Below are 275,803 nucleotides of genomic sequence, written 5' to 3'. Positions count from 1 at the left end.
TCCTATGGGTGGGATGCAATATGTCAGCAGATATATAAACAAGTGATAGTTTGAGCAGGGAGAGAGCACAAATAGGGGAATCAGGAATGACTTCCAGGAGGAAATGGCTTATGAGCTGAGTCTTGTGGAAGTAAAGAGACGGGACATTTCAAGGAAAGGGAATAGAGTATGCAAAGGTATGGGAGGAGAAGTGAGGATGCTAAGTTTGGAGACCAGAATTGGGTCCTGCCCTCAGGAAGCTCATTTGGGAAAAAAGGAGAATTAGAAATCCAGTCTTGTTCTGGGGGAGCTCAGAGTCTGAAGGAGACTGACTTGCAACCTTGGAATGACAGTGCTAACACCATTTATTTATATATTTAGTCGTTCAAGCATTTAACAGATGAGTGTTGATTGATTTATTGGCTAGCCAACAAACATATAAAGTGTGTCACAGCTAAGGACTGATAAGACTCACTTTCTCTTAATAATACTATTGTCCGGAGGTATATGCTGATTTGAGGAGAGCAGGGATTGATAAGGGAATGAAGGCAAGCCTCCTGTGGTGATGGCAGTGTCCATGAGTCAGAGCACTTATTTGGAACTGTCAGCCAGCTAGGTAAGGCTAGCAGGTTGCTGGCACTGAAGAGTATTTGGGCAAAGCAAAACACTGGAGCTATGATGTACTTGTACTGTGCAAAGGACTGTGAAACTGGGAGCTGCATGGCTATAGATCAGGTATTTGGATGCTGGAGCAAGCAAGAGGGCAGAACTCCCAGGGCAGCAAGTACAAGAGACATGCAGATAGCTTCCTTTAGCCCCCAGCTCTACTCTGTCTACTATAACTTCCCCTAGGGACACTGAATAAGGACACTGGAAAAGAAGGAATTCCACTTACACCCATTCCCTCATAGATCCCTGCCCAAGCACCACTTAATGGTTCCTTTTTGGGCTCTCCTAGCTCAGAGCTAATGTAAATAATAACTGTTTCTCTTTTGGCCAGCAACCTTGAGGGCCTTTCCCTCCCAGTTTGACTTTTTTTGGATTAAAGGAACCATCTCTTAACTCACTTCTTAAACAGGCCTATTCACTGAATGGGTGTTGCCTCACTCAAACTGAGACTTTGGAAAGACCTTAGCTTAAAAAAGCCAAGGTCCCCCACTGCATCCTGGGCCACCTCCAGTTGTCCTGATCTACATCTGTCCACTGGACCCAAATGGCTCTGGAGGAGAAAGTGAGGCTGGTGACTTTGCACGGTCCTCTTTCCCTCAAATCCAATTTTTTTGTAAGTCATGTCAGCATCTTCCTGATGTCATGGCCTTCTTCAAGAGTAAAGGACAAACCACAACACAGCCACAACCACAGCCACACAAGGCCTTGGATCCAAATCTTATTTTTGTTCTGTTTATGTTGTAATAACTGTGCTTTAGGTTCAAATGTGTTGTTTACCCAAGGGGAGAGCTAAAAATGTGCCAAATTTAGATATTCCTAGAGATGACTTCTGAGTGGGGGCACACGTAAAGACATACTAATGTCATTAGAAAGAAGTTCCCTAAGATTGAACCATCTACCAAGAATACTCTGAACATATCACTGCAGTCTCCAGCTCCTTCATCATTCCTGATCACCTTCCTCTGAATGTTCTCCATCTTATCAATCCATGTCCTTCCTAAAATGTGGGATCCAGAAATAAACACAATAGTGCTGGTGTTGTCCAACCAGGGAAGCCTATAGCAGCACCTCTAATCAGCACGTATATACCACAGGACGAGAATTATTAGTTCTCTATGCCATGCCCCTTTTAATTCAGTCCAAGATCCCACTAACTTTTTTTTGACCATGTCGCACCATTGACGCTTATTGAGCTTGCAATCCACTAAAAAAAAAAATTTTTCAGGAAAAATGCTCACCATAGCTCTACATTTTGTACTTGTGAAATAGATGTTTTTAAACTCAAATATAAGATGAAATTTTTTATATTAAATTTCATCTTGTTAGATGTGGTCCCATTATTTTAGCCTGTGAGGATCATTTAATGGATTTAATAGCTACCCCTCTTAGCTTTGCATCAACTGCCAATTTGATAGGCCCTCCACCTATGCCTTCATTCTAGCCATTGATAAAAATGACGCAGCCTAGGGCCTAGAGCAAATCCCTGGAGTACTCTACTCAAGGCTGCTTTCCACGTGGATTCTTTGGGTCTCGTCATTCAAAAGGTAGTAAAACCATTTGGACTGGGAGGCTAATGTTCAGTTGTGTCCGACTCTTGTGATCCCATTTGGGGTTTTCTTGGCAAAGATGTTAGAGTGGTTTGCCATAGCCTTCTCCAGTTCATTTTACAGATGGGGAAACTGAGGCAAACAGGGTTGAGTGCCTAGGGTCACACGGCTAGTAAGTGTCTGAGGCCGGATTTGAAATGAAGATGAGTCTTCCCTGATTCCAAGCCCAGTGCTCTGTGCACTATGGCGCCACCTAGCTGCCCCATAAAACCACTTGGCAACTGTTAGGTATCCCATGGTCATTTCCTCAAGATTAGAGTATGTGTGCATCTATGTTTGTGTGTGTGCGCATATGTGTATGTGTATATGTATATATACATGCATAAGTATATACACAGGTGTATATGCACACAGGACGACAACATAAAACAAACACAATATACAATATTATATGAGAAGTGCAAAATAGGTTGCCAGGTCAGGTTCTGGGGAAAAAAACTTAACAATGGAAGATCAAGTAAGGCTTCCTGAATGAGGTGCGATTTGAGTTTGGCTTTAATAAGCGGATAGGAATCCAAGAGGAAAAGGACAGGTTGGAGAGGACATTCTAGGCAAACAAAACAGCATTAGCAAAGGCACAGAGGTAGGAAAGCATAGGCTGTGTTTCAGGGACAAAGAATAAATCAGTTTGATTAAAGCGTAGAGCGCATGGAAGAGATATGAGGTAAGTAACATGAGAAAAGAACGATGGCCCCAGAAGGTAGAGAGCCACTGAGCATTAATCCACGGACAGCAAGGAGCACTGAAGATTTCTGAGCAGAAGAGTTACGTAACTAGATCTGTTCATTAAAAAATATTATTCTGGCAGTTGTGTGCAACTGAGAGAGTGGAGGCAGGAAGACCTGCTAGGAATCACAGAACGTGAGAGCTGGAAGGCACTTCAGCACTTATCTAGGCCAATGCGTTCAGAAAAGGAATTCCTCCTGTAATTTACTGATGAGGTGATATGATAGTCTGGGTAGGTAGAAATATTAGTCTGTGCTATGAATGGCCTGTTTGCAAGGCCAGAATCCTGGCTAGGCTGCTAGATGCCCTGGGCCATATGGCCTCCTGCCCCCTGACCAGGCTTCTGCAGTCTCCTGGGGCCACAAGTCTGCCAGGTCACGATCACATTGGATCGGGACGCACCTGCCCACACGGATAGACATGACCTTCTGGAGGCTCCCTGGATTTTTCCTTGTTTTGATACTGGATTTCCATGCTGGGACACATCATGTCATAACACCTTCTCAAGATGCTCCTGGAAGCCTCTTCACCTATTACACCACCAGGCTCTAGGACATGGCAACTCCTGCCTCCTACCTGGGGTTTTGTATGCCTGGGACCCACTACCTTCTGCTCATTGTAGGTATGAGGTGGGCTTCCAAATGCTTCCTAGGATACAGCAGCATCATTTGTCCTGACGCTGGAAAGTTAGGAGCTGTATAGAGATCTCTAGAGGTAATCATGAACTTTCTAATCATCTGCCTTCTGTTCTGTTCAGTCATTTTTCAGTCGTGTTTGACTCTTTGTGAGCCTGCTTGGGGTTTTCTTGGCAAAGATATTAGAGAGGTTTGCCATTTCCTTCTCTAACTTGTTTTACAGATGAGGAACTAAGACAAACAGGGTTAAGTGACTTGCTCAGGGTCACACAACTAGTAAGTATCTGAGGTCACATTTGAACTCAGGAAGATGAGTCTTCTGAGTCGTCCTGACTCCAGGCCTGGCACTCTATCCACTGCACCACCTTGCTGCCTTTTGTTACAATTAAATAATAAAACCAAGTAATTTCCAGACAAGTCATTTATTTAGCAGTGCTTGAGGTTGCAAAACAAAACCAGATTCAGGGCTTTCGGTAGCCAAGAATCCAGAACTTTGGTTTTTACCCAGTTAATGTACAGTTTGGAGGGAATGAAAAACAGGATGAAAGGGTTAAGACCCTGGGTTTCTTATTGGAGGAGGAAATCTGGAGACAAATAAGTGAGGGCAACCGTAGACTGGAGGGGATTGGGAGATAATCAGGAGACACTGAGGAGAGAAGGAAAAAGGCTAGTTTTGTGACATTCTTTAAGGGTGACTTTTTGGGGGGAAGTAATGTTTTGACTTCTCCAAACTCAGGTGATTTTGAGAACTTTACAATATGGTGGATAAAGGCAAAATGGAGTCACTAATGCTGTTTCAATATTTCAGTTTGTCCACAAAACCTTTCCCTGTCTGCTGATATTCTTTGTGGACCCATCCTCCAATGGTTAGCCTACCCTCAACCCTTTCTGACTCTCTCTGTCCCAGTGATATTGGGCCACTGAGAACACCACCACCATGTCCCTTCAACCTCAGCTGTTCATTCCCTCCTTCTCATCCCCCCTTCTACTGTGCTGCCCTGAATGCCTGCTCCATAATTAACAAATGTCTTTTCATTCTAGACCACTTCCTCTCTAGCTGCTTCCGTCTTCTGGTTCTCACTGAGGTCTGGCTCCTTCCAGATGACACTGAATCCTGGCTATCCTTTCCAGTACCAGCTTTGCCTTCTGTCATTCCCCTTGACTGACTGATCCCTATGGAGGAGTCAGAATATTTCTTGTACCTCATTACCACTTTCATATTCTTCTTCTATTGCATCACTAAGCAACCTCTCCTTCGTGGCATACACAATCCAAACTGACCACTCCATCCATATTTTGGTGGTTGGTATTTACTGACCTTCAGACCATTTCCCCTTCTTTCTCAATAGTAAGAGCTAGCATTTATATAGCACTTTAAGATTTGCAAAGCACTTTATGAATATTATCTTATTTTATTCTTACAACAACACTGGTAGGTGCTATTATTTGCCCCATTTTAAGGATGGGGAAAAGGAGGCAGAGACTTAGTGTCTTACCCACGGTCACACAGCTAGTAAGTGTCTGAGGCCAGATTTTAACTCATAGGTCTTTCTGACTTCAGGCCTGGCACTCTAGCCACTGCATCGCCTGGTTGTCTGGTTCACACTCTTCCTTTCTATCCCAACTCCTGCCCGCATGCTCAGGGACCTCAAAATACATATTGATGCTCCCCCAAATTCCCTAATGTCTTGGTTCCTCATTCTACTTATCTCCCATAAACTACTCTTCTCCACCTCCACTATACACAAGATATGATATTGTCTCATACCCAAATTTTCCCTTTTTATGTTCAAGAACCCTGAACTTCCTTTATCTGATCACGATCAATTATCTTTTCACTGCTCCCTATCCCTTACTCCTCCTAATCCTATTCATTCTCACCTTTACCTCCAATGCCTCTGCCCTTTATAATTTTCCGAGGCCATCAGTCCTGTTTTGGTTATACTCTTCTGATCCCAATCTCAAGCTCTTGGTGAACTAGTTCAATTTTATACTGTTCCTCATTCTTGAATCCTTTTTCTGAATCCTATATAGTTCCTGTCACCTGCTGCCTTTGCTTCTATCATGTGTTAGGGAAAGAAGCCAGAGAAAGTCACCAAACCACACTGACTGGGTCTGCTACAAATTTATTATATTATCATGATCTATCTATCTGTATGCAGATATGTATTTAACATGTTACCTATCTCTCCATGTACATGCCATAGATCTAGATAAACATATATAGACATGTTACATATGTCTAGATACACATAGATATGTTCATATACACAGATATGTATATATGCACGTTACACCAATCTATATATCTCTATATATGTTATATATCAATGTATCTACATAAATCTATATATCTACATATACACATACATGTATACATACACATATACAAATATATCAACTGGGCCTTCATTGCAGCAGGCAATTCTCCACCTCTTCCCTAATTGACTCTTGATCCCTCTCCCCATAGCAGCTGTTCCATGCCTTTTATCCCTCCTCAAGCTTTCCATGCCACCCCTCTCCCCACACTCTCAGCTTCACCAAAAAACCCTGAGCCATTAACTGAGATCTCCTTCTTTTCCACTTTTCATAGCATATCCCTAACATCATCCTCAATCTCTTCATTCACTCCAGTTTCTGGTGAAAATGCAATCCTTCTTCTTGCCAAGGTCAGGCCTCTGCATGCTCCCTTGATCTCATCTCTTCCCATCTTCTTCAGCAGCTTGCTGCCATGATTATTCCAATTCTCTCAATAATCTTTAGTCTCTTCCTATCTAATGATTCTTTCCTGCTGCCTATATGACTGAGTCTCCCTCATCCTTTTTTTAGAACTACATTTGTTTAAACTTTATTATTCAGAGATTAAAACCAAAAAATAGCTTTTACACACACATAGCAGACCATTAAAAAGAATATTCTCTATCAAACTAAATTTCCATTTCATACCACTTTTTTTAAAAAGTGTACAATAAATTCCACGCATTGCTTTCAAAACTGTCCTGTTTGTTCGTACTTCCTTGTACACAACTTTGTTCTTTTTTTTTCTTTGCATTTTAAAATATGTTTCAGTTTAGCAGTCCTCTTTTGCTTGGCATCACTATTGCTGACCCAGACCCAGTTTCCCTGTTCTTAAAAAACCCTCACTATATCCTGCCTCCCTACTAATTATCCTCCTATATCTCTTTTCCTTCTCAGCTAAATTACTTGAAAAACTCCTTGGTGCTCCCTCTTCCTTGCCTCTCACTTTTCCTCTAAATCCTCTGCAATCTGGCTTTTGACCTCATCATACACTGCTCGCTCTCGCTCTCTCTCTCTCTCTCTCTCTCTCTAAGGTTACTAATAGTTTCCTTTTTCAAAAAAAAGAGAATTTTTTTGGTGTTAAAAGTGTCAAGTAAAATGAGCACTTTCATGAATGCAATAGAACAGAAAAAGAAGATAATGTGTGAAACGGTGAACCTTCATCATGTACAGCTGGCTTTTACTTTAAGCACATAATAAATTTAACATGCTAAAAGGACTGGGCCTTGTTGGCCAATCCTCCATTATAGGTATAAAAATGCTGGCTCTTGGTTTTAAATAGATTCTACTTAACCTTATTAAGGCAAGATCCACTTATTCCTATGCTTCCTAGTGTTTATAACACAAATGAGTACTGGATTTTATAAAAAAAAACAAACAAAAAAACCCAAGGCCCAACCTCCCCAACTTCCCTTTTTCAGCATCTATTGGTATAATTATGTGGTTTAAAATGATTTTTCTTATATCATCTATTTTGTTTATAGTTTTCTTTATATTGAACTAACACAGAATTCCTGGCATAAATCCAAGCTGTTCATGGTGTAAAGTCTTTTTTTAATGTTATTGTAGTCTCTGTGCTCGTATTTTATTTAATATTTTTGCATCAATGTTCATCAGGGGTATTGGTTGGTAGTTTTCTTTCTTTGCTTTATCCCTGCCTTTTACAGGAATTCTTGAGTTTTGGCTCATTTTCCTAGGGCTTATTTTCCATTTTAGTCATGTGTCCTCCATCTCTAGAATCCACAGTGGGCTCCTTCGCTTGTTATGACCCTAACAGTCCCCAGCCAGGTATTTGTTGTTGCTTGTGTTGGGAGCAGAACTCCCAGAGACCCCATGTGCTTTGCCTTCCAGGTGATGCTTTGGCTTTTTCTCTTGCTGGGGTTCCTGCTGTGGCTCAGCCATGGGCTACCTGGGTGCTGAGTTATCTAGGCACTGGCCTGTTTTGGGTTAAGGCGTGCTGCCTGGGCTTCAGTTGGACATGGGCTGCCTAGATGCTGGGGTCAAGCACAGGCTGCCTCTGTATCCTGTGGTAGCTCTAAGTAGGCTGCTTTCAGCCCCAGGCTGGGTACTAATCTGTCCTGTCTCCTGCCCAGGGTTTGTTTTGCTTACACACTTTTGTTTCCACCTATCTTGACTTATCTCCACTCAGAGCTTCCACAGGATTCTCTGGCCATCTTTTCGTGGTCTGCACATCCTGACTGGATGGAGAAAATATTAGCTGTCTCTCTAGTTTTCTTTGTCATTGTTCTTTCTAGTACATTCTCAGTTTTAGAGTTTTGAAGGGATGTTTGTGGGGCATCTAGGCTCCTCTAGGTCCTGATATGCCACGTTCTTCCCTTAGTTTCTTCCCATTGCTTTCTTATACCTAATGGCCTTTTCTCAATCCTCATCCTCCTTGGTTTTACTATGCATTTGACACATCTGATTACCATCCTGGGTACTATTTCGTCCCTGGGTTATCATGACTCTATTCACTCTTGATTCTCCTTCTGCCTGTCTGACCACTGCTCATTTATATTTTCATTCACGTCATATCCACTAACTGGGTGTGGGGGGGAGTCTCATGAGACTCTATCTTGTGCCCTCTTCTCTTTTTCTCTCTACATTATCTCTTTTCATGATCTGATGGTCTGTATTTTTCTGAAACTGAACATGGGTTCAGTTATCATTTCTATAAAGATGAAGCTCAGATTTACATATTTATCACTCTTTCCTGAGCTACAATCTCCACATCACCATAGCCCATTGAATATTTCAAATGGGATGTCTTACAGACTTCTCAAACTCAACATATCTAAAACAGAATTCATTATTTCCACCACCCATCTACCCTCTTTCTATTAGTTTTTTTAAAATATTTTTTCCCAATTACATTTAAAGACAATTTTTAACATTCATTTAAAAAAAATTTGAGTTCCAAATTCTCTCCTTCCTTCCTGCCTCCCCCCTCCTAAGATAGTAAACAGTTTGATATAAATTACTGGGTTTTTTAAAATTTTTTTTTTTGGCTAGGCAATGGGGTTAAGTGACTTGCCCAGGGTCACACAGCTAGTAAGTGTTATGTGTCTGAGGTTGGATTTGAACTCAGGTTCTCCTAAATTCAGGGCCAGTGCTCTATCCACTGCACCACCTAGCTGCCCCTATAAATTACTGTTTAAAAAAAATTATTTGTTTCAATTAACAAAAATTCAATTTCTCACCCTTCCCCCCCACCCCAGTCCCTTCCTAAATGAGAACAAAAGAAAAACAAAACCCATTACAAACATGTATAGTTAATCAAAACAAAACAAATTTTCACATAGGCCACATTCAAAAACTTTTGTCTATTCTACATTCTGAGTTCTTCACCTCTCTATTAGGAGGTAGGTAGAATGTTTCATCATGAGTCCTCTGGAATCATGGTTGATCATTAACACTAATAAGAGTTCCTAATCCTTCCAAAGTTGTCTTTACCATGTTATTGTCATTTTATAAATTATTTTCCTGGTTCTTTTTACTTTACTCTTTGAACATATCCCTTCCTTAAACTATCCTCTCTCTAATTTCACCCCTTCTCCCCTTTCCCTATTGAATGAAATGTATTCAGTACCCAACTCAGTGTGTGTGTGTGTGTGTGTGTGTGTGTGTGTGTGTGTGTGTGTGTGTGTGTGTGTGTATGCTCGAGTGCCTGCCCCGGTGTTCTGAAAAGGAAGTTCATAAACCTTGAATTTCTGGCTAACTTTTACCTTTTTGTTTACTTTTCTAAGTACAGGTCAAAGATTAGTGTTCCTAAGAATGATCTTTTAAAATTGATGATGATGAATGGTCTTTCCATGTGTTGTGGGAACAATATCTTAAGGCCCCCACCTCATGTAGGTTAGGCTATTTCCTTAAAAGGTATTGAAAATGTCCTTAGGATTTAATTGGCTCAGGGAGCTAAGGTTTAGGATGTTAAAGTGGCTTCCTGGTCAGCATAATACCGAAAGCCACAAAGAGCTCCCGCTGGGCTTCAGCGATGGCCTAGTGGACTGACCTGGGCAACACAGCAGTGGTGGGGAGGAGGGGGAGGGCTGAGTCAGTGTAGAATGATGGAAATTCATAGACCTTGAATTCTTGGCTAACTTCTGCCTTTCTGTTTACTTTTCTAAGCACAGGTCAAAAACTAGAGTTCCAAAAAATAATCTTTTAAAATTTATTACTATTATTATTATTAGCAACCATGGCCTATAAAAGTTCTAGAGCAAGGGTGGGAACCTGTAACCTCTAGGACACGTGTGGCCTTCAAGGTCCTTGGGTGTGGTCTTTTGACTGAGTCCAAGTTTTACAGAACAAATCCTTTTATTTAGGCAATTTGTTCTATGAAGTTTGGATTCAGTCAAAGGGCTTCACCCCAAGCACCTAGAAGGCCACATGTGGCCTTGAGATTATAGGTTGCCCACCCCTGTAATCTAGAGCATCCAAGAAATCAAGAGTTCCTGAGCTGGATTGTTCTGGGATTGGCTTCTGTAAGAAGAGGAATCTCAGCAGAGGATCACCCTGAAGCTTAAAGTACTTAAACCTTAAGGGAGGGAGAAAAGTAAGAGCAAGACATCGGAATTGTGCCTCCCCTGCTGCTGCTGTGAGTTGCTCAAAGGGTGCAAATCTGGGGAAAGAGAGGAGTCCTTGCATATCTGTTCCCTCCCTAATTAATCTCAAAACATTTATTAGATGCCTACGTGGCCAGTGTTGTGCTAAGCACTGGGCATACAAGGGCAAAAAAAGAAACAGTTCCTGCTCTCAATGAGCTTGTGTCCTATTAGGAGAAGCCCGTACATGTATTAGCATATGCAAAGTTAATATAACTTAATTCAGGCTGAGGAAGTAGCCACCCCTGGGGAAATCAGGGAAAGCCTCATGGGGAAAGTGGCATTTGAGCTGAGCTTTGAAGAAAACTACGGATTCTAAAAGGTGCAGGTGAAGGGGTGATGAGTTCTAGGCAAGGGAAGTCTGTTGGCTCCTGGATTATTTTCTTCTTTTCTCATTGAATGCAGTAATTGCTTAACAGGCTTCATCTCCACCTCAACTCTCATCCTCATGTTAATAGACTCCAGTATTCGTGTTGGTGTTCCCTCAAATACCCTGACCTGACCTCCCAGTTCAACTGGAGATCGACCGGGAATTATTTAACTCTCATCACCCGACTCCTCGGCTCCACCTCAGCCATACACAGGGATGATCACACCTTGGTCTTGCCATCACCCACAGGTTTTCCACTTCCATGATTGAGAACTCTGAAATTCCTTTATCTGGTTATAATCTCCTATTATTCCATTTTTCCTTTATCTTACTCTTCCCTTTCAGTCATGTCCAACTCTTTGTAACCCCATTCAGGGTTTTCTGGCAAAGATACTGGAGTGGTTCACCTTTTCCTTGTCCAGTTCATTTTACAGATGAGGAAACTGAGGCAAACAGTGTTAAGTGACTTGCCCAGGGTCACACAGCTAGTGAGTGTCTGTGGCGGGATTTGAACTCCTGAAAATGAGTTCTCTCCATTCCAAGCCCAGTGCTTTATCTACTGCTCCACCTAACTGCCCCTTACTCCTCCTAAACATGTTCTTTGTCCTCATTGTGACCTCTAATTCCTCTAGTCCACAGTCCTTTCCTAGGCCATCACCCTTGCTCTTGCTTCCCAATCCTCTCTTCCTACTTTTAATTCTTTAGTTAAACAATTCAACTCTATCCCGTCTTCACTTCTTGACTCTCTCTTGCTCCCTTGTCAATAACATTCACACCTTTGCCAAATCCCAACCCTGGATTAACTCCCACAACCTGACTCCTCCACTCATTGCTGAACAAAGTTGGAGGAGGTCATGCAACTGGGCAGACTGGATCCACTACAAATTTATGTAATCTAATTCCAATCAGGCACTCAGTGGAGCAAGGCAGTCCTTTTACTCCTCCCTAATTGATTCTCTATCCTCCTCCCCACAGAAGCTAATCCAAACTTCTCTCCTCGAGCTTTCCTGTGACACTTCCTCCCCACTTGCCATAGTTTCCTTATTCCTTATGAGGCCTCCTTGCCTCCAGTGGAGAGGTTCTTAGCCTGGGAGCCAGTGACCCTCAAGGAGTACATGAAGTTGGATGGGAAAAAATTACATCTTTATTTTCAGCTAACTCTAACTGAAATTTAGCATTCCCTTCAATTATTTATTTAAAAAGACCTAGCATTATTCTGAAGAGAAGATCGTAGGCTTCGTTGTAGACTTGCCAAAGGGGTCTATGACACAAAAGAACCTTATTCTAATTTCTCCTCACTCCAGTCTGTCCTCCATATAGCTGCCAGAGCTGTTTCCCTATAGTGTAAGTATGACCATGTCATTCACTTTCTCAATAAACTCCAATAGTTCCCTATTACCTTTAAGGTCAAATATTAGCTCTTCTCTTTGGTATTTAAAACCCTTCACAACCTGGCCCCATTCTACCTTTCCAGTCTCATTTTCATCACTCCCCTTCACGTGACCTATCATCTAGTCAACTTGGCCTTTTTATCGTTCCTAATACATGCCAGTGCACTCATCATCTCTGCACGTTTACACTGCTGCTCCCCCCATGCCTGGTATATACCCCTTCTTCATTGTCACCTCTCAGAATCCCTAGTTTCCTTCAAGACAGTTCACATGAGACCTGTTCTGATCCATCCAGCTGCTAATCCCTCCTTTCTAGAACCTTGGATCACTTTTGTGTACACCTATATATGTACATATAGTCTCCTTCAAAAGAACAGTAGCTTTATGAGAACAAGGAATGTTTCACCTTGTCTTTGTATCCCTGGCAATTAGCACATAACAGGTACATAATAAATGCATGTTAATTGCTAGAAGGTAGAGTGCATGAAAAAGGCTAATGTATAAGAAACCCAGAAATGTAGATAGGAGCCAGCTTATAAAAAAAACTTTAAATAGCAAACAGAAGAGTTTGTGTTTGATCTTAGATGTAATAAGAAGTAACCAGAGTTGAACAGAGGAGTGAAAGACTTGTGTTTTAGGAATATCATGGGTACTTGCGTAGAGGATGCATCAGAGAGAGGAGAGACTCAGCTTAGGGAGACCAACTGGGCTATTTTAGTAATCTAGGAATGCATTGATGAGGACCTGAGAACAAGGATGATGTCTGGGTGAGTGGATACAAGGGGATGAATATGAGAGATACTGTGGTGAGAGAATTGATAAGACCAGGCAACCAACTGAATATACAAAGTGAGGGAGAGTGAAAAGTTGAGGATGATCAATGCTACAAATGTGGGTGTCTGAAAGATGGTGGTGCCCTCAACAAGAATGAGGAAGTCTAGAACACAGGTTTTAGGGGAGAGATGATGGACTATACTTTGGATGTTAATTTCTTCTTCTTTTTTTTTTTAAGGCAGTTGGGGTTAAATGACTTCCCCAGGGTCACACAGCTAGTAAATGTCAAGTGTCTGGTCTGAGGCCGGATTTGAACTCAGGTCCTCCTGATTCCAGGGCCAGTGCGCTATCCACTGCTCCACCTAGCTGCCCCGGATGTTAATTTCAAGATACCTATAGGCCACTGGAAACATCCAGCTGGCAGTGGAGGTGCAGGACTGGAGCTCAGGAGGAAGACTATGACTGAATGGAGTTATGTGTGTAGATGTGAAAATTGAACACACGGGAACTGATGGAGTCATAAAGAGAGTGGATAGAGGAAAGAGAGCCTTGGAGTACATGTATGCTTAGGGTGTGGGATATGGACAACTCAGCAACAGGAACAGTCAGATGGGTGAAGAACCAGGAGAGGCCAGTATCATGAAAACGGAGCGGAAGGAGTATCCAAGAGGGGAAACTGATCAACAATGTAAAATACTAAAGGGGAGCAAAGAGAGGTCAAGAAGAATAAAAATTGGGGAAAAGGCCATTGGGTCTGGCAATTAAGAGATCATTGGTAACTTTGGAAAAAGTAAATTGAGTGCTGAGGTTGGAAACCAAGCTGCAAAGAGTTGAGAAGGGAAGGGAAGGGAATATGCATTTATATAGCGTCTAGTACGTGCTAAGCACTGTACTAAAGCAATTGTCCAAACATCGTCTTATAAAAAGTAAGAGGAGGAACTGGAATTTGCTTCTTTTAGGAGTATTGCTCTGCAAGGGAGTAGCTATATATGAGGATAATTTGAGGGGATAGTGAAGGTTTTTTAAAAGTTATTTTAACAATTTTATTTTATTTTTTCAATGAATAAAAATCCATCTTCTCTCCCTTCTCCCTTCCTTCCCAACTTAACAATTGGGGCAAGCTCACAGGAACTGACTCCGGCACACCCTTGCCTTATATGTACATTAAGTGTTTGTGAGGTAATTAGTGACCCTGTTACCCAAATTGGAACCTATACATGAGTCATACCTCACTTCATTTTGAAATTTTTCCTGAAGGAAAACAAAACCCTTATAACAAATACGCGTAGTCAAGCAAAATAAATTACTGCATTGGTCAAGTCCAATAAATATGTTTTAATCGTACTTTAAGTCTGGGTAGCGTTTCATCTCGAGTCTTCTAGAATAGAGGTTGGTCATTGTGTTCGTCAGCATTCTTAAGTCTTTCAAAATTATTTGCTGTTCCAACGTTGTTTTTCTATAAAGGTGATTTAAATTAAATTAAAATTTTAAATTTAACATAGAGAAGACCTGGGTATATCTATAGGCAGCAGAGAGTAAGCCAGTAGACAGATTAAAGATTAGAAGTAGAGGAGGAGGGAGAGTGGGGAGATATGACTGAGGTGACAACCTCCTATAGGAGACAGAAGATGATGGGACTGAGGGTATAAGTAGAGGATTTGGCTTTGGTTAGAAATGCCAGTCAGTCAATATGCATTTATTAAGCACCAACTACGTGCCGCTATGTGCACTGGGACTGAACACTGGGAATATAGAAAATGGTTAAAAAAAATAGTTCCTATTCTCAGTGAGCTCACATCTTCATCATATACTGGGCTAAAGAAGAAGGAAATGCAAGGAGGGAGTGATGCCAAGGAGTTATGAGGTAAGGAGGGGGAAAGGGAAAATTTATAGTAAGTGGCCTTTGTTTTCTTTTTTTCCTTTTTTGTATTAATTTATTTTGAGTTATTAACAATCACTTCCATAAGCTTTTGAGTTTTAAATTTTTCTCCCCCTCCCTCCCCAAGACAGCACACAATCTGATATAGGCTCTACATATACATTCCTATTAGACATATTTTCACATTAGTCATGTTGTAAGGAAGAATTAGAACCAATAGGAGGAACAAAAGGAAGAGGACACAAAACAAAACAGAAGTTAAAAAAAAAAAAGATCAAATAGTAAGCTTTGATCTGCGTTCAAACCCTATAGTTCTTTCTCTGGATGTGGAGAGCATTTTTCCATCATGAGACTGTTGGAGATGTCTTAGATCCTTGCATTGCCGAGAAGGGCTAAGTCTATCAAAGTTACTCATCACACAATGCGGCTGTTACTATGTACAACATTGTCCTGGTTCTGCTCACATCACTCAGTATCAGGCCATACAAGTCTTTCCAGGTTTTTCTGAAGTCTGCCTGCTCATCATTTCTTATAGTGCAATAGTATTCCATTGCATTCACATATCACAGCTTGTTCAGCCATGCCCTAATGGATGGGCATCCCTTCAATTTCCAATTCTTTGCCACCACAAAAAGAGCTGCTATAAATGTTTTAGTGCATGTAGGTCCTTTTCCCATTTGTCTGATCTCTTTGGGATACAGCCCTAGAAGTGCTATTGCTGGGTCAAAGGGTATGCACATTTTGAGTGGCCTCTATTTTCTCAGTGAAGTTTGAGTAGAAGTCTTCTGCTGAGAAAATGGGGGAAGGTGATGTGGGAGATTTGAGGAATGAAGAGAAGATTTGAAATGGCCATTGTGGGAAATATGGCAGACAATCAATTATGGAGGAATAAAAGGATTGCCTTATTGCAGTGAGGGCACAACTGAGATTAGATAATATAATTTGTAGTGACTCATTCAAAATGGGATCTTGACTTTCCATGGGATGTTTGAATGCTTTGTGTTCCTGTCTTTGTTCATAGGCTCCTGCGAGTTTTTTAGTTTAATGCATTTTCTGTGGTAGATGAAATAATGTTGTCCCATATAGTACTTATCCTCAGGGATGTGCTGATAAATGTTTAGCAAACTGGATGTCCAAGCTGAGACACTTTTAAGTTTAATCTGCATTCTTATCACATTTTCCATCACTTTCTTAAGTCTAGATAATCAACCAAGTAATAAATCAAAGCCTCATTTGTAGCATTTGCCAATTTTGGTGGTGTAAATGTTCACACTGAAAATTTAACAATTGGGACAAACCCATAGGAACTGACTCTGACACACCCTTGCCTTACATGTACATCAAGTGTCTGTGAAGTAATAAGTGGCCTTCTTACCCACACTTGAGGAAGCCTATACATGAGTCATACCTAACTTTATTTTGAAATTTTTCCCAAGTAAAACTTGGGATCTGGGTCAAAGAAATAAAGAGAGAAACCAGGACTTTCACATGAACTGAGAGTCACTGGGGGGGGGGCCTGGATCTTGGATGGAATTTGTTCAGTTTTTCCAGTAACAGCAAACTATTCATTTAACTTGAAAAAGAGGTTCAGTGATAACAATGTGCATTTCTGTAGCATTTTCCAAAATAACTTTTTTTTTTTACTGTACCCAAGAGGTAGGTGGAGCAGGTATCATTATCTTTTTACAGATGAAGAAATGTCAGCTCAAAGAGCTACCGTGACTTGGTTAAATTCACAAATAATAAGCGTCAGAACTGGGAACTTGGACCCAGGTCTTCAAACTTTAGGCCTTGTGTTTGTATTACTTCATCGCGTTAACTCTGTCATGTAGCTATATCTTGGCTCCTCTTCCTCCTTTTGTCCTTCTAAGCTAGGATTTTATCCCTTCACCCTTGGATTCTTGGAATCCTATCTCTAGCCTCCCCTCCTTCCAATCCATCTTGTATAGTCAACAGACTAATCTCCTTAAAACACTGTTTGCCTTATGTGCTCCCCTGCACAATGGCCCCTGATTATCTAATAGAAGAAGTTGAAGAATCACAGAATTTCAGAGGGAAAAGGGACCTTAGTGGCCCCTTGGTCCAACCCATAATGAGAAAGGCATCCCGCTGCAAGATATCCTATGAGGAGTCATGTAGTCTTTGCTTGACGATTCAAGGGGCCCCATGATCCGTTGGGGTAGCCTATTCTGTTCCACCTTGGGATAGTTTGAATTATTCTTGATGCAAAACATAAATTGGCATTTTTGCCACTTTAACCAACTGTTCCTAGTACTGCTCTCTAATTCCTTTTCTGCATAATAGCTCTTCAAATATTCAAACACAGGCCCTTCAAGACACCTCTTCCTGACTTTTGGGTCCTTCTTATTTTCCTGTTCATACATCAAATTATTCTTATTTCCTTGCTTATCCTGATACTGTGCTCTGTCCTCTAACCTAGAATGCCATTTTCCTTTACTTTCTATTCATAAGAACCTATTCATACTTCCAAATAAAGGATGCTTTAAATCCTTTAAATATGAGAGAAAATAATAAGAGTAAAACCTTTAAAGATCCTTCTATCCAATTATTGCAGTTTATAAGATTCTGTTCTCTGAACTATGTAGTGCCTTCCCTTCTTAAATTATCTTCCATCTACTTGGCATGCACATATTAATATTTTAAAATTAAATTATTTTAATTAACAAGATTTCACCTTCTTTCCCTTCCAATCTCCTCCCTCCCCACACTGAAAAAGAAAAATTAAAATTTTGTAACAAAATATTTATAGTTAAGCAAAACAAATTTCTGCATTAACCACGTCAAAAAAATTATATGTATCAATCTGTACCCTGATTTCAGACTACTCTGTCAGGAGTTAGGTAATACATTTCATCATGAGTTCTCTGGAATCAAGGTCAGTCATTATGTTGATCACAGTTCCTAACTCTTTTATACTTATTACGGTTTTGCTATTTTATAACTTGCTCTCCTGGTTCCCTTTTCTTCCCTTTTGTAACACATTATTCCATTTCTCCCCAGTGTTTTCTGATGGGTGCAGAATAGTTTTGTGTTATTCAAATATTCTTTCCTTAATATTTGAAGGTCTTTTTCCTGCTCACTTCTTGACTTTCCTTTGTTTTCCCTAGTCTTAATCATAAATGCCTGAACTCTTTTATATGATCTTGAGGTCATATTTCTTTTTTTTCTTTTAGGCAATTAGGGTTAAGTGACTTGACCAGGGTCACACAGCAAGTACACGTCAAGTGTTTGGTCTGAGCCCGTATTTGAACTCAGGGAAGAAAAAGGAATAAGCATTTGTTGAGCACTTATTATGTGCCAGACATTATGCTAAGCACTTTTATAAATATTATCTCATTCGATCTCATTTTATCAAAGAAGAGCAATGGACGTCAAGATGTAGCACAAGGTGACAGACCCTACAAATCTAAGCTAGTAATAAATGAAAAAAGGTGGCTGTTTAATAAAAAGGAGAAGTTTGAAACATTTCTAGGAAGAAAAACAGACCTAAAGAGATCATTTCATTCTCAAACACCTCAGACAACAGAAATACACAGGTAAACAAATATAACAACCAAGTAAAACAACAAAATGACAACAGAGAGACCATTAAGAGATTTCTTTCTAAATACACATGAGGAGAAAAGGGTGTAAGCAGAAATCATATAGGAGTGATGATGGAGAAATAGTTATGAAACATCCCAGACTAAATTTCACAATACCCCACCTATTGGTGAATCAATGTTTTTTTTTTTATGGGTTTAGGTGAAGAATGGGAATGTACATAGAAAGAGAGAGGGATGAAGAAGATAGAGGGGAATGTGTTATGTACTTTAGTCAAGTCAAAGGCTGACAAGGGAGGGAAAATAATTCCTGTGATATTTCAGGAAGAAGAGAATCTATAGGAAAATGAATGAAAAGGAAAAGGAAGGGATAAAAAAAAGAGAAAGTGAGGAGGGTTTACCACTGATGAACACTCCTATGGGAGAAAAGAGATATTCTATAAAGGGAACTGAGTACCTTACAATGGGAATTATCTGCAGGAAATTGGTGCTTTGAGAGACCACTTGTCCTGCCTCAAGAGAAGGAAAATTGGAATTTCAGGGGACAACTGACACCCAGAAAAATGGGAGGGCATGGATTCAGGGAAAGAGATTACAAAGCAAATGGGGGAAAAATTACCAAGGGGAGGGCAAATTGAATCAATAATGGACAGCACAAAAGGGTACAGAAAATGAAAATATTAAAACTAAAGAACAGAACAGGAAGGAAGAGGGATTCTATTAGACTACTTAACTGAGAGGAAAAAAGAAGGGAAGAATTAAATAACTAGATAAAAGCAAGAAAGAGAAAGGAACCAATAAGCTAAACTCTAAAACTAGAGAGAGGGGTAACCAATGGTCAGGGGCAGGGCTCAAGGTGGAGGGAAGGAGAGCTGACAACAGAATCACCTTAAAATAGATCAAGCTAAAAGGACAGAAGAGAGAAGTACTGTGTTTACAATGGAAGAGGGGGGACATCCTGATTCGGAAAAAAAAATAGTAGAGACAAATGCAGGAAAATATAAACCTAGTTCTCATTACTTTAAATGTGAATGGATTAAGCAATCTAATATTATGAAAAAGAGTGACAGGTAAGAAAACAAAACCCCACAATCTGTTCTTTATAAGAAACACATTTGAAACATAAGCATATACACAGAAAAAAAAGAGGAGCTAGAAAAGTTTACTATGCATCAAGTAAATGCAAAAAAGGGATATATAATGCTGAAAGAAATCATAGATAATAAATAAATGTCACTATTAAACTTATATGCTCCAAATGCCTTAGAATTTAAATCCATAAAGAAAACATTAACTCTGCTACAAGAAATCAGACAATAACACAATAGTGACAGTAGATTTCAGTGTACTTCTTTCAGTTTTGGACAATCTAACAGAAAGATAAAAAAAGGAAATCTAGAACTGAATAATTTACTGGAGAAATGAGCTAAAGGCTTATGGTATCTCTAAATATGACTGTAAAAATGTACATATTTCTTGACACCATATGGAACATTTACAAAAACTGATTTCAGTAATGTAAGCACCAAAAATTACACATGCAAAAATCAAAATTAAGTGTTTCAAAATTACAAAGAAAAAAACATGTTGAGAAAGAAAAGATATTAGAAGACACTCCTGACCCACCCCTTTGTAAAGATGAGAGGTTCACATGTATTGAAGATTGCACTTATTTTCAGAGTTTTAACTTATTATCAATTATGCTGATTTTTCCCATTTTCCTTTCCTTTTTTTTTTTTTTGGTGAGGCAATCAGAGTTAAGTAACTTACCAAGGGTCACACAGCTAATAACTGTCAAGTGTCTGAAGTTGGATTTGAACTCAGGTCCTCCTGACTTCAAGGCCAGAGCCCTATCTACTGCTCTACCTAGCTGCCCCTGGCTCTTTTCTTTTATTTTGTCTTTAAAAATAATATTTGTTATATGGGAGAGGGAAAGAAAGAACTTATGATGATATGAAAAACAAAAGACATTAATAAAACCTTATTTAAAAATAATTTACATTTCTCTAGTTATTAGTGATTTGAAGCATTTTTTAAGTCTATATATTGATAGTTTAGATATTTATCATTAAGAATTACCTGTTCATATCTTTTGGAATGGTGCCTATTTTTATAAATTTGAATCAATTTCAAATTTTCAAAAAATTTGGAATATTATCTATAGAAGATACTATAAACCTTAGAAATGAGATCTTTATTAGAGAAACTTACTACAAAGTTTTTTAAACTAGTTACCTGCTTTTCTTCTAGTTTTAGCTTTTTTGATTTTGTTTGTACAAAAACTAACATTTTCATCAAACAGAATTTTACCTTCTGTGATTCTCTTAAACCCTTGGTTTGTTATGAACTCTTCCCCTATTCATGTATTAGATAGGTAATTTCTTCCTTGCTCCTCTAATTTGTGTATGATTCACTCTTCATATCTAAGTCATGTACCCATTTGGATTATCTTGGCATACTCTGTGAGATGTTTGTCTATGCCTTTTTTTTGTCAGACAGCTGTCCAAGTTTTTCCAACAGTTTTTGTCAAATAGTGAATTCTTACCCAAAGCAGAATGTCTAGACTTACCAAATTTTAAGCCACTGTGCCCATTAACTTCTGTATATTGTATCTAATCTATTTCATTGATTAACTTCTCTGCTTCCTAACCAGTACCAAATTAGTAGATGATTGATGCTTTGGAGTATAATTTGATATCTGGTACTGCAGTCCTTCCTTCCTTCCCTTTTCTCCCCCCATTATTTCTCTTCTTCTAGAACAATTTCATGATTCTTTGTTCTAGCTCTAAAATGTAATCATTTGGTAGTTTGATTGTTATGGCACTGAATATATAAATTAACTTAGGTATTGTCATTTTTATTATATTTGCTCAGAATATCCATGGGCAATAAATGTTTCTCCAATTATTTAGAGCTCTATTTCAGTAAAGAGTGTTTTGTAGTTGTATTCATGAACTTTCTTTGTATGTCTTGGCAGACAGACCGTCAAATGTTTTATATGTCTCATAATTATTTATGGAATTTCTCTTTGTATCTCTTCCTGATGAATTTTATCTGAAATGTACAGAAATGATGATTTATGAAGGTTCATTTCATATCCTATAACTTTGCTAAACTTAACTATTTTAATGAATATTGTAGTTGTTGCTCTAGGATTCTCCAAATACATAATTATCTCATCTGCAAAAGTGATCATTTTGCATTCCCTTAGCCTATGTTTATTCCTTTAATTTTTTTTTTTTGCTTCTCTCATTGCTATAGCTAGCATTTCTAGCACTGTTATCAAATAGTAATGGTGATAATGGGCTTCCTTCCTTTGCCCTGATCTTATTGGAAAGGCCTCTAGTTTATCTTTGTTTTGGGTTTTGGATTTTAGATAAATACTACCTATCATATTAAGGAAAGCCCACTTTTCCTATGCTTTCTAGTTAGTTTTTTTTTTTAATAGAAATGGACATTATATCTCATCAAAAGCCTTTTTTGCACTTATTGATATAATCATGATTTTTATTGTTCTTATTGCTAATATAGTCATTTATGCTTGTAGTTTTTCTTATATTAAACCAACCCTGCACACCTGGCATAAATCAAACCTGGTCATAGTGTATAATCTTTGTAATATGTTGTTTTAGTTTCCTTACTAATATTTTATTAAAATTTTTTTGCATCAATATTCATTAGAGATATTGGTCCATGCTTTTCTTTCTCTGTTTTGACTCTTTCTAGTGTAGGTATCAAGACTATATTCCTATCATAGTAAGACTTTATTTTAGTAGGATCTTTTCTTTTCCTATTTTTTTCAAACCACTTTTGCAACATTGGAATTAATTATTATTTAAATGTTTGATAGAATTCACTTGTAAATCCAACTGATCCAAGAGTTTCTTTCTTTGGGAGCTCATTTATGGTTTATTTAATTTTTTTCCCTCTATGTTTGGGTTATAGCCTCTATTTGTTCTGTTAATCTGAGCATTTTATATTTTTGTTCATATTAGTCAGTCCATCAATCACTGAACATTTATTAAGTGTTTATTATGTGTCAGGGACTGTGCTAACCACTAGGAAGACAAATACAAGTAGAAAGAAAGTCCCTGCTGTCAAAGAGCTCACATTCTAAAGACAGACGACAGCACATAAAAAGAATCTGGAAAGGGTGAGTGGATAGAAGGGAGACAAAAGTAGAGAAAGTCCAGGATGCAATCTGCGGAAGAAATGAAACGTAGCTGGCCTGGACACCCTCCTCAAATGCAGGTTCTGGGGAGAGCCATTAAATCAGTGGGAGAGGCCACAGGGACAGAGGATATTTCCAAAGTGTGAATTTTAGTGCTAACATGAGACTTCAGGATGAACAGCTGAGGTAGGACAGAAAGTTCAGAAGGCGGCCTGGAGAGGAATATTGATCTTTTCATTTAGATTGTTGGTTTTATTGGCAGAAAATTAGTCAAAACAGATTCTAATAATTTCTTTTTTTTTCCCTTTGGATGAATTTACTTTTTTCATTATTGATAATGGTAATCTTATTTTCCTCTTTCTTTTAAAAAAATAGTTAATAGTTTAAATTTTTTTCTTTCAAAAAACCACCACCTAGCTCTATTTATTAATTCAATGTTTCTTTTTTCTTTCCAATTTTGTTAGTCTCTTCTTTGATTTTTCAGGATTTCTATTACTGCTATTTAATTGATGGATTTAAAATTAATTTTTTTTTTGCTTTCTAGTCTTTTTTAGTTTTCTGTTCAATTTATTCACCTGTTCTTTCTATCTTTTGTTGATGAAAGTATTTAAAGATAAAAAAATTTCTCTCAGGGATTAAATTGGCTGCATCCCAGAAATTTTGGGTATGTTCTATCACTGTTGTCATTATCTTTTAATGAAATTATATATTGTTTCTATGGCTTGTTCTTTTAGTCACCCATTCTTCAGAATGAAGTAATTTAGTCTCTAATGAATTTTTATTCCTTTTTCTCAGTGACCTTTTATTGAATGTGATTTTTGTTATAATATTTATAAAGTTTTTATGCCTTAATACATGGTCAATTTTTGTAAAGGTGCAATACACAGCCATGTCTCTCTCTCTCTCTCTCTATATATATATATCTATACATATATGCTATATATTATATTAGTATGTATATACTATATATTATACTACATACTATGTACTACATCTATTATCACTAGTATATATATACTATATATTATGTTAATATATATGTACATATCTCTATGTGTATATACAGATGTGAGCATGCATGCACACACACATACATACACACACACTTTTTTCCACTCCCATTCATTGATCTTCAGAAGTCTGTCATAACTAGTTTTTTAAAAATTCTATTCAGGTCCTTAACTTCTTTCTTGCTTATTTTTTAAATTTCAATTTATCTAGGTCTGAAAGGGGTTTATTGAGGTTCCTCATTATTATAGTTTTTCTATTTTTCCTTTTAACTCATTTAACTTTTAAGTATTTAGGTGCTATGACATGTGACTACATATGTTTTGTATGTAATTAATTAACTGTCTAAGGTACCTTTCCCTCTTCATCTTTTTACATGATGTCTGTTTTTTGCTGTGGCCTTGTTTGAAAACATTACTGTCACCTTTGTATTTTTTACTTTGTTGTTGTTGAGTTGTTTCAGTCATGTCCAACTTTTCATGACTGCATTTGAGGTTTTCTTGGCAAGAATACTGGAGTGGTTTGCCATTTCCTTGTCCAGCTCATTTTAGAGATGAGGAAACTGAGGCAAATAGGGTTAAGTGATTTGCCTAAGGTCACACAGCTAGTAAGTGTCTGAGGCTGGATTTGAACTCATGAAAATGAGTCTTCCTGACTCTAGGTCCAGCACTCTATACACTGTGCCACCTAGATGCCTCCCCCTTTTATTTTAACCTAAGCATAATAGAATTTGCTCCCACATTTTATTTTAACTCTGTGTGAATTTTTATGTTCAAGTATTTCTTGTAAATAGAATTTTGTTGGATTATGCTTTATAATACATTCTGCTAACCTCTTCCATTTTAAGGGTGAATTTATCCCATTCATACCTATTGTTATGGTCATCATGTGTTTCCATTCATCCCATTCTCTCATACTTTTCCTTTTTTTCCCTTTTCCATTTCCCTCTTTAAAGCAAAGAAGAGGCTGGTAAGAGAGGCATATACTCCACACCAGTGTGGTAGGTTTGATGCAATCTCCTTCTGCTCCTTTGCCCCTCTTCTTTTTCCCTTGTCCAAAGCCCAATCACAGATTGTAATACTTTCTTTCCTTTTAAACCCTTCTTTTTATCTCCCCCACAACATAATTAAAAGTGTTTTAAGAATAGTTCCTTTCTTAACCTTTCCTTCCTCTATTCTCCCTTCTCTTCCTGTGCTGTCTTCCTGTCAAGTAAAATGTATTTCTGTACCTAACTGTATATGTATTCTTCCCTCCTTTGCTGAATTCAGATGAAAATGAGGTTCAAGTATCACTGCTCCTCTCACCCATTTTCTCCTTGTTGGAATAATTTTCTATATATCACAATTATCTGAGATACTTAACCCTCACCTTTCTTCCCCCCCCCCAACTCACTGTATTACCTTTCCCTTCTGTTTACTTTTTTCTTTTAAGGTCATCAAAGTATAACAAAACTGTCCTAAGGCTCTCTGATCTTTGATGATAAGAAAGTTTTGAGGGTACACATGTATCATTTCCCTAAATTGGAATGTAAACAGTTCATCCTTATTTAGTCTCTTATGATTTAGCTTTGTCTGTCACTCCACAGTCCTGTGTTTTAAGGATTTTAGACAGCTTTAATCTTTTTTCAACAAGCTTGGAAACAGTTCCAAATGACCCAGGATGAAAAATGCTATCCACCTCCAGAAAGTGAGCTGATGAACTTTAAGTTCAGATTGAAGCATACTTTTTTAAAATTTATTTTTCTTAGTTTTTTTTGTGTGTGTATTTTCTTTTGCAACATGGCTAATATGGAAATGTGTTGCATGACTTCACATGCATAATCAATATCATATTACTTACCTTTTCAATGCATGGGGGAAGCAGGGGAGGGAGAGAATTTGGCACTCAAAATTTTTAAAAATCAATATTTTAAAATTCTTTACTTGTAATTGGGGAAAATAAAACTATATTTTACGAGAAAAAATTTAAAAGAATACTTGGAAGTCCTCTACTTCATCAAAGATCTGTTTTTTCCTATGTAGGACCGGAATCAATTTTGCTGGTTGTTATTTTTGGTTGTAATCCTATTTATTTTGCCCTCATGAGTGTTCCAATCTCTTTGCTTTTTTATAGCTGGCTACTATGTCTTGTGCAATCCTGACTATGGCTTCTTGGTACTTGAATTTTTCTTTCTAGCTGTAGTACTTTTTCTTTGACTTGGATTTTAGGGTACAATGTTCATGAGAGTTTTCATTTTGTGGTTTCTTTCAAGAGGTGACCAGTGGATTCTTTTCATTTTAACTTTCTCCTCTTGTTCTAAGGAGATCTGGGAAATTTTATATCTTCTTGAAATATAATGTCTTGATCTAGGGTTTTTTGGTCATGGCTTTCAGATAGTCCAATGATTGTTAAATTGCCTCTCCTTCATACGTTTTCCAGTTCAGTTCTTGTTGTCTCATGGAGTCACCAACTTCTACTTCATTCATTTTAAGAGTCTGTTGCTAGGCTAAAGTTTTGTGCCTCTTGTGCTAAGCTATTAATTTTCTTTCCAATTCTTTCTTCCATAGCTTTCACTTATTTTCTGACTCTTCTCCCTAGCACTCTCATTTCTTTTCCAATTCTTTCCTCAAGTGCTCATTTCATGTATACATTACTTTTTAACTCCTTAAAAAAAATACCTCTTGATGGTGGAGTGAAAAGGTAGTCGCTCTCACTCTCCCCTATCAACCTCTGAAAACCCAGAAAATATCAGCCCAGAAAAAAAAAAACCCTGGAACACCTGAACTAGAAGAAAGACAAGGAGCAGCAGTGCAGTAGCCCAGCAAACGGGTCTCCCAGTGCCTCAGCAAAAACAAGGGGCCCCAGGCGTATAAGTACCCTGAGGCATTCATCTGAAAGGAGGTGAAGAAAACAACCTAAAGGCTTTCTAAAGCCCCGACCTTGCTGATTCCAACCCAACACCAGGTGAGCTGTAGGAGCCCTGAAGCCTCCAATTGTGAAGAGATCCTGAAGCCCAGGTGGTAGAGCAGGCAAACACCAACACCTAGACCTCCGAGTGCCTCAGTGAGGGGGGGGGAACCAGTGGAAACCAGCTCAGAAAACCACCAGGAGTCTCGGCAATCCACCGCAAAGGAATCTCCCGATGCATTAGCAGAAACGAGGGAGACAACACTGCAGGGGGCCCCAGGCAGATAAACATCCTGCAGCAGCCATCTAAAAGGAGCAAAGAAAGCTAAAGGAAAGGAAAAGCAGGCAACCTAGAATTGCCTGAAAGTTCCAGCCTTGCTGATTCCAGCCCAACACAAGGTAAGCTGCCAGAAACCTACAGCCTCCAATTCCCTAAGAGGCCCCAAAACAAAGCCAGTGACCAAGACCTAGGCTCCCAACACAAGAAGCTTGGGTCAGTACCCTCTGTTCCCCAGCAGGAGAGCTCAATCTCTTTAAAGGCCAGGGAATAAGAAACACCATGAGTAAAAAGAAATGTACCATAGACTCATATTATGAGAAGAGTGAAGATCAAGACAGAAATTCTGAAGAGGACAACATTGTCAACAAACCCACATCTGCAACAACAAAAGGGAATATGAACTGGTCTGAAGCCCAAAAAGCCTTCTTAGAAGAGCTCAAGAAGGATTTTAATAGTCAAATGAGAGAGGTAAAAGAGTCCTTCAAAAATACAATTGGCCAGTTGGAAAAAAAATACACTGAAGAAAACAAGTCCCTAAAAAACACAATTGGCCAATTGAAGAAGGAAGGACAAAAACTAACAGAAGAGTACACTGAAGAAAACAAGTCCCTAAAAAACACAATTGGCCAGTTGAAGAAGGAAGTACAAAATCTAACAGAAGAGTATGCTGAAGGAAACAAGTCCCTAAAAAACACAATTGGCCAGTTGAAGAAGGAAGTACAAAAACTAACAGAAGAAAACAATCTGTTAAAAACTAGAATTGGACAAATGGAAACTAATGTCTCTATGAGAGAGCAAGAATCAGTCAAACAGAAACAAAAAAATGAAAAAATCGATGAAAATGTAAAATACCTCATCAGTAAAACAACCGACCTGGAAAATCGACTCAGGAGAGACAATTTAAAAATTATTGGACTACCTGAAAATCATGATGAAAAAAAGAGCCTGGACAGTATCTTTCAGGAAATCATAAAGGAAAACTGCCCAGAAGTCCTAGAACCAGAAGGGAAAATAACCATAGAAAGAATCCACCGATTATCACCTGAAAGAGATCCCAAATTGACAATGCCAAGAAATATAATAGCAAAATTCCAAAATTACCAGATGAAAGAGAAGGTGCTGCAAGCAGCCAGAAAGAAAGAATTTAAATATCATGGAACCACAGTCAGGATTACACAGGACCTTGCAGCTTCTACATTAAAAGACCGCAGGGCATGGAACATGATATTTCGTAAGGCAAAGGAGCTTGGAATGCAGCCAAGGATCAATTACCCAGCAAAAATGAGCATCATTTTTCAAGGGAGGAGGTGGATATTCAACAAAATAGGAGACTTCCAAACTTTCCTGATAAAAAGACCAGAGCTCAACAAAAAATTTGATCTTCAAGTACAGGACTCAAGAAGGACTTAAAAAGGTAAATGGGACAGAAGGATACAATATGTTGTTAATGGGGGGGGGCTGTTTAAACCCCTACAAGGGAATATGAGACTTGCAACCCTTGAGAACTGTATTGTTATTACACCTTGTTAAAGGAGTATACATAAAGAGGGTGGATATTAGTTGACTTTGATGTAATGATAAAAAAAAATCTAATCAAGTGGGTTAAATGGATCCAAATAAGTGGATCAATCTAATCTTAGAAAATGTACTGAGAAAGGAGGAGGCAGACAAGGGTAAATTACATTACAGGAAAAGACACAAAATCCTATTACAGCAGAGGGAAAGGGGGGGAGCATTGTTTGAACCTTACTCTCATCAGATTAGGCTCAAGAAGGGCATAATATAATCAGTTAGGTATAGAAATCTAACTTGCCCTATAGGCAGTAGGAGGGAAAAGGGAAAGAAAAGGGAGGGGGAAAGAAAAGGGAGGGGAAAGAAGGGAGGGAAGCAGCAGTAAGACTAAAGGGGAAGAAAAGGGAAAGGATAATAAAAGGGGGAAGGGACTGAAGGAGGTGGTCAAAAGCAAAACACTAGTGAAGGGGAGAAAGGAAAAAGGAGAAAGAAAAGCATAAATAGGGGGAAAAGGATGGAAAAAAGACACAGATAGTAATCATAACTGTGAATGTGAATGGGATGAACTCTATAAAACGGAAACAGATTGCAGAATGGATTAAAAAACATAATCCTACAATATGTTGTTTACAGGAAACACATTTGAAAAAGAGTGACACATACAGGGTAAAGGTAAAAGGCTGGAGCAGAATATATTATGGTCAGCTGAAGTAAAAAAAGCAGGGGTAGCAATCCTGATCTCAGAAAAGCAAAAGCAAAAATAGATCTAATCGATAAGGAAGGAAACTACATCCTGCTAAAAGGCACCATAGACAATGAAGTAATATCATTACTAAATATATATGCGCCAAATGGTATAGCATCCAAATTCTTACAGGAGAAGTTCAGGGAGTTACAGGAAGAAATAGACAGCAAAACTATACTAGTGGGGGACCTGAACCTCCCCCTCTCGGCACTAGATAAGTCTAACCACAAAATAAACAAGAAAGAAGTTAAGGAGGTGAATAGAACATTAGAAAAGTCAGGTATGATAGACCTCTGGAGAAAACTGAATGGGGATAGAAAGGAATATATTTTTTCTCATCAGTACATGGCACATACATGAAAATTGACCATGTCCTAGGGCATAAAAACCTCACAATCCAATGCAGAAAGGCAGAAATATTAAATGCATCCTTTTCAGATCATGATGCAATAAAAGTTACATATTTACAAAAATATAAATTGCCCAGATTAACCAAAGAGGAAGTAAAATACTTATATAATCCCATCTCAGAAAAAGAAATTGAACAAGCCATTGATGAACTCCCTAGGAAAAAATCTCCAGGGCCAGATGGATTTACATGTGAATTCTATCAAACATTTAAAGAACAATTAATTCCAATATTATATAGACTATTTGGGAAAATAGGTGAAGAAGGAGTCTTACCAAATTCTTTTTATGATACAAATATGGTGTTGATATCTAAACCAGGAAGAGTCAAAATAGAGAAAGAAAATTATAGACCAATTTCTCTAATGAATATAGATGCAAAAATTTTAAACAAAATATTAGCAAGTAGATTACAGCAATTTATTACAAGAATAATACACTATGACCAGGTAGGATTTATACCAGGAATGCAGGGTTGGTTCAATATTAGGAAAACTATCAGCATCATTGAGCATATCAACAACAAAACCAACAGAAACCACATGATCATCTCAATAGATGCAGAAAAAGCTTTTGATAAAATACAACACCCATTCCTATTAAAAACACTAGAAAGCATAGGTATAAATGGAGTCTTCCTTAAAATAATAAATAGCATATATCTAAAACCTTCAGCAAGCATAATATGTAATGGGGACAGGCTAGAAGCATTTCCAATAAGATCGGGGGTGAAACAAGGATGTCCATTATCACCACTGTTATTCAATATTGTACTGTAAACCTTAGCTTTAGCAATAAGAGAAGAAAAAGAAATTGAAGGCATTAGAATAGGCAAAGAAGAAACAAAGCTATCACTCTTTGCAGATGACATGATGATATACTTAGAGAATCCTAGAGAATCAAGTAAAAAACTACTTGAAATAATAAACAACTTTAGCAAAGTTGCAGGCTATAAAATAAACCCACATAAATCATCAGCATTTCTATATATTACCAACAAAGCCCAACAGCAAGAGATAGAAAGAGAAATCCCATTTAAACTTACTGTAGACATTATAAATATTTAGGAGTCTACCTCCCGAAACAAACCCAGGAACTCTATGAACACAATTACAAAACACTTTTCACACAAATAAAATCAGATCTAAATAATTGGAAAAACATCAGTTGCTCATGGGTAGGCCGAGCTAATATAATAAAAATGACAATCCTACCTAAGCTAATTTACTTATTCAGTGCCATACCAATCAAACTACCAAAAAATTATTTTATAGAGTTAGAAAAAATAATAACAAGATTCATTTGGAAAAACAAAAGGTCCAGAATATCAAAGGAACTAATGAAAAGAAATGCAGGGGAAGGTGGCCTAGCAATTCCAGATCTTAAATTGTATTATAAAGCAGCAATCATCAAAACTGCTTGGTACTGGCTAAGAAATAGGGAGGTGGATCAGTGGAATAGGTTAAATATGCAAGACACAGTAGTCAATGACTATAGTAATCTATTATTTGATAAACCCAAAGACCCCAGCTTCTGGGATAAGAACCCACTCTTTGAAAAAAACTGCTGGGAAAACTGGAAAAGAGTATGGCAGAAACTAGGCATAGACCCAAATCTCACACCATATACCAAAATAAAGTCAAAATGGGTTCATGACTTAGATATAAAGGCTGATACCATAAGTAAACTGGGAGAACAAGGAATAGTTTACCTATCAGATCTATGGAGAACAGAAGAATTCATGACCAAACAGGAGATAGAGAACATTATGAAAAGCAAAATGGATAATTTTGATTACATTAAATTGAAAAGTTTTTGCACAAACAAAGCCAATGCAACTAAGATTAGAAGGAAGGTAGAAAATTGGGAAAGAATTTTTACAACCAGTCTCTCTGATAAAGGCCTCATTTCTAAAATATATAGAGAATTAAGACAAATTTATAAGAACACAAGCCATTCCCCAATTGATAAATGGTCAAAGGATATGAACAGACAGTTCTCAGATGAAGAAATTAAAGCCATTTATAGTCATATGAAAAAATGCTCTAAATCATTATTGATTAGAGAAATGCAAATCAAAACAACTCTGAGGTACCACATCACACCTATCAGATTGGCCAACATGACAAAACAGGAAAATGATAAATGTTGGAGAGGATGTGGGAAAATTGGAACGCTAATATATTGTTGGTGGAGTTGTGAAATGATCCAACCATTTTGGAGAACAATTTGGAACTATGCCCAAAGGGCTACAAAAATGTGCATACCCTTTGATCCAGCAATAGCACTTCTAGGGTTATATCCAAAAAGAGATCAAACAAATGGGAAAAGGACCCATATGTACAAAAATATACATAGCAGCTCTTTTTGTGGTGGCAAAGAATTGGAAATTGAGAGGGTGCCCATCAATTGGGGAATGGCTGAGCAAATTGTCGTATATGAATGTAATGGAATACTATTGTTCTATAAGAAATGATGAACAGGCTGACTTCAGAAAAACCTGGAAAGACTTATATGGTCTGATGCTGAGTGAAGTGAGCAGAACCAAGAAGACTTTATACATAATAACATGTTATGCAATGACTAAGAATGTTAAACTGAACCCTTCTCAGCATTACGAGGATCTAAGACATTTCCAGAGGCCTCGGGATGGATAATGCTGTTCATATTCAAAGAGAACTATGGAAGTCGAATCGCTATCACTTATTTTTACCTTCTGTTGAGTTTTGTTTCCTCTTTCTGATGGTTCCTTGTATTAGTTTTAATTTTCACACTTACAACTTCACTAATGTGAAAATGTTTAATGGGTATGTAAATGTAAAGCCTATATCAGATTGTGTGCTGTCTTGGGGAGGGTGGGGGGTAGGAAAAGGGAGAAAAATTTTCAACTCAAAAGCATATGGAAAAAATAAAAAATGTAAATAAAATAAATAAATTTAAAAATTTTTTAAAAATACCTCTTTCTTTAGCTCTTCCAAGAATTCTCATTGCTCTGTGCACAAGCCAAGTTTTTCTTTGAGACTTTGCTTTCAGCTTTTTTTGGTAGTCATTTTCTTCCTATGGGTTTGTGTCTTGAGATACTCCGTCGTCATACTAGCTTTTTATGATAGCGTTCTTTTCTTGCTTGCTCATGCTTTCTTCTTCATTTCATACTTTGTGTTAGGGTTACCCCTGTGCACTTCCAGAGGAAATGTTTCGGTTGTGCTTGGTCCTGTTTTGTGCCCTCTTGAGTCCTCTGCTGATTTCTCAAGGGATTCAATCAATCAACCAACAACAATTTATTAGCAGTCTACTATGTTCTAGGCACTCTGCTAAGCACAGCAAATTCAGACTGACAAAACTGGTCACCACTCTAGTCTGGTCTTCTTGCTCTCATTCTTCTGCTTTTGACTTTAGTGTGGGCTGGGGGCTGACAGTGAGACCATTGATTCACTCCTGGGATCAGAGACACACAGATGCTATTTGCTCCTCTACTTGCTATATGCAGGTACACAGCCTAGGATTCATGGCTACTTCCTGCCTAGGACCAACACTCTCACTCTTCCACAGGTGTGGATCCCCTCCTCAATCTACCCTGGATCTATGACCCAGACCTAGGTGTTGGCACCCGTTCCTATTTCTGACACTGTCAGACCTCTGCCAGATCTGGGACCTCTGTTTGCCCCTCAGTCAGTCCCTGAGATGGAATGCCCCCTTGCAACTGTTCTTGGCTGGATCCCACCCCCAATGTCCATAGCCCTCTGTCTGTCTCCCTTTGCCAACCTGAGCTAGAAAAAATGACTCACTGTGACTTTTTAAAAATTTCCCAGTCAGGATTGGTTTTGGTGCATTTTCTAGGTATTTGTGGACTAGTTTTGGAGGAGAGCTCAGCTGTATTTCTTCCTGATACTCTGCCACCATGGCCTACCATGTATGTGTTTTGTATGGACCTACCTTTTTATGAGTTGTGTCACTTTTAGAATGTGAGCTCCTTGAGGGCAGAAACTAATTTTGCCTCTTTTTATACCCATTGTTTAGCACAATTCTTGGAACCCAAAAAATACTTGACACTTCTTGACTGATTGAATGAATAAAGCCTGGATCATGCAATCTAGCTTTGGGTTATACACAAGATGGTCATAGCATCAGACAATCTGGCTTAAACATCAAGTTTCTACTGCTACCTGGTTAATAGTCTTAGGTCACTGCCCCTCTCTCAGCCTCTCTTTCTTCCTCTGTAAACTTTTAAGTGTTTGGACTAGATGACACTCAGGTCTCTGCTAATTCTAACTTTCTGAATTACGTTGTTGTCACATTATCTTATTTCTGTCATGTGTCTCCTCATCAAGATTGTAAACTCCTCAAGACCAAAGGCTATGTTTTCTTGTCCCATCAGACAGTGCCAAGCACAGGACCAGGTACACACAGAGAAAAATCAGACTAGGCCCCAGGGAGCTCCTCCTGAGATAATACATTCCATTTTTTAAAAAATGTTCTCTTAAGCAAGGGACCAAATGGCAAGTAAGTGGGTAGGCTGGACAGAGAAGTCTTGCTTGTCACAGTGAAAAGAGTAGTGGACTAGAAATCAGAGCTGAAATTTTGTCTCAACCTTTTACTAAGCTGTGAGACCTTGGGTCAGCCTATTTCTCTCTCTGAGCCCCAGTTTCCTCATCTGTTAAGTGAATGGGTTAAACTAGATGATCTCCAGGGTCCCTTCCACTTTAGTAACTCACTCTAGCTATGAATGTGATGTGAATGTACATAAGATTTTAAAACTCTGGGGATCATCACTGTCCAGTTTATATGGCTCTAATGCAAATGACTAGACCAGACCTAGATGCCTTCTGTACTCTGAGGCAGTAGAAAATTTCCAAGAATAAACTTGAACTGGCTGCAATTTTCACACCATCTCTTTGAATCTGTTTCCTGTAAAATAGGGATAATAATCCCTGCACTATCTACCTTAGAGTTGTGAGGAAAATGCTTTGTAAACTTGAAAAATTTTCCAGCTCTGTGATTTTTTTGGGGGAGGAGGAACACACTGCAACTTCCTCTATGTGACAGAAACTGGTCTTTGTTAGTTTCTGTGATCAAAAATCCAATGCCATGCGGCTAACCTGATAATGAATCTCTTCAAACTTGGTCTGATCCTCAGATGATACTTTGTACACACCCAAGCACAGGCATAAATATCTATCTCTCTATTTGTCTATCTATCAATCATCTTTCCAGGCCACCAATACTCAAAAGCTTTTCCAACATGGTAGGACCATACAGAGCTTATTCTCTATTAAGACTGATTTTTAAGAACCTAGATATAATAGAGGTTTTCTCCCCCTAAACCCCTGAATTTGGCTCCTGACCAATATCAAAGTCATGAAGCCTGCAATAACAGAAACTTCTGAAGAATGAACTTCCTAAAATTGGAACACTAATGCATTGTTGGTAGAGTTGTGAAATGATTGAACCATTTTGGAGAACAATTTGGAACTATGCCCAAAGGGCCATAAACAGGACTATGTTTGACCCAGCAATAGCTCTTCTAGGGCTGTATCCCAAAGAGATCATACAAATGGGAAAAGGACTCACATGTACAAAAATATTCATAGCAGCTCTTTTTGTGGTGGCAAAGAACTGGAAATTGAGGGGATGCCCATCAATTTTGGAAAGGCCAAATAAGTTGTGGTATATGAATGTAATGGAATACTATTGTGCTGTAAGAAATGATGAGCAGGCAGACTTAAGAGAAACCTGGAAAGACTTGTATGGAATGATGCTGAGTGAAGTGAGGAGAGCCAGGAGAATGTTGTACACAGTAACAGCCTTGTTGTTTGATGACTGACTTTGATAGATTTAACCCTTCTCACCAATGTAAGGATCTAAGACACCTCCAAAGGTCTCATGATGGAAAATGCTATCCACATCCAAAGAAAGAACTATGAAGTTTGAATGCAGATTGAAGCATACTATTTGCTCTTTTTTTTTTAACTTGTTTTGTTTTGTGTCCTCTTTCTTGTGGTTCCTCCTATTGGTTCTAATTCTTCCTTACAACATGACTAATGTGAAAATATGTTTAATAGGAATATATACGTATAGCCTATATCAGATTGCGTGCCGTCGTGGGCATGGAGGGGGAGAAAAGTTTAAAACTCAAAAGCTTATGGAAATGACTGTTGATAAATCAAAATAAATTAATAAAAAATAAACACACACACACACACATAACGCACAAAAAGAATGTACTTCCTAACATTTTCCTCTCTATTAAAATCTCAGTTTTTGCTCTGAAACAACCATTTGAGAGAAGGGCTTTCAGTTATTTTTTTTCTCACTTCAAATAAAATAAATTGAGAATAGTGATTCTCAGGTGCCTTTCTTCCTTCTAAGACAATTACTTGAAAGGGAAACAGATTACTCCCTCACCACAGGAACCAAAGAGAAATACTGATTAACAAGCAAAAATGCATAGTTGCACTGTCCTAATGTCTATAAGTAATACTAATGCCTTTCTCCCTCTTGCTTCTTCTTTCTACATATGTGTGTAGGTATGCATATATATAAATGTTTTAAGATGACAATTGCTCCTCTTCCCCAATCCACAGATAGTAAGTAATGAAAAGAGAAAAAATCATTTTGCTTTGGGAAGCATGCTACACCCTGCATTAGAACCTAAGAATTCTCTGTGCTTACTTGGTTTTTTGATAAGTGTATCTCATCGTTCTTTCTTTTTGTTGTTGTTGTCAAATGAAATTAAGCTAAATTTCACAAGAGTTATTTGCAAAGTCCTCATTCCTAGAAACATGTCTTATTAGTAATAAGTAAAAGGAGATAGACTAGCAGCTAGGTTCTATATGAATGATTTTTTTATATGTACCTTTGTATACATATATACTTTATTAATTATATCTTAGGAAACTTTATGTTAGAATAGTGAAACATCTGTCTATCTATGTTATATCTATCTGTTTATACGTGCATTTCTACATGATTTTCTCAAAGAGCTAAAGTGCTTTACTGTACTAACTTTGAATTCCTAAGGCCAGTCTCTGCCTGTCATTAATATCAACAAAAACTGAGTCATTAAATAAGACATCTTGTTGAAGAGTTCTTCCTGTTCTCCTGGGCCAGTGGGCAGATAAGGTATCTTTTTCACTAGCAAAGGTATAAGGATTATGAAAATAAAGAATGTCTGAAATGAAATTTTTAACACTGGCCTAAACTCCCATGAGCACCACAAAATAAAGATTCTGGGGGCAGCTATATGGTGCAGTGGATAGAGCACTGGCCCCAGAGTCAGGAGGACCTGAGTTCAAATCTGACCTCAGACACATAACACTTACTGGCTGTGTGACTCTGGGCAAGTCACTTAACCTCAATTGCCCCATGCAAAAAAAAAAAGAAGATATATATTCTGGAAGGAGAAAACTAATAACATCATAGACCAAGGGAAGAACTGAATTTCTTTTTTTTTTTCCCCCAATATAAGAAAGAGCCAAAAAGCCTGACCACCTGGCTATAATTTTTCATTGCATTGCATTCCAGCTTAAGGAACCAATAGCTGGCCTGAGGATAGAGACCATTCAGATCTGGAAGAACCCTGCACATGGAGGAGTCCAGGTATTAAATCAGTAGTTTTCTGTTCCTTCATTTTTCTGAGACCAACAGCCAGCCAAATGCTTCCCTAAATCTCGGTAAGTTTGATATCAGATATGTAATTTTTGGACAAGAATTGTCTTTCATCCTGCTGACATGAGTGGTGGCATACTATAAAAGCTACCAACTTCAAGAGCTTTTGAGGCTCAGTGGTAGAGAAACCAACAAATCCCCCGGAGTTCCAGTTGACTATGATCACTCACATTCACACCAAAATGAGACATCTGAGTACAGGATTCTAGTCAAAGGAAAACATGAAGACTACAGAGATATACATTATTGTCACTATTGTTTCTGACTTTTTCATTCCAAGCCCTTAGAGAAAAGTCTAGGATTCCATCTCTGATTCCATAGAAATTGACATACAATTATATTCAAAGCCATTATTATTTCCCATGAGGTGTAACAGCCCAATATTCTTTGGAAAACATATCAATTCAACTGAAATATGCCACTCCTAAGATTCATTACTGTATCCAACAAGAACAGACAGGAACAAAGTTCACCAAATTTTATAATGAAGGCACACCCTATTGATATTCCTAAATATTTTCAAAGGAATCGGACATCATCTGTAAGAACTAAATGATGAAAATCATCACACTTGGTAGGGAAAAATTCAAATTTTAATAGCTAAAAAAGGGAAGTGAAACAAAAATGGAATCATGACTTCTATCTCCTTATACTATTCTTCTCCTAACAGCAGAGAGAACTGGATTTTTTTGGCAGGTGTAAGAAAAGCAAACAAAATGTGACATTTGCATGATAGCAGGCTTAGGAAATAAAAAAGGAATAATTGTTTAATTCTGGGCCGTAACAAAACATGGAACAGACAACATTAAAATGAAAAGAGCTGAAAACGGAAGAAAACGATTAGCACCTACTCATTCTCTCCGTTTTGGAAAAAGGGAAAGATATGTATAAAGGGGAGCATCAAACCAAAGCATATAAATGAATGCAATTTTAGAAATACGGACCATGGTGTGATGATAAAACAAAGCATCATGTAAAAGTTCTTTAAATAAAAATGAAAGTGAAGAGGAAGCAAAATACAAAATGGGACATGGCAGGTCTTTCAGTATATTAATCAAGAAAAAAAAATAACTGGTGTAGAGAAGATGAAATACTTCATACAAATTGAGGTACAAATAGAAAAAAAAAATGAAAATGAAAAAAGACAGAAAAACACAAAAATGGGGACAATTTTGGCATTAAAGGATGAAAAGTGAAATCAATAAAATAAGAAACAGTGAATATTATTTAAGTGAAAGAAAAAAAAGGCCACTATCAGGATCCAGGGTACACCTCTGAAGGAGCTGCATGTAGGTGAGGTTCTCGTGGGTGTTGGGGTCAAAGAAGCCCTTGGTGTCGTCCGAGGGGTCAGACAGGATCTGGTTCATCTCCTCGTCAAAGTAGCCGCGCTGGTAGGCCACCTCCACCGGCACGCGGTGGCTGTGTACGGGGTCGATGACCCCGCCCGTGGCGATCTGGGCCTCCAGCAGCCTCACGCCGTGTCCTTGACGATGAGGTCCCTCTTCATGCCTGGAAGAGGAGATCTGCTCTCCTGTGTAGGGGTCCGTGTAGCCGGTGACGGCCTTCTCCGCGGACAGCAGCTTCTCCTGGATCTCCCCGCCCACCACGCCTGCGGCCACGGCCTCGTCCACGGACAGCTTCTGGTTGCGCAGCGGGTCGATGACGAAGCCCGTGGCGGCCTGGGCCTCCAGCAGCACCAGCGCCGTGCCGGGCCTCAGGATGCCCTTCCACATGGCCTGGTAGATGCTCATCTTCTCTGCTTGGCCGGGTCCGCCTTGGAGGGCACCAGGACGCCCGCGATGCAGCTGGTCCCCTCCAGGTACCTCTTGACTGAGTCCATCTCCGTGACCTCCTGCAGGCTCTTGGTGCCTGGGCCAGCTCCCGCAGCGTGTCCGGGCCCAGGATGTTGGAGGTGCGCAGCTCAGAGGCCGACACCTGCCTCCTCAGGCCCGGAAAGACACCTTGCTCAGCTTCTCCTCCGTCTCCTCGATGATGGTGGTGAGGGTGGCGATGAGGCCTGCAGGGTCAGGGCGCCAGAGGCGTGCTGCGCCATGAGCTCCTCCCTCCTGGCCTCGGTCAGGTAGGTGGAGAAGAGCACGTCCCGCACGGGCACTTCTGCCCCTTGAACTGTCCGACCTTCACCTCCATCGCGGTGGTCCTCAGGGCCCCGAGAGCTTCCTCGCGCGCGGGCGTCCTCCGCGTCCACATCCGCCCCGCCTGGGCCCGCCAGGGCTTCCTGCAGGCCGCCGCCGCTGCTGGGGCCTCCCCCAGACCGCCCGCCCCCATCGGACGGGCTTCTCTCTCCTGCGGCACCCCTTCCGCCTCTTCGATGATGTGGTGAGCCTGCGCATCAGAGCGGGCAGGGGCAGGGCCCCGAGTCGTACTGGGTCAGGAGGTCCTCCGGGTTGACCTCGGTGACGTAGGTGGACACCAGCACGTCCCAGACGGGGCCTTCCGCCCCTCAAGTGGCCGACCTCCACCTCCATGGTGGCGGCCTGCAGCCTGCCGCGGGGGCGCAGGCCTTCCCGGGAGGAGGTGCGCTGCTGAGCTGAGCGTGCGGGCGTCACGCTGGTCCCCGGCCTCCATCACAGGCTGGTGAGGGTGCTGGTGAGCTCCTCCATGGACAGGGTGCCCGCCCGTACTTCCTCAGCAGCGCCTGCCTCTTGCTCTCGGGCACGTCCCTGCAGAACAGGAGCTCCCACACAGACACGGTCTGGCCCGGAACAGGCCCCCGTGGGTGAGCGAGGCGGCCTGCAGGGCGCGGCGCATCTGCTCGCTCAGCTGGAACGGCGGAGCCCGTGTCCGCCAGCTGCAACATGTAGAGGCCGTGTCGGGGTCGCGGACGCACCTGCGCAGCAGCTGCATGTAGGTGAGGTTCTCGTGGGTGTTGGGGTCAAAGAAGCCTTGTGTCGTCCGAGGGGTCAGACAGGATCTGTTCATCTCCTGTCAAAGTGCCGCGCTGGTAGGCCACCTCCACCGGCACGCGGTGGCTGTGCACGGGGTCGATGACCCGCCCGTGGCGATCTGGGCCTCCAGCAGCCTCAGCCCGTGGTCCTTGACGATGAGGTCCCTCTTCATGGCCTGGAAGAGGGAGATCTGCTCTCCTGTGTAGGGTCCGTGTAGCCGGTGACGGCCTTCTCCGCGGGACAGCAGCTTCTCCTGGATCTCCCCGCCCACCACGCCTGCGGCCACGGCCTCGTCCACGGACAGCTTCTGGTTGCGCAGCGGGTCGATGACGAAGCCCGTGGCGGCCTGGGCCTCCAGCAGCACCAGCGCCGTGCCGGGCCTCAGGATGCCCTTCCACATGGCCTGGTAGATGCTCATCTTCTCCTGCTTGGCCGGGTCCGCCTTGGAGGGCACCAGGACGCCCGCGATGCAGCTGGTCCCCTCCAGGTACCTCTTGACTGAGTCCATCTCCGTGACCTCCTGCAGGCTCTTGGTGCCCTGGGCCAGCTCCCGCAGCGTGTCCGGGCCCAGGATGTTGGAGGTGCGCAGCTCAGAGGCCGACACCTGCCTCCTCAGGCCCCGGAAAGACACCTTGCTCAGCTTCTCCTCCGTCTCCTCGATGATGGTGGTGAGGGTGGCGATGAGGGCCTGCAGGGTCAGGGCGCCAGAGGCGTGCTGCGCCATGAGCTCCTCCCTCCTGGCCTCGGTCAGGTAGGTGGAGAAGAGCACGTCCCGCACGGGCACCTTCTGCCCCTTGAACTGTCCGACCTTCACCTCCATCGCGGTGGTCCTCAGGGCCCCGAGAGCTTCCTCGCGGCGGCGGGCGTCCTCCGCGTCCACATCCGCCCCGCCTGGGCCCGCCAGGGCTTCCTGCAGGCCGCCGCCGCTGCTGGGGCCTCCCCCAGACCGCCCGCCCCATCTGGACGGGCTTCTCTCTCCTGCGGCACCCTTCCGCCTCTTCGATGATGGTGGTGAGCCTGCGCATCAGAGCGGGCAGGGGCAGGGCCCCCGAGTCGTACTGGGTCAGGAGGTCCTCCCGGGTGACCTCGGTGACGTAGGTGGACACCAGCACGTCCCAGACGGGGACCTTCCGCCCCCTCAAGTGGCCGACCTCCACCTCCATGGTGGCGGCCTGCAGCCTGCCGCGGGGGCGCAGGCCTTCCCGGGAGGAGGTGCGCTGCCCTGAGCTGAGCGTGCGGGCGTCACGCTGGTCCCCGGCCTCCATCACCAGGCTGGTGAGGGTGCTGGTGAGCTCCTCCATGGACAGGGTGCCCGCCCGGTACTTCCTCAGCAGCGCCTGCCTCTTGCTCTCGGGCACGTCCCTGCAGAACAGGAGCTCCCACACAGACACGGTCTGGCCCCGGAACAGGCCCCGTGGACGGTGAGCGAGGCGGCCTGCAGGGCGCGGCGCATCTGCTCGCTCAGCTGGGACACGGCGGAGCCCGTGTCCGCCAGCTGCAACATGTAGAGGCCGGTGTCGGGGTCGCGGACGCACCTGCGCAGCAGCTGCATGTAGGTGAGGTTCTCGTGGGTGTTGGGTCAAAGAAGCCTTGGTGTCGTCCGAGGGGTCAGACAGGATCTGGTTCATCTCCTCGTCAAAGTAGCCGCGCTGGTAGGCCACCTCCACCGGCACGCGGTGGCTGTGCACGGGGTCGATGACCCCGCCCGTGGCGATCTGGGCCTCCAGCAGCCTCACGCCGTGCTCCTTGACGATGAGGTCCCTCTTCATGGCCTGGAAGAGGGAGATCTGCTCTCCTGTGTAGGGGTCCGTGTAGCCGGTGACGGCCTTCTCCGCGGACAGCAGCTTCTCCTGGATCTCCCCGCCCACCACGCCTGCGGCCACGGCCTCGTCCACGGACAGCTTCTGGTTGCGCAGCGGGTCGATGACGAAGCCCGTGGCGGCCTGGGCCTCCAGCAGCACCAGCGCCGTGCCGGGCCTCAGGATGCCCTTCCACATGGCCTGGTAGATGCTCATCTTCTCCTGCTTGGCCGGGTCCGCCTTGGAGGGCACCAGGACGCCCGCGATGCAGCTGGTCCCCTCCAGGTACCTCTTGACTGAGTCCATCTCCGTGACCTCCTGCAGGCTCTTGGTGCCCTGGGCCAGCTCCCGCAGCGTGTCCGGGCCCAGGATGTTGGAGGTGCGCAGCTCAGAGGCCGACACCTGCCTCCTCAGGCCCCTGAAAGACACCTTGCTCAGCTTCTCCTCCGTCTCCTCGATGATGGTGGTGAGGGTGGCGATGAGGGCCTGCAGGGTCAGGGCGCCAGAGGCGTGCTGCGCCATGAGCTCCTCCCTCCTGGCCTCGGTCAGGTAGGTGGAGAAGAGCACGTCCCGCACGGGCACCTTCTGCCCCTTGAACTGTCCGACCTTCACCTCCATCGCGGTGGTCCTCAGGGCCCCGAGAGCTTCCTCGCGGCGGCGGGCGTCCTCCGCGTCCACATCCGCCCCGCCTGGGCCCGCCAGGGCTTCCTGCAGGCCGCCGCCGCTGCTGGGGCCTCCCCCAGACCGCCCGCCCCCATCTGGACGGGCTTCTCTCTCCTGCGGCACCCCTTCCGCCTCTTCGATGATGGTGGTGAGCCTGCGCATCAGAGCGGGCAGGGGCAGGGCCCCCGAGTCGTACTGGGTCAGGAGGTCCTCCCGGGTGACCTCGGTGACGTAGGTGGACACCAGCACGTCCCAGACGGGGACCTTCCGCCCCCTCAAGTGGCCGACCTCCACCTCCATGGTGGCGGCCTGCAGCCTGCCGCGGGGGCGCAGGCCTTCCCGGGAGGAGGTGCGCTGCCCTGAGCTGAGCGTGCGGGCGTCACGCTGGTCCCCGGCCTCCATCACCAGGCTGGTGAGGGTGCTGGTGAGCTCCTCCATGGACAGGGTGCCCGCCCGGTACTTCCTCAGCAGCGCCTGCCTCTTGCTCTCGGGCACGTCCCTGCAGAACAGGAGCTCCCACACAGACACGGTCTGGCCCCGGAACAGGCCCCCGTGGACGGTGAGCGAGGCGGCCTGCAGGGCGCGGCGCATCTGCTCGCTCAGCTGGGACACGGCGGAGCCCGTGTCCGCCAGCTGCAACATGTAGAGGCCGGTGTCGGGGTCGCGGACGCACCTGCGCAGCAGCTGCATGTAGGTGAGGTTCTCGTGGGTGTTGGGGTCAAAGAAGCCCTTGGTGTCGTCCGAGGGGTCAGACAGGATCTGGTTCATCTCCTCGTCAAAGTAGCCGCGCTGGTAGGCCACCTCCACCGGCACGCGGTGGCTGTGCACGGGGTCGATGACCCCGCCCGTGGCGATCTGGGCCTCCAGCAGCCTCACGCCGTGCTCCTTGACGATGAGGTCCCTCTTCATGGCCTGGAAGAGGGAGATCTGCTCTCCTGTGTAGGGGTCCGTGTAGCCGGTGACGGCCTTCTCCGCGGACAGCAGCTTCTCCTGGATCTCCCCGCCCACCACGCCTGCGGCCACGGCCTCGTCCACGGACAGCTTCTGGTTGCGCAGCGGGTCGATGACGAAGCCCGTGGCGGCCTGGGCCTCCAGCAGCACCAGCGCCGTGCCGGGCCTCAGGATGCCCTTCCACATGGCCTGGTAGATGCTCATCTTCTCCTGCTTGGCCGGGTCCGCCTTGGAGGGCACCAGGACGCCCGCGATGCAGCTGGTCCCCTCCAGGTACTTTTTCACTCTTTCTTTTCCAGCGATGTCTGTTACTCTTTTTTGTCCTTTCTCCAATTCTTCCAACATATGTTTATTAATGATATCTGCTTTGAAAAGTTCAGAAGCTGTTACTTGTTTTCTCAGTCCTTTGAACCATACCTCCTTTCTGTTTTTTTCTTTTTCTTCAATTAATTCCCATATTATTTTCACAATATTTTCTAATGCCTTTGATGTTTCCTGCCTGTACCTGTTCACTAATTCTTGTTTCTTTTCTTCTGTGACATATTCTGAGCAAAGCAGGTCCCACACTGACATCTTTCTGCCCTTATACTTCCCCTTTTCCACTATTACCATTTCTGCCTTCAGTGCCTTCTCGGTGACTTCTTCAATGTGCTTGTAATTCTTTTCATCCTTTACTATGGGAAGCAGAGCCAGTCCTGTTCTTTGGTCCTTTATGCACCTTGAATGGAGTTCTGCATAATTCACCTTTTCATGTGTATTAGGATCCTGGAACCTTTTGCTTCCATGCTTCCTGTTTGACAGTAAGGTGTATGTTTCAGGGTCCAAGCACCCACGCTCATAGGCCACGTCTGTGGGGAGACGGTAGCCGTGTTTTGGGTCAATTACTCCCCCTGTGCCCACTTGTGCTTCCAGCATCCTCATAGCTGCCTCTTTTTCTACTATAGCTTTCTTCATGGCCTTGTAAAGGGAGATCCGTTCCCCTGTGTCTGGGTCATGATAGCCAGTGACCGCCTTCTCTGCATCCTGGAGGTCTTCCTGTACCTCCTCACCTAGTAGGCCTGCAACCACAGCTTCCTTCACAGACAGTCTCTGGTTCTGTAGAGGGTTGATGATGAAGCCCGTGGCAGCCTGAGCCTGTAGAAGCTGAATCCCAATTGGCCTGGGCATCACTTCTCTCTTCATAGCCTCATAGATACTTATTTTCTCCTTTGTCGATGGCATCAGCACCCCAGCAATGCAGCCTGTCCCTTCCATGTATCTTTTCACTATTTCTACTTGGCTAAGTTTTTCTGCTGCTTTTTTTCCCTTTGGAAGTCCAGCAAGGATTTTCCCATCAATGATCCCAGAGTTGAACAGCTCAGCTGCTGTCACATCCCCACGGATTCCTTTCACCTTAATTGCTTGGTTCTGTGTTTCACTTTCCTCAATTGTATTCATGATAATTTCCAAGAGTTGCTCCAGATGCAGAGTCTTTGATTTGAACTGTCTGAGTAGATCTCTCTTTTTCTGCTGCGTGAAATACTGTGATGAAAGCAAGTCCCAGATGGAAACAGTCTGGTTGACAAACTTTCCAGTGGGCACTTTGGTGGTTCTGGATCGCAGCAGCTGTTCTGTGGCCTCATCTATATAAATGTACCTCTCTCCTTTCTGTACTATCTGCAACATATAGAGCCCAGTTTCTGACTCTTGAATACACCTCTCCAATAACTGCAGGTAGGTGAGGTTCTCATGGGTGTTGGGGTCAAAGAAGCCCTTGGTGTCATCCGAGGGGTCAGACAGGATCTGGTTCATCTCCTCATCAAAGTAGCCACGCTGGTAGGCCACATCCACGGGCACGCGGTGGCTGTGCACGGGGTCGATGATACCACCTGTAGCAATCTGGGCCTCTAAAAGGCGGATGGCGTGGGACTTTAAGATGAGTCCCTTATTCATAGCTTCAAAGAGGGAAATTTGTTTATTGGTGTAGGGCTCCACATACCCAGTCACTGCCTTCTCAGCACTCAGAAGTTTCTCATATACTTCCCTTCCGATTAGCCCAGCTGATAATGCTTGCTCTACAGACATCTTCTTGTTCTGGACAGGGTCGATGATGAAACCAGTGGCAGCCTGGGCCTCTAGCAACACCAGGGCTGTGCCAGGCCTCAGTATGTGCCTCGCATGGCATCATAGATGCTCAGCCTCTCCTTTGTGCCCTGGATGAGGACTCCAGCTATGAAGTTGCTCCCCTTCAAAAACTGCTTCACACCCTCCATCTCAGTCACTTCATGCACTGTTTTTTTCCCCTGGTTCAGATCATCCAGTGTTTTCTTATCGATCAGCTGGGATCTGAACAGGTCATTGGCTGACACCTGCTTCCTGAGGCCGGGGAACGTGATCTGCTTGGCCTTCTGCTCTGTCTTCTCAATGAGGACAGTGACATCTGTGACCACCTGGTGTAGAGCTGCAGCTCTTCCGAGCGACCCAGGTCTACCAACTCCTTCTGCTTGTCAGCACTGACATACTCGGAGTGGAGTAGGTCCCATAGTGACACACTTTGGCCTTTGAACCTCCCCACCTTGACAGGGACTGTCATGGCTTTCAGAGCCATGATGGTGTGGTCATCTACATCCAATGCCACCCTCTGGGAAAGAGGTAGCAGCCATAGGCTCGTCTCAGAGTCCAAGATGCACCTGTCCTTTAACTCTTGATATGTCACCTTATCACGGGTGTTAGGGTCAAAGAAAAATTTCTTATCTCCGGTGGTCTTGGCTAGAGCCTGACCTGTCTCCTCATCTAAGAAGCCAAGCCTACAGGCAGTTGGCAGGGGTAGGTGCAGGTGGTGGAGAGGGTCTACAATGCCCCCTGTAGCCAGTTGCACTTGCAGAAGGAGCAAGCCCTCGCTCTGGTCAATGAGCCCCTTGCCCATGGCCTGCCAAACAGAGATGGTGCTGCCTGTGTAGGGATCGCTATAGCCAGTTGCTGCTCGCTCTACTTGAGTAAGCCGCTCACTCAGCTCTCCCCCAATCACCCCAGTCTTGACCGCTTCTTCCACAGACAGCTTCTTGTTGTTCTGTGGGTCGACAAGTGAGCCTGCAGCCAGCTGGGCCTCCAGTAGCCTCAGCCCCAGGCCAGAGGGAAGCAAGTTGCTCTTCGTGGCCTCGTAGATGCCCATCTTGGCCTCGGATCCTTCCACCTGGACCCCAGCAATGCACCCTGTCCCCTGTAAGTAGCGTTTCACCTCTGGTCTCTCGGCAACCTCGCTTGGTGACTGTGTCCCTCGAACCAGTCCCTCCAGTGTCTCCAGGTCAATTATTCCCGTGTCCAGCAGCCAGACAGCAGGGACATCCCCCCGTAGGCCTGGTAGCATGATGTGGGTCTGCGCCTGCAGCTCAGCCTCTCTTACTTGCTTCAGAGCGGCAGCTACGATTTCCTGGACCGTCATCCTCCCCAGCCGGAAGTCTTCCAAGAAGGCTGCCCTGTGATCCTCAGTGAAGTGCCCAGAGCAGAGCAAGTCCCAGAGGGAGATATCCTTCTCAGTCACCAGTGTGCCCTGGAAGATCTGTTGAATTTGTTCATCTGTGGGGATGGGAGCTGCTGTTTGGAGCAGAGGCAGCAGATGACAGCCAGAAGCTGCATCCTGTTGACAACTCTCCATGAGTTGGGCATAGCTGAGGCTCTCACTCCCATCCACTGTAGAGAACGTTTGGATGGTGGCAGGGGAGGCTCCAGAAAGCGTCCTCTCCATCTCCTCATCAATGTAACCCCTCTGGGCGGCCACTTCCATGGGGACATGGTGGTGGCTGTTGGGGTCAATGATGCCCCCAGTAGCTACCTGGGCCTCTAGGAGCTGCACGGCCTGCTGAGAAGGGACCAGACCTTTCTTCATGGCCTGGAAAAGGGAAACCTTCTTGCCTGTGAAGGGATCGGTGAAGCCTGTCACTGCCTCCTCAGCATAATGTAGCTTCTCATGGAGCTCTGGCCCCACCAATCCCTTTCGCACAGCATCGTCCACAGACAGCTTCTCGTGGGTCACAGGGTCGATGATGGAGCCAGTTGCAGCCTGGGCTTGAGGAGAGGAAGAGCCACTCCAGGTCCCAACAGTTTCTGTTTCATGGCTTCATAGAGACTGAGCCTCTGGTTAGAAGGCTGCAGGAGGACTCCCCCAATGGTACCCAAGCCAAGGAGGTACCTGTGGACTGACTCCACCTTCAAGAGCTCCTCAGTGCTCACCCTCCCTTCCAGTACCTTCTCTAGGAGGTCACGGTCAATGATGTGAGACTCCAGGAGCTGGTAAGCAGTGACACAACCCCGGAGAGTGGGCAGGGTGATGCCTGCCCACTTTTTCATCTCTTCCTCTAATCTCCGCACAATCTGCTCCAGGGTTACCTTCTGCAGCCTGTAGTGGGTCAGAATCTCCCTCCTCTGTCCCTCCCTGAAGTACTCAGAGTTGATCAGGTCCCATGCGGAGACCCTTTGACCTTTGAACCTGCCGTACTTCACCAGCAGAAGCGAGTTCCGGAAAGCCTGGCGGGTGGCTTCATTCACCAGCTGGGGCTTCCGGCTATTGAGTGGCAGGAGGCAAAGACCAGTGGCCGGCTCTGTCACACACTTTTCCAACAGCTGCAGGTAGGTGAGATTCTCATGCGTATTGGGGTCAAAGAAGCCTTTGGTGTCATCTGAGGGGTCAGATAAGATCAGGTTCATCGTCCGGTCAAAGTAGCCACGCTTGTAAGCCACCTCCACAGGGAGCCGGTGGCTGTGCACAGGGTCGATGATACCACCTGTGGCAATCTGGGCCTCCAGCAAGCGGATGCCATGGTCCCTAATAATGAGATCTTTGTTCATGGCCTGGAACAAGGAGAGCCTGTCTCCTGTATATGGGTCCACGTAACCCGTCACTGCTCTCTCAGCTGACAGTAGCTTTTCATAAACATCAGGTCCGATGACATTGGCCCGGAGGGCATCCTCCACAGAGTATCTCTTGTTCTCCTTAGGGTCAATAACAAAACCTGTGGCTGCCTGGGCCTCCAAAAGAATGAGGGATGTCCCCGGTCTCAGGTAGCCCTTCCTCCTGGCCTCGTAGATACTGATCTTCTCCTGGGAGTCGGGCAGGAGCAGGCCACTGATGCATCCCGTCCCTTGCAGGTACTTCCTGACGGAGTCAAGGCCCCCCACGTCCTGTGCTGTTGTTTGTCCCTGCTCCAGCTTCTCATACAGCTCCTGACTGATGATCTCTGACTTAAGAAGCTCCCTCGGTGTCACGCGATCCCTCAGGCCTTTGAAGGTGACCCGGGAAGCGGCAGCAGCCTGGTCGATGGTGGCGCTGAGCTGAGATGCCAGCATCTCTGTTGAGAGTGTTCCCTCCTGGTACTGATGGGCCAGGGCAGCTCTCTGCTCTGCTGGGATGACGTCTGAGAAGAGCAGCTTCCAGAGAGACACCCTTTGTCCTTTGAGCTTCCCTGACGTAGCAACCACTGTAGCCTTCCTCAGGCCCTCCTGGGTGGCATGGTCAATGAACCGGCGTCCTTCTGGATGCCCTCTATGATCTCCCCCCATGAGGGGCAGGAGGAGGGAGCCAGTCTCTGGATCAGTGACACAGCGGACTAACAGCTGCTCATAGGTGAGGTTCTCCTGGGTGTTGGGGTCAAAGAAGCCAGTAGGTTGGGAGAGACTGGCAAATGTCTCCTTATCTAAACAATCCCATTGAAACGCAGTCTCCAGTGGCAGCCGGTGTTTCCTAACAGGATCAACGATGCCCCCCGTGGCCAGCTGGGCCTCTAGAAGCCGTAATGCCAGCTCCTTCTGGACCAGCCCCTTTCTCATGGCTTGAAAGAGGGGGATGAGGCCCCTGCTGAAGGGATCTGGGTACCCAGTCACTGCCCGCTCTGCTACCAAGAGTTTCTCCCGGAACTCAGGCCCCACGAGTCCAGCTCTAACAGCTTCATCCAGCCCCATCTTCTTTTCACTGGCAGGGTCCATGAGGGAATGGGTAGCAGCCTGAGCCTGGAGGAGGGCAAGGGCAGTGCCCAGGGGAAGGAGGTGCTCCATCAGGGCCTGGTAGACACTCCTCTTCTGGCCTGTGGACAGCAAGAGGACCCCAACCACACTGCCCATTCCCTCCAAGTAACGCTGCACTTCTTCCCGGGCCCTCACCTCAGGCACAAGTAGCCTCCCCTCCCTCAAGTCCTCAAACACCTCCCTGGACAGGATGCCAGCCTCCAGAAGCTGTTCGCTGCTCACCATCCCTCCCAGGGCCGGGAAGGTGATCTTGAGCGAGAGCAGGGCCAGCCCTGTGGCAGGGTTCAGCACACACCTGCTCCTAAGCTCTTGGTAGGTGAGTGGCTCCTGAGTGTTGGGGTCAGAGAAGGCCCGGGCTCCATCAGCTGTGGGGTCAGACAAGCTGCGGCCTGTCTCCTCATCCAGGAGGCCCCTCTGGTAGGCAAGTTCCAGTGGGACACGACCTCCCTGAGCAGGGTCTATTATGCCCCCTGTGGCCAGCTGGGCTTCCAGCCAACTCAGGCCTGAACTCCTGGCCACAACTTCCTTGTGGAGAGCCTGGAAGAGGGGCAGCTTCCCTGGACCATAGGGGTCGGGGTAGCCAGTGAGGGCTTGCTCAGCTGTGAGCAGCTTCTCTTTCAGCTCCAGGCCTACCAGCCCCTGTCTCACAGCCTCAGCCACAGGGAGCAGCTGACCTTGAGTGGGGTCAATGAGGCCCCCAGTGGCTGCCTGAGCTTCAAGAAGAGCCAGTCCCAGCTTGGCTGGGAGAAGGCTCTGCTGTGTGGCTTCGTAGAGGCTCAGGGGCTGGGCTGAGGCCTCCAAGTACACCCCAGCAATGGGACCTCTCTGCTGGGGATAGGTCTCCCCATTATGGGAAGTCATAGGAAATTCCATCCTGGGTTCAGAAGAGACAGACTTAGGCATGGTCTTCAAGGCCTTGGGGCCTTGAAGTGTTCCAGTGCCATTGACCAAAATGGCCGAGTCTCCATTCATAGTGCTGGTGGCAGTCGAGACACGTCCCACGTCCATGTCCACGTGCTGCAGACTTCTCTCAAGCAGTGCTCACTTCCTAGAAAGGTGGAGAAGCAGAGAAAAGGTCTTATGACTTGAGGTGCCGCCACCACGTGGCCCTGCAGAGAAGCCCTGCCCAAACAGCTTCCTTTGGTCATTAGAGGAAGGGAAAGGGACCAACAGAGGTTCCTGTAGGAATTATAGAATCTCACAAAGTCTCAGAGTTGGGAGGGATGAGAGGGCCCCTAGTCTGCCCCCTCTCTGAACAGAAATCCCTTCTTCAACATCTCTGACTCTTGGTCACCCTGCCTCTGCCTGGTGGCCTCCCTCCAGCTCATTGCTTTTGAACAGCAGTGATTGTTGGGAAAGTTTTTCTTTATATGGAGTCAAAATATGCCTTCTTGCAGTTTCTCCCCATTGCTCCTACTTTTGACCCCCGGGGCCTGGCAGAACAAGGACAATCCCTTTTGCACAGGACAGTCCTTGAAGCCATTTCTCATGTACCCTCTGAGGCTTCTGTTCTATGGTCTAAGTATCCCCTTTTCTCCTAACTGCCTGGCTGCTGGTGCTTTCCCCTCTAAAACTACCTTCCCTCTACTCTGTATGTCTCTTATACGGACTACTTTGTGTATATGTTGTCTCCTTCATTAGTATGGGAACTCCCTGAGCACAGGACCGTTTTCTGCCTTTCTCTGAGTATCCTCAGTACTTAGCACAGTGCCTGGCATATAATAGGTGCTTAATAAATGCATGTTGATAGACTGATTAATTGGTATGGTCTGGTGTCTATTCTTATTCTGGTTGCCCCCTTCCAGATGTGCTCTAAGAATTCATTGAATAGGGCAAAGAAGAGATGAGGCTGGAGCTTAGGAGGGGGCAGAGGCAGGATGGTCACAACAATCCACAAAGTGACCCCATCCTAGCTTTATCCCTTGGTTCCACTAGGGAGCCAATGTGCCTGGAGTCTGAGATGTGGGGAAAAAATGGGGACTAGACATTGAGATGTGAGGTAAGGCTGGATATTAGCAGGTGGGTTGGGATTTCACTGGAAAATGGGGTCTAAACCAGTTAGCAGCAGCTAAGGTGGCACAGTAGATAGAGCTGGGCCTACAGTCAGAAAAACCTGAATTCAAATCTTGCCTCAGACACTTACCAGCTGGACGTGGCACTTGACTTCTGTTTTCCTTAGTTTTCTCAACTGTAAAATGAAGATAATAGAACTGTTGTGAGAATCAAATGAGATAATAAAGTATTTAGCACAGTGCCTGGCACATAGCAAGCACTATATAAATGTTATCTATCATTATTATTATCATTCTCATCATCATTATTACTTGTGAATGGAGAATAGGAATTTAGGCTTAGGTTGGGATTAAGAGGGGAAAAGGAGTTTAGGCTAAAACATAAAATCTTTTTTCATTTTTCTCTTTCTTTTTCCTTCCCTCTCTCCTTCCCTCTCTCCCCCGCTTCCCTCCTTCCTTTCTTCCCTCCCTCTTTCCTTCTCTCCCTCCTTCTCTTCCTCCTTCCCTCCCTCCTTTCTTCCTTTCTTCCTTCCTTCTCTTCCTCCTTCCTTCCCTCTGTTCCTTCCTTCCTCCCTCCCTCTGTTACTTCCTTCCTTCTCTTCCTTATTCCCTCCCTTCTTCCTTCCCTATGGAGGAGGTGATACTTGAACTGGACTTTAAATGCCAGGAAGAATTTCACCAGGAAGGAATAGTAGACAAGGCATTCTAAGCAGTACTAGAGAGGCATGAGTCATCTGAAGAGATAAGGGTAAAGGTGTGGAAGTGGATAAGATTCACCAAGGGAAAGTGGAGACTTGGGACCATAATGCAAATGGATCATTGGAAGGAACTAGGGATATTTTGCTTAAAGAAGAGAAGCCTGGGGCAGTGTGACATTATCTCTGGGGCTCTTTCCACCTCTATATTCATATGATCCTATCTATGACATGATACCTTGTCTTCAGAAATGGAATTAGATTTGTTCTGCTTGGTCCCAGGGGGGTAGAATTTGGGGTGATGGTTAGAAACTATGGATGGGGAAATATTGATTCAACATAAACCTTCCTGCCCAATAATTGAACGGATCGCCTCAGTAGGTAGGGAACTCCCCATCACTGGAGGTCTTCCAGCCCAGGCTAAATGACTCCTTCTTGCAAATATTGTAGAGGAGATTCCTTGCTATGTACAGGTTGGCCTAGATAATACATTGCACATTTTTATATAGTAATACCTTCTAAGCCCATGCTCTAAAAGCATATGCAGCTAGGAATACCTGTATTTAGGAGACAGGAGAAGGGAGAAAAGCATGAAGAGGAGATAGCACAGACAGAGATAGGAAAATGAGGAGGAAGCAGTGTCTCTGAAGCCAAAGGAAGAGTTTCCCGAAAGGGGGGAGGGGAGAGGGATGTGATGCTGACTGGTTAAGGCTGAGAACTGAGAAGAGGCTACTGGATTTGGCAATTGGGAAATAGTTGGTGACCTTGGACAGAGCAGTTTCTGGAGAGTGACAGGAGCAGAGCCAGACTGCAGGCAGCTGAGGAGAGCTTGGGTGGTGAGGGAGAGAGGATCAGGAGAGGCACTTTGATGGTGGTTTTCCAGAGGGGGTTTGTCATGAAGTTTCATAGTACCAGAGGAAGCAGCCCTTAGCCCACAAGCCCCGGAGCAGTGCTGCTCAAGGATGCCCCTCACAGACCATAGAGGCCCAGACTCAAAAGGAGAGACCTCCCTTCCTCCTTATGGATGGGTGGGTGGTGCTAGGCGTGAGGGTGCAGGGTGATTCAGCAGCAGTCAAAGTAGGGGCTGGAAACTCCCCATACCAATCTGTCAGTGCCTTTACGCTTTCAGTCTTTGCACACAGGTATGTCTGATGTCTGACTTTCTGATGCTAGGTTGGGCTGGGTTGGGCTAGGCTGGGCATCTAGGGAAAGGGGGACAGAGAAGGGAGGGTAGGAAGGGTAGGAAGATGGAGATTCTCTTCTACTTTCCCTTCATTCAACTCCCCCCTCCCCCCCAAAACCTTTAAGGATAGGACCCAAGGGAGGAGAGAGAAGAGGAAGAGAAAAGGGAAAGGAGAAGAGGAGGGCTACAGAAAAGGTAGCCTAGGGAAGTTGAGGGATCAGGCTAGGACCTAGCACCCAGGACCCAGCAGAGTCACAGTAGCTACCCCTTCCTCTTCCTAGCCTCTCCAAGTCCAGCTGTAGTAGCCCATTGCTGTCTGTGGTCATGGCAGGGAAAGGTCCCTGTTTCAGGCTAAGTCAATTCCCCCTCCCCATGACCTTTGCCTAGTATTGAGGTGGCCATGGGCAGGGAGCCCAGAGTTTGGGCGGGAAACTGAAGAAAAACAGTGCCCTTCTTCAGCCCCTGGCACTACAATGATGGTCAGAGACCAATGGGCAGATAGATTTACCTGGAATAGGTGGGGCTCTGAGAGGGGAGGGAGAGGAGACAGTTGGGTAAGTCTCCTCCTATATCCCCCCCTCAAATTAGTTAGGGGATCAGCACCTCCTCTAACACTCTGGAAGCTCCAAAACTCCACATACAATACACGGCCCCTGGAGTTGCCATACTGGCATCAAGGGACCTATGGGAACTAGGAGGAATGGGGGAAGGAACAGGGATGAATTGTAGAGAAGTTCATTTTGATTCAGTGTCAGAAAAAAAAATTCCTAATGACAAAAGCTTATTTCCTTGAAAGGTGGTGGGTTCCCATCCTTCACTTGAGGTCTCCAAAGAAAGACTGGAAGACTTTTTAGGTAGGTAGAGAGGACTCTTTTTCAAGTGTGGGTTTGAAATTTCAAATGTGGATTCTCTGAAGTACCTTCCTACTCTGAGCTTCTGCCTCACTCCCTCTGAGCCTCAGTTTGCTCATCTATAAAATGAGTGTGCTGTAAGCTCTCTCTTTCCTCCAATCCTCTGATCATCTATGTCAGAAAGGAGGCACCTGAGGAAGGAACCAGGGAACATCCCTTGTCCACCTTCCCCCTACAGGCTGGCCCCCATTTGAGTGCTAAGCATTCTCTTGCCCCAGAAAACAATGGGAACACATTGGCAGGGGCTTCCTTGACTCTAACTCCACACAACTACCCTAGGAAGAGGATCTCAGGGCTGTGCTTGCATCCAGGGGTAGGATGCGCTGAAGCCTCCTTTAATGCCTTGCAATTCTTCAGACTTGGTGAATGTGGGAATTGAAAGGCATGTTGGAGACTTGAGTTTAGCCCCTTCATTTTCTAGAGGAGAAATGGGAGACCCCAAGAAGGGAAGAAATTGCCCAGTGAGTTGGGCCAGAGCTGGAAGATCTACAGGTCTCCTGATTCCCAATACAGGTCTCTGCATGGAGCTGATTCCCTCTCCTTCTCTCTGCTTTCCTTTCAGGACGTGGTCTTTTTAGCTTAGAGAGGCCAGCCCTACTTACTCGACAGAAACCATCTGGGCGCAAGGAGGGAGACTACCAACACCTCTCCCCACCCCCAACTCCTATGAAATCATTAAGAGAAACTGGATTTGTAGGACCCCCACTCAAAGCACCATACCCCTCCCCCCACAGACATACACAGATACATCTAGGCTAAGACCAGGGACCACCCCTCCCCATATCTCCCAGGCCAGGCTGAAATACCCCTAGACACAGACACAAAAGTCACACCCGGGGTTGGCCCAGGGATGCCCATATACATGCTTCCCAGGCTAGACAGGGATCCCCCTACACAGAGACAGAAATGTCACACCAAGACCCAGGGATTCCCCTACCTGCCCCCAAACACACAAACAACTTGAGTCCAAAGACACCTCACCACCCATACCTACCCTCTCCCTATCTCTCCAGATTTCTGGACTGGACCTGGGAAGGACAACTGATGAGAAGAATGAGAAGGGAGGATGGGTTATCATCATTCCAGGAGGACCATTCAAAAGGATGCAGAACCTGGTACCCATGAGGGACCTGGTCCTTGGACCCAGCCTGGGTGGGGGGTGTCCAGATCCCTGATATCCAAGCCATTTTTATCATATTCCCAAATTCATAGGACACCTGCTTCTATTTCTCTGGACAGTCACTCATGAAAGAGTTACTCATAGGCAGGAGGTAGGTTCCACAAAAATATGAAGATGAACTTCCTAACCAGTAGAGCTACCCAACAATGAAATGGGCTTCCTCAATAAGGAGTCAACTCCCTATCACTGAAAAGTTCTCAAAGAAACAATGAATAGAATTGGAATTGGAAGGAACCTGAGAGATCATTATGGCCAATGTTCTCATTTTACAGATAAGGACACAGGCTAGGAGAAAGGAAATGACTTATACAAGGTGACATGAGTAGTTAAGTCACCAGGCCCTCTGAGATCAAATCCACACAGATCCCCCTACCCAGTCTCTGTAGTTGGAGATAATAATCACTGCTTGGTCATTTAGAGCACTTACAAGGCTTTACAAAGTACTTTACTCACAACTCCCCTTGAGGCAGGTTATTATCCTTGTTTTACAGATAAGAAAACTGAGGTTCAGAGCGCACAAGTGTCTAGTGACAGAAACCCATAATTCTTTGCACTAGGTCAGATTAGACTAGCTGACCTCTGAGGTCCCTTTCAGTCCCTTCATTTTTATGAAGGATATGCTATATCCTGGGAATGAGATTCTAGAATTCTGATTCACTCCTGGAAAGGAGGAGCAGATGCATGAATTCACCTCTGAGATTCCCAGCGTACATTACCCTCATTTCCAGGGCACAATCTCCTTATTCCTAGAACTTGTTCCTTGGGAAACAAGCCCCTCAATCCTGGGACACACTCCCACCATTTCTTGAACACGTTCCCCACTGGCCAGTTATCTTTCAGGTTCCCCCAAACCAGTCATGCTTCTCCTCTGGGTAAGGTCTCAGAGGTCCTAGACCCACTTGAACCAACCCCCTCCCTATCCAAATTTCACAGGCTTGAGAATATGTTCCGAGGACTGCTGGGGGCCCAGACCAGGCTCCACGAGAGATTCACTTTCACTTCCTTTCTTGTTCAGTACCTGTTGAGGGCAAAGGGATGCGGAAAAGCTTTAGGTGCCCCAAGTCACAGGTCTCAGACACTTGTAGGGGACTCTAACTCCTAGCTTCATTCCGCCGGTAATTTCCCATTCCTATAACTAGGAGGCTAGGTTCCCGGGGGAATCCCCTATGTAGTTTCCAATCAAGCCCCCATTTCTTAGTCCAGGAGTATTGTCCCCGTCCCTGCAAAGCCCTCATTCTTCAGCTCAGGAATCTGGGTACTTCACTTCATAACTCCCAGTTACTTCAGCCCAAGACACTTGATTCCCCTTAACTCTCTCTTCAATACCAGAACTCAAAAGCCGGAGCCCCACAACATTTCTTAGCTAAGGAACCCTCCCTCTGACATGACCCCATATTATGAAGCCTAAGTTCCCTGCCCTCCTGACACCCTTAGCGCATACCTGTAGACTTCTCTGGACTTGATGAGTGTCAGCTCCTCCAGCCTCTCTGGTCCCGACCAGCTTCACTTCCCACCTCCTCACATTTAAACCTGGCACCTCCCAGCACCTTTCAGCCCTTCCCACCCCTAAAGAGGCCGGAGAGCTGGAGGCTCCTCCCCCTGACCAGCCCTTCGCTCTCCACCCTCCCCAGCCCCGCGCCCCTTCTAGGCTTGGGGGTTCCCAGGTACAAGAGAGGTGTACAGGGGGGAGGGTTGAGGGGCTGGGGGCGGGAGGCTTAGTATGGGAATGAGGTGAGAAAGCGGCACGGGGAGGAGTGAGGGTGGTGGAGGTGATCGGGAGCAAAGTGCAACTGGGAGAGGACAATAGAGTCACCTCCCCTCCCCCAACCCAGACTGAGGCTGAAGGAGGGATGTGGATTTAGCCAGCTCTGACTCCTAACCCCACTCCCCACCCCCGGGGGTGGTGCAGTCTGACTCGCACTGAGCCGTTCAGGTGTGCTTACATACAATTGCGGACCTACACCATCTCATGCCCCCAGGGCCCAGGAGCTGCCCTCTGGTTGTGAGAGTAGCCAGGGGTGGGGCCTGTTGCTGGCACTGGGGGAAGCCAATGGGACAGGGCCCCTCCTTCCCTCCCTCGCTGCTCCCGACGCCCAACGTCAGAGGAAAGGAATGTGGTGGTAGTGGGAGGGGGCACACAGGTAGGGCCAGGAAGGTAGCATCCCTTGACCTAGGGTGGCTCTAGGGCTGGAGACCTTGAGTGGAGTAGGAGCTGTGCTTCTCCCTCCCAAAACCTCACCCTCCAGCCCCGAAATGCCCCAGATGAGTCGGGGCGAGGGCCAGTGGGGTCCTCCCACTCTGATATGGGAAACCCTATCCTCCCCCCTCTCTGTCTGTTCGGACCCTGGGATGTAGGGGGGCTTCCCAGGACCCCAGTCCTTAAATGGCTTGCTGAGTCGGGACTGGGGCTGGCAGCACAGGGACCCTCGGTCTGACCTGCCTTCACATACACCCCTTCATAACTGAGCAGTTCCATCCTATCATTCCATGTCTGTCAGGACCCTGGAGTCTGAGGGGTGGTTCTAACTGGTCGCCTAAGACCCCACTACTGAACAGATGAACCAGACAAGAGTGGCCAGCTCAGGGACCCCTACCCTACTCGGTTTCCTCCAACCCCAGGCTGGGTAGCCTGATCCTCCCCCTCTGGCAGGTGCTGGGATGGGGGTGGGCGTGTTGTAGCCTAGCTAAGAAATGGTGGGGGTAGATCCAAGCTCCGGCCGGGGCAGCTCCTCCTCCTCCTCTGCTGGCCGCCTCGGGAGAAGGGACATTTGAATCTAGTTTACCAGGGAAATTCTGGGCGGTCTGAACTTTGCGTAGGGGAAGAGAGAAAGGGAAGGGGAGGGCAGGGAGATAAGGACAGTCACAAGAGAGTAATTAGTGTTTATATAAAACTTTATTGCTGAGATGTGAGGGTAGCGGGAGACCTAAGCCCCCGAGGGCAGGGCTGCTGGGAGACTGGGCTCCTCTGTTGCTGTTAGCAGGGTATACACAGGAACAGGTGAACTCACGGACGTCCAGCCTACCTAGAGCTGGGCGCGCCCGTCAGACTCCCCCAGCCCAAGGCCGCCCAGTGCCCCGCCCGATTCCCGTCCACATGCACAGCCTGACAGTCCTGGAACTGTCTCCTGGAACATCCCCCCTGGAACTGGAGGATGGGGGGTTGGGGAGGGAGGAATAGGTGTGGTCCCATCTTCTCCCCACCCCCACCGCGTTACCCTCCTCAGCCCTAAAAGCCCTGGGCTGCTTCTCCTCAGCCATAGACCTCCAGATTCGTCCACAGCTCAGCTATGCCTGGGCTGTGTTCTTGTGCCCTTCAGCTCCTGCTTGCTCTCCTCTGGTTCATGCTTTCTCTGTTCTGTTACCTGCTCTCTCCCCTCCAGTTCTTGCTCTGTCTGTCCTGGTGCCCACCCTGTACCCTCTGGTGCCTTCTCTGGCTGTCCTGCTGCCCACTTTGTGCCCTCTGCTGCCCTCTCTGGCTGTCCTGCTGCCCACTCTGTGCCTTCTGCTGCCTGCTTTGTCCTTTCTGTTTCCTCTAGTGACTGTTCCAGAGCCTCCTTCCCCATCACCTTTGTTTCTTCCTCAGATCCCTGTTTTGTCCCTCCCAGCACCCTCTCCTTCCATTCTGGTACCCACTCTGTCCCCTTCTGTGCCTGCTCGGTCTCTTTCTCTTGTAGATTCTCTCTCTCTTCCAGTGCCTTTGATCTCCCCTTTGATTCCTGCTCTGTCTCCTCCAGGGTCCTTTCTCTCCGTGCTGGTGCCTGCTTTGTGTCCTCTGGTGCCCACTCTGCCTCTAGTACCTGCTTTATCTCCTTCAGTTCCTTCTGTGCTTCTTTCTCTAGCACCTGTCCTGTGCCCTCCAGCGCCCACTCTGTCTCTAGTACCTGAGCTGTCTCCTCCAGTGCCTGCCGTGCTTCTGTCTCCAGTTCCTGTCCTGTGCCCTCTGCTGCCCCCTCTGCCCCTTTCCCACCTGCCCCCTCTGTTTCCTCTGGGGCCGGATCTTTGCTCTCCAGTGCCTGCTCTGTCTTTGATGCCTGCCGGATCTCCTCGGTTACCTGCTCCCTTGCTTTCTCTGGCATATGTTCTGACTCCTCTGGTGCCTGCCGTGTAGCTTCTAGTGTCTCCTCTGTGCTTTCTGGGTCAGGTACCTGTCCTGTGTCCACAGGTACCCGGATAGGCTTGCTTTCCACTGATAGCTCTAGAGCTGCTCTGGGCTTGCCATCAGTGCTATTAGTGAGCAGCGAGGTGCTGAAGGGGCGGGGTGCTCTGTCCCCAGACCGGGTTCTCCGAAGCACTGACTGTAAGACGGAAGAGAGAAGAGGTGGCATCAGTGTCTTGGCCTCACCCTCATGTCCACCCTTGCCCTTTCCAGTCCCGGGTGCTACCTTCCCTCCCTCTCCACCCCCTGCTTGGGGTAGGTGTGTGCCAATGGCCTTGGGCAGGGAGAAGTCTGTGCATAGGAAGCCACCACTGGCTAAGGGAGGTGGTAGAGGGGGGGATGTCAGGGACCTTGGTGGCAGGAGATGACAAGGATGAGAGATCCCAGAGGAGAAGACTAACTTGATTATCCAGATGCCTTTCTGCCTACCATCCAACAATCTCACCTTTCGGGCCTGGGGGCTATTGGGGGCTGAGGCGCTGCTGGAAAGGCTCAGGTTAGAGGCAGAGCAGCTCCGAGACAAGGTTTTATGAGGTGGGTTGGGGGTCCCATCTGGAGTCAGGAACTTCTCATTAATCTTCAGGTTGGTTCTCCCCTTCACTGGCAGAGAGAGGGAAGGCCAAAGGATTACATGCATTTGGGGGAAGGGAAGGGGGAGCACAAGGACAGAGGGTTCAGCAGTGTCTCTGCTCACCTTCCCACCTTCCCCCTATTCTCCCCCTCTGGGTTAAGTCCCTTGGCCTTCAAGACACCCTACTTATTTTCTTGTTCTTGTCTTCCTATGGCCAAGTCCTTCTGCATGGCTTCTGACTCATGGCCCTCTGGCTTGTCCTGGCCCTCATTTTTCAGGTATACCTTTACCCTAGCTGGCCCAACTAATCCTGATGTGGCCACACTAAACTTTTCAGCCCTCCCCCTACCCCACATCCTACTCTTCGTTGACCACCGATATCCAAGCCCCATTCTTGTGTCTGCCCTCCATCTCCATCCTCCTGGGCCTAAATCTCCTCAGCCCCATCCCCAGAGCTTGTTTCCATTTTGAAAATCTAGTCTAGAACTTCAACTCTGTGAATGGGAACAATTTCCAAGCCTACATCTCGAGCTTTAATCTCAACCTCCGAGTCTCTCATTCCATTACCTCATTTCTACGCTGGAAAAAAAAGTGGCTGAAAATTGCACACCGTGCAGATTGTGACCCAGTGTTAGATGAGTAGCCCGTTGAGTAAGACTATTGATAAATGTCCCTTGAACAAACTCTGCAGGTAGATAATGAAATGGGTCCAGAACTGAATGTAGGTAAAAGGGATGCAGACTGGATCGTGTCTAGGAATGATCCATAGAGGGATAGCTTGAATCTTAGTCTCAAGGCCTTCCTAGCTTCCAGATAGCCAGGCCCCAGCACAGGACCACAGACTCATGCCTCCTGTCTTGGTTTTTGTAGAGGGCCTCGGTCTTGTCCCAAGGCCTTCCCCAGGACCCTACCCTAGTCTCAGATTGAGAAAAACTGCTCTATTTCCTCCAGCTTCTGTCCTTGCCATAGGACTTAACTACAGGGCTAGATTCCCCTTGGTCATACCTCTGCCTCCACCTGCGTGCTGTGAGGCAGGCTTTATGGCACCTCACAGGACACATCACCACCACCTACCAGGAGGTTGGACCTTGAAGGAGGTTATTGAACCTTCTATTCACCTTCCTGCCTCGACAGACTTCTAACCACTGATAGTCTGCCTCTGCTCATTCACCAATGGTTAGCATGCTCCCCACCCCAGGTGCTTCCCTATCTCAGTGATTTGGAACCCTCAGCCCCAGGTATACAAACCTTGCTCCCACCCTCCGTCCTGTATTTCCCATTTCAGCTCTCTCTGCCCCTTCCACTGTTTTCTGTGGAATGCCTGCTCCGTAATTAATAAATTTGTCTTTATCTTAAACCTTTTCCTTTCCTGGTGCTCCTATTTTCTGGCTCTCACTGAGACGTTGCTCCTGTGTGATGACAATGACTTTTCCAGTTGGACTTTCATTCATTGGTCGTGGTGGGGAAGTCTGAATATTCTTTGCTCTCCATTGCCATTTCTAGACTCTCTCTCAATCACCGTCCCTCAGCAGACTCCTCCTTTGAGGTTCACACAATCCAAATCTATCACTCAAACCAGATCTGGGGTAGCCTTTGTCTACAGACCCCAAATGCCACTGTCCTTCCATATTTAATGAGTTCAGTGCCTGGATCACATAGTCTTTCTCTCTACCCTGAATCCTGTTCTTATGCTAGAGGGCTTCAATATACCTATTGATGCTCTCCCTACTACCCTAACTTGCCAGTTCCTCAAACCACTTAGTTCTCATGATCTATTCCTCCACTCTACCTCAGCCACACAGAGATCTCAGCCTTGATCTTACCATTACTCACAAATGTTCCCTTTCTGTGTTCATGGACTATGAAATTCCTTTATCTGGTCATAACCTTTTAGCACTCTATCTTACCTTATGCCTAATGATCCCTAACTCTATTCGTCATCCTCTAATCCCTCCACTCCTCAGTTCTTTCCCAGGCCACCTGCTCTGCACTGACCATACTCCCTTCCCTTCCCTATCTTAATTGTCTGTCCAACTCTGCACTTTCCCCTACCTTGAATTCCTTGCTCCCTTAGCCTCTTGCTGACTACATCTTGCCAAGCCTCATCTTTAGATTACTCCCACCATCTGCCTCCTTGGTCCTATTTATGTGCTACTGAATAGAGTTGAGGAAGTCATGGAACCATGCTGACTGCACCCACCACAAATTTATACTATGGAATCTCAATTTGTGTCCCCAATGCAGCAAGATAATCCTTTTACATCTCCTAAATGGATTCACTATCCTACTCACCGCAGTTGCTATTCCAAGCCTTTTCATCTCTCCTCAAGACTCCCATGGGCCTAATACCCACAGTCTCTCAGCTGAGGATCTCACTGCAGATTTCACACCAAAAAATGAGGCCTTTCGTAGAAAGCAGCTTTGTCTCCCCTCTTTTTTCCACATTACTCAGACATCTCTCAATATTTCTTCCTCCACCCCTGTCTCATATGAAGAAGTGGCACTCCTTGACAAGGCAAGCATGCACTTTTTGCAGGCCCTCTTGGTCACATTCCCTCTTCTTTCCTACTGCACCCTGTCTCCTCCATCATCCCTATTCTAATCTTCAGTCTCTTCCTATCTGTTGGCTTCTTCCTTGCTGTTTACAAACATGCCCACATCTGCCCAATTCTTTAAAAATCCTCACTTGATCCTCCCATCCTCACTAGCTACCATCCTATAGCTCTTCTCACATTTTCAGCTAGACACCTTGAGCATGCTGTCCACACTAGGTGCTTCCACCTCCTATTCTGTTAACTTGGTTCTAAACTCTCTGTAATCTAGCATTCAACTGAAAATGCTCTCTCCAGAGTTACTGATGATCTCTTAATTGCCTTGATTATAGCCTTTTCTCAGTCCTCATCCTCTTGGATATTTCTCCTTTCTAGGTTTTTGTGACAGTACTCTTTCCTGGTTCTCTTCCTCCCTATCTGACCGCTCCTCAGTCTCCATTGCTCATTCTTCCTCTAGGTCATGCCCAGTACTGGGGAAGGGGGGGTTATCCCTTAAAGCTTTGTCCTGGGCCCTCTCCTCTTTTGTCTCTGTACTATCTTTCATGGTGATCTCATCAGCTGCCATAGATTCAACTATCATTTCTAATTACATGATTTCCCAGATCTATAACAACCCCAATCTCTTTCCTGAATGCCACTGCCATATCACCTGGCTTCAGAAGTGATGCCTGCTGAAGCACTGGACTAAACAGCTTTTGTCTGGTTTGCTGGCCAAGAATTGGATGGCTATGAGATTATTTCTTCCTTTCCCCATGAGATTTTTGAAAGTGGTGCTCTTGAGATTGCTTTCCTTCATCTGTGCCTGAGAAAGAGCTGTCTAGAAGATTGGGTGGAGAAAGTTGAGATTAACAACTTACTAGGAGTGGTGAGGCACTGCTGTGGCAGAGAGTCTGAGGAAGCAAAGATTTCAGGCTCTCCCCAGGACAGTCTGGCTCTGCTGTTCCAGACTTCTAAGGTTTTTCAATTCTGCTTTAGTAAAATGTACTGTAATCTATATATTAGTGGAAAAAATCCTTTCTGATCACCTGAATTTGAATGGGATGTGGCAGCAATGAGCTAAATAAGCTATAGATTATTGTTTGGAATGTATTAATAGCACTTAGACTAGATGAGAACAAACCAGGGCTAGGGTATTCAGTGGAAAATCTGGAAAGCATGGAGACCCAGGCAAGTTTTATATTTGCTCACCCCAAGGGGTGAGGAGCTGGAGCAGCTTGAGCTGAGAATGCCATCTGGTGGCTCCTGCAGAGATTGTACCCTGAATAAAATATTCAGGTCCCACTTCCACCTCAGTGCCAATGTCAAGCAAATGTTGGTGTGAGTGGAACACCCTGTCTTGCTTTACGATTTTATGATCTAGTATCTCTTCCTCTTATCATCTCGGACACCCTCTTCTGGGAACATAACAGTTTGCCAATTCCTTCCTAAAATGTGATGCTAAGAAAGACAATGACATGATCAGTTCTCTAATTCTGTTTTTTTGTTTGTTTGTTTTTTGATGAGGCAATTGGGAGTAAGTGACTTGCCCAGGGTCACGCAGCTAGTAACTGTCAAGTGTCCGAGGCCAGATCTGAACTCAGGTCCTTCTGACTCCATGGCTGGTGCTCTATCCACTGCACCACCTAGCTGCACCTCTAATTCTGAAGTTGGAGCAGCTTAAGGTCACAGGGAGTGGCAACACAGTGTAGTAAAGAGAGAGTTTGACTTAGAACTAGGAAGACCTGAACTCAGGTCTTGCTTCTTCATGGTATAGTTGGGAAAGTACTGAAGTCAGAGGACCTCATTTCAGATCCCTCCTCTGACACTTCCTATGTGAGCTTAAGCAATTCACTTAATTTCCCTGGTTCTCAGTTTCTTCATTTGTAAAATGAGGTGGTTAGACTAGATTAGATTAGGATTCTTGAGGTCCCTTCTAGATCTAAGATCCTACCATAGCCTGAGAAGAAAAAGGACCCCAGCACTCTGTAATACCAGAGATGCGAATTGCCTCGGCCACATGTCTTCCTTATATGTATGCTTCACTATCAGTGTACTCTGTCCACTCTTCTCACTGATTGTGTGCATATGGTTTATGGGGGTTTTTTTAATATTTTATTTTTTGTAGCTATTATGCCATTTTATTAAGTGCCTTTGCTTTGAGCCAATTGTGTCTAATGGCTGATTATTAAAGGTAATATCAAAGGGGGCTTGTGAGCTATAGGGTTGTTGTGTGGTTTGTTTTTTTTTAATAGGCGTACCCTATAACGTAGAGGTAGTAGCCTAACTACAGAACCCAACTTGAGAATTTGAGCACCAGTGGGAATTGGGGGAGTAGTCCCAGAAGGGGTGCTATGGAAGCCATTGATAAAAACGTTAAATAGTACAGGGTCAAACTCAAGTCCCTGGAGAACTCCACTGGAGAACTTTTTCAAAGTTGACATGGAACTCTCAATGATTACTCTTTGAACTCAGTCATTTAACCAGTTCTGAACCTAACTTAATTGTCTTCTCCATATCTTTTGGTCTTTACCACAAGGATAGTATGAGAGGTTTTGTAAAATGCTTTGCTAAAATTTCTGCATCCCTCCCCTGATCTACCAGTTTAGTAACTCTGACAAAGAAGGAAATGATGTTAGTCTGGCATGACCTATCAGATGTTTTTTTTAAAAAAGTTTTATTGATTCCCTTTGTAAGTCATTTCCATATATATAACCCTTTCTTCCCCTCCCCGAAGTGAGCCTTCCCTTGTAAAAAGGAGCTGAGGAAAATCCATAGACACGCTGGCTATGTCTGACAGCACATGACCTTGATAAAGCACTTTCCCTTTGAGATCTTCAGTAACCAACCCAAAATAATCCAATCCAACAAGCATTTATTAAAGCGCATTTTTCATGTGCAAGAAGGCAATGGAAATACAAAGACAGAACAAAAACCAGCCCCGACCTCAAAGAACTATGTAATTCAATCTAGAATTCGGCAGGGAATTCAAATCAAGGTCACTGACCTATAGTTTATACAGTCCCATTTTATTTCCCCTTTCTTAGAAGCCAGTACATTTGTCCTTCAATCCTGCAGTACCTTTTCCCTTTTCCACAATCTTGTAAAGATCATTGGCAGTGGCTCAGTGACCACATCTTACAGTTTTTTCAGTATTCTAGAAAGTAGTTCATGAGATCCTGGTGAACTGAACCTATCCCCAAGGCATGTAGGGACTCTCTTAATATCTTCCAACTTATCTTGGATATCAAATCCCTATTAGCTATTTTTGTCCTGTCCTTTCCAGTCCGAAGCCATTCTTCTTGGCGGAAAAAAATTGAAGCAAAATAAAGAACTGAACAAGTTTGCATTATCTCATCCTCCATTATCACCGCCCTTTCCACCCAGAGCAGCAGTCATCCTTTCGTTTGTCTTCCCCTTTTCTTCAACATTGCTACCCTTCCCCTACCCTACCCCAGTCTCAGAACTCTTGGCCAGTCTCAGCTCCTTATGAATTTTAGCAATCCTGACACTATCCTTAAATATACTCTTGAGTCTATTCTTCCTTCCCTTCATTACCCCCAGCGACTACATCATGGATTTTTGAAAGGCAGAGTGATGTAGTGGAAAGAGTATTGGGTTTGGCATCAGGTGAGATTTGAGGTTGGATCCCAGATCACTCTTATATGTAAGGGTTGCCTGACTGGAAAAAGTGATTTAACGTTTCTGCATCTCACTTTCCTTATACGTAAAATGTATTATCCAAACAATCGTTGTAATATTTACTTTACAGGGAGGAATAATTTTGAAAATATTAAAGCACAACACAGACACGAGTTATTTGTTATCACTGCCAGGGTGGTGATCTGGTTCCCAAACTGATCATCCACTTCCTCTTTCTAGCCAGGTGCCCTGTAGTAAGTACAGTCTCACCAAAACTGCACTAATTTCTCACTCCATTGATTGCAAAACTCTCTCCAACGTATGCTTCATCCTCTGGTTCATGAAATTCCTCAAAATCCTTGCTATACAATGCCTTTCTATTGTATCTTTCATATAATCTGTTGTTTTAATACAGTGGATCTTGAAGTGTGATCTGGGGGAGATCAGCAAGATCCTTTCAGGGGGGAAGTCTGTGAAGTCAAAACTATTTTCATCCTAATCTTAAAACATTTTAAATTGTAGCATGGTAAATATCTGCAGAAATAGCCCACATAAACAAAAGCTCTTTAGGATCCTCAATAATTTTAAGAGTGTAAAGGGTCCCAGGACCAAAGAGTTTAAGAACCACTGCATTAATGAAATCTCTACTTGGGCAGAGTCTGGTTTCTCTTTCCATTTTCCTACCATCTCTAGGCAGCTGAGAAAAGAAGGAAGTGTAGAGCTGAACTATTCAGGGCATTTATCATAAAACCAGTTGCTTAAGGTCATTTTTTTTTAAGTAACAAATGCACTTTATTGATCTGCAGATTAAAGCTTTCCAGAAAAGATTAGTAACTACTTCATCCCCCCATTTCAACAGCTAGGCAGCTGTCAAACCTGATGGACTTGTAGGAGCCATGCCAGCTTTCATAGCAGCACAATATAGACATTATTTGGCTTCACCTGCAGGATTAAAAAAGCAAGGCATTATTCTAGCTTAGGTCCCAAGCACAGGGCTGCTGTCTAAAATCTATTTTCTACTTTCTTTTATACTCCATATTTGCTTTTTTGTTCTTCTGCTTTTGCAGTAGAGACCTACATGGAATCAAAGAGTTTCAGGCATCCATCCCACTGGGTCTCACCTTTGAAGTCCAACATATCAGGACTCTCTCTGTGTTTTACATCTCCAGCTATAACTTGCTTGCAGTGGCTATACTATGACACTGTAGGGAGGGGGGAGGGGTATTTAACAACAGGATTGAGGGCCGTAAGGAGAAGACACCAAAAGAGACAGGATGACCAAGCTTCGGAGTTGGGATTTACACTTGTATCATGAGCTCATGGAGGGGGGTTGGTCACTGACAGCGACTGGAGATCTCGCCATAGCGCTCCACCCCTTGGACCAACCGTATGCTTAGAAGGAAGATGCCAGAGGCAGAACCTGGGCTTCGACTATCTGATGATGAGTCTGCTGAGGCACTGGACCAAATTGCCCTAGTCTGGCTTGCCTGCAAGGAGCCAGAGGCAGTAAGGAAGGTGATTTTCTTCTTTCCCCAGCATGACTTTGAAAGTAGTATGCTGGAAAGTGTTTTCCTAAAAAGGCACTCAGGCACACCTGGGAAACAGCCATCCAGAAGACCGAGCAGGGAATGTTGAAACTTCAGACATTACTAAGAGTGTTGCGGCTTCGCCACTTGGGAGTTTTAAAGCCAACACTGCTAATTTCATTTTCACTGTAGTTAAGAATTCAGGGGATCTGGGATTTCAGACTGCCTTACAGCCTCTCTACTTCTAACCTTGTACTTTGTTAATTTAATAAATCTATTAAAATCTACACTGTGATTGAGTAATCCTTTTAGGTCACTCATAGCTGGGAAGGAGACTAGAATCTCAGTGGGATGAGAGCAAATATGAACCAAATCTTCATATTTCTTTCATCCATCCTTTTCTCTTCACTGATACAGCTACAGTCCTGGTAGACACCTAGTATACACTTCATATACCTTTTGCCTGGATTATTGCAATGGAGGCAGCTGAGGACCCAGTAGATAGAGCACTGTGCCTGAAGTCAGGAAGACTCATCTAGCCTCAGATGCTAGCTGTGTGACCCTGAACAAGGCACTTCACCCTGTTTGCCTCAGTTTCTTCATCTGCAAAATGAACTGGAGAAGGAAATGGCAACCCACTCCACTGTCTTTGCCAAGAAAACCCCAAATGGGGTCACAGTCAAACACAACTGAAAAATGACTGAATGACAGTTGTCAGTATCCCTGCCTCAAATTTTTCCCCACTGTAGTCCTCTAATCAGCTGCCAAAGAGATTTTCCAAAAGTATATGTCTGACCATGTCATTTCCCCCACACACACACACACACACACACACACAGCTCAATAAACTCCAATGTTGCCTATTAACTCTGGGAACAAATATAAAATCTTCTACTTGGCATTTAAAGCCCTTCACAACCTGGCTCCTTCCTACCTTTCCAGTGTTATCACACTTTACCCCGCCCATATATTCTATGATCCAGCTATACTAGCCTATTTGCTTTCTCTTAGCCAACATGTTCCATCTCTCTCTCTCTCTCTCTCTCTCTCTCTCTCTCTCTCTCTCTCTCTCTCTCTCTCTTTTTTTAGGCAATTGGGGTTAAGTGACTTGCCCAGGGTCACACAGATAGTAAGGGTCAAGTGTTTGGTCTGAGGCCGGATTTAAACTCAGGTCCTCCTGACTTCAGGGCCAGCGCTCTATCCACTGGCCACCTAGCTGCCCTATAGTCCTTCCCCCGCCCCCCCCTTTTTTTTTTTTGGTAAAGTCATTGGAGTTAAGTGACTTGCCCTAAGTTACACAGCTAGTGAGTGTTATATGTCTGAGGCTAGATTTGAACTCAGGTCGTCCTGAGTCCAGGACCAATGCTCTATCTACTGCGCCACCTAGCTGCCCCTCCATCTCTTAATTCCATGCTTTTGCATTGGCTGTCTCACGTTCTTGGAAGGCTCTTCTCCCTCTTCAACTCTGTCTCCTAAGCCTGACTTCCTTGAAGTCTCAGCTCCAAGTCTGTCTTCTGCAGGAGGCCTTTCCCAGTCCTTGTAGTCGCTAGTGCTTTCCCTTCCAGATAATCTGCCATTTGCACTGGAGGGTGGAAGGATGGAGACCACAAAGGAGAAGTCTCTGCTATCTTTCTAGAGTCATAAATTTAGGATGTCACAGGACTCACTAGAAAAACAAAAAAGGATGACTATTACCTACTTCTGGGACCTCATGTGAGCACAAATGATACTAGTAGAAAGCGGTGCTAAAGATGGCAAGAGTTTGAAGAGCACAGGGACAACCACTGGTTTCTATCACTGCTGCCCCTCAAAAGCAAGAGATTCAGAAGAGAAAAGCAGATTTGGGAAGCGAATTGTCACTGATTAATAAGGTAGTGTCAATGTTCTTTATTACATGGGATAGATATTTGGGAGAAGGGAAGGGAAGAGATATAGGAGGGAAATGTAGTCTATGTGGAAAAAAAAGGAATATTGATAAGAAGTTATTTTGAAAAAGAAGTTAGTGTCTGAAAATGGGATTTCAATTTTTGTACCACCACGTAAAACACAGGATGGATAGATTCTTGTTAAGGGATGGAGTACATCTAACAAGGGCTATACCCAACCAATCAAAAGTGTTTATTTAATGCCTACTATGCTCCAGGCACTAGAATATAAAAGGAAGGAGAAAAGTTCTGATGTACATCTACCAAGCTGGATACGTAGGAAGTAGTTACAAATGTGGAACGAATAGTGGTTTAGATACCCAGAAGTTCACAATAGACATGCTCCCTAGACTTGGGGAAAGGAAATACTTGTCAAAAGTATTTACAATACATCAATGGACAAGTATTTCTTAAGTGTTTATGAGGTGTGGACACGTTAGGCACTCGGGATACAAATACAGAGAACAGAACAATCCCCATTCTCATAGAGCTTCATTTTAGTAGAGGAGACAAGTAGTGGAATAAGCATTTATTAAACACCTACTATGTGCCAGGCACTGTTAGGTGCTTTACAAATATGTAAGTACCTAGAAAATAAACAGAAGGAGAATAAATACAAAGAAGGTAGTTAGGGAGGGGAGACATTAGCAGCTGAGGGGATTAGGAAAGGCTTCATGCAGAAGAAGGTGCTTAAACTGCACCTTGAAGGAAGAGAATTCCGAGGAAAGACAGGTAGTATCCCAGTAAGCTAAAATGCTACAAGGGAAGTTAGACTAGGAGGATGGGAGGTACTCAAGAGTAAAATACTTAATACAGAAATGAAAATTTATCCAATGGAGGGGAGGGAATGGGATTTGTCTGAAGTAATTTATCTGTGCAATGTGGATGCACAGGAAGCTTACCAGGAAGATCAACTTTAAAGAAGAAATGTATTGATGATGAAAGCAAGGCCAGGTAAAGGAATGAATTTAGATTGTGGTACAGTCCTGTAGAAACAGTGTCAGGATGCTAGAGCTCAGAAGGAGCTGAGATTGGTAAGGGAGGCTAAGGATGATGACAACAACAACAGAAGGTGGGGTTTTCTCTTACCCCTAACTACAGTGAGAGAAAAAGGCGGATCAGAGAAGAGATGGAGTGGATGGGATGGTGATAACTGGCAACAGAGAGAGGACAGAACTGCTCTGTCCTCCTGAGAAGGAAAATGACTGACAGGAAGTTGATGCCCCCTCCCCCCAAAATAAGGAACAAGCGAGCAAGAGAACAGCTCGGGGAATTCCTGAAGTAACTTATTTCAAATGGAGTCAACCAGGCAAAGAGTGAAACTGACCCTCTAGGGGAGCTCCCTGGGATTGAATCGAGTCTGCGTAAGCCCAGGGTCTTGGGGGACGCTGAAACGGAGATAACAAAATCTTATCTCTGCTGCTTATAATCTGCTTAGAACCTATTTCAGTTCTCCTGAATTCTGCATCTCCTGGACCCTCGCTCAGATAATTGATGAATGCTTCTGGTCTGACCCTTTCTCAGTACTTTTCACCTTCTATGTTCCTTTCCCAGTGGAGCACGGGATTCCAAGTCAGAGGACCTGAATTCAAATCCCAGCTTCTCCTCCAACAACAATAATAGTTGGCAATTATATAGCACTTTAAGGTTGTCAAACAACTGTATGAGGTAGATGTTCTTATTACCCCCATTTTGTAAATGAGAAAACAGAGGCTGATTTCCTGAGGGCCACACAGCTAAAAGGTGTTCACCACAAGAATGGAACATTGTTCTTTTTGACTCCCAAAGTCCAGAAGTATATTTATTGCATCACCTAGCTACATGCTTACCAGCTGCATGACATTAGACAAATAATTTCACTCCTTTGGGCCTCAGTTTCATGTCTAAAGGGAAGAAGTTGGGCTAGAAGACCTCTAAAGACCCTCCCAGCTATAAGTCTATGATACAAACCCTCCCATGCCCTCCCAAGGATGCATTTCCTGGTGAGAGACTCTTGTTTGGGCTCGATGGATGCTACCAATCTGCTCCTTCCTTGATAATTATAATTTCTAGAGTACTTGGGAATTTACAGAGGCAATTGACCAATTGCCCTATAAACAATCATCACTACCACCATTTTAAAAACAAGGAAGCCAAAGCTCACAAGCATTAACTTGCCACATTAAGTCTCACTTAAGCTAAGTGTCAGAGCCAATACTGGTCTTCTGTCTCTTAAGAACAGTGGTCCTCCTCCTCTCTCTTCAGAACATCAGGATAACAGCAATGATCTCAGCAACACGGAACACATTGTCCCTTAGTAAACACAGAGTGATGCTAACAATGCCTTCTTCATCTCCATTATTTCCTCCCTTTATCCTTTTCCCCCAGGACTGATACACATTGTCAAATTAGTCTTTCCAAAGCCAGGATTCTTAATCATATACTTCCTATGGACCCCCAAGGGGTCCAGGCATAGATTTTAAAGAGTCTGTGAATTTTTAAAAAAACATTTTTATAACTATACTCCAATATTACTGGTTTCCTTTGTACTCTATGTACTTTATTTTGTGTATTTAACAATATGATTCTGAGAAGAGGTCTAAAGACTTCACCAGACCACCATAGGGACCCAGGACACAAAACAAGTTTAAGAATCCTTATTCTAAATAAACTCCGATTGTATAAGTTCCCTGCTCAAAAACCTTCAGTGTTTCTCTATTTAGCCATTTTCTCCAGCATAAAGTTCAAATCACTCAGCCTGACATTTGAGGCTCTCCAAGCTGGCTCACATCTACCTCTCCAACCTTATCCAATGTTTCTCCCTTACATACAATCTCTGCTCCAATCAGGATGAAATTTGTACAGTCCATCTCTCCACCCCCCCACCCCACCCCACCCCCACCACGCCCAACCCCCTCCAGAATGCATCGGGCTCATTCCTGCACTGTTCATGCAATGCCCATCACCTGGGATGGCTTTTTCTCTTCTCTACTGATCCACCTCCTGGGCCAGCCTTAGTCTCACCTCTTCCTTACTTGCCTGCTATAGCCCACCCCTTTCAGACTATTGTTTTGCAAGGGTCTTATCTGCCCCCAACATCTGGAGCTCCCCAAAGTCAGAACGTGGGCTTGCTCTTTTCCTTTGTCTCCCACAGACTGATAGCTCCTTAAGGAAAGGAGCTAAGTTACCTCTTCGGTCTCTCTCAGACTGTAAAGCTCCCTGAGGACAGTGCTCAGGACTGTTTTTCTGCCTTTCCTAGACTGGGAGCTCCATGAGAACAGGCTTAGGTCTGTTCACCCTCTGTTTCTTCCAGGCTTTTAGCTTTCACAAGCCAAGGACTTGGCATCCCCCCCATATTGAGCTAAGCACATAGGGCTTTGCCAGCAATATGGCAAACTCAACATACATTTAGTTAAGTGTTCTAACTGATTTTCCCTCCCCACCCACCCCAGTTCCTCAATGGCTCTACCTCTGCAAGGGTCATTCTTGACCAGGAATTCATCTAGCGCAATCCAGCCACCTCCAACACGGACCATGAGGCAGCTTCGTAGGATCCGTACCAGTCGAAGTTGCTGGGATTCCCCAAACTGAATGGAAGAAGAAGGGGTTAGAGATGATGCCACCCTGGGCCAAGGCAGAACAACCTAGAATGGGGTAGGGGGTGGGGGGTGGGGTGGAAGGTGACCGAGAAGGTTAATGAGAGGAAGGCAAAGGGGCAGAGGCAGAGAAGGCACCTGGGTGAGATAGGAAAGCCAGACACAGGGAAAGAAAGAATCAGGGGTGGTGGAATCAGAGAAGGCTGGGTATGTATGGATCGAGAAGTGAGATAGTCGTGATTATGTATGTTGGAAGTAGGGGGTTGGTTGTGTGTAGGGAGAACAGGAGCACTTACTCGGTAGCGGTTGGCACTGATCTGCTCCACCTGGAAGCGCCTGGCACATTGACACTGAGATACTTGTCGCCTTACCTGGACCAGAGAGAGGAATGACCTAGTGGCTGGACCCCCGGTTTTTATTCTTCCAAAAAGCAGACTCCAGCTTAATCCCTTCCTCCAGCCCCTCCCCAGAGTTCTTCCTCCCTTTTGGAGGTTCAAAGACGTAGAGTTGGAAGAAATCTCAGACGTCATTTAGAACAACCCCATTAGTTTACAGATGAGGAAATGGAGGTCAATCAGCTTGCTAAAGATCACACAGGTAGTGAGTATTAGAAGCAGAATTTGAAGCCAGGTTCTTATACTTCAGAATCAGTGCTCTTTCCATTGAATCCCTCTTGCTTCCAATTCCCTGCATCTACCCTTCTCTTCTTATGCCCTTCCACCTTTCAGAGTCCCCTCCCCTCTCTCTCCTCCATGCCCTTGGGTCCTAGTACTGAATCTCTGATCCCCAACCCATCCAGAACACATCCTCATCGGTCCCTCCAGCCCCATCACCTTAGCTCCCTTATTATCACATCGCCCCCAGGCCATGTTCTGCCAGTACCTCATCCTGGATGTGTTCTGCATCAGGACCCCGGCCTCGGGGGTCCCGGCTGGGGTGCAGTGCACTGACAAATTCACCATAGTCAATAACTCCATCTCCATTGGTGTCGAAGATACTGGCCACAGCACTCAGCTCAAGCAGACTGGTGGGGAAGCCTGGGATGGGCACGAGGGATAGAAAGAAGGGAGGTGAGGGATGTGCTCTCCCATGATAGACCTGGGGCAACTGTACCACGGCTCTGAATTTGATACCCCCAAGGCCCCAAGCTGGTGTTAGGAGAACAAAGTGACCATTCCATCTGAGAAATCACTTCAGAGGCTGGAAGAAAGCCAGGCGTAACCCGGCAGGCATCCTTAATTTCAACAAGCGGATCTCAGAGTTCAGAGACAGGAGAAGTGGTTCTTCAAAGCATAAAATTGTTCAGGAGGAGAGGGGTCAGCACAAGGACAGGAAAACCTCAAGAAGGAAATTCTAAAGACAGAATGATTCAGATTAGGAAGAAAAGGGGCAGCTGCCTGAAGAGATAGATGTGTTTACACAGAGGAGTGACCAAGCAATTTAGATTTTTAAAGGCATGTAGAAACAAAGTCAGGTAATGACAGATGAATAAAAAAGGGTGGCATAATCCTGATAGAGCAGCGTCGGTTGCCCTCGAGCTCATTATGAGTTAACGCTTGCACTGAATGCCAGCACTAAGTCATTTGAGGAGTGAAAGTTGGTCTTGGAGCCAGGAAATCTGGGTTCGAGTCTTGCTTCTGACACACATGACCCTGGGCAAGTCATTTAAATTCTCAATCTCCCCCCACCCCCCAAACAACTCTTTAAGACTGGAGGCTGAGGCTTCGGAGGCTGACCCGCAAGAGTGACCCACAAGTTCCCTTTGCCAATTGTAATCCTGGGTCTAGTCCAAACTGATGTTGGAGGCAAGAGAAAAATCAAAGAAGGGATGATACTGCGGCATGGGGGGTGTGGTAGAGCCCTGGGAGAATGGAACAGATGACAGAGAGAAAACAAAACACGGCATCTTTTTTTTTTCCTAATAAGGAGAATGATTTTGTTTTACCTTCTCCTTGTACAAAAATCTTAAGATCATTATATGCTCATGGGATTAATTATATAACCTATGATTAATTTTATAATCCACATGATCCTATGATTTTTGTACTAAGAAGGGTAGAACAAAAATGGTTAGCAGGAAACTGAAACCCGAGATAACTGAGGAGCTGCTAAGTGGGGCCCCTAACTGCCCTCAATGAGTTTAAAAGAACAGGCCCAGAGGAACCACACCCCATGGAACCGAAAGAAACCGTGGGTGTGACTGCCAAGCCCCCTTCAATCTTCTTTCACAGCTGAGGTAAATGGGAGAGGTGTGGCAGGACTGGAGACCGGCAAACATTAGTCCCAATTTTTCAAAAAATGCAAACCTGGTGAACTCAGCCGTGATTTCTGGGAATATTCTAGAATGCCTAATGGAATGGACGATATGAAGAATCACCTATGGGACCCCGGGCACTTAACCCCGATTGCCTCCAAAATAAAATTTAAAAAAAGAACCCCTTCTGGAAACATCCATCCTGATGAGCCAGCCTGGGTTTAAGAAACACGTGATGCTGGACTGACCTCATTCCTTTGTTGACAGGCAGGTCAACATAGGTAGTTAGGTGGTATGGTAGATAAGATTACTGGCTGTGGAGTGAGGAACAGCTGATTTCAAATTCAGCCTCAGACAGTTACTAGTAGTGTGACTCTGGACAAGTCACTTAACTCCTGTCTGCCTCAGTTTCCTCATCTGTACAGTGGGGATATTAATAGCACCTACCTCCCAAGTTATAGAGATAAAATGACATATGTGTAAAGCACTCTGTAAACCTTAAATCACTATAAAAAGGTTAATTATTATTATTTTTATCTGGCAAAGTGTCCCATCACAGCCTTATGGACAAGATGAAGACACGTGGGGCAGATGAACTGAGTCTGTTGTTGTTCAGTCAAGTCTGACTCTTTGTGACCCCACTGGAGTTTTCTTGGCAGAGATACTGGAGTGATTTGCCATTTCTTTCTCTAGTGCATTTTACAGATGAGGAACTGAGGCAAACAGGGTCGAGTGACTTGCCCAGGGTCACATAGCTAGGAAGTGTCTGAGGTCACATTTGAACTCAGGTCATCCTGACTTCAAGCCACCAGCCACCTGGAAGCATACTTAGGAGGATTCAGAACTGTTTGAAATGGTCGGACCCAAAGAGTAATGATTAATGGAAAAGGGGGAGTGGAAAGAAGTGCCCCAGTAATCTGTCCTTGGCCCTGGTCTGTTCAACTTTTTTTTCCAACGAACTATCCTAGAAGCTGCAAATGTCAATAGAAAGTGCAACTTAGAAGGATGACTAACACAGGGGATGACAAGCTTAGATTCAAAGAGAGCTTGACAGGCCCTAGTCAAGTCTGATAAGATGAAGTTTGCTAGGGATAAATGTAAAGCTCTACACCTAAGGCTAAAAAACCCCCCAAAACCACCAGCTAATTTCACAAATCCAAGGTAGGAGAGACAGGTGTAGATAAAAGCTCTTGTTTTAAAAAAACAGTGTTCATAAAATAATAATACCTAGAGGTTTTAGTGGACTGAAAACTGCCTAAGAGTGAATAGAGTAACATAGAAACTAAAAAGCCAATGTAATCTTAAATTGCATTGAGAGGTACTGGAAGCAGGGTGGTATAGTGGATAGAAACTTAAAAGTCAAGAAGATCTGAATTCTAATCCTGCTTCAGAGATTCATTCAAAACGTGACCCCAGGCAAGGCAGCTCTTCCAGACTCAGTTTCCTTCTTCTGTAACATGAGAATGATAATAGTGCCTACTTCAAAGGGTTGTTGTGAGGGTCAAATAAGACGAATGCTTGCTAAACTTAAGGCATTATTTAATAGCTAATTAATAATGGTGATATAGTAATAATAAATAATATAATACCATTATTATTATTATTATTATTATTGTTAGTGAACATTGGACTGGTGAGACCACCTCTAAACTTCTGTGTTCAGTTCTGTTCACCACATTTCAGGAAGGATGTTGCTAAGTTGAAAAATACTCATAGGATGATGAAGGAACCGGGGATGCTTAGTTTGGAGAAGAGAAGACTTAAGGGAGACACAATAATTGTCTCCAGTATTTGAAGGGCTATCCCCTAGAAGAGAAACTATTCTTCTTGGCCCAGGCAGGCAAAACCAATATCAATTGTGGAACTTCAAGAGAGACTAATTTAGTCTTGTTCTAAGGGGAAAAAATGTCTCCAATGAAAACCATCCCAAAGTGGATTGAGTGACTGTCTTAGGAGTTAGTAGCCATTCCCATTAATGGTTATTCCCACCACTGGAGGTCTTCAAGCAGAGGCCAGGTGACCCTTCATGGGGAATGTTGTGGCTAGGATTCCTGTTTAGGTAGGGAGTGGTTTGGGTGATCTCAGAGGTCCCTCCTTACTCTGTGACTCTGTGGTTCCAGAATTTGGTAATGGGCTGTGATACTACCAGGCAATGGACATGGAAACAGGGAAAACCAGGCATCTTGAGGAACCCAGAACATGAAGGCCAGGAAAGTCTGAGTCAGAGGGAGGAGGTGGCTTGGGGCCATGTGGGCTGGAGAAGCCTGTATTGTATGGCAGTCAAAAGAAAAGACTCACCCTTTTTCTCGTAGTAGATGGGAATTTTCAGAATTATTTTTGTAGGTTAAAGTCTCTTTTCTATGGTACAATCATAAGAGCCTGATTCTGGAAGAGTCTCAGAGGACACAGTGAGTTGAAGGATGACTCCTCCAGGAAGAGCAAAGAAAGTGGGTAGAGCTGAATGCTGGTTGAAGTCACTGGGCTCAAAGTCAGCCCATCATCTCAGCTCTGTTGAAGATTTGAGAACGCGAGTTATCTCCCAATTGGGAAAACAGGTGAAATAGGGGAAGACAAACAGATGGTTTGTGAACTTTCAGGAGGCAGAAAAGGGAGCATGACCCTGGTAGTTACTGAGACTTTATGGTTCCACGTGAGAACAGATCCCAAAGTGATCCTAAAACACTGATTAGAGTTAGAAGACCTAAGTTCAAATCCTGCCTTAGGTGTTTGCTAGCTGTGTGACTCTAGGCAAGTCACTTAACCTGTTTGCCTCAGTTTCCTCATCTGTGAAATGAAGGTTGGATTAGTCGGTCTCTGAGATGTTCCTGTTCTAAACCTATGATGGAGAGACCTAGAATTTGTGATCCTAAAGGGCTAGAGATGTCAAACAAGGGGAGCAGCAATCTTAGCAGGTGGCTGGGATGAGATGTGAACCCCAGGGACAAGGAATGAAGGAAAGCACGGATAGCATCAATACACAGTGAGTGGCTTAAGCCCAGGGTATAGATGGGAAAGGAATGCACTGCAGTAGAGACAAACCCTTCTCCTTTGAGTTCAGCCAGGAGACGGGGAGTCAGGAGTCAATAGAGTGAAGGTAGACGCTGCAGGGCCCAAGGATCTGAATTTGTTACCTGCCTTGCCAGGGAAGAAAAAACAGAGACCAGAGCCTCTGAGTTCAGTTCAGGGCTGCTTGCCCACTGCTGCCTTGCCCCTGCCTGGGAAGAAACCAGGTGCCTGTAGGCCAGCAGTGAAAAGGGGAAGAGTAAATGAGTAAACGGATGGCTAGATGGCGATGGGAGACTTCTTTTCTCTTAGCTAGCCTCTGGGGAATGGCAGCAGGAGTCTGGGGGCTGCCTCTCTTGGGCCTTTTTCCACTGCTTGGCCTTGGGAAGGCTCTGCTCAGCCATACTCTGGTCCTGGAACCTGTTGGGGCTGCTGAGAAAAGCAGCCTCTAGCCAAGAGCCTCGGCGGCGCCCAAACCCTTCCTGAGTCTTGGCTGTCAGAGTAAGTTTCCCTGAGCCAGGACCTGCCAAGGTCACAGGATGGTGAATGTAGCCTGACTGAGCCCTGCTCAGTCAGACTGGGCCCTTGGAGCCCTTCCATGAGGACTGGAGATAATAAGAACCAGTGCCCTTGGACTGGAACATTTCTGTCATTCCTTGAGACTGTAAGGTGACACCTTTAACTGATGGGGATGTTCTTTTTGTTCTGCTGCTGTGGTACAATGTAATTAATGTAAGGCATCCACCATCCTTGGGAAGGGATAGGAGGAAGCTTGGGAGCCTGGAATCCCAGCACCTCAGAACATCAGAGCTGGGAGAGACCAGCAGGGTTACCAAAAGGAGCTTCTCGGAAGAGATCAGGGAGTTTCAGGGAACTCTGGAGAGTCTGGATGGAGAGAAATGGCTTCCCCTGGAGACAGAGGAGGGAGAGGAGGAACTAGATAAGTTTGAGGAAGAAGTGGCAGCCCCTGATGGAGCAAAGGGATTGTAGAGGAGGAGGCAGCTCTGGGCCCGGCGGTGGTGGAGACAAGAACTCTGCTTCTTCTGGTTATCAAGGAGGCTGAAGGCAGCAGTGGTACTGACAATAGTGGGAGACTCACAGCGCATACCACCTTTGAGCAGGACCCTAGTGAGTGAAGTGGAGCTTTGGAGACTGTTCTGGGGTTATAGCAGCAAGAAGAAAGGGTGATGGGCGTGGACTGGGATTTACCCCCCGGAACTCTTGTCCTGCATGGAGCAGCACCATGGCGGGACTTACCCTGAGGGTGCCTTAAGTGGCTATGGTTCTCAGTCAGCCTGTGCTGTCCACTACCTTAGAGCATTGCTGACTATCCCATTGAGCCAGAGTCACATCTTGTCCCAAGATCCTTAGCCAGACCAAAAGGTGAGGCCCTGTGCCTTTACATTTATCTCTTTGGGCCACCTGGTCACATACACCTTGTCTCACCTTGGTGATTTCAGGTCACTGCGGCCAGATGAACTATGTGTTAGGGTACCAATATAAATGGCAAACATGATTACCCTGTCAATGGATCTTTGGAAGATCACAGAAATGGAAGGAGTGCCACAGGACTGGAGGAAGACAAATATCTCCAAAAAAAGGAAGAAAATGGAATCTGAAAAGTAAAGGCCTGAATGCTTAACTTTGATTTGTGGCAAAATTCTGGAATGTGTCATTGAAGGGGTGGTTAATGGTGATTACAGAGAGCCAGCATGACTTCATCAAGAATAAGTCATGCCGGACTAACCTTATTTGCTTTTTTGACAGGGTTATTAGACCTTAAGATCAGCGGAATGCTATAAATCTATCTAGATTTTTGCAAGGCATTTGACGAAAGTCTCTCATGTGACTTTTGTGGAAGAAATAGAGATAGACTAGATATTACAATTAGATGGATTCGGGACTGGTAGAATGACCACTGCAAAGAGAAGTCATGAATACTTTGATGTCAGTGGGGAAGGAGTTCTCTTATAATGTCCCAGGGACCCGTGCTTGGCTCTGTAATAGCTGACATTCTAATCAATGACTCTAATAGAGGTATAAATGGCATGCATGTCCTAATAGCTCAAAGCTAAGAGGTTTTCCTAATATACTGGATAACAGAATCAGAATTCAATGTGACACTATATTTTGGGCCAAATCTTGTAAGCTAAAACATAATAAAGATAAATGTAAAGTCTTACACTTGGGTTCTAAAAATCAGCTTCACAGATGAGAAAGGACATGGCTAGACAACAGTTTGAAATAGATCTGGGGATTTTAGTGGATTGTAAACTCAATATGAGTCAACAGTAGTCAAAAAAAGCTGGCAAAAAAGCTAAAGTGTTCTTAGGCAGCATCAAGAGAGGTAGAGCATCCAGGACTAGAGAGGTGACAGTCCTGCTGTATTCTGGTGAGGCCACATCTAGGGTGCTGTATTTGGTTCTGGATCCATTCATAGGATTAGAGATCTAGGGCTGGAAGGGCCCTCAGAGGTCATATAGTCCAATCCCATCATTGCATAGATGAGGAAACAGTTCCAAAGAAGTTAAGTGCCAAGTCCAAAGTCACCTAATTAGTAAGTGGCACAGGAAGAATGTTGAAAAACTGGAAAGTATTTAGAGGACAGTTAGAATGGTAAAGGCCACTCTGGCCAGGAGATCAGTTATAGAAACTAGGGATGTTTGGCCTGTTGGAGAGAAGCTGTAGGGCAGGGAGTAGAGCAGGATGCAAAGGTGGAGAGATTAGACTAGCTCAGCTTGGCCCCAGAGGGCCAAGAACTTGGCAGTAATGGGTGGGGTAATGGGAGCCGAAAAAGTCCATTTAGGCCTGATGTCAGGAATAGCTTCTTAAAAATTAGAGCTATCTTGCTAAAGTGGGATAAGCTGCCTTTGAAAATACTGGGCTCTCTCCTCATTTGAAATCTTCAATCAGAGGCTGAATGGTCACTTGGTGGTCACTTCTATTGTAGAGGGAATTCTTAGTCAAGTATGTAACCTCCAACTCTGATATGCTATGGCATGGGGCTGGGCCTCATGGTTGGGCAGGGTCAGGGGGTGGGGACAGGTTCCAGTAAAGGCTTGCTGATGACTTATTAAGGCAAGTAAGAAGATGTGGCAAAGTTATCTGGACTATTTAGGCCTGGTCCATCTCTCCCCCACCCCCTCCTATCATCCTCTTTCTGCCTTGACCATGTCCATCCCCGTCCATCCCACTCCCTGAAAGTCCTGCTCACTGGAGGCAAGGACGCTGTCGATGAACTCCTGGTGGGTGATTCGTCCATCCTGGTCACGGTCAATGGCACGGAACACATCCAGGAGCCGGGACTTTCTATGGCTGATCCACTGTAAGTATCGTTTCCGCCATCCGCCAAAATCAAAGTGTGCAAAGGCTGCTTGCTAAGGAAAGGGAGGGAGCCATCAGTGTCCAACCCTCTAAACAGTGGCTGGGAAAATGGGATAGTTGGCTTGGTGACCTTCTCCATGCTGTCCTCCAACTCTAGGCCAACCCCACAATATCTGGACCCAAGCCCCTGAGTTGCCAAAACATGAATATATCTATAGGTGCTACACCAATGCTCTCAAATTCCATGTTCCAGCAGGTAATGCTATGTCTAGGGCTCAGGGCCCTCTGTTGTGGTCATGTGTAACCTCAACATTTCCCAGGGGATTAATGGCCCTGCACCTTGAAACTAAGACCTCCAACCATTCCCATGCACCCTTTCCTGTCTCCTTCACATACCTGCTCTGTCCTCAACTGCCTCCCTCCTCCCTGCTATCCACACCATCTGTCTTGGTTCCCATTTCTCCAGTTCAGCCTTTCCCACCTCCATTCTGGAAGCCTCTGACTGCTTCTCAGCCAAGCTTTGCCAACAAGGAGTCTCTGAGGAACTCTGAGAAAACCCTTGGCTCTCAGTGCTGGTCATGTATTCGCTATGCCATCTTGTGGCCACATAGGATGGCAAGGGGGGAAATCTGGGAGCCTGAGACCCAAGAAGGCACTAGAATCAAAGAGGCTCTAGAGTTCAAGGCGACCTTAGAAGAATGGAGGAAATCCAGGAAGAATCTAAAGGTGGTGTACAGTTGGAGAGCTGGGGCAGAGGTAAGAAAGCCCATCTCTAGAAGGACAGGGGAAGTGGGTGAAAAGGGGGTGCCAAAGAGGGAGGGAAGAATAAGAAGGAGCATGTTCAGCCCAACCTACTGGACAGAGGAACAGGCAGCTCCTTACAGAAGTGGCCAATAGGGAGACCAAATAAGATGACCATGTGATAGCCAAGCTTTTAGTGAGCCCACAGATGGCTTAGCCAGATGGCCCCAGGGGACCCAAGGCTGGTAATAAGGTATTAGCCAGTGGTCTAGAGGGGTATACGGACAATAGTGAGCAAGATGGTTTAGGGAGCATGGAAGGTCCCAGAAGTTTGGCCAGATCAGTGAATAGTGATGAATAGGATAGTAATGGAGGCCACAGGGATTGAGGTTGGGGGTGAACTTGGCCAGGATGAAAAGTGGCTGGAAATGAGATAAATAGGTACCAGAGACTAGGGAGAAGTTCAATGAGGTAGATGAATGATGATGAGTTGGACAATAGTAGGGGCCAAAGGGACTGGGGAAAAGTTGGGTTTTTTTCCCCCTAAGATGCTGATGATTGGTAGTGAGCTAAAAAGACCCCATAGCCAGGGAGCCGGGGGAGGTTTGACCAGGATAATGAGCAGGGATAAGCCAGACAGAACTGGGCCTCAGTATGCCATGAGGATGTTCAGCCAGGACAATAAGTAGCAGTGAGACAGATGGTACTATGGTCCAAGAGCCTAGGAGAGGTTTTGGCTAGGAGTGAGGCCCATTGATGTTCTGAAAAGAGAATGAGAGACATTTCCCCAAAGTTTCATTCTCAGAGGAAGGAAGCATCAGGCCCTACATCAGCTTGAAGCCCAGCAGGCTAGAAATCAGCACGGTTGGGGCTTAAGCTCCCAGAGCCCCTACCAATAGGTGGAGAGCTGCTGCTGGGGGCAAAGAGCACAGGCGATGTGTCTCACAGTGTCTCTCCATAAGGAGAAGGGTATCCTTGGGAGAACTTTGAGGCAACCTGTGGTTGCATGACTTGGATTTTCGAGCCAAGTTTTGTCTATGCTGTCTGTCTTTCCTTATTTTCCTTGGATGGAAGGGGGATGGAGGGTGGAGAGCTGTCTAGCACCCACATCCCATGATTTCACCAGGAGATTTCACAACTAGCTGAGAGTGAGCCCGGGATTAAAGGTTGGGCAAATGAAAATAATCCAGAGTACTCCCGTTGGCCAATCTTGAAATAGGGCCTGGAAGCTGAAGACTTTATTGTCTCCCAGGCCCAGGAAGGAGAGACAAGCTCCTCGATGAGCAAGAACCATGATGACCTATCTGAGCCTGGAGGACTCCAGACTGGGACCATCACTTGGAAAGTTCCAGCACTGCCTAGTCTGAGACTGGAGAGTTTTATTTTTTTAATCTTCATGTCCCTCCCATGACCCTCCCATGATGTATGATTTCTGAATCCCAGTGTTCTCCTTTCCACTGTAGAGAAACCCTAGGAAAATACACTTGTGACCTAGATCATGCAGATGTAGACAGGAAAGGGAAAAGAGATTGGATGTTAGTGGCACCGAGCCCCAAACAGAGTGGTGGGGTCAGTGGCAGGAGGATGGGGAAGGGAATTAGGGATGGCCTGAGTCCGAGGAGCCAGGAATCTCAGGGACCAAAGTAGTTCAGTGCTTTGAACTAGGGCTTAGTCATTAGGAAAGGCTTAGAAAGTCATGAAAGGGGAAGCCCTAGGGCCAAAGAACTGGAATCTCTTGGAAGCAGTCTCAGACCCGCACAATATGAGGCTGGAACTTTTTCCTCTGAGAAGATAGGTAGTAAGTTCCTAGTCACTAGAGGTCTTTAAACAGAACTTAGACAACTATTTCTTGGAGATGCCAAGGAGGAGATTCCCAGTAAGGGACGTATTGAACTAGAAACTCTCTGACGTCCCTTCTAACTCTAAGATTCTGGGCTTCTATGATTCTCAGCCCCCAAGACAGAGTTGGGGGTAGAGGGTGGGGATGATGTTCTGCCTCTGAGAGGGCTGATCTAGGGGAGGGGAGTTAGCTAGGAGTCAGAGCAGATAAAGAGATGAACTTGGAGTCAAGAAGATCTGAGTTCATGATGCAAAGTGAAATGGAAAACACTGTACACAGGAACAGAGACATTGGGTGATGATCTACTAGAAACAATTTAGCTCTTCTCAACAACACGATAATCCAAGACAAGTACAAAGGACTCATGATGGAAAATGCTATCTATACCCAGGTACAGAACTGATGGACTCTGAATGCAGATTGAAGGATACTTTTTTCACTCACTTTATTTTTTTCTTGTTTTTTTTTTCCTTTTGGCCTGTTTCTTCTTTCATAATTGTGACTAATACAGAAATATGTTTTACATGATTGCACATATATAACCTGTATTAAATTGCTTACCATTTTAGGAAGAAGGAAGGGAAGGAGAAAAATTTAGAATTCAAAATCTTGCAAAAATGAATGCTAAAAATTGTCTTTGCATATAATTGGGGGGAAATACTATTTTTAAAAAGGAAAGAAAACAAAACAAAAAAGAACTGAGTTCAGATCCTGTCTTAGATAGTTAACTAGCTGTATGACCTTGGGTAAGTCACTTAGCTTTCCTCAGCTTCACTTACATCATCTGTAAAATGGAGACAATAATAGCACAAAAAAAACCTCACAGGGTTTTTGTGTGTGTATGAAATGTGATAATATATGTAAAGTACTTTGCAAACCATAGAGCCTTATATAAGTGGTAGTTATTATTGTTGCTTCTGTTATTGTTATTCCAAATCTAAACAAGAGCTACCCCCTCCAAGAATTGGAGCAGAGCTGTAGAGAAAACAGAATGGAGTAAGGTTGGGAGGGACACCAGCTAGGAGCCAAAGCTACAGGACCAGCTCCTCAGACTGACCCAGCCACACAAGAGGTCCCTTGCGGCCTGAGGTGAAGCTTCCGGTGGGATCTGGCTGTAGGCAAAGACACTCAGAGAGGAAGGACCCTGAGCAAGAAAAGAGAACAGGAAGGAGGAAGTATTGATCATTCCTTAAACCCAGGGCCTGTTGATCACTTCTGCTATGCCAATGAGGTGAAAGCTAGAGATGGGATTCAAACAGAGAGAAGATCAAATAGATGTTGTTCTTTGAAATCTGGGAGTCTGCATCAGGCAAGTGTCAGATGGGAAGTTTCCATGGCTGAAGGGAAGCTTGGTTCTTGATAGAGGCTAGAACAAGAGGTGGAGGAAGGGGAAAACCGGGTTCGACTCCCATGCACTAGCTGGTGAACATATGAGAGAGAGTGAGAGAGAGACAGACAGACAAACAGAGACAGACAGAGAGACAGTGATGGGCTAGGGTAGGACATCGAAAGCCTGGAGTCATAGGGTCTCCATAGGGATAAAAGAGATTGCCCCATGCTGGAGTTAGTGCAGAACAGGCTGAAGCCTGGGAAAAGAATTCCTGGGGCCCAGGAGTACAAACAGAGAGTACATGCCACCAAGGCCCTGGCTTAGGGCTGACACCCAGAGAAGAGCCAGGGAAACAGGTTCAGGGAGCAGTGGACTGGCAGCAGAGCTCATCCCAGTGGCCCTGAGGCTAAGGGGATGGAAGGTAGACTCTGTCTATGGGTGGGGAAGTACGTGAGTCTGCTGTTCCATATACTGTGTGTAAACCTGGGAGCGGCTGTTGTGTGAGCATTTCCCAGCTATAAGGCTGGGTGTTCTGGCAAATTCACATCTCTCCTGGCATCAGTGGAGCCGGACTAATTGGTGGGAGGGCACATTAGATCCTGAAGTCAGAGGGAAGAGCTGGGAGAAGCTCTGACCTCGAAAGGGAAAAAGGAAAGAGAGCGAATAAAGGTGCTGCATGGTGAGGTCAGGTCAGAGGCCAGCAAAGGAAGGTCTCCTCAGCCCCAGAGGCTGAGAAGGGCAACCCAGCCAGAACAGGACCAGGTCAGGAGAAGACTTTTAGGCCCCAGGACCAGATGATTCTTGAACTAAGTGTGTTGTGTGCATACACTTTGCCAGCTACTAAAGAAAGACCTCTACTATCTACTACAGACCTTTCAGAAGCCCATTACGCTCTAGAAATATGCCCAAGGAAAGAAAAAAGGCGTCTAGGCCAGGATGGGCATGGACTTGATGGCAGCGAGGGAAAGTCTAGAAGAGAACAGATCCCACCCAATAGCTGCTACGGAGACAAGACTGAATGGTAAAAAAAAAGGAGATGAACCCAAGTCCTGGATAGAACTGTCCCATGGTCTCAGGCAATCTGGCCTGTTATCTTCTCCCATCCCCTACCTCGCCCCTCCACACATACATTCTGAGGCCTCCCCAGACTCTCTTCTCACCTCCTCCAGGCGCTGGGTAGCAGCCTGTAGCCGGTACTGTCGGTCCAGGGCCCTGAGCCATAGCTGCTGCCAGCGTTGAAGAAGCCGGGCTCCCAAGGGGCTCTGAGGCTGCAGCTCCAGGAGGGGCACCAGGGGGCCCGGTGGGGCCTTCCCTGTACCTCTCCTCCCTGGGGAGAGGGTGGAGGGGAGATGGGGGGAGAGGAGGTGTTACCATACTAGGGACTAGAGAAGCCCCTTTTGCTCACATGTGGTGGGGGTAAAAGGCATAAGAAGCCTAGAGGAGGTTCCCTGGGGAGATGCTCCCTACCCAACCTGTGGGCTCTGTTTATGGGGGCCCCAAGTTGGAGAGGGACTTAGTTGTAGGCAAAGACACTTCAAAGACGAGTGGTAGGTTTCAGGGTAGAAGGGTGTTGGTGCCACCAATGGATGACAGGTCACTCAGAAAGTCAGAAGGGGGGGTGCAGTTCTTACTTGATGGGGGCTGTGGAGGTGCTGGGGGTGATGGCTCCAGCCTCCTTTTGCAACTTCTCATGGCTGCCTCCACCTCTTGCTGCTTTCTGCTCAGTTCTTCAGTGAATTCCTGTGCACACATAGGAGGGGGCCCAGCAGAAGTCACAAGTCATCCTCTTCTAGACAGGAGTGTTCCAGGTGGGGAGGAGAGGGCCATGGGGATTGGAGAAGCCTCAGTCTCTGGGACACATCCCACAGAAGCCCATTGGGAAAAGGGGAGGGTATTCCAGGGCCCAGAGAGAGCTCCCAGACAGGTCTGGGGCAGGACTCTCACCGTGTGCTGAGCTGATAGATCTGCCAGCATCTGGATGTCCTCAGGCAGGGGCTCCTGGTCTCGGAGGCTCAATGCCTCCTCAGCTGAGGTGATCCAGTCCAGCAGGCGAGCCAGCTCCTCCCGCTCAGCCGCCATGGTGGCAAGCTGGTCAGCCACCCGCTGGCCCTGTTGCTGTGCCCAGCCCAGCACCTGCACTCAGGGGCAATGGGAGGGAGCAGGGTCAAAAAAGAGAGGCTGAGGGACTGACTATGGGCAGAAGCATCAGTTAAGGCCTGAAGAGGGCTAAGCCAGGGGCTGGCAAGGGTCAGGAGGTATTGGCCCGAGAGTCAACTTGGGGAGCAAGGGTGTCAGCTTGGGCCTCTCCAAGGTAGGGGGAGCTCTCCATATGAGGATCCTCTCTAAGGGAATCCCTACGGCAGAGTTTCCTAGCTTGGGACCCCATGGACTTATTTTTTAAAAAAATATTTTGATAATTGCATTTTAATACGTGGTTTTCTTTGTAATCCTATGTATTTTACTTTATGTGCTTAAGACCATGATCCCGAGAAGGGGTCCATAGACTTCTCCAGACTGACTGCTAAAGGGTCTGCATTTCAAACAAGGTGAAGAAGCCCTGCCCTGGCTTTTCCCTCATAAGGTGAGAAGGGGAGAGGCCTGTAACAAGAGGACCAGCTTTGTGTACTCAGTGGCCTGTGACACACTGTTGACTCATTGATATTGAGCTGCCTGTCCCCCAAGACTACCAGGTGTCTTTTTCACACAAACTGTAGTCTAGCTCCGCCTCCATCATTCTACACTTGCAACTGGGAAAGGAAAATGCAGATTGTGGCAGACATGGAAATCCTTGTATTTCCTCAATTTTTTCCATTTGTGATAGAGATGTTAGATAGGGTTACACAGTCACAGGCTCTGAGTTGGAAAGGACCTCAGAGGGCTTCTACTTCAACCACTACCTGACCAAGGGGTCAGGTGAGGGACTATGGGGTCTGCAATTAAGTTGAGGCATTTGGAAGATGAAGTTGAGGGGTTCAGGGTAAGGAAATAAGTGGAGAGGGTTTATGATATAGGACTGAGGTATTCAGGGTTGAAGGGTAGACTTAACTCCATTACTATCTGTAGGCTATATATCTCTTGCATGTCCCATCAGCATGGGACAAATGCAACATAATCAAAACGGAGGAGAGCTGTGAGATTTTTAGGGTTCTGTGCTGCACGGCATTTGAGTTCTGTGGATTGAAAGATTAGGGAGGGGTTGGCAAAGGTTCAGGCTATGGGAACACTCACTTCATGGAAGCGGCTGGTGATGTTGCTGAGGCAGGAGCGGACTGGGATGACGGCATCGGGGTGGCAGCTACTCAGAATCTCCTCCCCCAGGGACGTGATGCAGTCCAGCTCCAGCTGCTGGCACTGCAGACTTTGCAACAGCTTCCTGTAAGCCCATGCCAGGCCAGCCCATGGCCCATCAGGTTGGACTTGAAGCCTTTCTTGCCCAGGTGTTAGGGATGGGAATGGTGGAGAATGAGTGGAGAAATGGCTCGAGGACGGAATTAAGGGATGATTTGAAGATGGAGCAGAGGATGCAGTTGGGCCTGGAGATGGGGTTTTGGAATGGGGTTGAGGATAGGGATAGGCATTTGGAGTGGGGGAGGGGTTAGGCTGGAGATGGAGGGGAGTTGAGGAAAATAAAGTTGGTGACAAGGATGGGCATATGAGTGGGGATGGGGGTAGGGGTGGACAGGGGTGGAATTGGGGAAATGAGGATGGAACGGGGTTGAGGATAAGAGTTGAAACTGGGGTCTGACCTGGAGCTGGTTCTGATAGTCCTCAGCAGCTCCCTCTTCCTCTGGGAAAGGGCCCAGTTTGAGAGTTTTCTCAGCCTCAGATAGATGTTCCAGGAAACCTTGAATCAGCCTGTGGAACTCCTCAGCCTAAGAATCAGGGGTGGGCAAGAGGGGGAGAGGTGAGGAGCACTCAAGCACCCAGGTTCCGCAGCCCTCAACCCCTCTCTGTTTCCAGCTCCCTGATCATACCAACCCAGCGCTATTCACATTCCCACACCTACCCCCCAACCCAGGGTGACTCTGGGGGTCCTGGAGAAGAAGCAGGAGCTGGGCCCATGTCCCCTTCCCAGCCCCTTCTCTGCATAGGCTCTGCCCCCACCTGGTGCAAGGCTTCCTCAAGCCTCGCCTGACGGGCCAGGGAGAGGTGACACACGAGCTCCCATCGCTGTCCCAGCTCTTCCATCTGTCGATGTAGCCACTGGGAGTCAGCACTGCTGCTGGCCTGGGTCAGCTCCCGGATGGAGCGCCTAAGGAGGCGGACACAGCCCGCTCTTCGGCCCAGCTCCTTCTGGAACACCTAGGAGGGGGTGGGGGAGGGGGATCAAAGGTCTGTTGTGTTTGGGGAACCTTGGGGTGACCCTAGAAACTAGCTGGGCTAAATGATGCTAATTTGGAAGGTGGCTAGAGACATGGTGCTGCCTCAGTCATGGCTGAGAGGTTAGAAGTACGGCCAGCGATCGCCTAGGAATGAAGGCCAAGAGCCCTGAAGCCCCCACCAGCAGTCAGGAAGCCATCTGATTGGCTGAGCTTAAAGAGTGAACCAATGAGCGCAGTGCGGAATGTCTAGGTGTGCCAATCCCAAACTGACACTGATGGAGTTGGGAGTTTGGGTGAAGCGCTTACTCCATTCTTTTCTAGACCCAAGAAGCAGCTGATGGTCAACGTGTGGGGTTCTTGGCCCAGAGAAAATCACCTTTGAGCTGGGGAACCGTGGTTATCCAGAATAGGAAATTTAAGGGCCTGCAGATTCTGGGAACGGGTAATTTTCTTTTACCCATTAGATAACGATCCCCTGGGATAGTCTCTCTGAATCTGCCTATTATCTTCCTCCTTGAATAACCCTTCTTGTAGTCTGGCTGGTGTGCAGACATAGGGAGGAGGGAAAGAGGGAATCAGACCCTGGCCTTAATCCAACGTTTTTTACATTATGTTGTTGTTCTTCAGTTGTGTCCAATTCTTAGCGACCCCATTCGGGATTTTCTTGGCACAGACTCGGGAGTGGTTTGCCATTTCCTTCTCCAGCTCATTTACAGACGAGGAAGCTGAGGCAAACAGAGTTAAGTGACTAGCTCAGGATCACACAGCTAGTAAGTGTCTGAGGCCAGATTTCAGCTCACAAAGATGAGTGTTCCTTACTCCAGGCCCAGCACTCTGTTTGATGTACTACCTAGCTGCCCCTTTTTTTTTTTTTTTTGCTTTTTGGTGAGGCAATTGGGGTTAAGTGACTTGCCCAGGGTCACCTAGCTAGTAAGTGTCAAGTGTCTGAGGTCGCATTTGAACTCAGGTCCTCATGACTCCAAGGCCAGAGCTCTATCACTGCACCACCTAGCTGCCCCCTAGCTGCCCTTCTTTACATCATACCAAGCTCATGTGATTGGGCAGGAGAGCCAGAGGAAGCTGACCTTGTGTTGGTCCAGGAGACGGTTGACCAGATCACGATCCCCTGCCACAGGTCCCTCCTCTGCCAGCTGGGGCTCAGCCTGGTACAACCAATCCATGAGTGCAGGCAGGGCATCTGCAAAGTGGCCTGAGAAGAGCAGGGCCTCTTCCAGGGCATGCTGTCTGCAGAGAGGGAAGAAGAGGTTAGCACAATGTCTGCCCCGTAGGAGGTACTTCAGACTGACAGGGGCTGGGTGGTACAGGGAAGAGAGGGAGAAGAAAAAGAAGAGAAGTGGTGAGAGACACAGTGTCAGGAAGCACACAGGATTGTATATACCCAGTCTAAGAACTGGCAAGTCTTTGACATACAATTAAAGACCTCGGGGGCATGAGTTGAGTTTTTATTACTGTCTTCAGCCGAAGAAAGACATCTCAGAAAAGGAAGGAAGATTCAAGAAGCTAATAGCTGATTAAGGCCATGGGATCAGAGAACCAGATTTGGATTTCTGGATTTTGGATTTTACTCTCTTTCTTTTTCTGAATGATCCCTAGCAAAGTACCCTGGTGCTCTGACAATATAACCTAAGCAATATTCCCCAAAAATCATTTTTGGTCTCTATGTGTTTGGATTTTGTGATTGTACTTCCTTTATTGATTTTTTTTATTGTATTATTATCTCATTGCTATAGAGTTCAAAAGTTCTGCCTTTCTGAAAACGTTATTTAAATGTAAGAGGGGAAGTGATGGATCTAGGGAGTCAAGGACCAATTTTATGATTTTCCCAATTTGCTGAGATTATGGACATGAGCCTTTGCTTAGAGGCACAGAAGTGTGCCCATGAAGACCTGTGGCCACACACGGTGGCACCCTGTTTAGAGAACAAACACATTCCTGATTGGTTTTCCGTGAATATAGCTGCTCCATGATGACTGGCTAGTTGGGACTAGGAAGGATGGACTCATAATTTTTTCTCTTCAGAGGGGAAATAAATCCATATGTATTCCAGGCTAAAACCGTTGAATCTATCTTTTCTTCCAATATGCTTCATTAAGTTATTCATTTTGCCTGAAGGAAATGCAGTCTTCCTTACTTTACTAATATGACATCTATCTCAACCTTAAGACACAAAAAAATTAAATAATGATAATAATGATAGCTGGGATTTATACGGTGCTTCAAAGTTTCCAATTTCTGTGTTTACACTATTTACTCCATTATTTTTCAATTGCCTTGCCCTATTCCTTGTTTGAGCGTGTCACTCTGGAATCTTTCCCCTCCTGATTCTACCTTCTTTGCTACCTCTTTCCTTTTTCCTCTCATTTAAAAAAATCTATGGTTTCCATAATTTTTCCATCACACCCATTTGTGTTATCCAGTTGCTAATGAAACACTGGAGCGGTTGTTGTGGTTCTGTTTTCTCCCTATGGTGACTACTCAGGGACCTTGACTATTATCATTGATTCTAGTGCCAATCTCAGTTTCCCTGGCGCTATGCTCTCCTGGTACCTCTTACCTATCTGATTGGACTGCTCTTTTTGTCTCCTTTTCAGATTCCTCATTCAGCCTCCCACTTCCTAAACCTGGATGTCCCCCAAGCTCTGTCCTGGACCCTCTTCTTTTTTTCCCCTACACTCTCCTTTCTCCCTTGGTGATCCTATCTTCCATGAATTCATGTATTATTCTCTATGCAGAAGACTTCCAAATCTATGCCTAAACACGCTCCATCTTTTAGTTGCTAGCATTTTCACTGGCTGTCTCCCCAAGCTGTCTACTTCCTCATCTCTGGCTTCCCTAGCTGCTTTCAATCCCCCCTCTGCAAGAAGCCTTTCCCCATGCCCCCAGAGCGCGAGTGCCTTCTGTCTGAGATTACTTCCAATGTATTCATGTTTACGTTGTTTGTACATAGTTGTTTGCCTCTTGCCTTCCCTATTAGGATCTGAGCTGCTTGAGAACAGTTTGTTTTTCCTTTCTTTGTATCTCCAGTGCTTAGCATGGTGCCTGGAACATAGAAGAAGCTAAATAAAGGTTAGTTGACTGACTACTACACAGCCAGCCATAATGTCTCTGTTGAATTCTAGTCCTGTACCAAATGTTTACTCAGTCTCTTGCACGTCTCACCAGTATCTCAAACACATTCCTGTTCCATCTCTCCCCCCAACCCCAACTCTATGCTCCTCAAAACTTCCTTATTTCTACCATTATTCTTATGACCCAGAAGTTGTCTTTGACTCTTCTCTGCCATATCTATCAAACTTTCCTATCCATCCCTTTTTCTCTACAAACACAACCCCACCCCGCCACCCCCACTCAGTTCAGGCCATCATCACCTCTAGCCTGGACTATTAAAATAATCTAATTAAGCCTCTTTGCTTCTACCCTCTCCCTTCTCGAATTCATCCTTGACATTATTACCAAAATATTCTTCCTAGGGAACTAGTCTGACCACATTATTCTTCTATTTTTTTTTCCTGTGGCTCCCTATTGCCTCTAGGATAAAATATAAGTCCTGTCTGCTGTGTGAGGCCTTCTGCAGTATGGCTGGCTTCTACTTCAAAGGCCTTCGAAGCCTTTCTTCACATTATTTCCCCTTCACAGGTACTACATTCCAACCAAACTTGACTACTAGTTCGAATTTGATACTCCACCCTCTCTCTGTACATTTACACAAGCCTTTCCCCAGGCCTGGAATGTACTCCCTCTTCATCTCTACCTCTCAAAATTCTTCTCTTCCCTCAAGGCCTCATTCACTGAAGATTTCCTTGATGCCTCCAGTAGTAAATGTACTTTATATTAGATTTCTTTTGTGTACTCATATCCATTCTCCTGCAGACCTCAATTAGAAGGGAAGCCACTTGAGGGCAGGGAACCTAGATAATCCTTTCTAGGAGTCTGGCAGTGAAAGGAAGGTCAAATATCGACCTTGGAAGCCAATCAAATCTGGGGGAAAGGGTTCTTTTGTTTTGTTTTGGTTTTGTTTTGTTTAGGAATAGGTGTGTTTGTAGGCATTAGGGAGGAGTCAATGAATTGGAAGAAACTAAAGATGGGAAAGAGAAAAGCAGTGATCGCTGGAATAAGCTCTTAGTGAAGAAATAAGGGAATGAATGGAAGGCACAATTAGTGAGGTCAACATTGACAAGGAGAAGGGCCACCTCCTCCTCTGAGACTGGAGCTAAGGAGGAACAGGCAGGCAAAGATTGAGGATATGAGAGGACGGTGCGACAGATGTCCTTGATTTTCTCAATAAGTACTTCTGTTGAGAGATCGGATGGAGGTGGTGCCACGTTATGGTCTTCAGGAGAAAAGATGAGAGGGCTTGAGACAGCCACTATAAGGAACGTGATAGGGTCACTCGAGGAGGAATAAAAGGATTTCTGTGTAGCAATTTTGCCCAACTGAGATTAGATTGCATGAATTTGTAGTTTAGTCCTCCCTGATACTGGCCCATGCAATCAACCACCCCCATCATCAACGATTCCCCCAGTGGTCATAATTATTGTGGAATCTACAGTGGGATGGCAACATCTGTTCCAATTCTCTACTTCATAGTACTGCAGTATCCCAAATCTCCTGACACTGGGCAGGAAGAGAAGAAAAAAAGATCCAAGGCTGTATTCATATTCAGGCTGCATGAATAGAAGCAAGAGGTAGCTCTGCTGATCCCTGTCCTGATCCAGCAGACAACATCTGGACTGCTGTGTCTAGGTTTGGACTCTACAATTTAGGTGAGATAAAATGGTCTAGGTGATGATGATGATGATGAATGATCTGGGTACCAGCCCATTGAGGTTCAGCTGATTTCTGTGTAGCAATTTTGTCCAGCTAAGATTAGATCACATGAATTCATAGTGGACCCAGTTGATATGGTTGCATTACTTCCTATAGCAGCATGGGAGTTCAAAACTAAGAATGTAAGTGGTGAAGGTGATCCAGAATTGGTGGCATGTGAATGACAGAACAAAGGGGCAAGGGAATAGAGGATATTGAATACTTGAATTGGTCAACTAGAGGGTCACCAACAAAACAGAGAGGGACTAGAGGTTATGATGCATATGAAGAGTGGTAGACTCAAGAGGAGCGAGGCCAAGGGAAAAATTGAAGGATTTATGGTTCTGAACAGAGAAGGGAATTTCAGAGCTCATGATCACAGTGGTGGCATAGATAAGAGTGATGGTTATAAATCTAAGGCACCATCTCAGGTGTCCCTGTGGTGGGCTGGAGTGGTGTGAAGATGTAGGTCATGGGACTTGTGGAGGCTGATGAGCTTCCAGGAAGCCAGGGTGTTTAAAGGGACGTTATCAAAATGGGTACAAAAACTCACAATGGATCTGTCATCTTGGAGGGAGGTTCCAGGGATCTGCCCTTGACCCTATTCTGTCTAGCAGTTAATCGATGGTGTGATGTTATGATTTTCAAATTTGCCAAAGACATAAATAAAGGTAGGAGGGAAAGCAGTGTCAGAACCCTAAAAGATGGGCCAGATCTGATAAGGTGAAATGAACTTCTCAGGTATTTCAAGGGCCTGTGATACAATCACAGTGTGGGTTAGGAATGTTGCAGAGGGAATTCTCGCTCAGGAATGGGTTGGACTAGATTGTCCCTGAGGCATCTGCCAAATCTGAGGTTCTGTGATTTTCTTGACTAGTGAAGACTGCTACCCTCTATTCCTTAGAATACAGGCTCCTTAGGTTGTCTTTGAGATACTGCTATGGTCAAAAAATTTATCACCCTGTTATCAATTCAGGGAACAGCATTTCTGAACTTGGGATGGTCCTCAGACAACAGGCATGCAGCTTATCACCAGACCTTTCTAGCTTGATGTAAACTTCTAGGGCCTATGAGCTACTGTCTTTGAGAACTCAAGGTCATTTCCACACCAAGATAAATAATTGAAGAACTTTCATGGAGGAAGAAGAAACTTAGTAGGAATAAATGTAAAGTGTTGTATACCTAGGTTCAGAATATCAACTACAAAGTACAGGATGGGGGAGACATGGGAAGATGATTAGGGAGTCTTAGTGGATTGTAGTCTCTGTCTGAGTCAGCACTGTGATGTATGTGGCTATAGGGAAGACCCAGTGCCACTGCCATGGCTGATTGACTGCTCCAAATGGGCAAAACTAGATTCCATCTGACACTATGGCCTTATCATCAATTACTCCCCATATGGGTATATACTGTGTGTTGAAGGAGGTGTAGTAAGTAGCCAAGGGCCTTGACCAACACCAGTATGTGTGAGCACCTCTCCATGGATCATGGTGCACACCCAGAGATGGGTATCCAAGAGCAGTGTTGTGGTGCCTTCAGCTGTTCCATGCCTCCTAGACTCTTGGCCTCTACCCCAACAGTACCTCATTCTTCTGACTCTCACCAAACAACCTACTTACATAAATTAACACATCCTCCACTCACCCACAACAGCTCAACTCTGCTTTCACCAAAGCATTCATTCACCTTCTCCTCCCTGGTAACTTGACCATGTAATCAACTACACCCATGATCAACTCTTCCCCCTAGTGGTGATAATTACTGGGGGAGGGATTTCCCCTCTACCATGGGATGGCAACATCTGTTCTAATTCTCTACTTCCTTGTGCCGATCTCCTGACACTGGGCAGGCAGAGAAGAAAAAAGATCTAAGGCTGCATTCATAATCAAGCCGCATGAATAGAAGCGAGGGTTAGCCCTGCTGATTGGCCAGACAACATCTGGAGTGCTATGTCCACACCAGGACTCCCCGATTTAGGAGAGGCAAATCGGTCCAGAGAAGGGTGACTGGGATGACGAATGGTCTGGAGGCCAGCCCACTGAGAATCAGCTGAAGGAAATGGGGATGTTTGACCCGGAGAAGAGCAGTCTTCAAGAATCGGAAGGGCTAGCACGTGGAAGAGGGACCAAGACAGACATGTTCTTCTTGGCCCCAGGCAGCAGAATTCAGGGTAAAGGGTAGAAAATGCAGAGATTTAGGGGTCGTGTGTGGAAAGTCTCTGACAATGAGAGCTGCGCCTAAGTGGAATCAGCTGCTTTGGATGGCAGGGGGTTGTCCATCCAGGCAGTCTTCAAACAGAGGTTGGATGACCATGTGTTAGAGACACTGTAGAAAGGGGCTGCTGCTTAGGGAGAGACTGGACCAAATCCTCTCTGGGCTCCCTTCCAACTCTGAGATTCTATGAGCAGAAAGAGAAGTGGGCAGGGGAGGGCATGGTGGATGCTGTAATGGGATAAGGGGCTGAGGTGGGCACTGCCCAGGGAAAGGGATACATACACATAGACTGAGGGAATAGAGAGAAGGCTAGGAGGTATGGAAGGGGGCACTGACCTGTCCAGAGCAAGGCTGCAGATACCCTCCCAACGGCCCCGGAGCTCAGCCAGCAGCAGGTCAAGGGGTGCAGCATCATCAGGAACAGGGCTCCTTCTCGGAGTGCCCTGCCCCCCCGCAGCGTGGCCTCAAACACTGGCCGCTTGCCCCGAAGCTCTCGCTGGAATTCCTGCAGTGGAGACAGCTATTGGTATTACTAGCCTTCTCCCTCTCTTCCCCCTTCCCCCCCAATACTTCAAATCAAAGGCCCCACTTTCTCCCTGCCAGTGCTGAGTTCTCTCTCACAGGAGCTCCTGTAGCCCTTGAAGGAGCACCTGTGTCCCTGGGTCACTGAAGGAAAGAAGCCAAGCTCCTGGGGGAGCTGGAGGTTGAGAGATGGCTGAGGGATTCTGTGTCTCCTTACCAGCCCGGGGTGGGCTGCCCATGAGACAATTTGTCCCTGAACATCAATAGAAGGAGCTATTTGGCCCTCTCTTTCCTTAGCTAAGCACAGCTGGGCACAAAGAGCTGAGTCAAACTGAATGACTAAGGACTATGAATGGTTAAGGACATGACAGGGATATTCCTAAAGGTCATGACAGTAGGTACGTTATAAATACTTTTTCATTCATTTCATTCATCCATCCATTCAGAATCCAGGAGGACAGGAGCCCAAAGTTTTCAGGAGGATATAGCCAAAGCAGCCAGAAACCTGAAAAAGGCCTCATAGCGTCTCATTTTCCCCACCAGACTGTGATCTCCCTGAGGGCAGGGAACGAGCCTCTACTTCCTGTCTTGCTCACAGAGCATCCAGGGCCAGGACTGCATATGTCAGGGTGAGGAGAACAGGGAAGAAATTGTGATTGAAAGACTGGCCCCGTTGAACCAATGGCACAGACCCACAGCAAATCCTTAACATCTGTGTTCAGGATAACTTGTTGCCTTTTGTTTCTGTCCCATGGAGTGTGTGTGTGTGTGTGTTGTGTGATTAATACGTGCTTGGTTTTTCTGACACACTCCGATTTTTAGAATAGGCCCCAGTGAAGGCAGTGTGGCTGATGTTCATGGGGCTGTTGATGAAGACATTTACAAAGAGGAGGGTGGTGACACTCACAGAAACAATGATGCTGACAGTCATGAAGATGATTGTAATCACAAAGATAGAGGTGACAATCCCAAAGACAATGATGGTGACCAGGATGATGGATATAATGGTTAGTATTAATATGGTGAGGTGACAGTGATGGTGACAGGTAGGACATAATGATCACAAATAGGTGATGGTGACAGTCATGAAGATGATAGTGACAAGAATGATGGGGATGACGATGTGACCATTCCAGAGATGTTGGTGATGAGTCATGAAGATAATGATGGTAACAGTGACAAAGATGATGGGGACAATCATAGGGATGATGACAGGAATGGTCATATACCTTAGATATCTTTAGTCCAGATCTGTGATGTCATCTACAGAGGGAACTTATGGTGAGGGAACTCCCTCAACCAATGAATATATGCAATTGTTACGTGGTTACCCGGGCTACTTGGAGATTAAGTGACTTGCCCAAGGTCACACTGTGAATATGTGGGACTCAAATCCAGGTCTCCCTGATGCCAAGGCTGTCTATCCACTATTTTGTAATTGCGTTTCCTGTCTTGTTTATCGTAAGTACATGCTAAAGAAATGTTGGCTGAATAAACTGATCTGAACCGAAATGAATGGAGACACAGCGATGATGTTCACCGTGGTCTGATGCAGGGATAGGGGCAGGCCCAAGGGACGTCCTGTCCCAATCACCACCAGTTCCTCAGAGAGGCGTCTGGAAAAGCGCCTAGCTAGGTCAAGAGTAGGCCAGAGAAGAGGAAGCAACACAGGTATGCAGTCAGACCAAGTAATGATTAAAGAGGATAACTTATTAGCAACCATAGGGACAGTCCACCGTCCATAATGCCCCTGCCCAGAGAGAAAGCAGCAATAGGTGCTGACCCCTCCCTTCTCTTCTTTCCCCCATGCAGATGTCTACAGTACAGTCTGGAATGGGGCCTTCAGCAGCAGGAAGGAGGGAGGAAGGAAGGAAGGAGTGGTAAGTCAGGAGAGCTGGAGGGGGGGCCCTTGGAAGGGGGGGGTAGAAGCCCAGGAAATGTGGAAGCAGGTGGTATCTCGGGCCTGGCTTCTGGCCTGGAGCTGAGGGGAAAGAGTCAAGGATGGTCAGGGCTCCTCAGCAACTATCCAACTCATCTCCCTAAGCTTGGGAAGAAACTGGGACTTTGGGGGCAGATATTCTGCCTGTCCATAAAGGTCATGGATTTGGGGTTAAGTGACAGAAGGAAGCCCTAAGCTCTGGCTTCTCTCCTACCTTATGTTGACTCAGCTGTTCTTTGATCTCCTCTTGGCTCAGGGCCACATCTCCAGGCAGCATCAGTGTGGGCTCCACTTCATCCAGCCAGTCAAGGAGTAGCTGGCGGGACTCTGTAAACTGGGGCAAGAAGATGGGTCCAGGGAAAGGAATAGGGGGAAGGGAACGGGAGAAAGTCCAAGTTTAGAGAAGGGGAAGAAAAGGAAGAACTGAAAACGGGAAGGGGAAGGGGCCAGACCAGGCAGGCCTTCCCTTCCTCCCTAAGTCTATCCCTCTGCACCCTTCTCTGTACACTCTTCCTCACCTCTTCCCCTGCTCCCCCAAAGTGGTACCTGCTTAGCCCTTCTTCGAGCCTCTTCCAGGGCTGTGCCACGATCACCTATCCTTTGAATAGCTCGGCCTAGACGTTCCTGGGTGCTGAGCACCAGGCTCTGGATAAGAGCACAGTCTTGCTCTGGGCTAAAGCCCCTCAGCCTTCCAGCCACCACCTCCAGGGCACCCAGTTTCTCCCCTTGCACTGCCACTTCCTGGGCCAGCACCTGTGAGAGCCAAGGGTTATTTTGTGCCCTGCCTCATGGACCAACATACATAGAACTGGGAAGGAGAGAGGACTGGATAAGTCCAGGACCCCAGGCTCTGCCTGCCTATCCCACCTGCCCCTACCAGTCTCAACCCACAGACCTTGTGCTCCTGCAGCTGGGCCAGGACTGTGTCCAAAACAAGGCTGGGGGGTGGCAGGGACCCAAGGTGCTCCTCTACTCGTGCCCCCCAGCGCAAGAGTGCCTGCAGTCGCTGGTGAAACTCCGTGGTGAGTGCCAGGCCTTCAGAGAGCCACACCTGCGTGGGGGAGTCCCATCAGCCTCCAGCTCTGCCTTCAATCCCTGCTGATCTCCCCTTGATCCACCCTGTCCCCACCTAGGTCCCCTTTACCAACCTTTCCCTTTACTCTGACCCCATCCCCTGTTCCTACACAGACCTTCCGTTCCTGGGCCCGAGCGGCCACACGCTCCCAAGTCTGCTCCAGCAGCCGCAGGCTGTGTTCAGTGCCCACAGGTCGAGGAGGAGGCCGGGGTCCTGACAACGGTTGGGGCGGGAGCAGCCTGCCTAGGCGCTGTCTCAGACCCTCATATTCCGGCTGCTTCTGTTCTAGCTCCCGGCACAGCTCCTGATATGTGTGATGGTGTAAGGAAAGGGTTATCTTTGGGGAAATTTGGAGATAGCCTGAGTTAGGATGGATTACAATGGTCGGGGGATAAGAAGCAGGTGACAGTGTTAAGTCATTGTAAGTCCCTTCTCTCTGAGCTCCAGTTTCCTCATCTGTATAAAGGAGGGTCTTGGACTAAACCATTTCTACAGTCCCTTCAAGCTCAACCACCTCAGGAAATATTCTGTGAACATTGTGATGAGATTTATTCTCTACCTTATTGGAAATTAGGGTCAATAAAGGGCAACTATCTGTATCTTTGGGGGGGAGGGACATTCATACCACCCTAAGTCTACTGAAGTCTTAAAGTCAATTGCTCTATTGACTTTTCCTTATTTTCAATGGACTAGGGAGAGATCCCAGTTAGCTCAAAGATTGCTCACTAATGGATTGAAGAGCCACCAGCCACCAGCAGGCTTCCTGATGGGCTGAGAATGACCCTAGAATTATAGAATGGACAAATGCATTCTAGCTTGTGGGCCCATGTGGACAAATTCTTCCAATGAACTTTAGGGTGCTCTCTGAACAGATAAAACCAGCTAGAACCCAGCTTGGACTAAGAGAACCATGGATTCGTCCAAAACTTAGGCAGTTTAAATGCTCACTAGTGTGATCAGGGTTTTTTGTTTGTTTGTTTGTTTTTGTTTTAAAATCCACATAACTAATGATTTTCTTTAGGTATATTATTTCTGGGATAGATTGCACCTGTGGTATCCATTGATAAAGGGACTCCCAGATGACAAATGTCCTTTTGCTAAAGGTGATCAGCACCCCTCTATAATGTAGTCTTAGAGAATTGCCCAGAGAACTTTGAGGTTAAGTGACTTGTCCAGGGTCACACAGCTGATATGTGTCTGAGACCCAGCCTGAACCCAGATTTTCTTGGCTCTAAGGCCACACTGCTTCCTATTACTCCTGAATCTGTTTGTTTTGTTCTCCCATTTAGCCACCAAACATTTATTAAGCACCTGCCTTCGTGCCAGGCCCAATGCTAAATGCTGAGGACTTAAAGACAAAAAAAAAATAGTCCTTGCCCTCAGGAAGCTTACATTCTATCAAACATAGATATTTTCTTGTAAATAAATCTTAGCAAACACACCCTTGAGGTCTGGAGTGCCCAGACACAAATAGAGAAATACTATTACCACTCTTCCAACTAATAATAATTGACATTTATGTAACATTTAAAGTTTGCAAAACATTTTACACACAGTATCTCAACTGAGTCTCATGCCAACCCCAGGAGGCACATGCTTTTGTCCTGTTGGCAAGTATATTGTCCCCATTTTACAGCTGGAGAAACTGATGCTCAGAGAGGTTGCCCCAAGGCATCCCACTAGTAAGGGAGTAGGTGTGTGAATCAGATCCATTTAGAGTTAATGAGACCCAAGAAAGGAGAAAGTAATTAGGGACTGGGTGTGGCAGGTCTCTGAGCCCAGAGAAGCAAGCAGGCTGGAAATCTGGAAGGTTCTGAGAGGCATAGAAGAGTCAAAAACAGTGGTTCCCTGGATCCACTCTAAGGTGGAACTGGGCACCTGGAGACTGACCTGGTTCAGGGTGGTTAGAAGCCCAGGGAGTATCTCTTATGGGAGGGCAGGGAAGGGGGAGTCATTTTTAGGCTAGGCAGCCCCCAATCCTACCAGGTGCCGAGCCAGTCTCTCCTGGGGCGGGTCCGGGGGTCCCCAGGATGGTTTGATGAGAACAAGTCCCAAGTCCACCTGCTCCAGCCACTGAAGCAATTCTGCCATCCCTAGCTCGACATCCTGCAACTGGGGGAGAGGGAACTGAGTCAGTCAGGCAGGCAGGCACATGCGGAAGCCTTTACCCAGCCCCCTTTTTCCAAGGTACCCCCAGTGGTCACTGCGGGTTGAGTCACTGAGAACGGAAGGAAGAGCAGGGTCATGATGGGCATAAGGGAAGGGGAGGAGGGACCAGTGCGAGAGGACAGTGTGAGAGGGTTTCAGGGTGGGGGGGTGGGAGCAGGAAAAGGGCTGGGGCTGAGATCAGGGCAGAGGGAAAAGGGTGAGAATCAGAACTGTAGCATATTCAGGCTAGAAGGGCCTTGGACTTCATTTTGCCCACCCCACCCCCACTTCTCCTGTCAAAGTGGCATCCCAGGAGGCAGAGCTGAGGGCAGGCTCTTTCCATCATTCCATGCTACTCCGGCCCTAGGGGCCATGGGTATTGGAAGTGGGCTCAGGACCCTGACTGACCTGGGCCCGGCTGTTCTCCAGCTGTAGCTGCCGGCTCCGACTCTCTCCTTGAACGGCCTCCCAGCGCTGGTCCAGGGTTTGAAGGGCAGCCCGGAGTCCTGCCTCAGCCTCCCCGAGCCCTGCCTGGAGCAGCCCTTGAGCTGCCTCACTCACTGACTGAACCGTCTGCGCCCTGGACAGCACATCATTCTGCAGCACCTGGGGTGAGGCACCAGGATTGCCCAGGGGTCCCAGGCTAGACCAGCCCAAACGGATTTCACCTTCAACCTCTCCCTAGCCCATTCTCTCTGGCAACTGATTTCTGCCAGGGGAGCCCCCAAGATGCTCTGCTCCTCAGTTCTGGGCTTCTGGTGGTCTCTTACCTGGAGCTTGGCCAGCTCAATCTCACAGCTGGGCAGATCCAGGCTGACCACAGCTGGTGCTCCCTGAAGCTGCTCGGCCGTGTGGCCTAACCACTGTACCAACTCTTCCAGCTGTGGCTGCAGCTGCCCCAGGCCCAGCAGCGCAGCTTCTAATTGTTGCTGTGAGAAGGAAGGTAAGGATGAAAAAAATGACAGGAGCCCCAGTCCTTCAAGGGTCTCCTTCCTAGGACAAGTTCCTTTACCCATACTTAGAGGTTACCTAGCCCCCAGTCACCCCCCAATCTCCCCAGAGCTCAGGAACACAGCCGAGAACTTCAGGATCCTTCATCCTTCTTATCTCTTGTTACCTGGCCCTCAAAGTAAGGATGAGCGTGGTCCTATGCTTTCTGACCTGTTGTCTCTTGTGGACAAATTGGGCACAGAATGTTGTGGTCTACTCTTATTCCATTTATATTCCTAAAACAACATTACCCAGGCTTCTGTCCTCACAGGCTCTCACCCTTTGGGTCAGGACCCATTTCCACTCCTTGGGGCTCCCTATGTGCTGCCTTCTCTCAACTCCGGCTTCAGGCTCACCCCACCCCTAACATTGCAGTGAACCTACTCACTCTTAAAGTATCACACCCCGTGGATCCTGGCCACTGATCTTTGGTTCCAAGCTGTTCTAGATAATTCCAGCCTCTTCCCCCCACCCTCTAGGTTCATTGTGTTTGGGTCCCAGTGCTGGTCTGTCTCTTGCTGTCCCTCTTTGTCCCTTTTTCTTTCCTCTCTGATTTCTGAAGTTCTACTCCTCCCCTCCACTGACTCTTTTTCTCCCTGCCCATTCTGTACTAAGGAGCATAAGGTTGTCTCTATCTGCACCAGGCCTGCCTGGGGGTACATGTGCACATCCATGCTGTTTTAAAGGCCCATTCAGGAACATAGATATCTCTGGAGGGAGTAGGAGCATAGGGACTGAGGCTGGGGCATACAGCTGAGGAGCGCAGGTGTGAGGAGGGGTGCTAAGGGATTTTGAACTGTTGCAACCTGCCGACTCCCGGTTTCTTGCTCCAAGTGGTCCCAGCGTAGCCGGAAGTCCCCCAGTAGAGGTGGAGGACTGGGGTCTTCTGGACCCCCTGGGGCAGGACGGTGCCTCAAACTTTCCACCTCTACCCTGCTCTGATAGAGCTCCCGCTTGAAATCCTGGAGGAGAGAGGTCAGAACTCAGGCCTCAGTTGTTTTGCACGCCACCTCTGATCTTACCCACAGTCCATCCCAGCCTCCATCCCCAGCCCCTGCGAGGTTCTCTCTCTACTGATGGCCCTCAGGACTTCCTTTCAGCTCCTGCAGGCCCCCAGCTCCTCTCAGCCCAGCACTAAGAGCCTCTTATACACCCCCAGGGGCCAGTTCCTGCCTCTCCAGACCCTTAGCCCCTTCCCTCCTCCACCTTTAGCTCCTCCAGCTGCTGCTTTGCCAGCTCCAAGGTACCCCCCACGCGGAAGTCTTGACCCAGCCGTAACTCAGCTCCTTCCAGCCAAGCCAGGAGCCTCTGGGGAAGGGAAAAGAGGGGATCACACTAAGCCTGAAAACCTCCTTCCGGCAGACTTCATAGTCTCCTCTTGGAACCCTCCTCCTCACCTCCCAGGAAACCCACAGCAGACTCCCTTCACCCAAGGACCAGGCCTCACCCAGGTGTGGGACAGGGAGGACAAGAAAGAGATGGTAATAGGAAGCTACAGGGGAATGGGAAGGTTGGGGAGGGTAAGTAGAGAAGAGAGGAGGAGAATGAGGGGAGGGGGCCTCGCCTGCATGGCCTCCTGGTAGCTGAGAGCATCCTGAAGCTGCTCCTCAAGATGCCGGTGACGCTCAGTCCACACACGACTCAGGCTGTGCCAGGAAGCATAGAGCTGGGGGCAGAGGAAGGAAAGGAGGTGCTATGAGGTCCCATGATCCCTCTGCCAAACCATAAGGATCTCTTCCCCTGAGGAATGAAAGAGCAGATGCTGGGTATCTATGGAAGTGGGTAGGAAGGCTGGCAGACTTAGCAGGACCCCCAGCTTAGCCTGGCCTAGAGTGGAAGTCTTGTCCTGAGGAGGCTTTAGAGCAGCCAGGCCTGCCTGGACAGGCCCATGGGGTGAGGTCCCAGGGTTCCTGGAGCTGAGGGTGGGCAGAACCTGATGTGCCAAGCTGACCCCACCCAAGACCAGTTATAAAACTTTCCGTGATGTTGGCCTTGTTCTCATGTTTACTGGGTGATCTGGATTAGAGACTGAATAAGATACAGTCTACAGAAAACACACATATGCTTTGGGGGAGAGGGCTGAAAGAAGGCTTTCTTTTCTTAAACATTTCTAAGGGAGTTTATTAGAGTTGGAAGGGACTTTGGAGACCAACTAATCCAACTCTGCTTTTATAGAGGAGGAAACTGAGGCCTTAGAGAAGGAAAGAGACTTGCTCTAGGTCCCAGAGGAAGGCTCATGGAGACTGAGCCGAGGTAGAATCAAAGGGAACCCAAATCCCACTGGCTCATAGGGTCAGACCTTAGAGGCCACCTTGGACAGAGACCCAGAGTTAGCACCAGAGCAGCGACACCTGCCTCCACTTCTCCTGACCCTCTTACAAGCTTGAAATGTGGCCTCCCTGGACAGAATGGGGAAACCAGCCCCTCCAGAGTAGCAGCTCTTGGTCTTATGACTCAGGGGTAAACATAGACATGAGGATGGGAGGATGCGGGGGTGGGGTAGGGGTGGGGGGGACTTCAATCCTTCCAGGTGTGCCCTGGCCACAGGCTCACCACGTTCCACACGGGAAAGTCTAAGGAGTTTGGGAGGACAAAACTTTGAGGGAAAGAATAGTGCCAGGGATGAGGGTGGGGAAAGGGCAGAGGCATTCCATGGCCCTCCAGCAGAGGCTAGTATTCTCTCCCACTTCTTTCAGGGCAGACCTGGAAGGTGGCAGAGAATTCTTAGGACTGATAGAAAAGCAATGCCACCTCTCGCCTCTCACCTCTCAGAAGGAAGGAGAGGAAGGTTCAAGGAGCGGGCCCCCTTCCCTGACTTGGCCCCTTCTCTATGCAGGATGATAGGGGATGGGGGGAGGGGAGCCCTTCAGAGCCTTCCTCAGGACCCTGGGCTACTAAACTGCTGCGAGGCAAATCCTGAAGAGCCATCTGTTTGCTCCTCGGCTCAGGCCTGACCTTCCTCCTGACCCCTAAAACAGGGAGAGCTGGGATCTATCAACCCTGGTCTGTTCTAGAGTAACCCCACTTCTATCTTCTCTACCAAGAAGCCTGATCTTTGGACTTGGAAGCACAGGAAAAAAAAAACAACAACCGAAAACCAAAACCAAAACGTAGTTAATAGTAGAGGCAGCTGTAGTGCAGTGGAATCTGTAGTGGAATCCACTGATTCCATAGTGATAAGGGCTTGGTTCATGTCTCTCCTCTGATGTGACCTTGGACAATTCTCTTAACCTTACTAGGCCTCAATTTTCCTCAAGAGGAGGATATTGGAATAGATTGCCTTTGAGGTCCCTTCCAACTCTATAACCCAACAATCCTGTGAATTAACCAGAAGACAGTTCAATCTTTGCCTTGCAAAAACACAAGAGGCCAATGTCAATGAAAATAATTCTGAGGTTTCACCTCTTTCAATGCACATAGGCAAAAAGGAAAAAAGATAAGAGTAGTCAATACTGCAGGGGACTGTGGGAAGACTCAGAGGAAGATGCATAGATAGCTTGTTGGGGCTGTGATGTAGTCCAAAGGTTCCAGATTCTGGTTTGGAATCACACCAAAAAGGTGACTAAATTGTCCATCCACTTTGACTAAGTAATCTCATTGCTAAACATGTGCTTCCCCCAAGGAAGTCAAAGCCAGAAACAAAGGTCCTTTATGTACCAAACTATTCATAGCAACACTTCTTGTGGCAGAAAAGAACTTGAAATAAAGTGCGTGTCTATCAATTGGGGAATGGTTAAAAAATTAAGATATATAAAGGAAATAGAATATTATTGTGCTTGTAAAAAAAAGGATAAACACCAGGAATTTGGAGAAATGTAAGAAGATTTGTGTGCACTGATGTAGAGCAAAATAAATACAACCTAGAAAGTGATATACACAATACTTACAACAATGTAAACTTTAAAAATCACTAAAAGGAAGTTGAACTCTGAGCAGTAGAGAAACCAATGAAGGTTCTAGAGAAGACATAAGGAAAATATGTCCCTTCCTTCATGTGGTTAAGGGGTAGAGGGTGGAACAACTACCAGGAGAGTATATTTTGTATTCTGTTCAATGTTTTGTGTTGACTATTTTGCTTCAATATTTTTCTGGGGTTGGGGAGTGGAGAGTTGATCAAAGAGAAGGAGGAAATGACTGGGATGATTCTTTTTTTTTCTTTTTTTCTTTTTGCTAGGTAATTGGGGTTAAGTGACTTGCCCAGGGTCACACAGCTAGTATGTGTTGTGTGTTGTGTGTCTGAGACTGAATTTGAACTCAGGTCCTCCTGACTGGAGTGAATAGAGCTCCGGCTAGCTGTCCCTACTGTGATGATTCTTTAAACATTTTGAAAAATAAGAGGTAGTCAGTGGCTGACCAGAAGAGAAGAGAAAAGAGGCTAAAAAATAGCTAGAGGACTGGATTCTTTGGAGAAGACTTTCTTATTGGTAACTGTATTAGAGATGAGCAGAAATCTGCTCCTGTCAAGAGCACAAGAAGCTTCAGAGAGAAAAGTCAAAGAGGGACCAGCCTCCTGCCAACATGGACCACAGAAAACTGAGGCTCTCAGTTTCAGGAGGAACGGAGGGTGAGGGTAAGCTTCCAGGGAACTACAAAGATGGTGCTGTGTTTGTAGGTCTTCTGGAGGCAATCAACTCCTAAATTTGTACAAAATGTTGGTTAGAGAAAGTGTAATGAAAGAGAGCTCTTTGTTACTTTCTGGAAGGCCTATGTCTATGTTTATGTGTGATATATACCTATAGATATTTATACACATATGCACATACACTCTATATAGACAACTATATATGTATACATATTTCTTTGCATATATATAGTTGTCTCATATATGCACACATACACACACACACACACACACACACACACACAATATATATATATATATATATATATATATATATATGTATATATATACAGAGAGAGAGAGAGAGAATTGTCTCATAGCATCATAGGTTTAGAGCTAAAAGGGACCTTAGAGGCAACAGAATCCAACCCTTTCATTTTATAGATGACTCAAAAGAAGCCAAGTGACTTGTCCAGGGTCACACAGCAAGAAAGTATGTGGGTTTTGAACCCAGGTCTTCCTAACTCCCAAGTCTAGCATCCTTTCCACTATGCCAAAATGACTACATGTAATCTCCTTATAAGTAGGGGTTGTTCTAGTCATATTTGTATTCTTTTCTTTTTTTTTTTGTGAGGCTATTGGGGTTAAGTGACTTGTCCAGAGTCACAAAGTTAGTGAGTGTTATGTGTCTGAGGCCAGATTTGAACTCAGGTCCTCCTAACTCCAGGGCCTGTGCTCTATCTACTGAACCACCTAGCTGCTCCAGTAATTTGTATTCTTAATATACTTAATAAATAGTTATTGGTTGACTGCTTTGGTTGTATTGTCTATGTTATTCTATAATGTATAATAATAATAAATACATTTAATGAATGATTTGGTTGTAACATTTACTCTACAACCTGGGTCTCGTGAGGCTCAGAAGCAGGAGAAGGACATGGCCTTTACTTAGATAGAAGGTAAGGGGAAAGGTGTGGTTGGAAGGAAGGAGACAAGTGTTTACGAAGCTCCTAATGGGTGCCAAACACTATTTTAAGCACTTTACAAATATTATCACATTTGATCCTCACAACAACCCTGGGAGGTGACTATTATTATCATTCCCATTTTACAGTTGAGGAAACTGAGGCAGAGGTTAAGTGATTTGCCCAGGGTCATACAGCAGCTAGTAAGTATCTGAGATAGATTTGAGCTCAGGTCTTCCTGACTCTGGGCTCAATGCTGTGTCTCTAGCTGGCTCTGTTGGAACACAAAACTTTCTAATTGGCTGGGCATGAACCCAAGATTGCCACTCCAGAATTCCTGAATGGGATTCTGGGAAAATAAAAAGGATATAGGTAAGAACAAGACTCTGGGCTTTTAGGAGGAATCATGTGGGCCAATTTGGCCTAGGGGAGATATTAACTAGCTAGGGTGTTTTAGGAAGCTAATGAGCGGCCCAGTCTGCCTTATGGGAGAATCATTACCTAATGCTTACCACAGATATAAGCCATGCATGACCCAGGCTTCCCCAAGCTCTGGGCTCACAAAGACTAGGTCCAATATCACGAGTTGACCCAAAAGATGGGTCTCTTTCTCTTTTGGTTCATTATTACTCCCTGACCCCACCCCTGTCCTCTTTCTGTCATGGTTCTCATAGAACAACTGACTCTAAAAAAAAAAAGTTTCACTACAAAGTCAATATCAAAAAACTTTAAATAATTTCTTTTATGTTAAAAGTCTCAGGAAATTTAACTCCAAGACCTTTTCATTTCCCCATCTCTCTGGAATTTAGAGATGGCAAGAACATGATGAGGGGTGGAGGGAATACTGACCTCCTGTAGCTTGCAAAGGGCTCATGTTCAGGCAAATAAATACTTGGAGAGGAAAAGACCCTGGTGGCCTGGGGTATGTAACAGAGGATCAAAGAGGAAATGGGTCGGAGAGGGAGGGAGGGGCTGGAGCCAAGGGCCCCTAGACAAGAAAAAAAGAGATTTGGGTGAGTTAAGGCTATGGTCATCATAGGACAGAATATGGAAGCTCCCCATGCTCACGTACACGGAGCCAGCAATTCCCATATAGAGAGCACAGTCTGAAGTAAGCCCTGGGGCCCAAGAAAAGAAGTTGACTCAATCAGTTTAAGAAAGGAGCTGTTTCCATGGTAGAGAAACAAAGGCCTTTCCCCCTTCTGACTTATCTGGGAGAATGGTATTCTTTGCCAAGATGAGGAAGACAAAAACAAGAAAGAATCTCAGGAGGCAGAAGGAAATCCAAACCTCCGCCTAGAAGGTGGATAGTGGAAGACTGGGAAACAGAGCATTAAATTTCATGTAATGAGCCTTTTGGCTCATTATTATCCAGTAAATGGTTCAGTCTGTGCAACAAATATGAGGCCTTTCCCATGGAGGGTGGAGCTGGACCTTCTGAAGGAGAAGGATTAAGAGGATCCATGGGTCCCACCAGGAGACAGGACACTTGGTGCTGCCAACAGGAAGTAGGCATGCCTTGTGGTGGTTTCAGCTACCTGCTGAAGGACACAAGGAGGGAGAGAAGGAAGACAGGGCCTTAAGGTTCGCAATGACGTTTACCTACATTATCCCATTTGATCCTCATCACAATCCTGTGAGAATTATTATAGAGATATTAATTATTTGGTGAGTGATGTGAAAATTATAGAAATCTTAGGAGACTTCCACCTTTTACCATCATGGTAGATAAGGAGGAAAGAAAGGATAGAATTCCATGACCTGAGACTTTAAAGGGGAAGTTTGACTCAGGAGAGCTGTAAAGCTCTCAAGAAAGAAATTCTGGTAATATAGTCACAAATGGCTCCAGAGATGAAGAAAAAGGGAAGTAGGGGCAGTTAGGTGGCACAGTGGATAGAGCTCTGGCCTTGGAGTCAGGAGGGCCTGAGTTCAAATCCAGCCTCGGATCACTTGACGCTTACTAGCTGTGTGACCCTGGGCAAGTCACTTAACCCCAATTGCCTCACCAAAAAAGAAAAAGAAAAATGGAAATTGTCTTAAGAGAATGATGTGGTTGCTCAGGAGACCCACTAATGAAATCAGATTTCAAGAAAATACATACTGAATAATAGAAGAAGAACAGGTAAACTTGGGATAACAGCAAAGGAGTACTAAGGTCCTATTAAGAGTAGTATTAGGAGCCAGGTCTGATGGCACGGAATAATAGCTAAAGTTTATATATAATGCTTACTATGTGCGAAGCACTTTATGATAATTATCTCATTTGATCCTTACAATGCCTTGGGAGGTAGTGTTATTATAAGCACCATTTTACAGCTGAGGAAACTGAGGCAGATAGCAGTTAAGTCATTTGCCCAGGATCACACCAGCTAAATAATCTTCTGGCCACATTTGAATTCAGGTCTTCCTGACTCCAGGACCAGTGCTCTATATACTGTCCCACCTAGCTATACGTAGTCCCTGCCGTTCAAGAGGAAGACACTAAAGGGATTGCTTGAGCCCGGTAGTTCTGAGGTACAGTAGGCTGTAGCCAAGTGGGTGTCTACACTATTTCCATTGCCAATATACTGAGCCCCTGGGAATACAGGTACATTAGGTTGCCTAAAGAGAGGGAAACCAGTCCAGGTCAGACAATGAAGCAGGTCAAAGCTTCTGGGCCAATCAGTATTGGGTTTGGACCTTTGAGTGCACTTCCATCCTGCACAAGATAGGGAGACAGACAGACATACAAACAAAAAAATCAGGAAAGCTAAGGCTTTGATGAGGCAGAGACCTATGATACTAGAAACAACAGAAAGAGCTTTGTTAGATTTGATGGTGACAGGAGGAGGAACAAGAAAGATAGAATTGCAACCTGGGGGTGGATGGGAAGACGACGATGGATGATAGGAAAAAGAGAGAATGACTCTGCTCTTATTTCTGTCTTCTCTTCCAAGGAGATTAATCTTTGAAATAAAAAGGATAAAAGAAAAATGCTTAACAGAAAACTGAAATCCCCTAAGTAAACCCTAGCTTTCCTCAATGAATCCAAGTTACCAGCCTCAAATGAACTATATCTCAGGGTCCTGACAGAACTGAGGAATGTGCTAATTTATGATAAACAAAACAAAACAAAACATGGAGACCTAGAGAGGTACCACATAACTAGAGACAGGCGAGTGTCACCTTGGTTTTCCAGAAGGGGAAGAAGTCTCATTCTTCAAACTCTAACCCAATAACTTTGATCTCAATTCCTTGGTAATTCTTGAATTCAAAGGATAGTTATATACTTATAAGGTGATAACAAAATCATAGACTCTCAGTTAGAATCACAAAATTTCAAGGTTGGAAGAGACCACAGAAGCCATCTGCTAAACACAAATCTGAATGAGAATCTCTTATACAAGTTATCCTGTTTATTGATTGATTAATTGATCCAGCCTTTGCTAAAAGATTTCCAGTAAGAAGGAAACCCGCTACTTCTTAAGGCAGCCCATTCCACTTCTAGACAGCTCTCATCATAAAGATGTTTTTCTTTATATTATCTCTGCAGTTTCTACCCATTGCTGCTGATTTTGAGCCCAAACTTCACCGCTTTCAAACTCTCTGATCCTGGGTAAGGCACTTAGGATTGCAGGATCATTGATTCAGACCTGGATGGGAACTCACATCTCATCTTCTTCAGAAGACCTTTCCTGCTTTCCCAACCTCCCAACCCACCAGACTCATACCTTCTGCTTTGAGACTATCTTCCAATATACTCTATTTATTTTGTTGCTGGCCCTACAGGCAGGAAGACCTAATCTCAAGTCTTATCTCTGACACATGTGGGTTATGTGACCCTGGGTAGGTCCCTTGACCTTTTAGTACTTGAGGCAAATCTCTAGGACTATAAATCAAACCAAAAGTACTGATTTATGCTGGTAGAGGGAATTTCCTCTATACCAATGAAATCCCAGGTCCTGGCACTATCCCTGCTCCACTTAGTTATTGGCATGTTATCTCTCCTATTAGACTCTGAGTTCCTTGAGGGCAAGATTCTCCTTTCTTTGTGTCCTCAGGTTGTAGCATAGTGCCTGGTACAACTTAGTAAGCATTTAACAAATGCTTGTTGACTCAGAAAGTTGGGACATGGTTAACCAAGAAAGAAAATTAGTTATGAAAAAAAAAAAGAATGTTAACCATTAAGAAGCTACTAGGAGACATCTTTTAATATCAGCTGTTTCACTTGTTTGAATAAATATTCAAAAAGCCTTTAAAAAAAAAACCACCACTGACTAGGGGACCAAGCCCAACACATCTCATCCTTCTACATGAAAGCCCTTTGAATATATAAAGACAGAAGTCTTCCCTCCCTTAAATTTTCACTTCTGTAGGCTCGATATCTTCAGTTCACTTAACCGATTCTCTTGCGGCATGATTTCAAGGCCCTTCATCATTCTGGCTGCCCTCCTCCGGACACTCTCTAGTTTATTAAAATCCTTCCGAAATGTGGTGCCAAAAACTGAACACAATATTCTTGATGTGGTCTGACCACGACAAAATATGATGGATAATTCTATGCCCTGCCAAGTTCTGGTCTCTCTGCTTCTCTAAATGTAGCCCAAGATTGTGTCATCATCATTGGCCAGCTCTTGATTGATTCAACTAAAAGAGACCTTTAAGGCTCAATTGATCCCTCAATAAGAGTCCCCTCTACCTCATCTCTCTAAAGTTGTCATCCAGCCTCCATTAGAAAGACTTCCAGTGATGGGGAGCTCACTGAAGCCTCTGACAACTCATGCTACTTTTTAGAAGCTCTGCCTGGTAGGAAACTTGTCCTTATATGAAGTTGAAAAAATCTGCCATCTGCATGCTTCCTACCTATTGTTTCTACTTTGCCCTCTGGGCCCCGAGCTGAACATGTCTAATCCCTCCACCATATGACCATCATTCAAATACTTGAAATATTTCAGATGCTTATAGCTATTATGTCCCCATCCTCTCTGCTGTTTAAGACTTTCCATTTTAAGTGATTCTTCTCAGAAGTAGGTAGAAGTCCCCAAGATTACCCAGTCACCTTCCTTTGGACATTTTCTGGTTTGTCAAAGTGCTTCCTATGATGTGACACGTTTCACTTGATTGTGAATATTTATTACAAGGGTTTTTCTTTTCTTTTCTTTTTCTTAATTGGAGAAGGGAATGGGAGGGGGAGGAAACCGATTTTTATTCTTTGAAAAAAATATTTTAAAGATGTCCAGTAATGGGGTATTCACTACTCTGATGGGGTGCCCTACCACTTCTAATAAAATAGCTAATATTTATATAGTGCTTACTATGTGTTAGGCTCTGTGCTAAGTGCTTTGCAATTATTACCTCCTTTGGTCCTCACAACGACCCTGGGAGATAGCTGCTATTATTATCCCCATTTTACAGATGAGGAAACTGGGGCAAACAGTGGTTAAGTGACTTGTTCAGGGTCACACAGCCAGTAAAGATTGAGGCTAGAGTTGAATTTGTCTTCCTGATTTCAGGCCCATCACTCAATAGTCTGTGTTACTTAGTTGTAGTTGAGAGGTTTAGAAGTGAACACAACATTCCAGATGTGGTCTGATTAGGATAGAGCATGATAGGACTATTGCTCTGTCATCTTGGACACTATTCCTCTTCGAATTCAGTCTAAGATCACACCGAATTTTCTGGCTACCTTGGATAAAGGTAGTGCGTCTGTTTCCCAAACTGTGAAATGCAGTTGGATGGACAGTCTATAGAGCTTGTCTGTCAGTATGGACAGGCGGTAAAAATGTACAGCTGGGTCCAGGATTAAACAGGAAGAGGAAAGTGGCTGAATTTCTTTCAGGAAACCACAGAGCTCCTTTAACGACCTTAAACTTCCCCTAGAAACAAAGGCCTGTCTTTTAAATACCAGTGTTCTGTCAGCTTTGTTTATGGCCTCACTGTGACCTCAATGGAACACGAGGGTCTCCAAAGAACTGAAAATTAATAATGAATATCGTACACATCTCTTCATAACCTGGCCCCCTTCTACCTTCCCAGGCTCCTTGAAACCTTACTCTCCTCCTCATAGTCTGTGTTCTAGAGACATTGGCTTCCTTCCTATTCCCCACACAAGATACTTCATCTCTTCACTCAGGGCATTTGTACTGTCTGTCTCCCGTGCCTGAAATTCTCTACCTCCTTGCTTCCATCTCTTGGCTTTCCTAGTTTCCTTCAAGCCTCAGCTAAAATCCAACCTCCTACAGGACACATTTCCCGTTGCTTCTTAATTCCCATGTTTTCTCTCGGAGATTATCTTCCATTTCTCCTGGATATCTCTTGTTTGCACGTAGTTGCAAACAAGTGTGGTGTCTCTCCCATTAGACTCCTTGAGAGTAGGGACTGCCTTCTGTCTTTCTCTGTATCCTCTGTGCTTAGTACAGTGCCTGGCACACTAGGTGGTTAATAAATGCTCATGGACTAAAATACAGAGGGCAATGGAGAGGTATCTCGTGGGCATGAGCAAGCTATAATACCTAACAAACAAGGGACTCTGGAGCACAGGAGTAAAGGATGTCATTAGGAGTGGATAGAGCACTGGCCCTGGAGTCAGGAGGACTTGAGTTCAAATCCAGTCTCAGACACATAACACTTACTAGTTGTGTGACCCTAGGCAAGTCACTTAACCCCATTGCCTAGACCAAAGAGAGAGAGAGAGAGAGAGAGAGAGAGAGAGAGAGAGAAGAGAGAGAGAGAGAGAAAAGGATGTTATTAGGGAAATGGATGATCATTGACGGTCTGGTCATGTGCTGAGGGCAAGGGATGGGAGGTGAGCAGCCAGTTCAAGATATTAGGAGAATGCAAAGAAGGAGCTCCAGCACCATGGACAAAGTACCTGTGGCACATTTATAGGAGGACTAAAATTTCAGAAAGGGATGGACAGGCATGGATGGCCTGCGATCTGCATCATTGGAGGGAACCATACAAATCGATGAGGCCACAAATCTGTGTGAGTTGAGACCTTTAGTAATAGCCCCTCTGGGAAATAGCCCTGCCCCCCTATCTGTGCCCCACAAGTCTTTCCTTCCCTATCCCCCTTCCAGTCCCATTCACCTCATCCATGCTTCGCGTCACCTCAGGCCGGTCCCCATCCCCACAGGCAGACAGAAGTTCCAGGCCAAGGGCTCCCAGGGCATCCAGCTCACTCTGTAGTCCATCTACCTCCTCTCTCAATGCCTGGGGAGAGAGAGGGTAGTCATTAAGGTCATCTCGACCTTTAAGTCTAAGCTTTGTAGGCATTGACCACAGTCTTCCTCGTCCCCAAAGACCCTACTCACAAAGGTCCCAGTGCCCAACCCCTCCTGGGAATGAAATTGCCCCTAGGAATTTTCTGGGATCTGGAGGTGAATGGAAAAAAATAAAGAAGAAGAGAAAAAAAGGAAGGAGTGGGCACCCTTACCCCCATATGGTCCAGCAGATACCTGCATGGCACTAAGCCTGCTCCGGATGCCTTCAGGCTCTGGCCCTGCGTCCTCCATATGCAGCACCAGATGTTGGGTATCAGCCAGACTGGTGGCCAAGTCAGCTAGGCCTTGCCAGAACTGCTCGGCCAGCGCTAACACAACCCGCAGCCAGTTGGCCCGTTCCTGGGCTGCAGCCTGCATCCCTGACCAGCGGTCCCATAAGCGATCTGCCTCAGCCTGAAGCACTGCTAATAGAGGATGGGACAGGATAAGGGGAGAGGACCCCCGGTCCAGCCACTCTATAAGACAAGCAGCCAGAGGAGAACCCCAGATGCCCCATCTTGGTCTGGCCTGGCTCAGTCTGGCCCATCCCACATCCTGGGTAGGCCCCTAGCCCTGCCAGTCAGCCCAGCCTCCTACCTCGAGGCCCTAGCCCAGCCTCGGGGCTTTCATCCAGGGTCCCAGTGACCCCAGCCCCCAGTTCCTGGGCTCGAGCCCGGGCAGTGTCCAGTGCTGCTCCCACGGGCTCTAGCTCATTCAGCAGCAGGCTCTGCTCCCGAAGCTGCTCCCGGATGCGCTGGGCATCAGCCCGCACAGTCCCCACGTTCTCCACTCTCCGGGCCAGTTGTTCTAACTGCTCTGCCAACCGGGCCAGCCTTTCGCTCAGCTGGGAATATGGGAAGAAGGGGACAGAAGGGCATTGCTGTGACTATCTGCTCACCTTGGTGACAAATAACCCTCTTCAATCCTGTCTACACTTTCATCCCTCTTTCCAAAGTCTGTGTCTCCATCTCTGGACCAGTTTTGGTTACACCTTTAGCTCCACTCTGTCCCCTTCCCAGCCCTTCCCTTAGCCACGCCCCTCCCTACCCCATCCTATGCCCCGCTCCCATTCATGCCTTGCCTTCCCTCACCTGAGTGTACTGGGGCACAGTCTGCCCCAGAGTGGCTGCCACGCTGTCCACTCGGGCCCTCAGGGCCCCCAACTCTTCCTCAGCGGCCCTCCAGGCTTCCTGGAAGGGTGTGCTGTGGCCTGGATTTAGGTCCTTCAGCTGCATGAACACCCGCTGCAGCTTCCCCACCAGGGGTCTGTGCTCTGCAATAGCCTCTCGCAGATGCTGCGGGACAGACAGACCCAGTGATAGGGGACAAAGGTCATCGAGACACTCCAGCCCCCAACTCCAGGGGCTTTCATCACTCATCAGTCAAGGTCCAGCCTCCAGGGCATTTGTTGTCCTCCCCTTCCCCTCAGACCCTCTGGATCTCTAATAAACATTTTTAATTAAAGTCCACTCAGAAGACAGCCTCGGGTCTCCAGATAAAGGACTTGGAGAAGAGGAGGGTCAGGGAGAGGATGAGGAGAGACAATCGGAGATGTAGGCACTAGGACTTTAAAAGCTGGTGGGTAAACATCAAAAGGAGGCCTTCTGAAGATGGGGAGCAGGCTGTCATGGACAGAAAGCTGCCAGAAACTGTGGGAACTGAGGCTGGGACCAGTACTGGCATACCATGTCATGAGTAATCCTAGCCTGGGCTCCTTTTGGCTGGTCAAGTCGAAGGCTAGGAGAGGAGAAGCCAAGGGAAATCCAAATTAGGGACAATGCCTCTTTTTTTTTTTTATAAGATTAGAGCTGGAAGGGATTTCAGAGGTCATCTGCTCCAACCCTCTCATTTTACAGAGAGGAAACTGAGTCCCACAGAGGTTAAGTAACTTGCCAGATCCTCTGGGTTCAAATCCAGGGTTCTTACCACTACTCCACACAGTCCTTCAGACAAGGCAGTTCTTATTAAGAGAACAGGACGATCCCCACCCCATTCTACTGCTAAGTAATAATCTTCCTACCTAGCTGTCTCCACTAAGGTCTCCTTACTCAGGTCTCCAGAAACAGGTGCCCAGTCCGGTCCCTTCTCCCCCGCACTCACCTGTAGCAGTTCCTGCTGCTCTCTGCAGGACTCAGGGCTGCCAGCAGCTGCATGAGGGTTGAGATGGGCCACAATGTCCTGGGCCTCTTCCAGCCATGGGGCCAATTCACCCTGGGCCTCTGCAAACTGGGCTAGCAGGGACAGGGCCCGCTCCCGGCACAGCACTCCTGCAGTACTGTTTTGTTGTACCTCCTGAGCTCGACTTCGAAGGAGCTCCAGTTCTTCCTATAGACAGCACAAGAGGAGATGGAGTATACCCAACTTAGGAGCTTAGGGACTGCAAGTGAAATGGGGCAGGACTAACTCAAGGACACTGATGGACATGCAGAATCAGAAGACACTACATGCCTGGTCCCTTCCCATCTTTGCCTGTTGAATTTCTATTCATCCTTTAAGGACTAACTCAACTGACATCTTCTCCAGGAAACCTTCCCTGATTTACTACTGGTAATACCCTTCTCCATCAGGTTTCATAGAGTACTTTGCCTTCTGTGATGCACTTATCATGGTGTGTCATGTATTATTGTTATCTGTCTATGGGTCATATCCTATACTTATATATAAGCTGTATGAGAAAGTGAGCCTTTTCCCCTTGAAACTGTATCAGCTCAGGGCTCTGGGTATAGTAGTTGTTTTTTAAAAATATTATTGAATGAACATTAATTGAATCTTCAAGTTGGAAGGGATCTTGGAGACCATCTAGTCCAACCTGCATTTGACCACGAATCTCTTCTACATCATAGCCAACAAGTAGCCAACTAACCTCAACTTGAAAATTTCCAGTGATGGTAGACCAATCCATCTCCTCCCTCCCCCGCCCCCGCTTTTTTTGACGGTTTTCATCATTAGGAAATTATTCCTTAAATCAAACTTAAATCTGACTCTCTGTAACTGAACAGATTGCTCCTTGTTCTCCCTTCTGGGGCCACGCAGAAAAAACTTAATAGCCTTCCAATAAATAATTGAAAATACCTAGCATGTCCCAACCTAGTCTTCTGCAAGTTACATCTCCCTAGTTCCTTCATTAGATTCTCCTTTGGAATCTGCACAGGCTGGCCCCAGCCTGCCTTCTCAGGCTGATTGCACATCACTACCCTTCACACATCTCCACATTCTAGTCAAACAGGCCCATTGGCTGGTTCCCAAACTTGGCATCCCATCTCCTGCCTTGGTACCTTGGTACAGACTGCCCCCTAGGCCTTGAGAATGCACTTCTTTACCCTTTGCTTCCTTTGAGGCTCAGCTCATGTCTCACCACCTAGTGGCGACCTTTCTCGATTCACCCTAGTTGTTAGCATTGTTTCCGTCCTCAAATCATCACGTACAAACTTATCTGTCTACATGTAGGTCCCCTTTCCCCACCTCATCCCCACCTCCCACCATGATGTAAGCTCCTCAAAGGTTGGGATTGTTTTGTTTTGTTCTGTTTTTCCTCTGGATCCTCAACACCTAGATAATAGTACTAATGATGATGATAATGATAGCTAACATTTATATAGCACTTACTATGTGCCAAGCACTATACTAAAGATTTTACAAGTATGATCTTACTTGATCCTTATAACAAACCTGGGAGGTAGGTGTTCTATTATCTTCATTTTATGGGTTAAGAACCTGCGGCAGTCAGGCTAAGGGACTTGCTCAGGGTTACCCAACTAGTAAGTATGAGGCAAGACATGAAATCAGGTCTTTCTGACCTCAAATTTAGCACTCGATCCAGTATACTAATTCATTGCCACACATTGGGTGCTTAATAAATCTTTGGATTGGATGGCATGATCTCCACTAAGGGCACCACCCTTGGGAGGGCACCATCTTGGTCACCCTCCTCTGTACATTCTTCTCCTTCCTAAAATATGGCATCCAGGACTAAACATAATACTGCAAACGTGGTCTGAGCAGGGCAGAGAATAGCAAGGCTATCACCTACCTCCTCCACACCTCTACACACACATGCTTCCCCCACCACACACACACACACACACACACACACACACACACACACACACACACCTTCCCTCATTCTGGATACTCTCTCTTCTAAGATCACATTGGCTTTTGGGGCAGCAATGTCACACTATTGACTTTCCTTGACATTACAGTTACGAAAACCCCTTGATTAATAGCTTGTCTTACCGTGCTTTCCCCATCTCTTCTCTATGAAGTTAATTATCTGAACCCAAGGGTGGGATTTTTACAGTTATTCCCATGAAATTTCATCTTATGAAATCTCAGGCTATCATTTTAGCCTATCTGGTTCTTTTTCGGTCCTGACTTCATCGTCCAATGTGTGAGCAATTTCTCACAGCTTTGTGTCATTTGCAAATTTGCGAAGTAGCCACATCTATGCTATTATCCAAATGATAGATAAATTTGTTGAAAAACATAGGGCTCAAGGACAGATCTTTGAGGCATTCCGATAGAGACTTCACTGACCTATTAATAAATATTTGGAGGGAACTAGTCATTGAATCTGCTTTGAATCCATGCCTAAATGAACTTTCACTCGTCTGTATCTCTTAACCCTTTCCACAAAGATAGCATGATAGACTTTGTTAAATGCTTTGCTGAAATTCAAGTATATGGTGCTGGAGTCATTAAGTCAAATCAAAACATTTTTTGAGCACCTACTATGTTCCAGCTATTGTGCTAAGCAAATACAAAGATACAAAGAAAGGCAAAAAACAGAACTCCTCTGATCTACCAGTCTAGGTACCTTATCAGAAAAGGAAATGACATTAATCAAATGAGAGCTGTTCTAGATGAAATCAGGACTTAGTGACCCTTACTGTCCTTACTGTCCAAATCATTAAATGAATGAATAAACTTGGTGGGTCAATAGGAAGATCAAAAGTCCTGGGTTAATAGGATCTAGGAAGGTGGAACAAAGACAAAGAGGGGTACACAGAGGGGAGGACACTGTCTAGCTGTGGCCCCTACGGAGGGGAGAGAAGGGGGAGATAGTGAGAACGGGCCCCACCGGACATCAGGGGGCAGTGTCCTCTTCTTGCTGCCTTTTCCTGGGGTGGGGGCAGTGATGACCAGGCCATATTGCAGACAGGACCCAGAGAGCAGGCTTAACTCTTAGGACCCCAGGCGGGGAGAGACCATGGTCCCACCACTTACCTCTAGTTGTTCTTTTTCCTCAGAGGGGCAGAGGCTGGGAATTCCAGCCCCCAAGAGTCCCAGGAGGCGGGTCCTTAACTCCTGCTGCTGCAAGAGTTCCGCAGCCAGCAGCTGGTAAGTTCAAGAGGAGAGGCAGGTTTGAAGGAGGAAGGGGAGAAAAGAGGCAGATGAGAGTCACACGGTGGGGGAGGACAGGGGAGGCCCCTTTAGGAATGGAGGGGTTCACTCTCCTCTCTTTCCCTATTCTGCCTATTCTGCCCCTTGGTAGGGAAAGTGGAGCCTCTTCCCGGCCCCTCCCAATCCCCGGGGTCAGTGAGTGATGTCTGTCCCCACCTAACCATCTATCTGTCCCTGGAATGGCGGAGATCATAATATCAGAGTGCCTGGTTCTAGAGCCTCACAGAGGCCATCTAGTCAAACACTCTCATTTTACAGATGGGAAACTGAGGCCTAGACATGTAAGGGATTTGCCAAAAGTCATAGGTAATAAGTGTTACAGGTGATTGTTGGTCAATAGGTACAGGAGGGCCCACCTTGTGCTGGCCCAGCTGGGCCTGAAGTGCAGAAGCCTCCAGGGTCACTCCATTCAGCTCTTCCACCCGCTTGCCAAGCATGTCCAGGCGACCCAGTTCCTCCTCTATGGCTTTCCGCAACTGAGGCAGGGAAAAGGGAAAGAGAGTGGAAGGAGGGGCTGTCTCCCTGTGCCTTGCAATGCCCCCTCCCTTTCCTCCCATCCCACTGATGTGCCGGTCACTCTATCCCCACCCTCCCCACCTGCATCCTCCCCAGGCACCTGCTCTCTGTCTTCCTGCTCGCCAGGCTCATCTGCTGCCCATGCCTGCTCCAGCCTTCCCAGCCAGGCTGCAGGCGGTGGTGGCTCTCCAGATGGCCGCAGTCGAGTGGCCGCCTCCAGAGTCTGCTCCAGCCGCAGTCTGATATGGGCCCCACTCTGTCCAGCCAGCAGCAACCTCACCCGCAGCTCCTCGAGCTGCTCCCGTACCAGCTGGGCCTCTTCCCCTAGAGCCACAGAGCACTACATCCTCACAGGAGGTCCCGCGCCAGGACACAAGGAATGGTGGACACAGAGATCACAGGGCTGGGACTTGGGGCTATGAGGGACACGGAGAGGGGCACAGGCAAAGCAATTTGACTGGCATCTGGGTGGCACAGTAAATAGAACATGGGACCTGGAGTTAGGAAGATCTGAGTTCAAATTCAGCCTCAGACATTTCCTAGCTGTATGATCCTGGACAAGTCACTTAACTTGACCTCTTTCTGCTTCAGTTTCCTTATCTGTAAAATGGACACAACAGTAGCACCTAGCTCCCAGGATTGTTGTAAGGATAAAATGAGGCAAAATCTGAAAACACTATGTAAATACTAGTTATAATTATAATTATTATTATTATTATCAAAGGGGCTCCAGGGCATAGTCACAGGGGAAATGGGGTACAGCAGACACAGGGAACAGACTGAGGGATTCCTGTGGGCACTATGGAGAATAACTCCTTCCAACTGCAGGGATCTGAGACTAAACAGGACTTTGAACACTAGACAGAACTCTCAGTGACAGCTGGCTCCCAAGCTGGGCACCGCTGGACCCTTGCTTCTGTGGGATCCTATGTCTATAAGCTGTGTGCTCTGAGTAAGGCCCAGGTAGGGTGGGTGGGTCCCTGTACCCCCTCAGCTGAGCTTTCCCTTCTTTCCCCACCCACCCCCTATCCAGGGCAGCTGCTGCCAGCTCCTTTGCCCAGTGTCTCTGGACCTCTATTTCCCCAGATACCCTGATTTGGACAGAGACACCCTTTTCTCCTCTAACTGAGCCAAGACAAGGCGAGACTAGGTCTTCCTAAAATAAGTAGCTGAGCTTGTGGATGGCAGCAGCAATTAACCTATGGAGTGGAGGGCTGAGTGATCAGTGACACCTCCCTGCCCTCTTTCATTCTGGTCAAAAGTATAACAAGGAGCTTAGGAGAAGCCGAGAGGGCCAATGCACACAACCTTCTGGTCAGAGTCCAGGCCCTCAGTGTCTGCCCTGCACGTTGCTACAGGCTGATGTAGCCTCAGAGAAGGGTTCCTCCACTGGAGATTGCCCGTTAATCTTCTAACCATCTGGTGGCCCCCAAGAAAGGGAGACAGTGCTGAGGGGTCTGGCTTCCCAACAGTGGGATTCAGAAGAGAGCTGATCAAGGACTGGTGAAGAGGCCCACAGAGCTGAGCTGTCAATGCTCTGTATTTCTGAGCCTCTGGTCACTGGAGGACCAGGGCACTGGGCTCAATGAATGCCTCCTCTTCTGGACTTTCGGGGTTTCACTTTGTCATTTCTTTGGGCTTTCCCTCAGTTTCCTAATTAAGCTCCTTTTGAAAAACCCCAGGCTTATCTCAATTGAACTTAGATGAATGGGTATTGTCCACATCTTGGTAGTAGAGTGATCCTGGCCTCTCAGATGCTGTCAAATGCTTTGCTGAAATCCAAGTACACTATTTCTGTAGTCAAGTCAAGTGCTTATCAAGCACCTACTAGTTTCCAGGTACTGTGGTAAGTAAGCACTAGGGACACAAAAAAAGGCAAAAAATAACCCTCCTCTGATCCTTGGGGACTTGCCAAAACAAACAAACGAATGACATTAGCCTTTGAGGCCTAACTTGGTGGGGATAACAGAGATCCTAACCTGAGAACCAAGGACATACTAGTGGAGTTGAAGTAGATAGATGGGCACCAGGGCCCACAGAGGGCCCAGGGACTGTCCCTCACAAGAAGTGGTTGGATGTGAAGCTGGAAGAGATCAGAAAGGAACAAGTAGGGGGGCAGCTAGGTGGTGCACTGCCTAGAGCATCGGCCCTGGATTCAGGAGGATCTGAGTTCAAATCCAGCCTCAGACATATAACACTTACTAGCTGGGTGACCCTGGGCAAGTCACTTAACCCCCATTGCCCAAAAACACCCCCCCCAAAAAAAGAAGGGAACAAGAAGAGGGCAGGACGCAGCCCCAGGGCCACCTGGCTTCATGGGAGGCTTGAGAACTCTGGGATAGGGAATAGAGAACCAATAAAGTTTCTCAGAGAGAAGAGGGACTTGACAGAGGGGCCTGCAACAGAGACATCCCTTAGGGAGATGGTCTCTAAGCTGGATTCTGTAACTGGGATATGCACCTGTGACCAGGCTACCTGGACACTCATAAGACACTAGAATATGAACTTTGAGGGAACCTTAGAGATCATTTAGTCAAGGAGTCTACAAACTAAGAGCTCAAGGCCAAATCCGGCCTCAAGCTAAGAATGGGTTTGGGGGTTGCTGGGGGGGGTTGTGTTTTTTAAACAAAATGTTATTGTTTTTAAAGATATAAAAACCTTTCTTGGCTCTGGGATTGTACAAACAGCAGCATCAGGCCAGATTTGGTACTAGGCTGGGACTATAATTTGCCAACCCCTGGTCTAAACCAACCAACTTTTCCATTCTACAACTTAGAAAATGGAGGCCCAGAGTGGTTAAATGATTTGTCAAGGTCACACAAATAGTAGTAATTTTAACTCAGGTCCTTTGATTCTATATCTTAATCCACCTTTTTATCTTCACCATGATGCCTCATCTTCTCAAGTCCTCCTAGCCAGATGTGTGATTCAGGACAGGAAGCCTTAGTGTGGAGGTCCTACCTTTTAGAGGATAGTGGCTAAGGGGGAAGAAGATGGCCTGGGCTCAGTAAAGAGGCTCCCAAGCTGTCAGTCGGCAACAGGAAAGCAAAAGAATCCTGCTCACCCCTCAGCCACTAACTCACCCACCACCAGTTCCAGGAGCCTCTGACCCGTCTCTCGAACGATCTCCATGTCTGATGACTTCTGCCGGACTTCCTCACATAAACCCTGCCAAGAGCCACACGAGAACTATACGCTCAACAGGCAGTACCTGAGGAAGGGGTTTTTATGGCCCAAGGAGGATGGCACTCTCCCTCATACCTGAACCTGCTCCAGGGCCCCCCGGAGGGGGCCAGTCCCAGGCTCCTCCCACCAGAGCTGAGCCAGGAGCCTCTCAACAGGACTCAGCCAGGCCACAAAGGTATCACGGGCTGCTTGGAAACTCCGAGCTGCAGGTACTAACTGTTCAAGGAGCCTCCACCTAGGACCGAAGAAAAGAGGAGCAGAGTCACCTAACCCAGCCCCCTGCCTCACCTCCATCTTCCCTCCGGCCTCAATCTTCACCCCCCATTCCTGTCCCTGAAACAGTCCCTCAGTAGTCTGCCAATGACAAAGCTTCCTCACCTAGCCACTGTCCCTGCCCATATCACCCACTCATAATGTCAGGTTAGCCTCTGACTTTAGTCTCCTTCATGTAATCCTCCTTTTGCCTCAGTCTCTTCCTATCACTCCTCCTCCATCATTCCCACCACACGTCAGTATTTCCCAGCTTCAGGAGGCCCCCTTCTAGCCTTAGTCACTCCACACATATCGTCTTCCCCCTGGCCTCAGTCAGTGGCCACATCATATTACCCTTAGTCCTCCCTTACCCAACCCATCCATCATGGTGCCCCTCCCTCAAAGCCCCTCACCTGGCCTCTGCCTTCTGCGTCAGCTGGTCCCACTGTTTCTGGAGCCTAGTGAGGGTTTCCCTCTCTTCACTTTGGCCTCCTTCAGTCGGTTGTTCCTGACTGTCCTGGAGGAGCCGCTCCATGCGGGGTCTGCCCTCCTCTAGCAGCCGTTTCAGGAGCTGGGGCAGCCATAGTGGGCAGTCCCAAGCCGAGGGCAGAGATGGGGTCTCTGCTCAGCCCTCAGGAAGTCTCCTCCCAAGAGGGTTGAGCAGGTTTGTGAATGAGCTGAGTCCCATTTGGCTTCTCCAAGGGGGTAGGGGCAGGTCTGGGGGTGGGGAACTATCTGATGGGAGCCTACTCTCTCCACTACACCTCCGTCTCAGAACCTAGTGTCTCTATCCATCCTCCCCTCCTTCCCTTCTGTCTCAGAGGAAGAGGCGCACCACACCCTTACCGACACTGACCCTTCTTTCTGTGTCCTTGATCTGATCCCCTCCTGCCTTCTCCCTTCATCTCTTCTCTTGCATCTTCAATCTCTCCCTTTCTTCATACAAAACAACCTTCCCATTGCATGAAAACCATCCTCAGTGACTAGAGCGATGCTCAATACACAGTAGGCACTTTATAATAACTTGTTAAATGAATTAATGAATGAGTGAATGAAAAATTCTCCTATGTCTCTGTGACAACCTGAAGTTACTGTCCCATCTCTCTCCACTGCCAAACTTCTGGAAATGTGTCATCCATACTCACTGCCTCTATTTCACCACCCACTCATTCCTCAACCCTTTACAGTGTGAGTTCTAACTGATCCCTTGGCAAAAAAAAAACCCCTGCTCCCTCCAGGGACTCTAAGGACTTTATTAACAAATATTCTACCCCCCGAAAAAAACCCCTGCTCCCTCCAAGGTCTCTAAGGACCTTATCACCAAATATCCCTGAGGAATCCAATGCAGCTCCCCTCCCACCTTTCTTGTCATTCTTTCTCTTCTTTCAGCTGCAGACCCCACACATTACCCATTCTCGTCCTATGTCTGTGATGGCTCCTAACATAGGAGGAGTGGTCAGAAAGATAGGAGAGTCTCCTATAGCCTTTCTTCCTCCTGCCACTTGTCCCCTAAATTTCTGCACTTTACAAGGCTTTGTCTTCGGTCTTTCTCTCTCACTCCCTTGCTCTGGAAGAGCTTATCCATTCCCAGGGCTTCAACCACCACCGATTGTCATGGAAGGACATTGGAGTTACAGGGAGGCAGAATTTGGCTCTACATAAGAAGAACCTTCCTAACAATTAGAATTGCCCCAAAATGAAAGAAGCTGCCTTAAGGAGAAAACTCATCCCACCAGTGGAGGTAAATAGGAACAAAGATTTAGAGCTGCAAGGGCCCTTGGAGATCTTCTAGTGATGCAGGGGTGGGGAACATGTGGCCTTGAGACCATGGGTGGCCTTCTAGGTCCTTAAGTACAGCCCTTTGACTGAATCTAAATTTTAAGAATTCAATCAAAAGGCCACGCTTAAGGACCTAGAAGGCCACATGTGGCCTTAAGGCTGCAGGTTTCCCACCCCTGTAATCTAGTTCAATCCCCTCAGTTTTACAACTGAGGAAATAATGGCAATTTAACAAACATGGCAGCTTGCCAATTTGATCTTATTTGATTATTGTAACAAAAAAAGGGCCATTTTTATCTTCCTTTTTTTTTTTTTACAGATGAAGAGATTGAGGCTAAACAATGAAGAAACTGCATATGGGTGCATAGTTAATAAGTGTCAGGGGCAGGGTTCAAATTCATGTTTGTCTTCCTGACTACAAGTCTAGCATTCTCTCCACTAGGCTTCAGGTGGAAGCTAGATAGAATGAAAAGGGACCATCTCCAGCCATCCTGGACCCAGATGGCTCTGGAGGAGAAAGTGAGGCTGGTGACTTTGCACAGCCCTCCCTCACTTAAATCCAATTCACTTGCAAGTCATGGCATCACCTTCCTGATGCCATGGTCCTCTTCAGGAACAAAGGACAGACAAGATAGAATGAAAATCAGCCACTAGACTGCTTTCATGATCTGGCTAAAGATTGGACTAGTTGACTCTAAGATCTATTATTCAGAGATTTTAAAGACTCCCATGCCCCTAACTGCAGCCCTAACCCCTCTCTAGTCTTCAGACCCACATTTTTCAACTGCCTACTAGACATCTCTCTACCTCCTGGCTGTCCTCAGACTCAATGTGCATTTCTGGGACTTTGTCCATGGTGCTGGAGTTCAGAAACATGTTGTTGTTGCCTACCCCAGACAGGAGGGAGAGCAGCTCCACATACAGGGAGAAAAAGGAGGAAGGTCAAAACTGAACCATTGGCAATGTTGCCAAAAGGGGAGGGGTAGTCAAGAGGAGGGGAGCTGCCAATCTTCCAAGCCAGGAGATGGAGTGAGAGGGAATGGCAGGAAGGGAAAGGGGGAGCCCAGGAGCCAGGTGTTAAGAAGAGAGGAAAAAAAATCAGGAAGACATTTAGAAAATACAGCATGAGGTCTGGAAATCGCTGCAAATGTCGCTGACTGTGGGCTGACCCTCTGAACACCCTGCTTGTGGCTATACTTGTCTTATTTCTGTTTCCTGCCTTATGGGGCTTGACTACAGACGAAGTTCTTTTGACTCTATCATGTCTCTGTCTGGTGCCTGGACTTGAGGCAATCAGAGAAGACAGAGCAGATTTTCTTAGTCCCAAGAAGGGGCAGAAAGAAGCTGGGGGGGTGGGGGGAGGGAACAATATCTGTTTAAGGTCGCCTTCCCTCAGACCTTGAAGATGGTGGTCTAGGCCACTACCACCATCACTAGGCCATCACCAGTAAAATATTAGCTCAGTAAGTGGCAAGTCTAGGAACCCAGTGTCAAACACAGGATCGTGGCTCCACTTTTGTGTATAATTATTTATATAATCCCCAACAAAACTCATAATTTTGGTGTGACCTTGGACAAGTCCCTTCCCTCCCTCTGGGCATCAGTTTTTTGGTTTGTAAAATGATACACTTGGATCTAGTGGTTTCTAGAGTTCCTTTCAGCACTAATTCCTCTTATCTTCTCTAGCTCCACCCATAAAAAAGCCAACCACCTACTCTTTGTTCTCACTTTTCTCTCTCTATTAACTGGTGCCACTCATCATCAAATCTCCAGGTTATCCATTTAAGCCCTCTCCTTCTTGCTCATTCCTCAACAGCCTCATGAGTGTTGTCTTATCTCAAAGCTTTTCAGTTCCAGCCCTCCTTTCTGTTTCTGTTGCTACCACTCCATCACCCTCATCACCTCTCCCAAGTGCAGACTGACATCTTGTCTTATGCATCTGTTTCTCTCTCCCAGCGCTCACCCAGCTCCCAGCACATGTATCGAATGAATGAACAAATGAATGAAATACAGTAAAAAGCATGCCTCTCTACCACCATTCCAAGTGGGGGGAGGGGGTGGATGGGTAAATTGGGCAGTGTTTACTTAAAGGGGAGGCATCTATAATCACTGTCAGTGATCCCTGGGCCCAGAATATTTAAATTGCCAGGCTCAGAGCCTGCAAAGGCAAGAGGCTACTTTGCACAGCCACCTCCCTTCTCCCACCCTCCTCTTAGTCACCATGTCTTCCCCTCCCCTGCCCCCTGCCCCCTGCTCCCTTGGCTTCCTACCTTTTGCTCCTGCAGCTGGGCATTGGCTACCTTAACCTCAGCTGCTGGGGGCCCCTGTCCTGACTGTAGTTCCTCCATGTCATCCAGCCAGCTCTGGAGAGAATCAGGGGGCTCAGGGGGTTCAGCAGGAGGGAGGGCTGCCCACTGGGGTGCCTAGAGAAAGGACCAGGAACAGCTGCCTAAACTCCAAATGTCCCAACTAATAATAATAATACCTTTCTTGCTCAAACCTCCTCCCCACACCCCAATGAGTTCCTTGGGACCAGTACTCACCGGGGCAAGTGGTCCGGCACTCTCACTCAGCATGGTCACTGTTCGGGTGACTGTGGGCTGCCTGCCCCCTGGGTAGCGTGTTACCTCCACGATTTCTGTCACCACTGTTTCTGTGACCTCTGTCACTTCTGTCACCTCCCGAGTACTATGGGCCCTCCAGGCCCATGGGCTCCCTGGCGAAAGGGGGGCAGCAGGAGGTGGTGGGATGGGGGGGTGACAGAGGCCAGCTCCAGATCCAGGCCCTGGCCCTGGCCCAGTGCTGCCCCCTTGACCCTTCAGAAACTCTTCCGAGCGGTGGCCCTTCTCCCCCAGGCAGCTGGGTCTGGATGCTGGGTTACCCATGGCAGTCTTAAGTGGGGTATAGGATCCAGCCTATGACACAACAGCAAAATGAATATTAAGCCGCCAGACAAAGACTTGGGGTGGGAGGACACCAGCACACCACTAGCCTGTCCTACCCATTTATTTACCCATGTGGTAGAGCGGGAAGAGCAGCAGAACAGGTCAGACATCCAAGAGCACCCTAGGTGCAGACATGGAAAGCATGCTGTGTCTGAAGCATAATCCCACCATTCCTGACCACATCTAAACATACCCTGAAAAGGCATGATCTAGATAAACAACTTCCCTCCCCTTGTCCGGCCCTGAGGCAGTTAGGACACTTCTCAGTTACCAGCCCCTGCTGGAGAAGGCACAGAGGGGCACATGGGGCATCTGCAGAGGAAACCATCACCCCTGATTCATGCTATTTCTCCAGCCCTCTCCCTTCTTCTGTATCTCTCTCTCAGATTCCCATTCCTCAATGGCCCCCTTCCTCTAGGACCTGCAAAGGTTTACTTTCCCCTAGAGTTCCTTCCACCAGGCTTCTCTCCCATCCCACCACATCCCATCCCATTCCGCCCCTGCTTTTCTGCATTGACTCCCCTTCCCCCAGCTCCCAGACAGGGAAGTCCCAGAGAACCAGAGGACATACCAGAGGACTTCAAAAAGGAGACGTCTCAGGACAGGGCAGTAGTCTCTGTCACTCCAAGAGCCCTCAAGACCCAGAGCCCAGTCCCTTTTTTCTACCTCCCGCTCAGCAGAGCTGACAGGTGGCCACGTGGGCAAGCAGGCTGACTGACCGTTAGGAGGTGGGTACATGGAGGAGGGCTGGCTCTTTCCAGACTCTCCTGATAGGGCCACTGGGTGGTGGAACCAGGCCAAAGGGCCCAGGGCTAGGCTGAGGGAAGCCAGAGCTTGGAACCTGGGCCCCCACTCTTCCTGGGCCCCTGTAGCCACCCTTGCTCAGGCCTGCCTGCCTGCCCAATGGGGACTTCCTACTCCATGCTCAGCCTTGTCTGGCTTCCCCTCTCAACCCCCAAGCCCCACTAGCCCACAGCTCTCTGGTCTCCCACCAGCCTTCCAGCCCACGATCAGTCTGTCAGTTCGGCTATCTTGGCTCAGTGTTTCCTAAGGTGCAGCCCGCCAGATGGAGCCCCGCCCCTCCCATCCCCTCCTCCCCTGACCCCTTCCCCAACCCTGACCCACCCCCCCCAGCCCAGCACATAGCACACAACAGGCCAGCCCCTTAACTCTTTCCCAACTCCCCTACCAGCCAGCCCGTTTCCTGGGAAACCCGCCAAGGGGCCTCAGCCTCGCAGGCCAGCAGGGCAAAAAAGGGAGGGGAGGGGGATGCCAGCCAGTTGGGGGATGTGGGGGAGGGGAAGAATAGCCAGGAGGGAGAAGAGGGGGGAGGTCTAGGATAGGCAAGCACAGTAGCTTCCCCAGTAAACCACCCAGGGTCTATTTACTCTCCTACTATAGGACCCCAAAGGGCCAAGCTGGGTAGGCTGGAATGGCTTGAGGTGACCCTAGTCATGGATAGGAGAGGAAATAGTCCAGGAGTAAGAGGAGAAACAGCAAGGTGAAGGTTGGAGAGGAGGGGCTGAAGAACCTCTCCGGGGGACAGTCTAGGGCAGGGGTGGGGGAATAGGGGCTCATCAGGGGCCAGGAAGGATCACAGGCTCGGAGATTTAGAGCCAGAAGCGACCTTAAAACCAGAGCTACAGGGAGCCGGTTGAAGGTGGAGCCTGCTAGGACTCATGGTGGGGCACGTATGTGTGTGTGTGTGTGGGGGGGTCTTCCAGAGACTCACTAGAGGCTGGGGTAGCTGCTGTTCCAACACTTCCAGCCCACAGCGCAGTGACGACACCTGGGCTCTCACGTCCAGGTACCAGGCCTGCCACTCGCTTTGAGTCCAGGACCTGAGTGGGCCAGGACGGAGGGGCAGAGAGAGTGAGACAAGCATATGTGGACAGTGTTCATAGCCCTCATCCCTTCCCCCCTCCTCCCAGTCTGGACACAGTGGCATTACCTGTCTGCCGAAGGCAGTGGGGAGCTGCACCCAGAGCTCTGGGCCTCCACCGGAGCAGACATCTGACAAAGAAGCAAGACTGTGACAAAGGGTCAGGCAGTGGCCTCCGCCCCCTCCCAGGGGCCTGTGCTTAGACCCACCCTCCCTAGATTCTCAGTAGCACTGGTTACCTGTGAGCCCTTCTTCTGGCTACGCTCCCCGTCCCATTCTAGCCCTACCTGAAAGCTCTTGGTCTTCCTCTGAACTCTCTGCCCACCCCTGTTTTCTTCACCAGCCCCCTTCTGAGCCCTGTCCACCAGTTTCTTCTTGGTCCTCTTCTCTCTCTCCATCCCCCCTTGGTAATCAAGGCTACACCATGGGCTCCACTAGGGGAATGGCTGCCATTCAAGTCAACAAACATTTGGAAAACCCTTGTAAAGGGAAGAGCCCCATTAGGTGATGAGAACCATGTAGGGTTCAGATACAGCTTCTGTACTCAGGAAGCTCCTATTCCATTAGGGGGATGGGGCACATACAAGGAGAAGTCAGTGATTAACACAGTGTCTAGAACATAGTGAGCCCTTAATAAATGACTGATGACCAATGCAAAATAATGCATGATGTATGCACCAAGAAGATGCAGAGTGCAAGGGAAAGGGAGAGGAAATGTCCTGGCAAGCTTCCTGGAGGAGGTGCTATTCAGGCTAGATTTTAAAGGATGGGTAGGCATCCAATGTGTGAAGAAGAAAGAGGAAAGTCCAAACCCAGGAAGAAGAACAGGCAACAAGACAGACCCTAGAAAATATTGAGCATGTTCAGGAGACAGAGGAGCAGTGTGAGATAAGAGTGGAAAGGCTGGGTAGTGCTAGCTCGTGGCGAGCCTTGAATGCCAAGAAAGGAAGTTTGAACTTTCAAGAGACGCTAGGGTCATTGAGCAGTTCTGAGTAAAGGAAGTGATATGACGACATCTACATAAGAAGCAGGATTTCCCTTGGTAGCAGTACGGACTATGGATTAGAACAGGGAATCGGAGGTGGGAAGTTCCATTAGGAGGCTACCGTAGGAGTCCATACCAGTGGTAATGAAAGCCTCTCCGTTAGTGGTGGCCATGGACAGATTGAGTTTGAGTTACACTGAAGGAAAGGAAGCTCTTGGAGAATTGGGGGCTGACCTGTTTGGGCAGTAATAGTTGGGGATGGGGAAGTTGAGAGGCATATTTAGGCATGGTGTCAGGAAAAACACTTCCTAACAATGTGGCACAGACTGCCTCTGGAGGGTCTTCAAGAAAAAGGTGGCCAACTTGTCGGGGATGTCTTGTTCAGACAGAGGGTAGATTAGATGGTCCCTGAGGTCCATTCCACCTCTGTGAGTCTGGCTTTCTATTTTTGAGAGAATGAGAGCCCTATCCAGGATGTTCTTCCTCCCATTTTTTCTTTGAGTTATTTCAGAGTTAATGTAGTTATGTGGCACAGCACCAAACCCCTGGCAGCTCTCAGGAGGGTCCTTGATTGACTGACAGCAAGTGAGGTCTTGAAGGATAGTAAATGGGCTTAGGACTCCATTCCTTTCTGGAGCCAGGAAGGAGTGGCTACTACAAGCTGAGGCAGAACTGCCCTCCTCTCTGCAGGCCTGGAGGTCTTCCCAAAGTAAGCGTAAGGGTTGCTTAGTCTAGGATTAGAAGGTTTTCTTTTTTATCCGAGTGTCATATAACTTCACTTAGTACATTATTATGGAATTTGCCTATTCTCTTGTAGAAACTGTACCTGGGAGAACCTGGTAAGACCTCCCTCTCCATGCCCTTGGCCATAAATGCCAGAAGTTTATGGTCTACAGCAGAGGTGTCAAACATGTGTCTGCTTCACTGGCCCCCCAACCCTACTGAGTATGGCCCAAAGCAGATTAAAATTACTTGGGAAATAGTTAACAAAATAAATTCATTGAAAAAGAAATATATAGACCTGTCTGCTTTTCTAAGATAATATGTGACCCACAAGGATTCTTACGTGTAGTTTAGTGACCCCCTGTTTCTATTTCTGAGTTTGACACTAATGGTCTAGAGCATTAGAGATGGGGAGAGAAAGGAAAGAGGGGGGTACACATCAGACTTTGGTGACCAGTCATCATAGGAACAGCAGAAAGAGAAAAAAGGAAGCAGGGATTGTGCGCAGCGGAGCTCTGAGCTGAGGGAGCCAAGCGGACTCAGGAACCTTGTAGGTCAGCTGAGCGTCTTCCCTAGGTTCATGCTTTGAGTTGAATTTGCTGTTGTTGTTCGTCCTTTGTTTTCAAAGAGAACCATGACATCAGAAAGGTGAATTGCATGTGAACTGGATTTAAGTGAGGAAGGGCTGTGCAATGTCACCAGCCTCACTTTCATCTCCGGAGCCATCTGGGTCCAGTGGCAGAATATACATGACAACTAGGGATGCCCTGCAAGTTGAGCTTGAATGACCAGGGAAAATAGAAACATTAATAAAGATGAAAGAACTGGGGCCAAAGGTAAAGACACAGCTGAAATATTTGGACAATAAGTTGAGATTCAGCCAATTATAAGGTTTGGAATGGAATCCTTAGAAGACTGATGGAACATCCAGGGGGGAGAAGTGAGTCTGGAGGTTAGAAGAGAGGGCAGGGCTGAAAACAGATTTGAGAGTCATCTATCTAGAGCTGACAATTGAAGTCTTTGGAGTCAATGAGATTTCCAAGGGACTGAACATCGAAGGTGGAAAAGAGAGCCCAAGACAAAAACACTCAGAATTTCTGGAATAATGTTTAAGGGCCCAGGGGGAGGATGAGGAACCACTGAAGAAAGGAGGTAAGAGCAGAACCCAGAATATGTGGTATCTCAAGAGCCAAGAGAAAAGAGAATATCTAGAAAGAGGATCCACTGTGTCGATGCTGAAGAGTGGTTAAAGATGAGGATTGATTAAAAATCTATTGTATTTGGCAGTGAAAGAAGGAGTCATTGGTGACCTTGGAGAGGGCAGTTTCAGCAGATTAACAGGGGTTAAAGAGACAGTGAGTGATGAGGAAGTTGAGGGGTCAGGTGTAGTTTGGAGTTTTGCCACGAAGGGGAGAAGAGAGCTAGACCCAAGGGGCACAGGGGAGACTTTTTGATTAAGGAGACTTGAGCATGTCAGTGGGCAGATGGAAAAGAGCCAATAGAGAGAGAAACTGAAGATACATAAGGCATAGGGCTTGACTATTAGAGCAAAGTTCTGGAGGAAGCAGGAGGTAATGGGACCAAAAACACAGATATAACTAATAATCATAGCTAGCATTTGTACAGCACCATTTTATAGATGAGGATACGGAAGCAGGCAGGGCCACACAGCTGGCAAATGTCTGAGGCTGGACCTGAACTCAGGTCTTCCTGATTCTGGGTCCAGCATTCTATCCACTGTTCTATCTAGCTACCTTGGATGTGAGTTGGCCAGGAGTAAAGGATACCTCTCCTTCTCTATGGGGAAGGAATGAGACAGGAGAGAGTGCTGGTACTAAGAAGCTGACCCCAGTCTCTTCCCTGGGTTCTAGGCCTATATTGCAGGCTCGAGTCCTCCATTTGGGGTCTCACCAGCAGCTCAAGCTCAACATGTCTCAGAATAAATGCATCACCTCCCCATCCCACCCCCCCCTCCTGACTTCCCTTTCTCTGCTAATGTCATTGCAGCATTCCCCCTCAACGAGACTTGAAGTCTCAGAATTATCTTTGGCTCTTCCTTCTCCTTCACCTCCCATGTACCAAGTCCTGTCAATTCCACCCTGACATCTCTGATATCTCTTCTGTCCTTGTCATTTCAGACGCCATTCCCTGAGTACCTAAGGGACAGGATCACGGCATCCTAGATCCAGAACTGGAAGGGACCTTGGAGACCACTGAGTCCAACCTTTTTGTTGCATATGAATCAATCAATCAAGAAGCATTTATTAAGCACCTACTGTAAACCAGGCACTGTGCTAAATACCACAGATACAAAGAAAGGTGAAAAGAGTCCCTGACCCAAGGAGTTTATTCTCTAGTGGGAGGAGACATGATTTAAGCAAATTTGTACCTACAAGATACAAGATAGAACGAGGGTGATCTTGGAGATGAAGGAGATTCAGATAAATATACCAAGGTCTAGGGAAGTTGAGTGATTTGTTTAATTTTTGTCTTTGCATCGCCAGCTCCTAGCACATTGCTTTACACATAATAATCGGTGTTTAGTGTTGACCAAGGTTGTGCACGAGATACATGCTGGAAATGGGCTTTGAACCTAGGTCCCCTCATGACAGTCAGTGCCCTTTCTGCCATACCACCTAAATCCTTATTATCTATTACCCAGACTATTGCAATAGTCTCCTAACTGGTATCCCTGATTCTAATCCTCCTTCTAATTCATCTTGTACTCAGACAATAAACCATGCTTCCTAAAACACACTTCTTTTGTTACTCCTTGTTCAAAAAAAAACATTTAATAGCTCCTCATTACAAAGAAGATAAAATTTAGATGACTGATTGTGGCATTCAAGGCCCTCTGTGATCTGGTGCCAACCTGCCTATCCAGTCTTTTCTCTCACTCTTCATATATTCTAATACTCATATTGATGAGGCTGGGTCCACTTAATGTCAAAAGCTAGTCAATACTTCATATGACTGGTCTTTTCACTGCCTCCTTAATCATTTTGGATGGTCTTACCTCCAGGCCTTTATTGTCAGAGTCCTCCCTTCCTGAATGCTCGCTTCTCCATCCTGTCCTATGAAAATCTTCCTCATCCTTCAAGGCTCAAGTCAAGCTGTCTTACCTTCTCAAAGAAGTTGTGCCTGACCTCCCCAGCCCATGGGAATCTTTTCCCTCCTATGAGCTCCTTCCTATAGACCTTCCTGTCTCTTTTACTGGGCACTTGGCACAGGCGGTGAATGCCACTAGAGGAAGTAACACTGCTCTTGCAGGAGATATGCTACGAATAGATATTAACTACTTTGAACTGGGCCTTCACCCCTGCATGGCCAATCTTTAACTCCTGTTTCATTGACTCTCCATCACATTCCCCATTGGCTCTGTCCCAAACCTTCTCTTCTCAAGCCATGTACCATACCACATCATATTAAACACACAGACGCACAGACACACACACACACACACACACACACACACACACATTCCTGGGGTGCATTATTCACATGAGACACTAGGGGGTAGCCCAGAGCTACCAGCCTTGTTCTCTTTCAGTTACTTGGGCTGGTGTTTCCTGCAGGACTTTGCCTGAGGCTTTCATTGGGGAGCCAATTAATCAATAAACATTTATTAAGCATCTACTGTGTGCCAGGCACTGTGCTAGGCACTGAGAATAGGCAAAAGAAGTAAAAGACAGTCCCTGATCTCACAAGGACCTTACCATCTAATGAGGGAGACACCATACAAACGTGTGTGTGTGTGTGTGAGTGTGTGTGTGTGTGTGTGTGTGTGTGTGCGTGGAGCAAGCTATATACAGGATAAATAAGAAATAATCAAAAGAGGAAAGCACTGGAATTTAGCCTTGGAGAACAGACTTCCCCTTTCAGTCTACTTTCTCATTTGTAGTAACAATAACCATTTATTTATTTATTTGAGGCTTTGCAAAGCATTTTATGTGTCTTATTTCATTTGATCCTCACAACACTGTGAAGTAGGTAGGTACTACTATTATATTCATTTTACAGTTGAGGAAATTGAGGCAGATAGAGATTTAATTGACTAGCCCAGGGTGCCATAGTTAGCAAGTGTCTGAGGGAGGATTTGAACTCAAGTCTTCCCTTTATCCACTGTGCCACCTAGCCGCCACCCTGCCCCACAGCCTCACCAGAGGAAGCTCTACAAGTGGTAGAATGGAAAAAGCATTGGATTCAGAATCAGAGGATCTGGGTTGGAAGGCAGATTCTGCTACCACATATCCACATAATCCCAGACAAATCACTTGAACTCTCTGGGCCTCAGTTGCCTGATCTGTAAAACGAGGGGGTTGAACCTGATGGCCTCTAAGGCCCATTCCAGCTCTAAGTCTGTGATCCTCCAAGTAGCTTCTTTGTACTTTACCTTCCTGTCTTTACCTACCTGCCCTTCCATTTCTACTGCCAGGGGCTAGTACAGGTGTTCTTATGGAAAAGAGAATGCCTGTCCTATATTCATCTCCAATTAATTGTGAAGTTTTGTCAAATGTTACCTCCACACCATTTCTTACACCTGTCCCCTTCTCTCCGCTTACATGACCACTACCCTAGCTCAAGGTCTCATTACCTCTTGCCTGGGCTACTGCAATACACTTCTAATTGGTCTTAATGCATTCAATCTCTCCTTTCTCCAGTGTATCTTCCACACAGCTTCCAAATTTATATTCCTTAAGCACAAATCGGATCCTATCATTCACTCCTCTGCTCAAGAAACTTCAATGGCTGCCTGTTGCCTCCAGGAGAACACACAAATTCCTTTGTTTGGCATCCAAAGCCCTTCACAGTCTTGTTTCAAACCATTATAGCCTATCTTCTCAGACTAATGTCCCCTTGGTGCACTCTCTTTTAGTCAAATTGGATTACTTTCCATACCTGATAGTTCAATCTCCTCTTTCTCAGCCTTTGTACCAGCTGTTCCAAGTGGCTAGAATGGCCTTCCTCCTCACCTCTCCCTTTTAGAATCTCTAGCTCCAGTCAAGGCTCAGCTCAAGTGGAGTCACCACCACCATTTTGTGTGTGGTCCTTCCTAGGTGTCCCAATTGTCCTTCTCCTCCTCCCCCTGCCACATTCTTTAGATTTGCTTTGTATGTACTCATCTGTGCTCATCTCGCAGCCCTCCTATTTCTTAAGAACTGGAGTCGTTTTCTTTTTTTGTCCCTTATGCCTTACACATTACCATACCTGTAATAGTAACAGTAGCTGTAGTAATACTCAGAAGTAATAATAATATATAATAGTATTCATATATAGTAGTAGTTCTCTGTAATATAGAGTATTAGTTATAAATAGTATATATAATAGATAACATAATAGTGTGAGTGTGTGTGTGTGTGTGTGTGTGTGTGTGTGCACTCGTGTGGAGAGAGAGAAAGGTTCTCACATTAGTTTTAGAAATAACTATGAAGATTGAAAAGAAGCTAGGTGGTGCAGTGAATAAAGTGCTAGGCCTGCAGTCAAGAAGACTCATCTTTCAGAGTTCAAATCTGGCTTCAGATACTTGCTAGCCATGTGACCCTAGGCAAGTCACTTAACCCTGTTTGCCTCAGTTTCCTTTCTGTAAAATGAGTTGGAGAATGGAATGGCAAACCACTCCAGTATCTTTACCAAGGAAACCCTGAATGGGATCACAAAGAGTCTGACACAACTGAAACAACTGAACAATAAGTGAAGATTGAAGGTGAAGAGTGTCTTGTATTAGATGATGGATTGATGGAATTGCCCCATCCCACAGGTCATGTGAGTCCAAAGCTAGGATGACACTCTCAGAAGCAGTGAATTCAATCTTTAACATGCAGAGAGATGATTGGACCCTTATCAGGTGAAAGGGAAAGGAGGGTCTATAACTTCTACTACTAGAGAGTGTGGCAAACATTGGTGTTCACGGTTTTTGTCGTGTCGAACTAGTTTTCTGTGCCTCTGTTGTCCTCAGATAACTGGTGACAAGAACAACTCCACAATGAGGGGCTATGAGAAGTGATCTAAGCCAAGAAGTAAGGGAGAGACTTAGAAGGCACAAGGAAGGGACCCACAGGGACTCAATTCCCTAAAAGACACCTTATTATTGAGGGAAGGGTAGAAGCTGGACCTGTGCAATGGAGCGTGGGACTGAATTATCACCAATCCTACATACGATTCCAGGAGCTGGTGCTACCCAATGCGTTTTGCTCTATCCCTATGACAACATGATGACGCTGGGCACAGGCTCCAGAAAGGATGCCTGCACTGGTAAGAAAGAGCTCACTGGCCCAAGATGGCAACAGATGTCCATAAGGAGTATAAAACTTGCGCTTGATGTGTTCAGAAGAAAGCACTGTCAACTTGTGCTGCATGCTTGGAGGGTACAAGTGCCCGTGAGCTTTGGAAGCTTATTTGTATAGACTTGTGATTACCTGGAAGGAGATAGGAAAAACAGAAGCAACATCCCATCTGGTCACTAACCATTTCATGCAAGATGCCTAGCACTGGAAAGTACAGTGTAGTACATGAGATGCCTAGAACCAGATAGAACAGTGTAGTAGATAGAGAGCTGGCCTCAGAGCCAAGCCAACCTGGGTTCAAGTCCTGCTTCTGACACATACTTGCTACGGGGACCTTTAACAAATCATTGAACTTCTCATTGCTCTGGGAAGCTCTCTATGATTTTTAAGTTACAGAGCTGTAAGTTACACTTGCACTGATAGATGGAGTTTCCTTCTCTTGGAGTCCCCCACATCAATGAAATCATAGGTCCTGTCTCTATCTCATGCACAAGACTAGCCAATCAGGAGCCAGGAAGTCTCTGTAGTTGCCAAGGTGTTAAGAGAGAAGTGTTTCTTCTAGGTATGACTATGTGATTTCCTTGCCAAAAATCCATTCTGACCAATCTACTTAAGGAGATGTTGGCCTTGGCAGGAATGGAGATGTTTAGAACTATATCTTCATGCATGCTCTACTCCAGGCCCCCACGGCCTAAATAAAAGTGCAGACATTCTGGGGCATTTCTTGGACATGGAAAGAATGCCCATGCAAGAATGAACACACAGGAGGCGGTGGGGGCTACCAGGGCAGAATGCTGTCATACGTTGTCAAATAATTAGCCGCCATGCTGAGCATTTTGCTTAATTGTTTTTCTTGTTGTGGGGGGGGCACAGGGGTTATTTCCAGAAATAACTGAGACATAAAATGGCACTAATAATACTTACTATCATTATTAGTTGGTCAACACGCATTTATTAAACACCTACTATGTGTCAGGCACTGTGCTAAGTGCTGAGGACACAAAGAAAGGCCAAAAACAAAACAAAACATCTCCTGCTCTCAAAGGGCTCACATTACAATGGGGGAGATAAACAACTACGTACAAACAACATATATACAGAATAAAAAGCAGATACTCAAGAGGAAAGGCACTACCATTGGGAGAGATTTGAAAAATGCATCTTGTAGAAGGTGAGATTATAGTTGAGACTTGGAAGGGAGCCAGGGAAGCCAGGCAATGGAGATAAGGAGGGAGAAAATTCCAGGAATGAGAGACAGCCAGTGAAAATGCCCAGAGTCTGGAGATGGAGTATTTTGTGCAAAGAGCAGTAATGAGGCCAGTGTCAATGGACTGCAGAGTATGGAAGCAGGGGTAAAGACCGGAAGGAAGGTCTCTGAACAACAAACAGAAGATTTTCTATTTGATCCTGGAGGCAACAGGGAGCCATGGGAGTTTATCAAACAGGGAGATGACACGGTCAGACCTGTGCTTTGGGAAGATCACCCTGACAGCTGAGGAGGAAGGACTGGAGTAGGAAGAGACTTGAGGTTGGGAGACCAATAAAGAAGTGATTGGAAGGCGTGAGATGATGAGGACCTGCACTCGGTGGTGGCAACGTCAGAGTCGGGGGAGCATGTGTGAGAGGGGTTATGAAGGTAAAATCAACAGGACTTGGCAGTAGATTAGACATAGGGGTGAGAGAGAGAAAGTGAGGAATAGAGGATAAGCCAGGTTGACTGGGAGGATGGTGAAGAAGTTCTGAAGAGCAAGAGGAAAGATTTGAGTTCAGTTTTGGGCACGTTGAATTACCTTTGTAACATCTTTTGCAAATGCTCCTCTCTCTCCTCTGACACTGCCACCACCCCGGCACAGATCTCTCACACCTAGACAATTTCAATGGCTTCAGAAGTCGTCTCCCTGCCTCCCATCTCTGCCCTCTCTACTCAGCTGTCAAAGTGATCCTCCTAAAATGCACGTCTGACCACATCGACCTCCCCACTCAATAATCTCCCTATCACCTCCAGAATTAAAGATAAAATCCTCTGGCATTCAAAGCCCCTCATAACCTGGATCCCCCCCCCTTTCCAGTCTTCTTACGCCCTACGCTCCCTGTCTTACTCAGCAATCCAGTGGCACTGGCCTCCAGGCTGTTCCTTGTGCAAGACACTCCTACTCTGGGCACTTTCACTGGGTAGAATGCCCTCTTCTTCCTCACCTCCATCTCATTGCTTCCCTGGCCTCCTTCAAGTCCCAGCTAAAACCCTACAAGAAGCGTTTTCTGATTCTCCCCTAATGTCTTCCCTCTGAGATTACCTCTAATTTATCCTGTAGATAGCTTATTGTCCATAATTGTTTACCTATTGTCTCCCCCATTAAACTGTTAACTTCTGGAGAACAGGAACTATTCTTTGTCTTTCTTTGTATCCCTAGTACTCAGCACAGCACCTGGCATGTAGTAAACACTCAATAAATGTTTATTGACAGACCAACTGGCTTCTACTTTGAGATGTACGACAGGCAGTTGGAAATGCGAATCTAGAGGTCAGGAGAGAGGTTAGGGCTGGATAAATAGACTTGACAATCATCAGTGTAGAGATGATGAGATCACCAAGTGAAACAGTACAAATGGAGAAGAGGACCAAGGACAGAGCCCTGGGGGGACTCCCATCATTAGAGAGTGAAGATCTAGAAAAAGAGACTGAAAAGACTAGGTGGGCCAGCAGGAGGAAAACCAAGAGAGAGGAGAGTTATGGAAACCTGGAGAGAAAAGAGGATTAAAGAAGGACTGTGACAGTGTCAAAGGCAGCAGAGAGGTCAAGAAGGATGAGGGCTGAGAAAAGGCCACTAGATGAGGCAATTAAGAGACCATTTTGGAAAGAGCTGGTTCATTTGAATGATGACTATTTTACAGGCATAAGTCTTACTCATACCTCCTATCCTTTCCTACTGGGGTTTGGGCCAGAGCCATGTTTGCTTGTTAATTTATGCTTTGGGGTCTCAGAAGATGGAGATGTGGAGACTCACATTTAGTAGAATCTTTAGCTGAGAGATGAGCTGAAGGAGCTCCATCCCACTTCATTATGGCCCAGGCTCATGGAAGCTCTGATGAGACCCAAGAGGAAGAATCATGCTTGGCTTCAGCATTAAGCTCTTCAGCAAGCTGCTAGAATCCTGCTCATTAATCTCAGGCAGCTAGGTGGCACAGTGGATGGAGTGACAGTTCTGGAGTCAGAAAAACCTGAGTTTAAATCCAAACCTAGTCACTTACTAGCCACATGACTGTGGGCAAGTCACTTCACCTCTGTTTGCCTCAGTTTCCTCTACTGTAAAATGGAGACACCAATAGGACCTACCTCCCAGGATTGTTGTGAGGATCAAATGGGATAATAATTGTAAAGTGCTTAGCCAGCCTGGCACAAAGTAAGTACTATATAAATGTTAGCATTATTAATCTCAATATGCAGGGAACCCATAAGACAATGGGTAGAGAGAAAACCATTTCATGACAGGAATATGAAAAGATCGGACAATTTGATAGCCTACAAATAGCTTTAAAATAGTCATTGGAACCTTACAATGACGATGCATCATAACCATCTATCTTCATCCTCAGGGAATCCCTGTTCCAACAAGGAGAAGGGCTAGACCCCTCGGAAGCCCTTTTATAGTCTAATATGGCCAAGTATGGAGGCTTCTAGGAGAAAGAGGGGATCCATAGGACCAAGAGATTGTGGTAGTCATCCTGGCCCATCCATAGACTCTGGATTGGGACTGTAGGGGCTAGAAGATGCTCAGCCTGGGCCACCTGCAAGCTCAGGGGGTCGTGGTTAAAGTGCCAGACCCATTCCTCCAGTTACCAAGCCTACGGCTGCTTCAGGACAAATGAGAGAAGTGGTTACCTCCAAAGCCAGACAAAGCCAGATGTGTAATGTGCTCTTTATAGAAGTACAACATATATTTTGTGTTGAATATGCCATATGTTTTGCTGTGCTGTGTGCTATTGTTGTGGTATTATGCTGCATCAATATGTCTGTGCTTTTGCTAGTATGCTGTTATGCATGTACTTTTGATGTATGTACTTGTGCTGTGTTTCTGCATGGGATCTATATGTAGCTACTATATGTAATTCAGTTACATGCCACGTACTTAATGAGATTTATATTCTAGGTGCCGCACATACTCTTGTTATATATGTGATTGTACACATTGTAGTGAGTTCGGCTTATTGTAACTACTGTGGGTAATGGTATGTGATTCTGATTTGAATGTTGTATTCAACATCTGCATAGGCACTGGATTATGGTTACCACTAATTAGCCATGCACATTCCCAAAGTTCTGTCTTGCTGTTGCTGGGGTATGGATTGGTGGGAAAGTGGGAAATGTTCTATCGCTACAGATTTGGTGAGGAATGTTTCGTTGCTACTTTCCTCATCATGCAATCTCAATGAATGCATTTGCTCTAAACTAATTGAGTCTTATGCTGATGGCAGCTTGTGAGTGATGGCTTTGAGTAGATTCAGACCACGGAGTATCTTGAACCGGCGGCAACTTTTCTAGAGGGCCAGAGACACAAATTGGAGGCGTGCTCAGGCGCTACAACTATGGGCAGGGAAAAGGGTGAGCCCTAACACTAAATGGAGAAAGGAGAGGGGAAGCCAAACAGGGAATCAAAAATCATCTTCAACTCTTCCCTTTCTCTTACCTCCTACATAAAATCAGCTGTTGAATGATATCAATTCTACCTCCAAATCATTCCTCTATCTTTCCCTTCTTCTACCCTCTCCTCTACTTACACTGCCACCATCCTAGCTCATCATCACCCTCACCTGACCTATTATCATAGCCTCTTAATTGACCTTTCCCCCTCCAATCCATCCTTCACGCTGTTATTTTCCTAATGCAGCTCTAATCAAGTCCCTTACCTGCTCCAACACAACACCTTCAGTGGCTCCCCATTGCCTTAATGGATAAAATAGAAACTATTTACATCTGACACACAAGAACCTCCATGACGTCCTTCCAGTCTACCTCTCCAGACCTATTTGGGCACCACTCCCTTTCATATGCTTTGCCTTTCAGCCAAACAAAACTAACCTTTTCCTAAATGAGACTCTCCATCATTTACCCACCCCGGATCACAGATCTACCTGGGAGGGATCTGAATGCCCCATAGTCCTACTCTTTCATTTTATGGGTGAGAAAACTGAGGCCCAGAGAGGTTAAGCTAGGGAGACCTGCTCAAGGTCACAGGCAGTAAGCATCAGAGGTGGGACATTTCTGGGTCCTCTGAACGCAGAGCCGGCATTGCTCTTCCCATTCAATCGAGCTGCCTAAAAAGACCTCCCCTCCCTTATCCTCCTGTTGAAATCTTTTTCTTACTTCAAGACCCAGCTCAAACAGCCCTTCCTCCATGTAATCATCTCCTGATTCCCAACAGCTAAAAGTGAACCTCAAATGTCTCACCTCTCTGTTTGCTTGCCCTAGGAGCTTATCTCATTGTCCTGCTAAACTGCAAGGTCCTTGAGGACAAAGAATGTGGTCTTTTTTTTCTTTCCATTTTCATATTTTCTCTCCCCTGGCATGGTGCCCAGCAAATAGTAGGTGCTTGAGAGATATTTGTTGAATACCCTAGGATTGAACAGAATGGAATTGCAGAGCCCCAGCCAGCCCTACCCCAGGTGAAAGCTGACCTCTTTTTTGGCAGAGACATCACAGCTCCAGAAAGCAGAGAAAACCTGTGGCCTGTGAGCAGCTGCAAACATTATTTTTGTTGAAACCAAAAGTTGGAAACTATAACGTGGTAAAAATGTTCCTTCGGCTAGAGGAAGAACAAGGGATGGGCCTGATATGCTTAAAAAAACACACCTCTGAAAGGTGGATCTCCTTCATAGCCATTTTTCTACTGGAGAGAAACAAGAAGGAAGCTGGGTGGAGTCACTGCCCAAACCATTCTCCTTTCTACTGATCTGGAAGGCCCAGCAGGGGGTAGCTGTGGGCAGCCCTAACCTGCTCACATGAGCCCAGGCCTCCAAGCTGTCTTCTCTTTAGGGAAACTTTCTGTTTTTCTAGTACAGATTTGTAGAAACTAGAAGCTTCTAGCTATTGACTAGACAGGTAGAGCACGAAAGACCTGGGTTTGAATTCTACCTCCAGTACTTACTGGCTGTGTGACTTGGGACAACTCATTCAACCTCTTGGAGGTTCTGTTTTCTCATCTATAAAATGGGGATAATAGCAGTGGCATAGGGTTGTTGTGAGGGTCAAATGAGAGGATGCATGTCCAATACATTGCAAGCCTTAGAGCCCTATGTGAATATTGGCTGCTATTATCATCATCATTATCATCATTACTATTTTTAATACTGAAGAGAGGGCTGGCCTTGGAGTCCAGAAGACTTGGGGCCAAGTCCTTCTGCCACTTACTGTGCATGTGAAGCAATCTTAAAATGCCCCCGGCCAATTCTCCAAGAGATAAATTCCCCATGAGTTGTTTGTCTATATGAACATGGCTAGGCTTGGAGTCAGGGAATCCTCAATTCAAATCCCACCTCAGATGTTTACTAGCTATGGGACCAAGAGTGAGTTTCTTACCTTCTCTGAGCCTTAGTTTCCTCGTCTGAAATGCATACTGAGGAAATTTTAGTTCTGTCTTAGCCTTTTAAATCTTTCCCATAGGCCCAGGCTCTTCCAAAGGGAATCTGGGCAGAGCAGATTCTGGGAACTTTCTTCCATAAAGAAACTGCTTTGGGAAGGTGGTAGGGTTCATGCCAGTTCCCTAGGTGATGCAGCAGATGGAGCTCTGGGCCTAGAGTCAGGAAGACCTGAGTTCAAATCTGACCACAGATACTAGCTCTGTTACCCTGGGCAAGTCCCTTAACCTCTCAGTCCTCTTAATTATAAAATAAGAATAATAATAGCATCTACCTCCCAGGGACCTACCTCCCAGGGTTATGAGTTGCAAATAAGATATTTGTAAAGGATTTCATAGGCACTTCATAAATACTTGTTCATGTCTGCCACTCTGGGATAGGCAACATGATAAAAAGGTAGATATAGTCATAACTTGGGACCTTTTTGGAATTTTAGGGAAGGGGTTAAGAGCTCACAGATGTGGCAGAAGTAAAGGACAGTGGGGCTGGGTGGGGCTGAGCTCAGCCTCTACACAGGGGAAAAGATGCCAGGCCACACCACGGTACTTTCAGTACCTGTTGCCAGGAGCCCTGCATAGCAGCTGGCAAGTCGGTGAGATTTTTGTTTGCTCACCCCTACTTTGTCACTGGGGGATACTGAGAGAGACCTTCCTAACACTCTGCACCCATTGCCTAAGGGCTAGGGGAATGCTTGGAGACTTCTCCCCCTCCCCCGCAAAAAATGTGGGAAGAGAAAGAGGGAGAACTAGCTCAGTGGAAGGTAAAGAGTTTGCACACTTTGCTTAAATTTCATGTCTATTAAAACTTCAGTGGTCCCTATCTTCTGTCTTGATCCACTGGGTGCAAGTGAAGAGAGATGCAGAGTGAACTACTCCAAGACATTTGGCAGCACCAAAATGATTGTAGCAATTTCTACCTTTTTTCACTTTCTGAATCAACTCTAAACAGTGAACTCAGGAAGGAGTAGCTTCTGCAGACGAGTGGTAAATGCTGCTTCGGACCAAGAAAGTGAAAATGGAAAGGGACTTGTCACCATTGAAGGAAGGGTTTATAGTAGCTCAAGCTTAGAGAGCCACCTGGTGGCCGTAGCAGATGATGGTGATGAGGATGACAGTTAATGATAATGATGATGTGTGTATGTATAAAGCACATTAAGGAGGTAGCTAGGTGGCTAGGTGGATAGAATGCCGGGCCAGAGTCTGGAAGACCTGAGTTCAAATTCAGACTTGGACACTTACTAGCTGTGTGACCCTGAGTAAGTCACTTAACCTCTGTTTGCCTTAATCCACTGGAGAAGAAAATGGCAAACCACGCCAGTATCTTTGCCAAGCAAACCTCATGGACAGTATGGTCCATGGGACTTGAAGAATCGGATACGACTGAATGGAACAACAACAACAAATGATGATGATTGGTATATGTGTATAGTACTTTTAAAATTTGCAAAGTGACTTACTGAATTTATTTTCATTTGATCCTCACAACAACACTATGAGATAGAGGTATTATCAATCCCATTTTACAGATGAAGACAGTGCAGCACAGAAACATTAAGTGATTTGCCCACAGTAACACAGACAATAAACATTTATTAAGATCCTCCTCATCCCAATCAAATTACTAAAAATTGTTTCACTGAGTTAGAAAAAATAATAAAGTTCATTTGGAAGAACAAAAGGTCAGGAACTTCAAAGAAATCAGGGGAAAAAAAGATGTAAAGGAAGTAGATTCAGCACTATCAGACCTTAGACTATATTATGAGGTAAGAGCATTGCTGAAGTACATAAGAATAATTTCAATTATTTTAAATTGAAATTTTCTTGTATAAATAAAACCTACATAGCCAAGAATAGAAGGAAATGCAGAAAATCGAGAAAAAAAGACTTTCATAGACAATCTCTCAGATTGGATGTGATTGGGTTGGAATATTGCGGTGGTGTAGGAAATGATGAGCTGGTTCATTGGAACATGGAAGGTCTTGGGCTTATGAAGGAAGATATGATCTACCTTCAGAGAAACAGACGACAGGGGGACATAAGCATAGTACAGGCTCACATATCTGTGTATGAGTATATGTATGTACATATGTCTATGTTTATAGATATCTATGTATAAGTGTGTATATATGTGTGTGTGTATTATATATGTGTATAAATATGTATAGCCATGCTTCATTGTAGCCTTCCTTAGGGTGGAGGGAGGGGAAGAGGGGGAAAAATAAAGTAAAAACTGCACAGCAAAGAATAACTAAAAAAAAAAACCCAACAAGGAAACAAAGAAAAGCTGGGCAGCTTTGAAAACAATGTGCAGTATTTATTATATAGGTTTTCTTGAAATGGAAATTTATTGTTTTATATTGAATCCTCTCTTATAATCTGTGGTATACATGGCAATTTTTTTTTCTTTTCTCATTTTGTATTTAAGTTTAAAATTTAAAAATTACAAAAAAAAAGAAAGAATTAAAGTAGGTAAAGAAGAGAATGAACACAAACAAACAAAAAAGAGCCTGTTATTTGCCAACTACTAAGTGTCCAGGGCAGGATTTGAACTCAGGATTTCCTGGCTACAAGTCCAACACAATCCACTGTGAAACCCAGCTGTCCTATATTGTACACTGAGTTATTCCTATCCACTTGCTGGAATGTTACCGGCATTGATGTGACATTGTAAATGGAGTACTAGAGGAAGACCTGAGTTTGAATATACCTTCAGACACTTATTAGCTGTGTGACCCTGAGCAAGTCACTTAACCTTTTCCTGCCTCGATTTCCTCATCTGTAAAATGAAGGTGATAAAAGTACTTCCCTCCCTTCGGGTTGTGGTGAGGGTACAGCAGTTTGTAAATCTTAAAGCACCATATAAATGCTAGCTATCATTATAATCATTTTAACTGATGTGATGGCTGCTTTCTTTCATGTTTAAAGAAGGCAGTACAGATAGAGCTGAACATGGGATTGTTATAATGAATTAATAAATAATAAAATAATTATTGTTATAATAACCAAATGGGATTTTGTTTTGTAAAGCAGTTGCAAACCTTAAAGTGCATTTTGAATGTTGGCTGTGATCATCAGTGAAAGGAGTTTCCACAATGGGAACTCCACAGACAGAGAAAATCATAAGTCTGACCAAAAAAATAAATAAATAAAAGATTATCGTTGTTGGGCTACACCTACGAAAAAAGAGGAAGAGGCAGGTAACCAAGCTAATTATAGAGTATTTTACTTCAAGGTTTGTGATGTCATTGAGGGATGGCCTTCTCTAGGGATGCCAGCCGCAGCCTTGCCACACTTCAGTAGACAGTCTTAAGAGGCAGTTAAGATGGGTTTCCCCTTGATATGAGGCTTTCAAGGAAACCGTGATTACAATACTCTATACCTGACCACTCGTCAGTAAATTGTATCAAGGATTATTTCAGGTAGAGTTCTGGCCTCGTGGCGTCTCAGCTCCTTTCCAACTTTGAGCCTTGGCATCACCTTCCCGTCAGCCCTCCTAACTCCCCTCCTGAGGCCCCCAGGACAGAGGGAAACAGCTGATAGGAAGGAAGGAATAGCCTCAAGGAGCCAATCTGAAAACATGCCCCCTTAGAATTCATAGGTTACTCTCGCCAAAAAGAAAAATGGAGCCTTAGACAAGCATCCCTCAGGGGGTAAGAATTGAAGCACTGACCTTAAAAGGAGGCATCCCTTTCTTTTGCACTAGAAATAGAACTTTGTTCTATTGTTACTGTGTGTGGGAAATTATGTAAATGCATAATGATGAGACTCTGGAAAATCATTCCCCAATGGGGAAAAAGGAGAGGGAGAGGGGAATTCCCAATAATTTTTAAAAGGAGTCTCTGGGGTGGAATTTCCCATGCTGGTTCAAAGAAGGGTTAGAAGAGATCCCATGACTAAAATTCTAAAAGGGAAAATGGCCTAAGAGGAATGGAAATTTTCAAGAATGAAATTCTGAAGGCACAAGTACAATTGGTTCCACTGAGGAAAAAGAAAGGGAACTGCTTAGAAACTAACATGGACATACCAGGAACTCACCAACCAACTTAGATTTTGGAAAAGTCACTTACGGAAGATGAAAGCCAGGGCAAGTGCCAAAGCGGGTTCTGTAACTGCAATATCAGGAGTGTGAAAGGTCAGAACAGGCAGGAACTGCCAATGAATGTGAAGAATTCCAAAATATTTTTTTAAAAGTTATGTGGGAGGCAGTTAGAAGATTAAAGAAGGGACAGGCTCTTCCAGAAACAGAGAAGATAATGATAATAAATGGATGCACAAACAGGATTGTTCGAACTCTTTTGACTCTACAAATCCTCGTCCCCACCCCCATCCCACTTCACCTAGGAGAACAGTCTTCGAACTAGCAAATACAGTACAAAAATAGTTAACAGGGAGGGGAAGACCAAGCTAAGCTAGGAGATGATGTAAGAAATGGTCCAGTCCTGTCACCTCCTTACTTAATAAACTCCAGTGACTCCATATTGTCTCCGGGATACAAAATTCTCCATTTGGCATTCAGAGCCCTTCATAACCTCACCCCCTCCTTCCTTTTCAGTTTTCTTATACCTTACTCCCAAGCACATTCGCTTCAATCCAATGACGCTGGCCTCTTGGCTGTTCCACAAACAAGACGCTCCCATCTCTCATCTCTGGGCATTTTCTTTGGCTGTCCTTCGTGCCTGGAATGTTCTCCTTTATCTCTGCCTCCTGAATTCCTTCAAGTTCCAGCTAAAATCCTACTTTCTCCAGGAAGCTTTTCCCAACTCCGTTTAATTCTAGTGTCTTCTTTCTATTAATGGCTTTCTATTTATCCTGTGTATAGCTTGTTTATATACATGTTTGGTTGCTGCTTCCCCCATTAAACTGTGAACTCCCTGAGGCCAGGGATTGTCTTTTGGTCTTATTTCTTTATATCTCCAGCACTTAGCACAATGTCTGGCACATAGTAGGCACTTAATACGCACTTATTGACTGACTGATTGAAAACACTTAGCTGGTCTCAATGAGTTCAAGTCATTTGGTCCAGACAAACTACATTCCAAAAATCCTTGAGAATGGGAGACATGCTATGGGACTGGAGCGAGTAAATGTCTCAGCTTTCAAAAGGGTGAAGAAGAAGATGGATTCTTCAAACAAGTTGGAGAGCTCAGCTTTGATTACTAATAAAATGTTTGAATATATTCTGAAAGGGATGTTGGAGGACGCAGGGTAGTGTAGTGGAAAGAGCATTAGACCTCTCAACCGGTCACTTCACATCTCACTGAGCCTCAGTTCCCTCATCTGCAAAAAGGGGATTATAATACATATAATTCCTACATCTCAGTGTTGTTGTGCAGATCAAATGTTTATAGAATATATATATATATATATATATATGCATATATGTAATCACGTATATACTACATATGCACATATATATGTATATATATATCCCTCTATAAACATTATAAATATAATATTACTATTGAAAGTGGGATAGCCAGCACTCAAATTGGCAAATGGTGATTACTAGGAGCCAGCATGGGTTCATCAACACCAGCCTCATTTCCTTTTTTTTTTTCCAAGATCACTCCATTCAACCTATTCCAATGCCTAATCAGAGTGTGGAGGTGGCTTTAAGGTATCCAGAACACAAGCTCTGACAGGATTTACCAAGCTAGAAAGACTTCAAGTACAGCCATGGCTCTGGACGCTCATTCAAGGACCAGCCTACAAAAGTCTGGAGAGGCTCATTCATCATCAACAGGTCTGTCACCAAACAATGAAGATTTCAGTCACAGTAACTCATGAAACAAATCCAACCAACAAGCATTTATTAAGCGCCTGCTAAGTACAAGGCACTGTGTTAGGATGGTGGGGATACAAAGACAAGACACAGAATAGTCTCTGCCCTCAAGGAGCTCACATTCTACGGGAAGCCAATCATTAAGGTGCAGAGATCTGCGCTGGTGTAAGAAGTGCCCCCATCAATGAAATCAGCAAACCTTTATCAAATACCTTCTACATGCAAAGCATTATATTAGGCACTTGGAGAGATACAAAGGGTAGATAAGATATGGTCTTTGCCCCTAAAGAAGATTATAAAAATCACAAATTGTTGAAAGTTCTGAAGTGCAAGAGGTATCAGTTTCATATCTACCTTTTGGACAAGATGGGGAGATGTGGGTTGGGTCTAAGAGTGATATGGATTTGGTACTAATTGAATGGCTGTACCCAAAGAACAGGGATTAACAATGAATTGCTTTCAGGCCAGAAGGGAGTACCTAGTAGAGTCCCAGGACTCTACTAGTCTTATTCAACATTTTTATCAGTGATTTGAATGAAAGAGAGATGGATGGATATAATGTGGCTGAGAGGGAATTGGTTTTGCTATGGAATTACCATCCAAAAAAGAGCCAACAGGCTAGAACAATGGGCTATGTCTAAAATGTGGCCCATGACAAAATCTGATAAGGATACACATGAAGCTTTACACTTGAATTAAAAAGTAATCAATAACATAAATACAAGATGAGGCTGTTAGTGTAAGTTTTATATGAGCCAAGAGTATTACAAGGTAACCCAAAAAGTGAATGGGCTCTCAGGTTGCATTAACAGAAGCATAGCTACTAAAGGGAGAAAGATGCCTCTGGTTGGACCACATCTAGATTATTGTGTTTAGTTGTGGGTACCACATTTTGGGAGGGACAGTGACAAGCCAGAGAGAGAACAAAGGAAGGCGGTCAAGATGGAGAGGGGACTGGAAAACTGGCCAATGAGGATTAGTTGAATGGTTCAGGCATATCCCATACGGATCAGAGAATTAAAGATGGAATGGACCTCTGAGCTTATCTAGTCCAATTGCCTCAAATTATAGTTGAGTAAACTGAGACCCAGAGAGGTTGTCACTTGACCAAATAGTAGTGGGGTCACAGAAACAGTAAGAGCAGAGACAGGATTTGAACTCAAGTCACAGGATACCTAAGAAGGAACCTTAAAAATCATTCAATTCAAACCTTAAGACTTCTGGGTCTGAATCTAACACTCTTTCCATTGAACCACACTGCTTCTCCACCTTACTATACACTTTCTTCTGCAGAAGAGAATATTTGGTTTGGGTAATATGGAGGTTATTTCTCTTTAAGTATGTGAAGTGCTGTCACAGGGCAGAGGACTTGGTCTTGTTCTGCTGCCTCCAAAGGGCAGAATGAGGAGTAATAGGTGAAGGTTGCAGAGACGAAGATTTGAGCTCCGATATAAGGGAAAACTTCCTAACAATACCAAAGTCCGATGGACTGCTCTCTGAGGGAGGAGGCTTCCCATCAGAAGAGCTCTTCCAGCACAGGCTGGGTGACCCCTTGGATAAACTGTTGACGGGATTCCTGTTCAAGTATAGGTTGAATAAGATGACTTCTGATGTCCATTCCATTTCTCAGATTCTATGATTCTAACTAGAATATCGGTTTAATGGGTGGTCATGGAAGTATGATTCCCTTCCTCAGAAACAGGATTATAGGATTTAGAGCAGGCAGGATCTGAGATATCAACCAGTCAAACCCCTCATCTCACCGATGGAGACACTGAGGCTCAGAGAGGGGAGATTGTTGGAGGTTAGTTATACAACTGGGTGGGGGATAGAAGCAGAGGGAGAAGTGAAAAATCCAGAAGGAAGGAGTCAATCCCCATATGGGGCTTTTGTTGACAGTGGGCAGATCCCTTTTAAGATACAGCTAAGCTCAGAGTCATAACTAGGGTGGGGCAATGAGGGCTTGGCTGAATTTAGAAGGCTCTGAACTTAAAGGATGCAGACAGTACTTGCAGCCCTCTGGCAGCATAGAAACAACATGGTTTAGCAACTCATTAGCAAGAATAAGTGGTTAAAATGAGAAGCTGCCAGATGGCAGGAAAGGGTGAGTAATCCTTACTGGCTTTGCTCTCCCCATCTTCCTAATCCCCTTGACGCAGCCTCCCCAGGAGCAGCCCGAGCTAGGGCCCCTGAGTTTCTGTCTTGCTCTACAGGGCAGTGTGGTACAGTGGGTGAGTTTTTGGTTTAGAGCCAGAGGTTGTGGGTTTAAGTCCTGGCTCTGTCATTTGCTACCTACATAACCACTTAACTTCTCTGGCCTCAGTTTCCTAATCTGTAAAAATGAGGAGGACTTGGATAGATGGCCTCTGAGGTCCCTTCCAGCCCCAGCTCTATGAAACTATGGGTGAACTGTTCTCTCCAACTGGAGTTGGCCTTCAGAATGCTTGCCTCGGGCATAGTTTGTGCCCCTCGCCACAGGCACAAAAATTCCCAGTTACAGCTCTGGTTAATCTATTTTGAGACTGTAAGTCTGTAATGATCATGTACAGGGAAAAACACATTCCTCTGTGGCCAACTGAGTCATCAAAGTAGAAGTGCAGAAGTGGGTGGATCCAGCAACCTGGTCCAGGAAAAATCTCTGTTATTTATTGGGTTCACAGCCTTCTGGTCATCTCTGCCCTGCCAATGACCTAAAAGCTGGAGGTATACCTAAGACAGGAAGCAGGAATTGAGTGGGTGGTCTGAAGGGCTTTGAATCAGGATAAGCCAGAAGCCCTGCTTCTGCCATTTGAAATAACCATCTTGAAGGGCCAACCATAAGTAAAGATGGCACCTGCTCTCAAGGCCATGGAGCTGCTAAGGATACGGGATGTGCTGGGGGGGAGGAAAGGAGGGATGGAGAAGGGAAGCAAATGACCTGGAGGAAAGGTTTGTCTTTTATAGACATGCAGAGTAGCTTGTGGATTAGATGGCTCTGATTTTTGAGGGGATGGGAACATTTTTTATATTCAACCTATTGACTGGGTTTCCCCTTAATTAAGATGAAGGGGAATTAGCCAGCAAAGGCAGCCAGTGGCATAATGACCACACTGCTGCACTTGAAGTCAGAAAGACCTGTGTTCTAATCCCGCCATGGACACTTACTTGCTGTGTGACTCCCAGCTAATCACTAAACCTCTCTGTGACTGTTTCCTCGTTTGTACAATAAGGGGGTTGGATTTGTTGGTCCGGCATAGACAACATGACCAAAACCAAATGGACTGAGGAGCTGTATCCAGAACACCCGTTTGGTGGTTGGGGGTGGGGAGGGAGAGGTACAGGAAAGACATGGGCATTCTGGAGCAGATTAAATTACTCTCTTCTGGGGCCATGAAGGAGCTACATGCTGGGATATCCCCCCTAAAGTGTAGGCACCAGACCTGAACACAGTGATTTAGATGTGGTCCGGACAAGGTAGAAGGCAGTGGACTCTCTTCTTCATTGCTTTAGATACTGCTCTTATGAACTCAGCCTCAGGTCATCTTTACCTTTTGGGCTGGTCACCCACACTGTTGACTCATACTGAACTTACAATCAAGTAAGAGGCAAGCTAGTCCTGAGAAACTAGACTGATGGATGCTTTTCAGATATATGGGGTACATTTTTTTTATTCACTGCTGTTTATCTCACCCTGGTGTATTATTTCTGAATTTGTATTTTTTTTTCCTTAAGAATTAATGCACTCTTGGGGCAGCTGGGTGGCACAGTGGGTCTTGGAGTCAGGAGGACCTGAGTACAAATCTGACCTCAGATACTTACTAGCTGTGTGACCCTAGGCAAGTCACTTAATCCTGATTGCCTCAAAAAATAAAGAAAGAATTAATGCACTCTTGCTGTCTGGAAGATACAGAGGTGAGCCTTGAGCTTCCCACTATGATGATAGCAGAGGGAGAAAGGGGAAAGATAATTAAAGATCAGGTGTGATTTTCATGTGTGGTCAGGCTCTGAATCCAAGGAACCAAATAAACGCAGGGGCCATGAAGGCCCAGGCTTCAGGCTGACTTTTAAGAATGAGGGAAAAACTAGAAAATAGCAAAAGGCAGGAGCCCTGGGGTTGAAGACAAGGTCCCCTAGAAAGATGTGTCCCAAGAAGGAGCTGGAATCCCCAAGGAGTTTGACCCTGATCAGTAAGCCCTACAGCCCAGGACTAAACCCTATACAGCGGCCCATATACTTGGCTAGCCCAGCCCTGCCCAGCCAATCTGGGGTCTGACCTTATCGACATTGTCATCAGATGCCAGGGAGCTGTGGACTTGGGCATTTCTGTGCTTTTGTCTGCTTCCGTTTTCCTGCAGTCAAAGAATTACAGAATGTCACAACTGGAAGAGGTCTAAGATATTAGCTAATCCATTTTACAGATGAGGAAACTGAGGCCCCGAGAAGGGAAGTGACAGATTACTAATCATGAAACAGCACTGTCTCCCCCTAGGAGAGAAAGTTAGGACAGCTATGATTGCTGATGCCAATTCTTTCTTGAGTGTGAGGGTGGGTGGAGGCCTCTCTAAAACTGGGGCCTAGACAGTCCTATTTCACTGAGAATGGTGACATCAGACAAGCACCCCCTGAATCTCTTTCCTTCTTTCCTCAAAAGTTCTGTGCCTCATCACCCACTCTCTCCTCCTCCTCCTCCCTCTGATCACAGATGGAAAGTTATTCCTACCACTCATTAAGATCAAACATCTTTCTACCCTTACCCTCAATCTGATGAATCATTATGGAGCAGTGAAAAGAATTCTGGATTTGGCATCGGAAGACCTGGATTCGAATCCTGGCTCTGCTATTCACTAGAGCACTTTGTGACCTTGGACAAGTCATTTAAGCTGTTTAGGACTCAGGTGCCTCCTTGGTAAAAGGAGGAGGCCGTATTCTCTATTGTCCTATGATTTCATTTCTTCCAGCCTCCTGAAGGATTTGCTCCAGCGCTTATCCCATAACTCCCATGTCTTTTCAATCTCTCCCTCCCCACTGTTTCCTTCTCATCAATCTATACACATGCTCAGATCTCTTCAATCCTCTCCATCTATCATGCTATTGTTACTTCTTCCTCCCTTCACTCCTAACCTTGAGAAGATTGCCTTTATTTCCATACTACCCATCCAATACTTTGCAATCTAGCTTTCATTCTCACCACCCTACTGACACTGTGTTTTTGTTTCAAAGCCACCAAATCTAATGGCCCCTTTTTTTCCGGCTCCCATCTTCCTTGGCCTCTCTTCACCTTTGATACTATTGCCCGCCTCTTTCTGATGCATACTCTCTCCTTCCTTGGCTTCAGAGATCCCCTAACTCTCTTGCTACCTCTAACTGCTCCTTGTCTGCTTGCTTCCCTCTTTTCCTCCCACCATGATTCCTATTTGTTTATTCCTCCTCTTCTTCCTGACCCCTTACTGATGGCCTTCCCCGAAGGTCTATCTTCAGCCCTTTTCTCTCTTCATGCTCTCTCTTGACCATCTCACTCACTCCTGTGGCTTCAGCTCCCACCTCTACAAAGATGACTCCTAAATCTATATCCTTAATCTCAACTTCTTCTGGGTTCTAGACCTGAATCTCCAGCTGCCCACAGGATATGCCCACCAATACCCCGTTGCTGTCTCAAACTCAACCTACCTCAAATGGAGCTCATTATCTTTCCTTCTGGCTTCACTATTTCTCATATGCCACCTTCACTGAGCTTTTCATGTTCAAGACCTTTGAGTTAGCTTGAACCCTTCCCTCTTCCTCATCCCTAACCTCCAGTTAGTTAGCAGTGTCTATCAATTCCATCTCCAACACATCTGGCCCCACCTCCTTCTCTCTGCCCCACCTTATTCCTTACCCACCTTCCTGAACATGAACAATATTGTCTTTTTATAGGACTGACTGCCTCAGTTTCCTCTTTCCTCCAATCTTTCCTTTGAACTGCTGCCAGAAGAATCTTTCTCATACATACATGTCGGTCCTCTGCTCAAAAATCATCAGTGGCTCCCTAGTGCCTTCCAAGTATAGTTCATACTCCTTTGCCTGGCATGTCTTTGCTCATATTCCTTTTGCTTGGAATGCCCTCTTCACCACTTTGATTTTAAAGCACAACTCAAATGGATCTTGTTAGAATCCTCCAGCCAGTAAAAATCTCCCTCTCTGAGTTCACATGGCACTTTGTTTTGTACCTTCTGACAAATCAAAGTGTGTGCCATATTGTATTCTATTATGTGTTCCTGTCATCCTCCCTAAAAGACTGTATGTAGGCTCTCCAAGAGCAGAGATAAAGTCTTTTCTCTACCTTGTATCCTTTCCAGTACCCAGGCCAGTGCTTTGCACACAGTGGGCACTTAATGCATGTTTGTTGAATGAATGAACAAAAGAATTAATGAATGGAGTCTTCAGCCCCACAGTGCAAAGAGTCCCGGGGCCTGGTTACCAACACCCTGTGATGGGCCCTAGCTAAGAGTACTGAAAGGTTGAAGGACTGCTGATGGGGAAGTCACTGGCTGTATCACATAAGACCTGACTTTCCAAAGGAAACCCCAAGGCAGGAAGAGAGAGAAGGGGAAGAACCTCTGTAAGTCAGAATACCCCTCCACCTTGCTGGACAGAGTTCCAGGCGCTCCAGGCTACAGCTGCCCTGGGCCTGCTCCTACTGCTTCCCCTAGACTGAGACATCAGGGGAGACCACATGAACACCACCTGGCACGGCCAAGCCTTCCAGTGTGCTACCAGTCAGTTCAGTTTCCATTCCCCAGGACGGCCGGTGGAGCGACCCTTGTACATCACATGTGCTCATGGAGGGGAGACAGAATAGACTCTGGGCACGAAAGGGAGAGCCAGCCCATCACCGAGCTTAGAGAGCAAAAGGAAAGCAGGAGGCCTGAGTGGGAGAAGTGTAAGATCAGGATCTAGCTAGAAAAAGAAAACTTGGACCAGAAAGAGAAGAGCCTGGGGGAAAACAAGCTTTCTTGCCGTATAAAGAATGCTAGAGAGTGACCTTAAAGTGGGGAGTGCAAAAGGAATGTGGAATGAGGCAGGGCTGATTTCACCGCAGGGAGAGGTACTGGCTTCCAAAGCTGTGCTCACCCCCACCCCTCACCCCCTCCACTTCCCAAAATAGGATTGCCTGCTCTCAAAATACTGACTGGAAAAAGGGGCACAGGACTCAAAAATCCTGCTATCTGGTTCCTAGTCCTGGATCTGCCACTAACACCTGAGTGACCTAAAGTAAATTACTTTCCCTCTCTGGGTCTCAGTTCTTTCATCGTAAAATTAGGAGACTGGGCTAGAAGAGCTCATGGTATCCTTCCTGATCTGACATTTTAGGATTGTATGGCCACAAGAACATTTTAAAAAGTAACAAGTGCTTTACAGATGTAAAAAGAAAAGGCATGACTCCATTAGATGATAAGCTCCTTGAGGGCAGGGACTGTCTTTTGCCCCTTTTCGTACCTCCAGAGCTTAGTGCAGTGCCTGGCCACATAGTAGCTGCTTTAACAAATGTTTACTGATCAATGGATGGATAGATTAGAAGGAACCAGAAGGGCCTGGGAAGATCACAGGATCGTGGGTCTAGAACCAGGAGGGACCTCAGGGGTCATATAGTCTAATCCCTAATTTTACAGCTCAAGGTCAAACAGGTGATAAATGGCACAGCAAGGATCTGATCTTGACACCAGTGACCTCAAGTCTGCATTCTTTCTACAGCTTCACCTTGCCTCTCAAGCAAAGACCTAGAGCATTCATTATTTCCAGTTGGTCTCCCATCCAAGCAGTAATCAGAAAGGACCTTGTTTAGCTTCTGATTCCAAGATCAGCTGAGATAGGACCCATTCGGGGTGGAGTGGCCACCTGAGAGAGAATTGCAGGAGTGCTTTATAGGTCTTTAATCTCCACTCCTCTTCTACCTCATCTGCGCATCTCTTTCTAGTTCTGTTTTCTTTTTCATTCGTTTCTCCTCCACCCCAGCAGCTTGTTCTCTTTCCCTTCATCTTCACACGTTCTCGTCTCTCCTTTCCTTCCTCCCTGCCCATGTCTCTCCTCCTCCATCTCACTATCTCTCTCTCCTTCCTCATGGCTCCTATTACCCTTTACTTGCTTCAAACCTGATTTTTACCTCTCACTGCTTGCTTTGCCTTGATTATACAACTCCTCATTCTGGCTTCCTTCCTTTCTCTCTAGCTCTCTGACATCCTCCTTCTAAGAACCACTGATTTATGGTTGGATGGCATACACCTTTGGGTGTGGAAGCTCTTTAAACTTAGCCATAATAACTACAATGGGATGATTGGGCCTTTGTCCCAAGGTACTGAAAATTAGATGACATTAGCAATTGTCCCAGAGCTTTTTTTTTAAATGAGCTTAGCAAGAATAATTAGTTAAAATTTGAAGCTTCTGGTCAGCATGCTTCCTCTGCCAGACAGCCCTTGCCCAGGCGAGCTCTTCCCTGACCTGACCCCCTTCACTCTGCTTCCTCCACCTGCCACTGGGGGCAATAGCTACGAAGTTGATCCAGCGTCTCCACCCCACCTCCAAATTAACTGAGGACATGTTTCATCCCCTTTGGCCCAGGTCCAAAAAGGACCTAGCTCTGGCTCTGCATATAAAATTCAAGTCAGGATGGGGTAGGATCATAGATTTAAACCTATCCTTCCTTTTACAGATGAGGAAACTGAGGCACAAAGGGGTTAAGTGACTTGCTCAGCTAGTAAGTGCTTGAGGTGGGATTGGAACCCAGGTATTTCAGACTACATGGAGGTCCATTACTGTATCCACTACTCTATGCTGTACACCCATCCCTTCCTTACAGGAGCAGCCAATGAAGATGAATCTCTTTCTGGCTTCGTACAACCTGCTACTGTATGGAGGGAGCTGGATAAGTAAGATGCTATGAAGAGATCCACATTGAGACCCCAAATACTCTCCCTCACTAGCCATGTAGGGCAGAGCATGTTCCCTCCCTGAAGACCCTCTCAACTTGATCTCTCCACAGGTCCCTTTCAGTAAGGTGGTTCCCTTTTCCCTCTCCAGTTTGCTGTAGCTCTCACTTCTCTGCTCCACGTGGGCCAAATTATCCACCATGGACATGACCTGCTCACCTCCCCTAGTGTTATCTACACTAGATAACAAAGCTAGAAAGTATTTTAGTAAAGGCCATATAGTCCACCCCCTCTCTTATTTTACAGATGAGAAAACTGAAGCCCAAGGAGGTTAAAATGACTTTGTCCAAGGTCACACAATCAGGAAAGACAGGCTTCGAAAGCCAGGTCATCTGGCACTCCTTTCACCATGCCACACAGTCTCTTGAGAGGTGAAAAACATTGGGCCAAATCTAAGATAACATTTAATAGGGAGTATAGAGTCCTACACTTGTTTTTTTTTTCCTTAGGCAATCGGGGTTAAGTGACTTGCCCAGGGTCACACAACTTCTAAGTGTCAAGTGCTTGGTCTGAGGCTGGCTTTGAACTCAGGTCCTCCTGACTTCAGGGCTGGTGCTCTATCCACTGTGCCGCCTAGCTGCCCTGCTTTGTTTCGTATTGTAAATGATCTTCCTTCATTGCAGAATAGAGGAGAATGGGTTAGATCTTTTGCCTGGGGATAGATCTAATTTTTCATCTGAGAAAGATCTGTGAGCTTTAGCTCATTAAAAGCTCAGTATGACTCACCTAGTGTTAATAGGGTAGTCCAAAAAAGTTAGTGTCATATTAGGGTGCATTAAGGAGGCCTACAGTTGAGAACTCTACTCAGCTGTACTCCATATTGGTCATGCTGTGTTACTGTCTTCAGTCCTGGACGCCATAGTTTAATAAGGGCATCATTGACAGATAAGCTGAAGAATTTCCAGAGGATGGTGACCAGGAGATATCATGCCATCTGAGGATCACTTGAAGAAATGGGGAGGGGGTGTTTATTGTGGAGAAGAGGAGACTTTTCCAGGGCTGGGAGGTAGCTGTGCTCAAGTATCTGAAAAGCTGTCTTGTGGAACAGAGGGAACAGACTTGTTCTGCATGGTCCCGGAGGGCAGAACTGGGATCACCGGGTGGGTGACCCCCTCATCAGAGGCCTTCAAATGAAGATCAGACAGCCCCTTGCTGAGGACGTTCGAGAGGGGATTTTTGGAGGGTTTGGACTAGTTGACCTGTGAGGTTCTTTCCAACTCTGAGATTCTAGGATTCGGTGACCTTTCCTCCCTTCCCTGCCTGGGGCACCATGACATCTAGCTCTGGCCTAGGAAAAGAGGAGCCAAGGCCCTTGGAGGGTAAGACACCTGACTGGAGCTTACAGGTTTCTTCTCCATCATATCTGCTGCTTAAAGGCTTGGGCTCTCCAGGTTCCTTCCGTCCCCACTGTGCCTCCCCTGAATGTTCAAGTACCAATAGCCACGCCAGCTGTCAAGAGAGGGTAGGAGGTCCTTTGTTCTGAGTGTAAGGGGGGCACGGGTGACACTGGCTGAAATCGCAAGACTTAGGACCAGTCTTCCATTCTGTTAGTAAATGTTTATTAAACTTGGCCCTGAGCTAGGAGCTGTGGAGGATGCTAAGAAGTACAAGACGTAGTCCCTGCCCTCAAGGAGCTTACATTCTTTTGAGGAGGACAAGACCATCATAATAGAAACAGGTAACAATACAGTCAGGTTACAAAGGCCAAAATGACAAAGGCTGCTGATATTCAGGGAAAGGGAGGGGAGAACTCTGTTGAGTGGAGTAATCTGAGAAGACTTCATGGAGGAAGTGGCACTTCAGTTAGACCTTGAGAGCTGCCTCTTCTTTCCTCCCCAGCTCTTCAAAATCTTCCTACATAGATCTGGGCATGCAAAAAAGGAAGGAAGGTGCGTTCCCAGCAGAGGGAACAGCATGGGCAAAGGTTTGGAGGCCGGACTGAGCACGGCTAATTCACGAGACCAGTCAGGCTGGGGTGAGCAATGTGAAAGGGAAACAGAATTTGGATAGACAGGTAGGTAGGGACCACATGGAGGCATAACAGACTGAGAAACAGCATGGGGTCGGACGAGATGACTTCCTAGTGCCCTTTAGGCTCTAAATCTATGATTCTATAATTTGATCTCTAGGCACTGGGGGCAAGGGCAGGCAATGGAAAGGATGATGCAGTCAGAGCTATGCATAACTCAGTGTGTGCAGAGTGCATTGTTATGTAGCCTATACAGAATGGATAGGCAAGGGGGGAGACCAGGACCAGGAATGGAGTGGGCTGAGGAAGGGAGCAGATAGGAGACACATTTAGGTATTCCACAGGAGCCCTTTGCAATTTTTTTGTGTGTTGTAATCATATCTCTTTTGTGGTAGATAAAAAGTTCCCCCATGTATGCTCTATGTAAATGTAAGTTGCAAATATTAATTTATAGTGACCCAGAAGTTGTTCTATTTCCCTCCTCTCAAACTAGAAGCTTCATGAGGGCAGGGCAGTATATTTTACATTTCTTTGCAGTTTATTCCTACAGTGCCCGTATTTGTTGGTGGTGATGTAGTCATGGAGGAAGACATATTGGTGGAGATTCAGGGCCACTTGGGGGCCAGGGAGAGGACTCCAGAGCAGAAAATGTTCACCTGGGAAAGACGCCTTCCAAGGGGTTGTGGTTGACCTTGGGATTCAGGAAAGGGAGCTTGGCTGAGGTCCACAGGGAAAAGTTAGAATCAGGGCTTGGAGGTTGCAGATGGAAATCTAGCTTAGAAGGGATTTAGCTTCTGAAAGCCCAAATGAATTTCATCACTATTCTCACCATTACTTTATACCTAACTGGGCCTAAAGAGAAAACAGAAGACAAACTTAGGTGTCAAGCCACGTATGCCAAGTTCTGACCCAGCATTCTTCTCCCTCTGTGCCCTTTTAGGCAGAGGAGCCGGGTTCAAATCTTACTCTGTGTGACCTTGGCCCTCTTTGGGGCTCCAGTTTCCACATCTGTAAAACGAGGTTAGAGGGGTGGAGCCAAGTTTCTTTCTAGACCCAAATGTATGATCCTTTAAAGCCTAGCTGAAACACCACCTCCTCCACAAAGCCTTCTCAGGGAAGACCTCCCTCCAGTTTCACCTTGTTCCCATACCTTTACAGTCAACTCACTGAATAATGGTGTGTACTAATTACATGTTTGTATCTCATCCCCTGCTAGATCAAAAGCTCCATGAGGCTTAGAGACCCCATGTCATCTTAACACTGCACCAAAACGCCCCAGGGCTGGTACAGTCTTCCAAATGCACTAATAAATTGTTTACTGCACAGATGAATTGTTCAGTGAAAAGACAAGAGGGGGTTGGATGTGGGACCAGGGTTCTGAGTCCTGACTCTGACACTGTGAGACCCAGGGCGAGTCATTTTCCCTCAAACGGGGACAATGCCACTTGGCTTATCTCCTTCACGGATTTTTTTTTTTGTAAAGATCAAACGAGAAAAAGCTGCAGATTCTCTAACAGTAAATGCTATATGTACAAAGCACACCAAAGCTTATTATTACTGAGCTGTGCACCTATGAATTACCTGCCTTTAAATACTCATTACCTGGATTGCCTCCATTTCTGTAGTAAATGAAAGCTAGCCCTCCGATTGGCCAATTGAGGGGGTGGCATATAAGAACGGGCCCTCGGGGGAGGGGGTGTGGGGAAAGGACGAAGGGGGTCAAGCTGTAGTCCTGAGGGACGAAGCTCAATCCCATTGGCGGTGGCGTTTCCTGGCAGTGAAGTCAGGGAGCCTTCTATAGAAGGCCCGAGTGGTTTTTTCACACTTTGGCACTGTGGTTTATAAGAGGAGGCCAGTTTTCAAGCAGACTCTAAGGCTGGGATTGTTCAGAACCTTCCTGGATTTCCCAGTGTTTATAAGCTCCAAACTCATTTGCTTTGGCACTCAAAGCCCCTTGTCTGACCACACCTTGGCTGTCTCCCATGACTGGTGTGCTCTCCCTCCTTATCTCCGCCTCCTGACTTCCTTCAAGTCTCAGCTAAAATCCCTCCCTCCATAAGAAGCCTATCCTCATCCCCCTTAATTCTATACGCTGCTCTGTCGGTCATTTCCAATTTATCCTGTATATTACGAATTGTACATGATTGTTTGCATATTGTCTCCCATTAGTCTGTGAGTTCCTCAGGAGCAAGGACTGTTGGGTGGGTTTTTTTGGTTGTTTTTTGGTTTTGCCTTTCTTTGTATTTCCAATGCTTAGCACAAGGCCTGAAACATAGTAGGCACTTAATAGACACTTGTAGACTGACTGCCACTTCAACCTAGTCTCCCCATGAGGCGCTCTTCATTGGAGCCAGGACAATTTCCTTCCACACACCTGTGCATGATGCGTAAGTGGAAAGAACAACGGTCTTGGAATCAGAAGACCAGAATTCAAATCCTAATTCTGACACTCACTTAGGGGCAGCTCGGTGGTGCAGTGAGCCTGGAATCAGGAAGAGCTGAGTTCAAATTTGGCCTCAGACACTTAATAGTCATGTGACCCTAGGCTAGTCACTTAACCCCATTTGCCTCAGTTTCCTCTTTTATAAAATGGGGATAATACTAGCACCTACCTCCCAGGGTGAGGATCAAAGGAGATAATAATGGTAAAGTGGCTGACACATAGCACTATATAAATGTTAGCTATTATTATTACTACTATTACTTGCTGAATAACCCTAGGTAATCCTTTGAACCTCCCTAAGCCCAGTTTCCTCATCTGTACCAATAGGGGCAATGCGTGCACTACCCCATATCACTGGTATTTGTGAGAAAAAGCACTTCATAACCCTAGAATGTTATAGAAAGCTGAGTTATTTATCCAGTCCTTTGCTCAGGTTACCTCCTTAAAACCCCAGAATATCATCTCCTTTTTCTATCCATCATCACTTTCTACCCATTATTCAAAGCCCCTGTCCTCCACAAAGACTCCCCGCAAACATTGCTGCCTCACATTCCTCACTCCTGCCAAGCTTTGTTAACCTTCCGGTCCTGACACGTCTGTACCTTTCATGTAGCATTTAGAACATAGTCTAACGTTCATGTTCATTCTTCCACATGTCTCTTGTCTCCCCAACTCTACTGTGGGTTCCCTGGGTTGTGACTGGGTCTTCCACTCTTTTCTCTCTCTCTCTGACATCTTTCCAACATCCGGACCTCGTGTTCTCCAACACTCAATCCATCTCTCCTTAACCATCTCAGGTTGTGTGAGACTGATGAGAAGCAGTTGAATGGAGCTTCACAGAGACCAATGACAAGGGATTTAGATGAATCCAATGGAGACCAGTGCAAAGACTGGAGTATCAAATGGAGGGGGTTGAGATGAGGAGAGTAGAAGCCCCTGGCAGGGGGGGTAGGGTCAATCTAAAGAAAGGAACCAGTGGGAAGGTGTTGGGGCTGGGTCCAAAGGGAACATAGAGATGCTAATGGAGAGTGGTTCCAATGTGGATTGCAACCTTTGCCTGATGGGTTGTCTTTGAGCAGGTGTGGCCAACTCCTTCCCCTCTCCTATTCTAGAAGTGAGATGGACATTGTCATGGAGATATCAAGCAGGGAGCTTCCACACATACAACTACCCACATCTGGAGGTCTCAATGTGTGTGAGCCACGTCTGTCAAGCCTCTAGCTGGGCTCTCTTCCCTTGGGCGCCACAGGCTGCCTGGCATCTCATGGACCTGTGTCCTCCTCACCCATGGACCAGCACTGCTTCACTCAAATGGAGACCTCAGTGTTATCCCACCCTGTTCCTCTGAAGTTCTCCCAGGAAGCCTGCACTTAGTCTTAGCTCTTGCTTCTTTGGGATCCGAGACTTTTCCAGCTCTGCTCTCCTTGCCCTCAATTGCTCAGTTCCCAGCTCTGTCCCCTCTCTGTGGCTCTGAGTGCTCAGCTCAGTTATTTATGTACATAGGACTCCCAGCTCTGGAGCCCAGAGAGGAAGGGGACTCCTGGCTCTGGAGCCCAGAGAGGAAGGGGACTCCTACCTTTGGCCTGTTCTCATGTTCCATTTTTGGATCGGGGCTCCAGACCTTCAGCTGCACGCTGACTCTTGTTCAATGGCACACTTCCCTTCTAATTGTGTCCAACTCTTTGCTGTCCTCACACCCCTCTAGCCAGTAGGCCCTACTGATTTCTCTTGACCCTGAACCATCACTGAGATTCTTTCACCAGTATGTAGCAACTAAAGCAAAGACAGCACCCTCCCACCTGAGCTAAGGCCTTGGACTTGGGCCCTCTGGAAGCAGGAGCACCGAGTATTTGCTGAATGAATATGAATGACTAAATGGATGAATGAATGGATTTTTTTTTTCCAGCCAGGAGACTGTTCCTCCTCCTCCTGGAGACAGCCACCCTGCCATCCCAAGGCCACACCAGTGTGAATGAAGAATGAGGCAGCAGAACTAGCAAGGGATCTCCTTTACTGGGGGCAGGTGGGGGCCACGGGGACCAACACCTTCTGTACAGTCTGCTTAGTGTTCTGCCCTCCAGAGCCCACAGCACTCCTCCTGATAGGAGGCCAAGGCAGGAGCTGGGGTGGCAACAACACCCCATGGTTAGTAGAGCATGCAAAGTCCCAGCCAGTGGCTTGGGAGGGAGAAGGAGGAGAAACGTTAAGAAGCCTGAGACCCAGGCAGGCTGGACAGAGCAGCTCTCAGGAAGGGGTGTGGGGCAGGGGAGTGTCGGTGCTCTTGGCTCTGAGGAGGTGAAAGGAGGTCAATGGAAGATGAGATGCTTGGGGAGGGAAGTCCAGCAGCCTGGAGCCCTGTTTTCAGGGCCAGGAGAGGGACCCTAGCACGGGACTCCCAAACCCTCAAGTCAGTGGCAGTTCTGGCTCCAGGCCAAAGGGGGCTGCTTTGAGGGGCTGGCATTGCTTGGGGGGGGGAGGGCAGAGTTGGAGATGCTGCCACAGGCAGCAGCTGGAAGGTTTGGACCAAGGGACAAGGCCGAGTCTGATTCCTCAGGGTGTCCCCCAGGGTCACAGGGCTGCAGGCTCCACGGGAGGGAAGAGGGGCCAGGTGAACACTGGATCACACTACAACAGAGGCAGACACAAAGATGGTGTGAAATGAGAGATGGGTGAGGGGGAGTGGTATGAGAACACAGACGACACAGCATGACAGTTCAGGACACAGCCATAGCAATGTTGGGAGCTCCTCTAGTCCCCTCCACCCTCCTAGCCCGACAGGCCGAGCCAGTCAGGGTGCCCCCTGCTCTATTCTAAGTCAAGCCCAGCTGAGACCCTCAGGGCACCAATGGGCAGGAAAGCCTCATTTCTTCACATTTCCCATCCTAGTATTTCCTGAAGTGACATAGCTTCTCTTCAAATGGTATCTATCCCTCTACCGCCTTGTTCAAGGGCCTCAGCATAAGCAGGGGCAGAGGATGCAGGGATAAAAGGGCCTGGAGAAGGCAAAGAACACTATGGAGGTGATGAGACCTGAGGAGGCAAAGGAGAGATAGGGCCCAGGAAAGATGGCGGCAGTGGGGAGCAGGAGAAGGTTTTTTGGGGAAAGTATAAGGCCCAGGGAAGGGAGGAAAAAAGTTAAGCTGTGGGGCTGGAGAAAGAATCTGGGAAATGGGGATAGAGAGAAGAAAACACATCCTGGAGAAGGGTAGGGAGAGAGAAAGAACAGAGCCTAGGGAAGTGATGGGATGGAATGAGGGGGTACCCTGGAAGATGAGTAAAATAAAGCAGGGGCCAAGGAAGCAGGACAGCAGTCCCAGGTACAGAACCTGAAGAACAGTCAGGACAGCCTTAGAGAACCTAGCATGAAAGGGCATGTGTATCCAGGGAGACTAGAATGAAGAGCAAACTCCCCCTTCCTTCTCTCTGCCCTTGGCCCTGGGGCTCCTCACTCCCACCCCCAACAGCTCCAGCAGCAGAGCAGAGTCAGTCCCAGGGCACAAAGGGGGATGGGGCGGGGGGGGCATTACCTGGGTGGGATGGCCCAGCAGAGGAGCCTCCCGGGAGCCTGGGCCTGGCCCTGGTGGGTTGATGGTGGAGCCCCAGTTCTCGTCTTCCCATGGGGAAGGAGCTTCTCTGGGCAGGCTGGAGAGAGACAGCTGACATAGAAGGAGAATAGGTTATCTCCAAGCCTCCAGGTAGGAGGAGGAGGAGAGGAAATGAAGGGGTGAAAAAGGTTTCTTGGTCCTTCCCGTGGACTTGAGGGGTGGCCAGAGAGGTCTTCTCCCTCTATCCCATCCATAACTGCAGGTCAGCAGTCTGTCCCCCTGGGCCAGCATCCAGCTCCCAATCTGGCCAACACTGACCCAAGAAGATTCTCCCCACCCCACCTGAGGCAGGGCACTTCCCAGACACACCAAGAAGGCTGGCCCCGTGGCTGGCCATCGCCGTTCCCTTTCCCTCCCTCCCCACACACGAGTCCAGCCCCGACAGAAAGCCAAACAGGTGGAGCCCACTGCAGGGTTGGGGGAGTCGGGCTGAGAGGCAGGCAAGAGAGTAGGCAGAGGAGGAAGTCCAACATGCACCGTGGCTCCTGTCCCATCCTGGCGGCATCTTGGTGGTGAGGCCCTTGGCTTCGCGAAAGGGCTGAGGGGCCCCAGGTAGAGGCGGGCTGCCCCTCACCTGACCCAGGGACAGGGAGGAAAGTCCAGGCAGCAGCTGCAGAGGACAGGCTGGGAATCCAGGCAGGGCCCTTGGGATGGAACCACGCGTGACCTGAGGCTAGGCGGAGGACATGTTGCTTAGGGCAGTGAAAAAAGGACAGGTTGTGGCTTGGCCCAGTTCTCCTCCTGCAGAACGGAGGAGCCCGAGAAGGGCAAAAGGGGCAGAACCCGGGGCAGCAGGCAAGAAGTGGAAGAGCCAAAAGGCCCAACGTTTGGGGAAGGTGAGAGCTGGCTCGGACCGAGTCCAAGGCATCAGGCTATGGTGAAGTGGCTGCCAGCATAGATGGTCAGGAGAGTCCTAGAGGGGGGTGGCAAGGCAGGCAGAGAGACAGGGCCCACTTTGCTCCCCTCAATATACAAACTATGTCAGAACAGCAAATATATATTAATATATTAGTCTAGTCTTTTTGGTTAAACTTTAGGCACCGCTTTGGAAGAAGAGTCTTTTTAAAAATTAAAAAAAAAAACCAAGAAAAAAAAAATTAACCCAGGGCACTTAGCTGGCAGATTGACCGCATGCAGAGTAAGAAGGGGCAGGGGAGGGAAGCAGAGGGGAACAGGCAAGGTCAGGGTGGTTATGCCACAGTGGGCTGTGGCCCCCCCAGGGCTGCCCATTCCTCTCCCACTTCCCACCCACAGCTCCCACTCAGGCCGCCCCGATCCAAGGAGAGCTGGGTGGCCTCAGAGGCTTCGTGGGGTCCTGAAGTATACCGGCGGCCATAGCCCGATGAAGAGTAGGAGGAGGAAGAGAAGGTCATGGAGAAACCAGAGCCAGTGGCGTCAAAGCTCCCCCGCCGAGAGCCAGCGCGGGATCCAGTACGGGAGCCCGTCCGGGAGCCCGAGGTGGACCCGGAGCCGCTGACGCTGTAGGGGCTGTAGTAGCCTTTGCTGGACTGGGAAGAGGCTTCCAGCAACCTCAGCCCCGTGCCCTCTTCCGTCATGCTCCGATCCATGGCATCCTTATAGGAGATCTTTAGCTTGGTCTTGGGGCAGGTGAGGTACTTGGAGTAGGTGTTGACATCACGGAGTTTCTGGGCGGTTCGGGCATCGATGGTTCCCTTCTGCAGGGCTTCCTCCAGGGGCACCCGGGTTGGTGTGTCGGGCTCAATCAGTCCCCCTGTCAGGTACTGCACCTCCAGGAAGCGCTGCCCTGCCTCATAATAGAGCCAGCCCTTCTTCAGGGCTTGAGCTGCGGACATTTTCGTCTTGGTCCGTGGGTCCTCGAAACCATAGAAAGCCTTCTGGGCCAAGTTGATCCTGTCCACCATGATCTTATCCACTAGCCCCTTGTTGACAGCATCAGTGACTGGGAACTTCTCTCCAGTGTTGGGGTCGATGATGCCCCCGGTGCAGGCCTGGGCCTCCAACAGTCTCTGGCCGGTGATGTTGTCCACTAGGTTTCGGTGCATGGCCTCAGTGATAGACACCTTCTCCAGGGTGTCTGTGTCTAGAATTCCAGCCACTGGCCCCGTCTCCTCAGTAGGGTCAGTCCAGGAAGTGAGCTGAGTCCTGGAGACAGCTGGGCTGATAGGATAAGAGGAAGAGGAGCCCACAGAGGATGACCTCGAGCGGAAGCCACTCACGTTACCTGACAGCATGTCAGCGAATTCAGTGATGGAGAGCGTGCCAGCACGGTACTGGTCGAGCGCTGACTGGTCAATTAAGCTCTTCGAAATGGCATCATCAATATCATATTGCCGGCCAGAGCGCCGGTCAATGATCATAGACTTGACCACCCCATCTGAGGAGGAGATGGTGATCTCCTCCCACTCACACTCTTGTTCAGACAGCTCGAGGTATGTCTGATGGTCAATGAGCCCCTTGCGATAAGCCTCATACACAGACATCTCCTTGCCTGTCTCAGGATCCACAATCACCACCCGCCGCTTACGGACGGACGACTTGGAAGAGGTCTTTCTCTCCCGTTTTTTCTCCTTCAGTGGCAATAGGCAGAGGCCTGTCTCTGGGTCAGTGATGCACCGCTCCATCAGCTGCAGGTAAGTGAGATTTTCCTCTGTGTTGGGATCAAAGAAGCCCTTGGTGTCATCTGAGGGGTCAGTCAAGATCTCGTTCATCTCCTCATCAAACAGGCCACGCTTATAAGCTACTTCCACAGGGAGTCGGTGGCTCTCCTCAGGGTCAATGATGCCCCCTGTTGCAATCTGAGCCTCCAGCAGGCGGATGCCATGGTCCTTCAGTATCAAACCTTTCTTCATGGCCTGAAAGAGGGAGATGAGTTTCCCAGAATAGGGGTCTTTGTACCCAATCACAGCCCGCTCGGCAGAGATCAATTTGTCTTTGAACTCAGGGCCCACGATGCCCATGCGGACAGCCTCTTCCACTGTGAGCTTAAGCCCTTTAATGGGATCAATAACATAGCCTGTGGCTGCCTGGGCTTCCAGGAGCTCAAAGGCAGTGCCAGGACGAATGATGCCTTTTTTCATGGCCTGGTAGACTGAGAGCCGCTCCTTGGTAGAGTCTACAAAGACACCGGCGATGCAGCTGGTACCCTCCAAGTACTTCTTTAGATTTTTGGAGACTTCTTCGACGGAAGTCAGCCCCTCCTGCAGCTGGAGGGCGGTCGCCTCATCCATGACCTGGGATCGGACCAGCTCCTCCACCGTGATCTGTTTCCGCAGGCCCCGGAATGTCAGTTTTCGGGTGTCTGAGAGGGGGAGGAGTAACTGACCGCTGTTCTCGTCTCGGCGACACCGTTTCAACAGTTGTGTGTAGTTGAGCTTCTCCTCCGTAGATGGGTCCACATAGCTCCTGATCTCACTGGGCTCTGACAACTGGTTGTATGTGTCTTTGTTCAGGTAACCTCGCTGGTAAGCAATCTCCAGTGGGAGGTGGAAGCCCAGGCGGGGGTCAATGATGCCACCAGTGGCTAGCTGAGCATCCAAGAGCCTCAGAGCTTCCTCAGAAGAGATCAAATCCTTCTTCATTGCCTGGAAAAGGGAAATGGTCTGCTCGGTGTATGGGTCCCGATAGCCAGTCACTGCTCTCTCTGCTGAAAGAAGCCGGTCGTGAATCTCTGGGCCCACCAGCCCTTTCCTCACAGCTTCATCTACAGTGAGCCGCTCATTCTTTATTGGGTCAATCATGAAGCCAGTGGCCGCCTGTGCCTCCAGCAAGGTGCGGGCGATCTCAGAGCTAATGAGCCCTTTCTTCAAAGCCTGATAGATGGTCAGTTTCTGCTTAGAGGCAGGCAGATAGATGCCTGCCACACAGCCACTCCCATACAGGTAGCGCCAGGTGGTCTCCACCTCCAAGATCTCTCGGATGGTCTTGGTTCCCTCTCGAAGGAGGTTGTAGGTCTCCAGGGAAATGATGCGGGCCTCATAAAGATCCTCGGCAGTGATACGGCGCCGGACATAATCATAGGAGTTGAGGTTCTGCTGACGGATGATCTCAGTCTTCTCAATGATCTCAATGATGATGATAATCATTCGTTCCTTTGTGACCTTCCCAGCACGGAAGTCCTCCATGAGTCGCGTGCGCTGCTCTTCAGGGATCATGTCTGACTGCATTACCTCCCAGAGAGACATGGAGGTGCTTCCCTGGCTACCACCTGGGATGTCAATCTGGGTTTCTTCAAATGCCTTGCGGGTCTCTTCCTCTGTGTACACCTGCGTCGTCTCCACCACTTCTGGCTTTTCAGGCTTCTTCAGAGACAGAAGGTAGAGGCCAGTCTCAGGGTCTTCTACACATCGCTGCTTCAGCTGCAAGTAGGTGAGATTCTCTTGGGTATTGGGGTCAAAGAAGCCCTTGGTGTCATCTGAGGGGTCAGACAGGATTCTATTCATCTCCTCATCAAAGTAGCCACGCTTGTAGGCCACCTCCACAGGGACACGGTGACTGTTGACGGGGTCGATGATACCACCTGTGGCAATCTGGGCCTCCAGGAGGCGGATGCCATGGTCCCTAAGAATCAGACCCTTCTTCATGGCCTCAAAGAGGGAGATGGTATTGCCTGAGTAGGGGTCTTTATAACCAGTGACAGCCTTCTCAGCAGAGAGCAGCTTCTCATGTAGCTCTGGCCCCACCACACCAGCTTTCACTGCTTCATTAACATACAGACGCTGGTTTTTTATGGGGTCAATCACGAAGCCAGTAGCAGCCTGGGCCTCCAAGAGAATGATGGCTGTGCTGGGCCTCAGCAGGTTCCTTTTCATTGCCTGGTAGATGGTCAATTTCTCTTTGGTCTCCTCCACATAGATGCCAGCAATACAGTCGGTCCCCTGGAGAAACCTCTTCACAGAGTCTGTCTCAGAGATATCTTTCACAGACTTCCTGCCATCCTTCAGTTGTTCAAACTGGGCTCTGCTGATGATCCTGGACTCAAGGAGCTCACTGGCTGCCACCGGTGTCCGCAGGCCACTGAATGTGAGTTTCTCCTGTCTCTTGGTCTCTGTCTCTTCAATGATGGTTACCATGATCTTGATGATTTTCTCAACAGTGACTTTGCCCGTCTTGTATTGACGGATAAGCTCCCTCCTCTGCTCCTCAGTGAAGTACTCAGAATTGATCAGCTCCCAGATGGTGATTGTCCTTCCCTTGAAGCTGCCAACTGGGACTTCAACTGTAGCTTTTTCAAATGATTCCTTGGCTTGGAGGTCAGTGTAGATCTCTTCCTGTTGAGCACGAATAGCTTTCTCTGAGAGAGGCAGTAGATACAGGCCTGTCTGTTTGTCTGTTCGGCACCTCTTCTGCAACTGGCTGTAAGTGAGGTGTTCTTGAGTGTTGGGGTCATAGAAGGCCTTGGCACTATCTTTAGGAGTTGACAGGGCCTTGGTCATCTCTTCATCTAAATAACCCCGCTCATAGGCGACATCCAGGGGGACACGGTGACTCTTCCCAGGGTCAATGATGCCACCAGTGGAGAGCTGAGCATCTAGCAAACGTAGGCCATGGTCACTAGGAATGAGACCCTTCTTCAGTGCCTGGAACAGAGAGACAATCTGCCCAGTGTATGGGTCCTTATACCCAGTTACAGCTTTCTCTGCAGAGAGTAACTTCTCATGCAGCTCTGGGCCCACCAGGCCAGATTTCACAGCCTCGTCCACTGATAGCCTGGCATTCTTAAGAGGGTCAATGATGTGCCCAGTGCCAGCTTGGGCCTCCAAGAGGGAGAGGGCCACCTCAGGCTTCAGCAGGTTCTTTCTCAGGGCTTCGTAGGGGCTCAGCTTTTGCCCGGTCTCCTCCACCCACACCCCGGCAATGGCATTAGCTCCACGCAGGTACTTCTTCACGGTCTCCACCTCGGCCACCTCCTGCACTGTTTTCTTGCCCTGGCTCAGCTGATGGTAGAGATCTTTGTTGATGACTTTGCTCTCCAGCAGCTCGGCGGCTGGGACAGGGGCGCGGAGGCCCTCAAAGCACAGCTGGCTTTTCTTCTCATGCTCTTCGACGACGGTGATGATGATCTTGATGATTTTCTCCACGGTGATCTTGCCTGTCCTGTATTGCCGGAGGAGGTCTCGCCGCTGGTCCTCCGTGAAGTACTCCGAGTTGATGATTTCCCAGATGGTGACCGTCTTCCCACGGAACCTGCCGAAGGGGGCGGACACGGTTGCCTTCTTGAAAACATCTCTGGCCTCGTTGTCAGTGTAGACCAGCTCTCCCCCTCTGGCTGCTCTGTCCGTGAGCGGCAGGAGGCAAAGGCCAGTCTCCGGGTCGGTGACGCAGCGCTCCAGCAGCTGCAGGTAGGTGAGGTTCTCGTGCGTGTTGGGGTCAAAGAAGCCCTTGGTGTCGTCCGAGGGGTCAGACAGAGTCTTCGTCATCTCCTCATCCAAGTAGCCACGTCTGTAGGCCACCTCCACAGGCACGCGGTGGCTCTGCACGGGGTCGATGATGCCTCCCGTGGCGATCTGGGCCTCCAGCAGCCTCACGCCGTGGTCCTTGATGATGAGGTCCTTCTTCATGGCCTGGAACAGGGAGATCTTGTCTCCAGTGTAGGGGTCCTTATAGCCAGTCACCGCCCTCTCTGCCGACAGCAGTTTGTTGTGCAGCTCCGGCCCGACGATGCTCTCCTTCACTGCCTCGTTGACAGACAGCCTCTTGTTGCTGACAGGGTCGATGATGAAGCCGGAGGCGGCCTGGGCCTCGAGCAGGATGAGGGCGGTGCCTGGGCTCAGCAGCTGCCTCTTCATGGCCTTGTAGATGCTGACCTTCTCGTTGGTTGGCTTAAGCAGCAGCCCGGCAATGCTGCTCCGGCCCTGAAGGTACCTCCTGACGTCTTCTCTCTGCGACAGCTCCGTCACCGTGGCCGTGCCCTCCGCAAGTCGGTCCAGCTGCTCCCGGCTCAGGATGCCAGCCTCCTCCAGCTTCTTGGCCGAGACCTTCTGACGGAGGCCGTCGAACGCAAACTCGGGCTCCCCGTTTTGGGCCAGGCCATCGAGGGCATCTCGCCCATTGGGCAGGGCCTTGGCCTGGGTTACCCTCTCCTCCGTCTGGATCATGACGGCCCGGGTCTGAGCCAGAGCCGCCCGGTGCTCCTCCTCCAGCCTCTCCAGCTTCTCACGCAGCTTCTGGTTCTCATCAGCCAGCAGCTTCTCCTGCTGCAGCCTCCGCTGCTCCAGCTGCTGCAGCTCCTCCTGCTTGCGCCGGACGTTGTCCTCTGCCTCCTTCTGCCTCCTCTTGGCCTCGTCCATGCTGGTGATCAGCTGCTGTTTCTCCTGCTCCATCTGCTTCTGCTGGCGTTCTTGCTCGGCCTTCAGGTTCTGGGCCTTGTTCACCTCCTCCTGGAACAGCTTCTCCAGCTTGGCTTTCTCCTCCTCGATGAACCGTTCCCTCTGCAGCAGGCTGTCCTTCTCAGTGAGGAAGGTCTGCTGCAGCATCTGAGTCTCATGCAACAGCTGCTCCTTCTGGGCCATCTGCATCTGCAAGAGGCAGGGACGAGAGAGCCTTCAGGTCAGACCAAGCCTGCTCCCCACCCATCAGACAACAGAGCACGGCGTGGCTCAGCTCGGCTCAGCAACTGACTGGGGGCAACGTGGGCAAGGGACAGGCCATGGCACCAGTGGCCTGCACCACGGGCACATGTTAGAAAGAAATCCCCTTCTAAAGCATACATCATAGCATATTATAAGGAAGTAGGCACCTCCAGTCAGGTGGAAAAGGACAAATTTAGTTAGGAAAAACCAGAAGACCATAGGTAGATGGCCAACTGTTTGACGTCACCACTACAACAGAGCAGTTGTAATGGAGTGGCTTTAAGGACCGAGCTGGACTAACAACAAGAACAGTGACGACTATGAAGGGTAGGGGATAGTTGGAGTGGGACTAATGGCTGCACCCAAGGGCCAAATGAGAGACACTCACCCTGCTGGAAGTTAACTGTTCCTGTATGGTCAGACAGGGAAGGGGGAGGGGAAGTGGGAGAGGGAGGGGGAAATTAAAAAAGGGGGGAGGGGTCGATCTGCATCTTCTCTTGGGAAGTGTCTCCCTTAGGGAAACCCAAAGCCTAGCCCTCAGCCTGCTGAGGGCCTCGCCAGCAAGACTTTAACCCCAGAAGAAAGGAGAGAAGCAAAGGTACCTCTTCCGACTTGTGCTGGAGCATCTCTGCCTCACGCTTTAACTTCTCCTTCTCCCTCTCCAGCTCTGCGATGGCCTCTTTCAGCTTGTCGGCATCCTTGTCACTCTGCTGCCTCTGGATCTCCAGGGTGTGCACCAGCGTCATCTTCTCCCCTCGTGGCCAACTCCGTGCGATGGAGCTTCTCGCCGATCTCCTCAGCCTGCTTCTTGAACTTCCGGGCATCCTCTTCCGCCTTAGCCTGCGCCAGGCTCATCTCGGTCACGTGCAGTTTCAGCCGCTCGGCCTCGGCGCTCATCTCCAGCTGGCGGCGGCGTTCAGCTTCCAGCGTCTTCTGGAAGCCCTCGGTCTCCTGCGCGAGGCGCTGCTCCATCTGATCCTTGTCCTCCTGGAGCTTCTTGGCTTGCTCCTGGGCCAGGTCCTTTTGCTTCTGCAGCATCTCTGCCTCGGCCTTCAGCCTCGTGGCCTCCTGCACGGCCTGCATCTTCTCCTTCAGCATCTTCTCGGCCAGCGCCCGCTGCTGGGCCAGGTCCTCTTCGGCCAGCTTGCGGAGCCGTGCGGCTTCCTGGGCTTCCACGCTCAGGCGGGCGGCCTCCTCGGCCACCTGCTTCATCTTCTCCGCCTCCTCTACCAGGAATTTCTGGGTGTTGTCTTTGTCCTTGAGAATCAGCATCTTGTTCTCCTCCTCGATGCGGGCCTTCAGCTTCACCAGCTCCTCCATCTGGATCTTCACTTTGAAGAGCTCCTCCTCCACCTGTGTCTTCTGCTTCATGGCGTCAGTCACCTCCTCCTTCAGACGCTGCAGCTCCTCATCCAGGATGTCCTTCTGGTGGTCGGTCTCCTCCAGCTGAAGCTTCACCTTGGTCAGCTCCTGTTCCACCTGAGCCTTCTGCCTCAAGGTCTGCTCTGCAAACTTCTTGTGTTTCTCCATCTCTGCATCGGCAGCCTGTTTCTGCCGCAGCGCCGCCTGCTCCGCCTGGGCCCGCTTGGCGGCCTCCAGCTCTGCCTCCTTGCGCAGCTTCTCTGCCGAGGCCTGGGCCTGGGCCTGGGCCTGAGCTTGCTCCTCTGCCTGCTGCTTCAGGCGCTCAGCTTCTTCCACCTGCTGACGTGACAGGGTGGCCTCGTGCTCCGCCCGGTGCCGGGCCTCCTCAGCTTCCTCGGCGGCTCGCTTGGCCTTCTCCGCCTCCTCCCTCAGCTTGTCCAACATGCTCTGCTCCTGCCGACGGGTCTGCAGCAGCTCCTGCTCCTTCTGCTGCACGGCAAATACGTGGGCCTTCTCCTCGGCCTGCAGCCGCTTTTGGGCGGCCTCCTCAGCCAGCTGGATCTGCCGTTCCGATTCTTTCTCCGCCAGTTCTTTTTGGCGTTTGGCTTCCTCAACCTTGGCTTTAAGGCGCTCCACCTCCTCCAGAGCCGCCTTCCTCTGCCGGGCGGCCTCCTGCTCTGCAGCGAGGATCTTCTTGACCTTGTCCTCGGCCTCCCGTCGCCGCTGCTCCTCCTCCAGCGCCAGCTGCCGCTGCTTCTCAGCCTCGCGCTCGGCCTGCTCCTTGCTCTTCTGGATTTCCTCTGCGCTGCTCTTGATGCGCCCCAGCTCCAGCTCCAGGTCCGTCTTGCCGGCGGAGGCCTTCTCAAAGTTGATCTTGAGGATGCGGATCTCCTCTTCGATGATGCGCCGCTGCTTCAGGGTATCGTCCACCAGGCCCTTCTGGCGCTCCAGCTCAGTCTCCGAGGACTTCTTCAGCAGGGCGATCTTCTCCTCGATGTCAGCCTTGTGCTGGGCCGCCTGCTCCTCCAGCAAGCGCCGCTGATAGGCCTCATCCTCTGCAAGCCGCCGGAGGCGTTCATTCTCCGCTTCCTTCTCCTTCAACGCGATCTCCGCCTCCGTTTTGAGCCTCGTGGCCTCACTGATGGCGGCCAGTTTCTCCTTGAGGATGCGTTCGGCCTCCGCCCGCTGGCGGGCCACATCCTCCTCTGCCAGCTGCCGCTGCCGCTTGGCCTCTTCTGACAGGGCCCGCAACCGAGCAGCCTCCTCTGCCAGCTCCCGGAACTTGCTGGCTTCAGCCTCCAGTCGCTGCTTGGACTTCTCACTGGTGGAGCGTGACTCCTCCTCTGTCTTTGCCTTGCTCTCCAGGAGGATCTCCATTTCTGCTCGCACCTTTGCCAGCTCCTCCTCTACCTCTTTGCGCTTCTGAATGGCCTCGTTCACCTCATTCTTGAGGCGGAAGAGCTCCTCCTCCAGGAGCAGCCGCTGCTGCTCCCCGTTCTCCGTCTCTGCCTTCAGCCGGATCAGCTCCTGCTCGGCCGAGAGCTTCTGCTGGGCTGTGCCCTCTGCCAGCTTCCGCTGCTTCTCCAGCTCCTGCTCCGCCAGCTCCTTCTGCCGCAAGGCCGACTCCTCCGCTTTACTCCTCTTGCGGGCCTCCCGCTCCGCATCTTCTTTCTGTTTCTCCGCCTCCTCTTGCGCAAGAGTCTTCTGGTGGGCAATCTCCTCTGCCTGGAGCCGCATGCGCAGGGCGTCGTTGGCTTTTGCCCGCCACTTTTCCAGCTCCCGTTCAGCCTCCTCGCGGAAGCGCTCGGCCTCTGCCTGCTGCTTCTTCAGGCGCTCAGCCTCCTCCTGCAAGTGGGTGACGGTGATGTGCTCTTGCTTCAGGCTCAGCTCGAGCTGGGCCGTCTTCTCAGCAAAGGACATCCGCTTGCTCTGGAGCTCTACCTCTGCACTCCGCTGGGCCGTCTCCAGGGCCACCTGCACCTGCCGTTCCTTCTCGGCCTCTGCCTGTTTCATGCGCCGCTCTGCCTCCTCGGCCTGCAGGCGCAGCTCCTCCAGGGCCTGCAGGGCCCTCTGCTTCTCTCTGGCAGCCTCCTGCTCAGCCTGGATCTTCAGCCGCAGTTCTTCCTCCGCCTGGCGTTTCTTCTGGCTCTCCTCCTTCACCTGCCGCCGCAGGCGTTCGGCTTCCTCCTGGGCCTGCTTCTTCTGCAGCTCGGCCTCCTCGGCCCGGGCCCGCAGAGCCTGCAGCTCGGACTCGGCGCCACTCTTCTGACGCTCCGTCGTCTCCAGTTGCAGGCGAATCACGCGGATCTCTTCCTCGATCCGCAGACGGTTCCTCTCGGCTTCCTCGACCTGCTGGGCCTTGGCCTTGATCTCCAGGTCCGAGTTCTGCCGTAGCTGCTGCAGCTCCTGCTGAATGTTGAGCTTTTGGTGCTGGGCATCCACGGCGACCACCTCCCGCCGAGCCACCTCCTCCTGCATGCGCCGCTGAAGCTCCTGGGCCTCGCGCTCCGCCTGGGCCTTGGCCTGGGCGTGGGCCTCGGCCAGCTGCCTCTGCTTCTCCAGCTGAGCCTCCACCTCTGCCAGCCGCTGCCTCTCCTCCGCCTTCAGCTTCTCTGCCGCCCTCTGAGAGGGAGGTGGGCAGGGCAGGGCAGTGCGGGGTGGGGAGAGAGGGAAAGAACCACAAAGAAACCAAAGTGAACAGACAGCAGGGAAATCTGCTGCTCGACGAGCAAATCAAATGGGGAAAGGGACTGGAAGGCAGACAATGGGGGAGGCAGGGCAGGGGAGACCGAGCCCCATGCCTGGGGCCACACAAGGAGGACATAGCACTGCAACAGTCCACTTAGTACAGCGAGGTGATGGGATGGGAGATGGAAGGGAATGAGATGAACGGATGGGGATCCAGACATGGGAGGACAGCTCTGGGGGTCGACAGGACAGGACTCTCCACCATCAGAGAAAACAATCCACGGATGGAACATGCACCAAGCCCAAGGCAGATGGGAACAGCATGAGAGCAGCTTGCACCCCCTCTCCATGCTTCCTGGCCTGGCGGGAGACCGAGGCTTCCTTCCTTCCCCTGCCCGTGCCATAGGATGGACAGACAGAGATGGACAAAAAGCAAAGCACCAACACCACGTGTGAGTGTGTTTGTGTGTGTGTGTGTGTGTGTGTGTGTGTGTGTGTGTGTGTGTGCGCACATACTGGGGACTTCCTTTCTCATTTTCCCTTTCTCCTAAGTTCTGTTGGAAAAGTGATACTGGGGATGTGGGCTGGTCTCCTCTATCTTCTGCTCTCTGCTTTCTCTGGGGGAAGTGAAGGTCACCATCTATCTGTAAAGGGTCTTGGTTGGTGGCTTTGGAATCACAGAGCAAGACACAAGGGCTTCCTTAAGCCCTCAGAGAAACAAGCATTGGCTCCTAAAAGACCCTAGAGCAGAGCAGAATGGGGTAGGGGTGCCCCCCTCCCCATCTCCTCCAACCTGCAGCTTTGCTCCACAGCCACCTTCCTTTTCCCAAGTTCAGGCCAAGGTAGGTGCGCTGCACAGGTGACAGGAGTATAGGCCACCCTGGTGGCTACAGATGAGAGACAAGGGGTCTTGAGCTGGGAAACAGCCATCTAGGTGGTGGTGAGGGAGGGAAGGGAAGAAAAGGACCTGTGATCATATGAGGTGTGCTGATGGAGCAAGGGAGGAGAGATCGTTGATGGTACCGAGGAGGTGCTGATGGGGAAGGGGAAGGAGAGGGCACTGGAGGGCCCCATGGGGAGACACTGAGGGGAGGAGTCATGCGTCCAGGGCAGTACCTGCTGCAGAAAGGCCAGAGTCCTCCTGGGTTTTTACCCTCCATTAGATCCCAAACAACACAAACATTCCCCCAGACAAAGCTGCCAAGCGGCGAGTCCAAGAGCAAAACCCAAGAGTTAGAGAGAAGGGAGCACACGGGGAGGGAGGAGGAGGAGGAGGAGAAGGGGAAGGGGGATGCTGAAAAAGAAGAGAGAGGGGAGAGACCCAACAAGCTCCAGCAGGGAAGGGGGCCTAGGGAGCACTGCAGCCTGGGGGGAAGGAGGAAAAGATGGCAGAAGGCAGCATCTGAGCATGAAGAAGGGGGCTGTACTAAGTGTGTCTGAGAAGTGCTTCCCATTCTTCCCACCAGAGCCAGGCTGGGGGGTTCAGGACAGGGGGAAGATCTGAGGAGCAAGGAAACCACTAAGAGGCCCCACTTGGGGGGGCTCTTCTCCTCATCTCTTGGCTACATCTCAAGGCCAGAAGGGCAGGGGAGCTGGGGTCCGAGTTAGCAATAGCACATAACTCTCAGGGCAGGACAAGGTTGCTGACCGCTGGGAAGGAAGGCTAGCTGCTCCCTCCCACCCTGGGAAAGTCCCCTCCCTTAAGCCCATACCTCTTCCTCCTCCAGGCGCCGAAGGGTCTCACTGATGAACTTGATGTACTGGCTTGTGAGGGTGGTCAGTTCACTGTAGCGGGTACGAAGATCCACATACTAGAAGAGAACAGAGCCCGGTGACCTTGCTCAGTGTCTGAAGGGTGGCTGTGTCCAGATACGGCCCCCTTTACTGCCACCCCACCACACACACAGAGAGTGTGTACATACACACATATGCCATGCACACACATGTACGTGTATGCTGGACACTCAGCAGCCCAGGAGGGACACCTGGGGAATAGGGGTGGGGGGCCCAGGCCAGCTGTACCATGGGAGGGTCACTTAATTCACTGGATCATAGCTTTGGAGCAGGAGGGGACATTTAGTCTGGCTTCTTTGAGCCACAGATCAGAAAACTGAAGTCCAGAGAGATTTAAGTGATTTGTCCAAGGTCACAGAGGGAGCAACAATTGAGATGGGAGTGAAGCTTGGGTCCTTTGATTCCAGTTTCACTTTGGGGTAAGGGTGGCTGACTGCTTGCCAGAAGGAGCCAGAAAAAATCTCCATTCTTCCCCTACCCTTACCCCCAGGCCCCAGGAAGGCCAGGGCTCTCTGAGCCCACCCATCTGGCCTCTGCCTATCCACTCCCACCCCCAAAGGCTCAGCGGGGCCATCAGCTGGTGGGGAGGGGCCCCCACGCATTGCCACACCGGGCCTCACCTCCTGGATGATGCTATCTGACACTGACTGGACCTTGGGTTTCTTGGCAGGGGAGGCCACAGGTTCCACTTGAGCCTTGTACGTCACCAGCTGCAGCTCATAGTCCTATAGGAGGAAGAAAGAAAGATTCTGACTTTCAGGATGGCTAGTTCTGGTGGGGAGGGGCCCAGCTAGAGCCTCTGTTTGCTCCTTCCCTATTGTGGGAAGTGGGGCTTCCTTAGGTATCTAAAGTGGCAGAAAGAGCTCTAGGCCTTAGGTCTGCTTCCACTGTGATCTCTGTCCCTCTGAGTCTGACTGTGTTCAGGCTGGACCCTTCCCATCTGTCCTCAGGATCCTTATGCCCCCATGCCACAGACTTCTGGCCATTCTGCCAGCCAAGGCAGAATGCAGTGCACACAGCCCTTGTGTGTATAAGGAGGGAAGCATTTCTGTGGCTCTGCTTTTGTTCAAAAAGATCAGAAGGAGATGGAGGAGGATACAGAAATCCTCCAGTGACAACCAGGGCCCTGTCCTAGGCCATCCACAAGGGCTCCAAGCCCACCATGTCCCACATGCGTGGCCCCAAACCATATTTTTTTTTCCTTTTCTTCTGGGCCTTAGTCCTTGTCTGAGATAGCTAAGTGGCCCAGGGGACAGAGCACTGAACTTGGAGTCAGGAAGACCTGAGTTCAAATCCAGCCTTGGGTACTTACTAGCTGTGTGAGCCTAAGCAAACCACTTAATCTCTGCTTGCCTCAGGTTCCTCATCTGTAAAATGGGGATAATAATAGCACCGCCTTCCCAGAGGTGTTGTGAGGATGAAATGAAATATTTGTAAAGTGCCCAACAAAGTGCCTGGTACATAATAGGTACTTACTGAATATTTAATTCCTTCCTTCCTTGTCTAAGTACTAACTATTTCTCTCCTGAGCTCCTGCAGTCGCTTTAATGACATCTCCTCTCAAGTCCACCCTTATAAATTATCTTTCTCACATCACACCAAATCTCCAAAGGATTTTAATTTCCCTCCTAATCAAGGCCAAACACTCAATCAGTTACTTCCAGCCTCCTTCTCCCTTGGGGACCATGGATTGTAGGGTTATAGATTTAGAACCAGAAGGGATTTTAGAAGGTCATTGAGTCCAAACCCACACACTTTACAGATGAGGAAACTGAGGCACACAATGGTCAGGCGATTTGCCTAGGGACACATAGCTAGTGTCTGAGGCAGGATTTATTTAAACCTTGGTCTTCCTAACTCCAAGTCCAGGGTCCTATCCACTCTACCATGCTTCCCCTATTGGTCAAAGGAGGGACCTGGTAAGTGTAAGGAGACAGGGAGAGTAACCCACGGGCCTACAAGGAACCTATCTACCATCGGTGGTATCCCTGGTCTCCTTCTCAGTGTCTGGGAGAGGGAAAACAGGGGTGCACAAAGCTCAGAGGCAAGCATCTTAGAGTCCTCACCTTGATGGCATTAATGTATTGCTTGGCATACTTCTGACACTCAGTGACTTTCTCTCCATGTCTTTCAATTTCTTCCAGGAGTTTCTGAGAAATCAAAGCCCATTGGGTTCAGTTCTTCTACAGTTCTCCCCTAACTCTGAACCCTTCCCCTATCCTCCTTCTAACATGGAATTGTCCCCCCCAAAGTCTCTATGGAATTCCTTACCTCGGCAGGAGAACGGCTTCCTGAGCTTGTGATTGGCAAGCACTGCCCTCCCTGAGCCTCCCCCAACAGTCTCAGACCCCAGTGCTGACCTTTTCCTGCTGGAGCTGCTCACGGACCACCTGGCTATCAGCCAAGGGCACAGCCTGAATCTGCTCCTGCCGTTGCTTGGCGCTTAGGAGCCAGGCATTCAGGGGCTCCGCGCTCTCACGGTAGTAGCGCAGCTGGCGGCCCAGCTGATCCAGTTCTCGCTGCCGCAAGTCAATCTGGGCCAGCACAGCCTGCCAGCGCTCCAACAGCTGCGTGACCCGCTCCCGCCAGCGCTCCAGCTCTGCATCCCGCTCCCCGTGCTTCTGCTGCATCCGATCGCCCACCTCCTGTGCCGCCCTCAGCTCCTCGTTCAGCCCCGCAAATAGAGGCTGCTGGGCTTCCACCTGCGATGCGTAACTTCTGTTCCAGGGAGAGGTGACCATCAGTATGGCCCAAGCCACCTTGGTACCCACTCCCCTCCGTCCCCATCTTCCAACCCGGCCCATTCCCCCTTTATTCATTAGGGCCCAATAGAACAGGCAAGGAAGAGGAAGCCAGGACTCACAGAGGGGGGACATGGGTGCTGTCTTCAAATACCTGAAGGCCTGTAGTGGGGATAGGGATTAGATTTGATCTACAGGAGGGCAGAATTAGGAGCAATGACAGAAGGCCATTCATTTCCTTTCAATGAATCAAGAGCTGTCCAATAATGGAATAGAACGGGCTGCTCCACTGCACGTCCAAGACAGCTTGAGGGAGGGGGGCAGGATTTCTAGATGATGTCAGAGGTCTCTTCCCTTCAAAGGTTCTTTGGCTATGGCCTAGGGTAGGGCAGCTAAGAACCCTGCAGCCCCAGACCAGCTCAGACCCATTACCTTCAACTCTGCCTTGGTGGCCTCCAGCTCCGAGAGATCAGCAGGGACGTTCTGCACATCCTTGAGCTGCTCCTCATAGGTACGCAGAACCTCCTCTGCACCCTGGGTGCTACGGATCACGAGACTGATGGTCTTGAGCCTGTGAGTAATGGAGGCCTAGGTGAGACCGGGGGCAGTCCCAGGAACCTGAGCCCAGGGAGGGAGGACTCCAGTGCCCCTCGAGGAGGCAGGGTAAGAAGTGGGGTACTCACTTTTCCAGGTAGATGGCAGACAGGCTGCGCACCTGGTCCAGCTTGACTAGAGTCAGGTCCAGTTCAGAGCGAAGGGCAGGGGCTCCAGGTGAGGGCTCAGGCTGGGCAAGCACCTTCTCTGCCTTAGTAGAGAGTTTGGTCACTCCCTGGCCCAGGCCCTCCACTTCTGCCTGTACCTTCTGCAAGGGGGACACAGAAAAAGACACATAGAGATGGGAATGGTGAGAAGGTGGGAAATGAGACTGAACTGGAAACAAGCAGCAAAGGGAGGCAGGCAGACCCAGAGACAGAGAGGGAGATGTACCGGCAAGGGACCCAGGGGAGGACCGAGATGGAGAGGCCCAGAAGGACAGAGGTCGAAATTGATAGAGAGATAGACACAGATCAAAAGGGAGAAAGACAGAGAAGTACAGAAAAATAACAGAATGTTCAAGGCTGAGTCAGTGCCTGGGGACATCCAAGGTCACTGGGGTAGGACCCAGAATAGCCTGGGGAGGGGGGCTGCCTATCATAAGGTCAGCTAGGGAGTAGAGTACCAGGCTAGGGGCAGAGGAGGCAGTGAGGAGGGAGGAAGAGGACGCAGAGAGGGAAGGCCAAGAGGGAGAGAAGGACAAAGCGGGGGGGAAGAGGGAGAAAAGAAGGACAAAGAGAGAAGGAGGGGGAAGAGGGAGAGAGGGAGAAAGAGGAGGATGGGGAGAGGGAAGAGCAAGAGAAAGGAAGGAGGACAAAGAGAGAGGGAGGGGGAAGAGGGAGAAAGGAAGGACAAAGAGAGAGGTGGGAAGAGAAGGGGAAAAGGGAAGGAGAAGAGGGAGAGAGGAAGGACAAAGAGAGAGGTGGGAAGAGAAGGGGAAAGGGAAGGAGAAGAGGGAGAGAGGAAGGACAAAGAGAGAGGTGGGAAGAGAAGGGGAAAAGGGAAGGAGAAGAGGGAGAGAGGAAGGACAAAGAGAGAGGTGGGAAGAGAAGGGGGAAAGGGAAGGAGAAGAGGGAGAGAGGAAGGACAAAGAGAGAGGTGGGAAGAGAAGGGGAAAGGGAAGGAGAAGAGGGAGAGAGGAAGGACAAAGAGAGAGGTGGGAAGAGAAGGGGAAAAGGGAAGGAGAAGAGGGAGAGAGGAAGGACAAAGAGAGAGGTGGGAAGAGAAGGGGAAAAGGGAAGGAGAAGAGGAGAGAGGAAGGAGGACAAAGAGAGAGACAGGAAGGAGGAAGAGAAGGGAGGAGGAAGGCAGGCCGGCTAGGAAGGGGAAGCAGGGACACTACCTGCTGCTCAGTGATACGCTGAGCACACTCGCGGGAGGGCTCCTTCTCCAGTGGCATGCGGAGCCGATGGACAATACGGCCCTCACAGGCCTCTAGTTGGAGACGGATGTCCTTCAGCTCAGAGATATAGCGTTGGCACAGAGACTCTTCCTGTTCTCCTATGGGTAGGAAGGCTGGGGTCACATCACAAGGGCCCCTCACTGACCGGCCCGGGCACAGCCAGCTCCTGGGGCAGCCCCAGCCCAGTTACCTTGCTCCAGGTTTTGCAGTAGCTGCTGATAATGGCGAGTACAGGTGCTATAGTCCCTTTCTACCTGCAGTCGGTCCTCAGGTCCAAAGCCGCCAGCATCCTGGCTATCCCGAAGGAAGGCCTGGTAATGCACATCCAGGTTGCGTAAGGCCTGGCGTTGTTCCTCTGGTTTCAGTGTGCGGAACTGGGTGAGAAAGGGGCAGTGAGAGTAAGAGGTGAGGGCAAAAAGTCAGGGGAAGGTAGGCATGAGGATGGGAGGAGACACTGAGGATGAAAATAGTAGGGAAATAAAGATGGGAAGGGATGGTGAAAGTGAGGGGAGCAGCAGGAGACACTGAGGGTCGGGGAGATAGTTTGGGGAGGAATACAAAAAGGAGGGGACACTGAAGGTAAGTGGTAGATGACAGGCAGGTAGACAGGAAAAAGGAGAGGGAAACAGGGAAAAGGTGGTAACGAAGACACTGGAACACCTGGGGTGGGGGCAAAGAGGCAGCAACTTTGGCACCAGAGGTCTGAGGACTCACCGTTACCAGGGACCAAGAGCGAATGAGCTGGATTTCTCGGGTTAGGCACTGCCAAGCCAAAAGACTCTTCATATCCACATGTAGCTGGTGCCAAAGGTTCACCAGGGTCTGGTGCAGTCCCTCCAGCCTGCCAGGGATAGGGTGGGGTGGAATGGAGGAGAATGGACAGGGAGTGAGGAGAAACTGGTATCTCTCCTTTCCTTTCTCAGTCCTCTCCCCTCTCTCTTCTTTATAGGTCTACCTCACTTGAATTTTTTTTTTTTGGCTAGGCAATGGGGTTAAGTGACTTGCCCAGGGTCACACAGCTAGTAATTGTTATGTGTCTGAGGCCGGATTTGAACTCAGGTCCTCCTGAATCCAGGGCCAGTGCTCTATCCACTGTGCCACTTAGCTGCCCCCTCACTTGAATTTCTTAATCCCTTGTCCTATTGTTCATCACATCTTGCCAGATCCCAACCCTGGAATGTCCCCAGGATCCACCTGCTTTGTGCCTATTTCATGTGCTGCTGAACAGAGTTGGAGGAAATCACAAAACCTCACTGACTGGGTCCATTACAGCTATCCCTTCTACATTGTGGGGGTCGGGAGCACAGCACTTCCGCAATCTGGAAAATCTATACAAAATTTTTAGCCCTCCCTTTGTACCAGAGAAGAAGTCTGAATTATTATGGTAATTAAAAGATAAAATGTTTATATTATACATATCTCTCTCTCTCTCTCCATATATGTGTGTGTGTATATAGATATAGATATAAATATAATATATATATATATATATATACATATACACACACACACACACACACATACACATTTTGTGCATTTGAGTTTTTAAACTTTTTGTGTCATCTACTGGCCTTTGTGTGTCATCTGAGGCTTCTACAAAACTCTCATTTAATTTCTCATGCTGACTTGCGATCTATCAGAACTGCAGTGGGGAAAATCACAACATGGAATCTATAGATTTACATTATCTAATCTCACCTGGGTCTTCAATGCAGCAAGGCAAATATTCTACTCCTCCTTAATCAAATCCCTATCCCCCTTTCCACAATGGCTGCTCTGAACTTTTTCATTTCTCCTGAAGCTTACAAAGGTCTTCATAACCTGGTGCCCTCCTCACCTTTCTAGTCTTCTTAGACTTACTTTCCTTCACATACTTTATGATCCAGTGACAGTGTCTCTGTTGTTCTTCATACGCGATAACTCCATTTCCTATCTCTACCCATTGGCATCAGCTGTCCCCCTTTCCCCTGCCTCTTAGCTTCTCTGGCTTCCTTTAAGACTCAGCTCGAAGCCTGCCTTCTGCAGGAGGCTTTTCCTGATCCCTTCATGTATTACTATCTTCCCTCTGATATCATGCACCATCTTCTTTCTCTCTGTCTCTCTCCATACATATACGACACATATTAAAAATAATACACTGGGGCAGCTACAGCCCGAAGTCAAATCTGGCCTCAGACCAAACACTTGACACACTTACTTGCTGTGTGACCCTGGGCAAGTCACTTAAACCCAACTGCCTAAAAAAAACACCTTATTTTCATGATCGTCTCTTTCATTAGACCGTGAGCTCCTGGAGGGCAGGGGCTGTGTTTTTGCCTGTGTTCCCAGAGCTTAGGACAGTTCCTGACACATAGTAAACTCCTAATAAATGCTTAAATGACCTCCCCATCCTTGTGGTGGATCCCAACCTGGGCTACCACACAGCCTTACCTGCTGACTGCATCCTGGGCCTCTTTATTGGGTGGGGGCACAAGGAAGCAGACAGAGGGCAGGACGGCTTCACTGCCACTGCTATGTACCACCTTCCATTTGGACGGCTGGGCATGACTCACCAGCTGACAGGTATCCCCTTTGTGGACGGTCATCTGCAGGGTACAGGCCAGAGGCCAAGAGAGAGGCAGAACAGGTGGCTAACTTAAATCACAGCTCAGCCCAAATGATCCCCTTACTGTTCTCCCTGCCCCCAGAACTCTGCCCCCTCCCACTTCCCACAGTCAGCCTTGGGACCCTCCCAATTTTTCTCTGCCCACAGTAACTCCTAGAGGCCCTCTGTTCCTCCCCATAATCTGCCCTGGGGCCCAGCTCACCTCCATCTGCTTGTAGTCACACACAGCTTGCAGAGGTAGCCGGCCCCGAATGGGGTAGGATGGATTACGGGGCTTTAATTGTACTATGGCCTTAGCCCTCTTGGCCAGGCCCAAAAGATGCCCCTTGTACTCAGAGAGCTGTTCCTTTTCATCCTGGGTAGGAGAAAGGGATAGAAATGAGAAGGGAGGAGATAGTTCTGAGGATAGCACCAGCACTTAGGGAACATGAGACCACATCCTTAAAACCTGTCTGGCCCTTAGTGATGACGAGCTGATAACAAGCACAGCACACTGTACTAGCCCTAAGGAAGGTGAAGACAGTCTATGCAGTAGAGCCTGATGCCACTGTGACCTTCCTGAGATTCCCTAGTCCCAGCCCATCCCCATTCTAAGGGGAGAGGTCTATATGGGCTACATATCAAGGAGACTTCAGGAGGATTCAGGTTGAATCAGCATTGTAGAAGCAGGACAGGGGTAAGGTGCGGTGGGGGGAGGGGAGGAATCCCCTTGTAGGCCTAGCTCACCCTCAGGAATGTAAACTCCTTGCAAAGAGGGACTGAGTCACTCTGTATCTGTATTACTCACTGTACTGTGGATTGGCCGGCTGGTTGATTAGGGAGGCAATGACCCTCCCCTTACTTTCATTGTGAACTACCTACCTGCCAGTACAAAGTAGGTTGGTTCTTTTAAAATCCCTATGACAAGATTCTGGAAAGTGACTCCCTGAGGGATAAGCCCCAGGAACCAGCCAGGTGAGGATGCGAGAGCCACTGGGACCCTGAGCTGAGAGCGTGGCTTCTGTTCCCTAGACAGACAAATGGCTTTGAGGGGCATCCCTCAAAGGGGAAGCAGAAATGGGGTGGAAAGTCTATGAGAGGGCCCAGGTCCCTGAAAGAGAAAGTCTTTCTCTTAGGGACAGGTGACAAAAGTCAAACATAAGGCAGAGATACAGTATAGCTTGGACCCAGAGTCAGAGGACCTGAGATTCCAGTTATTACCAACTACCTGTGTGACCACAGCAAGTGACTTAACTTTTCTGGGCCTCACTTTCCTCCTCTGTAAAATGAAGAGTACTATGAGAAATGAAGAATATGAGAAGAAGCTTGGGAAGACTTGTAAGAACTGATGCAGAGTGAAGTAAGCAGAACTAGGAGAAACATTTACATGATTACCAAGATGTCAATGGTAATATGAAGGAAAGTAACACTGAAAGACTTCACAGCTGTGACCTATGTGGGAACTAGCTGTGACTTCAGAGGAATAACAATGAAGGAAGTGTCCCGCGTCTTGGAAGAGAGGTGCTGGACGACAGAAGCAGAAGGAAGCCCACACGTGCAGATAAAGCCAATGAATCATTTTGTTTTACTTAAATTATTTGTTACAAGAGAGAATGGGGTGGGGAGGACTCTCAGGAGAATCACAGAGGAAAAACATCAATAAGAATAACAAAAAATAAAATAAAAATGTTTTTATCAAAAGAAAAATAAGATAAAATGAGAAGGATGGACTTGTGTTCAGTTGCTTCAGTCATGTTTGACTCTTTGTGACCCCATTTGGGGTTTTCTTGGCAAAGATACTAGAATGATTTGTCATTTCCTTCTCCAGCTCATTTTACAGATGAGAAAACTGAGGCAAATAGAACATAAATGACTTGCCCAAGGTCACACAGCTAATAAGTATCTGAGGCTGGATTTGAACCCAGGTCTTCCTAACTCCAGGTCCAGTGCCCTTTCCACTGTGCCACCTATCTACCTTAGGACAGACTACACAATTTCAAAGGTCCCGTCCAGCCTTAAATCTTATGATTTTGATGATGGCACTTGCCATCTAAATAAGGGTTTGGGATAATCAGTGAAAAAATGAGCTCCACCTAAGGCAAGGGTTTAACCTCAACATCTAAATGATGATTTCTACTTTAGGCAACTGAACAGGTCAAAAGGAAACAAGTCCGATGGGTAGAACTCATAGGGGCTGGAAGCAGAGAGACCTCCTGGGTGACAAGCGAGGGACCGAAGAGGGCTTTAACATCACTGGAGGATGGCCGCCTATCTGCAAACTGCTAGGGAAGTGCCCTGTCCACCCAGGAGTCAGGACACCTGCGGAGACTAAATGTCCAGCTTTGGGCTCAAGCAGACAGCTGCCCAGGGAGGAGCTTGGGATGGCAGTTCCAGGAAGGGCTAAGGCTATATAATGGAGCCAGCCAGAACTGACTTCAGGCTACAAGCCAGATGAGCTCAGTCTAGCATCTAAGTCTGGATAGTACCGAGGGAATGGAAAAAAGAAGCAGGACCGGGCATCTCAGAAGCTTTGGCCAGCAGAAGCTGTATAAGCTAGAATGAGGTCTCAGACCAGCAAACTCCATTTCTATGCTTTTACGTTTTATTTTTTTCCTCATTCTTTCTTTAAATAAAAATTTTGAAATTTCCCCAAATTGTCTTAGCTTATCCAATGTGGGAAAATACTTGTCTACATCTTAGTCAGTTAAGTGATAGAGATTTGATGGGGATCGATGTCTCAAGAGTGGTTATGGAAATGGCCCCAGGTGGAATAGTTAAACAGAGACAGATTCAGAGGTGAAAATAAAGGGCAGAAAAACTGAAGGTGAATATTAATTGATGATTCCTTCCTATTTGGGAAGAGGAGAAGCTGTTCTATGGATCATCAGGGCCAAGTGGCCCTCCAGTACCCCCAGTGGACTCCTGCTCACTCCCTTCCTGGTCTCCCACACTTGAACCAACCCAGTGGATGCTTCGGGTTTTCAGGGCTGGTCCAGTTGCTGCTGCTACTGTACTCAGTCTCTGGGGCATTCTGATCCCCTTTCTACCTTAACCAATGGGTGGGAAAACACTTCTCTCCCCTTGAATTTCAGATGAGATAAAGGACCATTCTTAGATAGGTATATAGCCCACTGCTGAGCTGAGGCCAGCAAAGAAAGCTAAGAGAAACAAATTTTGGGGAGAAGAGAAGAAAGGAAGAAGGGAGAGGATGGCTGCTGAGGGCGGATGGGATGATGACAAGTGGATGGAGAGAAGGGAATACTGCTCAATCTTTGTTTTGCTTCTGTTTCCTCTGCCAAGGAGAATGATCTTTGGACTGAAAAGGATGGAATGAAAATGGCTAATAAGAAGTTGATACCTAAGATAAGGAGGTAGATGGTAAGAGATCTCCTAGCTGACTTGGATACTTCAGATCACCAAACCCAGATGAACTACATTACAAGGACCTGAAAGACCTGGCGGATGTGATTATGACCCACTGTCAGCAACCTCTGAAACACTATAGAGAAGGTGAAAGATACCACAGGACTGGAAAAGGACAAATGTAACTGAGTTTCTAAAACAGGGAAAGGATCAACTCTGTAAATTCTAGGTCAATGAACTTGTCTTTCATTTCTGGGAAAATTCTAAGACACTTGAGAGAAGTGAACATCTAGAAAAGGAAGCTTAGAAGAGCAAGTCATGCTAAAATAAAGCCAAACAGGATTGGATTGTTATTTGTGCTGCTACAAGGAATACCACACTGATGCAATAATAATAGGAGAGACTGGAATATCAAAGCACCTTAAATTAGTAACAATAATACTAGTAAGCATTTATATAGGGTTTTAAGGTTTTATCCTTATCGTTTTATCCTTACAATAACTCTGTGAGGTCAGTGCTATTATTATCTGCATTTTAAAGATGAGAAAACTGAGGCTAAGAAAGATTAAATGATTTGCCCAGGGTCACATAGCTAAGTAAATATCTGACATAGGATTTGAGCTCAAGGCTTCCTGACTCCAAGTTCAGAGCCCACTCCAGAAGAGATAGATAGATAGATAGATAGATAGATAGATAGATAGATAGATGATAGACAGATAGATAGATAGATAGATAGATAGATAGATAGATAGATAGATAAAGGAAGGCTAAACTCTCAGCAACTGAAAAAGGAATAATGGCCCCAGAATACAGATAATTAAATATGCCTCCCTCCCTCCTCTCTGCAGAAGCATAGTGGGGGGAGGGGGGGGCACACGGGTAGACTACAAATAATAGTTATCATTTATATAGGGCTTTGAGGTTTGCAAAGTGCTTTCAGCAGATAATCTCATTTTCCTACTAATGCAGGATATTTTACATATTGTCAGATGTGGTCACTACCCTGGACATCTCTGCTGAATCGTTTGTTTTTTGTTCCAAACGAGGGTTTGAGGTGGAAAGGGATGGAGTGGGAGCTATTTCCAGAATGAAATGTGACATAAAAACAAAAGGCAATAATGACCTTTATTTAAAATAAAAGCAGGTCTTGCCAAACCAACCTCATTTCCTTTTCTGACAGGGTTATTAGACTGGTTGATTGACTGAATACAATAAGCACAATTTACCTCATTTTTGGCAAAGCATTTGATAAAGTCTCTTGTGTTTTTCTTATGGAAAAGATGGTGCCCGACATGGACTCCATGACAGTACATTTGGGTAGATAAGAACTGATCGAATGGTTAGAGGCAAGGGTAGCTACTAATTATCACTTGGAGGAAGGTCTCCAGTGGAGGGCCCCAGGAATTTCTGTTTTATCCTCTACTCTTTAACAACTGTACCAAAGTCTTGGATAAAAACACAAGATGACATGATGATCAATTGTGTAGATAATACCAGACTGGTAGGGATGACCAGCATACTCAATGAGAAGGTGAGGATTTTAAAATCTCCAGACGAGAACGTTGGTGATTAATAAGAGGCAACTGAGGAATGAATTTGTAAAAGACTTATACTTTGTTTCAAAAGAATCAACTTCACAAGTATAAGAGGAGGAAGGTAGGACTAGGAAGCAATTCATCTGAAAAAATCTAGGGATTTCAGGGTACTGCAAGCTTAACAGGAGTCAAAAGTATGATGAGGCAGCCAATGATGTTGATCCAGTTTCAGGCTATGGTAAGAGAGTGGTATCACTCTATCTGAGCCAACAGGGCTTTTACTGGCCTCTCATGGAAGGTCAAGGCCAACCTCCCATAGGGAATGGAGAAGGCAGGCTCCCCATGGCAGGCAGGCTCACCTGGGCATCTTGCAGCAGGTCCTCCAGACGAGTGACAGTGATGGAGCGGTCACAGGTATACTTCCTTCTCATTGTCTCCTGAAGCTTCTGCAGCTGCTCCTCAGCCTCCCGAACGTCAGAGAAAAACTAGAGCCAGAAAGAGAGGTCTCAGGCCCAGCAGACTCTTACTCAGGCAATGTCTTCCCATTTTTTTCCTGATTTTTTCCATCCCTAGCACCTAGGACAGTGCCATTCTTGCACAGAATAGTTACCCAATAAATATCTGGGCAGTGGAAAGAGTATTGGATTTGGAGTCAGGAGGAGCTAGGTTCAAATCTTGACTCAAATCTATGGCTCTCAAAGTCTACCTATGTGACTCTGGTCTCAGTTTCTTCTTCTGTAAAACGGAGGAAGTGACCTCTAAGGTCCCATCCAACTCTAAATTATGACCATCATGAGCTATCACCAGGCCCAGCTTGCCAAGGCTACTTATAGCTATGGCCCCTTCAGAGCAAGGAGAGGAAATGTGGCCAAGTGGACAGACTGTTGAACTTGGGACCTGGGAGTCAGGAAAACTTGAATTTAAATCCCATCTCAGACACTTACTAGCAAAATGAACCTCAGTTTCCTCATTTGCAGAAGGAGGGGGTTGGACTAGATGGTGTCTTCCAGCTCTAAATCTACTATCCCTTAAAGGAGCGAGACTCTGAGATCTCCCAACTGTAGGCAGCTAGCCCTGTGCTCAGAGGGATAAGTGAAGCCTGGTTTAGGGACAGAAGGGGGACTGACAGGTACCTGGAAATAGGCTGTATTTTCCTTCAGATGTGCCTCAAGGCAGCAGCACAATTGTAGCATCCAACTCCACTGGGTCTGCAGGGCAGCCTGGAACGCCTACAACAGCAGCCCACGGTCACAAGGTGCACACATGGCCGGCCCTTGCAATCCTTCCCCCACCTCCTCATCCCGCTGGGCCCCTTTGGTGGGCAGAGCAGAAGGGGAGGTGGGGCAGGCGCCTCACCTTCCCCCCTCCACCTGTTTCATTTTTGTCTCTGTGTCCCCAGTGCATGGCACAGTGACAGGCACAGAGCAGATGCTTAATAAATGCTCGCTGATGGATCGATAGGTCTCTCCCACTTGGTGCACTCCACCTGGAGCCAAGAGCAGAGGCACTTACCTGCTTCTACCAAGGTCTCCTTCCCTTTGACCCCCTCCCCCCCCGCTCTCGCCAGTTCTGCCTGCTGCCCTCCCTTTGTCCCCACCGCCTTGCTGCCTACCTCCACAGTGGCCTTCCCTGGGTGATCTTCCCGAAGGAGGCGCTCTGCCGTATTCTGGATCTCCTTGACTTTCTTTTCCTTCAGCTCTAGCTCCCGCATCAAGCCCTGGAGGGTTGGAATAGGTGGCCTCAGAGAGCTGCTCTGATGGAGAAACTTGGCCAGCCTGCCTCCCCCTCCCCACCTTCCCTGTGCTGACTCAGAAGAAGCCAAGACCCAGGGGCGGAGGTAGAACTGCAAGGATTCTGGGGGGCCAGTCCTACTCCCTACCGAATAGCTGTCCTTCTTGGACGCCATGTTACTGTTGCGTTCACTCCAGTCATAGTTGACTTCTTCTTCTTCCTTCTCATTCAGCCACATCAGCTCTTTGGTGGCCGCTGCCACAAAGCCATGTAGGCTCTCCAGACCCCGCAGCCGGGCCTTAGAGGTGTTCTACAGACCCAAGCAGGAAAGGTGGAGAGCAGAGGTCAGAGGGGAAGTCCCCCTTTAGCTCAACCACTGTCCCCACCATGGCCTCATTTTTCTCACCAGCAGCTTGGCATACTGTAGGTCCAATTTGCCCAGGCAGTCCCTGTAGGCCCCTCTGGTGGCTGGAGAGAGCTGGCTCTGTGGGGAGGGAAGAGAGAATGAAGCTTCCTCTGCCCTGTACATCCTAGAAAACAGGCCTAAGGTGGTGGTGGTTGGGGAGGGGGGGCAGGGTATCAGTCCAATGTGTATGCTTGGCTTCAGCTCACCTCATCTGCCCGTGCCCGCTCAATCTTGGCCCGGAATTCCTCGATGGACTGGTGCAGCCCCCGGTGGCTGCCCAGCTGTGACTCCACACTGGGGAGGTCCACACCCCACTCTGCCCCATCCAGCCGCCGCTGGTTCTCCTCCACCCAGGCCAGCAGGTCTTGCAGGTAGCGTAGAGTGACATCCTCCAGCTCAGACCGCCTCTGGGAGGTCACTGGGCTCACCTGAGTCACGGGCACACCAGCCTTGAGCCGCAGGTTGTATTCCGTGCGGATGGCCACGAGCCGCTCATGCAGGCGGTATACCCTAGGAGAGAGATGAGGAGGCCGTCAGCTTTGGCCAGAGGGAGAACTGCAAGAATCCTGGGTGGTATCCCAGAGGAAGTCTGTAGCAAGGGTGGAAAGGAAGAGGGAAAGTTGTTTCTCTTATAATAGCCAACTCCCCACCAGCTGTACTATCTAGTACAGACCTGCACAACTTGGGAGGTAGGGGCCAAAATTAAAATAGGCTAAACTTCTTTGGATCACAGATAGGTTTTTAGCAGCTCACTTTTTAGTGGCTCACTTTCCAAGTAAAGGTATAATTAGTGATTAAACTATTTTGCAAATAAACCACATTTTTAAAAAAAAGGAAATTTCAATTAATATCAATTAATTACACTTCATACTTAAGATTTCTATTTATCATGAAATTGCTCCTCTCAGACTAGAGACAGACTGGCTGTGGTTGGTTGCCACAGGTCATGTGACAAACAGGAGCAAGTACACAGTGGCAATCCACCCGCCAAGTTACATGACGGGCACAATAGTGACTAGTGGAAGGCAGGTTAAGCGGGGCATGGACAAAGCACTTGTTACATCTTTACTTTCTTTTACACCTTCAAATATTTTCATAGGCCACCTGAAATCCCTCAGGCCACAAGCATCCCTGAGCCACATGCTGTGTGGGCCTGAGGTAGTAGAAGGTAAGCTCCTTAACCGCAGGCACTCTCTTGTTTCTGTATCATCAGGAATACAGACTAGCACTAGGAGGTACTTTAGAAATGTTTGTCGAACCTAATGAAATTATGCTTGTATGCAAATTCATGCACGTCTAATGATCTGGAATCAACTCCAAACTAAGGCCTGACGTCCTCTGAGATGTAACCTTGGGAGAAGGAAGGAAAGACTTCCCAGTTTCTCCAGCCTGACCTAGCCCTCAGCTCCCCACACACAGAGACGTCTGGGCCGTGAGCCCAGAGTAAAGCACCAGGCTCAGCCAGAGGAGAGCCAGAGAGACAACCAAGCGGTGCAGTAGACAGAGCCTTGGACTTGGGAGTCAGGAGGACTTGAATTCAAATCGGACCTCAGATGAAGCTGCGTGACCCTGTACAAGTCATTCTGCCTGACTCAGTTCTCCTACCTACAAAATGCGGCTCATGATAGCACCCACCTCTCAGGTTTGTCATGAAGATGAAATTAGATGAGATTTGTTATAGCAACACAGCTCATGGCACTTAGTTGGTGTTTAATAAACGCTTGTTAAAACTAACAAAAAACAATATCAGAGCAGAGCCTCTGGCTTGAGGAATTTGGTTTAAGGGCTCTCCCCTGCCCCCCACAGAGTAAATGGAGGGTCTTGTGTATTGATGAAGCCAGTCACAAGGAAGAACAGAAGGCAGCAGGACCCGTGGTTAGTCAGGGAAGGCAGAAAGCAAGGGAGCCACGAGGGACGTGATCCAGCCAAGATAGCAGCGCTGCCCGTGACTGTCCTTGGCACCCTACCAAGACACATTCTCATCTGTTACAGAAGGGCAGCTGCTCCTTACAGCAGCCCTGTGAGACGGCTAAGCAGGCAGGGACTGTTCCCCTACGCAGATGGAAACTGAAAGCCCTAGGAGGCCAGGGGCCCTGTCCTATCTAAATTACCTATCTCCTCCAGCACTACGCCCAATACAGAGGACCTGGGTTCAAATCCTGCCTCTGATATTAACTACTTGTGTGACCTCGGGCAATTATCACTTAACCTCAGCACCCTCAGCCCTAAGTAAATGGCTTCCCGGGCCCTTTCCAGTTCTAAATCTATGATTCTATGATCCTTTCCCCTCTGTGAGCCTCAGTTTCCTCATCTGTAAAAAGAGGACGTTGGACTAGAAGGTGTCTGAGGCCTCTTCCAGTTCTACATTCATGAGTTAGATTACTCAGTACACAATGGGTGTTTAAAAAATGTTTGCTGAATGAATGAATGAATGAATGAATAATGAGATAGTACTAGTGGCAGACCCCAGCCCAGGATTTGGGTCTCCCTCTCCTCCCTAACCTTTCTCAACAGCACTTTGTATTTTGCACTGCAGCTCTTGGTTGAAGGTAGAAGCACAGACCATCAGTTCCATGTTAAAGCCAAGGAAACTGAGGCCCAGCGGGTTTAAGTGTCTTTCACCAGGGCACAAAGTCCATGAGAATGGCAGAGCCAGGTCTATAGACTGGCCATCCTAACCTTTAGGCCAGTATAGCAGCTGCCTCCAGCCCACTGGGAAGCAGGCCCTTCAAGGGGCTCCAGATGTCCCCTTACGCCTGTTACCTTCGGTACATCTGTTCGCCCTGTGGGTGCCGCCCATCTTTGAGGGTCTGCACATCATTGAAGAGCAGTCGGATCATGCTATCGGCCTTGTCCAGGTCCCTCTCCACTTCGCCAGCATGCTGAGGGGCTTTGCCTGAGGTTAGCAGCCGGATGTCCTGCAATGGCACAATGGTCTCCTAAGAGTAAGAGTGTGCGTGAAGACATGGCTGCTCAGCCACCCCCACCTCCTGGGAGGTCCCAGGGTCACAGCTCTCCCAAAACCTCAACACACTACTTGGCTATGTAAGCCTTTAAACTAGGTCTTAAACGCTGCATTTTCCCTAGCCTAGGGCAGAGTTCAACACCCAACAGGCCCTAGATGTTTGTTGAGAGAAATCCATAGAGCTCCACACTTCTGGCAGCTCTGGCTTTTTAGCCAGGCAGGATCCACCCATGAGCCAAAGCAGCCTCAGGCTTGGATGAGAAAAGAAATCCCTGGTCCAGCCACACCCAACTCTCACCAGGCGCCTCCCTCTCCAGATGACCCAGCCCCTAGGCCAGTCTGCTCCTCCCCCAGTGCCTGCTGCCCCACCCTTCTGCACCAGGCCTCACCAATTGCAGCAGGGCATCAGCCTGATTCAGCTGCTCCTCGCACAGGCCGGATTCCATCTGTAGTTTGCTCACAATTCTCTGGAGACACTCCTGCCTGCAGGACACACCCATCCCAAACCAGAGAGCTTCACTTCAGAGGCCTTGGATGGCAAGCTAAGGCACCTCAGGCTCTTTCTGTCCATCCTGGGAGTCCACCAGCAGAAAGCACAAGATGGCCCAGGGCTAGGGCCAACCCCTCCAACCTTCCCTGAAGTGGTTTTCTGTCTCCTTTCAAGGTTCCACTGCCCAAACTCTGAGTAGAGCATAAGAATTTTAGTGGCAAACCGTTTCCTCTCTCGGGTGATGAGTCACCAGTGTGTGGTTCCTATTAGCCCCACCACAGGCACCTCCCTCCAGCCTCCTGCTCCCCACCTCCCTGGCTTTCCTGGGGACCCCCTCCTCCTGCCCCATGGAAAATCTATGGTGTCAGACCTCCCTTCCGCCATACTGTCCACACTCACCTTTCAAACTCCGTTCTCAGCTGCTTCTCCCGCTCCAGGATGGCCACATGCAGCTTTCCCCATTCCTTCTCTACATCCAGAGGGTGAAAGCCTGGTGGTACCTTCAGCTGCCCAGCCTGCACAGCCCCCTGCATGAGTACAGGGAATAGGGAACAGGTTCAGGAGTGCTCAGCACTTGCCAGGTGGACAATGCTCTGCCTGTCCAACAAGGTGGGGCCCCCACAGGGTATGTTTCAGGAAGGTGGCAGGTAGGTGGGGCAAGGAGAAGGGTAAGTGTACGTGTGCGAGCTACCTGTGTGCAAACAAATAACTTGGAAGAGGATGGGCTGGTGTTCACACTCCTTGCCTCATTCCAGCTGGTCTGAGGCTTGCCTTGCTCCAGGACTATGTCTTCTGGCTCAAACTCAGGTCCATGGAGATAATATATGAAAAGTACTTAGATCCGACCAAGCATGAGATACATGTGAATGATGATTATGAGTTGTAACGGTTATAATAATAATTTAAGAGTGATCACACACCAAGGACAGTCGTCACTAAACCTCTCTTTGGCCCCAAAGTTGCCTTGTATCTTTCTATATTTAAAATAATAAAAATGTTGCAGCTCACACTCATATAATGCTTTAAGGTTTATACAACACTTTCCCCTGAAATCCAAGATCTATTACTAGATTAGCTGCAGACCAATGACCCTGTAAGCCACAGCAACTCAAAGACTATCTTTGAAGTAACAAAGGACTTGCAATTTGCATCAGTGAACTAACCCATCTTGTTATTTTTCCCGTAGGTGCTTATGTATCTTCTCCCACCCCCAGGAGAACATAAGTTCCTTGAGAGCAGGAAAGTTTTCTTTCTTTGTATCTATCTCCCGAAGCTTAATAGTAGATGTTTAATAAAGGCCTGGTGATTAACTATCAAAATGACAGATCCTTAAATCCTGCCTCAGAGTTCTCCACAACAATCTTTGAAGGAAGACTGTGCTACATATTACTGTCACCATTTGAGAGGTAGCCTAACCAAGTGGGTAGAGCACTAAGCTTGAAGACAGAAAGATCAGGGTTCAAATCCTGACTCTGATACAGTAGCTATGTGACTCTTGACAACATCTTGAACAGATGTATAGGACTATAAAGTTTGCAAAGTGCTTTATATAATTTATCTCATTTAATCCTCACAATAACTGGGGTGGGGGAGGTGCTGTTATCTCCATTTTACAGATGAGGAAACTGAGAGGTTAAATGACTTGCCCAGGGTCAAAAAACTAGTGAGCATTTGAGATGAGATTTGAACTCACATCTTCCTGACTACAAATACGATGCTCTATCCACTACAGCAAGCTGCCTCTCAGGTCAGTTAATTTCTATGTTAGGGATATGGAAGAGGACAGGGAAATATACATATTCTATAGGTGCCTCCAGCTGGTCTGGGGTTTCCACTCCTCCAATACTGCATCCTCTGGCTCAAAGAACATAACGTATAAAAGTCCGGGTATATAAGCAAGGAGATGCAGCAACACCTCCTCAGAGGCCCCAAAGTTATCTCATTCCTTTCTGTGTTTATTAGCTCATATTTATAAAATGCCCTTCCCTGAAATCAGACTCATCACTAGAATTCCCCAGGACTTAGTAAGTCATAGGCAGAAGGAGTTCCCACCCCTAGGAGTCCCCTTCACTGACACCACAGACCCTTGAGTATTTCAGCAGAGCAGAGGAGCAGATGCTTAAAGAGCAGTTACTGAGCAAGGTAGGGATCCCAGATTCCATCCCAGGTCCCTTGAATCCAAGCCCAGCATTTTTTTGACTAGGTCAAGTTGCTTCTAAAGACCCTGAGCCCAAGTTTACATTTATAGAACCCCACCCCACCCCAATTCTGAGCTGATGGCTTCCATATCAGGGGTCCAGAGGTATCAACATGGGGCCTACCCCCAAACCATGGTCCCCCAGGACAATCACAGGGCAGCCCTGGATGTGCATGTCCCTGGGCACTGTCTCACTCCTCCTTTGGAAGATAGCAATAAAAGATGAGGCTAAGCTTAAGGTATTAAGGAGCGAGGCTAGGGAAGGGGGTGCCAACACAGAAGGAAAAGAAGACCAAAAATTGGCCAGGCGAGGATGCAGGGCCCAGCAAGCAGAGGAGCCGCTGGGTTCCTTGGGCCCCTCTGAGGAAAGGCAGCCTCTCACCTCCAGTGACTGGTAAATGCTCTTGGATCGGTTCTTGTCGGCCTCCTTGGCGGGAAGCTCGGTCTCCTTAAATTTGAGGAACTGACACCAGAGGATCTGTAAAGAGATGTGGACATGAGGAGGCTCCCCAACGTCCAGCCACCTGAGAAAGGGCGTGTAGCTCTCAAAGTAGGGGCTGCCTAAGGGATCTCTAAGGTTCCTTCCCAGCTCTGAGCCTGTAATCCTGCGGTCAATTAAGCTGATACTCTGAGCCCTTCCAATGGGGCAGGCCTATATGCTGTCACTAGAGAGCATTGGTCAGGGTCGGGGCTGGGCCCGGGCCCAGGGCAGGGTCTTGGAAGGGTACCCCAGGGTGAATGATATTGCTGGGAGAACAGCCTCGCAGTAAGCACTAGGCTCAGGGGATGTGGATTCCCTCTCAGGAGACAATATCACCCCCACTTCCCAAGGCAGCCCACTCCACTATTAGGAACTTCTTCCTTACTCGAAGACTAACTCTGTCTCTTTGCCACTTTCATCCACTACTCTCAAATCTGCCCTCTAGAGTCATGCCAAGCAAGTCTATTCTCTCTTCCATGTGACAGCCCTTCACACACTCAAAGATGGCTGCCACGTTCTTTCTAAATCTCCTCTTCTCCAGTCTACACTTCCTCCAAATAATCTGTACGTGGCATGATCTCATGGCCCTTCACCAACCTGGCTGCCAGGGAATGAAGGAGGAGGAGCTGGGAATGGTTTTAAGTGTTTGTCCAATGGACCTGAGAGGCCGGGTACTCAACAGAAACCCAAACACCAGAGTCCAATGTCGGAACCTTGAGGGAGGCTACAGAGCCTGAAAAGTCCCAAGAGGAAACAGGAGGCCAGGGATGGACCTGCCCTGATCCCACTTCCTAAATTAGAACTCAGCACCCGTGGAAGTGGGAGAGGCGGTCTTAACAGTAGCAGTAGCAACAGACTCACCCTTCACCAGCGCCCATCAAGATAACTCTCTAGTTAGTGTACACACAGCACTTGCGATGTGCCAGTCACTGTGCTAAAAACTTTTAAATTATTATTTCATTTGATCCTCATGATAATTCTGTGAGGTAGATGCTATTATCATCCCCATTTTACAGATGAGGAAACTGAAGTAAACAGAGTGAAGTGACTTCCCCAGGGTCACACTATCTGAACCCCGATTTGAATTTGGGGCTTCCCAACTCCAGGACCAGCGGCCTGTCCACCGTGTCCCTCTGGTGGGGCTGGGCAAAGGCAGGGTAGAGCAAAGTACCATGGTAGGTTCTTGGCCCTAACACTAACCACTCTCTACCCTGCAAAAACCTGTTCCTTTTTCTTCCTGGACCCTATACTTCCTTCCTTCATGTACCTGTTTGTTTTTCCTATTTCAATGTTTCCTTGGTCTCTTCTACCCCAGCACAGCCTGGCCTGGAGAGGAGGCAGAAGCAGCAGCAGGCCTAGGCCTGTCAGAGAGCGGATACCTCTGGAAGAAGCCTGAAGGGCAGGCTCCCGGGAGGAGCCCTGGGACACAGGGGAAGCTGCCCACCTCTGTCTCCTCGTAGCTGGTGGCAAACTTGCGCTCCTCAAAGGCAATGATATGCTGACGGATCCACTGTAGCAGCAACATGACCAGCTCCCGGTACTCCTGCCAGCGAAGCTGCAGCTCCTGTCCCAGGAGGCAGATCTTACAGACAGAAAGGCCTGGCCCAGGTGTCCACAGGGAGGAGGGCGAGACCCCGGAACCTTGCCCCCCACTCGGGTTAGCTCCCTCCCTACCCTCATCACTTACATTGGCCTTCACACCATCTTGCACATCAGGTACCCGGGGCATGGCATCATACAGGGACGACACGTAGGTGATGATGGACTTTTCATCTGGCTGAGGGACGTCCACATCTGCCAGGGAAGAGATGAGGTTGGGAACTTAAAGGGGTGTAGGCCCACCTCAGGAAAGAATAGGGAGCAAGCAGACCTGGGGCAGCCCACCTTAAAGGGACCACGTACCCTCAGGGTCCAGCAGCCGGGTGACCCCCAGCTCTCGCTCAGCCACATTGAACGCCTGGTCCAGATTCTCCAGGTTGCTCTGCTGGTAGACTTTGTTCATGTCGATGAGCATGGGCCTGTAGGAGGAAAGGAGGGATGGGACTGGGTTCAGAGGCCACAACACACAGGGAGCCTCAGTCCCCTCACTGGGGTGGCTAGGTGGTCTGGGGTCCCTTAGGGAGTCCCCACTCTAAGACTGCCTGGACTCTCACTCCCTACCCAAGCAAATGAAGGAGAGAAGAGGTGGTGGGGGAAGGAACAGAAGAAGTGGGAGACAGGGAGGAAATGAGAGAAGAGGGGGAGGGGAGGAGGTGGGAGAAGAGGAAGACGAAAAGAAAGGAAGGAAATAATGGCACCGAAAGGGAAGAGGGGGAGGGATAAAGGGCAGAAGAAAAGGAGCTGGGAAGGGGCCCAAGGAGGGGGAGGAGAAAGGGTAGGGGGGAGAGAAGCCCAGGGTGCCTACAGCTCTCGGCAGTGCAGAGTGGAATGTACAGAATACACTTCACCACTCAGGTAACTCTCTCCTCCATCCTGGAGGCCACTGAGCGGCAGCCGGTCCTGGGTTCCAGACGGGCGGCCATCCTCACACAACATCAGCACCCGTTCTTCCCTGCCACCGGCGGGCCGGGGCCCCTTCCTCCAGGCCCCCTTCTTCTGCTTCCCCTTCACCAGAGCACTCATGTCCCCTCTCTGCCTATGGGTGTCTCTCGTCCCCTGCCCCTCTCCCAGGACAGCAGCTCTGGTCCCCGTGCCCGAGCAGTCCCAAGGCACCACTTGACTAGTTGACTAGCCTCACTCTGGCTCTGGGAGCGGGGCAGCTGGTTAGCTCCTCCTGCTTGGCTCAAGTTTAAGGCAGGGGTTGGAAAGAGGCAGAGAGAAGCCTGCCCAAACCCTGCACAGACTCGCGCTCCCTTCCCTGGTCCCTCCCTCCCATCCAAGAGAAGCCATACAGCAGTCATAGCCCGCAGCAGCCTGCTCCCACCCTACCCCACCCCACCCATCCCACCACCAGCCTGGCAGCAGGTAGGATCTGTCCCTCCCCTCAGGGGTTCCTCCACTGCAGGGCCGGGCCTGGTCCAGCCTGCCCAGTCAGGGACAGGCAGCATAAGACGCCACAACCTGTCTACAGTTTTGTTGACTCTGCAATAAAGGAGTCTCAGGTAGCCCACCCAGCCACGCACCGCACGTGAGAAGCAATAAGAGCGGCAGCCACATGTCTCCACCCCCTCCCTATAGTGTGGTCTGTGTCTGTTCTAGCAAGGGAGCGAGGCCTATCATCTGAGGAGCCTGAGCTAGAAAACTGGGGAGACCCCCTTCCTGACTCACCAGGTTCTTATAACAACAATAGCTAGGCATTTTTATAGCACTTTAAGGTTTGCAAAGAAACTCACACTTGTTATCTCATTTAATCCTTTACCTCCATTTTACAGAAGAGGAAACTGGGGCACAAAAAGATTGACTTGTCCAGAGTCACACAACTATTAAGTGTCTCAGGCAGGATTTGAACTCATGTCTTGTTGATTCCAACACTCAGTCCTCCGAATACAGGGAGACAATAGGTAGGCTGTTAAGATGTACAGATGGATTGGGGTACAGGGTATGGGGTCAGCCACTCCCCTGATCCCTCTCCTGGTCAGGTTTTAAGGAGAGAATCAACCCCATGGGTACCTCTGAGGGCCCTGGCAATTCCAAACCTTATTTATGGAGCAGAGCCAAGGCTGGGGGTGTATCTTGGTAGGAAATGAAGGGGCCTGCCCTATGTCATGGAAATCCAGAGCCCTCCAAAGCAGGGGACATGTGCTGAGACTCCCTAGGGAATGGTAATTAGCAGGGCGGGCCAGGTATGGGTAGCCACCAGGCTAGGTGTCCCAACACGCTCCCTCCAAAGGGAATGCTGAGCCTGGGGCCAAGGCTGGGGCCAGACGCCAACATATATGACAAGGCAGAGGGGATAAAAAAGAGAAGAAAAGGAAGGAGGGACCCATGGGAGGAGACAGATAGTGTGGTGTAGGAAAAAGGGCACTGGTTTTAGAGTCAAGGTTCTGAGTTCAGAATGGGCCTCTGTCACTTAACCAGCTGGGTGACCTTAGGCGACTTAACCAACCTCAGTATCCTCCATTAGATGAGAGGGGAGAGGTTGGACTGGGGGGGGGGGGTGCTTTAAGGCCCAAGCTCTACCTCTATGATCCCGAGGAAACGTGAGACTCAAGAACTGGGCTGCTACAGGTCTCCAGAAGGCCAGGGCCTCCCCACAGTTTGACCAGGAGCAGCCTCCAGGCCAAAAGCCAGTGCCTGGGCCCTTAAGGGTAACAGTACAATGATAAGAGTAATTGTCAGGGCAGGCACTTAGCACAGTACTTGGCCCATAGGAAGAGCTTCATAAATGTTTATTGATCAATTATTGATCAAGAGCCAAGGAAAAAACCAACTTTCCTCTCTCCCACCTCCGCACCCCTGGAAAAGGCTGCCCTGCTGCTTGCAGGCTGGTCACAAAACTGTAGAAACAGGTTTTAGATCTGGAAGGGGTCTCTGAGGTCATCCCCTCATTTTACGAATGAGGAATCTGAGTCTCAGAGAGATTAAGTAGCTTCTCCTAAGTATCTGAGGCAGGAATCAAACCCAGATCTTCTTGACTCTTAGAGCACCAGGCCCAGAGTCAGGAAGAGCCGACTTCAAATCTGGCCTCGGACACTTACTAGCTGTGTGAGCCTGGGCTAGTCATTTAATTCGTGTTTGCCTCACTTTCCTCATCCGTCAAATGGGGATCATAATAACACCTACCTCCCAGATGAGGGTCAAATGAGGTAACAATTTTAAAACTGCTATTAAATGTCAGCTATTATTACTATTCTGAGTGGCTCCAATGCCTTTAACCTAGCATTCAAGGCCCTCTGAATTCTGAATTCTGAATCAATCTCTCCAACCTCATGTGTTTTCTGCTCCAGCCATGCTGAGTAACTCTCCCAAGGCCCCTCAGTGTCTGTTATCTAGGCATCATTTAACTTTCTGCAGGAGTGTGTCCTGTCTGTCCCTCTAGATTGTGAGTCCTTCGGAACCAAGGGCTGGGTCTCACACCTCCATGTAGTCTTCCATGCAGCTCCAGCACCTGGTACATGGTCCTCCCCTATTGGGGACCCTAGGAGGACTCAAGAGGTGGGTGAGATTGCCCAGGGTCTGCCCTGCCCTTACTTGTGCCGGTGAATGATGGCATTGAAGAGGCGCCCATCCCGCCAGCTAGCAGTGAAGTTGTCACAGTGCAGGCCCTGGTAGCCTTCCACCATCCGCTGGGACCACAGCAGCAGCTTCTCCTTGGCAGTCATATCTTCGGACTGGCCGCTCACCTGGATGTCTGAGATCTGAAAGGAGGGAGCGTGAAGGAGAGGTGTGAGGCCCTGGTAAGAAGCTGCTGGGCCCAGCCCTAAGGCGGTCCCCAGTAGGAAGCAAATGAGGGGTGAGCATACCTCAGCCCAGAAGAGAGAAGACAGACCTTCCCCTAACCCAGGCCCATTTAGGGCACAGGAACAGAAAGTCACCCAACACAAACTCCTCATGTTGGACTGAGCATAGCTCTTCCTCTCAGCGCAAACTTTAGCAGCCCTGGCCATCCTATCTATCCCTGCCCTCCCCTCCCCTCCCCACAGGGTCAAGACCAAGGGTCAGCTACTGAAATTCAAGCCTTAAAAGTGAGCTGGGCAGCCCTGAGCAGAGCCACACCCTATAGCAGGACCTCTAAGCCACAGGCTACCCCCTCCTCCTTCCCAAACATGAGGAGACAAGAGGCTGGGCACTGGACTGGCAGGCCACGATGGCACTGCCTATTCATGAGTGACTCTAAGCTCATAAAGAAGAGAGGTGGCAAAGGGCATCATCTTAGGGTTAGACAGCTCTTCCAAGCCTGCTGAGGCAGAGGAAGGGGCCAGAAAAGGGCAGTGCCTTTAGGGAATGGAGAGCCTCCCTGGGTGGGCACTAAGAGCACTCCCTCTCTCCCTGAACCCTGTCCAGGCAACTCTGTCCATATGTATCTATCTCTTACTCTAAAATCTGCCTGCTCATCGCTCCATCTGGCTAGTGACCTCCCTTTTGGAATGTCCGTCTATAAATGTGTGCACGCATGTCTGGGAACTCAGCTCTAGTGCCTATGCCATAATGGCCACAATAGTGTAGCTATTCCTCGTGGGTGCCCGGGGGCCCCTTTCTTCTGTCTGTCTGTCTGTCTCTCGTTGACTCAGGCCACTGTGCCAACCAGACTCCACCCCATACAGGAATCAGATGCGTTTCCTGTGCTTTTGGTAGTGGTTGGCACCAGATAGCAATGAGTCAGCCCAACCTCTGAGCCTTCACTTCTCCAAAGCATTTCCCCTCCGGGGGTGGCAGCTGTTTTCCCTCTCTGAGCACATTCCTGGATGGATAGGCACAGCCATTCATAGGAAAGGCCAGAGGGTACTGCCCAAGAACATGGATGTTGAGGGAGGAAGGCTCCCACCCCAGCCCCTGGAGCACAGAGACACAAGGTACTCTGAATACCCTGAGAACAGTCACACTTAAGACAGTGAGACCTCCACAAAGCTTAGCTCTTCCTGGCTCCACTCCCCACTGGGATGGGCTAGTCTCCAAATTCCAGGGCAGAATCATGTGTTGTTCCCATTCCCTGCAGCCTTAGTCGACTCCATGCCTAGACAGATGGAAGGCTCTCTGAGACCAGGGACCACTGTACTTCTGTCTCTATATCCCCAGAACCTAGTTCAGTGCCTAGCACAAGGTAGGCGCTTAAAAAATACTTGTGTTGCCTGACACTCCAGGGAGGAGGGCACCTCCTATGCTCTTTGCCTCATACAGTCTAGCATTTCCCAGTTGTTCCGTGTGGGTCTAGTATCTCTCCGACTAGAATGTAAGCCCCTTGAAGGCAGGAGCAGTGTGATTCTTCTTTATGTTCACCACAGCACAAAGCACATAGTCCATGCTCAAGAAAGACTTACTAATTCTTGAACTGCTTAACAGGAAGCCTCCTTCATTCCCTCGGAGCCATCATCCCCTGCTATATTCCCCCTACTACACATAAGAAAGCCCCTAGGGCTGTGTATATTTCTAGGCATCACTTGACATGGTCTGTCATTTTCTAATAGTCCTCTAGATCTTTCTTCTTGATGTCTAGCTTCCAGTGTCCCCAATGCCTTCAATTCCAAAGAGAGCCTCCTTTCACACACCAGAACCCTAGAGCTAAAAGGGATCTCAGAGGGCCATCTAGTTCTCAACTCCCTTATTTCACAGATGAAGAAACTGAAGTCAAGGAATGATTTGCCAAGGTTAAACAGCTAGAGATGGGGTTTGAATTCACATATTCTGACTCCAAAGTCAGGGTTCTTTTCCACTATATCACACTGCTTGCCTCTCCAAGGCAGGTTTTGTAAGGCTAGCTACACTATCAGGTTTTCTAGCTCCCTTTAGTATGACAAGAGTTCAAGGCCTTCTCCCCTCCCCCAAGACCCCACATCCTCCTGCTCCCTCAGCTGCCCAGGCAGCTTCATCCTTGTACATCAGCAAAAGCAGGGTTCAGAGAAGGCAGCATCCTGACCTGGAAATGTAAGATGATGGTCCATATCAAACCCAGGGTGAGCTTGGGGTTGCCATCAGCAATATCATCATTCCTGATGTTCACCAGTTTCACCTGCAACCAAATTTCCAGATGTGTCACTTACAATCCCAGACCCAGCTCTGGACCCTGACCAAGCCAAGTATTCAGAGGGGCTAGGCACCTGTGGATTCTCAGGCCAGAAAGTCTACTGGTCAGGGTGAGGCCCCTGAATGATCAGGGAACAGAGGCTAGGAGTTGGATTCCAGGAATACTTAGAAAGAAAAGGCCTTTTGGTCTGAGTTAGACCCCATGGATGATCAGGATCACACTTCAGAGTGTGGCTTCATCTACAACTACATTTCCATACTCCTCAGGAGTCCTAGGATCCCAGAACTGGGCATGAGGCTCCTAACCAGGAAATGCCAAGTATTAAAAGGAGCCAAGGCCCTGGAGATGTTCAGAACAGAGGGATTCTAGGTCTAGCCCCAAAATACTCAGGGCAGATAGTGTGTCTCACCTGTCGATGTCTGAGGTAGTCCAGGGCAATTTGGACATTCTGCAGCTTATGGAAGCGCATTCTCCCTTTCTCCCGTGGCTAAGGGGAAAGAAAGAAGAAAAGCAAGCTAGATCAAAATTTCTCCTGTGGGTGGTAAGGGACCAGGACCTCTTTGGCCCTAAGATCTCTTGCAGTTTCTTTTCCTTTTTTTCTACACATACACACACACACACACACACACACACACACACACACACACACACACACACTCTCTCTCTCTCTCTCTCTCTCTCTCTCTCTCTCTCTCTCTCTCTCTCTTCCAAAGGTTCCTCCACTCCCATCCCCTGGGGATGCTCAGAACAGGCAGCTCACACACTGACCCTTCCCCTACCCCACTCCCACTCCCACCTCTTAGCTTCTACATGCAGCCTGGCCTGGCTGGGACCACAGCTCACTTGAACTAGAGGTGGGTGTGCCCACTAGACACTCCTCACAGAAGCTGCCCTGCTCTAAGCAAGGCTCAGGGGGCCCCCCCATGCTAGAGCTCAGGGCTGGTTATACTCAAATACAATCAGCTGAACTCAGCTGCCGCAGTGTTCCCACTGCCCACAGAACTAAAGCAGGTACTTCAGGACTATGTGCCCCCTAGGCCCTTAGTTCTCTGTAGGCAGCTGCCCTGCCCTCCCTTCATTCTTCATCAAGTGGGGTAGGTTGGGGAGAGGGGAGAGGAGGGGGAAAGGAAGAAGGTTCTGGGGAAGGAGAAGGAACACAGAGGGAAGCCGCCTCATAACATAAGATGGGGGAACAGGAAGGACCTAACTACCCTGGAGCCACCTTTACTCCTTTAGAGGATAGGACAGGAGTCCAGGCTCTGCCTAGTCAAGGGAAAGGCACAGAGTTTCCCCGGGAAATCCTGCTGCTTGTGTTGGTCTTAGGCTGAGGGAAGGAAGGGGTTTGTAAGGAAACAATAGCAAGGAAACCCTAGTCTGGCTGAATAGCCCCTCCTCCAATCCCCCAAAGACAACTGGACTTGGCTTCCTTCTCAGCAACAGGGACTAGAGTAGGACCCATGACCCAAGGTCCCAGGGCCCTTCTCTCCCACCAATAGGCCCTGATGGCTAAGGTCTCTAACAAATACCTACAAGCTCAACCCCCATTATGGAAATACAGTCCTTTCTGGAATGGGGCCCTGAAACCCTGCTAGGTAGAGGCCTAGGAGCCAGCCTGGGCTCCAGGAGAGTTAGGAGGCCAGGGCCTCTGGTGGGAGCTTGGTATCTAATCCTTTCCTGTGGTGTTCACCATTACCACGTGGGAGCCGTGTCTCCTCAAACAGACTACATGGGAGTTCCCTGAGGGGCAGGGCCTTCCAACTCTCCTCTTCATCTCCACCCCTCCCCCTCGCTTCTCCAGGGGAACAGGGATGGCCACACTTCAAGTGCTCAGTAAGGATACTGAACAGCACCGAGGAGTTCTAGGAACCTTTCCCCTTCCTCCCATCCCTGTCCCCCCCCATCTCACCCCAGGCTGCTATCCATAGTAATGTACCCAATCCCAGAACCCTGGACACTCAGAAGACATTCTTGCCTCTACCCGAGCAAGAACCCCCTTTACCACCTCCCTGATAGTCTTTTAACCTCTGCTTGAAGACCACTGGTGATGGGTACCTCACTACCTATTAAAGCAATCCATTCCACTTTTGGATAGCTCTAATTATTAGTAAGATTTTTCTCATATCAAAGTGAAATCCATAACTCTACCTACTGCATCTAGTCCTGCGCCCTCTGGAACCTAAGGCAAGTGAAAGGGGAACCCAAGACCCCAGTGTCCCTGTATACACGTCATCCAGCTGCATGCACACACAACCTATCAAGGCCACACACCCATGCCAGCTGTTAGTTAGCAGAGGTAGTAGCAGAGCTATGATTGGCTGCCTGGGGCATGATGTCATTTATAGACAATCTTCTTCAGCTGCTCTCCCGCAAAAATCCCGCATACATCCCCCCCTGGGGGGTCAGGGCTGACATCATGGCCGCAGCAGCCAATGGCAGAGCCACATGTCCTGGGACATGTCACACTCGGGCCGCCCCGCCGAGGGCAAACAGGACAGAATCACTCACCAGGCGCAAGTTCCTGATTACGTCACGTTCCCTCGGCTGCCCGGCCGGAGCAGGGCAGGCAGTAGGCAAAGGGTAAAGGGCAGAGGTCAGGGGTCAGAGTCCAAAGCCGCAGAGAAGTCAAAGCAGAGTGTACAATGAGGTTAATATGTTAGGGCCTGGCTAGGTCAGCCCAGGCAGCAGGGCCAGGGTTCCCAGCCCTAAGGGGAAGGAGAGGGAGAGGGGAAAGAAGAGCAGGCAAGTAACTTAGAGGACCCATGAGGACAACTCACAGGTCAAAGGAGGGCTGTAGGACTCCATAGCATGTCAAGGGGCCAGGCCAAAGGTTGTTGAACAGTAGGTCCTGGCAGGGCAGGACAAAGGTCTGGGACCACCACAGGATAGACAAGCAAGTGGGATGGACCCCAGCTCTGGTGAGGAGACCCTTAAGGTCATGACTGTACTGAGGACCCAGAAGCAGGGCAGACCAGAACAGCCTTAGTCCTGAAGGCAAGCAGGACATAGATACCTGGCTGGGGCTAGCCCTGGGTAGAAGGGAGGGAAGCAAGATCCCAGAATCTTTCTGGGACAGCCAGGGCCAGAGGGGAGCCCTGGCTCCCAGTGACCGCCAGGAACACCTTCCTGGAACAGGGAAGGAAGAACACAATGGGACAAGGGAAAGCTGGCTGGGAGGCTCAGGAGTGAGGGCTAGGGAGGATGAGCTGGGCCACAGGGAGGGGTCCCAAAAGGAAAAGCAGTCACCCAGGGGAAAGCAAGCAAGCGAAGCTGGCAGCCCCCAAGGCCCAGGGGTCACATACCAGGCTATCCCCTGAAAGCACTTCCAGGAGGGAGATGAGGTTGTGGCCATCTCGGAGGTCTTCATATAGGTCACTGATGTGTCGCTGCGCCTAAGGGAAGAAGTCTGACGGTCAGCCAGGTGTGCTGTGTGTGACTGGCGGCAGAGGGGTGGCAAGCACCCATATGTCCAAGCAACTGAAGAACCCAAGGCAATAGGGTTCTCGAGCCAAGGACAGAAGGGGGAGGGCCCTGAGGCTGAAGACCATTGAACCATAAAACCCCTCCTTCCCCTCCCCAGGGCAGGCTGGGCTGTGGAGAATGGGCTGGCACAGCGCTCATCATGTGGGTAGGACGAGAGGTCCTGCCAAACAGGGGGAGAGAGGGAAAGAGCAGGGAAAGTATAAGGTAGGATGCCAACCCCCGCCACCCCCAAGGCAGCAAGTCAACTACCTACCTCTGCTCTCCAGTGCTACAAGGAACCAACCAGGAGGGAGGGAAGAAGGAGAGAGACAGTGGACAGGAACAGAGAGAAAGAAAGGGAAAGAGCAGGAACAATGGGAGGAAGGAAGACAGAAAAGAGCAATATTTCAGAGAGATGAAGGAAAACGAACAGACTTGCAAGATGCAGGGAATGGCCATGAACGGCCCAGAAGATGCCTGGCAAGGTCAGTAGAGTAGCTCAGGATTGAGCCGGCCTAGGGCTGCAGGCTCCCTAACCCCGTCCCCACCCCTCTGGTTGGCTCCTGGGGCTTCTGCTTCTCTCCTCCTCCCCGGCTCGGCCGAGCGGCTAGAGGTCAGGGAGCCACCCAGAACCCTAGCCCACTCTCGCCCCTCCATACCTTGATGAGATGCTTGTTGACCCACTTGGTGAAGGTTTTCTTCTGCACCCGGTCCCGCTCATCTGGTCGGAGAGAAAGGTCAAGATTATTCTGAGGCTGGGGAGGACAGAAGGAATGATCAGTCTAGCCAGAGAGATAGCCCTGAGACAGTATGAGTCACTCACACTCTGACTGAGGGAATCACAGGAAGTGGGTAATCCAGGGAAGGGGTGTTGAGGACAGGGGAACCCCAACAGGCCATCTGAGCAGAAGAAGCTGCTCCCATCTATTCCACTGCCCAACAGGGGCCAAGAATGACAACTAACAGTAGCAGCGCCCATCTTTCTCACCCTTTATGGCTAAAAGAGACTTTCATATACAATTGATGCTTATAAAACCCTGAGAGATAGATAAAGCTTCACCATTCCCATTTTACAGATGAAGAAATTGAAACTCGGCAAGGTAAAGTGATTTGTCCAAAGTTGTACAGCTCTTAAACAGTGGTGAACCCATTTGCTGGGACCAGGGCCAATGGCAGTGCCTCAATAATGTAGCAATACTCTAGCTTCTAAAGAATCTAATCCCATAAACTATAACCAGGAGAAACTCTTGGGCACAAAAATTCCCAGGGATGTCCCCTTGTGAAGGCCTCTCCTATACTCCCTCCATCTCTTGGAAAGCCAGGTTGCAGCCTAGGCCTCCTCATCCCCCTTTAAAAGACCAGACCTAGTGGGTCAGGAGGAGGAGCAGGTTTGGGCCCAGAGCCAGACCCAGCTCTAAGGGGGCTATGGATGGAGTAGACAGAGAAGAGAGAAATGAGGATCAAACTGTACAGCCCTCCCAGGTCTCCCAAACCCAGGCAGGTCAGGCAGGTGATCTCCCAGGAAACGGAAACCAGGCGCCTCCTGCTCAATTCCCCCATTGTCTCTCCTCCCCAGGACGGGAAGGCTCCCACCCGTCCAGCCCTGGGCTGGCAGCCGCACCCCAGAGCCCACGGAGCATGTCCTGGCCCGTCCCCCACCCCCACAACAAGCCAGGCTTAGGATGGCCCCTCCCAGCTAGGCTTCCCCTTGATGCCATGCCTGGTGCCCAGCCTTGGGCCCTTCCATGCTCTGAGTATAGCCTGGGTCTAGGAAGGAGCCTTCCTGACAGGCTGGAGCACCTGAGCTGACTAGGCTAGCACCTTTGGCCTCTCTGGGCTTTAGCTTTACTCCCCCCCCCAAAAAAAACAACAAAAGGAATCACTGTTCCCCCACCCCACCCCACACAAACACACCCAGCACCTGAGACAGGACAATCAGACACCACACATCAGACTGCCAGCTCCCTCACTCTGGGTAGTAAGAGAAGAAAGAAGGGGGAGGAGGTGAAGGTCCAGGTTCCAGCAGGGAAGAGGGGCTAAGCCAGGCCTGCAGCAGGGCAGGGGGGAGGAGTCCAATTACAGAGAGTGAGGACCTCCCCTTTTCCCCACCCACATTCCCCAGTGAGGAACCCACCCATAAGCTTTTACTCCTTCTCCCTTCTATCTTATTCCCACCACAACAGGCATATACACACACTGCCTCGGATAATAGCAGGGGTCAGTGAAGAAAGGCTCCAAAGAGTCCCAAATCGGCTTAGTGAGGAGGGTAGAGCCAGGCCCCAAAGCTCGGCCCCTCCTGGGAGAGATGGAAGAGGGGCGGGCGGCACAGGAGGGAGGGCCTGGTGCCTTCCCCTAGTGAAATCAACAGTGTCCACCTTCACTTGCCTAAGCCAGGAAACACCTCCCCCCAACTATCCATGTCAGGCTTCCCCCAGCCCTGCTGGCCCCATCTCCCTATACCAGGCCCTCTGGTGGCCCACCTGCCCTGTTATGAAGTGCTGGCCTCAGGCCAAGTAGGTTCTTAGGATCCCCTTCCCCCATACACACACACCTGGCCAAGGTAAGAGAGGCAAACATTCCCACCACTTCTACTGAACCCTGGAGCTCTCTAGTGGTTCTGTCCCATGCTTCCTCTGAGCCTACTCCAAATGGGCAGCCCAGGGCCTTCAGCCAGCCACTGACCACAACTCAGCAGCTTTACCCCTTGCCTGCTCAGCCCCAACGGGCCCCCCTGCTCCACTGAATCTACAAGTCTCCCATCTCTCCAGAGCGCCAGTACCCTGCATTGGCCAGGCACACCACAGTGAGTGGCCCAGCTCTCCGCACACCCCCCTAGAGTCTCCTTAGTTTCAGAGCCCCCAGATGTTTTAGGAAGCTCACCACCAGAGCATCGTAACCATTTCTAGCCTCCCAGACAGCTCCCCAAAGCCAAGTGGTCCCCTAGAAGCAGATCTCACCTGGGACAGCCCCAAAGTTCGGCTCCCTTTCCCGCCTCCCTCCCTCTACCTGCTGCCAGCCAGCCAGCCAGCCAGCCAGCCCCAGTCTCTCAGGGACGGGGGAGTCAGTCTCACTACCTTTCTTGCCCTCTGAAGCCCTAAGGACAGCCAGGTAGAGGTTGTCCTCAGAATTGGTTCTCTTCTGTACAGGGTTCTGGGGCTCCTGGCTCTTCAGTCTCTGCCGCGACATGGTCCCCTTGCCCAGGGGAGCCGAGGGGAGGCAAGCTCTGGATGGGACGCCTGGCCTGGCCTGGATCTGGAGGGCTCCCACCCGACCGACCCACCGGGATCCCACTGACGAAGGGAGGAAGGAGGCCGGCAGTGGGCCCTGGGCTGGGCTACGAAGCAACAGCAGGCACTTCCTCTGCCTACCCTAACACTCTAAAGTACAGAAGTTAGTGTGGCCACTCCCCAGGCTCCAGCTACACTCCCAGAGCTGCTGCTGCTGCTGCTGCTGCTGCAGCTACCACCAGCGGGGCTGCTGGCCCTGCTGCTGCCTGCTCCTCCTCTTTCTCCCTAGTCTGGCCCAGCCCCCTGCCTCCCTCCCACCCAGAGGTATGGGGCTGCTCCCAGGACTAGGTGTGCCCGGGGCTGGGCCTGACTGGGTTGGGCGGGGTGGGGCGGGGCAGGCCCCGAAGAGGCGGGAACTCCTTTCTCTGGATCTGCACATTTGCTAGCCAGAAACAGGAAACCACCATATAGTTTCCTAACCACCACCACAGCCCAGGCGAGGCAAGCCAAGCCAAGCCACAGCACGGGAGGGCAGGCAGGCAGAGATGGCAAGCATTAACCATTTCCTCTCCTGTCCAAAGCCCAGCCACCAGTGTCCAGGGATGAGGGGAGGTCCCATGGTCCTGCAAGCTGGGTCTAGGGGAGAAGGGGGGACCCCCACCACACACTCCTCCTTCCTGGCAGCCATCTGACCTGCAAGACCCTTCCTATTTATTGAACTGGACCACAGAAGCCCCAAGACCAGGACGGTCCTCTCTCCTTCAGTAGGGCCAGAGTTCACCAGGGAGGGGCAGCCCCAAACTAGACAAGGACCAGAATAGCCAGGCACAGCCTCTGGCTTTGGAACTGGTCCCATTTCTATGCCTCCTTGGGGCCCCCAAACACATCGTTCAAGCTCCAAAGTCTATAACCAATTCTACCACCTCTCATTACTCGATACTAAAATTTGATAATGTCTAAGTACAGGGTGAGTAAATGCTTACAGAGTAAATGCTTAGGAACAGCACCACAATGAGTCACAGGGAAGCCTGGCGGTCTATAGGTCCTACTCCAGGTCTGAATTCAGCCCCAACAGTTATTTCAGAACTGAAAGTCCCTAAAAAGCAAAGCTCTGTGAGGATATGGAAAAGGCACTGAGGGAGGCGGTGAGGGTTAATGGACCAAACACTGGTGTAGGGAGTCAGGAAAGTCCTGGGTGCAAATTCCATCTTTGACACTAAGCAAATCACCTAATTCTCTAAGCCTCAATTGCCTCATCTGCAAAACAGAGGTGATTATAATCTCAACCACCTCACAGAGCTGTTTTGAGGGAAAAATTCAGCAAAATGGTTTTGTAAGACTTAAATGGCTGGATAAATAGGAGTTGATTTATTATTATTCCTTCACAGCTGGCTAAGTTGTTACAATAGCATCCTCACTAGTTGCTCTTCATCAGACTGGGCCTGTAATTCCTTTCACCAAGGCCATATCATCTCTTTAAAGAAGTTACATCTCTGCCTGAATGCTATCCCTGCTCAGCAGTGCCCTACAGGTAAAGCCTACAGAATTATGTCCAAATTGTTCAGACTAGCCTTCAAGGTCCTGTCTCCATTTGGTCCCCTCCTACCTAAGCAGTCTTATCTCTTACTGTTCTTTAACTGAGATCCCCAACTCCAGCCAGGCCTAGATCCTCATATACAACTAGGCCAGGAGCTGTCCAAGGGCACCAAAATTAGGTCCTCTTGCTCTGTCTCTATCAGAGCCAGGCTTTTTTACAAAGCAGTTGCTCTGTAAAACCTGCCTGGCTGAATTTTTATTTGACAGGGACAGAAAATCAATACAAAACCCTACATTCCACCCTGCCTCCATTTCAGGTCCTGTTATCTTACAGAAGGCAAAGTCAGTTCTCAGCTCCTATCCCTTCTTCAAACCTCCCTCCCCATTATTTAACGAATTCTTTTTGTTCTACTAAAAGTGGCTGTCCCTCCCTACTCTAAGAATCCCTTCTCTGGAGTGCTGGACCTGAATTCAAGAAAACTCAAGGTCAAAATCTGGCCTCAGACACTTATCATTAATGTGACCTTGGGCAAGTCTCTTAACCTCTGCCTCAGTTTCTTTATCTGTAAAATGAGGGTCATAAGAGGACCTACCTCCCAGGGCGGTTGTGAGGATAAAATGTCTGTAAAAATATCTGTAAATATCTGTAAAATATCTGTGCTGCTCTTGGAGGAAGAAGCTACCAAAGTGAAAGGTGAATGGGCCAGCCCAGACTTCTGTGTCCAGCAGAGTCAGGAAAACCTTAACCTTTGAAAAACCTAATCTTTAAAAACCTTAAAACTACTGTTGTTGTTGTTGTTGTTACTGTTACTAATACTACCTGCAGACACTCAGGTTTCTTCTGATTCCTCTCCCCAATTCTTGCCGTCTACCTTTCTGGCCACTGTCTCTGCCCATCTCTAGTTCCACAGTTAGAAATCCAGATGGCCCCTGCTCTCAGCTCTGTCCCTTTCTCTCCATGGCATCTGTCTATGCTAGGTGACCCTATCCCCTTTCAACTCAACCTCAAAGTGCCTACTATATGCAAGTCATTGTACTTGGTGCTGGTGAAGAAAGAAAAAAAGGAAGAAAGGAAGGAAGAAAGAAAGAAAGAGAGAGAGAGAGAGAGAGAGAGAGAGAGAGAGAAAGAAAGAAAGAAAGAAAGAAAGAAAGAAAAAGAAAGAAAGAAAGAGAAAGAAAGAAAGAAAGAAAGAAAGAAAGAAAGAAAGAAAGAAAAGAAAAAGAAAATTAAACAATCCCTGGTCTCAGGAAGTTTATATTCTTCTGGGAAAGTTGTAACATGCACAGAGGGGTAAGGTTTGGAGACAGAGCTGGATAGAACCTCAGAGATCTCCATCTAGTCCAAAGGTTCCCCAATTTATTTGGCCTACTGCCCACTTTTCAAAAAAAAAATTACTCAGCACCCCTCTGGAAATCTACTTCCTTTAACCATTTAACTTTCTTTAAAATCTGCACCATTTCAAATTACTATGCCCCCACCCCACCCCCACTGTTCCAGCTCCCCCCAGGGGCAGAATGGCCCACTCAGGGAACCTATGACCTAGTTCAACCACCTCATTTTACAGATGAACAAACTAAGGGCCAGGAAGGGCAACTTGCCCAAGGCACCTGTGCAGTGATACCACCTAAGGTCAGCCAAATGCCCCAGACCTTCCTGGATTCTCCAATGCACACATGTGGGGAACAGAACTTAAAGGCAGAAAATGCCTCTCTCTCAGATGGCAAGCACCTAAGTCCCAGCCCTCAGTCACTGGTCAGAATTCCCAGCCCAGGGCCTACAGAGGGGGACGTGGAAGGTTAACTTTCATGATCCCTGGGGCAACAGGGAAGTAAACTGGGCGACCCTCTTCTGGGACTCAGCTCCAGACGACATGAAAAACCCCAAGAAAAGACCAAGGCTAGGTCTCTCTCCCCACTTCAGGGCAGGACTTCTATTTCATTCAGCTCTATGAATGTATTTGTGTCTGTGGTCCTTTGCCCTAGCTCTGCCTGGGTTCAAAGACCTTTCCCCTTTCTACCCAGATGAGCTGCAGAAGCCCGTGCTACACAGCCATATGGTGAGTCATATAGCACCTGGGGAGACACCCATTCCTCCGTTCTCCATCCCCTCCACACACCCCAGGTAGCATCTGGAGGCTGGGGATGAGGTGGCCCTAGGGCACTTCCCTCTTTTCCTCCCCAACTGATTTCTGGACCCAAATACACAGGGTTCAGATGTCTGCCTTGAGTCAGTCCCTCCAGCAGAATGCTTCATACTGCTCCCTTCTCTACCCATTGAGCTGCCAGGCCCTGCCACCACAGAGAGTGTCAGAGGCTAAAGGCGAGAAGAGACAGGGGGAGAAAGTGTGGCTTGGGGGAGGGCAGTGGTGACTCACAGAAAGCTTCCCTATGAAGAAGCAGAATCAGATTCAGAGGGGCCCAGGAGAAGGGGTAGAGATGAGCCAGCCAGGGCAGAGTGCCAGTGAGTCAGAGCCCAGTGGGGAGGGGGGAGGAGGGGCAAGAGCTATATACAGAGAGGAGGGGGTCGTGGGGAAGTACCAGTGAGTCAGTAGGGAAGGAAGCCGCACCTGTGAGCTAAGAGGAGGGGCTGGAGGGGCTGTGTTTGCTTTTTGGGTGGGGCTTTTCCAGATAACAGGCCATAACAGAGCAAAAGGACAAAGGCATAGGGATGGAAGCCCTGCCGAGGCTCCTGCCAGCCTCCAACCTGGGCAGGGACAATTTGTGCTGACCAGGACTCCAGACAGCAGAGGCCTCAAGAGAGAGCTGGCAACCCAGTGCTGGGCTAGGGAAGGGCAAGGGCAAAATAGGCAGGGGAAGAGGGAAAGATGCAATCTCCAGGGGGAGAGTGGGTGCTTGGGGAATCCTGGCTGCAGCTTCAAGGCCTGAAACCCCAAGCAAGCCAGCTTTGGCATCCAGGAGTATAGTAAATACAGCCTCTGCTCTACCCCCAACCCCCAAGCCCTACATGGAGCCAGCCACAGAAAAGAATGCAGCCGCCTCAGAACCACAAGTATTTTCCATTCCCTGGCACATCTGGAGTGATGAGATCCAGCTGTGGGGCTGCATGATGCACCCGTGTGTCACCAGACCCAGAAATAGATTCATTTCCATCCCACCCCTGCTAAAGCTCCAGAGACTCAAGCCCAGGACTCTCCTCCACTCCCCCAAAACAAGGAGGGGGCCAGAAAGCTACCCCCCCAGTCATGACCATAGAGCTAATCCCCCAATCGTGACCTTTTCAGGACTGGCCGGTCGGCATCTCCCAGATCTGGAACTGGAAGGAGCCTGAGAAGTCATGGATTCCAAACTAACCACCCCCACCCCCCACCCCTCATTTTACAAATGAGAAAAATGAGTTCCTGAGAGAAGAGACTTTCCCAAAGTCACAACAAGTAATAAGCATCAGAGGTAGGATTTTAACCCAGGTCCTCTGATTCCACAGCCCAGGGCCACTGTACCAAACTGCCTCTGAGTAGAACCTGATCTCTGGATGAGGCTTGGTTCCAGCTATTACGAGGATCAACCAGAGGGGGGCACCAGAGCCCCACAGGTGACAGCAGGTGACATCAGATGAGTCCAAAGCCCTAAGGAGGCATAGGACAGAGAAGGAAAGAAGGGATGGGGAAAAGGCATCCTGTCTTTAAAGCAGAAGCTAGAAAGGAAGGCAGATGAGAGGCAGATAGGGGATAAGGGGAGGAGGATGTCACGGACAGGGAAACAGAGGCATGAGATGAGACTGGATGACTTTCACATTCTGCCATTCCATCAGGAACCTGAAGAGGAAGATGGGAAGGGAGAAGGAGCAGGAGAGAAAGCCAGGATGAAGAGCCCCTGGACCATCTTGGCCGGCTCTCAGACTGGGCAGTCACCTGTTAGAGGGCAGGCTAAACCAGGCCAGTGATGCAAGGCATGAACTCTGGAACATCAGGGACTTCATCAGAGCAGGAAGCCCCTTTCCCATGCCTTCCACCATCCTCACGCCCTGCTTGGGAACAAGAGATCACGTTCCACAAAAACCAGCCCCATCCCTCCACAGAAGCAGCCATCAGATACAGACAAGGCGGGGTCAGAGTCCCTCTACAGCATCACCCCTCTTTCTCCATTCCCTACCTTTCTTCCCTTGCTCTTCCCAAGCTGCTTTGCAAATATTATTTGCTCTCTGATACAGTCTCTAAGTTATGCCTGCCCCATTCTCAGGGGCCTCTTGAGCCATCCTTAGCAGAGTGGTACAATAATGTACTTATTAAAAATCCAGTTCACACGGGGAGCTACAGACAGGAGACACTATCTCCACCAGTGCAGATGTGCAATCTTCAGAGCTTCTTGGAGCACTGAAAAGTTAAATGGCTTATCCCAGGTCACACAGCTAGCACGTGTCTGAGGCCCAGCTCGACTCAGCTACTCCTGATCTTCTAACTCCAGGGATTCAGCTCCTATGCCATGCTGTGATGCCTCTCTGCAAACGCTCTTATTTAGGGGAATAAGGAGCTGTGATTTCCTCAGAGTAGGGAATTCCTTCCACCAGCCAAACTGCAACCTATCCATTTGGGATTTAGTAAATCTAAGCTCTGGGGAGTTAACAGAGGCACAGAGAGGTTTCATAATTTGCCCAGGAGCACACAGTTGCTACAAGAAGCTGGATCTAAATCCAAGTCTTCCTGACCCCAAACCCCATTAAACCTCGATGTTTGCTCATGTACTGGTCAAAAAACAAAGGCTTACCTGACTATACCCTTTGTCTGCCTCAACGGCTCCACAATACAACTTCAAGACCTTTCACCACCACCTCTCCTCAAACACCATTCAAGGCCCAACTCAAATTTTCCCTCCTTAATCAGCTTCTCAGACCAATGCCACCCCAGCAAGGATTGATCTTTCTCTCCTCAGAACCCCTCCCAGGCACTGCCATTACCTAGTACTCAAATTACTGATATGTCTCCTAATACGCTGGAGATGGTAAGTCCCTACCAAGCAAAGATGGCACCACTCATTTAGTATCACCCCACCTCCCACATGATCTGGTCTAGTTTTGGGTACTCAGGAATCTTTATTAAATTTTTTTTAAATCCAACAAACTACGGGTTCCCCTCTTTCTTTCTTTCTTCCCTATTCTTCCTAGCCAAAAGGGAGAGGGGGCCCCACAAATCAGAATACAAATTGATCTTTGCCTTTACATCCCAGGAAAGAATTGAGCCTGCCCTCTGCTCCTCACAGGAAAGGGCTGGGAATGAATTAGGTGGACTTTCAGCTAGTTCTTTGGTCAGGAGAGAAGCTTACGCTGTAACCTGGAAATCCTAGCCTTAAGAACATTATTTCGTTTTAATGTAATTTCCCCTTTAATTACTTACTAAAGTTTCTAAATTCCTCCAATGTGTTTCCAATGACCTAAAGGAAAAAAAAGTCCCAACACCCGGTCCAGCACGTTTAGGCTGTGTGCTACGTGGGGAAGACAGACTTTGAGATCACAGAGTCCCGGAGTTGGAGAGAAACTTGGAGGCCCTCAGATCCAACCCTTGAATGAGCGGAATTCACTCTACAGTATCCCTGACAATGGAAAGTCGTCACACAGACCTTACTAGAAGACCTCCAGCCGGGTGTGTTTGGGATAGGGGGCAATGCCTCCCTAGGCTGCCTACCCCATTTCCAGAGAGCTCTCTTATTGTTACAAAGATTCTCTTTAAGTTGAGCCCAAATTAATCTTTTCATTAAGAAAACTCTTAGAATTTAGAGTTGTAAGGTTCTTACTGTCATGTTGCTAGAGGGCCTCATTTTATGCTTCCAAATGCCCTGCCTCCTACCTCTCATATACCCTCACCACAAAGAGTTGTGTCCTCAGTTGGGAGAGCCTGAAACTCCGAGTTAGAAAGGTCAGAGTTCAAATCCTGCCCCCAACACTTACTAGCTGGGTGGCTCTGAGCAAGTTGTTTAAATCTCTTTCTCTCAGCCTCAGTTTCCTTATCTGCAAAATAAAGGAGTCCGACTCCATGGTTTCTAAGGTTGCTTCCAGCTCTAAACCTACGATCCTATGAAGGATCAAACCCTTCGGATGAAGAGGCTTCTCATTCAACTGAAGACACTATTTCCAAACCTAAAAGGGCATTTCTTCACCAAGAAGCCATCCCAGGTACCAGAACTTGAATGAGCTCCCATTCCCTTCCCCCATTCTACATTTTCTGATTTATCCTAGGACCCATCTACAGAAAAGGCCTAGAGAAAGAAGAGCACCCCCATGCTCTAGAAAGAAACACCCCAGGAAGCAAGCTGTATGTAATAGAGATTTCACAGTTTCACACTCTCTTTCTGTTCTCTTTTGTATATGGAAATGTTCTCTCTCCTTTTCGGCATTTGTTAAATTTGGAATTTTAAAATTTTTTTTTAAATTTAAAAAGAAGAATATATGTATATGTATTCTTATTTGTTGTGCTGGTGATGGTAACAACTCTCTCTCTCTCTCTCTCTCTCTCTCTCTCTCTCTCTCTATATATATATATATATATATATATATATATATATATACACACACATACATACATATATATAATAAACTATTAAAAAGGAAGAAATGCCCAAGGAGGTAAAGCAGATAAGCTATAAGACTATTTTGGTGTAGTATGAGACATACATTTTTAGACACCCACAACATGTTGATTTGTTTTGTTTGACTGTACTTTTTTGTTACTAAGGAGGATTGGGGGTCGATATAGGAGGGAGTTACAGGAAAGTGACTGAGAAAGAAAAGCGCCTCAATAAAACTTTTAAAAGACTATTGTCTAGCAGATCCGCCCTCTCACAGACTCCCCGACCCTTGGGGATATCAGGCTCTTTGTGGGGGCTGCCCCCAGTCCCTTCCCTGGCCCCTGGGGTACCTAGATTCTCCCAGCTCTCCCGAAGTCAAAGAAAAAAAAAACCTTCTCTTGAAATAACTAAGCTATGTTCGGGTTAAAGAATATGACTTCACTAAATAATTAAAGAAAGACCTAACAAAACACAAATGAGGCACAAAGCTCAGATGGTTGAGTTTAAAAAGTATAGAGTTGGGAGTCTGCATAACAGGATGAGAAAATCACTAAATCTCAGCATTGAAAGGGACTCAAAGATCAACCAGTCTGACTAATTCCTAGGGCACGGATCCCATCAATAACATATTCATCAAGGGGTCACCCAGCACTCACTAATGGCTCCCAACCCAAGACAGTCTAATGGATTTTTGGACGGTTCTAATTTGTAGGACGTTCCTCCTGGGTCAAAATCTGCCTCCCTGTAACTCCTACCCATGGATGATAATTCTCCCTACTAGGGCTAAGCAAAGTAATGCAATGGATGGAGTGCCAGCCCTGGAGTCAGGAAGACCAGAGTTCAAATCCTGCCTCAGACACTCACTAACTGTGTGCCCTGGGCAAGTCATTTTCCTCATCTGTAAAATAAGCTGGAGAAGGAAATGGCAAGCCACTCCAATATCTTTGCCAAGAAAAATCTAAACGGGGTCACGAAGAGTCGGACAGGACTGAAAGTGACCGAACAACAAAAGTGCCAAACAAATAAATCTGTTCCATCTTCCACACAACAAACTTCAAATATCTGACGGAAAATGCAATTCTAGACTCCATTCCCCACCTCTTCCCTGCCCTGCCCAAGCTAAACATTTTAAGTTTCTACAACTGATCTTCCTGCGTCATAGTTTCAAGTAACAAAAGTAATAATGACTAACATCTATACAGTGCTTACCATGTGCCAGGCGCATTTTATCTCCCTTGATCCTCACAATAATCCTGGGAGGTAGTATGACCTCCATTTTGCAGATGAGGAAACTGAGGCAAATAGAGGTTAAGTGACTTGCCCAGAGTAAACCAGCTAGTAAGCATGTGAGGTCAGATATCTGAAGTCAGATCTTCTCAACTCCAGGCCCAGCACTCTACCTACTGAGCCACCTAGCCAGCCCTCTCCATCCTGGTCACCTTCCTCTGGACACACTCCAGTTTGTCAATGTCTTTCCTAGAATTTGAAAACCCAACACCAGATAAAATACTCCAAACGGGTCTGAACAGGAGGGAGAACAGTGCAATTATCACCTCTCTCAGAAGGAGACTGCCTCTTCCCCTGCTGTAACCTAGAGAGGCATTGTAGCATAGTTAATGAGGCCGGCTTTGGAGTCAGACCTGGGTTCAAGTACTGTCCCAGCCACACAGTTACCCTGTAGCCATGGGCAAGTCACTTAGAACTGCCTCTGGGCAACGCCCTAAATCTAGAATCCCCCATAATTTACAGATGAGTAGCAGATTTAGGGTAGTGGAGGGGGTTTCCACACCAGGAAAGCTCCCCAGAGATGAAATCACAGGTCCAGACTGTACCCCACACCCCATTCCACAGAAGAAACAGCATTGGGGTATTTTTTTTGGCGGTCTTCTCACATTTTTGACTCACATCGAGCTTGCAAACTCCTTTCTAGTCCTATCTTCCTCATTTTCTACTCATAGTTGATTTTTTTTAACCCAAGTGGTAGGCTTAACATTGATTCCCACTGAATTTTATTTTGTTAGGTTTAGTCCATCATTCAAGCCTGGCAGGATCTTCTTTGCATCCCCGATTTGTAGGGGAATCAGCTTGCTGTCCCAGCTTTTTCCCAGACTCAGAGACAATGCTTGGGGCCACCTTATCCACCACAGAAAGAGGAGAAAAGGAAAAGCTGATGAGCAAACTACCTTTGTCCAAGCCTAACCCCATCTGTTGGAGTTGGGGGCAATGGTCATCCTCGAATCTTAACCCAACTTTTTCCTCTCCTTCCCATCCCCCCCAGCCCCAGCTTCCTGGGAACCAGGGAACAGAAAGAGAGAAGAGGTGCTCAAAATCACAGAGAAGATAGATAATTGGAGCTGGGGAGCTGGTTCCTGCAATTACTACTTTTCACATCAAAGATTTTGGTAAGCAAGGTGACAGAATCAACTAAAAAGTCATTTCTTCATCCAAAGACTATCCTGGACTGTTAAAAACACTCTAGTCCCTTGGTCCTAATGAACATTAAAACTGCAGCCAAGCCAAGTGAGATGTTCCACCATACTGGGCAGGGCAAGAACCATTCCTCCTGATTTATTTATCTGTGCTTTGGGGCATTTTTTCTACTCCTCTGCTCCTGCGCCCTAGGGCCCCCACAGCTGAGACAGCCAGGAAGCAACACCACAGGGAAGGAATGAATGTAGGGAGAGCCCTACAACTTCTCTGGAGAGTTAGCACTCTCTGATCCTTTGACTATGGAGCACCACTTGGCTTCAGCCCTGACCACTCCCAAGAGCAGTCAAACTCCATGTAGGTGATGGCTTGGTCCTCTCTGCCTCAGGCACACATACTGGTTACCCTGCATGTTTCACAAGGGTTACCCAGAGAACATCAAAGATGCTTGGCTCCTGGGCCTGACCACGGACGTACAGGCTCAAAGAAACACCTGATCTCAATTGAAAATGCCACCTCATCCACTATGTGATGGAGAGAGAAAGCATTGATCTTGGCACTGAGGGCCCTGAGCCAGAAGCCACAGAAAGTCCTCTAAATCCCCCTGCCACCCCCGCCCCCAGCCTGGCCTCATAGTCCCCAAAACCCCCCTCCTCCTCCCCCATTAACATCGCTAGTGTGTACTGTACACAAAAACTACGGCCATGGAAACAAGCAAACAGAAAAGAGAGGGGCCTCCTAGTGTGTCACAGGGGAAACAGGGAGCAGAGCTGGCGGAAGGGAAGGGGGGACCGCAGGGGAGAACAGCAGAAGGCAGGAGGTGGAGGGGGATTGGGCAAAGTTTCCATTTTCCACAGTGTGTGTGTTCCGGGAGAACATGCAGGGATGAGGTGTGTCTGGCCTGCAGCCCCTCCCACTACCCACCCCTTTAACTCCTACAGCCCCAATGGTGAAGCTTGGCCCAAAGCTCCCGATAGGCTCCCTGGGGACCCAAGCAGAAACAGCAGTGTCCCCAGGCTCGGGTCCTCAAGTGAGCTGTGGATACCCAGAGAACAGGGGTCCCAAGGTGGCAGGAAGGGTCCCCATGGCTCAGAGAGGAGGCTGCCCCACCCCTCGTCTCTCCCCACCCCCTCTCTGGGCACCCACCTACACAGCAGAGCTGCTGGTACAGGTAGCCTTTCCTGTCCTGCTCGGAGCCCCCGTCCAGCCAGCAAGACCGATCCAGCAGGATCTCTCTTTGGAAGGTATAGGAGGCCGAGACAGTAGCCCCTGGCACCTGGGCTCCGGCCATGGCTTGGAAATGCCCCTACCGTAGCCTCCCACCCTCCCGGGGCTCAGCTATGCCAAGGAGCCAGGCTCAGAGGTCTATAGGGTGGGTAGCGCCTTCCCCGGCTGTGTGTGGGGAGACAGCCCTGTTCCTGCTCACCACATCCTCCTCCTCCTCCCTCCCTCCCTCCCTCCTCTCATTTCCCCGCCCAACCAGGCAAACTGCCCCGACCAGAAGAGCCAGGCCCTGCTGCTCCAGCCTTTGGCCATTGCTAGCCCTGCCCTGTCCTGCCCAGCCCTATCCTGCACACTGGGGTGGAAAAGAAGGGCCCAGAGTTCAGCCAATCCTGCCCAGAGCACCTACGGGGTGCATCCCTGCCCTCATCCCAAGGGCAATCTCACCACATCAAAGCTGGGAAGTAAGAGCGGGACAGCCCGCCTCACCCTGCCTGGTGAGAGGTGGGTGGGGAAGGATGAAGTGGGAGCTCCCTCTGGGTCTACCCCTTTGAAGGGAGGGGGAAGGGAAAGTTGGAGCCCTCCTGATCCACCTTACATCAGGCCTTCTGATTCTCATCCCATAGACAAGCTATGGATGAGGACAATACAGAGGGGCCTCCTTGTCCCAGCATACAAGAGCTGGCCCACTAGGGTGGGCAGGCTGCCCACACCCACGTGAGGCCCACACATCCCTGGTGGTGACCACACCCACACTGCCAGGCGACAGGCTTCCCCAAGGAGGGTGAGAACAAAGCCTGATTCTGTGAGATTCCAAGCAGCAGCTGGCTCCCAGGCCTGAGAACTCAGCACTCAACTGGGTCCTAAGGCTTCTTCTGAAGAGGGGAGTCCCCGGGGGATTGGAGGGGGGGACTGCAGACACAGCCCACCCACACAGCCTGGGAAATTCCCTGGGACATCAGACAATGTGGAGGGGCAGTGTTGCTGCACACAGGCTGAAGCCAGGATCTGTGGCCAATGGCCAGGTCCCAGACACACTCCAGGGCTGACCAGCCCCTGCTACGTGGGTGCTGGCCCCAGCCCCTCGGGGCTCTCCCTTGGACTGATGAATAACTACCCTGGGGCTCTCCCAAGGGCAGGCAGGAATAATGAGCCCCAAGGTGCATCTTAAGAGTCACTGTCCCACACATGCACAGTATTAGACATAGAGTGCATCCACAAGTGACAACTTACTTCTTTGTCATGAAGTCGGCTAAAGACAAGAGAATAGAGGCCTTTGAGGTTGGGAAAGAGAGGGAAGACATGCGGTAGGCTGAGCAGGAAGGAGATAGTTAACAGCAGTCCAGTGCCCACACAGATTTCAGGGAAACCACACGACAGAAGGGGGGAGATGGGCTTAGGAAGAGAGAACAGGGTGTGGCAGGAGAATCAGACCAGCAGGGGCGAGAAGGGGGGAGCAGAGGGCACAGCCCAACCAAATGCAGGGAAAAGGACCACCAAAGAGGAAGGAAGGTTAGGGTGGGGCACGGGAGACAGTCTGAGATGAGAAGCCAGGCTAGAGAGAGCTAGGCTGGATAGGCACGCTTGGAGCTTTTTTTTTTCAAACAAAAGCTAAAAATTCTACAGGAAAAAACAAAAACTAAACTAAAATCACCACATACCAATGGAGACTCATCAAAAAAGCCATTCCCTAGGCAAATAGCTGAGTCACAGTGTCCTTTCCCAAGGCTTCCCAAAGGGTCCAGGCAACCACACCCAACAAGCCCCTGGACCTAGAGATCAGAGAATGAGCATGGGAAAAATAGCACATCTTTTTTTTCTACCAACCTCTAATTGAAATCTAGCATTTCCTTCAATTATGAATTTTTAAAAAATCATCCTGAGGAGCACATAGGCTTCAGCTGATAGCCAAAAGTGTTTAACACACACACACACACACAATTAAGAATCCCGTGCCCTAGACTGACAGCCACACACATTCAGGGAGCTGCAACTCCCCAACTGAGGGTATCTCCTTCCTCCACAGTTGAGCTCCCCTGGCTCAACTCACCAAGGTCCACTGTTCCAAGAGTCCTGAGGACCCCTGCATGATTCTTCTGAATTGAACACAATGCCCCACCCTCCCGCCCAGAAGGCCCCACCAGGTGGCAGCATGGAGCCCTCTTGGGGTCCACCAGATTCCTGGGGTAGCAGCCAGGGCCAGAAAGATGGGTGGGTGAGCTGGGAGAGGAGGACAGTGGACCAATCAGGCATAGACAAGTCCTCATTCAACCATCCTTGCTCATGACTCTCCCAGGCTTTTTTGTCCCATGTCTCCTAGCAACCCTGACCGCCACTGCTCCCTGTCATCACTACCCTGAGCCCTCCCTGCACCCAAATGAGTGAGTACACCATCTTCTGCCCTGACCAAGAGCTTTGTCTAGGCTCTCCTGATGCCCATAAAGCATTGTTAAACAGCAGACAATCTGGGAGAAGTCTGGCTTACCTAAATCTATGTCCCACCCTTCATGAGGCAGCCTTGACCCAGAATTTTGTTTGAGAAGCAGAAGACAGGCTGAGGAGGGCAGGGACAGACCTCTCCCCAAACAGTAGGATATGGACCATCCAGACCAAAGAGGCAGCAGCTGGCCAACAGACAAAGGAAAGTGGCCAAGGCGGGAAGAAAAGGGTGTGGTCAGATTTAATCCCTGATCCAAGGAGCAGAACTCCCTGAGCTTGGGCTGGAGAAGGGCCTCTGAAGCCCCCTTCACTGACCCAAATCAAAATGGGCCCCCTAGATAAAGCCAACCAAAAACTGTGCCTAATCTTCCTGCTCCAAGCCCATGGCACAGCTCTGCCACTCACCTCTAAAACTTCCCTGACTCCATCCTCTCCAACCAACCTCCTGTCCTACTCCCCGCCCCCACAAGCCAGTTAAGGACACAGTGCCCATCTTCCAATCCCCTTCCCCTAAAAGCTAAGGCCAATACCAGAGCTATACTGAATCCATCACCCCTCTGTCATCTTCTCAAGGTCCAGTCTCTGGGCTTAACCCTAAAATCTGCCCAGTTAGAACAAGGACCCATCAATACCCTTTCTTCCTCCCCCCCAAAACAGATTCTGGTAAAGGAAATTAAGTCTTGCTATCTGCCTTGGGACTTCACGGGAAGAGGGAGTCCCTGGGTGGCCTTGGTTCCGTGACTTTCTTTTCTTAGTAAAGAGGCAGTTTTAGATGGTCAAGCCCCTTACCCCACCCCATCCCCACTCCCAGACAACTAAGGAGAAGGGCAGCTGTGAGTGAAGGCCCAATTTTTGTCAGAAAGGAGCTGGAGGTGGGGAAATGTGGCAGGGCTCCAGGCCGGGGAGAGCACTGCCCTTTCTCTTAGGACACACCTGTCCATAGGAACCTGACACGCTGCTGCTGCTCAGCAGAGTTCCCTCCCATATGATAGACACCCAAATGCCCCATTCCTGGGAAGGCAGGCTCACATACTCCAGGAAGGCTCCAGAGTATAGAAAGAGAGTGGAACTCAACGGTGGAGAGGGCTGGAGCTCTGGGGATGGGGGAGGGGGCTCCCTGCTGGTATTGCTGCCCTATGGGACCAGGGTGACTTTGTGGAAAGAGCAGGCAAAGGCCAGCTCAGCTGTTTGGGTACCACAAGCAAACATGGGGACGTGAGCCCAGGCCAAGAAAGCAGCTGTGCCTGCCAGTGATGGGAGTGAAGGAGGCCTAGGGCAAAGGGAGGGCCAAGCTGATGGAGGTAGTAAGTAAGACTGAGGAGCTGACCATGCCGCCAGGTGAAAAGCCTCATCTGAGAAAAGCAGAGGCAGTAGCTCAGCTGGACTCAGTCACCTCCCAGCTCAGCAGACCCAGAGGGCTGGTTTTCTGAGCATCATTGCTCACTGAATACCCGGGACAGCACCTCTGGCCAATCTTAGCACCAGGCCCAACCCTGGCCATTGTCAAGAGCAGACAAGGGCCTGAGCCCTGAGTCACTGCCCTTAGTGACAGAGTTGGCTGGAGCCAGCTGTTCTAATGGCCTCTTACTCTCTGAGCATCAGTCCACAGCTTTCAGGGACAGGAAGCTTCATAATAGGCCCTCCCATACCCAGCCTGCTGTCTGCATTTATTTACCTAACTTGGCACCAGACCTAACTCATCTCATTTCGCTATTTAAACAGAACTAATCCTCCCACCTTCAGCCCCAGGCTCTATCTGGTCGATGCTCAGGGCAGCCCCAGGGTCCTTACTGTGCAACTTCCAGGAAGGAAAATTCAATAGATTAGACTGTCAGCCCCAGCCCGAATCACCTTCCCAACCCCAATATAAAATCCAGCAAGCCAGGGCCAGAGAAGACAACCCCAGCCTAGCACCGAGCCCAGAGGGTCTCCAAGCTGGCACCTGAGACCCTATGGCCTATGGGCAGCCTCTATTTCCTGCCAGATTCCCCAGGCATCTGCACTCTCACCTCGCAGGGAAAGGAGGGGTTAAGCTTCCCACACATGTGGTTGTGTTTAGCTTAGCTCAAGGCTGAGAAAGGGAGGGGAGGGAGGACAGAGGAAGGGAAAGTTGGACCAAAGAAGAGAGGGAGGGGTGCAATCTGCCCTCACCAATGAAGATTCTGCCCCCAAGCCCCAAGCCCGCCTCCCAGCACCCGCCCCGCTGCTGTCCATCTCTGCTGCCAGCAGCCCTAGCGGCAACGGAGGCAGCCGCTCTTACCTTGAGTGTCCTGTGCCTGTCGGCACCACCTCCGCCAGTGCCACACAGCCACTAAGGTGACAACATGACCCACCACAACCAGGGAGGGGAAGAGATTACCAGAGGGGTCCATGGGGCCTCTGGGTGGAAAGTGGGCAGCCCCTGAGGGCTAAGCCTAGGCAGGCAATGCCGGTGCTAGCTGCAGCTTATGCCTGGGGCTGGCGCAGAGAGGCTGGGCAAAGGACAGGCCCCCTCCCTGCTCTGAATGGAGAGAGAGAGGGAGGGAGGGAGGGAGGGAGCCAGCTGATTGAAGCCAGCAAGCAGGGAGGAAGTTCCTCCTCGACTTGCCAGACCCAGCCCCTTCTGCCCCCAGGAACAGCCTGCAATGCAGATGGAGGCGCTGCTCACTGGGCTCTCCTGCCCCTGCTCCCCCCCCCCCCCGGCTCAGCTGCCCCAAGAGAAAAAAAGGGGAGTCTCCTGGGGCTTTCTAGGGGGTTCAGGGTATAGAGCAACCAGCCCTTGGCTGTATAACTCCCTTTCTCCCCCTCCCTCCCCCTCTCAGCTCCTCTCTCTGCCTCAGCTCAGTCTGGGCTCAGATGTCCCTCTGGCAGATACAGGGTGGACTCAAGGTTAGCCCTGGTCTTAACTCCTGCCTGCCCAGAGACACACCCTGTGGGGGAGGGACTGTTCCTGCTCTGCCTTCTGCCTCACAGTCGCCTGTGTCTGTAGACATAGCACCACCCCCCCACAACCTCCACACAGGCCAGGGCACACAGAGTCCCAGTGCCTAAACATCCTACAGTGTTCAAGCCAGAAGGAGCCTGGTGGATTACTTAGCCCAACCTCCTCATTTTATAGAAGGGAAAACAGATCTAGATAGGGAGCCGGACTGGCCCAAGGTCACACAGCTAATCACTGGCAAAGCTAGGACTGGAACTTAGATCTGTGCTGTCCTTATAGGAGCAAAGAGTCATTGAATCCAAGCCCCTCATTTTACAGAGAAGAGATTTGCCCGAGGCCACAAAGGTGGTAAAGAAGGAGAGTTAGGATTCAAACACAGGCTCTTTACACCATGTCCTCTGGGTCCCATCATACCACAAAATCAGCTGAGGAAAAAGGATGTGTGAGGGGGTGCGGGTCTTCCTTCCTTTTCCAGTCAAAACCCAGACCACCTGAAAATACCTCCTCAGAGGAAGCATCTCAGATCCCCCGCCCTTACTTCCCATGGGAAGTGGGAACCAAGTGGGGCAAGAAAAAGGCAGCTATCAAAGCAAAAGACACCTTCGTGGGCAACCCAACCACACCAGGGTGTCAGATCACCCCCCCCAGTGAACAGCCCTCGCCCCAACTACCCCGAGCGAGTTCCCTCAAGTGCCAATCATCAAGTCTCTGCTGGACAGCAGCCTAGAATCTGCCAACAGCCTCAGGGTCAACCCAGCCCACTGCAACTAGGATCTAAGGCCAGCCTTCTCCCCTCCCCTCCCCCCAAGCAGCCCCCATCTGCTGCTAACCAGGAGAGGATTAGAAGACAGAGGTTTATTTCTCTCTCCCTCTTTGCCCTTGTAGAGAACCCAGACCAAAATCAAGACGGAACAAGTCCCATCAGACACAGATGGTCTAGCTACACACAGTTTCCAGGGAACAAAGAAGAAACCTGGACGTCCAGGATGTCAGACTTCCCTTAGAGCAGCAGGCCAGCCTTTTTATATAACCTTCGTCCTTGGAGTGAAAATAGCCAAGTCAACTTTAAGAACGTCCCCTTCCAATCCAAAGTTAAGGCAGGAGACAGCCGCTCCCTTTGCCTCCTCCCCAACCCTCCCCCCCCATCCACCATCACTGCCACCACCTCTACCAAAAGGCCTCAGACCCCTCCAGCTCGGCCCCACCTACCCGGCACAATCTTCATTGGGGATCACTAAGTTTGAGGGGACAGCAGCAGGCCAGGGAAGTCCCTACACCCCACACCCCACCAAGCAGGAGAGCCGAGGAGCAGCGACAGGGCTGGAGGCACAGAGCTGTTCAGGAGAGTTCAGAGGGTTCCAGTGAAATGTCAGCACCACCTTCCCCTGAGTCCATTGGGGAGGGGGGGAGGGGGGTATTTGCAAGATATAAATATCAGACGGAGAGAGGAAAGTCTGCCACATCTACGCCACCGTCATGCCTCCCAAGTTAGAACATGACAGGGTCCCTGGGGCAGCGAGGGCACTAAGCCCCTCGGACACTCCCCCAGCACATGCAGCCAGGGACAGAGGGGAGGGGTGGGAAGGGGGAGGGGGATGGAGGCTCCGTGCTACACGCCCACCCCACAGCCCAAGGGGCTACTCGAACTCATTTCTATAGTTAAGTCCAGGATTTCTAGAGTTTCTACAGCCCTTCCCTCCCCCAAAGCTCAGCACATGTTTTCATCCTCACTCCCTCTCCCCTGCATGATATGAGGATAGCAGCAGGCATTGTCTCCAATGGACAGACAGAAAAATTGAGGCCTAAGGAGAATGCACGGCTTTCCCAAGACCGTGCAGCAAGCCAGGGTCAGAGATGGAACTCAATCCCAGGCAGGCAGAGAATAGCCCCTGCTCCTGGGCAAAAACATGTCAAACCTCCCTTTCTTTCCTCAAGAGTTCACAAGGTGAGCTACTTGAAAGCTAATTGTTTGAAAGACAAGATCACAAACTTAGAACTCAAAGGGGCCTTAGAAGATGGGGGCAACCCCCTAATTTTCCATATGAGGAAACTAAGGCCCAGAAAGGGTCAAACACTGGCCCAGTGTCACACCAGTAACAAATGGCAGAGTTTAGATTCGAACCCAGACTTTCTGACTCCTGACTAAGTGATCTTCCCACAGTTCCTAGACGTCTCCTCCAGCAGTCTTCAAAAGTACTGAGTATGAGGCAGCTAAGTCACACAGTGGATAGAGTACCTGTCCTGGAGTCTGGAGTACCTGAGTTCAAATCTGGCCTCAGACACTTGACACTAGCTGTGTGACCCTGGGCAGGTCACTTTACCCTGATTGCCCCCCCCAATAGTACTAGGTGCTAAGCTCAACAAGGCTACTTATTAGCCCTATGACCTGAAACAAATGACTCTCTTTTTTCTGAGCCATAGTTTCCTCAAGAGGGAAATACTACCACCCAACCAACCAATGTCACAGGATTAGTGAAAGACGATCCAACAATCTGTTGGTGCACAAAGCGCTCCGTGACCCTCAAAGAGCTCTCTACACACAGAAGGGGAGAGACAGGAGGCACATCCCCTCAAGCTGAGGAAGCCCAAGAACACGGAGCCTCTGGGGACTCGCACCCTCTACCCCTAGGGTCCAGAGAACACCCAGATGGGACCGCAGGAAAGGGAAGGCCAGATGTTCCCAATCCCTCCTCCCATCCCAGTCTAGCTCCCTCTGCCCCACCTGCCAGAGAGCAGAATTCTTCACCTCCCCTACCCCCAAGGAAAGCCATGCATTCCTGCTCTTCCTGGAAGAATCTTTTTTTAAACTTCTTTTATTTTTAATTCATGGAATAAAACAAGTATTTCCATAACGCAGTATAATAAAAAAGATGACTGCATATGAAACTGAAACAACTCGCTTTTCCTTTTAAATATATAATCAAGTTATCGGATACATTTCTTTGTTCCCCTCCCTGCCCAAGAGACAGTGGCCATTAGACACACACACACACATATTATTCCATACATACTTCTATGGATCAGTTCTTTCTCTAGATGCAGATTAATAAACAGCCAGGCAAGGCAGAAGGGGGGCATTCAGGGGAAAGTGTTGCGAGACAAACACAGGGAGCTTAGGTTAGGAATCGGGACAGGACCTTTTGATTTCATTGACATAGGGGGTCAAGACTCAGGTCAGCACCTTCTCTGCAGCGTGGTCTTAGCAAGCTGCCTGCAGTACTAAGAAAAATAAATGAATCACCCTGGAGAGTCTCCCCAAGCAATGCATACACTCATTTTTGCTCTAAGAGGCCGTTATTCGCTTCCCCTCCCCAATCCGTTCTCCTCAAGCCCTATCCAGGTCTTTTGGAGACAGAGTGCCCATGGAGTTCCATCCATGGGATGACATGGAGATGGCAAGGGGAGGGCCTAGGCTCAGTTGCTAAAGCCCAGACAATTTTTTAAAAAATCACCCTTCCAGATAGCGCATCACCTACACTAACACATAGCCCCGAGATGTAGGTACTATTACGATCATCTCACAGGAAACGGAAACTCAGAAAGTTTAAGTGACTTGCATATGGTCACTCAGTTCTGAATGGCTGCCAGAAAGGATCAATTTTAGAATAAGAAAGTCTATTTCCCTGCAGGGAGGAGTCATCAGAATAAACCATATACATTAAGATGAGATGTTACTTCTGAAACCATGGAAGTAAATCCACAGAAAACCTCACGCAGAATGCCATTGTATAAAGGCAAATAAATGGACTAAAAGGTATTTATTAGCACTTTCTGTATGCTAACCCTACCCACGCAAAGTCCTTAGGGTTAGAAACACAAAAAAGCAAGCAAAAAGTTTGCCCTCAAAGAGATTACATTCTGATAGTTAAAAATAATATAGAGAGAGGGGGAAAGGGGTAAGAAAAGAATCAAGAGTGGAAGGGGAAGTTTTGCTTTAGGAAGTCACAGGAATGGTAAGTGGTGTCATAAGACAACTAACTGATCTGAAGCTATGGTGAGGTGGTGTAGTGAAAAGGGCTGTTCCGTCACTTTCATTTGTCCCCACCCTCCTACTGACTCACTGCCTAGATGGGTTTCCCAGAATAAATAATCTTAACCCTGCTCTGGGAAATTATAAAAAATAAAATTATAATTCTTTTCTCCCCTCCAGGCCTGCGCTCCTAATCAGAGACAGTACTCTACAAAATACTGAAATTTGAAATCTTTCTCTTGGGACAGCTCCCTTCAGTCCCCTCCTCCCAACTATTTTCCCCATAAACCCACCCAAACGAGGTTAATACAATTTAACAATGTTTAAAACTAAGAAAGGCAAACTAATTCTTAAGCAACAGACATCAGGTTCTCATGAGGGAGTCCAAGGAGGAAAAGGACATACAAAATTACCATCTTGGAGAGGTAGGAGGATGGGGGAACCACGTGAAGTCAGGCGGAGAGGCAGCATCAGTGACACAATATTCATTCTGACATCTCATGCTTGATAAGCCCACATAGCCTCGCTCTAAGGGTCCTGAAGCTGCTTAGAGGCTGCCACTAGGACATCCACTCGAACTTAACCTCCTCGAGGGTAAGGATTTTCCCCCTTTAGTCTTTGCATTACCAGCCCCTAGAATAGTGCCTTGGCAATTTTATTCACTTATTTATTTATTTATTTATTTATTTATTTTAGGCAATTGGGGTTAAGTGACTTGCCCAGAGTCACACAGCTAGTAAGTGTTAAGTCACACAGCTAGTAAGTGTTAAGTGTTTGATCTGAGGCTGGATTTGAACTCAGGTACTTCTGACTTAAGGGCCGGTGCTCTATCCACTGTGCCACCTAGCTGCCCTGGCAATTTTTTTTTTTAAGCAGACCTATGATTTCAGATCCTGTGAATTCACTGGTATAGCCCTACATCAATACAGGCCAACATGTTTTCTGAAAGTTATAGACCTACTGAGTTATCTAGGGCCCTGAGAAGTTAAGTAATTTGCTCAGAGTTAGCTGCAGAGCCAGTATGTGTTAGATGCAAGACTTGAATGAAGGTCTTCCTAACTCTGAGGTCAGCTCTCTACCCACTGAGCCATATGCTACCCTGGCACATAATAGGCACTTAATAATAGTTTTGGAATGGATTGAAGAATGCCTCTTAACCTTTGAGGTGGCCTCTAAGTGTCTCCAGTGGAGAGTCTGGGCTGGGCCAGAAAGACTCCATGGTCATCTTATGCTTTTATAATGTTCTCTCAAAGTCTCTGGCCTCTCTCCCTTATCAAGATGTCAGAAGATACCTTGACCCAACTGTCATTCTGTATGGGCTTGGAAGGCTGTGGACTCAGGACCCTGAAACCTGAAGTGAGCAAGCATCCACTTCACCAGAGGAAGGAGACACAGACTTCTCCTCCCCACAGACTTGTGGGGATACCTTGGCCAACAATGCTTCCATACTTTCAAGCAACTCTACCCACTGAGGGGAGGGAAGATGACAAGAAGGAGAGAAGTACAGATAGTGACTACCTTGAGTACACCTGTCCCTACCCACTCAACAGGGAAAGACGTTCCTACAAACTCCTGTTGTCCATGAGTGGCAAAGGCCAGGAAATGTGCTCAGGGCCAACAATCAGCTCAGAGCTCATACAAAGCTGGGGCCAAACATCCCTTCCCAGCTAGGAGCAGTGCCAAGGAAGCTGCTAATGAGGACTCTGAAGAAGGATGGTGTCACTGCTCACTCTGGTGAAGAAGACATTTGGAGCAGGCCGTGCTAGGCCTGAGCAGTCAGAGAGACCTAAAAGGGAAGGGTCCGGACTCTTCCACAGAGACCCCAAAAAGCAGCTCCCAGAGATTCAGGGGCAATGGGCCCCAGCCCAGGAAAGTCGGGTGGGGCACACAAGGTAGGAGAGGCCAAGAGTAAGCACAGACTATCTAGCAGATGCAGAGAGAACCAGAGGATGCAGATTTCCTCTGTCCTCTCACCCCCATCACATGCTCAGGACGAGTCTAGGGAGAGCTGCTGACTCAACTGGGAGTCGTGAGAAAGCCTTCAGGAAATTCCTGGTACTGGCCTGCCAACAGCATGGATGACACCTGTACCATGTGCAGTCTGCTGTGGATCTTGGCTCCGGCTCTCGGGGCCCCTGACCCAAGGCCACAAGACCCATATCAGAGAGGATCAATAGGACCCATGTGATATAATCACTGTGGGGGAAAAGTCAGTACATGGAGGACAGAGAGTCATTCCCAACTCAAACAAGAGGCTTTCCTGCCAAGGGACCCCACCACCACCACCAAACACGTGCACATGCATACCCCAGGCAGTTTCACGGGAACAATGAAAGTCCTGTAGGGAAACAGCCTTGCCCCTTCCCCTTGGCATGCTGCTACTCAGAGAGTTTCATTAGCATGGGGCAGAGGCAAAAAACCCAGGCTGCCCCACCCTACTTTTCCCACTCCTACAGCCAACAGCACCCCCTCCCCCTCCCCCCTAAGTTCTTTCTCCTGCTATATTCATATTCAGGGACTTCTTTGGGATATAGCAAAGGCAAGCACTGTTCCTGGGACTGGACTCAATGGCTCCCCTTGACCCTCACATTCCCAAGAGGGGGATATGCACATCGGGACACGTCATGGCCTAACTATGCTAGCCGCCCAACCTCTCAGAAAGGGAGACTGAGGCCCTGGAAGAAATTCCTGCATTATCAAGCATTCCTGGGTTCTCAGGGCTCCTGGATATGGTGGCCCCGGCATCCAGACATCCAGGCACACACACACACATGCACAGCCAGAGGCTGGATCCTCAAGCACCAACACGTACCTTGGCCTCGCTGGATTAGCTCTTCCATGCAATACATCTCCATGGCCCTCAAGTCCCAGGCCAGGAGCGAGCAGTGAAGGGAGAGTGGCTCAGAATGAACGGACAGGCAGAGAGGAGGGGAACGGCAGGAAGGAGGGCGGGAGGGAGGGAAGCCAGCCACAGGCTGGGAGCGAGTGAGCAAGCGAGCGGGGAGCAGCAGCAGCTCCTCCTCACTGCCCTTGCTGCCACCCAGCTCAGTCCCTCTTTAGTCACACAGGCCCAAAGACAAGACGAGTCAAACTAGCCCCAGCAACTTCTGGCCTAAAGGCCTCTTCCTCCCTCCCTCCTGCCCTACCACGAAGAGGAGGCACCCAGAGTACTCCCCACACCCATGGGACAGCCCTAGCCCTAACCCTGCCCCAATCCTCCAGGTGCTTCAAAGCTCAGCCCCTTCAGATTCCCCACAGGAATCTGAATCTGTCCCCTCGTCTTCAAAGCCTTGTCTCCTCCCCTCTTCTCTAGTGGGGGGGCTCACAACTGAAGCTAGAGCTCTGGGCCTGGAGTCAAGAAGACCTGAGTTCAAAGCCAGCCTCAGACACAGACTAGCCTGAGCAAGTCACTTAACCCCCAATGCCTCACAAAAACAAAACAAATAATAGCATGCACCTCCCAAGCTCGTTATGAGGATCAAATGAGATAATATTTGTTAAGGGCTCAGCACAGTGCCTGGCACATAGGAGACACTTAATAAACAGGCAGTCAGTGGGCCTCACCTTAACTAGTCCCTGGCATTATCAAATCACTCCCATCTCACCATACCAACAGCCTGACCTCTACAGTAACCCCAGAAGCCATACAACCAGCCCCACTTCTCCCATATCCCACAGCCATGGTCCAGCCTCTGTGATGAAACTACCTTTCTCTTCTTGAAAATGAAAACTGTCTATTAGTGAATGGGCAAGGTATTTGAATTCTGGAAAACTGCAGGATGGTATGGTCACCACCTCCCGGGAAGCATCAGCAAAAGAACCCAAAGAAGTGAACCTGGCAAACAAAGTTGCTCATCACACAGATCTGACAGGTCTCCCTGGGTATGCTGGTTCAAACACCTTCTTGGGCTAGGGATCCGGTGGAAGGTGTGGAGAGGATACCAGGTCTCAAACCGGGAAAGGGAGGGCCTGGTCCTGAAGTCTGGAAAGAGCCAGGTCTGAAGGGTTTTGGGGGAGAGGCAATGGAGGATGATCTGCCAGAGCCTTCATGTGGGGTGGGGGGCTTGTTTCAGCTAAAGGAACCAGCATTTCAACTAAAGCCAAGAACCAGTCCGGCCTTACTCACAGCTCTAGGGAAAGTGGGCCTGAGAGGGAGTGACAGACATAGGTGGGCCAGGGCAAGAAGAAAGCACCCAGGACTGGGCTTAAGGCTACATACATCATGTGGGGTTAACTGAAGATTCCCATTTCTACCTCACCTCCCAGTGCAGGGATCCCAGGAAAGGGCTGGAGGGAAGGGGGAACAGAGAGGGGAGATATGTGGGGAAGAGAACAGACAGGGAACATAAGTGAGGAGGGGGATGGAGAAAGCAGATATGTAGGGGAGACATGGGGAGGGGGGACGAAGAGGGGAGATAAGTAGGGAGGAGGATGAAGAGGGGAGATACGTGGGGAGGGGCATGGAGAAGGGGAGACATGTGGGTAGCTCGAGATGGAAGAGTAGGAAATTCAGATGGAAGCCAAGACCACAGAACAGCAAAGGGGCTGCAGGGCAGGTCCTCCCCTGAAAGAGCAGTTGCCTACAGTGAGCCAGGAGCAGTAGGGTGGGGCCATCAAAGGGAGCCAGGAGGCTGGGGTCCTCTCTGACTAAGCCTGGAGCTACAGCCCCATCTGCCCTGTTTCCTGTTGGAAACTCTGAGCTGACAGAATGCTCCAGTGGCCGCTACAGAGCTGAGTCACCGGCAGTGCTTGGGGCGAGGCTGAGGGGCAGAAGTAGGGGGGCTCACAACTGAAGCTGACAGCAAAGCTCCCCTTCAGGGTCCAGGCTCACCAAGCCCACTTCCACTTCCCAGGGGCAGTGTTGCCCAAGAGAAGCCTGGAAGGCTCAAGGAAAAGGGGAAAATGGAGAATGGGGAGAAGCAGAAGAGAGAAGAAAGGAACGGAATGGGGGAGGGAGGAGGTCGAGGATTCCCACATCTACAACCACAAAAGGGGGAGGCAAGGAAGTACCTGGCCTCACATCACACCCACTGTGAGCAGGGGACCACAGGAACCCAGGAGATGGACTGAACAAAGTGTCCTGCTACCGGGGACTGAGAAGGGAGGGAAAAGAAGAGAAGTGGATGCAATAAGGTGGAGGAGAGGAGCCTGGGCATCCTGGCACAGGGGAGATCCCAAAGCCTTGGGCTGCCCCAAACTTCCAAGAAGCAGAAAGGATATTTGTAGAGTGCTTAGCAAATGCCTGGCATATAGCAGGTGCTTAATAGATGCTTCTTCCCTTCTTCCAAAAGGGGCTGTAACTGTGGCCAAACAGAAAGATGTCACCTGAGGACCCAATTTCACCTTAGTCTCCAGAAAGACGGAAAGATGACCTGGCAGTCTGACTCCATGAGTCCCATATCAAGCATCTGAAGGTCTGCAAAGTGCTTTATGAACACCATCTCACAGGATCCTCAATGATCCCCAGCCCTTTGAGGGCAGTCCTGCAGGTCACTATTTTCCCCATTTTGCAGATGAAGAAACTGAGGCTCAGAGAGGTTAAAGGATTTTCCCCTAGTAACACAGCTAGCAAGTATCAGAGGTAGGATTAGAATCAGAGCATCTTCTGACCCCCAAATACAGAGCCCTTTAAACTATACCACACTGCCTCCAGGATCATCAGGAATATCTATTCTCCTACCCCCAACTATAGTATCACAGCCTTTGGACTAGAAAGGATCTCCAAGGTCATCTAATAATAATAGCTAATAATAGCTGGCATTTATATAGTACTTGAAGGTTTGCAAAATGCTTTACAAACATCTCATTTTTGTCCTTGTAACAACCCTGGGAGGTAGGTGCTATTACTGTTCCCATTTTACAGAAGAGGAAATTGAGGCACACAGAAGTAAAATTACTTGCCCAGGGTCACCTAGCTACTACGTGTCTGAGGCTGGACTTGAACTCAGGACATCCTGACTCCAATGCCACTTCACCTCCCAGAGGTCTTTAGCATAATACCCTCCCCACCCCAAACAGAAGGCTAAGTGACTTGCCAAAGGTCACGCAGGTAGCAGGTATCAACCCCAGGTCCTCTGGGTTCCTTTTTCCACTATACCATGAGATTCAATTTCCATCCTATTAAATCACCCAATGTAGTTCCAAAAATCATCTCTAGCCACAGGCTTTTCACCATCCTCTTCTGTGAGGGACCCACCCTTTATACAATCCTCTTTCTCTTCAAAGCAACCCCTTGGGTTGATGTAGGAACCCTCTGCCTCAGGCTCAAGTCCCTCTACTATTCCCCAGCCATCCTTCCTGTCACTCCTTAGCCAACTCCAACAACATCGAAACTGAATAGGGATCAATGAACAGTCCTGAAGTGGGGATTCAAGTTGTCAACTGCACAAATAATAGGTAAGGGGAAACAGGGAGAGAGAAAAGTTTTTCTAAGAGAGGCCAGGAGGTTTCATTGGACTACAAGCTACATGCGAAGCTACAGCTCCATATGACAGACAAAACCTCAATGCCATCCTAAAAACCCACTATGCCTAGGAGGCATAGTGTCTAGAGGGAAGGGAGATAACAGTCTTATCCTCTGCCCTGGTTAGTACTTAGGCACTGACAACCTGGAGCATGTCCAGAGGGTGACAATCAGGATGGTGAGAGAACTGAAAACGAGGCTCTAGATACAAGGATGGACTGAAGGACCTAGGAATGTCTAGCCTGAAGAAAAGACAACTTAGGGGTAGGAGGTGCGGTGGGCATGATAGCCTTCTTCAGGTATGTGAAGGGATGTCACACAGAAGAGTGAGTAGGCTCATTCTGCTTTATCTTAGAGGGCAGAACTGAGAACAATGGGTGGGAAATCACAGAAAAATGATTTAGGCTTTTTTTTGGGGGGGGGGAAGGAGGGTAGGAGATAGGGATAGGGAGGGGAATCCAGACCTGTGATTTTATCTGTATAAAGAAAACTTCTGCTGAGGAAATTCCCTTCGACAATGAAGAGTGGCAATTTACAAAGATCTGACTTTGTGTAGTCAGAAGTTAAGTGACTTGCCCAGGGTCACACCCCTAGCATGTGTTAGAGGTGGCATCTGAACATGTTTTTCCTGACCATCTCTCTCTCTCTCTCTCTCTCTCTCTCTCTCTCCCCCTCTCCACGGCACCATGCTTCCTCTCTTAAAAACTACATCAAGATTTAGGTGTGACAAAAGGAACAGCTTCCTAAAAATATGTCCCAAAGTAGACCAGGCTGCCTTGGGAGGTAGAAGTAGATCTCTCTCTCCCCATCCAGGTCTGATATTCTAGGCACCTCCCCATCATCTCCCAGGCCCACTTCTAACTTCCTATTCCCCTCACTGAAGCTTCCTAATCTATAAGAGGTGGTAGTAGGGGGGTGGGGGGGCAAAGTAGGGTCACTGGAGGCAGTAACCCATCTACCCAATCAGAGCATAGAACAAGGGAATAGGCGGGGAGAAGGCTAGCCCTAGACAGCCTGCTCATTGGCCAGGTCAGAGCAGAAGGGAGAGGAGAGAAATGAGAGGTAATGAGAGGTGGTCAGAGAAGTGCGGGGGGAGAGAAAAGGGAGCTAGGGGGTGGGCAGAGAAGGGATAATAGGATCAGAGTTTTAGAGCTAGAAGGGAATCCGGAGGCCCTCTTGCCCAAACTCCTCATTTTACAGTGGGGGAAACTGAGTCCTACAGAGGTTAAGTGATTCTCCCAAGGTCCCAGAGGTAGTAGGTAGCAGATCTGTGCATCCAATTCCACACCTAACACCAAATCCAGCAGCCTTTCTACTCTGCTACACTGGACGCTGCAAGGAGAGAAAGGGGAGCACCAGGGTGGGAGGAGTGGGCCAGGGGAGACAGAGGAGAGCGGAGGATGGATGGGGGGGGATGGCAAAGAAGGCAGCTGGGGGAAAAGAAGAGAATTTACAAAGCACTTTCCTGGGGATAACTCTTTGAGGTGAGTAATACAGGTGTTATTATCCCCATTTTATAGATGAGGAAACTGAGGCCTAATGAGATGATGTGAATGACTCACGGTGACACAAGCTGGTAAGTGTGGGCGCCAGGAGCCAAACCAACATCCTCTGACTCCAAGTCCAGCCCCGCTTCCCTCCTTTCCCTGGGCCCTCCTCCCTATGAGCCCACAGGCAGGCCCCCCAAGCCTGGATCTTTGTTGAGCTAGAGAAGAGGAAACCTCAACTCTCTAGCTTCAAGCACCCTCCTGAGCCTGGTCCCAAGGGAGTGAGGCTGAGGCTGGGGAGGAGCAGGGGCCTAGGCTGAGATTAGTCCTGGGACAGGGGCGGAGCCAGCTAAGAACAGCTGTCCATGCCTATCCAGGGCCCTAAGCAGCACGCCTGCCTCCAGCACCCCCAACACTCAGGCCCTGAACCGGGCCTCTTGCACCCCTGCTCGCAGCTTAACCTCAGTGCCCAGGGCTCTGCCCATCGATGAGGAAGAGGAGGACAGGGAAGGATACCCACCAGACCTGCCCATGTCCCAGCTCATGCCAACTAAGAAGCCCAGGCAATGCCTCAGGATCCAGCCAGGAGAGAGAGGGTGACACCTACTGGTCTCTCTGAGGTCCCCCCCAACCCAAGAAAAGTGACAAAGATCTCCAAGGTCCCTATAGGGTCCCTCAAGCTCCACAGAATCCCAGCTGTCCCACCCCCAATTCCCTCCCAGACAGGGGCTGCTGACCTGGGGCAGGGGTGGGCTCCGGGGCATTCCGTGCCAGGGCCCCCCGGGAAGTGGGCACCACCAGTGGCTCAGGCACCTCCTCATCCTCCTTCCGGCGATAGGCCTGCCGCTCTTCCCGGGCACTGTCAGGGCGCTTAGGAGGGCTGCTCAGGGGTCCCTGCACTGTCTGTACCCGAGCAGGTGCCCGACGGGCAGGAGCCACCATGGCCACGGGACGGCGGACGCGCTGCAGGGACGCAGGCACGATCTCAGGGGGAAGGTGCAGGTACTGGCGCAGGTGAGCAACGCCTTCGTTGGTGAGGTACCAATAAAAGTGGCGCCACGCAAAAGTCTCCCGCACCAGGCCTCGTGCCCTCAGGGAGCCCATGGCCCGAATGACCTGCAGGTTGGTGACCCCGCCAGGCACATGGGGGTGCAGGCTCTGGGGTCGCAGGTCCTTCTTGGCCACCATCACACCTTCCCTGAAGAGCAGCTCATAAATGGCCCGGAGCTGGTCCAGGGGCATGAGCATGCCAGCCACCATGGTGAGGACGGGCAAATGGGGAACCCGGGAATCAGCGATCAGCTGCGGGCTGCGGGCGGAGCCCAGGGAGAAAAGGGAGGCAGCGGCAAGCTGGGAAGGCAGCTTCCTCTCCCCAGGGCCAGGCAGACGGCTGGCCGACAGGCAGGCGGGGCACAGGAATGAACAGCAGGGCAGCGAGGGGAGCAGCCCAGCCGGTGGGAGTTCAGCGGCAGAGGACTCCTCACTGAGACGGCAAGGGAGGGACGGCACTTAGCACATGCCCCGCACTGAGCCCTGAGGATCTCCCTGGCCCAGCCTGGGCCCCGGGCCCCACCCCCTCTGCGCTGCCTGCCAGGCAGCTCAGTCCCAGCCCCCTCTGACTCAGCAGCCAATGGGCCCGCTGCCCCTCCCGGCCAGACTGCCGCCACTTGGGTGGGGAGGGTGCTTTGGGGGTAGAGAAAGGAGGAGGGGATGAGGGGGCTCAGCGCCCCCAATATACCACTCCTCTATCAGAAATTACTTCATTTTTGAAACACTTCCTTCAACAGTCTTAAGTGGGGGTCCTGAGGCAGGGGCCAGATGGAAGTCATTGGCACAGGGGCTGGGAGGCCTGGGGGGTGGAGTAAGATGGGGGTCGTCTGTGGATATTGGTTTGGGGCTGAATGAGCTGAAGGTCTGAGGCCTAAAGGGTCCCAGGAGAACGAGACAAAGAGCTAAGAACCTGGGAGGGGGCCATGGCTAGGCTGGGAAGGGGAAGTGATGGAGCTCAGAGAAAGAAACATTAGTGTTAGAAAGTAGGAAGAGGATTCCCCTGCTCTCCAGCCCCCAATCCTTTGGGAAAGAAAGTGTTATCCCCAGAACTTGAGGGGCCAGCCAGAATAAGCTGCCTAGCTAAAAGGGCAGTGGCCCCAGGGCCTGGGTACCCATCCTCTTTGCTTTTCCTGGGGATTCTATAGAGAGATACAGGTGCCCCTACAGCCAGGAAACATTTCTGATTCAAGTCCAGATCCCCTCCCCTTAACCTTTTCTGTGTCAGGCCAGATTAGGAGCAGCACTGAACACTTTGTTCCCCAAGGTGCCACATAACTTCCACCTGGATCCTGCGGCCAGGATCAGCCGGCGCCTCAGGAGGCCGGGCAGCGCCGTCTGTGTGACCCCCAGCAAGCAGAACTGGGCAGCATGGCCCAGAAGAAGAATCTGTCTTTCCAGCTGCCACGAGGAAATCAAAGTCACCCTGAGGCTCAGTCTTGCTCTGCCCCGCCCATGCTGCTATACATTCCAGGGGGGAGGGGAGGGAGAGAAGACCAGGCCCCGAATGGGGTGGGTGATGCTGAGCACATGCTTCTTCCTGGGGGCCTCTGCCTCAGATTCCCCTGTAGGCTAAAGTGAGGACAGGAGGAGAGGGGCACAGGGAAAAGGGGCAAAGGAGTGGGCAGAGAGGAGAAGGGTCAAAGGCATGGAAAGAGGATCAGAGAGGTGAGTGAGCAGAAGCAAGAAAGGAGAAGAAAAGTGTGTGTGGCCAGTGTGGGGTGGGAGAGAGATGGCTAAGTGGGTGAAGAGGGGCAGGAGGGGAAGAGTTTGGGAACTGGAGGGATGCGTGGGACAAAGTGACATGAGGAGGTAAGGATGAGTGTGAGAAACAGGGCGGGTAAGACAGGTATAGAGAACAAGGGGGGGGGGACAATAAGTGGCAGAAATAACTGAGGGAGACAGGTGTGGGCAGACATGTATCCTCACCCCCAATCAAACACCCTTCCATTCATTCACACACTCAGAACCTCAGAGCCCAGTGATAAATAGGGCAGCTGGGAGAAAGGGGAGGGGGGCAGATCCGGAATGGGAGGGAAGAGTAGGCAGTAGGCCTGGGGGGCGGGTTTAATGGGGCTGTCACCATAGCAGCAAGGAGCACACAGGCAAACAGAGCATCCCCCACCCCCTGACGTGGAAACTTTGAAGTCAGAGCTGAGTCTGGCCAGTTCCCACAGACCACAGAGGGATAGGAGAGAAGGAGGGAGGGAAGGAGGGAGAGAGGCCCTGGCACCACAGGGCACAAGGGGAGGCACAGTCTGGGGGAACACGTTCTAAACCATCTTGGCTACTGGCATCCTTCCCCTAACGCCCAGTCAGGGAGATAGGGCAGGGCAGGGGGTGCAGAAAAGACCAGCTCCCAGCAGGGAAGGAGACCAGGACAACCGGTCAATGAGACAGTGGCTTACCTAAGGTTCAGAGATTCAGAACTTCTCCCTCCCCATTTCTCCTCAAAACCCTCTATTGCAGGGGTGCTTTATCATGGACCCCTTGGGCAGTCTGGTGAAAACTGTGGACCCCTCCTCTCAGAATAGTGCTTTCAAATGCATAAAATAAAACACAAAGGAATACAATTAGAGTGAAATGCAGTTATCAAAAGTACCAAAGTTCAGAGACCCCTGAAATCTATCCAGTCTTCCTGGAACCAAGGCTAAGAATTACTGCTCTAGAGCCCCCACCCAACCCCCAACCAGAGAATCACAGACTGTCACTGCAGGGAAGGACACAACCTCAGACGTATCTCGTCCCACACGCAACATGTGGATCATCCTGCCATTGTCTGCTTAGATGCTTCTGGAGTCGGCTCATTCGACTTCGAGAAAACCCTAATCGGCAGAAAGTTTCTAACTAAATGGGACATCGAGCCAAAGCTCTCTGAAACATGTACTTCGTGTTTCTTGTTCAGTTCTCCGAGTCCAAGAAGAAGCAGAAAACCACAGAATGATAGGGTTGGAAAAGCACTGTTCCAACCCCCACCCATTAAGGAATTCCCATTATGACATCCCCAACAAGTGGTCGAGGGCTCTGCTGAGCCACTCATTCCACTTTCGGACAGCTCTCATTGAGAGGAAATTTTTCTTAACATAAATCTTACATTTGCCTCTCTCAGATTCCCCACCCAGTGTTGCTAATTCTGCCCTCTGGGGCCAAATAGAACACACCTAATCCCTCCCCATGTGACAGAGCTTCAAATACTTAAAGACAGCTATCAAGTTCCCCCAGAATCTTCTTTTCCCCATTCCTGATGGTTCAAGGTCTGTGGGTTTCAACAAAGACAAATTCACAAATTCACTCTTTTGTTTCTGAGGGTTAATAAAAGGAAGGAAGATCAGACTACAGGGCTCTCCTCTGCCTCTCACACCTACAATCTGTGTGACCAAGCTGTGTGACAGGTCCCTCAACCTAAGTCTCAGTTTCCCTCTTAATAAAATGGGACTAATGAATGCCTTTAGTACTTTATTTCATGGAGTTGTTGGGAGGCTCACATGAAAGAACATGTCTTGCAGAATTTAAAATCTAATGCCTCTTCAATTCAATTTTATTCAGTTTGACAATAATTCACCTACTATATGCAAGGCACTGTCTGGAGATACAAAGACAAAAAAAAAAACAGTCCCTGCCTCCAAATGCTTACATTCTACCTGAAGGAAACACCATTTGACAACCCTTTAAATACTTGAAGACACATATCAGTCAGTCCCAAGTCATCTCTTCTCCAAATGAAATATTCCCAGTTCTTTTAATCAACCTTCAAATGGCATAAGCCCAAGGTCTTTCACCTTCCTCATCACCCTCCCCACCACCGTGGCCACCACCACTACCGCCATGCTCTTCAGCTTATCAACATCCTTCCTAAAATGTGGCATCCAGACCTGAACACCATATTCCAGATGTGGTCTGAACAGGACAGAGGACAGCAAAACTCTCACATCTAGGTCTGGACACTTCTTCTCTAAGAGCAGCCTAAAATCATTAGCTTTTTTTGGTTGTCATATCCAGCTGTTGCAACATTCACATTTACTAAAAATAAAGGTAGAAATTTACATTCTGACAAATCCAAAAGCTGGTCTCTTGGCTATCAGGAGGAAACTGTCCACCTCTGCTTCTTCTCCACACCCCCAGCAAAGGCAATCAAACTGTCCTGGGTGGGGGGAATTCCCAGCCCTCCCCTTATATTCCAGAAGCACATTTATTTGGTATTCCAGACCTCTCCAGCATTTGTCCACCCATATGGACCATCCACCCAAGACTCAGACCAACCCTGAGCAGGAGGGAAGAAAGGAATTACTGTACTGTTCCTACTTAACAGACTCATCAGAGTTGGCAAGAAGGTCACTGGGTCACTGGGTCAACTAGTCCAACTGATATCTGAACCAGAATACCCTCTACAACACACCTGATGAGTGTATTTGAATAAATCATCAATGAAATCCATCCATTCACCCATTCATCTATCAATCCGCCCATTCATCTAGCTTATGCTTGAAGTTCTTTCGTAAAGAGGAAACCCATCACCTCTAGAGGTAGTTCATTTGATGTTTATATGATTCTAACTGTTAACCAAAGTTTTTTCCTTACATCAAACCTAAATCTTACCCTCTGAAAATTCTCACCATTTGACACATAGGGATACAGACACTCAGAAAGGATAAGTGTTTTGCTAATGGAACATAACATAGTAGGAGAGTCAGAATGGTGGAACTTTAGAAATCACCTGGTCCAGCCTCCTACTCAATTTGAGGGGCCTCTCTGAAATAGGTCTGACTATAATATTCAACCTTTGCTCACTCCCAGTGACTGGGAAGTCCACCATTCCATTTTTGGACAGCTCTACCCGTTAGGAAGTTCTTCCTTTCCTGGCTTGAAATGGACCTTCTCGGATCCTAGTTCTGCTTTCTGGGGTCTGATGGAACACATTTAATCACAGGAGCATAGATTTAGAGCTGAAAGGATCCTCAGGAGTCATCTACTCTAATTTCTTCATTTTACAGATGAAGAAAATGAAGCCCAGGAAGAAATGACTTGTTCAAGGTCACACAAGTAGTAAGTGTCAGAGCTAGGATTTGAACCCAGCCCTCCAGCTCCAAATCCAGCACCCTTTTCATTGGACCACACCCTCTCCCTCTTCTGAATGAGGGCCCCCAAGATAGTTGAAGACAGAAACCATGTCACTCAGTGCAGAAGAAAGAATACTGGCCTAGGAGTCAAGAGATCTGGGCTTTAGTCTCTACTCTATCATTACGCAGCTGTGTGACCTTAGGAAAAACACAGCCTCTCTAGGCTTCATTTTCCTCATCTGTAAAATAAGAGAATTGGGCTAGCCCAGATTCCTTCTAGTTCTAACAATAAATGAACCTGTGCCCACTGTCTTCTTTTATCCAGGCCAAATGAATATTCAACTAATATTCAGATGACAACTTCCAGTGTCTTTATCAATTTGTCTTCCTCTGGACACGTCTCAGCTTCTCCAAATTGGACACAATATTTGAGATGTGGTTTAACCAGGACAGAGGAAAACGGACTACCCCCTCCCTTTGAACAACTAAAATCCAAGTCTCCTGACACATTCATAGGTGCCCCCATTGATCCGTGGATGGTTTCAGAAACATCCTGGATGATGACCCCCCCAGACCTAGAATATGCATACACTCCCCCTAGACCATTCCCCAGTTTTCCTGTCATTTCCCACTGTCTTTCCCATTGGAATACGTTCACATGGTCTTTCAATATGGACCCCGTTCTTATGACATGCCCCACTCCAGCCCTTCCCCTCATTACCCCTTGACACAGGATGTCTCCACACAATGCTCTCCCCCACCCTCCTCCGTGGGTCATTCATCAGTTCCTCTAAAAGTTCCTTGATGATGATGATGATGATGACGGCTAGCATTTAAAATGCTCTAACATTTGCAAAGCACTTTACAAATGCAATTTCATTTCATGTCTCCCAATATCGTTTGTCATTCCCCCTAACTCAATCTCTCTATTCAAGCCATGTCCTCCAAAGTATTCCCCCAACACAAGGTCCTACCACTGAGACAATGGTAGGCCACATTATTCCCCACAGCTCTTCCACTCAGTTCCTCCATCCAAAGGACTGTAGGTCCTTGGCACACCTGGGATATGATGCAATGCTTCCAGTGTGCAGCAGAGGGCAGCAACACCACTGCCTAAAGAGACAGAAGGAGGGTGCATATACCTCGGAGACCCCCATCCTGCTGGTCCCCTTCCTCCAAATTGTGGACCCCTGGGCCTGTCCCTAGGGTGCAGGGGAGCTCCGATTAGGAGAAGGGGGATGACACGGGTGCTTGGCAGAGAGAACAGCCTTGCACCAAAGCCACCCTCTCCCTCCTCCCCCAATCCTAAACCAGGTCACTGCAGACAGCAGCCACCTCTGCTGACTCAGCTCTGGAGGCTGAAGCGGGCACCAAGAATCAGTTCCAACAACAGCACAAATTCCCCCAGCCTTGGGCCAGACCTGGCCTCGCCCCAGCCCCCACATTCACCCACCCAGAGCAGAATGAATAGGACTGCCCAACCCTCAAGGAGGGCAGAGGGGACTGGCAACCAGGTCTCCAGGGTGACTACTCAGGCTGATGGGGCAGCTCCCCCCACCCCAGCCAGACAAGAAGCCACTGTTCAGAGTCACCCACAGGGGGCCTTTCCCCAGTCTAACCGGCGCCTCAGGCCCTCATTCCCTCAGGGACCCTCCTTCAAGGGAGGTCAATCAGGAGCTCCAATACTCCAGGGTCTCCTGGGTGGGCTGAGAGATGCCCTGAAGGGAGGAGGAGGGGGGAAGTATGCCACGGACAACTGGATCGCCAGACTTGGCTCCAGTCCCTGCTGCAGAGGAGCAGAGACCCCTCCCCACCAAAGCCACAGGGAGTCTCTGAGAGACTAAAAGATGGGAGGGGCTCTCCCCAACCCTCTCATTCAGAACCCCTACATACTGATGTGAGCAGGGAGAGTTTTGTATGTGAGGTTAGGGCTGCTGAATAGAGGGTCTGAATTCAGCTGCAGCCTAAAGGAAGGCTCAGAGGAGGGAAGGAAAAGAAAAGGGAGTTTTCCTCAGTCAACTTGCCCATCCATCAGGGGACCACTCCCACATCCTCCTCCCCATCTCTTTTCCTACACTGGCTCAGTAATCCCCTCCCCCTCTCTGCCTGGGTGGGGACAGTCACAACTCTGCAGTAAGGTCTACTTAGCTCATATCCCTGGTGCAAAGGGAGGAAGGATGTTCTCTCCTCTTTCTCACACAAGCTCCTTACCGGAAAGTAAAACTGGAAAGGGTTCCTAATCAAGGGAGTGGAGAGAAGCTGGAGTGTCTTTGCAGCATCTCTCCCTAGCTGTCTCCCAAGAAAGAAGCCTGGGGACCTCAAATAATCCGTCCCAGCAAAAGTGAGCTTCTCCTCTGCAGAAATGCCCTACCCCCAGGGTGCCTCAGATGCACAAAAACCGGTCCCAAGGACTACCTGCAGGCACACCGCGGGTAAGGGGGAGGAGCAGAGGAGAGAGGGGAGGAGTTTGGGGGTTACCTGGGGTCACTGCGCAGTGGAGCCGCCCCTGCAAAGTCAGGGCTCCACGTGGGGTCCCCGACCCACATTTCCCCCTCCAGACCGGGTCAGCTCACTCAGAACTCTGTCAGACCGGGCACTTTTCTTGTCCAGTCCCCAACCCACCAGCCCCTAAGGTCCCACAGAGTCCCCCTTGGCCTTCCCCAGACCCATAGGCCCCGCAGACCACCGGTCCTCGATCTCCCCCCATATAGTATCTCTCAGCCTCCCCCAAACGCCCCCCATTCCTCCCTTCCGCACCGCCCTCCACGGTCTCCCCAGACCTTCCTCGCCCCCTCCATATGGCAGGTCTCCCCCCCGCCCCCCGCCAGCCCTGGCCCGCACCTTTGAGGGAGCTGATCTCTTGCTGGATAGCGCGGGAGGGGTCCATGGCCCCGCTGGTCTGGGGGGGAGGGGGGCAGTGGTGGCGGCTCAGCTCAGGCAGAGGCCGCTCACCCTCACACCCCCGCACACCCACTCGGAACCAGCCCGCAAGGGCTCAGTCTGAGCGCCGCAGCCTCAGGGGGAGGAGAACAGCAGGGAGGGGCGGGGCGTCAAGGCCAGGACCCTAGGCAGGGGGCGGGGCTTGAGAGGATCAATGCGGGAAAGGGGGGAGGGGGGCAGGTTTGCAGGCAGCCTATGCAAAACGCATGCTCCAAGCCCAGGGCCCTCCTGGGCCTTCACACCCCACCCCCGCATCCCACCCAGTCCCTGACCCCTCTGACCCTTAATGCTGTAAGCCTAGGGGACTGGGGCGGAAGGGAAACGTCCTAGGGGTCCACTATTTCAGACTGTTCCCTCCTTGCACTTCATACACTAGCCTTTACCCACCCCAAACTACCAGCTTTCCCCCAAGAAGTATTGCATAGCTTGGCCCAGATGCTGAGAAAGGGAGGGGTGCGGCCCATCATCTTCCAGTACCCTGTACGTCCTATGGTCCCTCTCTCCCTCACTCACAATCTCCCAGTTCCTCCCTAGTCCTCTCTGCGTTTTGGGGTCTGGCCATAAGGAAGCAGTAACTGGTGCTCTATCTACTGCAACGCCCTGCTGCCCCTCAGACTTCTTTCAAGATCCAGCTAAGACACCACCCAGGCTCCCAGCTACTAGTTAGTTGCTGAGTCCTCAGAGATTACCTTCATTTGATAAATACACATCTTGTGTGCCCTAGTTATTTACATATTGTCTCCCCCATTAGACTGTAAGCTTCTTGAGGCAAGGGCTGTGTTTGCCTTTCTTTGTATCCTGAGACCCTTAACACAATGCCTAACACATAGTAAGCCTAAAAATGCTTATTGATTTTTTTTTCCCCCATCACACAGGACGTCTGAAATTTTCCCAACAGAAGTTCACAACGTTGGGCAGCTAGGTGGTGCAGTGGATAGAGCACTGGCCCTGAGTTCAAATGTGACCTCAGACCAAACAGCTGACACTTGCTAGCTGTTGTGACCTGGGTAAGTTACTTAACCCCAATTGCCTAAAAAGAAAAAAAAAGAGGGAAAAAAAAAAGTTCACAACGTTCCTTAGTCTCCTCCTAATCCTCAGTCCCTTTTTGGTCTGTCTTACCACCCAAATCCTGCCCAACTCAATTGTCTCCTAGGAGCCTGAAGCATTGTAACCCACAAGATTGTCCCCATGTTTTAAAAATGACGAAAGGAACAATGGAAAGAACATGAACTTTGGAGTCAAAAGACCGGGATTCAAATCCTGCTTCTGATGCTTATGTGCATAAATCATTTAATCTCCCTGGGCCTCATTTCCTATTTGAAAATGAGGGGTTTAAGCTTAAATGTTTCTGAGGTCCTTTCCAAATTTAGATCCTATGATTCTATGAACTCCATACTTTATGAAAGTGAACAGTATTAACTTTGTATGTTTATAGAGTACTTTAAAGTTTACAAAGTGCTATGGAATCTATTAATCTCATTTGATCATTATAACACCAGGAGGCAGACAGGATGGTTGTTATTACCCCCATTTTACAGATGAGGAAACTGAGAAGCAAAGGGGTACAGTAATTTGTCTGAGTTCATACAGAGTGTAAATGGAAGAGCTTATTGGAATATATGTCTGGAATATATGTCTTCTGATACTCAGGCCCATTACACTGGGTTTTTTTCTTGTGGACATAAAAATAGTGAGGACTGTCACTATTCAGTGGTCATTATTCAAAATCTTATTTGTACTCCTAGACCCAATGAACTAAGATGGAATAGCATTCTTGACTTCTCAATTGTCCCACAGAGGAATGCTACTATACTTTTTTAGAAAGAAGGGTGAAGGGGAGCAGGATGCTGGGATGAGTGGCATAGTGGAAGAAGCCCTACATTTGGAGTTTTAAGACTGCTACCTGGCTCAGCCTCTTGTTATCTATGTAAATTCTGTAGTCATTCTACCTCCCTAGAACAGTACCTTCCCGCCTCCCTATTATTCCCTATGTCTGCCTTGAATGTTCTCCACAGCCCTCCCAATGAGCTTGTTGAAGTCTGCCTTTTCCTTCTACGCTCAGATGAAATGCCACTTCCTCCATGAAGCTTTCCTTGATCTCCTTTATCAGTAACAACCTTCACCCTTGAATCTCACATAACACTTTCTTGCACTTCACTGACTCTCTTACCACACACTCCATTAGAGATAACCTTATTTTGTATTATCATCATCTCTGCAACATATCCCCCTACTTAAAGTGCTATGTTATAACAAATTAGGAAATCTGGGTTCTAATTCTGGGTCCAACATTTACTATGTAACCCTAAGCTATGTGACCTTCACCTCTAGAAGCCTGTTCCCTCATCTGCAAAATAAGGATAAAGCCAAGTCCAACTCTGAATATAAAATTTCTTTGTCTGTAAAATGGGGACGATATAAGTGCTTTGTAAAGGCTTGATACATTATAGAAATGCAAGCCATTACCAGACTATGCATTCCATGAAGACAACTATGTACCCAAATGCTCATAGTAAAGGCCAATCTTTTCCTTGGGTCTCACCTAACACTTCTGATTTACTTATAAAAAACGAGGGTGACCGTTGACAGTTCACTTGTCTGGGGCATAAGGCTGCCTCGGTGTTATGAAGAAAGGAGTTGCTGAAGGTCTACAGACAGCAGCTGTTGATTTGCTTATGACAGGCTGGAGAGGATATGCTTTGCTCTCTCAACTGCTCCTGGCTGCTAAAAAGGAGGGGAGAGGATATATTTTGTTCTCTATTGTCACTTGCTGCTGAAAGAAGGCAGAAGAAGGAAGAATAGGAGAAAAAAAAAGAAAGAGTGGAGAGATACTGAGCTTTCTATTGCCACTTGGTGTTGAGAAGGAGTGTAGAGCAGCCTTTGCTCTCTACTGCTGGCTGTTGTTAAAGGGAAGAAAAGAAGAGAGAAGACAGAAGATACTTCTAGACTTTGCTACCTGTTTTTGCTAAGAAATAGAGGAAAGCAGAGTTGTAGAGACTTTTTGCCAATCTTAGGATAAAGGTTGTTACCTTTTCCTAGAAGAGTATAACACTACTTTAGCTGATGGCATCATTCAAGTCTGAAGCTGGAAGTGATGGATACTACAGTTGCGGTTGAACAGCAACCCCAGATAGAGGGACAGCTTAGAAGCAATGAATCATAAAAGTAGCCCAGCAAAGCAATCTGTCCAGTTGAGATGCCATGCCTAATGAAGTGTCAGCTCAGCATAGCATGAATCAGCTTATACTGGTAATGGAAGCACTTGTTCAAAAAAAAGCTATGCTCATCAAGGAATGGAAGCACTTGTTCAAAAAGAAGCTATGCTCATCAAGGAATATATATATATATAAAATCTCTCTCTCTCTCTCTCTCTCTCTCTCTCTATATATATATATATATATATATATATATATATATATATATATATATATGTCTGTCTCCTGAGATAGAAAGAAGATATCAAAGTCTACATTTCTAGAGTTGTGAGTTGTTCTGGCCACATTTATTCCCTGTATTTTTGCCTTACTACCTTGGGGCTTTAAGTCTATATTCACTCTCTCATATCATGTGCATTGATGTGAGAATGTAATCCAGATTTATGGATGCAATATTATGTATTTGTTTTGCATTTTCAGAAAATGTTTTGGTTAGTGTTAATTATTAGTGTCTGATTTATTAATGGAAAATACACTGGTGGCGGGTCATGAGCTACAGTCTTAGTAAGAATAGTTGCCAACAAAAATTACCCTAGGACCCTGAGTATATCTAGTACAATAGCTACCCCTCCCTCTGAGAAACTCCAACTTACTAGCATGGAGACAGGTTGAGGGGAAATGAGCCACAAAGGAAAAAAGAATGAAGGGAGGGAAGTGGTGAAGAGTATTAGACCCCCACCCACTACATTGGTGGATTGCCTCATTCCAAGAACTACATATGAAATACTGTCTATTTTAGGTATCTGTGTTGTGTAATAGTCCCCAGTTAGACTATTAGCATCATCAAAGCAAGCTTATTTTATCTAAGCTGTTTATCTTTTGTATCACTTAGTCCAGAAAGTGTTTAGTAAAAGTTTATTGAATTAAATTTGATATGGGTGGGTCACAACCTCTCTGGCCACAATTTTTTCATCTGTGGACCTCCCTCATTCTGGGCACCATTTCTCTCTTAATGCAGTCTAAGATTACATTGTCTTTTGGTTGCCATATCGCACTGCATGCGATCCCCTAAAGCCCTCTATATCTTATTCAGAAGAACTAGTATCTATTCATACCTCCTATGATTCACAGCCATACAGCACCATCAGAAGAACAGTGGTATTAAAAACACAGGGCATTTTGTGCCAGGGGTAGCTGGATATCACTGAAAGCACCACATAGTATCTCAAACATGTTAAAAACCTACAGTCTTCCTCCTATTTCAATTCTGGGCCCAGCTCATCATCCATCTGCAGGGTCCATCTGAACTGTATGTACCCCTAGGACATATCCGTTCTCAAATCTACTTTTCCAGGCCTAAGCTTTCTCCTGACCTCCTCCAGTCTGGCATCTTCAACTATCTGACATCTTCTCTTCTCCTTCAACACTCCTTCACTTGGTGATCTCATCTGCCCCCATGGATTCAATTATCATCTCTATGCTTATGATTCTCAGACCTACTTATCCTGACCTAACCTCTCTGCTGACCTCCAGTCTCACATCTCCAACTGCCTTTCAGACATCTTGAACTGGATGTCCAGTAGATATATGAAACTCAATATATCCAAAATGGAACTTACAATCTTTCCCCCAAAATCCCCTCCCCTACTTCCAAACTTCCCTCTTACTGTTGAGGGCACCACCATCCTCCCAGTCCCCCAAGCTCATAGCCTAGTCATCCTCAGCTCTTCACTATCTCTCACTCCCCAAATCCAATGCTGATTTCCCCTTTGCAACATCTCTTGAATACACTCCCTTCTTTACTGCAATACTGCTACCACCCTGGTAGTGGCTCTCATCATCTGATGCCTGAACTACTGAAATAGCCTGCTGTTAGTCTGCCTACAAGTCTCTCCCTATTCCAGTTCATCTTCCATTCCAGTTTACCAAAATAACCAGTTATTTTTCTTAAGTGCAGTTCTGACCATGTCACCACTCTACTCAATAAATTCCAGTGGCTCCTCATCACCAATAGAATTAAATGCTAGATGATTCATTCATTCAAAGCTCTTCCCATTTTCATTCTTCTCATACCTTATACCCACTACGCACTCAGATTCAGTGACATCTCCTGCCTTGCTGTTCTCAAAAAACAAAAAACAAACCACTCCACCTCCCACCTCCAGGACGACTCTCCCCCTTGTCTGGAAGGCTCTCCCTCTTCATCCCTGCCTCTTGCATTCCCTGACTTTCTTCCAATCCCACCTTCTATAGGAAGCCTTTCCCTTTCCTTCTTAAATCTAGGACCTTCCCTCTGTTCATTATTTCTTATTTGTCTTGTATATAACTTGTTATTTGCATGCTATCTCCCCCATTAGATTGTAAGCTCCTCAAGGGCAAGGATTGACTTTTGCCTTTCTTCATGTCCCCTGCACTTAACATGGTGCCTGGCATATAGTAGGTGCTTAATAAATGCTTATGACTCTCTGACTCCAGACTAACTCAGTGTGCTACCCCTCCTACTGCACATTATAGCCCAGAAAACAGGCATTCTTCATCTATTTGGTTTGGTTTTTTTTTCCCTGCATGTTTCATACATACCAGAGCTTAAGAAATGTTTACGATATTATTATACCATATTGTAATGTAGAGAATGTATTCTTGAAGGCTTGGTTCTTGACATTTAGAAAGAGAAACAGTGATCACTAAGAGCCAACATAGGTTTATCATGGGTAAATCTAGTTAGAGTAACCTGATTTCCTTTTTTAACTGGGTGACTATTAGGCTAGTTAGATCATGGAAGATTGCTATAGGCATGGTTATAACTGGATTTCTTCAACACTTTGGACAAAGTCTCTTGACATATCCTTGGAGACAAGATGAAGGGATGTAGGCTAGATGGTAGTACAGTTAGCTAAATCTGGAACTGGTTGAATGACTGTACCCAAAGCCCAGTGATTAAAGGATTGATGTCATCCTGGAAAGATGTCTCTAATACCCTGGGTGTGGTGTAATCCCCACTACCAGGGAGGTTGAGACTGGTGTATCTCTTGAGCTCAAGAGTTCTGCTGGGCAGTGAACTATGCCAGTCAGTGTCCACACAAGGTTCAGCCTTAATATTGGTGAACCCTTGGGAGCCAGAGACCACCAGGTCACCTAAGAAGGGTCCTGGTCAGAAATGGAGCAGATAAAACTTCCATGTAGTGTGAAAGGGTCCATTAGTAGCCCCTATTCTTCCAGCTTAGACAAAATGAGGAGATCTTGTATTAAAAAAAAGTAAAAAGAATGTCTGTATTGGAGGATTTCTCTGTCTATGGCTATGACCTGTTCAATATTTTCACCACTGAATCAAATGAACACATAAATGGGAAGAGAAGAGAAGGAAAATGAAGAGAATAAGCATTTATTAAGCACCTACTATATGCCAGATGCTGTATCAAGCACTTTACAAATATTATCCCATTTAATCCTCACAACAACCCTGTGAGATAGGTGCTATTATTATCTGCATTTCATAATTGAAGAAACTAAGCTAGACAGAGGTTAAGTGACTCACTCAGAGTAACACAGATAATAAGCGATTGAGGCCATATCTGAACTCGAGTCTGCCTCCAGACTTGAACTCCCAGTCCAGTACTCTATTCACTATACCACCGTGCTGCCTCATGTCATAAGATGGCATGCTTATTAACTTTGTGGGTGAAACAAAAGATACTAGTAAGATAGAACTACAGGCTGGATATAACAGAGACAAAGAGGGAACAATATAAAATCCTTCATTTAGATGCTTCAGGAAATTCAGTACCCTGTTGACAAGGGATAACTCCTTCCAAAGATGTAGACCATAACCCATCTGTACTTTCTCATCTTGTGTTCTTCTAGCCCACGTCTTCCATAATGGTCTTACTTCGATGCCCCATGGACATAACCGTGGGTTATTGAAGGCTAGACCAGCAAAACCTAAGCTTGATTTGATTTTACCATGCTGGAGAATGGGGCTGATGATGGACTGTGTGTTCTGGCAAGGACTAGCCTGACAAAGAAGGAGACCCCCATTCCCAGGAGGTTGGCCAATGGGGGAGGAATCCTTTGGCCATGGCAATTCAGCAAACAAGTCCTTCACTTAGGTTTAGAGAAATATACTGCACAAGCAAGCCCAATAAGTCAGAAGCATAATATGGCAGGCAAACGTGCTGAGTCAGTGCTTTAACAGAAACATGTTTTTCAGAAGGGACGAGATCAATTGTTCTGTTTTTCTATACGGAGCCAGACCACATTTGGAGTTTTGCATTCAGTTCTAGGCATCACATTTGGGGAAATAAGTCAGGAAGCATTTATTAAGCACTTACTATGTGCCAGGCACCATGCTAAGCATTGGAGATACAAAGAAAGAGAAAAACCAGAACCAGGACATTGACAAACTAAAACACATCCAGAGGATGACAACCAGTATGCTGAGAAGCCTGGAGACAAGGATGTATAAAGACCTAGAGGATGTTCAGAGATGTTGAAGGAAATGGAGAGATCTGGGGAGGAGACAACAGCTTTCTCAAGGGCCATCCTGTGGAAGATGGATTATACCTGGCCACTTAGCTCAGGGGAGGGGGGGAGGGCAGAAATGAGATAATGTACATTAAAGCACTGCATAAATACAAGATATTATTGTTGCTACTGTTACATTTAATCTCATCCTTCTCATCTTTTCAGCAGAGTTCAGAAAGAACTGGTCTTGGGACAAGTTTTTCTCCTGCTATAATTCTTTCATGTTTAATGACCTGTGCATTAAACCCATGTTTAATGCACCTATTGTGCAGCTGGACAAAATGACTGTTTTTTTGTAACTGGAGTTATTTGTATTCATGTTTTATTCATAAGAACTAGCATTTATATAACATAGGAAGGTTTGCAAAGTGCTTTATAAAGATTATTTCATTTTACCCTCATAACACTGACGTAGGTACAGTTATCCCCCATTTTGTAGATGAGAAAACTGAGGCTGAAGGAGATTAAGTGACTTGCCTAGGATCACAAAGCTAATAAGTATCTGAGGCAGGATTTGAACTCAGGTCTCCCTGATGTCAAGTCCAGCTCTCCAGCCACTGCTCAATCTAGCTGCTTAAAAGTATTGGGATGAAGGCTCATCTTCTGTAAATATAAATAACAATGAGTGTTAAGTACATAAAAATGATGATGATGGTGATGATGATGATGATGATGATGATTGATGATGATGATGATGATGATAATGATGTACAAAGTCACCAAAGTACATCACCCTGACTGGCTTTCCTTTACCCTCAAAATTCCCTACCTCAAAATATGGACTCAGGGTTGGCCTTTCGGGGGGGTTTGTTTATCATTGTTATTATTATTGAGTAGTGGGTGTGTGTAAGTTACATGAGGCAAATTTCAGTTCAGCATAAAATGAAACTTCCTAACAATTAAAGCTCTCTAAAACTGGAATGTACAAGGGAGAGTACAGTGCTGGGAGAGGAAGAGGATATCTAGAACAACTGATGTAAAAAACAAAAGGTAACAATAAAACATTTTTTAATAGTATGGGCTGCTTCTAGAGGGCAGTCCCTTTTCTGAGTACTCTGCCCTCTTTCCGAGGCCAAGCACAAGAAGTCTAACATATTCTAACTTGAACTAAAGCTATTTATCTCCATGTTTTATCTTCCTATTTAATCAGGACCTCCTTGAGGACAATCCACGGTTCATTTTATATTTGCAGCCCTAAGATCCAAGGGACAGCTAGGTGGCACTGCAGTGGATAGAATGCCAGGCCTGGAGTCAGGAAGACTCATCCTTCTAAGTTCAAATCCAGCCTCAGACACTCACTAACTGTGTGACCCTGGGCAAGTCACTTAGTTCCTAATCTGCAAAATGAGCTGCAGAAGGAAATGGCAAACCAGTCCAGTATCTCTGCCAAGAAAACACCAAATGGGGTCACAAAGAGTCAGACACGGCTGAACAACAAGAATGCAAGGACAATGGCCTGTGTATTACACAGGCTCTTGAACAGAACTGAACTTTATCACTGAGCACTTACAGGCAAAGGCTGCATGTCGTGATGTTCTGAGTTGAGTGGCACCAGGTGACCTTTGACATCCATTTTAACTCTGAGAGTTTTTGATGCTATACTGTAGCTCTTTCGCTGCCTTTTGGTGAAAACAGGAGGCATATACTGGGGCCCTGCCTTCAGGCCCTCAAAGTGTGACAGTAAGAATGAACTTGGAATCAAATAAGCTTGATATGAACCACGATATTGAACACAGCCTCCTATTGTTATTCAACTTTTCCAATGGCCTTTTTTTCAGTCCTTACCCTCTTTGACCTCTTTGCAGGATTGGACACTGAACCATCCCCTTCCTTCTGTGTGCTCCCTTTTCCAGGCACTTCTGAGATGCGCCATTTTGCTACTCCTCCATGTCACTAACTGCCTCTTCTATCAGCCTCACTGGCTCCTAGGTCTCTTCCTAATCCTTTAATACGGGAGTTGGCCAAAAACTAGCAGCTAGTTGGCACAGTAGATAGAGTGCTGGCCCTGGAGTCAAGAAAATCTAAGTTCAAATCTGGCCTCAGATACTTACTGGCTGGGTGACCCTAGACAAGTCGCCTCCATTTCCTCATCTGTAGAATGAGCTGGAGAAGGAACCGGCAAACCAGTCCAGTGTCTTAGCCAAGAAAACCCCAAATGGGGTCACAAAGAGTAGGACACTATTGAAATGACTGAACAACAACAGCTCCCCAAGAATCTCTCCTTAGCCTGCTCCTCTTCTCTCTCTACTTCAGACACTTCATGATATTTCCACAGCTCCAGCTATCACCTCTATCCAGATGATTCCCTGGCCTTTCCTTTAGCATTGACTTCTCTTTGGAACTTCAGACCCACATCTCTGACTCCCCATTGAGCATTTCTACCTGGACATCCCACCCGCCATCACCTCAAACTCAACATGTCCCAAGCCAAATTCATGATCTTTCCCCCTAAACCAGTTTCTTGTTTTGATTTGATGTGAGCGCCAATGGCAGCACCATTCAGCCATCTTGTGTTTGACGCCTTGGGCTTTGTTTTGACTCTTCTCTCTCCATCCATCCCTAAGTCCTGCTTATTCCACTTCCAGGGTGTTTCTTAAACCTGTGTCCTCCTCTCTACTTCTGCCGCTGCCACCGTAGGACGGGTCCACAGATACATGTCCCCAGACTACTGCAAAAGCCTCCTTATTAAGGTCCTCTTCCCTCAAATCTATTCCTTTCACCCCTCTCAAATTAATTTTCTTTATGCATGGACTTGGTCACATCCCTCCTGCATTCAAAAGTCTCCTTCTAAAGTTACGAATGCCTTTGTCTGGCATTCAAGGCCCTCTACAGTCTGACACCATTACAGGATCATGGGATCTAGAGCTAGAAGGAACCCCAGAGGTCATCTAGTCCAAAACCTCACTTTGCAAGTGAGGAAACTGAGGCCCAGAGATGTTAAGTGACTTGCCTAGGGTCATACAGAGGGTAACAGAGTTATAAACACAGTATAATGAATGGAAAGCCAAATGCAGAGCCAGGAAGACCTGTGTTCAAGTCCCACCCCAACATCCTGGCTCTGGGCAAGTCATTTAATCTCTCAGTATTCTAGGTTAGAGTCGTCAAGCACCCGACTACTGACCGGCTATATATGACCAACAACACTGACTGCCCAAACCGGATTAAAATATGATTGGCAAATATTTAACAAAATAAATAAAATACAGTAAAACATAGATAATATTACATTTTAAAACTAAGTCAACAGGCTGCTCCCGGGGATCTTTGATCTAGTAGCCCCTCTTTCTATCTAAGTTTAAAACTACTGCTCTAGGCAGTTTTCTAAGACTATAAGCTGCAGAGAAAATGCTGCCTCATATTTGTAAAGGGAGTTTCCTTAGCCGGAAGTTCCCTATATCAGTGAAATCATGGAGTGAGTGACTACTCCTATGCCCCTTTCTGATCTCAGAACCAATATCCTTTCTACTTCTAGCTCCCTTAACCCAGCGGTTCATAACCTGGGGCCTGGGGACTTATTTCTAAAAAACTAGTTTGATAAATGTATTTTCAACACAGTTGGTTTCCTTTGTAATCCTATATATTTTATGCACTGAAAAACATGATTCTGAGAAGAGGTCTACAGGCTTCATCAGACTGACTGCCCCAAAAGCCCATGGCACAAAAGAGGTGACAAAGCCCTGCTGTCTATGGACAAATCTCAGTTGCTCATACAATGCCTGGCCCTCTCTCATGTCCACACCTTTAGGCTATTTCCTGGACTGGAATTCAACACAATACAAATTCCAGCAACAGTAGATAAAAATTTCTATATGCAGGGCATTAAGCTAGGTGCTAGGGAAACAAAGGTAAATGGTACAGAGGCCCTGCCCTCAAGGACATTACAGTCCAAAAGACAACCTTCGTCATCCCCTCTAAACCTATCAAGTTCCTACCATTCTTTAAAACTCAGTTCAATTACTTCCTTTTTCATGGAGCCTTTCATGATCTCCCCAGATAGTAATATGGATTCCATATAACATTTAGTTTTGCAATTCTGAAATCTCCTTCTTGTCCTGTACTATTCTGGGATGGTTATTACCTGTGTTTGTGTATCCAACTTTGCATCTCTCCCAGTACCTTATCTAGGCTCTGAATGCAGTAGGTGCTTAATAAATGTTTGTAGAATGTGTATAACCTATACCAAATTGCTTGCCTTCTCAATGAGGGGGGTGGGGTGAGGAAGGAGGAAGGGAGAGAATTTGGAACTCAAAGTTTTAAAAATGAAGGTTAAAAATTGTTTTTACATGTAACTGGGGGAAAGTAAAATACTAAATAAAAGAAAAATATTTGTAGAATTGAATCAAAATCTCCAGCTCCAGATTCTTCTCCTGAGCTCTTGTCCTGTATCTCCAAGAGCTTGCTCAATATCTCTCCTTGGATATCCTATAGGTACCTCAAATTCAGCCTGCCCCCAGATGAATTCATCAGTTTCCTCCCTAAACCTGAGTGTCCTGCCAACTTCCTTTTTTTCTTTTTACTCTCTGTCCAGCCACTCAGACCCAAAACCTTGGGGTCCCCTTGACTCTTCCTTCCTCCTCACCCCCATTTTCATGGCTTATCAGCCAAGGCCTGATATCTCCATAATGTCACTTGTTCCCTCCCTCTCAATTCCTATTCCAATGCATCTAGTTGGAGAGCTCCTTTCTTGGGCTTGGACCACCCTCCTAACTGATCTCCCCAATTCTAAATCTCTCCCCCTTTCATTCTGCCTTTTGTGCCAGTTCTAAGGCATTGATCTACTCAGATACCATAAGTGGGGGGAAGTTGCCTAAAGTAGATAAGATACAAACTCCACAATCTGCCTTAAAGCCACCCTTCTAGCCTTATCTGATACTTATCTGATATCTGAAGTGGCTAGAGCTTTGCACTTTTAAGTCAGGAAGTCCTCAATTCAAATCCTGTCTCAGACACATACTAGCTCTGTCTCACCAACTTCTGTACTACCAGAGCAAATCATTTAGCATCTCTCAGCCTCAGTTTCCTCATCTGTAAAATTGGGATGCTAATAGTACCTAAGAGCAGCTAGATGGCACAGTGGATAGAACTCTGGGCCTGGAGTCAGGAGGACTTGAGTTCAAATCCTGATTCAGACACTTACTAGCTGTGTGACCCTGGACTGGTCACAACCCTGTTTGCCTCAATTTCCTCATCTATAAAATGAGCTGGAGAAGAAAATGACAAACCACTCCAGTATCTTTACCAAGGAAACCCCAAATGGGATCATGAAGAGTCAGATATGATTGAAATAACTGAACCACAATGGCACCTATCTTCCAAGGTTGCTATAAGGATTAAACAAGTTACCATGTAGAATGTCTGGCAAAGTTTAAAATCCTATATGAATGCTGGCTATTATTACTACTTCTCATTACATAAGGGGAGGGGCAGCTAGGTGGCACAGTGGATAGAGTGCCAGGCCTGGAATCAGGAAAACTTGAGTTCAAATCTGGCCTTGGACACTTATTAACTGTATGACCCGGGGCAAGTCACTTAACCTCTGTTTTCCACAGTTTCCTCACCTATGAAACATGGATAATAATAGTAACTACCTCACAGTGTTATTGTGAGAGTCAGTGAGATAATACAGTATTTGTAAAGCACTTAGTAAAGTGCCTGGTACATACTCGGCTCTATATAAATTATAGCTATGGTTATTACTGCTACTTTCCTTCCCATTCTTTATTTTTCAGCCAGACTAGAGTCAATCACTGGCCCTTGGTAGTGAGGTGCATGGCAAGGGTGCTGGTTTTGGGGGACAGAGTCCTTGGGTTTAAATCCTGGCTTAGTCATTTACTATCTATGTGACCCTGGGCAAGTTACTTGTCCTTGGGCCTCAGTTCCCTCATTTAGAAAATGAGAGGGAGGGGTATGACCATTAAGGAGCCTTCTAACTCCAGAGTTCCCTCCCTAGATCTCTGACCTAGTATTACCCTCCCCCCACCCCAGGGCATTCATCTGTAACTGGAATGCACTTCTTCCTTACTTCTGCTGGTGGAAAATCTTCCCTTCCTACAAAGAAAGTGACTCCATCTCAGGTGTTATTTCTTCCCTGCTGCATTTCCTCAACCTTGCCCAGCCAGAAAGGGCTTGCCCACACGCTCACATCGGTAGAAATCAAGTACAATCCAGATTTGAAACCCTTTCCAGGATCCAAATGTAGCACTCTCCCTATAACACCAAGGTCAAGCAGAAAGTCTAATAAGCATAGCTAGCATTTATACAGCACTTTAATATTTGTGGAGCGCCTTACCAATGGCTCATTTGCTTTTATTACCCCCATTTTACAGATGAGAAAACTGAGTCAGGCAGCAGCTAAGGCATGAGGTCTTCCTGACTCCAAATTCAGCACTCTATTCACCAGGCCAGTTTCTAAGGGGGGAACGGGCAGAAATGGAGAAGGGAACAAGCATTATTACTATGTGCCAGGCACTGTGCTGAGCACTTTACAAATATTATCCGATTACGTGAAGCCTAGATGAAAGCTATTATTTTACAGTTAAGGAAACTGAGGCAGAGAAGTTAAATCACTTTCCAGGGGGCACACAGCTAGTAAGTGCCTGAGGCCACATTTGAATTCAGATCTTTCTGACTCCAGGACTGGTGCTCTGTCTGCTGTGCCACGTAGCTGCCCTGCCTCCTGGCCTCAGTTTTCCAATGTGGAAAATGAAGGGGCTGGTCCAGATGATCTCTAAGGCACTAAATAACTCCTTTGATAATGAGGAATTGAGCTGAACTGAGTGAAATGAGCTGAATGGAGATTTCCTAACAAGGAGGGCAGGGCAGTGTAGGGAGGGCAAGGCAGAGCAGGGTCCTGATCTTTTGTCCCTTCCTCTCCTCAGGCCTGAGCTTAGCTTGCCTCTCCGGCCTTCAGGCCTTTTCATCAGCTGTCCTCCACTTCTGCAATGCACTCTCTCCACCCCCCTCTTAGGCCCCCTAGTATCCTTTAAAGCTAAGCTCAAAGACCATCTTCTGCCTAAGGCCTTTCATGATCTACTCCCCCACTCCAGCTGCTAGTACCTTCCCCACAAAATTATCTTGAATTTAGCTTGCATATGTTTTATATATACATTTTTCTCCCTACACATTGCCTCCCTTCCACCACAGGACTTAAGCTCCTAGACTACAGAGTAGAGTCCACTTTTATTTTATATACCCTTGCCCCTCGAGCAATGCTTGGCACACGGCAAGTGCTTAATAAACGTCTGCTTCACTGACTGAACACATCAAGAGAAGTTTCATCGATCTGTTGTTTAGTTGAGGACTCTTTCAAATTCCCCAGTTCGACCTGTCCTTGATGGCACAGTAGACACAGCACTGGGCCTAGACTCAGGGAAACCCAAGTTCAAATCCTGTCTCAGATGGTGCCTAGCTATGTGACCCTGGGCAAGTCACCCCAGCTCAGTTTCTTCATCTGTAAAATGGGGATAAAAATAGCACTCTCATCCTGGGGTTTCTGGTGAGGATCAAATGAGATAATATTTGTAAAGTGCTTTGCAGAACTATACATGCTTATCATCATTATCATCATTGCCTGGAGACTAGGGACCAGGAGCCATTTACACTTCATTGTCTGAGATCAGTACCAGTATTAACTGAGGGGCAGTTGGTTGAAGACCATCCAGTCTTCCAGTCAGTGCATCCAGGGAGAGTCAAGAGGCAGGTACCAAACACAGGCTTTGGGGCTTGGAGTAGGACTAGGGGGAGAGAATCCCTGGAGCACTCTGGGATGGACTGGGTAGCCCAAGCAGGCATTGCACAAGGAGTGTGCTGGAGATAATAAGGTGGTTGGGCAAGAGATGCTTCTGTCCATAGGCAAGGGCCAGGGGGCCACTCAGAGACCTTGACTGCCTTCTGTTCTGCCAGTAACACCATCACCCTCAAAGCCAGAAAACCTTGGAGACACAGAGCTGAGTGCAAGAATCTCAGTGCTGGCTGACTTGGCCCTGGGAGGATCCAGTAGGCTGTAAGGAGCCTCCCCAAACACTAAGGCCCTTCTCAAGCTTGTATCCTTCTTTACATTGCACCTTTTTCTTGGTGGGGAGGGGGTGCTGATCCAAACCTGTGATTTTGTCAGAGGCCAGAGCTCCAGGGAGCTCCACCAGCACAGGTCTTGACCTGTTCTAAAACATAAAGTCCTGGTTTTCCTGGGGCCCTGAGAAACCCAAGGATTTGCCCAGGGTTCCATGGCAAGTACTCGGCAGAGGTTCAAGGCCAGCTCTCTATTCGCTATGCCACACTGTGCCCCTGCTCTACTGCATTTATTTTACATTAGTGTACATCTTTCAACCCCTTTACCAGACCGTGAACTCCAGTCAATTCAGTTCAACAAACATTTATTAAATGCCTCCTGTGTACAGAGCTGCTGAGCACTGGGGAGGTTACAAAGTTTCAGTGAGCCAGGGTCCATGCCCTCCTGGGATTCAGAGGCATGAGACACAACACTGCCTGATAAGCGCATCAGAAAGATACAAGCAGAAGGCTACAGGAGGTTCACGGAAGGCAGGTCATTACCAACTGGGAGGTTCAGGGAAGACTTCTAGGAGAAGGTACACTTGAGTTGGCCTTTAAAGGCTGGGTTGGAATCCCAGGCAAGGAAGGGGAGGGAGGACATTCCAGGCCCAAAGAATCATACAAACAAAAGGCAGAAGCAGGAAAGCTCCTGGGGAGGGGGAGGGGGGAAGAAAACCAGGGGAGGTGGACATAGAGTTGTTGGGTTTAGCTAGACAATTAATAGAATACAGAGAGCAAATTAGCTTGAGATAATCTCTGGACAGGGAAAATGGCACCAGTATGATCCTCCGGAAGACATTTAACATCCTTGGACCTCTGTTTCCTCCTCTGTGTAAACGAAATCTCCAAAGTTCTTGCTAGTTCTAAGTCCCATGATGCTAAGGTTAATCAGTCTGGTGGCAATATGAAAGACGGACTGGAAAATGCAGAAAGTGGAGGCAAAAAGACCCATTAGGAGGCTAGGGCAAACATCCAAATAAGATGTCAAAAAGTCCTGTATAGAGTGTCATCAGTGGGAATAAGAAGAGGGTGGTCTTGGGAGATGCTGCAAAGGTGGTATTAGCAGGACTTAGTCATTGATTTGATAGGAGTGGTGAGGGTGAGAAAAAATCAGAAATAACTTCGAAGTTTGGAATAAGGAAGGCTGAATGAATGATGTCTGCCACGGACAGTGACAGTTAAGTCAAGGAGAAGGGTCGATTCAGGAAGAGAGACACTGACTCAGTTTGGGACACGCTGAGTCTGAGGATCGAATGGAGATGTTGAATAGGCAGTTGGAAATTTACATCCACAGCTCAGAGGAGAAATGGAGGCTAAAGAGATGGATTTGGGGTCATCTGGAGATGCGGTAGGTAGTTGAAGCTGTGGGAGATCTCTGAGGGAGTATTATGAAAGAGAAGAGGGCCAAGCACCAAGCCTTGGGGAATGCCTTCACTTGAGTAGTAGCAGGAGAAAGAAGAGGGAGAAAGCCAAATCCAGAAGGGTGTGGCATCTCAAAAAGGAATGAGAGGAAAGCTCATCTAGGAGGAGGGGGTGGTCAACAGAGTCAAATGCAGCAGAAAGGTCAAGGAGGATGAGTGAGAAAAGGCCACTTCACTGGGCATTTGAGACAGCAGTTTCAGGAGAACACTGAGCACAAGTTCAAGAGATCTGGGTTTTAAGTACTGCCTCTATAATTTACTAGCTGTGTGCCCTTTCTGAGGCTTAGTTTCCTCATTTGTAAAAACTGAGGGGTTGGAACTTGATCAACTGATTCCCATCCTGTGGGTTTGGGGCATGGAGTGATTGCAGGGGCCTATGTCATTAAGTAATTCAGCATAATAAGCATCTTTTATAAATAGACATATAATAATAATAGCTAACATTTACATAGCACTGTGCTAAAGCACACTGCACTTATTATCTTATTTCATCCTCACAACAACCCTGTGATGTAAGTACTGTTATTATCCCCACTTATAATAGAGGAAACAGAGGCAAACAGTGGTTAAATGACTTACAAAGGGTCACATAGCTAGCAAGCATCTGAGGCCGTATTTGAACTCAAGTCTCCTTGACTCCAGGCCTAGTACTATTATCTACTTCACTACCTTGCTGCTCCTAATATCCTGAACATGTGTTACTACCTTTCTCATATATGTTTTTGCTGTAATGAATAACATAAATTCATTTAATAAGACACTTAAATTCCTAGCAGCTCTTCCTCATGTATTTCCTTAGCCAACAAATGCTAATAATACTATGATCATATGGAGGTGGATCTGTGAAACTATTTTATTTTAAAATGGTGTAGCATACTTGATGAGGTCTGGAACTACTCAGACCAGGTGGTTTCTTTTGTCAAGTCCTGTCCAACTCTTTGTGATCTCATTTGGGTTTTTCCTGGCAAAGATACTGGAACGGCTTGCCCTTTCCTTCTCCAGCTCATTTTACAAATGAGGACATTGAGGCAAAAAGGGTTGTGACCAATCCAGGGTCACACAGCTAGTAAATGTCTGATTCAGGATTTAAACTCATGACAATGAGTATTCCTCATTGCAAGCCCAGCGCTCTATCTACTGTACCACATCTAGAGCTCTTCAAACTCTGAGATTTATCACTTTGTGTTAGTCTAAACCTGAGATCTTATCACTTATGGTCTAAGAGAGCTTCCCAGGGCACTGAGAAGTTAAGTGATTTGCCCTTGGTCAAGGTAGATAACCATCAGAGGCAGGATTCAATCCAGATTTTCCTGATTCCAAGGCCTGCCCCTCTACCCAACTACATCTATTCATCCTAGGAGAATGTAGGCTCCATAAAATCAAGGTTTGTTTCCTTTTTGTTATGGTATTCTCCACAGTGCCTTCTACACAGTAAGAGCTTAATAAATGCTCTTTGACCTAAACTGAATGAAAACAAAGGTCTTTACCTCAGGAAAGGAGCTAGAGCTGGGATATTGGGCTTACACACAGCAAAGAAGCTAAAATATGAACAGTTTGGGAAGTCAAGAGGAGGGGAATATCGGTCAACCCCCAGTGGGTTGCGGGGGGGGGGGGGTCGGGGTCGGGAAGGGGACCAGCTTCTTGGACAGCTAGCGGTGGCATGGAAGAGAGGAAATAGGGTGGTGTTGGAGGAGCCAATGTGATTCAATAAATGTGTATTAAGCCCTTGAGAAGGCGCAGGGGTGAGGGGGAAATGGAAAGAGGGAGCAGGTGCGGGGGAGGCGTGGGTAGTCATCACAAAGTGGGTGAAGGGGGCCAAGGGGTGTTGAGTAGGGCCAGGCTGGGGGCGGGAAGGACAGGAGCTAGTTTGGGAGGTGAGCAGAGACAGTAACTATGTGAGCTACGCGCACACACCCGGAGGGTGGGAAAGTAGGAGGGAAGGAAGGAGGAGGATGGAGCGCCGCCAGGGTGCTGGCCCAAAGCAGGCAGGCAACTGGACAGCTCAGAGACCTCCGCCCCCCTCCTCCCACCAATGTTCCCCTAGCCTCGACCCTCGAAGGGACTAAGGGTCCCGGAACTCTCCCAGTTTTCAGCAAGAGGTGCAGCCCCCACTACCCCCTCCCCCAGCTCCCTGCTTGGTCCGGCCATGACCCCGCCCCCCGGCCTGTGTCCCACGTGTCCGCGGCTGGACAGGCAGCACAGGCATGGAACCCCGAGCCCGAGTCGGTGGTCTGGCCTTCAGGAGGTCCTGGCTGCCAGGTCCGGACCCCTACTCGCCCCCCCCTTCCTCCGGGCTCAGACGGCAACCCCTCCCCACCCGCCTGCCTGGCTGCAGCGCTCCTATGTCCTATTATGGGAATGACCTGCTGCGCGGAGCCAAGCCCTCTATAGTCCTCTGCTTTCCCTTCTCTGGCGCACAGGGTGCCAGGC

At 47.8% G+C, this 275,803-nt stretch overlaps 4 protein-coding genes across 4 annotated transcripts; all 4 read right to left on the bottom strand.

Moving 5' to 3' along the window:
• Positions 1–37,745: 37,745 nt before the first annotated feature.
• Positions 37,746–57,029, bottom strand: EPPK1 (epiplakin 1). The gene is given in 21 exon segments (XM_020995343.2): positions 37,746–38,944; positions 38,947–39,042; positions 39,045–39,122; positions 39,125–39,190; positions 39,193–39,285; positions 39,288–39,506; positions 39,509–39,541; positions 39,544–39,620; positions 39,622–39,808; positions 39,811–39,999; positions 40,002–40,075; positions 40,077–40,179; positions 40,182–41,050; positions 41,052–41,496; positions 41,499–41,656; positions 41,658–45,645; positions 45,648–45,944; positions 45,947–47,536; positions 47,539–50,534; positions 51,630–51,674; positions 56,909–57,029. Coding segments are annotated over 19 exon segments (12,069 nt in total). The 5' UTR covers positions 50,495–50,534; positions 51,630–51,674; positions 56,909–57,029; the 3' UTR covers positions 37,746–38,393.
• A 1,312-nt stretch (positions 57,030–58,341) lies between these two features.
• On the bottom strand, positions 58,342–90,070 carry LOC110214279 (microtubule-actin cross-linking factor 1, isoforms 6/7-like). Its single transcript, XM_078151805.1, has 12 exons — positions 89,987–90,070; positions 89,629–89,754; positions 89,111–89,482; positions 87,827–88,015; positions 87,514–87,622; positions 87,043–87,209; positions 81,862–82,024; positions 74,273–74,427; positions 73,687–73,761; positions 73,264–73,381; positions 60,069–60,223; positions 58,342–59,762 (listed from the first exon to the last, which is right to left on the bottom strand). Exons 1-12 carry the CDS (start codon positions 90,068–90,070, stop codon positions 58,749–58,751), a joined length of 2,727 nt encoding a protein of 908 aa, XP_078007931.1. The 3' UTR covers positions 58,342–58,748.
• Positions 90,013–132,777, bottom strand: LOC110214423 (microtubule-actin cross-linking factor 1, isoforms 6/7-like). The gene is made up of 27 exons (XM_020995347.2): positions 132,719–132,777; positions 130,366–130,737; positions 130,093–130,245; positions 126,457–126,614; positions 125,867–126,026; positions 125,689–125,773; positions 122,706–122,929; positions 122,446–122,565; positions 121,913–122,023; positions 118,787–119,011; positions 117,778–117,981; positions 117,284–117,530; positions 116,882–117,111; positions 116,514–116,636; positions 105,484–105,585; positions 105,126–105,227; positions 104,726–104,881; positions 103,700–103,858; positions 103,338–103,535; positions 102,765–102,893; positions 100,897–101,085; positions 100,602–100,757; positions 100,253–100,459; positions 99,921–100,040; positions 97,582–97,750; positions 91,290–91,449; positions 90,013–90,184 (listed from the first exon to the last, which is right to left on the bottom strand). Exons 2-27 carry the CDS (start codon positions 130,705–130,707, stop codon positions 90,115–90,117), a joined length of 4,299 nt encoding a protein of 1,432 aa, XP_020851006.1. The 5' UTR covers positions 130,708–130,737; positions 132,719–132,777; the 3' UTR covers positions 90,013–90,114.
• Positions 132,778–163,539: 30,762 nt separating this feature from the next.
• On the bottom strand, positions 163,540–248,677 carry PLEC (plectin). Its single transcript, XM_020995350.2, is given in 34 exon segments — positions 163,540–169,034; positions 169,937–177,510; positions 178,167–178,316; positions 178,318–181,548; positions 183,327–183,425; positions 184,029–184,133; positions 185,475–185,558; positions 185,769–186,123; positions 186,565–186,720; positions 186,833–187,011; positions 188,086–188,243; positions 188,336–188,519; positions 188,860–188,986; positions 190,576–190,730; positions 190,953–191,105; positions 195,987–196,112; positions 196,761–196,856; positions 197,240–197,344; positions 197,507–197,668; positions 197,765–197,842; positions 197,971–198,274; positions 200,528–200,682; positions 201,119–201,212; positions 201,619–201,746; positions 203,799–203,894; positions 205,342–205,461; positions 205,585–205,691; positions 205,800–205,915; positions 209,028–209,194; positions 211,411–211,503; positions 211,928–212,005; positions 214,818–214,907; positions 215,637–215,698; positions 247,921–248,677. Coding segments are annotated over 33 exon segments (14,142 nt in total). The 5' UTR covers positions 248,444–248,677; the 3' UTR covers positions 163,540–169,034; positions 169,937–171,204.
• Positions 248,678–275,803: the final 27,126 nt, after the last annotated feature.

This window comes from Phascolarctos cinereus, unplaced genomic scaffold (assembly GCF_003287225.1).
Source record: "Phascolarctos cinereus isolate Bilbo 61053 unplaced genomic scaffold, phaCin_HiC Scaffold_4;HRSCAF=312, whole genome shotgun sequence".
Lineage (NCBI taxonomy): Eukaryota > Metazoa > Chordata > Mammalia > Diprotodontia > Phascolarctidae > Phascolarctos > Phascolarctos cinereus.
Note: the sequence above shows the minus strand (reverse complement) of the source record. Positions and strands in the feature narration are given on the sequence as shown.

What these genes read in the sequence shown, in the direction of transcription:
- LOC110214279 (XM_078151805.1), bottom strand. Translation starts at nt 90,070, where the DNA reads ATGGAAGAGCTGGGACAGCGATGGGAGCTCGTGTGTCACCTCTCCCTG. An exon ending in ACCTCCACAGCCCCCATCAA is followed by an intron (nt 87,210 to 87,513) that starts GTAAGAACTGCA and finishes CCCTCTCCCCAG; the next exon opens with GGAGGAGAGGTACAGGGAAG. An exon ending in CAGAACACATCCAGGATGAG is followed by an intron (nt 73,762 to 74,272) that starts GTACTGGCAGAA and finishes TCTCTGGTCCAG; the next exon opens with GTAAGGCGACAAGTATCTCA.
- LOC110214423 (XM_020995347.2), bottom strand. Translation starts at nt 130,707, where the DNA reads ATGGGTAACCCAGCATCCAGACCCAGCTGCCTGGGGGAGAAGGGCCAC. An exon ending in AGCAGCAGGAACTGCTACAG is followed by an intron (nt 117,982 to 118,786) that starts GTGAGTGCGGGG and finishes TCTGTCCCGCAG; the next exon opens with CATCTGCGAGAGGCTATTGC. An exon ending in CTCGGGCCCAGGAACGGAAG is followed by an intron (nt 100,758 to 100,896) that starts GTCTGTGTAGGA and finishes TCCCCCACGCAG; the next exon opens with GTGTGGCTCTCTGAAGGCCT.